Raw genomic sequence first — 205,000 nt, 5'->3', positions numbered from 1 at the left:
GCCTAGTGGTTCAGCTGTTCCCTGCATGGTTTGGGGCTGATATTACAAACATATAGCTTAACTCAGGTGTAAAGCTGTTTAGTTAGCTCTGGAGTGTGTGCAGCAAGACTGGGTTCAAATAGTATCGTTTTCCTTCAAATACGTGGAGCGTCTGATCAAACCTGCCTGGAGCGATAGGTGGCAGATGGGAGCGGTTTGCACTTTTGTGACAATTCTATTGGTTCCATTGCACCCGGCCAGCGCAATCGAGCACAGTGAAATTATTTGGAAAGAAAACAAATACTATTTAAACCCATGTCTATGGTAGTGTGGGGGTTCAGAGCAGAGCTGGGTTTGTGAGGGTGTGTTTACTTATATTTACACTGAGCAGAGGGTGGTGACAGGCACGGATTAGTACCCATAATCCTTTTTATCACAATACTGCTCTCACGATGTGTCGAGGCTGGCCAGCTGGTTTTATGGCCAACAGTGGACATGGCATACCTCTGAAAATGGACGTGTGTCTGCAATTAGTGGTGCTAAAACCAATGGATAAGTAATATAGAATGAGTGATCTTACTTTTAACCTGTCTAAGATGTAGATGTGGGATGTTTCTGTGTGTGTCTGTGTGCAGTCCAGTGTGTGTGTGTGTGTGTGTGTGTGTGTGTGTGTGTGTGTGTGTGTGTGTGTGTGTGTGTGTGTGTGTGTCAGTGTGTGCAGTCCAGTGTGTGTGTGTGTGTGTGTGTGTGTGTGCTGCGCCTTTCCAAAGAGGCCTGGCTGGCACACAGCTTGCTTAGAAATGGACCTTGATCACAGATCAGACTTACATCCCTCTACCCTCATTAGTCATTTTAACTCCAAACACACACGTCTACTCACACACTACCCTAATCTCAGAGAATAAAGAGTTTCAAACATCCTGTTGCTATGGGGCTCATTCCCCCTGACCTCTGACCCCTGGCTGTGAACCCTGACCCTGCAGGAATGAGACGACCGCCTCGTCCAACAAACACCTGTTTATTCCCTCCTTCAACTTACCAAACAGAGAAAAGAGTAGGGTGGACGGGGTAACAAGGAGAGCAAGTAATTAACATGGAGTTAGCCTTAAACACGTGTGTGTTTGAAGGCAGACACACAGGCAGACAAAGCTGGCACACGCACGAGCGCATACGTGAACTCAAAGCCACACACACTTCAATCCTCTAATCCAGGCCCACAGGAAAAGCCTGGCAATCCACACACGTCTGCAGCGTGATTACTTCTGAGCTTCTGAAAGAGTGGCAGATTTAGGATGTGTGTGTGTGTGGGGGGGGGGGGCAGACTCAGGATGTGGGTAATTTCTATGGCTTGTCGTCAGGCCAATTAGGGCCGGTTTACAAGTCCTGACCAGTCAGCCCAGAGAGAGAGAGATTGTTTGTTTTTAGTAGTGTGGAGGGACTGGGGAGGGGAGTGGGAGGCCTGTATAATTCTCATGGTGGTCTAATCTGGGATAGAATGACTCAACCATTTATTTCAATCAGAATTAATTTCAACAAAACTATCATTTGAGAACATTTACATCCATCTTTCATCGGGTCACAAAAATGTTGATGACGCTGACTAAAATACCTCAGCAATGCCCTTTTCACACTGCTGAGCTGACCTGAGCCCAACAGTGCTGGCTCTGATAGTTGGTTCCAACAACTATGGTGGATGTGTGACCAAACTCATGTAAAAACCCTATACAGTGTTCCTTCAGTGGGCAATGATGCTGCTTTGACCAGAGCCCTGGTTCTTCTTACCAGAACATGGAACCAACCACACAGTGGGACGGCAGCTGGAAATTAGAGTGCAGGATGAATCTGGCACATTTACAGACATGTTGATTTAACATTTCCACTGTCAAATACATTTTAAATAAGAAAGTGAGTAAGAGTGATATGAGCAGACTGGACAGGGCTCTTGGTCAGGGCTCTCTCTCTCTGCCCAGTGACAAGACGCTGAGTCCTCTGTACTGGACTGGTTTATCTAAACTAGTCTGGTCTGACTGGAGGCTCCAAACTGCCCATGCAGGGTGGCGCTCTACTGAGCTACAGGGCACAGCCAGGCATGGCCAGGCCGGCTCTCAACATCACCGCACAACACAAACAAAAACAATGCCCGCTGGGGCCGCTTGACGCCACGTGTGTGTGTGCCCGCCTGCCGCCATCCTTTCTGAGCTGTGGCTGTGGCCAGGACTGCTGATGCTCAGCTGAGCTCCAGGGACAGTTATGGTCCAGCCCAGTGGAAAGTGAACATCAGCCCGATTTGGGCTCACTGCGGCTGGGGAAGGTAGGAGCCAGGCCCCTCCTCCTTCCCTCTCATGACTTCCCCCATCAACCACAGACCTAGGATAAATGCATCCACCATCCACCAACAGCAGAGAGCACAGCACAGAACAGCACGCTGGGCTAAGGGGAGAGAGGATTGATACAGAGATAGAGGGAGAAGACAAAGACTAGGGGAGATAGAGGGAAGCATAAATGATGAATAGAATAGAAAGGATAATGGGGGGGAGAGAGAGAGAGAGAGAGAGTGAGAGAGGTGGGGGTCTCCAACTCTGAGCTCAGCTCAACCACCACATATTTTCCCCCATGAGAGATATAATTTAGAGCAAACCACTAAAGGGCAGGAGGCGAGCAACCGATGCCAACTCCTAACTCCGGCCTCCAACGCTCCCTCTCCTCCCCTCCCTGACAACGGTAGAGCTATTTATTTATTCAGGGACGTCTCCAAAAAGGTGGTTAGTTGAGACGTATGGTTTGAGATGCTTGTGTGTGTGTGTGTGTGTGTGTGTGTGTGTGTGTGTGTGTGTTTTTCGAGGGCTTGGATCCGTCTTTTAAAGGAGAGTGTTTTTTGTTGCCACGTGTGGTTGGGGAAGCAGTGGGGTTCCGTGCCACAGCGGTTCCAGCTTCCAGCTTCAGGCTGGTTTCCTTTTCTCTCCCTCCATCTCCTTTTCTATCTGTTCATCATGGCCAGATGAAAGAGGAGAGAGGAAAGGAGAGAGAGATAAAGTTGGCATGAGAGAGAGAGAGAGGAGAGGGAGAGAAAGAGTGAGGGAGAGAGTAAAAGAGAGTGATCCAAGAAAAGGTTGAGCGGAGCAGAGCAGAGTGGAGGGATAATTTTAGATGAAAAAAGGCAGGCAGGCAGAGGGAGCAGCATGGTCTGTGGGTGACCCCTGTGGATGACCCCTGTGGATGACCCCTGGTAGATCCTTGGCTCAGCAGAAAGCTGAATACTGCTGTTTCAGGAGGAGGAACAAAGACCAGCAGACAGACCAGGACTGGAACTTAACAAACTTCCATGGAATTACAATAGACTCCAAGAGCATCCTCACTCTCTCAGAGTCCAGTGAGTCGGGCAGTGAGGTCAGTGTGTCCACCCACACATGATCAAACCCTGTGAGGCAGGCAGGCAGCGTACAGTAGACCATGACTACAACTGACTTCCAGGAAACTGGAATAGCCTCCTCACTATCTCAGAGATTGACAGTGAGGTCCGTGTGTCCACCCACACACTGGACCCAGTTAACACAAACTCTGAGGTGGAGTACTAACCACAGAGCCTGTAGAGATTCCTACAGGACACTCACACAAGAGAAGTGTGTGTTTGTATTTGCTGCTACTGTGTGTCTGCATGTCTATGTGTGTGTTTGAGCGTAAACACTCTGTATGTATGTGAGAGGGAGGGAGCAGGTAAAGAGGATGAACAGGTCCTCCTCTCCCCTGGATATCCCTGACCCCTCGAGCCCGTCAGCGGTCCAGACACTCTGGCCCAGTAGCTATGGTCCAGTACAGGGTTTCCGTCAGGAAAATTTGGCGCAGGACAAGGTGACCGGCAAGATTTTATTTTCCCGCACATCCATATGCATTGGGTGTGTAACGCATTAGGGCATAGAAGAACAGCACACATCCACTGGGTGTGTAACGCATTAGGGCATAGAAGAACAGCACACATCCACTGGGTGTGTAACGCATTAGGGCATAGAAGAACAGCACACATCCACTGGGTGTGTAACGCATTAGGGCATAGAAGAACAGCACACATCCACTGGGTGTGTAACGCATTAGGGCATAGAAGAACAGCACACATCCACTGGGTGTGTAACGCATTAGGGCATAGAAGAACAGCACACATCCACTGGGTGTGTAACGCATTAGGGCATAGAAGAACAGCACACATCCACTGGGTGTGTAACGCATTAGGGCATAGAAGAACAGCACACATCCACTGGGTGTGTAACGCATTAGGGCATAGAAGAACAGCACACATCCACTGGGTGTGTAACGCATTAGGGCATAGAAGAACAGCACACATCCACTGGGTGTGTAACGCATTAGGGCATAGAAGAACAGCACACATCCACTGGGTGTGTAACGCATTAGGGCATAGAAGAACAGCACACATCCACTGGGTGTGTAACGCATTAGGGCATAGAAGAACAGCACACATCCACTGGGTGTGTAACGCATTAGGGCATAGAAGAACAGCACACATCCACTGGGTGTGTAACGCATTAGGGCATAGAAGAACAGCACACATCCATATGCATTGGGTGTGTAACGCATTAGGGCATAGAAGAACAGCACACATCCATATGCATTGGGTGTGTAACGCATTAGGGCATAGAAGAACAGCACACATCCATATGCATTGGGTGTGTAACGCATTAGGGCATAGAAGAACAGCAATAAAACAACTTCAAAATATAATATTTGTATAATATAATTTGTGAACGACCCGTCCTATAGGCTATTTGTGTGAACATTTTAATGAATAAATAACAAAACACAGCTGTTTTCAAATACAATCTGAGCATCTCTAATGTCATTTAGCGTAGGCATGAACATTTTAAATCAGGCCTAATAAATAACAAAATGTAGCTGTCTATAAACACCAGAGCGGTCCCACTCCAGCTGGGATTCAGAACCACAGCAGTGGAATGAGGCTACTCTAGGTGGCCACAACATCAAGAAATTATAAAACTGATTTTGGACAATCAAATTTGATATGTAAATAAACAAAATTGGTTAAAGCTGGTTCTTTGAGAGAAAGCTTATTTTACAGTGCGAGGCCCACCATGCATTTATTTTACAGTGCTCCTGTGAAACGAGGCCCACCATGCATTTATTTTACAGTGCTCCTGTGAAACGAGGCCCACCATGCATTTATTTTACAGTGCTACTGTGAAACGAGGCCCACCATGCATTTATTTTACAGTGCTCCTGTGAAACGAGGCCTCACCATGCACTTATTTTACAGTGCTCCTGTGAAACGAGGCCTCACCATGCACTTATTTTACAGTGCTACTGTGAAACGAGGCCCACCATGCATTTTTTTACAGTGCTCCTGTGAAACGAGGCCCACCATGCATTTATTTTACAGTGCTCCTGTGAAACGAGGCCTCACCATGCACTTATTTTACAGTGCTCCTGTGAAACGAGGCCTCACCATGCATTTAGGTAAGCAAATTTCCAAATCTCAATGTTCTGTTTCCAAGAGCTACTAAATAAGCTCAACTGAAATGCACCTATTGTCCACGATACACCTCATTACTCTACTCTAGTCTATCAATCCATTCCAAATCATTAAAGGCCTACTGTACATGAAACAGGGGCGGTGTACAGTATGTAGTTCTGGTCTCGGGCGGCAGCAGAACTGCTCGGACCGGACCTGACCATTTAGCCGGCAAAATTGTATCTATGGGCTTTTATTTATTTATTTCAAAAGCTGGTATTTACCGTCTAATGGAAACTCTGGTCCAGCCACTATGGTCCTGCCACGCTCCACTGCTACTCTGTGCCTGTGGAACCCACAGGTCTTCTGGCCTCAGCCTCTCTCCCACTCTGTTCTGGCCTCAGCCTCTCTCCCACTCTGTTCTGGCCTCAGCCTCTCTCCCACTCTGTTCTGGCCTCAGCCTCTCTCCCACTCTGTTCTGGCCTCAGCCTCTCTCCCACTCTGTTCTGGCCTCAGCCTCTCTCCCACTCTGTTCTGGCCTCAGCCTCTCTCTCACTCTGTTCTGGCCTCAGCCTCTCTCTCACTCTGTTCTGGCCTCAGCCTCTCTCCCACTCTGTTCTGGCCTCAGCCTCTCTCCCACTCTGTTCTGGCCTCAGCCTCTCTCCCACTCTGTTCTGGCCTCAGCCTCTCTCCCACTCTGTTCTGGCCTCAGCCTCTCTCCCACTCTGTTCTGGCCTCAGCCTCTCTCCCACTCTGTTCTGGCCTCAGCCTCTCTCCCACTCTGTTCTGGCCTCAGCCTCTCTCCCACTCTGTTCTGGCCTCAGCCTCTCTCCCACTCTGTTCTGGCCTCAGCCTCTCTCCCACTCTGTTCTGGCCTCCGCCTCTCTCCCACTCTGTTCTGGCCTCAGCCTCTCTCTCACTCTGTCGCTGTCTCTGTGGCCCACTACTCAAACACCAGCTCTGTGAGCTCACAACTTTTAACCAGGCAGCACTGCTCAGCTGAAGTCTGTGTGTCCTCCACCATCCGTTAATTAATTGTGGTTTCACTCCAGTGCTACTAAAAGACAACCCCCCTCTTCTCCCCCCCCCCGTCCCCTCTTCTCCCCCTTCCCCCCATCCCCTCTCACCCCTCTCCCTTCCCCTCTTCTCCCCCCCCTCCTCCCTTCCCCTCTTCTCCCCCGTCACACCACCCAAGACTGTCTGGCTGAAAGACCCAACAGCACACCAGCTTTGTCCCTATGCCCTCTGAGAACAAACTGGCCCCTCAAATATGTTCCTGAACCGGGGCCCCTTTCTTTTCTCTCTAGCTGTTCCTCTGGTCAAACATGTCTGTCTAAGTCTCTTTGTCTAAGCTGTTGGTCTTTTCATGCTGTCTGCCCTCTATGTTGTTAAGGTCCCATTCACATAGAGGATGGAGAGAGACAGGAGAATGGAGATGAGAGAGGACGGTTCAGGTACATGCATTGGAATAGAAGGGAATTGATTGGAAGAGGAGTTTTATTCAAGTATTTCTCTTTTATTTAACTAATGAAGTCACAATGAGAGAGAACTTTTTTAAGTGAGCCATGAAAACAATAGAAAAGCACTGAGCATAGCATGTTTTCCTACGACTGAGAAACACACAGAGAAACCACTATTATAAGCATCAAGCGGTGAGCCACACCATAGAAATACAACCAGACTGTTGAATACGGGCCATGACAACGTCAGCATTAAGAAGACAGCCTTAAGAAGGTAATCAAATCAATCAGCCATGCTGGGAGAAGCAATGGATGAGAAAACGTCCCACCTACAGAGACACATACCTCACTGGCTGACTGATATAGTGATCCCTGGCCCCGGCAGAGCCCGCCAGGTGAAAGAGAAGAAGAGAGGGAGATTACAGAGAGATTTCCTGATTGGCTGTATGAATTATGGTAAAAGAGACACTTGTAAAACTTGTGAGACTATTCCAGTGGGGTGACACACTGTCAAATACAGCCTGTCAAATACAGCCTGTCAAATACACCCTGTCAAATACAGCCTGTCAAAAACACCCTGTCAAATACACCCTGTCAAAAACACCCTGTCCAATACAGCCTGTCTATATAGTCAAATAGAGCCTGTCCATACTGTCAAATACAGCCTGTCCATACTGTCAAATACAGCCTGTCCATACTGTCAAATACAGCCAGTCAAATACAAATACAACCTGTCCATACTGTCAAATACAGCCAGTCAAATACAAATACAACCTGTCCATTCTGTCAAATACAGCCAGTCAAATACAAATACAACCTGTCCATTCTGTCAAATACAACCTGTCCATTCTGTCAAATACAGCCAGTCAAATACAAATACAACCTGTCCATACTGTCAAATACAACCTGTCCATACTGTCAAATACAGCCAGTCAAATACAAATACAACCTGTCCATTCTGTCAAATACAACCTGTCCATTCTGTCAAATACAACCTGTCCATTCTGTCAAATACAACCTGTCCATTCTGTCAAATACAACCTGTCCATTCTGTCAAATACAACCTGTCCATTCTGTCAAATACAACCTGTCCATTCTGTCAAATACAGCCAGTCAAATACAAATACAACCTGTCCATACTGTCAAATACAACCTGTCCATACTGTCAAATACAGCCAGTCAAATACAAATACAACCTGTCCATACTGTCAAATACAGCCAGTCAAATACAAATACAACCTGTCCATACTGTCAAATACAGCCAGTCAAATACAAATACAACCTGTCCATACTGTCAAATACAGCCAGTCAAATACAAATACAACCTGTCCATACTGTCAAATACAGCCAGTCAAATACAAATACAACCTGTCCATTCTGTCAAATACAGCCAGTCAAATACAAATACAACCTGTCCATTCTGTCAAATACAACCTGTCCATTCTGTCAAATACAGCCAGTCAAATACAAATACAACCTGTCCATACTGTCAAATACAACCTGTCCATACTGTCAAATACAGCCAGTCAAATACAAATACAACCTGTCCATACTGTCAAATACAGCCAGTCAAATACAAATACAACCTGTCCATTCTGTCAAATACAGCCAGTCAAATACAAATACAACCTGTCCATACTGTCAAATACAGCCAGTCAAATACAAATACAACCTGTCCATACTGTCAAATACAACCTGTCCATACTGTCAAATACAGCCTGTCAAAAACACCCTGTCCAAAACAACCTGTCTATATTGTCAAATACATCATGTCCATACTGTCAAATACAGCCTGTCAATACTGTCAAATGCAGCCAGTCAAATGCAGCCTGTCCATACTGTCAAATACAGCCTGTCCATACTGTCAAATACAGCCTGTCAAATACAAATACAACCTGTCCATACTGTCAAATACAGCATGTCAAAAACAAATACAGCCTGTCAAATACAACCTGTCTATATTGTCAAACACAGCCTGTCAAATACAGCCTGTCAAAAACAAATAGGGCCTGTCCATACTGTCAAATACAGCCTGTCTATACTGTCAAATACAGCCTGTCTATACCATCATTTTTTTTATTTGACAGTGTGGACAGGATGTATTTGACAGGCTGTATTTGACCATATGGAAAGGCTGTATTTGACAGGATGGAAAGGCTGTATTTGACAATATAGACAGGCTGTATTTGACAATATAGACAGGCTGTATTTGACAAGATGGAAAGGCTGTATTTGACAGGATGGAAAGGCTGTATTTGACAAGATGGAAAGGCTGTATTTGACAAGATGGAAAGGCTGTATTTGACAGGATGGAAAGGCTGTATTTGACAGGATGGAAAGGCTGTATTTGACAATATAGACAGGCTGTATTTGACAGGATGGAAAGGCTGTATTTGACATTATAGACAGGCTGTATTTGACAATATAGACAGGCTGTATTTGACAATATAGACAGGCTGTATTTGACAATATAGACAGGCTGTATTTGACAATATAGACAGGCTGTATTTGACAATATAGACAGGCTGTATTTGACAATATAGACAGGCTGTATTTGACAATATAGACAGGCTTTATTTGACAATATAGACAGGCTGTATTTGACAATATAGACAGGCTGTATTTGACAATATAGACAGGCTGTATTTGACAATATAGACAGGCTGTATTTGACAATATAGACAGGCTGTATTTGACAGAATAGACAGGCTGTATTTGACAGAATAGACAGGCTGTATTTGACAATATAGACAGGCTGTATTTGACAATATAGACAGGCTGTATTTGACAATATAGACAGGCTTTATTTGACAATATAATAAAAAATAAAATAATAAATAATAATAATGCAGGCGAGTGCATAAACACACCATAACACACTATGCCATTATGAGTAAAACCGTGGTAAAATGGACATTCTTGTTAGCTCATCTCATACAAGAACACATACAGTAGTGTACACACACACACACACGAACCACACTCACACACACACATGAACCACACTCACACTCACACATGAACCACACTCACACATGAACCACACTCACACATGAACCACACTCACGCACACACACGAACCACACTCACGTACACACACGAACCACACTCACGTACACACACATACACACACACACAAACCACACTCACTCACGCACACACACACATGAACCACACTCACTCACGCACACACACACACATGAACCACACTCACGCACACACACACACACATGAACCACACTCACGCACATACACACACACACGAACCACACTCATGCACATACACACACGAACCACACACACACACGAACACAAACACAAAAAAATGATGAACCTTCAGGTGCCCTGTACAGGGTTACACAATTCTGTGAACTTTCAATAAATTCCCTGATTTTCCAGAAATCCTGGTTAGAGAATACCGGATTTACAGCTAATTCCCTCCTGATTCCGGGAATCCTCCAACCGGGATTTCAGGAAAACCAGGGAATAATTTGAAAATTCCTGGAATGTTGCAACTCCTAGCCCTGTAACCGGTCCTTCTACTGTTATATGATGATGTATGTTGTTGTGACATGGTCTGTGTGTTCTGAATGTGTGTTCTGAAACACTGACAGATGATAGACCGGTTGAGACACGTTGACATTGTTAGTGTCTGTCTGTGTGTTCTGAATGTGTGTTCTGAAACACTGACAGAGATAACAGACTGGTTGAGACACGGTCACATTGTTAGTGTGTCTGTGGGTACACTGTTTGATGAGTTCGTGTGTGTGCATGACAGCAATATGTGTATTTCAGGAAGAAGCATAGCACAACTAAAGCAGCCATGAAGGTTTTCAATGATATCACTGAAGCCCTTGACAAAAAACAGCACTGTGTCTCACTTTTTATTGATCTCTCTAAGGCTTTTGATACAGTTGATCATGCTATACTAAGGCAGAGATTGTCGAGTGTAGGTCTTTCAGAGCATGCAGTTGCATGGTTTGCTAACTATCTGTCTGATAGAACTCAGTGCACTCACTTTGATGGGCTTATGTCTGTTAAATTGTCTGTCTTTAATGGTGTGCCCCAAGGCTCTGTACTTGGTCCTCTCTTATTCACTATTTATATAAATTATTTAGACAAAAATGTCCAAAATGCGCAACTTCCTTTTTATGCTGATGATACTGTTATTTACTGTTGTGCCTCGTCTCTTACAAAAGCTTTCTAGAACTTGCAAGCTGCTTTTTATACTGTACAACATACCTTGTGTCAATTGAAGCTTATCCTCAATACTGACAAAACTAAACTAATGGTGTTTTCTAAAGCAAGAAATAAACCTTTGAACCTTTCACCTATTACTACCTGTCAGGGCAAGGAGATTGAGACTGTAACCTCATATAAATATCTTGGAATTTTAATTGATGACGGCCTCTCTTTTAAATTGCATATTCAACAACTTACAAAAGAATTGAAGCTGAAATTGGGATTTTATTTTAGGAATAAGGCCTGTTTTTCTTTTGAAGCCAGAAGGAGGCTAGTATCAGCTACATTTATGCCTTTACTAGACTATGGGGATATTTTATATATGAATGCTTCCACTCAGTGTTTGAGATCAATTGACACCCTTTACCATGGCACTTTGAGATTTATTTTAAACTGCAAAATCCTTACGCACCACTACACTTTGTATACCAGGGTTGACTGGCCTTCTCTAGTCACTCGTAGGCTCAGTCACTGGTATACTTTTATTTACAAAGCCATTTTGGGTTTACTACCTTTTTATTTGGGCATTTTTATTGTTCAGAAATGTGGTGGGTACTCTTTTCGTTCGCTGGACTTTATCCTGCTAACTGTTCCAAATGTCCGAACTGAATTTGGTAAAAGGTCTTTTATGTACTCTGCGCCATCGTCTTGGAACGCCTTACAAAATACTTTTAAACTGGAAGAACTTGTCCCGATTGGTGTTTTTAAATCACTGATGAATGATCTTGAGACTGATTCCCTGACCTGGTCAATGTTTTTAATTTGCTGTTTTTGATTTTTGTTATACTCTTGTGAATTCTATGGTTTTTACTAGATTACTTGTAGTTTGTCATGTTGTTTGTCTGTAATTTTTGTAATGACTTGGTGCTGCCTATCTTGGCCAGGACACTCTTGAGAAAGAGATTTTAAATCTCAATGAGTCCTCCCTGGTTAAATAAAAGTTTTTAAAAAAAAGTTTTTATAAATGTGTGTGTATGCTGGTCGCTCTACCAGTTTGTGTGACAGTGAGGGAACCATCATAGCTTGCCTGCAGGAATGCAGCCCCTCCAGCTGAGCCACGCTTGGGCTGCTGTGTGAGGGACACCTGTGCCCTATGCGCCCTCCACACACACACACACACACACACACACCACACACACACACACACACACACACACACACACACACATCTCAGATAGAGAGGTCTCAGCCTTGGCTACACAGACAACGTACTGGAAGAGTGACCCCAGTTAGTGTGGAGGGCTGAGAAAGGAGAACGGGATGAGCTGGGAGGTAAGGGTCTAGTACACAGGCTACATGGGAGAGAATAAACCACCCCCGCAGGTCTGTTGGACAGCAGTCAAGCTGGTCACTCTTCCAGCGTGTGTGTATGTGTGTGCGGGTGTGGACAGTGAGTGAACCATCATAGCTTGCCTGCAGGAATGCGGCCCCCCCAGCTGAGCCACGCTCGGGCTGCTGTGTGAGGGACACCTGTGCCCTATGCGCCCTCTGGGTCTGTTTACCATAGGTCTGTGCCATGTCAAAGTGGATGCTAATTTGGGTGCTAATTAGCTCCCCACATTTAGTTTTAAAGGGTAGGAAGCATACGTTTTTACTCAAAGTAACAACAAAGTGTGGCCAAAGACTTGGTAATTTAATTGTACGACCTGGTTACCTTTACGTACAAACATAAATATGTAATAACCCAAAACATAACTATTAACTTATTTCCGGATATCTTCTAAACTACCGATATTTCTGCCTCTCTCTCGCTTTGGTAGCTAACTCAGCCTGCACTCTTAAAAGTTTAACCATCGGCTGGGCCCCAGTCATACATCTGGAAGTCTCTGATGTCTTTGCTTTTGATCTGCAGTTATGTTTTAGTTGTGTTCTAACCGTGGTGGTTGGCTTTCTAGGATAATAGCTCGCTGGCTAAATAGCTAATGTTAGCTGGCTGGCTAGCTCACTGGCTAAGATAACTGCATGTAGCTAGCTAGGCAAGCTAAATTTATTTGATAACTGGTGAGATGGCGTTATGTATTTCCAAAACTTTGGTTGACTTTAATGTAGCTGTAAGCTAGGTGTTCATAGGAACTGGCAGACTCGTGCTTAATGTTAGCCAGCTAGTAGGGCTAACATTAGCATGCTAGTTCCTTAGCAACCTTGCAAGTTGATTTGTAACAATAAATACATTCATAAAATATATTAGCTTTTAAGTTGGCAAAAAGGTTTTTAGCCAGTTGTCATCAGTGCAAGCGATTTGGTTTTATTTGAAGTTAAACATTTGAAGTTATTTCTGTTAGAGGTTACATTATAGTGAATGGGCTGGCTGCTGGGTCCTCCATATTACATCACACCCAGTAAAACATTTTCAGACATGACTTTGGCGTTCTTCATAATTCTGATCGGTTTTATGCAAAAAAAAAGTGAGGTGTAACTTTGCATTGGGACTTTGATGCGTATACGTTATACGTTATATGTTACATGTGGTTATGTTTAAGTTACCTACTTTTAAAGTTATTTAAAATGGTAAATTAGTTTTCTAAATGTGTTTAGTGTGCAATGTGTTGAAAATGACAAGTCACGTGCTAAAATGAACATGTTTCACTCTGAATCAACAAGCATTACTGTTTCCATTCTGCTTTCCTCATCCTCTTGTTATTCACCTTGGGTAATGTCTCAAACGTAATGACAACTGGAGGTTAAACGGGACCACAGAGCATACCACTGACTGACTGCTGTAATAACCTGACTCGTGCTGTAATAAGGGATGACTGAGGCGTGTTCAACCCAGACTGACACAGCGACCCTAACAACAACACTGACTATCCTGAATGCAAACAGCCATGCAGGGACTTCATTTAAATCCCTCTGCAGCAACAGGAAAGCCCCTGGAGATCTTCAAGCTGCCTCTAGTGCAGGCCAGACCCAAAGCAGCTGCTGGTTGTTCCTCTACCTTTTCTTCCCTTTTCATTCTCTTCCTTTCATCCCACAATGAGGGAGTTATTTCCTGTCCCCCTCCAGCTCCTGCCAACAACATTTTGATGAACTTTTTCATCCTGGTCCAAGCCAACCTGAGACCCCCTCCATGGCTGCAGTGCAATAAGGAGTCAAAGCAGGTGCAGAGCTGCTATGTTGTCATGACATTTCCATGGAGACCAGCCAGATAGTAACTGTTGTCTTATATTGCCTTTCTCTTCTGAACCATCACACACACACACACACACACACACACACACACACACACACACACACACACACACACACACACACACCTCACCCCCCCCCCCCCACCCCCACACTCTCCCCCCATACACACACACTCTCCCCCCATACATACACTCCACTTTCCCATTTACCTAAGCATAGCATATTACCCCTGCCTCACTGACACTGACATGTTTCCAGTCGAGACGCTGATTCACAGGACAAATATGGCCCACATGGGAAGTGACATCACTGTGACCCCCAGGCAGCCCACCTGTCAACAGCCAATCACGCAGGCTCGTTAATGAACAGTTTCCCCTATTGCACATCGAGCAACGAATAGATGGAGAGACCAGCTCTGGGTCAATAGTTTGGAAAAGATGAAGAGGGGAACAAAAGAGAGAAACAGAGGGATGAGGCAGTCGGTCTATCTGTGTGTCTGGGCTCTTTATTAGAAGAGCCAGTCGGAAAACTGTGCTCAGCCTCTTCACTTAGAAAGAGGGGAAAGTTGGGCCGTTCACACAGAACTGGAGGAAACCTGATGTGGATGAGTGCTCTGGACGTTACACAGACCGTGGATGCGTCCCAAATAATCCCTAGTAAAAAAGTTGTGCACTATATAGGGAATAGGGTTCCATTTGGGACAGCCACCGATTATACAAATAGGAGAAAAGCAGACCTTGGAACGGTTATAGTAATAATAGCAGGGCACCACTATTGGCTGGATCTAAAGGACAGAGGGTGGTTACCACATTATCAAATGTCTTATCAAGCTGGATCTAAAGGACCGAGGGTGGTTACCACATTATCAAATGTCTTATCAAGCTGGATCTAAAGGACAGATGGTGGTTACTAGAGGTCGACCGACTAATCGGAATGGCCGATTAATTAGGGCCGATTTCAAGTTTTCATAACAATCGGTAAACAATGGACACAAATTTGCCAATTTTTTAAATATTTTTTTTACACCTTTATTTAACTAGGCAAGTCAGTTAAGAACACATTCTTATTTTCAATGACGGCCTAGGAACGGTGAGTTAACTGCATAGTTCAGGGGCAGAACGACAGATTTTTACCTTGTTAGCTCGGGGATTCGTTTTTGCATCCTTCCGGTTACTAGTCCAACGCTCTAACCATTGCACTCCACAAGGAGTCTGCGTGGCAGGCTGACTACCTGTTACGCGAGGGCAGCAAGAAGCCAAGGTAAGTTGCTAGCTAGCATTAAACTCATCTTATAAAAAACAATCAATCTTAACATAATCACTAGTTAACACATGGTTGATGATATTACTAGTTTATCTAGCGTGTCCTGCGTTGCATATAATCGATGCGCCTACTTCGACAAACAGTGATGATTTAACAAGCGCATTCGCGAAAAAGGACTGTCGTTGCACCAATGTACCTAACCATAAACATCAATGCCTCAATACACAAGTATATATTTTGAAACCTGCATATTTAGTTAATATTGCCTGCTAACATGAATTTCTTATAATTAGGGAAATTGTGACACTTCTCTTGCGTTCCGTGCAAGCAGAGTCAGGGTATATGTAGCAGTTTGGGCCGCCTGGCTCATTTCGAACTGTGTGAAGTCCATTTATTCCTAACAAAGACGGTAATTAATTTGCCAGAATTGTACATAATTATGACATAACATTGAAGGTTGTACAATGTAACAACAATATTTAGACTTAGGGATGCCATCCGTTAGATAAAATACAGAACGGTTCCGTATTTCACAGAAAGAATAAGCATTTTGTTTTCAAAATGATAGTTTCCGGATTCAACCATTATAATGACCTAAGGTTCGTATTTCTGTGTGTTATAATTAAGTCTATGATTTGATAGAGCAGTCTGACTGAGCGGTGGTAGGCAGCAGCAGGCTCGTAGGCATTCATTCAAACAGCACTTTCGTGCGTTTTGCCAGCAGCTCTTCGTTGTGCTTCAAGCATTGCGCTGTTAATAACTTCAAGCCTATCATCTCCTGAGATTAGGCTGGTGTAACCGATGTGAAACGGCTAGCTAGTTAGCGGGGTGCGCGCTAATAGCGATTCAAACGTCACTCACTCAGACTTGGAGTAGTTGTTCCCCTTGCTATGCATGGGTAACGCTGCTTCGAGGGTGGCTGTTGTCGATGTGTTCCTGGTTCGAGCCCAGGTAGGAGCGAGGAGAGGGACGGAAGCTATACTGTTACATTGGCAATACTAAAGTGCCTATAAGAACATCCAATAGTCAAAGGTACATGAAATACAAATCGTATAGAGAGAAATAGTCCTATAATTCCTATAATAACTACAACCTAAAACCTCTTACCTGGGAATATTGAAGACTCATGTTAAAAGGAACCACCAGCTTTCATATGTTCTCATGTTCTGAGCAAGGAACCTAAACGCTTTTTTACATGGCACATATTGCACTTTTACTTTCTTCTCCAACACTTTGTTTTTGCATTATTTAAACCAAATTGAACCTGTTTCATTATTTATTTGAAGCTAAATTGATTGTATTGATGTATTATATTAAGTTAAAATAAGTGTTCATTCAGTATTGTTGTAATTGTCCTTATTAGAAATACATATTTTTTTATTTTTAAAATCGTCCGATTAATCGTTATCGGCTTTTTTGGTCCTCCAATAATCAGCATCGGTATCGGCGTTGAACAATCATAATCAGTCGACCTCTAGTGGTTACCATATTATCAAATGTCTGGCTAGTCTCTTGTTGAAAGGGGGCTTGGTGAAGGACGAGCGGTTGGCTAGTCTCTTGTTGAAAGGGAGCTTGGTGAAGCACGAGCGGTTGGCTAGTCTCTTGTTGAAAGGGGGCTTGGTGAAGCACGAGAGTCTGGCTAGTCTCTTGTTGAAAGGGGGCTTGGTGAAGCACGAGCGGTTGGCTAGTCTCTTGTTGAAAGGGGGCTTGGTGAAGCATGAGTGGCTGGCTAGTCTCTTGTTGAAAGGGAGCTTGGTGAAGCACGAGCGGTTGGCTAGTCTCTTGTTGAAAGGGGGCTTGGTGAAGCACGAGCGGTTGGCTAGTCTCTTGTTGAAAGGGAGCTTGGTGAAGCATGAGCGGTTGGCTAGTCTCTTGTTGAAAGGAGGCTTGGTGAAGCACGAGCGGTTGGCTAGTCTCTTGTTGAAAGGAGGCTTGGTGAAGCACGAGCGGTTGGCTAGTCTCTTGTTGAAAGGGGGCTTGGTGAAGCACGAGCGGTTGGCTAGTCTCTTGTTGAAAGGGGGCTTGGTGAAGCATGAGCGGTTGGCTAGTCTCTTGTTGAAAGGGGGCTTGGTGAAGCACGAGCGGTTGGCTAGTCTCTTGTTGAAAGGGGGCTTGGTGAAGCACGAGCGGTTGGCTAGTCTCTTGTTGAAAGGGGGCTTGGTGAAGCACGAGCGGTTGGTTGGATTTGGTTTGTTGTCTTAATACAGAGCAGCATCCATGTAAGTCAGTACAGCTGCTCTGTATTCTCAGTGTCCCACCAACCCTATAACCCTCAAACACACTGTGCCTGTCTCTCTCTCGCCCTGCCTGTGTGTATCTGTGTGTGCTCGTTTGAATTCCTTACTTATGTGTGTGAGTGTTTGCGTGAGTCTGTATTATTGCAGATGAGTCTATGAAGTTCACACTGACAACCTGTCACTCAGCATCAGCTCCAGACTGCAGTATGGCCCAAGTTGCAGGGGAGCAGGGCAGAAGAGGAAACCCTTTGGTAATGGGAAACACACGTCCCTCCATTCCCTTTTTTCAGAGACCGCAGAGAGAGCGTCCATTCAACAGGCGACTGGCGTCCAAAAGGCATCATTTATAACAGGAGCTCCTCGCCACCACAGTTCCACACGCACAGACAACACGGTTCCAGACAGTTATGACTACAACACAGTGAGGCATTGAGAAGTAAGAAAGGGGGAGGGGGAAGAGCGGGAAGGAGGTGTATAGACAGAAAGAAGGGAAAGGGAGGAGTGAAAGAGAACCTAATTTGGTACAGATTATACTTTGGACTTCTAAAACTAGGGTTTAATGCTTTAGCAACATTTACCCAATCTACCTGTTGCTGTCTTCCATACACAGTACCAAAGTTGAATGAACTGACTAAGTCACTCTGGATAAGACTGTCTGATAAATGACTAAAATGTAAAACATGTCCAAGTAAATTCAATAGAGAGAGAGTAGATAGAGTATGGAGAGAGGGAGTATAGAGAGAGGGGGTATATAGAGTATATATATATATATATACACTGCTCAAAAAAATAAAGGGAACACTTAAACAACACAATGTAACTCCAAGTCAATCACACTTCTGTGAAATCAAACTGTCCACTTAGGAAGCAACACTGATTGACAATACATTTCACATGCTGTTGTGCAAATGGAATAGACAACAGGTGGAAAGTATAGGCAATTAGCAAGACACCCCCAATAAAGTAGTGGTTCTGCAGGTGGTGACCACAGACCACTTCTCAGTTCCTATGCTTCCGGGCTGATGTTTTGGTCACTTTTGAATGTTGGTGGTGCTTTCACTCTAGTGGTAGCATGAGACGGAGTCTACAACCCACACAAGTGGCTCAGGTAGTGCAGCTCATCCAGGATGGCACATCAATGCGAGATGTGGCAAGAAGGTTTATTGTGTCTGTCAGCGTAGTGTCCAGAGCATGGAGGCGCTACCAGGAGACAGGTCAGTACATCCGGAGACGTGGAGGAGGCCGTAGGAGGGCAACAACCCAGCAGCAGGACCGCTATCTCCGCCTTTGTGCAAGGAGGATCAGGAGGAGCACTGCCAGAGCCCTGCAAAATGACCTCCAGCAGGCCACAAATGTGCATGTGTCTGCTCAAACGGTCAGAAACAGACTCCATGAGGGTGGTATGAGGGCCCGACGTCCACAGGTGGGGGTTGTGCTTACAGCCCAACACCGTGCAGGACGTTTGGCATTTGCCAGAGAACACCAAGATTGGCAAATTCGCCACTGGCGCCCTGTGCTCTTCACAGATGAAAGCAGGTTCACACTGAGCACATGTGACAGACGTGACAGAGAGTCTGGAGACGCCGTGGCGAACGTTCTGCTGCCTGCAACATCCTCCAGCATGACCGGTTTGGCGGTGAGTCAGTCATGGTGTAGGGTGGCATTTCTTTGGGGGGCCGCACAGCCCTCCATGTGCTCGCCAGAGGTAGCCTGACTGCCATTAGGTACCGAGATGAGATCTTCAGACCCCTTGTGAGACCATATGCTGGTGCGGTTGGCCCTGGGTTCCTCCTAATGCAAGACAATGCTAGACCTCATGTGGCTGGAGTGTGTCAGCAGTTCCTGCAAGAGGAAGGCATTGATGCTATGGAATGGCCCGCCCGTTCCCCAGACCTGAATCCAATTGAGCACATCTGGGACATCATGTCTCGCTCCATCCACCAACGCCACGTTGCACCACAGACTGTCCAGGAGTTGGCGGATGCTTTAGTCAAGGTCTGGGAGGAGATCCCTCAGGAGACCATCCGCCACCTCATCAGGAGCATGCCCAGGCATTGTAGGGAGGTCGTGGAGGCCACACACACTACTGAGCCTCATTTTGACTTGTTTTAAGGACATTACATCAAAGTTGGATCGGCCTGTAGTGTGGTTTTCCACTTTAATTTTGAGTGTGACTCCAAATCCAGACCTCCATGGGTTGATAAATTTAATTTCCATTGATAATTTTTGTGTGATTTTGTTGTCAGCACATTCAACTATGTAAAGAAAAAAGTATTTAATAATAATATTTCATTCATTCAGATCTAGGATGTGTTATTTTAGTGTTCCCTTAATTTTTTGGAGCAGTATATATATAAACACACACACACACAGTGGGGAGAACAAGTATTTGCTACACTGCCGATTTTGCAGGTCTTCCTACTTACAAAGCATGTAGAGGTCCGTCATTTTTTATCATAGGTACACTTAAACTGTGAGATGGAATCTAAAACAAAAATCCAGAAAATCACATTGTATGATTTTTAAGTAATTAATTTGCATGACATAAGTATTTGATCACCTACCAACCAGTAAGAATTCCGGCTCTCACAGACCTGTTCGTTTTTCTTTAAGAAGCCCTCCTGTTCTCCACTCATTACCTGTATTAACTGCACCTGTTTGAACTCGTTACCTGTACAAAAGACACCTGTCCACACACTCAATCAAACAGACTCCAACCTCTCCACAATGGCCAAGACCAGAGAGCTGTGTAAGGACATCAGGGATAAAATTGTAGACCTGCACAAGGCTGGGATGGGCTACAGGACAATAGGCAAGCAGCTTGGTGAGAAGGCAACAACTGTTGGCGCAATTATTAGAAAATGGAAGAAGTTCAAGATGACGGTCAATCACCCTCGGTCTGGGGCTCCATGCAAGATCTCACCTCGTGGGGCATCAATGATCACGAGGAAGATGAGGGATCAGCCCAGAACTACACGGCAGGACCTGGTCAATGACCTGAAGAGAGCTGGGACCACAGTCGCAAAGAAAACCATTAGTAACACACTACGCCGTCATGGCGTCGTGTGGTTAGCTGTTTGCTGATGTCAACATTGTGAACAGAGTGCCCCATGGTGGCGGTGGGGTAAAGGTATGGGCAGACATAAGTTAGGGACAACAAACATCAATTGCATTTTATCGATGGCATTTTGGGACTGCATATCTGTCTTCCCAATCATGTGAAATCCATAGAATAGGACCTAATTAATTCATTCCATTTGACTGCAACTCAGTAAAATCAATGAAATTGTTGCATGTTGCATTTATATTTTTGTTCAGTATATACAGAGAGAGAGAGAGGGAAAGAGAGACACATCGACAGAGAGGGAAGGAAAGAGAGACACGTCGACAGAGAGGGAAAGAAAAAGAGACTGAATGATAAGGCAGGGAAAGAAAAAGAGACCGAATGACGATAAGGCAGGGAAAGAAAAAGAGACCGAATGATGATAAGGCAGGGAAAGAAAAAGAGACTGGATGACGATAAGGCAGGGAAAGAAAAAGAGACTGGATGACGATAAGGCAGAGAAAGAAAAAGAGACTGGATGACGATAAGGCAGAGAAAGAAAAAGAGACTGGATGACGATAAGGCAGGGAAAGAAAAAGAGACTGGATGACGATAAGGCAGGGAAAGAAAAAGTGACCGAATGATGATAAGGCAGGGAAAGAAAAAGAGACCGAATGACGATAAGGCAGGGAAAGAAAAAGAGACCGAATGACGATAAGGCAGGGAAAGAAAAAGAGACCGAATGACGATAAGGCAGGGAAAGAAAAAGAGACCGAATGATGATAAGGCAGGGAAAGAAAAAGAGACCGAATGATGATAAGGCAGGGAAAGAAAAAGAGACCGAATGACGATAAGGCAGGGAAAGAAAAAGAGACTGGATGACGATAAGGCAGGGAAAGAAAAAGTGACTGAATGATGATGAGGTAGGGAAAGAAAAAGTGACTGAATGATGATGAGGTAGGGAAAGAAAAAGAGACTGAATGATGATAAGGCAGGGAAAGAAAAAGAGACTGAATGATGATAAGGCAGGAAGGAAAAAGAGACTGAATGATGATAAGGCAGGAAGGAAAAAGAGACTGAACGATGATAAGGCAGGAAGGAAAAAGCTACAGGCCTACACACACTCTCTTTGCACTGATACATCATTGGGCTGGCCTGTTTGCCTGTTTAATGGTATCGCCTTGCATTGCCTCCATGTGTTGTGAATATGTGTGTGTGTGTGTGTCGTGACCATGTGTTGTGAATAAGTGTGTCTGTGTGTGTGTGTCTTGTCCATGTGTTGTGAATAAGTGTCTGTGTGTCTGTGCCTGTGTCTGTGTCTGTGTGTGTGTGTGTGTGTGTGTGTGTGTGTGTGTGTGTGTGTGTGTGTGTGTGTGTGTGTGTGTGCGTGTGTGTGTGTATATAAGGACCTGGTGCTGATTTCACTTCAGAACTTCTCTGCCAACCCTCCTATTCACATCGATCTCACAGATCAGCTACTAAATACACACTCAGGGGAGAGAATAGGAGAGAGCGAGGAAAGAGGAGAGAGGGGGGAAAGAGGAGGGAGAGAGGGGGGAAAGAGGAGGGAGAGAGGGAGGAAAGAGGAGAGAGAGGGAGGAGAGAGAGGGAGGAGAGAGAGGGAGGAAAGAGGAGAGAGGGAGGAAAGAGGAGAGGGAGGAAAGAGGAGAGGGAGGAAAGAGGAGAGAGGGAGAGTGCTGAAAGGGACTAGGGATGGAGCAGAGGAGAGGATAGAAAATACCTATTCCATAAGTATGGCACGGTGCGTGAAAGTGATTGTGAGTTTAAAGATTAATTTATATTGGAGAGACGTGGGATGACTAAATACAATCATTTATATGTGAATTAGAGTATGGAGCAGTCCGACTGCTTTTATCCTATTCCCCTGGTGAATTGTTGCGTGTCACGGTGTGTCACCATCAATAATTGCGTCAGCCATGTTGGGGAAAGTCTGAGGAGTCGGGAGCTAGAAATACAATCACTAGATAAGAAAGAAACAGACCTACCAGGAGAGCCCAGAGCAGCCTCCCAGATCCAGACAGTAAGAGACAGACACAGACCTACTAGGAGAGCCCAGAGCAGCCTCCCAGATCCAGACAGTAAGAAACAGATACAGACCTACTAGGAGAGCCCAGAGCAGCCTCCCAGATCCAGACAGTAAGAAACAGACACAGACCTGCTAGGAGAGCCCAGAGCATCCTCCCAGATCCAGACAGTAAGAAACAGACACAGACCTGCTAGGAGAGCCCAGAGCAGCCTCCCAGATCCAGACAGTAAGAAACAGACACAGACCTACTAGGAGAGCCCAGAGCAGCCTTCCAGATCCAGCCAGTGTGTGAGTCATTTATAACCAATTACCTTCACAGCATTAAGCCATTTTAACCTGCCACGTCAGGATAATAGCTGCCATGAGACCAATGCTTCCAACTGCACTATCTGTGAGGAATCATCATCCAAACCATCAAATACAATATAGCCTCAAAGGTAAAGGAGGGAGGGAGGGAGGGAGGGAGGGAGGGAGGGACTTTTTCTTATTTTTCCTTCTGTGGCAAGTTCAAACAAAAGAGCTCCTTCTTTATGCTAGGGACGCTGCGCAAATACCTGCGGGATAAAATCAAACCCCTGGGAGAATTATATTAGCGATTTAACCCTGCCAGCCGCCCGGTCGCATATTTCCCCTTTATTTTTATAACGGCGGTGAAAGACTCCATTACACTGTTTCTCTAAAAGAGACTTGATTTAAATCCCAGACAGAAGCTGAATTCAGGCGGAGGAAGAGAGGGAGTTAGGGAGGAAGAGATGGCCAGGTAAAAAAGAAGGGGGCATTTTTGAAGGCTTACTCATGCTCTGGAATAATAATGGGACTTTTCACTCTCCTGCTCCAGCACATGGGGAGAGGAGGAAGGCCGAGGGGGGAGGACACTGCAGGGGGAGGTTGGGGTAGTTTCGGGATCGGCACACGAGTTTCCACTGAAAAGCCCATAAACCCACACCGAGTCGACGTCTCTATTCCTGTCCTAAACCCCCACCCATCCAGCCGACCGTATGCTAAAATCCCAAATGACTACCATACTTCACGGACCGCATTTCAACTGTCAGAACGCCTGGACCACGTTCCAAGTTCAGGTTCCTCTGACGGAGCGCGTGGTCCCCCCCCCCTACCGCAACCCCCCCACCTGGGATTTATAAAACCTAACCTTGAGCTCACCGGCTCCGATCTGCTCACCAACCTTTTGACCACAACCGTGAGTTTCTGAGTAAACCACTCTCCACCAAACAGTGGAGCCCCACCAAACAGTGGATCTCCACCAGTCAGAAACTAGCTCACAGAAGAAGAAAATAACTCCTTCAACAACTCCAGAAAAGATCTAACTACTGTTGGGCCAAAACAGACCAAACAATAACACAACCTTTTCTCCTTTTTCTGCCTTGTTCCATAACTGCTCTTGTTTGGAGCATCTGTCCCTGATCCTCAGAGTAGCACTTCATCTGTGTTTGATTTCATCATTCGAGCAGCAGGTAGCCTAGTGGTTAGAGAGAGGTAGCCTAGTGGTTAGAGAGAGGTAGCCTAGTGGTTAGAGAGAGGTAGCCTAGTGGTTAGAGAGAGGTAGCCTAGTGGTTAGAGAGAGGTAGCCTAGTGGTTAGAGAGAGGTAGCCTAGTGGTTAGAGAGAGGTAGCCTAGTGGTTAGAGAGAGGTAGCCTAGTGGTTAGAGAGAGGTAGCCTAGTGGTTAGAGGCAGGTAGCCTAGTGGTTAGAGGCAGGTAGCCTAGTGGTTGGAGAGAGGTAGCCTAGTGGTTGGAGAGAGGTAGCCTAGTGGTTAGAGAGAGGTAGCCTAGTGGTTTGAGAGAGGTAGCCTAGTGGTTAGAGACAGGTAGCCTAGTGGTTAGAGACAGGTAGCCTAGTGGTTAGAGGCAGGTAGCCTAGTGGTTAGAGGCAGGTAGCCTAGTGGTTAGAGGCAGGTAGCCTAGTGGTTAGAGGCAGGTAGCCTAGTGGTTAGAGAGAGGTAGCCTAGTGGTTAGAGGCAGGTAGCCTAGTGGTTAGAGGCATAGTGGTTAGAGACAGGTAGCCTAGTGGTTAGAGGCAGGTAGCCTAGTGGTTAGAGGCATAGTGGTTAGAGGCAGGTAGCCTAGTGGTTAGAGGCAGGTAGCCTAGTGGTTAGAGCGTTGAACCAGTAACCGAAAGGTTGCTGGATCAAATCCCCGAGCTGACAAGGTAAAAATCTGTTGTTCTGTCCCTGAACAAGGCAGTTAACCCACTGTTCCTAGGCTGTCATTGAAAATAAGAATTTGTTCTAACTGACTTGCCTAGTTAAATAAAAGTTAAATAAAAAGCAGAGGGGGAAGAAGGGAGGACTGTTCTCTCCTTTATGTCAGAGGGAGGACTGTTCTCTCCTTTATGTCAGAGGGAGGACTGTTCTCTCCTTTATGTCAGAGGGAGGACTGTTCTCTCCTTTATGGAAGAGAGAGAGGGTCTACTTTATTGTAGAGAGGGTCTCTGCCTCAATCCAGACTGATTAATGGGAGTTTGGATCGATTATACCGGGTGCCCGACCCCAGTTAACACACAAGGCGCACACAAACGCAATGTCGACAGAGTCACACAGTCTCAGGCACGACACCGCCCAGCATACATTAGACACACAGTCTCAGACACGACACTGCCCAGCATACATTAGACACAGTCTCAGACACGACACTGCCCAGCATACATTAGACACACAGTCTCAGACACGACACCGCCCAGCATACATTAGACACACAGTCTCAGACACGACACTGCCCAGCATACATTAGACACACAGTCTCAGACACGACACCGCCCAGCATACATTAGACACACAGTCTCAGACACGACACCGCCCAGCATACATTAGACACACAGTCTCAGGCACGACACCGGACAACATACATTAGACACACAGTCTCAGACACGACACCGCCCAGCATACATTAGACACACAGTCTCAGACACGACACCGGACAACATACATTAGACCAGAGTATATGAGAGGAGCGGAGAGTGCCCAGTTTGACTGGAGCGAGGAGTGAGATGCTCAAAGGCTGGAACGTTGGCCTTCTCGGCCACTCCAATTTGACTCCAGTACCACTCCAGTAGCGCTCACTTCACAAGCTCAGTGCATGCCCAGCCAAGCATGCATCTGTAGGCTACTTCTGTGCTGCTATAACCCCCTGCTATAACCCCTTCTGTGCTGCTATAATCCCTTAACCCCCCTCAGAGTTCAAAATATTTTCATAAATAAACTGCTAAAACACACAGGTGCTAAATCAAGGTGACTTACAAAGATGAGGACCAATAGCAAGAGAGGGAGTGTGGTGATGTAGTGTCCACAACTAAAGAAGAGGGAGTGTGGTGATCTAGTGTCCACAACTAAAGAAGAGAGGGAGTGTGGTGATGTAGTGTCCACGACTAAAGAAGAGAGGGAGTGTGGTGATGTAGTGTCCACAACTAAAGAAGAGAGGGAGTGCGGTGATGTAGTGTCCATGACTAAAGAAGAGAGGGAGTGCGGTGATGTAGTGTCCACGACTAAAGAAGAGAGGGAGTGTGGTGATGTAGTGTCCACGACTAAAGAAGAGAGGGAGTGTGGTGATGTAGTGTCCACGACTAAAGAAGAGAGGGAGTGTGGTGATGTAGTGTCCACGACTAAAGAAGAGAGGGAGTGTGGTGATGTAGTGTCCACGACTAAAGAAGAGAGGGAGTGTGGTGATGTAGTGTCCACGACTAAAGAAGAGAGGGAGTGTGGTGATGTAGTGTCCACGACTAAAGAAGAGAGGGAGTGTGGTGATGTAGTGTCCACGACTAAAGAAGAGAGGGAGTGTGGTGATGTAGTGTCCACGACTAAAGAAGAGAGGGAGTGCGGTGATGTAGTGTCCACAACTAAAGAAGAGAGGGAGTGCGGTGATGTAGTGTCCATGACTAAAGAAGAGAGGGAGTGTGGTGATGTAGTGTCCACAACTAAAGAAGAGAGGGAGTGCGGTGATGTAGTGTCCATGACTAAAGAAGAGAGGGAGTGTGGTGATGTAGTGTCCACAACTAAAGAAGAGGGAGTGTGGTGATGTAGTGTCCACAACTAAAGAAGAGAGGGAGTGTGGTGATGTAGTGTCCACGACTAAAGAAGAGAGGGAGTGCGGTGATGTAGTGTCCATGACTAAAGAAGAGAGGGAGTGTGGTGATGTAGTGTCCACAACTAAAGAAGAGAGGGAGTGCGGTGATGTAGTGTACACAACTAAAGAAGAGAGGGAGTGCGGTGATGTAGTGTCCACAACTAAAGAAGAGTGGGAGTGTGGTGATGTAGTGTCCACAACTAAAGAAGAGAGGGAGTGTGGTGATGTAGTGTCCACGACTAAAGAAGAGAGGGAGTGCGGTGATGTAGTGTCCACGACTAAAGAAGAGGGAGTGTGGTGATGTAGTGTCCACAACTAAAGAAGAGAGGGAGTGTGGTGATGTAGTGTCCACGACTAAAGAAGAGAGGGAGTGCGGTGATGTAGTGTCCACAACTAAAGAAGAGAGGGAGTGCGGTGATGTAGTGTCCACAACTAAAGAAGAGAGGGAGTGCGGTGATGTAGTGTACACAACTAAAGAAGAGAGGGAGTGCGGTGATGTAGTGTCCACAACTAAAGAAGAGTGGGAGTGTGGTGATGTAGTGTCCACAACTAAAGAAGAGAGGGAGTGTGGTGATGTAGTGTCCACAACTAAAGAAGAGGGAGTGTGGTGATGTAGTGTCCACGACTAAAGAAGAGAGGGAGTGTGGTGATGTAGTGTCCACAACTAAAGAAGAGAGGGAGTGCGGTGATGTAGTGTCCACAACTAAAGAAGAGAGGGAGTGTGGTGATGTAGTGTCCACAACTAAAGAAGAGTGGGAGTGGGGTGATGTAGTGTCCACAACTAAAGAAGAGAGGGAGTGCGGTGATGTAGTGTCCACAACTAAAGAAGAGAGGGAGTGTGGTGATGTAGTGTCCACAACTAAAGAAGAGGGAGTGCGGTGATGTAGTGTCCACGACTAAAGAAGAGAGGGAGTGCGGTGATGTAGTGTCCACTACTAAAGAAGAGAGGGAGTGCGGTGATGTAGTGTCCACGACTAAAGAAGAGAGGGAGTGCGGTGATGTAGTGTCCACGACTAAAGAAGAGAGGGAGTGTGGTGATGTAGTGTCCACGACTAAAGAAGAGAGGGAGTGTGGTGATGTAGTGTCCACGACTAAAGAAGAGAGGGAGTGCGGTGATGTAGTGTCCACGACTAAAGAAGAGAGGGAGTGTGGTGATGTAGTGTCCACGACTAAAGAAGAGAGGGAGTGTGGTGATGTAGTGTCCACTACTAAAGAAGAGAGGGAGTGTGGTGATGTAGTGTCCACAACTAAAGAAGAGAGGGAGTGTGGTGATGTAGTGTCCACGACTAAAGAAGAGAGGGAGTGTGGTGATGTAGTGTCCACAACTAAAGAAGAGAGGGAGTGTGGTGATGTAGTGTCCACAACTAAAGAAGAGTGGGAGTGTGGTGATGTAGTGTCCACAACTAAAGAAGAGAGGGAGTGTGGTGATGTAGTGTCCACAACTAAAGAAGAGAGGGAGTGTGGTGATGTAGTGTCCACAACTAAAGAAGAGTGGGAGTGTGGTGATGTAGTGTCCACAACTAAAGTAGAGAGGGAGTGTGGTGATGTAGTGTCCACGACTAAAGAAGAGAGGGAGTGCGGTGATGTAGTGTCCACAACTAAAGAAGAGAGGGAGTGTGGTGATGTAGTGTCCACGACTAAAGAAGAGAGGGAGTGTGGTGATGTATTGTCCACGACTAAAGAAGAGAGGGAGTGCGGTGATGTAGTGTCCACTACTAAAGAAGAGAGGGAGTGCGGTGATGTAGTGTCCACAACTAAAGAAGAGAGGTAGTGCGGTGATGTAGTGTCCACGACTAAAGAAGAGAGGGAGTGCGGTGATGTAGTGTCCACGACTAAAGAAGAGAGGGAGTGTGGTGATGTAGTGTCCACAACTAAAGAAGAGAGGGAGTGCGGTGATGTAGTGTCCACGACTAAAGAAGAGAGGGAGTGTGGTGATGTAGTGTCCACGACTAAAGAAGAGAGGGAGTGTGGTGATGTAGTGTCCACGACTAAAGAAGAGAGGGAGTGTGGTGATGTAGTGTCCACAACTAGAGAATAATTGTGGAATCTGAAAAGACACATATCCCTAAAGCATGATGGTGTACTTACTACCTGCACATGCTAACAGAAAGGAACGAGGTGGTAGATAACTAAGTGTGTCATTCTAGCAAAATATTGACAAACTAAAAATAAAAGTTCTTAAAAGTTCTGTTCATTTTTGTTCTATTTTCTATACAACAGGCCATAATTGATTTGGGCCCAACAGGCCTGGCATATTCCCTTTTATATGGGTTATTTTGCCTAAAAACTTAAGGCCTACCAATAGAAATGTAATAAAAACAACTCTGCATCTGTGCCCAGACTGGCAAGAGTGTCCCGAAGGTGTTTAGAATCCCCAGTGGCTCTGCAAGGTCTGAGAGGAAGTTCTCTGCTGCTGACCGGCTCTCCAGACACCATCACGAGCCTGAAGCAACAGACTGGACAAACTCATGTTTCTAAAAATGAATTCAAAGGCACTGAGCCTAATAAGGCATTTTTAATTGAATTTGTATTTAATTCTAAGTAAGTAAGAGACTGTATGCGCAATTTATAGACTATAATGACTTAATACAACATAATGTTGTTTAAATGCTGAGAGCTTTATGTCCCTACCAGCCAGTGTCACACTCCCAAATGCTTCACAATGTATTTCTTTGTAGCTGTAGCCTTGAAATAATTGGTATAATACAGGCTAAATAATTCATTTTGGTTCCTTGTTAGGCTCCCTGTCTGTCTCCTGACCTATTTAGAGGGTTTATATGCTGTTTAATATGACATGGAGCCTATTTGAAATGATAAGAGCTTCTTACATTCACCTTTTCATGTTTATTAAAAAACTTTTCATTAAAATCATGTCGTTTGGTTTCAATAATTCAAAACCAATAGGTAGGTCCAGGTAATCACCAAGTAATTACACACACAGTCTCAGCCACGACACCTACCAGCATACATAAATTACACACAGTCTCAGCCACGACACCTACCAGCATACATAAATTACACACACAGTCTCAGCCACGGCACCTACCAGCATACATTAATTACACACACAGTCTCAGCCACGACACCTACCAGCATACATTAATTACACCCACAGTCTCAGCCACGACACCTACCAGCATACATTAATTACACCCACAGTCTCAGCCACGACACCTACCAGCATACATTAATTACACACACAGTCTCAGCCACGACACCTACCAGCATACATTAGACACGCAGTCTCAGCCACGACACCGGCCAGCATACATTAGACACACAGTGACTAGGCCCAGAGGGCTAGTCCCATAGTCCCACCTCAAAGCTGGCCAGGAGAGGTCTGGAATCCCCGCCCAAAATACCCCCACTCCAACTTCCCCCAACCCCAACCATGACTTCTATAAGACCCCTTCATTCAAGACACAACTTGGCCCATAATCAAACCCAAACCTTCAACCAACCACCGGCCCTCACTTCTATAAGACCCTTTCATCTATCACACTTAGACCCAACTAAACCCAAACCCAAACCACAACCTGAGACCCCCACCCCCAAACCCCAGACTTAACCCCCCACCACACACACACACAGCTCTGACAGAGAAGTCTCTCAGCACTGCTGCCTCTGAGGAAGAGTGTGTCCAGACTAGTCCAACCAGCAGCAGAGGTCGATCTAGTCAAACACTCTATTTTCATCATCAGTCAGTCCAGACTGGAGACACATAATAGTACTGAGGTTAGAATGATGATATGGTGATGTGTGGTGGGGCCGCTCGTGTGTGTGTGTCTGTGCCCCTGTCGCCATCTGGTTGTGTGTCTCTGTGCCCCTGTCTCCATCCGTCCGTCCGTCCGTGCGTGCGTAAGACAAGTGTGTTTGTGCTGAGAGGAGCGGAACATTCCAGTGACTGCAGACAATTAAGAGGGTGAAATCCAGAAGCCTGGCTGAGTTGAGTCAGTTCAGTCCTGCTGCATCGTAACCAGATGACCCTCTCTGATCCCCCTGTCAGCTGAATGGCACATTGACCAGCTAATATATAGTGCAGGCACTACGCATCACCACTAGCACCTCCCTAGTTAACCCTGTACCAACAATCCCCTCACCCAGCGCGCGTGTGTGTGTGTGTAACAGGAAGCTGACAGGAAACACAGCTAGCCCAGGTAATCGCCATGATGTCGCCATGCAGTTTTTACTGAACAAGCTGGTTGTAATTGAGTCCAATTTTAAAATTGACTGATTACAACCAGACCAGAAGGTCCTATTAAAGTCTTTATAATTACCTTTATGGAGAAAGAGAGGGGGGGAGGGGAATGGAGAGAGAGAGAGGGGGGGAGGGGAACGGAGTGAGAGAGAAAGGGGGGGGGGGGGAGAGAGAGGGGGGGGGACAAAGAAAGAAAGAGACAAACATTTTTCGCCATCATTCCTCATCCAAGTTCTATTCCCCAAAAGCTTAACTGGAGCAGAGAGAGAAAGAACGAGAGAAAGAAAGAAAGAACGAGAGAAAGAAAGAACGAACGAGAGAAAGAAAGAAAGAACGAACGAGAGAAAGAAAGAGCGAAAGAAAGAATGAGAGAAAGAAAGAAAGAAAGAAAGAGAGAGAGAGAGAGAGAGAGAAAGAGAGTCCACACCATGATGTTCCAAAGCAAACAGTCCTTCCAAACTGTGACACAACACGGCCAACCTGAGAGGAGCCAGCGTGATGCTTGGATTACACCCATTAAGCACAGTCCATTAAATGAAAAGCAGTCGTGGTAAAAATAAATAAAGGACAAATCCCTCTTTATCTCAATCTCAGGCCCAATAAATACACTGCTAGGATATTTGACTCTGGTTTCCAGGATTGGTTTCTGAATCAACACAGTAGTGTGGTTTGGTAGAGTACGTTCATTATCCTACTGACTCAGGGCTGTCTTCATTAAGGCAGATGTAGCAAATCGTTTTGCAACGTGGGAAAATAAATGCATTTCTTATTGGACATGCTCAGATAGTACCTCCCCTTATCACTCTGTTTTGTACCATTTTCTTCTATTTGTTACCTACTGAACATGACCCAGAGGTGCGCCCTTAAGTGCCATGTTGAGGAGTTAAACCTGAAGTGATGCCATGTTGAGGAGTTAGACCTGAAGTGATGCCATGTTGAGGAGATAGACCTGAAGTGATGCCATGTTGAGGAGATAGACCTGAAGTGATGCCATGTTGAGGAGATAGACCTGAAGTGATGCCATGTTGAGGAGATAGACCTGAAGTGATGCCATGTTGAGGAGTTAGACCTGAAGTGATGCCATGTTGAGGAGTTAGACCTGAAGTGATGCCATGTTGAGGAGTTAGACCTGAAGTGATGCCATGTTGAGGAGTTAGACCTGAAGTGATGCCATGTTGAGGAGTTAGACCTGAAGTGATGCCATGTTGAGGAGTTAGACCTGAAGTGATGCCATGTTGGGGAGTTAGACCTGAAGTGATGCCATGTTGAGGAGTTAGACCTGCAGTGATGCCATGTTGAGGAGTTAGACCTGAAGTGACGCCATGTTGGGGAGTTAGACCTGAAGTGATGCCATGTTGAGGAGTTAGACCTGAAGTGATGCCATGTTGAGGAGTTAGACCTGAAGTGATGCCATGTTGAGGAGTTAGACCTGAAGTGATGCCATGTTGGGGAGTTAGACCTGAAGTGATGCCATGTTGAGGAGTTAGACCTGAAGTGATGCCATGTTGGGGAGTTAGACCTGAAGTGATGCCATGTTGAGGAGTTAGACCTGAAGTGATGCCATGTTGAGGAGTTAGACCTGAAGTGATGCCATGTTGGGGAGTTAGACCTGAAGTGATGCCATGTTGAGGAGTTAGACCTGAAGTGATGCCATGTTGGGGAGTTAGACCTGAAGTGATGCCATGTTGAGGAGTTAGACCTGAAGTGATGCCATGTTGAGGAGTTAGACCTGAAGTGATGCCGTGTTGAGGAGTTAGACCTGAAGTGACGCCATGTTGAGGAGTTAGACCTGAAGTGATGCCATGTTGAGGAGTTAGACCTGAAGTGATGCCGTGTTGAGGAGTTAGACCTGAAGTGACGCCATGTTGAGGAGTTAGACCTGAAGTGATGCCATGTTGAGGAGTTAGACCCAGAAAACGATACACCATGAGAACAGAAGAGAGAGAGAACTGGTAGCGATCAAGCTACAACTCATTTAAACAGTCATGAAGGCCATAGGGCAGGGCTATTCAACTCTTACCCTACGAGGTCCAGAGCCTGCTGGTTCTCTGTTCTACCAGATCATTAATTACACCCACCTGGTATCCAGATCTAAATCTGTCCCTGGTTAGAGGGGAACAATGAAAACACACAGTGGAACTGGTATCCAGGTCTAAATCTGTCCCTGGTTAGAGGGGAACAATGAAAACACACAGTGGAACTGGTATCCAGGTCTAAATCTGTCCCTGGTTAGAGGGGAACAATGAAAACACACAGTGGAACTGGTATCCAGGTCTAAATCTGTCCCTGGTTAGAGGGGAACAATGAAAACACACAGTGGAACTGGTATCCAGGTCTAAATCTGTCCCTGGTTAGAGGGGAACAATGAAAACACACAGAGGAACTGGTATCCAGGTCTAAATCTGTCCCTGGTTAGAGGGGAACAATGAAAACACACAGTGGAACTGGTATCCAGGTCTAAATCTGTCCCTGGTTAGAGGGGAACAATGAAAACACACAGTGGAACTGGCATCCAGGTCTAAATCTGTCCCTGGTTAGAGGGGAACAATGAAAACACACAGTGGAACTGGCATCCAGGTCTAAATCTGTCCCTGGTTAGAGGGGAACAATGAAAACACACAGTGGAACTGGCATCCAGGTCTAAATCTGTCCCTGGTTAGAGGGGAACAATGAAAACACACAGTGGAACTGGTATCCAGGTCTAAATCTGTCCCTGGTTAAAGGGGAATAATGAAAACACACAGAGGAACTGGCATCCAGGTCCAGAGATGAGTTTGAGGGTCATAGGGGATGTTTGTGCATGTGTGTGTCTCATCACGAGCAACAGTACAACCCCACACTAGGTGTCCCCTCTCGCTAGTGGTATATATCACAGCCAACAGCCTGCATGGAGATTTAATAACAGAGAAACAATGGAAATACATGGTAGAGTAACGAGACATTCTCCCCCACAGCCCTGTTATCAACCATCTAGAAACAGATCATAACAATCAATGAATAACAATGAATATGATGACGCACTCAATGTGTTGCGCTTGGAGCCAACCCAGACTGAAGTCACCACATACACCATGGTTGTATTCATTAGTGCACACTGTAGTGAAAGCTTGTGCAACGGAAAACTAAAACAAGTGTGTCATTGGACAAGTTCAGATAGTACCTTCCCGTTTTGGCCCGTTTTCTTCCATTTGGTGCCAAATGAACACAACCCAGGAGCATTACTGTACCTCTGTTTTCTGATTACAAAATAAGAGCTCAGACTATTTATCTAAATAAAACCCGGGCTGACCTGTGGGATGATTGTGATTTAATAGGAAGTAGTGATTACATTTTACCCCCAATTAAACTCCCAATTGCCAGTTTATTCTGGATGGAAACCAGGAAGGAGATTAGCTTGGGTCTGAAAGAGAAGTTTGGACAGGGAGCACAGAGAGGCTTGGAATAGGAGGATGGAGGGTGAGATGTATGGAGAAAGGGAAGGGGGTAGAGAGAGGAAAAGAGTGGGAGGGGGAGCTAGAAAACAAGAAAGAGAGGGAGAAGGCAGAGGGAGAGGGAAAGAGAGACAAAGAGAAAGAAGGAGACAGAACGAGAGCAAGACAAACAGACCGACAGACAGAAAGAGAAACAAGACATCTGAGCCAGTCTGTCCAGTCTACTGATTGGCTATATGGGTATCTGTTTTCTATCAGGTGTGGGCTAGTAGCATCTGGAGGGGAAGTGACCTTGGGAATGACAGCCAACTGACTGAGACAGCAACTGGACCCCTGCCACAAACGAGAGCACTCCACCATGACCATCAGTCAAATCACTGGGAAGCTATTGGGCTAGCTGCTAGGCTATACATGGACATGTTGAAGCAATAAGTGTGGCTGTTCCAAGATGGCATGTCAGTTGAGCTAAAGTTCAAGGGTCAAGGGATGCTACAATTATGTCCATTCCAAATGTCTGACTTAAGTACATTAGGTTCAATCAAAAGTACTAGCAACAGTTAAACACGTTTTTCCTTTGGAGAAAAAGAAAGAGATGGTGCTTCTGATGTCTGTCAGATAGACAGTGAGAATGTTTTGACAGAGAGGGAGAGAGAGAGAGAGAGAGAAGAGAGGGAGAGAGAGAGAGAGAGAGAGAAGAGAGGGAGAGAGAGTGAAGAGAGAGAGAGAAGAGAGAGGGAGAGAAGAGAGGTAGAGAAGAGAGAGAGAGAGAGAGGTAGAGAAGAGAGAGAGAGAGAGAGAGAGGTAGAGAAGAGAGACAGAGAGACAGAGAGACAGAGAGGGAGGGAGAGAGGGAGGGAGGGAGGGAGGGAGGGAGGGAGGGAGGGAGGGAGGGAGGGAGGGAGGGAGAAAAGAGAGAGAGAGCGAGAGAGCAAGAGAGAAGACAGTGGCAGCTTGTAACCAGATGAGAAGGAGTAGAGGTCCTCACAGCAATGACAGATTCTTCACACAGAGTGTTCCTCTCCTAGTCTCCTAGGCCCATCACACCCACATAACCAGTTAACAGAGGCTGAGCAAACAGACATTCCTCGCCCTAAAGAAGAGACTAGGACACAAACACATAAACCTCATAACAAGCTCCCAGATAATGATTGTGTGTGATACCTCTGGAAACAGTGTTTCAGAGCAAAACTACACATTCCTAACTCTTCTTCAAACAGGTTGTTTCCACCTCAATAAAGACAAATGTGCTCAAAATAACTTATGAAACAGTATTTGATAGGGATATTTTAGAAGCCCAGGAAAAATACTAAAAGAGCTGACGTCCACTACTTGTGGTCAATGTAGGCTACGACTGAAAACACTATAGTGCTGTTCAGAGTCCTCTAAACATCTTGGGGGGAAAAAAGGGATACATTTCACTTACCAAAACACATTTTGCATACTACTTTATGAAATCTGAGTGTTCACTATTGAGCTGATTTGGAGAGCTGAAAATATATTTGATTTCTACAGTGAATAGCTGAGGAGAGCATCAGACACCACAAGGAGATTCCAGAGACATCCAGAGGCTTACAGGCAGCCTGATATCTTCTACAGTCAAACTGACAGGAAATGGAGATGAGTTGTTCATTGGGAATGGCAGGAGGAGGGAGGGAGGTGGATGGAAGAAGGGATGGAGGGAGGAACGGAGAGAGGAAAGGAGGGAGGGAGGGAAAGAGACGGAAAGAGAGGGGCAGGGTAGATGGATATGCAGGCCTCTTGCTGTGTAAACTCCCAAACGACTCTCACACAAACACAGATTCCCAAAGCAGGAACATTCCGATCAGTGGCATTCTGAGGAGAATGTCTCTCTGTGTTGTGTGCTAGTCCTGAACCAGTAAAAGAACTGGAACTGTCACACTTAGCTATAACTGTCCCTGTAAAGTTCTTCACAGATCACACATCTCAAACTCACCCAATGCCTATACAAACACACACACCCCTCATCCACCTCCACAGTACAGTTACTGTGTGACAGGTTGGGCCTGGGGCACCAGCCAAACACCTGTCCTGAAGAACTGAAGCAAGGACCAGAACCACTGAGCAGAACCACTGATCAGAACCACTGATGATCAGAACCAATCACTCACTCACTCACTCACTCACTCACTCACTCACTCACTCACTCACATGCAGAAGGAAACGCTTGTCGCCTGGCCAGGGTTGGTCGTTGGCTCCTGCAAACCTGTTTACAGTAACAAAGAGATGCATGGTTCACGCCCACAGAGGGACTCCAGCACCATTTCTCCCTCGTTCTCTCTCTCCCTCTGGAGCCCGGCCACGCTCCCTCTCTCCTCCGCTCCTCAGCAGACGCGTTTGGAAAAATAAACGCAGGGAGCGGAGGATTGGGAGAGGTCAGAGGAGAGATTGAGAGAGGCTGGTGGCCAATGTGAGTGTGTTTATCGCACCATGGGGAACAGTCCATTCCTACTCAGGCTTCCTCCAGCGAGTAACGTAGCATAGTAGTGTGTGTGCCTGCTTTCTTGCAGACATGTGAGCACGCACTGCTACAATGACCTATAACCCCTCACCCGTCCCCTGCCCAGACAGACAGACTTGTCTTTGAGAGGACGGAGGAAGGAAGAGGGGCTCCTCTGTTTGGGACCCAGGAAATGCTCGGAATGTAAAGAGGTACTGTCATAAGTCTGGGGGGTCCGAAATCTCAGCATTCTGAGGCTGTGTCCTAAATGGTGTGTCCTAAATGGAACGCTATTCCCTATAGAGTGTGCTACTTTGGACCAGAGCAGTAGTGTACTACATAGGGAATATAAGGTGCCATTTGGGACACAGGCTAGTACATGTAGGGGCCTAGACACAAGCCACACACACATAAAACATAGGCTTATGTGTAGTTTGTACTCATACCACAACAGGCTGCAGAGTAAATGTACACTGAACATAAAGACACACTGCATATCAAAGATATCCAGCTCTCATCCGTGGCAAACTGGGTGGGGGGCCGGCTCCTGGACACTCCAACACACACACACACACACACACACACACACACACACACACACACACACACACACACACACACACACACACACACACACACACACACACACACACACACACACACACACACACACACACACACACACACACACACACGAGTAGGCCTATGGCAAGGCCCACACACACACACTCCTAACACATACAGACAGACTAACAGCATGGTCAATGTGTACTCACCCATTGGAGGTGCCCAGGTTGGCAGAGCCCAGAGAGGATCCCAACTTCCTGCTGTCCCACAGTCTCACCTCCCGACCCCGCATCTGTACACATAATCATGTAGTTTAATAAATACACTTTAAAACACACACACACACACACACACACGACCGTGCATCTGTACACATAATCATGTAGTTTAATAAATACACTTTATAACACACACACACACACACACGACCGTGCATCTGAACATAAAATCATGTCACACACAAACAAACAAAATCACACACACACTTAAAAATGTGTGTGTAGTAATGTCGTCACCTGATCGAAGCCAGTGGTCAGTATGTGGTCAGAGTCCTTGACCCAAAGGATTCGAGAGTCCTTGTTACTCTGAAGTCCCTGGGCACTCTGTAGAGACACACAGGAGAACACAGAGTTTGATTGAATACCTGGATTAGGTTAAGGTCACAGACAGAGAGGCAATGAGGGAGAGACATTGAGGGAGAGACATTGAGGGAGAGACATTGAGGGAGAGACATTGAGCAACTTGTTATGGCTAAGAGTCATGATGTTTTACAGCAAATATGACTCAAACAACATGGACGTCACAGGTACAGTAGTAGAGGTGAAGACGTCACAGTTACAGTAGTAGAGGTGAAGACGTCACAAGTACAGTAGTAGAGGTGAAGACGTCACAGGTACAGTAGTAGAGGTGAAGACGTCACAGGTACAGTAGTAGAGGTGAAGACGTCACAGGTACAGTAGTAGAGGTGAAGACGTCACAGTTACAGTAGTAGAGGTGAAGACGTCACAGTTACAGTAGTAGAGGTGAAGACGTCACAGTTACAGTAGTAGAGGTGAAGACGTCACAGTTACAGTAGTAGAGGTGAAGACGTCACAGTTACAGTAGTAGAGGTGAAGACGTCACAGTTACAGTAGTAGAGGTGAAGACGTCACAGTTACAGTAGTAGAGGTGAAGACGTCACAGGTACAGTAGTAGAGGTGAAGACGTCACAGGTACAGTAGTAGAGGTGAAGACGTCACAGGTACAGTAGTAGAGGTGAAGACGTCACAGGTACAGTAGTAGAGGTGAAGACGTCACAGTTACAGTAGTAGAGGTGAAGACGTCACAGTTACAGTAGTAGAGGTGAAGACGTCACAGATACAGTAGTAGAGGTGAAGACGTCACAGTTACAGTAGTAGAGGTGAAGACGTCACAGGTACAGTAGTAGAGGTGAAGACGTCACAGGTACAGTAGTAGAGGTGAAGACGTCACAGGTACAGTAGTAGAGGTGAAGACGTCACAGGTACAGTAGTAGAGGTGAAGACGTCACAGGTACAGTAGTAGAGGTGAAGACGTCACAGGTACAGTAGTAGAGATGAAGACGTCAGTTACAGTAGTAGATAAAGACGTCACAGTTACAGTAGTAGAGGTGAAGACGTCACAGGTACAGTAGTAGAGGTGAAGACGTCACAGGTACAGTAGTAGATGAAGACGTCACAGGTACAGTAGTAGAGGTGAAGACGTCACAGTTACAGTAGTAGAGATGAAGACGTCACAGGTACAGTAGTAGAGGTGAAGACGTCACAGTTACAGTAGTAGAGGTGAAGACGTCACAGTTACAGTAGTAGAGGTGAAGACGTCACAGTTACAGTAGTAGAGGTGAAGACGTCACAGTTACAGTAGTAGAGGTGAAGACGTCACAGTTACAGTAGTAGATGAAGACGTCACAGTTACAGTAGTAGATGTAGACGTCACAGTTACAGTAGTAGATAAAGACGTCACAGGTACAGTAGTAGATAAAGACGTCACAGGTACAGTAGTAGATAAAGACGTCACAGGTACAGTAGTAGAGGTGAAGACGTCACAGTTACAGTAGTAGATAAAGACGTCACAGGTACAGTAGTAGAGGTGAAGACGTCACAGTTACAGTAGTAGAGGTGAAGACGTCACAGTTACAGTAGTAGATAAAGACGTCACAGTTACAGTAGTAGAGGTGAAGACGTCACAGTTACAGTAGTAGATGAAGACGTCACAGTTACAGTAGTAGAGGTGAAGACGTCACAGTTACAGTAGTAGATGAAGACGTCACAGTTACAGTAGTAGATGAAGACGTCACAGTTACAGTAGTAGATAAAGACGTCACAGTTACAGTAGTAGATGAAGACGTCACAGTTAAAGTAGTAGATGAAGACGTCACAGTTACAGTAGTAGATGAAGATGTCACAGTTACAGTAGTAGATGAAGACGTCACAGTTACAGTAGTAGATGAAGACGTCACAGTTACAGTAGTAGAGGTGAAGACGTCACAGTTACAGTAGTAGAGGTGAAGACGTCACAGTTACAGTAGTAGAGGTGAAGACGTCACAGGTACAGTAGTAGATGAAGACGTCACAGTTACAGTAGTAGAGGTGAAGACGTCACAGTTACAGTAGTAGATGTAGACATCACAGTTACAGTAGTAGAGGTGAAGACGTCACAGGTACAGTAGTAGAGGTGAAGACGTCACAGTTACAGTAGTAGATGTAGACATCACAGTTACAGTAGTAGAGGTGAAGACGTCACAGTTACAGTAGTAGAGGTGAAGACGTCACAGTTACAGTAGTAGATGTAGACATCACAGTTACAGTAGTAGAGGTGAAGACGTCACAGTTACAGTAGTAGAGGTGAAGATGTCACAGGTACAGTAGTAGAAGTGAAGACGTCACAGGTACAGTAGTAGAGGTGAAGACGTCACAGTTACAGTAGTAGAGGTGAAGACGTCACAGTTACAGTAGTAGAGGTGAAGACGTCACAGTTACAGTAGTAGAGGTGAAGACGTCACAGTTACAGTAGTAGATGAAGACGTCACAGGTACAGTAGTACATGAAGACGTCACAGTTACAGTAGTAGAGGTGAAGACGTCACAGATACAGTAGTAGATGAAGACGTCACAGTTACAGTAGTAGATGAAGACGTCACAGTTACAGTAGTAGAGGTGAAGACGTCACAGTTACAGTAGTAGATGAAGACGTCACAGTTACAGTAGTAGAGGTGAAGACGTCACAGGTACAGTAGTAGAGGTGAAGACGTCACAGTTACAGTAGTAGAGATGAAGACGTCACAGGTACAGTAGTAGAGGTGAAGACGTCACAGTTACAGTAGTAAAGGTGAAGACGTCACAGTTACAGTAGTAGAGGTGAAGACGTCACAGTTACAGTAGTAGAGATGAAGACGTCACAGTTACAGTAGTAGAGATGAAGACGTCACAGGTACAGTAGTAGAGATGAAGACGTCACAGTTACAGTAGTAGAGATGAAGACGTCACAGTTACAGTAGTAGAGATGAAGACGTCACAGGTACAGTAGTAGAGGTGAAGACGTCACAGTTACAGTAGTAGATGAAGACGTCACAGGTACAGTAGTAGAGATGAAGACGTCACAGTTACAGTAGTAGAGGTGAAGACGTCACAGTTACAGTAGTAGAGATGAAGACGTCACAGTTACAGTAGTAGAGATGAAGACGTCACAGGTACAGTAGTAGAGGTGAAGACGTCACAGTTACAGTAGTAGATGAAGACGTTACAGTAGTAGATAAAGACGTCACAGGTACAGTAGTAGAGGTGAAGACGTCACAGTTACAGTAGTAGATGAAGACGTCACAGTTACAGTAGTAGATGAAGACGTCACAGGTACAGTAGTAGAGGTGAAGACGTCACAGTTACAGTAGTAGATGAAGACGTCACAGTTACAGTAGTAGTAGATGAAGACGTCACAGTTACAGTAGTAGTAGATGAAGACGTCACAGTTACAGTAGTAGAGGTGAAGACGTCACAATTACAGTAGTAGAGGTGAAGACGTCACAGGTACAGTAGTAGAGGTGAAGACGTCACAGGTACAGTAGTAGATGAAGACGTCACAGGTACAGTAGTAGAGGTGAAGACGTCACAGTTACAGTAGTAGATGAAGACGTCACAGGTACAGTAGTAGTAGATGAAGACGTCACAGTTACAGTAGTAGATGAAGACCTCACAGTTACAGTAGTAGATGAAGACGTCACAGTTACAGTAGTAGATGAAGACGTCACAGTTACAGTAGTAGATGAAGACGTCACAGTTACAGTAGTAGATGAAGACGTCACAGTTACAGTAGTAGATGAAGACGTCACAGTTACAGTAGTAGATGAAGACGTCACAGTTACAGTAGTAGAGGTGAAGACGTCACAGGTACAGTAGTAGAGGTGAAGACGTCACAGTTACAGTAGTAGAGGTGAAGACGTCACAGGTACAGTAGTAGAGGTGAAGACGTCACAGGTACAGTAGTAGATGAAGACGTCACAGTTACAGTAGTAGATGAAGACGTCACAGTTACAGTAGTAGATGAAGACGTCACAGTTACAGTAGTAGAGGTGAAGACGTCACAGTTACAGTAGTAGATGTAGACATCACAGTTACAGTAGTAGAGGTGAAGACGTCACAGGTACAGTAGTAGAGGTGAAGACGTCACAGTTACAGTAGTAGGTGAAGACGTCACAGTTACAGTAGTAGAGGTGAAGACGTCACAGGTACAGTAGTAGATGAAGACGTCACAGTTACAGTAGTAGAGGTGAAGACGTCACAGTTACAGTAGTAGAGATGAAGACGTCACAGTTACAGTAGTAGAGGTGAAGACGTCACAGTTACAGTAGTAGATGAAGACGTTACAGTAGTAGATAGACGTCACAGGTACAGTAGTAGATGAAGACGTCACAGTTACAGTAGTAGAGATGAAGACGTCACAGGTACAGTAGTAGAGGTGAAGACGTCACAGTTACAGTAGTAGATGAAGACGTTACAGTAGTAGATAAAGACGTCACAGTTACAGTAGTAGATGAAGACGTCACAGGTACAGTAGTAGAGGTGAAGACGTCACAGTTACAGTAGTAGATGAAGACGTCACAGGTACAGTAGTAGATGAAGACGTCACAGGTACAGTAGTAGAGGTGAAGACGTCACAGTTACAGTAGTAGATGAAGACGTCACAGTTACAGTAGTAGTAGATGAAGACGTCACAGTTACAGTAGTAGAGGTGAAGACGTCACAATTACAGTAGTAGAGGTGAAGACGTCACAGGTACAGTAGTAGAGGTGAAGACGTCACAGGTACAGTAGTAGATGAAGACGTCACAGGTACAGTAGTAGAGGTGAAGACGTCACAGTTACAGTAGTAGAGGTGAAGACGTCACAGGTACAGTAGTAGTAGATGAAGACGTCACAGTTACAGTAGTAGATGAAGACGTCACAGTTACAGTAGTAGATGAAGACGTCACAGTTACAGTAGTACATGAAGACGTCACAGTTACAGTAGTAGATGAAGACGTCACAGTTACAGTAGTAGATGAAGACGTCACAGTTACAGTAGTAGAGGTGAAGACGTCACAGGTACAGTAGTAGAGGTGAAGACGTCACAGTTACAGTAGTAGAGGTGAAGACGTCACAGGTACAGTAGTAGAGGTGAAGACGTCACAGGTACAGTAGTAGATGAAGACGTCACAGTTACAGTAGTAGAGGTGAAGACGTCACAGTTACAGTAGTAGATGTAGACATCACAGTTACAGTAGTAGAGGTGAAGACGTCACAGGTACAGTAGTAGAGGTGAAGACGTCACAGTTACAGTAGTAGGTGAAGACGTCACAGTTACAGTAGTAGAGGTGAAGACGTCACAGGTACAGTAGTAGATGAAGACGTCACAGTTACAGTAGTAGAGGTGAAGACGTCACAGTTACAGTAGTAGAGGTGAAGACGTCACAGTTACAGTAGTAGAGGTGAAGACGTCACAGGTACAGTAGTAGATGAAGACGTCACAGTTACAGTAGTAGAGGTGAAGACGTCACAGTTACAGTAGTAGAGGTGAAGACGTCACAGTTACAGTAGTAGAGGTGAAGACGTCACAGGTACAGTAGTAGAGGTGAAGACGTCACAGGTACAGTAGTAGAGGTGAAGACGTCACAGTTACAGTAGTAGGTGAAGACGTCACAGTTACAGTAGTAGAGGTGAAGACGTCACAGGTACAGTAGTAGATGAAGACGTCACAGTTACAGTAGTAGAGGTGAAGACGTCACAGTTACAGTAGTAGAGGTGAAGACGTCACAGTTACAGTAGTAGAGGTGAAGACGTCACAGGTACAGTAGTAGAGGTGAAGACGTCACAGGTACAGTAGTAGATGAAGACGTCACAGTTACAGTAGTAGAGGTGAAGACGTCACAGTTACAGTAGTAGAGATGAAGACGTCACAGTTACAGTAGTAGAGGTGAAGACGTCACAGTTACAGTAGTAGATGAAGACGTTACAGTAGTAGATAAAGACGTCACAGGTACAGTAGTAGATGAAGACGTCACAGGTACAGTAGTAGATGAAGACGTCACAGTTACAGTAGTAGAGGTGAAGACGTCACAGTTACAGTAGTAGAGGTGAAGACGTCACAGTTACAGTAGTAGGTGAAGACGTCACAGTTACAGTAGTAGAGGTGAAGACGTCACAGGTACAGTAGTAGATGAAGACGTCACAGTTACAGTAGTAGAGGTGAAGACGTCACAGTTACAGTAGTAGAGGTGAAGACGTCACAGTTACAGTAGTAGAGATGAAGACGTCACAGTTACAGTAGTAGAGGTGAAGACGTCACAGTTACAGTAGTAGATGAAGACGTTACAGTAGTAGATAAAGACGTCACAGGTACAGTAGTAGATGAAGACGTCACAGGTACAGTAGTAGATGAAGACGTCACAGTTACAGTAGTAGAGGTGAAGACGTCACAGTTACAGTAGTAGAGGTGAAGACGTCACAGGTACAGTAGTAGATGAAGACGTTACAGTAGTAGATAAAGACGTCACAGGTACAGTAGTAGATGAAGACGTCACAGGTACAGTAGTAGATGAAGACGTCACAGTTACAGTAGTAGAGGTGAAGACGTCACAGTTACAGTAGTAGAGGTGAAGACGTCACAGGTACAGTAGTAGATGAAGACGTCACAGTTACAGTAGTAGAGGTGAAGACGTCACAGTTACAGTAGTAGAGGTGAAGACGTCACAGTTACAGTAGTAGAGGTGAAGACGTCACAGGTACAGTAGTAGATGAAGACGTCACAGGTACAGTAGTAGAGGTGAAGACGTCACAGGTACAGTAGTAGAGGTGAAGACGTCACAGGTACAGTAGTAGAGGTGAAGACGTCACAGGTACAGTAGTAGAGGTGAAGACGTCACAGGTACAGTAGTAGATGAAGACGTCACAGTTACAGTAGTAGATGAAGACGTCACAGTTACAGTAGTAGATGTGAAGACGTCACAGGTACAGTAGTAGAGGTGAAGACGTCACAGTTACAGTAGTAGAGGTGAAGACATCACAGTTACAGTAGTAGAGGTGAAGACGTCACAGGTACAGTAGTAGATGAAGACGTCACAGTTACAGTAGTAGAGGAAGACTATACTACTACTAGGCGTCTTGCTGATAAACGTGTTGTTGACAGCGAAGGACGGTGTGTGAGATCAACATTAAGATAATGACAAACAATGAGAGATCGTCTCAAAAGAGGACAGCCTGGAGAGGACAGCCTGGAGAGGACAGCCTGGAGAGGACAGCCTGGAGAGGACAGCCTGGAGAGGACAGTGACGACAGAGTGATTGACAGACTGACTCATCCAAAGTGGAGGGGAAACAAGAGACTGTTCTCTAGTGCTGCGTGTGAGAGATCCACAGAGGACAAACCAGGACTTGTCCAAATGAAATAATGAATGAAAGGCTTGTTATTGTTGTTGAACCAGACTAGGTGACTTCTGCCCCCGACACCAGGTTCTATTACTGCTACGACAGAGTCTCTATGTTACTGAAACACTGCTACCATGGAAATTGGTGTCAAAACAACATTGTTAGAACAACATTGTTGCAACATAAGATACTGTTAGACAGGGCTGCCCTGAAACTGACACAGGGTCAGGGAAGAGGAAGGATGTAACAACTGAGCTTAGCTTTTGCGTAACGGCACAGTAGCTTAGGTGTCATAACAATGTTGTGAGAATGTTAGACATGGTTCCTGCTCCCTTGACACTGATACAGGGAAGAGGAAGAGTGACTAACAGCTGAAGTTAGTTTAACGTTACAGTAGTTGTCACAACATGCCTAAAGATCTTCGGTGGAAACTGATGTCAAAACAACGTTGCTGGAATGTTCCTCGGGCTGCTGCTCCCCTGACATTGATATGGGGTCAGGGAACTGGAAGGGTGACGAACAACAGAGGTTAGGTTGGCCTAATGACACAGATCTTTAAGTCTGAAAAACACAGACAAGCCCCCTGTGCATGCATGCATGCGTCCGTCCGTCCGTCCGTGCTCATCCATGTGTGTGTCTTCCCATGTCTGCCTGCATTTCTGTGTGTGTGTGTGTGTGTGTGTGTGTGTGTGTGTGTGTGTGTGTGTGTGTGTGTGTGTGTGTGTGTGTGTACTCCAGTTACGCTGAGAGCCTCCTCTGGGCTTTGAGTTAACAGGCTCAGTGGAAGTTTCCACAGAGCAAGCCGCTGGGCTTGTCCCCCCCCCCAAATTACTGTTGTCGTTTTTTACCACCCGTCTGTCGCCGTGCCAACCCTTGGAGGAGCGTGACACCACAGCTGTGCAACAACAAGAAGAGGGTTGACACGTGTGTGTGCTGTGTGTGGTGACATCTCTAAAGAGGGCAGTCGTCGCCCGGGCGCTCGCACAGCGACACTAATCACCTCGCTGCAAGGCAGAGGAAAAACAAACACGTGGAATACCCGAGCTGCCGTGTAGTTAGAGTGACAAGGCCTCTCACTGTCAACTGTGGGAACCCCTCATTCAAGAAAATGGTTGAATCCCAAGGCTTTTTGTCATGTATGGGACTGAACCAACAGGTTTAAGAAAACAGGGGGTGCAAGTAGAGGAAAGAAAAAACAAACCTGGGGTAAAATCTGAGCTGCCGTGTAGTGCAGAGCTTCTAGATTAAAGTTTGAGCGTCAGGCCAGGACTCACTGTGGGAAGATTCCCGTTTTAGAATGTGTGGCAGTCCCCAAGGTCATCCATCACATATGAGACTGAACCAACAGGTTGAAGAAAACAGGGGTGAAAATGAGACATAAACCTCTGCTCAAAGAGCTCTCCCATGTGCAGGGTGGGACCCATCACACATATGGGCCCTATCAGGTCTAATTAAAAGCCCACTTCCCCTCCTCCCTGCTCTCCCCCCTCTCTGACGTCTCCCTCACCACACTCCCAGCCTTGTGGTTTGGGGATCAACTGCTGAAGGGGATAGAAACATGGTCTGGTTCATCTTTACTTCTTCATTTAAAAGCTTCATTGCGTTTTTCTCTCCATGGCTCTTCTCCACCGGTTACATACAGAGGACAAATGACACACACAAGTAGAGAAGTACACACGTGTACACACACACACACACACAATCAAATAGACAAAACACACTAATGTGCACTCACAAACACACAATCCTTCAGCCATTTATAGATCTGGTTGGTTGCACAGTAATTCAGCCTGTAAAGAAATGTGAGAATTGACAGATTGTAGAAGCTCAAGGCCTTGCGGGAGGATAGGTCGGTACAGGGAGGTGGACGTTAGTTACACTTTGGAAATGTGTTCTCTATTGATTTCAATGGAAAGGAATCCCAGTCGGTCCTCTCCCTCTCCCCTGGGCCATCACACCACACATGGCCCAACCAAAACAAAAGGGCTTGAGCCAGTTCAATACACCAGGCCAAGGCTCTGTGTGGGTGTGTGTGTGTGTGTAGCTGCTCCTACCATGGTCCTGTCCATATCAATGTAGCATGAAGTGCATATATCATTATCATCAAGGTTACAGGTTTGATTGTGTGTTTGGGCCACCATCAAGGTTAAAGTTAGATGTATTACACCTGACTGTGAAGCGTGTATAATTTGCCACACACACACACACACACACTTCAATAGAGCGGTCTTTAAAGGAAATCCTCAGATGTACTGTCTCTTGGAGCAGCATACCAGGCCTCGTATCCAACACCATCTGTGAGGTATATGGAGAACTCAGCAGAAGTGTTGGGGTCTAGTATCCAACACCAGCTGTGAGGTATATGGAGAACTCAGCAGAAGTGTTGGGGTCTAGTATCCAACACCAGCTGTGAGGTATATGGAGAACTCAGCAGAAGTGTTGGGGTCTAGTATCCAACACCAGCTGTGAGGTATATGGAGAACTCAGCAGAAGTGTTGGGGTCTTGGTAGGGGTCCAAATAACTCCATTGACTGGAGGACTATTAAACACATACCAAGCCAGATATTTCTTAAGCAACGTGGACACTAAACAAAGACAGAGATGATAACTCCTTAGTAAGATACACACCACAGCCACAATGAAAGGGGAATGTTTCAAATTGTACAGTACCTTGACAATGCCTTATACTATTGTACAGTACCTTCTCTTGGTTGGTGTTGAATGTTGCCATAACGTTAGGACAGTGTTGTCTGAAAGCAGCAGTGTTGGCCCTCATGCTCACTGGCAGCCACTGTGTACCAGTGTATGATACAAGCTGTTTTAATATAGGAGAACCGTCAACACAACTGTCTCATTGTGTTTAACGTACCATCTATCAGCTCTATCTGTTGTTGTAATAACGGACATGTCCCACAGCAACTAAATGACTTAGTAATAACTGACAGACAGCCACTCCATGTCAATGTCCCACAGCAACTAAATGAGTTCGTAATAACTGACAGACAGCCACTCCATGTCAAAGTCCCACAGTAACTAAATTACTTAGTAATAACTGACAGCCACTCCATGTCAAAGTCCCACAGTAACTAAATTACTTAGTAATAACTGACAGCCACTCCATGTCAAAGTCCCACAGTAACTAAATGACTTAGTAATAACTGACAGCCACTCCATGTCAAAGTCCCACAGCAACTAAATTACTTAGTAATAACTGACAGCCACTCCATGTCAAAGTCCCACAGCAACTAAATGACTTCGTAATAACTGACAGACAGCCACTCCATGTCAAAGTCCCACAGCAACTAAATGACTTAGTAATAACTGACAGCCACTCCATGTCAAAGTCCCACAGCAACTAAATTACTTAGTAATAACTGACAGCCACTCCATGTCAAAGTCCCACAGCAACTAAATGACTTCGTAATAACTGACAGACAGCCACTCCATGTCAAAGTCCCACAGCAACTAAATGACTTAGTAATAACTGACAGACAGCCACTCCATGTCAAAGTCCCACAGCAACTAAATGACTTAATAAACGAAATGCCTTGTTTTTGGCTCAGTGTAGTTAGGATACTCTCAGGCCTGAGCTGGGGAAGATGCCCAATGGCGCAGGCCAGACAATGACGCCAAGATGCACTAGCACACACACACACACACACACACACACACACACACACACACACACACACACACACACACACACACACACACACACACACACACACACACACACACACACACACACACACAGGGCACTGTCGTGATCTCTTCTCTCATTTTCCTCAGTTAAAGTCACATACTGATAAAAAGAGAACAGGCCTAAAGATATAGCCTTGGAAACATATGCCTTACATCAAATCTAAAAAAACGTGCCTTGACCTAAATGACAGAGTAGACTAGAGGGCAGTCTCAGCCAGATGTCACCCTGTGTCTAGGCTCTTGTGACAGAGTTACGTACACGCAAGATTCCATTCTGGGTGCAGAGATTACCCTCTGTCTGACCTGTAGAGTATACCTGCATCCCAAATGGCACCCTATTCCCTACGTAGTGCACTACTTTTGACCAGAGCACTATGGGCCCTTGGGATCGGATCAAAAGCAGTGCAGAGAAGTGTGCAATTTGAGACAGAGACAATGTGATTTACCATGACAGCAGCTTTCAACAGACAGCTCCAGGGTTGAAGGCAAATAAACGGCAGTAATATCAAACAGAACACTGTGCACACACACACACACACACACACACACACACACACACACACACACACACACACACACACACACACACACACACACACACACACACACACGCTAGCCCTACATCTAACAGTCTGACGGTGATGATGTCACTGTGTCCATTGTCCATACTAGATCTGATGGCACGCGTGCCTGACAGAGTCTCAGACACATGGTGATGTCATAATTCAGCAGCGCTCGCTGACAGCAGCGGCAGTGGTTGTGCAGGTGTGTATGTGTGTATGTGTGTGTGGGAGGGACACTGAGGCCAGGGGTGCCCTGGGCTATCCATCAGGCTATGGAGCTCCCCCTTTCTTCCCAGTCTCCCTCCTGTCTCCCCAAAAACGGTGTTTCAGATTTAGGGTAGGGGTTCTTGCCTGTCGGCCACTCAGCCTACAGAGAGCAGGGCTGCTGCTGACACCACAGGGCCCACAGAGAGCAGGGCTTCTACTGACACCACAGGGCCCACAGAGAGCAGGGCTTCTACTGACACCACAGGGCCCACAGAGAGCAGGGCTGCTGCTGACACCACAGGGCCCACAGAGAGCAGGGCTGCTGCTGACACCACAGGGCCCACAGAGAGCAGGGCTTCTACTGACACCACAGGGCCCACAGAGAGCAGGGCTGCTGCTGACACCACAGGGCCCACAGAGAGCAGGGCTGCTGCTGACACCACAGGGCCCACAGAGAGCAGGGCTGCTGCTGACACCACAGGGCCCACAGAGAGCAGGGCTGCTGCTGACACCACAGGGCCCACAGAGAGTAGAGCTGCTGCTGACACCACAGGGCCTACATAGAGCAGGGCTGCAGGTGACACCACAGGAACCACAGAGAGCAGGGTTGCGGCTGAGCTGCTGCTGACACCACAGGGCCCACAGAGGACACAGCATCTGGACATCAGGCTGTCCAGAGGAACGAGTGGTATGTTTTCCTTAGCAGCAGAACAAAGAGAAACACAGAGCTCTGAGTTTTAGGAATCCACTCTCAGGAAGAGAGGGAGTGAAGAAGGAGGGAGAGAGTGATGGTGCGTGACTTGGAGGGTCTGAAGGGGGACGTAGAGAGGAAGAGAGGAGGACAGGGCTCACCTGCCTCAACGATGGGGTCATTTGGGGTCACAGACAGACCAATTCAACGGGAGAGGTACTTTGGAAGTGACGGGAAATGACATCATTAAATTGTGAGGCGAATAATAATACAGGTGTTGATGACAAAACGTAGAATTATGAAGAGAGAGGAAAGACTGGTCTGTACAGTTGGGGAAACAGTCACAACTCTCAGTCGGAGTGAGTGAGTGAGTAGCCTACTTCTCTCTAAGTGAGGGAGGGACTTCTCTCTAAGTGAGGGAGGGACTTCTCTCTAAGTGAGGGAGGGACTTCTCTCTAAGTGAGGGAGGGACTTCTCTCTAAGTGAGGGAGGGACTTCTCTCTAAGTGAGGGAGGGACTTCTCTCTAAGTGAGGGAGGGACTTCTCTCTAAGTGAGGGAGGGAAAGTGGAGATCTCCCCCCAAAGAAGGATGATCCTGTAATAACAAGGCAGGTATAAAAATGTGATGTGATTTACAATGAAAGGTGGTAGTCCTATTAGACACTCTGAGACAGACAGAAGACGTCTCCAAAAAAGACCCAGTCAGCATCTGCCTCAAAATATGGTGGATTTATGAATCTATTTAATGTCCCTCTCCCAATAAAAACACAGGAGCCTTCTCACTCCCATTCTCCTTACGTATTAGCGAGCGGAGCTTAACCAGACAGAGAGCACATCTGTGTCACTCAGAGAGAATGTTGTTTCACCCACCAGGACTGTGTATCAGGTGTCAATGAGCACATATGGGAACAATTGCGCTCTCCCTCCCTCTCTCCCTTCCTCCCTCCCTCCCTTCCTCCCTCCCTCCCTCCCTCCCTCTCAAATTCCATGTGCTCACTGGGGCCATAAGTATGTTATGATGAGTACCAGTCCTGTAGAAATTGTTTAAACTGGCTTTCTCCCGCTGCTTATTTTTCCTATAGATCACATGACTTTGATATAGATGATTGATAGATGATATAACTTTAATGTCACATTGCCGTGATGGTTGTACTACTAATTGTAGTACTAACTCAAGGGTCATCGATCAGTGGTAGAAATCTCCCCTTCATTCCTTCATCAATCACTATTAAAATAAATGTATTCGTTCTTGGTTTTCATTATCCTCTCTAAACGTAATACAGGTTCAATAAAACACTTTCTTTATCCAGGAAATACAATTACAGTTTTAAAAACGTTCTCTAAAACCTCATGTCTAAAATGTCACTTCTTAAAACCTAACCCTAACCTTAACCACACTTCTAACCTTATGCCTAACCTTAACCACACTTTTAAACGTATGCCTAACCTTAAATTAAGTTAAACAAACAGCATGCATTTTTAGGATATAGACAATTTTGACTTTGTGGCTGTGGTAACAAGTGACAAGCGTTAATAATGCCTCCTGCAGTGCTGACAGACCAGGCATCCGTTCCAGACCTAGCTAATCAAACTGCCCAGTGTTCTGATTAAAGGAACTGTGTCCCCCTGCCTGGTCTGGTCTGCTGCACAGAGCTGCTGTGGTGGAATTGGAACCTGATTACTGCCTCCGCCTCCGGACAGACCAGCGACCAGAAATACTGTATTCCAGACCTGGGTTCAAATACTACTGAGCATTTTATTGAGCTACGTGGAGTTGGACAGGGTTTGCAGATGGGTGGGGTTTGCTCCTTTGTGACTTTTCCCATTGCTTCCATTGTGCCAGGCAAGCTCAATCAAGCACAGCCAAAGTATATGAAAGAAAGCAAATACTACTTGAACCCAGGTCAGCTGTACTGTCAAGAATCAGACATACCCTACCCCAGCTGCACTCCTTCATCCCTCAACCAGCTCCTCATTTCCCCTCTCTTCCACTCCTCTAATGGAGCCATCCCTCTTTCCCTTCATTCACCCTCTCCTTTAATCAATAACCCTCACCCCATTTCCTTTGCATCATCTATCCTTAAAACAGACCGATTCCACTTTATTCTTTTCATGTACAGGCAATTAGTTCTTTCACTAACTATTTGACTTTCATGTACCACCATTTTCTCATTCATGCCCCATTTGCGCCATTATTCAGACTCAGAATAGGGCTGACCTATTCACTGTCTCCAATTTTATTCCCTCTTTTCACAGAAGCCGGTAGACCGTCCGCAAATAGGACAGGAGGGACAGAGCGAGGGACAGAGCGAGGGAAACTGGGGAAAACGGGAGGAAGAAAAAAAACATACAAATCAAACCAGCCAATTTATTCTTTCATTTCCTCTCCCGCTGACCACCACTTTTTCAACCATTAATTGGAAACATCTTCCAGTTCCCGCCCTCACTTTGTCTCTCCTCAAACTCTGAACCCACAGATCCTTCTTTATTTTTCTCTACCTCTCATTCCCTTCTTCTCTCCACCTTTCGTTCCTCTACTGCAATTAAAATCAGAGGTAAGCGTCAGAACAGAGATTCATATCTATTAGAAGGCTAAAGCCTAGATGATGGGGGGGGGGGGGGGGGGGGGGGGGCAGCTGAAACAGCAGTGACTTGAGTTTTGACCTCGTCGTACACCGTTGGGTCAAACCCCCCTGACACACTAATACACATGGGAGGATTTAGTTACTTAAACTTGAGCTTAACATCTCAGCTTCAAATCTTTGAAGAAATTTACCTCAGAAAAATACACTTATCTTACTGCTTGAGATATCTAGACAGTGTTTCCACTATACGCATTTTAAATCATGGCCGCAAAATATTGCAAAATATATATATATATATATATATTTTTCAAAATTGCAAAATATATTTTTTTATTTTTTTTTGAGGGGGGGGTAGTTTTCATAATGATAAAAGGTTTTCAGTGTAAACTTAAATGACTAAAACCAGATGTAAAGTACGTAGAAAAGATAATTGACCAACACATTTTTAAATAAGATCACCTTCAAGAACTAAAAAACACCAAAATAAAAACTAAAAAGTCTTGGAGACCTCTGTAATTCCAAAATGGCATGGCATGGGGCCCCCATTGATTTGTTAACATGTTTGAGACACTCAGATGGCATAAGAACAAGGCATAAACCATGGGAAAATGTGTATAACTGCAGAAAATTTGCTTTAAAAAAAGCTAAATGTTGTTTCTCAGCCAGAGACCCCCACCTTTTATTCACTAAATGTGTCTGCTGTTGTCTTCATGCCATTCTCTCCACCTCTCTCTCCCCTGTCTTTCTAGGAGTGAGTTACAAATACTAAAGAGATGGGAAAAAATATGATATGAACCATAGAGACAGTAGGAGGGCTGTGGGCCATGGCTGTAGGCTGCCATCACGGGAATAGTGATATGGCCCTCAATTATGCTCTGTGTGTGTGTGTGTGTGTGTGTGTGTGTGTGTGTGTGTGTGTGTGTGTGTTGGCAGGATAAATATAGTATACAGTGTGTATGGGATATCCAGAAGGGTTTTCCCTCCCAGCTGTTTGTTTCCCCCAGACTACATTCCCACAGCCTTCCTGGGAAAAAAAGTGTGGAGTGGAGGAGAGGAAAATAAGATAGATGGAACACAGAGAGGGGGATTGGAGAGAAGAGGAATGGTAGTGATAGAAAGTCCTTGGTGGCAAACTCATGATGTAAACAGAGGATATCCCAGTGTCATTCCACACACACACGGTACCAGTCAAAAGGTTGGACACACCTACTCATTCAAGGGTTTTTCTTTATCTTGACTATTTTCTACATTGTAGAATAATAGTGAAGACATCAAAACTATAAAATGACACATATGGAATCATGTAGTAACCAAAACAGTGTGCAAAGCTGTCATCAAGGCAAAGGGTGGCTACTTTGAAGAATCTAAAAAATATTTAGACTTGTTTAACACTTTTTTGGTTACTACATGATTCCATATGTGTTATTTCATAGTTTTGATGTCTTCACTATTATTTTACAATGTAGACAATAGTAAAAAAAAATCCATTGAATAAGTAAGTGTGACCAAACTTTTGACTGGTACTGTCCATACATACACATACACACACTTTATATCTGCCATTTAAAAAGAGTTGTGATCCTGAAAGAAGAAAACCTTCTATTATATAACACCTTTATACCGGCCCATGGGACGCAAGTGCAGATGTGCCCCAGATATTACCACACATTCACACCAGTGCCAAGCCACTGACTAAATAAAACCCTGCGTTGGTCAGGCTCCATTATGCACACACATAATACTCCGCTCTCAGAGTGTGTTTTGGAATTAGCAAGGAAAGATTTCCATCTTCAATTACAGGTCTCTTCAGAGAATGATTGGCAGCCGGGTTAGTTTCCATTTCGCTAGGGGACTTTGAGAGATTGACGGCTACTACACCGCCTGCCGCAAAGACGTCACTGACTGTTTGGTTTCAGAATGGACAGGAAACAACACTGGCCTTCAGGATCCTTCAACCTGGTGGTAAAATAAAACAGGAACAACACTGGTCTTCAGGTTCCTTCAACCTTGTGGTAAAATAAAACAGGAACAACACTGGCCTTCAGGATCCTTCAACCTGGTGGTAAAATAAAACAGGAACAACACTGGCCTTCAGGATCCTTCAACCTGGTGGTAAAATAAAACAGGAACAACACTGGCCTTCAGGATCCTTCAACCTGGTGGTAAAATAAAACAGGAACAACACTGGCCTTCAGGTTCCTTCAACCTGGTGGTAAAATAAAACAGGAACAACACTGGCCTTCAGGATCCTTCAACCTGGTGGTAAAATAAAACAGGAACAACACTGGCCTTCAGGTTCCTTCAACCTGGTGGTAAAATAAAACAGGAACAACACTGGCCTTCAGGATCCTTCAACCTGGTGGTAAAATAAAACAGGAACAACACTGGCCTTCAGGTTCCTTCAACCTGGTGGTAAAATAAAACAGGAAAAACACTGGCCTTCAGGATCCTTCAACCTGGTGGTAAAATAAAACAGGAACAACACTGGCCTTCAGGATCCTTCAACCTGGTGGTAAAATAAAACAGGAACAACACTGGCCTTCAGGTTCCTTCAACCTGGTGGTAAAATAAAACAGGAAAAACACTGGCCTTCAGGATCCTTCAACCTGGTGGTAAAATAAAACAGGAACAACACTGGCCTTCAGGTTCCTTCAACCTGGTGGTAAAATAAAACAGGAACAACACTGGCCTTCAGGATCCTTCAACCTTGTGGTAAAATAAAACAGGAACAACACTGGCCTTCAGGTTCCTTCAACCTGGTGGTAAAATAAAACAGGAACAACACTGGCCTTCAGGATCCTTCAACCTGGTGACAAATAAAACAGGAACAACACTGGCCTTCAGGATCCTTCAACCTGGTGGAAAATAAAACAGGAACAACACTGGCCTTCAGGATCCTTCAACCTGGTGGTAAAATAAAACAGGAACAACACTGGCCTTCAGGATCCTTCAACCTGGTGGTAAAATAAAACAGGAACAACACTGGCCTTCAGGATCCTTCAACCTGGTGGTAAAATAAAACAGGAACAACACTGGCCTTCAGGTTCCTTCAACCTGGTGGTAAAATAAAACAGGAACAACACTGGCCTTCAGGATCCTTCAACCTGGTGGAAAAATAAAACAGGAACAACACTGGCCTTCAGGATCCTTCAACCTGGTGGTAAAATAAAACAGGAACAACACTGGCCTTCAGGATCCTTCAACCTGGTGGAAAAATAAAACAGGAACAACACTGGCCTTCAGGATCCTTCAACCTTGTGGTAAATAAAACAGGAACAACACTGGCCTTCAGGATCCTTCAACCTGGTGGTAAAATAAAACAGACAGGAAGAGAGGATGAAGAAAAAAAGTCCTGAAAAGAGATCATCTATCCTTCAATAAAGAGGGTGGACGGGGTCATAAGGAGAGATCCAGAGCAGGTCATAAGGTCTGTTTTTTATTTAACCTTTAATTAACTACGTAAGTCAGTTAAGAACAAATTCTTATTTACAATGCCGGCCTACAAAAGGCCTCCTGCAGGGACGGGGGCTGGGAAAAAGACATGTGTTTTTAAAATATAGGACAAAACACATATCACGACAAGAGACACCACAACACTACATAAAGAGACACCAAAGACAACAACATAGAATGGCAGCAACACATGGCAACACAGCATGGTAGCAACACAACATGACAACAACATGGTAGCAACACAACATGGCAGCAGCACAAAACATGGTACAAACATTATTAGGCACAGACAACAGCACCTTGGAAAGAAAGTAGAGGCCACAATACATCACGCAAAGCAGCCACAACTGTCAGTAAGAGTGTCCATGAGTGAGTCTTTGAATTAAGTGTGAGATAAAACTGTCCAGTTTGAGTGTTTGTTGCAGCTCGTTCCAGTCGCTAGCTGCAGAGAACTGAAAAGAGGAGCAACCCAGGGATGTGTGCACTTTGGGGACCTTTAACAGAATGTGACTGACAGAACGGGCATTGTATGTGGAGAATTAGGGCTGCAGTAGATATCTCAGATGGGGGGTGTGAGGCCTAAGAGTATTTAATGAATAAGCATCAACCAGTGGGTCTTGCAACGGGTATACAGAGATGACCAGTTTACAGGAGTATAGAGTGCAGGGATGTGTCCTACAAGAAGCATTGGTGGCAAATCTGAGTGCCGAATGGTAAAGAACATCTAGCCGCTCGAGAGCACCCTTACCTGCGGATCTATAAATTACATCTCCGTAATCTAGCATGGGTAGGATGGTCATCTGAATCAGGGTTAGTTAGGCAGCTGGGGTGAAAGAGGAGAAATTACGATAGAGGAAACCAAGTCTAGATTTAACTTTAGCCTGCAGCTTTGATATGTGCTGAGAGAAGGACAGTGTACCGTCTAGTCATACTCCCAAGTACTTGTATGAGGTGACTACCTCAAGCTCTAAACCCTCAGAGGTAGTAATCACACAGGTGTGGGAGGGGCATTCTTCTTACCAAACCACATGACCTTTGTTTTGGAGGTGTTCAGAACAAGGTTAAGGGCAGAGAAAGCTTGTTGGACACAAAGAAAGCTTTGTTGTAGAGCGTTTAACACAAAATCCAGGGAGGGGCCAGCCGAGTATAAAACTGTTCAATAAGGAGAGATTCAGGGCAGGTCATAAGGTCTGCTGAATGTGTAGTGTGCAGGCTGCGGCTGTATTGGCCCTGTAGTTTGTCCACAAACCTGTGGCTAAAAATACAGACAGGAAAATGGAGGACAGGTGGTCCAACTACCTCCGTGCTGAACGTAACGGCAGCAGGCGCTCTGAGCTCCGGCTTTCCCACAGGTGTAGGCTTTCAGTAGCTGGCACTCGTCTTCAAAACCCTCCTCCGCTACTCTCTTTTATTTCCTGGAGGATATCATCCACCTCTTCCTCATCTGTTTACCCAGGATTGTTAAAGAACGTAAATAAACAATGAAGTCCTATGTGAGTTCCCTAAAATGCCAAGTATTGGCGATTCCAAATCAGGACTTTAGTTTATTGCCTACAAGTCCAAGTTACTGTGAGTAAGTTCTTGCCATTCAGTACATGCATCCTCCCAGATACACAAACCAAAACACCCCCTCCTCCCGGATAACCTATACTGGTGGGATAGGGTGCTTCACGTGTTACCCCCCTCTTTCAATCGGTGCCACGTGATTTTTCTTGACGCAGACGAGGCAACTTTCAGAAATAGTCTCAGAGGCCAGGTCCCTCCATCAGACACCGTCATACAGCCACGTCTAGAAATCCTGGCTAAAGGGCAGCCAATTTGGGGTTTTGCCGACGTCCTTTTATGGTCAACTGGCCTTTCGGTTTTAACCATGTGTTTCCGGGACAAGCGTCAGGTGACAATGGCCCGCACACGACCACTGCCAAGAAGAACATATCGTCCCAGTCAATGCTAGGAAAGGAGCGTCCGGTCGGGGTGAGCTGATAAAGTCTGACGGTGCAGAGGGTAATCTAATACGGTACGAGATGTTTGCTGAGGAAATCACACAGGGTGCAAAAATCATTAGTGAGCCTGATAGACAGGCCTTTCTGAGTTCTGTTCTGATGACTCATGGTGAGTCAGGAATAAAAGACTTTGACGGAGTCAGAGAACTTGTTTTTATTTGCTTATTTTGGGCGGCTACATTAGGAGGGGTTGTTACAGTCAGCACATCTGCTAAGCAGATATAAATGCCTTTGAGAAAGATTAGGAACAACACATTTTCATATACTCAAATCATCCTGCACCTGTAAGATGAAGCCAAGCGAAGCCAAGAGGTCACAAGAGGAATGGTGGGAAACGGACAAACCACCAATCTCACAGGTTATATTATGATTCTGGCAGGAGATATGAAACCCACTTTGAGACTATCTCCACTCCATTCCACCGGAGGTCCAAACTCTAGTGCTGTTCCTTCCAACTCCCCTGGGCTCTTTCCAACTTCCTTTTTCCTCACTTCCTTCTCAAAACACATTGGAGGAGAAGATCCAAGGTCCCTTCCCTCTAACCTTTTCCTCCAATAACTTTTGAGAAAAAGTCTAGAAGAGAGGATGTGAGGAATCGAGGAAAGACTAATGAGAAAGAGTCTAGGACTAACGGACCCGTGTGGTAGAGCATGGTGCTTGCAATACCAGGGTTGTGGGTTTGATTCCCACAGGGGACCAGTACGTAAAAGTATGAAGTCACTACAGTAACTGGTACTGGATAAGAGCTTCTGCTAAATGACTAAAATGCAACAGCTTTGCCCCAGTGGAGCTGGTGAGATCAACATCTCTGTAATATTTGCCCAAACCTACAAATCACTTTAACTGCAGTGTGAAGTGATATAAAACACACAGAAGTGGGGAGGAAGGCTGTGATTATTTCGCCACGGTGCTAATTGGGCACACAGCAGTTGGCAAACCATCCAGTCAGCTAGGAGTCTGGCCTGAGACCAGGAAGTACTGTGATGTGCCCACAGCAGTTGGCAAACCATCCAGTCAGCTAGGAGTCTGGCCTGAGACCAGGAAGTACTGTGATGTGGTCACCCTGGGGCCTGGGGACACAGCATGGCTCACTACACCCCCAGCTGGCTGGCTTCTCCCTCTGGGACAGTTCTCCAGGGAACACTGGACATAAGAGCTCAGCAACAGAAAATCACCTAACACCAAGACAGATCCCACTGGAGAGAGATATCACCTAACACCAAGACAGATCCCACTGGAGAGAGATATCACCTAACACCAAGACAGAGCCCACTGGAGATAGACATCACCTAACACCAAGACAGATCCCACTGGAGAGAGATATCACCTAACACCAAGACAGAGCCCACTGGAGAGAGATATCACCTAACACCAAGACAGAGCCCACTGGAGATAGATATCACCTAACACCAAGACAGAGCCCACTGGAGAGAGATATCACCTAACACCAAGACAGAGCCCACTGGAGAGAGATATCACCTAACACCAAGACAGAGCCCACTGGAGAGAGATATCACCTAACACCAAGACAGAGCCCACTGGAGAGCGATATCACCTAACATCAAGACAGAGTCCACTGGAGAGAGATATCACCTAACACTAAGACAGAGCCCACTGGAGAGAGATATCACCTAACACCAAGACAGAGCCCACTGGAGAGAGATATCACCTAACACCAAGACAGAGCCCACTGGAGAGAGATATCACCTAACACCAAGACAGAGCCCACTGGAGAGCGATATCACCTAACATCAAGACAGAGCCCACTGGAGAGCAATATCACCTAACACCAAGACAGAGCCCACTGGAGAGATATCAAAACTATGAAATAACACATATGGAATCATGTAATAACCAAAATCAAATGTTATATTGGAGATTCTTCAAAGTAGTCACCCTTTGCCTTGATGACAGCTTTTCACCCTCCTGGCATTCTCTCAACCACCTTAATGAGGTCGTCACCTGGAATGCATTTCAACTAACAGGTGTTCCTTGTTAAATGTTTCCTTCTTATTAATGCGTTTGAGCCAAATCAGTTGTGTTGTGACATGGTAGGGATGGTATACAAAAGATAACCCTATTTGGTAAAAGACCAAGTCCATATTATGGCAAGAACAGCTCAGATAAGCACAGAGAAAGGACAATCCATTATTACTTTAAGACATGAAGGTCAGTCAATACGGAACATTTAGAGAAGCTTTACATTTTCTTCAAGTGCAGTCGCAAAAACCATGAAGCGCTATGACGAAACTGGCTCTCATGAGGACTGCCACAGGAAAGGAAGACCCAGAGTTACCTCTGCTGCAGAGGATACATTCATTAGAGTTACCAACCTCAGAAATTGCAGCCCAAATAAATGTTTCACAGAGTTCAAGTAACAGACACATCTGAACATCAACATCTCAACATCAAGTGTTCAGAGGAGACTGCGTGAATCAGGCCTTCATGGTCGAATTTCTGCAAAGAAACCACTACTAAAGGAAACCAATAAGAAGAGACTTGCTTGGGCCAAGAAACACGAGCAATGGACATTAGACCATTGGAAATCTGTCCTTTGGATTGATGAGTCCAAATGTGAGATTTTTGGTTCCAACCGCTGTGTCTTTGTGAGACACAGAGTAGATGAACAGATGATCTCTGCATGTGTGGTTCCCACCGTGAAGCATGGAGGAGGAGGTGTGATGGTGCTTTGCTGGTTACCCTCTCTGTGATTTATTTAGAATTCAAGGTACACTTAAACAGCATGGCTACCACAGCATTCTGCAGCGATACGCCATCCCATCTGGTTTGCGCTTAGTGGGACTATCATTTGTTTTTCAACAGGACAATGACCCAACACACCTCCAGGCTGTTTAAGGGCTATCTGCTCAGCATATGTGGGAACTGTTGGAAAAGCATTCCAGGTGAAGCTGGTTGAGAAAATGCCAAGAGTGTGCAAAGCTGTCATCAAGGCAAAGGGTGGCTACTTTGAAGAATCTAAAATATATTTTGATTTGTTTAACACTTTTTGTTTACGACATGATTCCATATGTGTTATTTCATAGTTTTGTTGTCTTCACTATAATTCTACAATGTAGAAAATAATTAAAAATAAAGAAAAACCCTTGAATGAGTAGGTGGGCAATCACACAGCCCTCCGTGGAATGAGTTTGACACCTGTGATATAGTGTGTCACGTATAAATATAGAGGGTAGTGCTTTATTCTACAGTACCACTTTAACTGATATTTGACTGGCGTTTACAGGATGAACATTATGTAGTAACAATGGGTACTTTCTAAAGTCTATTATTTAATTAGACAAACTGGTTGAATCACTGTTTCCATGTAATTTCAACAACAAAAAATCTACGTGGAAAACTGATTGGATTTGCAAAACTTAAGTTAATTTCTTACTTTTTTCACTCAACTTTTAACCTAAATCCAATGTCATGGTGAAATGTTTTGTTGATTTCACGTTGAATTCATGTTAGTTGACAACTCAAGCAAATGTAAATAAAAAAATAGACTTTGAACTGACGTCTGTGCCTAGTGGGATATGTGTTAATTCACTCCCCAAGCAGGCCCTACACTACACTGAGATGTGTCCACTCCTCTACTGTAATACACTGGTGTCACGATCCCTCCCCAAGCAGGCCCTACACTACACTGAGATGTGTCCACTCCTCTACTGTAATACACTGGTGTCACGATCCCTCCCCAAGCAGGTCCTACACTACACTGAGATGTGTCCACTCCTCTACTGTAATACACTGGTGTCACGATCCCTCCCCAAGCAGGCCCTACACTACACTGAGATGTGTCCACTCCTCTACTGTAATACACTGGGTATCACGATCCCTCCCCGGACCCCACAGTGGTGACCCATGGCAGGCGTTCACCACATCCCTGACAGACACAGTGATTAATAGCCTGAATCCAACTACACCAACAAACAGCTGAATCTCCAGCATGGAAACCACACGACCAGGCTCCAGGACACCATCAGGGCGTCAACTATGACGGAATCCTTTGAACGCTAAATTACCCCAACTCTCAACTTGAGAGGGAAAGTGAGAAGGGACTTTTCCACCGTTCTAGGAGTGATGAACCGTAAACTGTCACAGGACTCCTCGTCTTCAGAAACTCAATTAGCGTGAGATGATGTAATTTGGCGTTGGATTGAGGGAATTAGCGGTGTTGTTGACCTTCCCGCCATGTGTCAGCCAGATTTCACTAACCACCCTCCTCCGTTCCAATCTCTTCCTCCATTCCTGTACATAGGAATAAAGCATTCTGGGATTCTTGTCTTCGCTTTAACTCTTTACACTTGTACACGGGTTCAAAATAGCAGATATGGACACTGATAAGTGCCTAAATTGGAACGCAGTGGCTGTACAGTAAAATGCTATACATGAGGTCAGAGGTCAAGGTCTCTACTTCACAGCGCAGCACTTGTTTTGACTGACAGCAGTTTTGAACTTGAACACAGTGCGCAACAAGAAGTTGCCTCATTCCTCCCACTGGGAAACAAATGTTTTGTTGTCTGAGTGAGGGAAATCCTGTTAATAAAGAGGACTCAACGTATTTTGAAAGATGAGACACTGAGGATTATAATAAATACCGCTTTGATGTCATACAAGCAAGCCAAGCACCCATTAATCCAGATGTGTACTTTTCCTTATCATAAAACTCATGTCATACAGTGTCAACGTTTATGATCACTATGCTTAATGTACAGTTAGAAGATGACATGACGTCATACCCTGGGTTGTTCTGAACAGAACGAGCCTGTTTGTATAATTGACAAGAAATGTGGTGAGGAACACTATTCGGAATGCACTCGTAACTCTATTCTACACGCACCAAAATTACAATCTGCTTTGCCTTGTGAAAGACTAACATTGTTTTTAGTAACTTAGCTAGCCATGTTGGCAATAAAACATGCTTTCAAATGATGCCCACCTGACCAGATTCTGATTTATAGATGGACTGTTTTTTGGAATGGGGAAACAACAACAGTAATTGTCTAAAGGCGGGGATGCAGGGCTGTGTCCCAAACAAAACAACTACAAGTCTGCTTGCTGTAGTTCCTCAACGGCACACCTAGGAGAGCTCAAAATAGCACCTTACAGTTGAAGACTCTTCTTTGAGTTATAAAAGTGCATTGAAATTACGTAGGAACTGTGCACACTTTGGAGAGGTGTGAAGGCAGTTTGCCTGGCGGGTGGGAGTGGTGGGCCAGTAACCGGAAAGTTGCTTGATCGAATCCCTGAGCCAACAAGGCATAAATGTGTCGTTCTGCCCTTGAGCAAGACAGTTAACCAACAACAACTGCTCCCCAGAGCGCCGATGTCGATTAAGGCAGGTCCCCGCACCTTTCATTCAGATTTGGAAAGTATTCAGACCCCTTTACTTTTTCCACATTGTTACATTTCGGCCTTATTCCAAAATTGATTAAATACGTTTTTTTCCTCATCAATCTGCACACAATATCCCATAATGACAAAGCGAAAACAGATTTTTAGAAATACCTTATTTACATAAGTATTCAGACCCTTTGCTATGAGACTCAAAATTAATCTCAGGTGCATCCTGTTTCTATTGATCATCCTTGAGATGTTTCTACAACTTGATTGGAGCACCTGTGGTAAATTCAATTGATTGGACATGATTTGGAATGGCACACACTTGTCTATATAAAAGGTCCCACAGTTGACAGTGCATGTCAGAGCAAAAACCAAGTCATGAGATCGAAGGAATTGTCCGTAGACCTCCGAGACAGGATTGTGTCGATGCACAGATCTGGGGAAGGGTACAAAAACATTTTTGCAGCTTTGAAGGTCCTCAAGAACACAGTGGCCTCCATTATTCTTAAATGGAATAAATTTGGAACCACCAAGATTGTTCCTAGAGCTGGCCGCCCAGCCACACTGAGCGATCGGGGGAGAAAGGCCTTGGTCAGTGAGGTGACCAAGAACCCGATGGTCACTCTGACAAAGCTCCAGAGTTTCTCTGTGGAGTTGGGAGAACCTTCCAGAAGGACAACCATCTCTGCAGCACTCCACCATTCAGGCCTTTATGGTAGAGTGGCCAGACGAAAGCCACTCCTCAGTAAAAGGTACATGACAGCCTGCTTAGAGTTGGCCAAAAGGCGCCCAAAGACTCTCAAACCATGAGAAACAAGATTCTGAATGCCAAGCGTCACATCTGAAGAAAACCGGGCACCATCCCTTCGGTGTGGGGATGTTTTTCAGCGGCAGGGACTGGGAGACTAGTCAGGATCGAGGGAAAGATGAACGGAGCAAAGATCAGAGAGATCCTTGATGAAAAGCTACTCCAGATTGCTCAGGACCTTCAGATTGGGGTGAAGGTTCACCTTCCAACAGGAAAACAACCCTAAGCACACAGCCAAGACAACGCAGGAGTGGCTTCGGGACAGGTCTCTGAATGTCCTTGAGTGGCCCAGCCAGAGCCCGGACTTGAGGCCGATAGTGGCTTCACTCACCACAGTTATTTAGATAAGGCTGAGGGAAACAGACCTTTGGATCTGGGAGCTCTGCGGCACTCACCACAGTTATTTAGATAAGGCTGAGGGAAACAGACCTTTGGATCTGGGAGCTCTGCGGTACTCACCACAGTTATTTAGATAAGGCTGAGGGAAACAGACCTTTGGATCTGGGAGCTCTGCGGTACTCACCACAGTTATTTAGATAAGGCTGAGGGAAACAGACCTTTGGATCTGGGAGCTCTGCGGTACTCACCACTGTTATTTAGATAAGGCTGAGGGGAACAGACCTTTGGATCTGGGAGCTCTGTGGTACTCACCACAGTTATTTAGATAAGGCTGAGGGAAACAGACCTTTGGATCTGGGAGCTCTGCGGTACTCGCCACAGTTACGTGATGAGTGGCGCTGAAACTAAACCCCCAAACAGCGACACACACACAGATGGCAACACCGCACCACAGAAGAAGGAAAATAAATCATTATAGTGTGTGTATGTGAGAGAGTCTGGACAACTCGCCACTTCAGACACACACACACCCCCCCCCCCCCCCCTCACGTAGGGGAGAACTGAGCCTCAATTTTTATTTTTATTTTTTATTTAACTAGGCTAGTCAGTAAGCAATACAAAGGGTCAGCATTGTGTTGGCTGGAGGCTGTTGTGGCTGGAGGCTGCAGGCTGCTGTGGTGCTCTGAATTTCACAGGCCTGTCTGAGAAGTTCCACATGTGCGGCAGGCCTGTCCTGGCCATGTTGGTAGGTAGTTAACCAACAGGACTGTTATTATTACAGTCGTGGCCAAAAGTTTGGAGAATGACAAAGGTATTTTTGTCAGATGTTACTATGGAATACTGAAGTATAATTACAAGCATTTCATAAGTGTCAAAGGCTTTTATTGACAATTACATGAAGTTGATGCAAAGAGTCAATATTTGCAGTGTTGACCCTTCTTTTTCAAGACCAATTCAATCCACTCTGGCATGCTGTCAATTAACTTCTGGGCCACATCCTGACTGATGGCAGCCCATTCTTGCATAATCAATGCTTGGAGTTTGTCAGAATTTGTGGGGTTTTGTTTGTCCTCACGTCTCTTGAGGATTGACCACAAGTTCTCAATGGGATTAAGGTCTGGGGAGTTTCCTGGCCATGGACCCAAAATATCGATGTTTTGTTCCCCGAGCCACCTAGTTTTCACTTTTTCCTTAAGGCAAGGTGCTCCATTATGCTGGAAAGGGCATTGTTCGTCACCAAACTGTTCCTGGTTGGGAGAAGTTGCTCTCGGAGGATGTGTTGGTACCATTCTTTATTCATGGCTGTGTTCTTAAGCAAAATTGTGAGTGAGCTCACTCCCTTGGCTGAGAAGCAACCCCACACATGAATGGTCTCAGGATGCTTTACTGTTAGCATGACACAGGACTGATGGTAGCGCTCACCTTGTCTTCTCCGGACAAGCTTTTTTACGGATGCCACAAACAATCGAAAAGGAGATTCATCAGAGAAATTGACTATACCCCAGTCCTCAGCAGTCCAATCCCTGTACCTTTTGCAGAATATCAGTCTGTCTCTGATGTTTTTCCTGGAGAGAAGTGGCTTCTTTGCTGCCCTTATTGACACCAGGCCATCCTCCAAAAGTCTTTGCCTCACTGTGCGTGCAGATGCACTCACTCCTGCCATTCCTGAGCAAGATCTGTACTGGTGGTGCCCCGATCCCGCAGCTGAATCAACTTTAGGAGACGGTCCTGGCGCTTGCTGGACTTTCTTGGGCGCCCTGAAGCCTTCTTCACAACAATTGAACCGCTCTCCTTGAAGTTCTTGATGGTCCGATAAATGGTTGATTTAGGTGCAATCTTACTGGCAGCAATATCCTTGCCTGTGAAGCCCTTTTTGTGCAAAGCAATGATGACGGCACGTGTTTCCTTGCAGGTAGCCATGGTTGACAGAGGAAGAACAATGATTCCAAGCACCATCCTCCTTTTGAAGCTTCCAGTCTGTTATTCGAACTCAAACATACAGAGTGATCTCCAGCCTTGTCCTCGTCAACACTCACACCTGTGTTAATGAGAGAATCAATGACATGATGTCAGCTGGTCATTTTGTGGCAGTGCTGAAATGCAGTGGAAATGTTTTTTGGGGATTCAGTTCATTTGCATGGAAAAGAGGGACTTTGCAATTAATTGCAATTCATCTGATCACTCTTCATAACATTCTGGAGTATATGCAAATTGCCATCATACAAACTGATGCAGCAGACTTTATGAAAATTCATATTTGTCTTTCTCAAAACTTTTGGCCACGACTGTACACTAGCACATGTTATACGCTCACTGACTAGTGTGTGTTATGTAGAAAACATCAGGCTGATGAGGAAGGAATACAGGCTAGCTTCATTGAAACACCACCATTGGTTGGCCCATAGAAGGTCAGGGGCATATTCATTACGACATATTGTAGCACAACTAAAATAATAGCACTTGTCATGACGTGGCCCTCTTTGGGTATAGCGTGCCTTCCCCCTCTCTCTCTCGCCTACACCCAGGCTGCTATTATCTCAGGTTGTAAATTCCTGGAGGAGACTCTCTTCCTCATAGCCAGACAGTATAGATAGAGAAAAGGTTTCACAGGAGAACAAAGTAACCTCTTCTCCAGCATAGAATTTTAGAACGGAACCATGTACATGTTTTGGAGAAGGTGTACACGGTCGGGGAAGAATCCAGCTACGACCGGTCCATTTCATTTAATGTTTGTGAAACTCATGAGAGACAAGACAGCCACATTACCATAACCTTGTTTATACAAGAGTCTCAGTTATGAGGCTTGCATCTAATTGTTGTATAAAAATGAATGAATAAAGATGAAACTATTTGTGAAATTATGTAATGTGATTTTAAACTGTTTAATGAAGGAAACTCCAATTCCCTTTGGAGTTTAACTAAGTCATTGGCCCACCCCATGAGCACAGACATTGATCTGGCGTCATGGGACAGCACCTTTCTGCTCTTCCGAATATAACCCCCACCTTGGGAATTTATCTTGAGACCATGCTTCTCTCAATTACGAGAGGGCTAAGGTTTGAGTAGAGACCAGTACCTCATCACAGAGGGAGTTAAGGTTTGAGTAGATTGCTGAATCTTTTAACCATACCACGTGGTTAAACTGAGACTATCAATCCGACAGAATAAGAGCTACTCTTCTATACTAATTACTAGTCTGCAGATAGGAAATCTGTACCCGTGAATGCGAGGACCGACAACCGCCGAAACATCTATTCTATAACAACATTGCTGAATGTTAGTCTGAATTGTCCATTCTAACCACAGCAGAGAGAGAGAGGGCGGAAAAACTCTCCAACAGAAACAAACTTTCCAACAGAGATCACGACGTCACACTGAGCGTAAATATATATATTGATTGCAATTATTCCCGAATGAGTGAGCGTTCATGTGCAAAGGAGTAGCATTTCAATTGTTATTATTATCAACCGTGTAGTGTCTTTAGTCCTTCGCGGCCTTCTCAGTCCCTTCATCTAACAAGCTGACATGCCGGTTGAGCCCACTAGGGCACATTCCCCTATAATTTCCTTGTAACCATATCTACTTGTTTGTTTGTGTGCATTTCTGTGATTATTTAGTTAGTTAATAAATAAATTATTGAGACAATTGATGTATGGATGACTCATAGTGAAGACTGGGTCCGTGCAGATAACCAACAATTTACGACGTTTGGAATGAGAATAACGTGAGGTAAAGAATAATTCATTAATTAGAAGACTAATTGATCAGATATTAAACTAGCTGAAAGTTATATTAGGAAAATTATAACTTTGTAATCTGAATATGTTCCTTGATGCCCCGACTTACTAGTTAATTGCATCTACCTGATTAGTTAATCACGTAATAATAATTACAGAGAATTGATTTGATAAACTAAACAGTCTTCAGTTTAATGATGCCAAAGACACAACATACTTATTAAATGGACAAATTCAGGTAGTCCCTTCCTCTTTCAGTCCATTTTCTTCCATTTGCTGCCTAATGAATACGACTCAGCTAGCTAACATACTCGGTGAGTATTGAGCAACATTACTTCACGGTTCATTTTCTTAAGGTCCACTAAGGTCGATCTCAGCTGTGTCCTGGGGCCTGCTCTTAGATCGCATTGGGGCCCTGCTCCCAGCTCCACCGCGGGGCCCTGCGCCCAGCTCCACCGCGGGGCCCTGCGCCCAGCTCCACCGCGGGGCCCTGCGCCCAGCTCCACCGCGGGGCCCTGCGCCCAGCTCCACCGCGGGGCCCTGTGCCCAGCTCCACCGCGGGGTCTGCTCCCAGCTCTGCTCTGAGGCCCAGTGACATAGATCTCTTATGACAGTTTAAGTCTCTGAGGTGCTCAGTATTCCACCTGCCTGTCAGTATCGGTTTACCATCACCGTGATTTAGATCAAATTCCAATCCCAAGAAAAGCAAGGGTCACCAATGGGGGTGTGTGTGTGTGTGTGCGTGTGAGTGTGTGTGTGTGTTGAACTTCGCAATGAGCTAAAATGTTGACACAAGAGAAAAAACACCTAAACCACAAAAGCCACAACTCACAAACACACACATCAGTTCACACACACACACACACACACATGCGCGCATTCCCCAAACCCTTCACAAATAAGTGTAATACCTCATTACCAACACAGGGGAGAGAAGATCAACAAGGAACACCAGTCACAGACACACCTAGTCCAACCCAGTACACACAACCCTGGTCTGATCTCACTGTTGATGGAAAGACTGACAGAGGCTAAATGGTTTCTGGGCCCATATTCATACAGCGTCTCAAGAGTAGGAGCGCTGACCTAGGATCAGGTTCTCCCTGTCCACATGATGGTATTCATTATGATCTAAAAAAGGCAAAACTGATTTTAGATCAGCACTAATAGGTCTCTCTGTGTCGTCTCAACAGCTCCAGTAACAACAGGGTCAATATAGTAGAACAGCATCATGATCTGTAGTTTGGATATGAAAGATGAAGCAATGACTTTAAAAAGGTTATACATATGTATCAAGAACACATTCAGGGAGACAAATTATGTAGAATGTGGTTAAATCACAGAAATGGAGGATAATGTTGACGTGAGGTGATCTTCAACACACACAATACCACATTATTAAGACATAATGACAAGAAACAAATTCCCTCCAAAACAACAACAGCCCAAGTGAGCTGAGCTCTTACTACAGAAGAATCACACCCATCCACCTCATCCCCCCTAAACGGCAACCTATTCCCCATCCAGGAAAAGGGCTCTAATTTCAGACCCAACCCAGGAAAGCATGGCTCAGTGTGGCTCTGCCATCTTGGCTCCAGGTGTCGCCCACGTGTTGTGCGCTAGGCTTAATTAGCTGTAAACTGACGGTCCCGAGGCTGCAAGCGCATTAATGAGCCCTCCGCTCCCAAACAACACACATGTTGCAGTCAGAATCGAGCTGCGAGAGCTCTCTCCGTCTTTCTGTGCCAGCTGGCTCACACACACACACACACACACATCTCCTTGCCTCACTCCTCAAAAATAACACTTCACCAGCATAAGCTCACTGAAACACACACACACACACACACCTCTGTTCATTAGCTTAACCAGCTGGAACCTCTTCAACCCTCTCCTGAAGCCCGAGCCAGACTCCCATCCTGGAGCCAACCCACTGCACTCCATTCTGTCACCTTCCCCTCTAACAGAGCTCCTCTCTGTTGGGACCATCCTCCCATAATCATTAGCTGATTAGCTCACCTACCTGCAAATACACTGACATACAATCTCATAGACACACACCCACACGTCATGATCTCATAGAAACAAACAAACAAAAACAACTCTCTCAGAAAATGAACAAGCCTAACATCCCAAACTCTCCAAAATGTCCTGCACACAAAGCACAGTAGTGAACATTCTCTATTTCATTCCACATAAGAAATGCACTCCAACAGACTGGAGGGGAAGGACCCTGTCATAGAATCTAGATGAATTAACACTTAAATAATAACCGGCTTCAGCACAGGGATGAATGGAATAACCATATGATGTTATTATATGTCTCTGTGCAGGACATTTTTAGGACAGTAAAACCAGAACTGACACTGGAAGAGAGGCAGTGGGCAAGACTGTCCCAAATGGCACCCTATTCCCTATATAGTGCACTACTTTTCACCAGAGTACGGGCCTCGGTCAAAAGCAGTGCACTATATAGGGAATAGGGTGCTGTTTGTATTACTGCCAGCCCAGGCAGTAATACAGGGAGCTACAGTAGGCAGGCTAAAAGAGATGGAGGGAGAATGAATGGGGAAACTTCTGGGTAGAGTTAGCCGGTAGCCATTAGCAGGCCCTGCTCACACTTACAGGCCTGAGGCCAAACCACACGACCAACAACATTGGACACTTTATGGAACACAAAGCCTTCACTCTCTCATCCTGGAATATCCACGGCCTGAGGTCATCTGCCTTCGGCCTAAAGAGCAGGAACCTGGACTTCAAAGAAATTGGAAATACAGACATTGTCATCCTACAAGAAACAGGGCATAAAGGAGACGGACCCACTGGTTGCCCTCTCGGTTACAGAGAGCTGGTAGTCCCATCCACCAAACTACCAGGTGTGAAACAGGGAAGGGACTCAGGGGGTATGCTAATTTGGTATAGAGCAGACCTAACTTACTCTATTAAATTAATCAAAACAGGAACATTTTACATTTGGCTAGAAATTCAAAGGAAATGATCTTAACAGAGACAAATGTCCTCCTGTGTGCTACTTATATCTCCATACTTTAATGAAGACAGCTTCTCCATCCTGGAGGGGGAAAATCAATCATTTCCAGGCCCAGGGACATGTACTAGTCTGTGCCAACCTAAATGCCAGAACCGGACAAGAACCCGACACCCTCAGCACACATGGGAACAAACACCTGCCTGGAGGTGACAGCATTCCCTCCCCCATATGCCCCCCTAGGCACAAGTATGACAACATAACCAACAAAAACGGGTCACAACTCCTGCAGCTCTGTCGCACGCTGGGTATGTACATAGTCACTGGTAGGCTTTGAGGGGACTCCTATGGTAGGAACACCTATAACCCATTGCTCTTTATGGTTGTGAGATCTGGGGTCCGCTCACCAACCAAGAATTCACAAAATGGGACAAACACCAAACTCTGCATGCAGAATTCTGCAAAAATATCCTCAGTGTACAACGTAAAACACCAAATGCATGCAGAGCAGAATAAGGCCGATACCCGCTAATGATCAAAATCCAGAAAAGAGACGTTAAATTCTACAACCACCTAATAGGAAGCGATTGCCAAACCTTCCATAACAAAGCCATCACCTACAGAGAAATTAACCTGGAGGAGAGCCCCCTAAGCAAGCTGGTCCTGGGGCTCTGTTCACAAACAAACAGACCCCACAGACCCCAGGATAGCAACACTATTAGACCCAACCAAAACACATTGGAAAGAATTAACAAAAAAAACTGAGCAAACTAGAATACTATTTGGCACTGAACAGAGAGTACACAGTGGCAGAATACGTGACCACTGTGACCCACCCAAACTTAAGGAAAGCTTTGACTATGTAGACTCAGTGAGCATAGCCTTGCTATTGAGAAAGCCCACCGTAGGCAGACCTGGCTCTCAAGAGATGACAGGCTATGTGCACACTGGAAACTGAGCTGCACTTCCTAACCTCCTGCCAAATGTATGACCATATTAGAGACACATATTTCCCTCAGATTACACAGATCCACAAAGAATTAGAAAACAAACCCGATTTTGATAAACTCCCACATCTACTGGGTGAAATACCACAGTGTTCCATCACAGCAGCAAGATTTGTGACCTGTTGTCACAAGAAAAGGGCAACCAGTAAAGAACAAACACCATTGTAAATACAACCCATATTTATGTTAAGGGAAAATACATTTTGTACTTTCACTATTTGCACATCGTTACAACACTGTATATAGACATAATATGACTTTGAAATGTCTTTAGTCCTTTGGAACTTTTGTGAGTGTAATGTTTACTGTTAACTTTTATTGTTTATTTCACTTTTGTATATTATCTACTTCACTTGCTTTGGCAATGTTAACATGTGTTTCCCATGCCAATAAAGCCCCTTGAATTGAATTGAGTGAGTGGCAAGGGGGCAACAATGGGCATGAAAGAGAGAGAGAGAGACAGGGCAGAGGGGGACAGGTAGTTATGAGTTATGACTGCACACGCATTAAAACTAAATGCTCCAAACTCTCAAACGGTGACCTCACAAAATAAGATGTGCTTTTTGGTCCAAAATGTTTAAAACGTCAGTATAAACCATGTCATTTAGGATTACACGGAGGGAAGAGGAAGGTGAGGTGCAGGGTCGGGAGCATCAATCATAAAGGTCACAGGTACTAGTTCAGATTGTTTAAAACGTCAGAATAAACCATGTCATATAGGATTACACGGAGGGAAGAGGAAGGTGAGGTGCAGGGTCGGGAGCATCAATCATAAAGGTCACAGGTACTAGTTCAGATTGCAGATGTGCAACTCTTTCGATTTCGATTTCACTCTTCAGGACGAGCGCGGTAGCCTGGTCCCAGATCTGTTAGTGCAGCACAGCCAACTCCCATGGCAGCATAAACAGATCTGAGTCCAGGTTATGAGTGCAATAAAACAATGGTACACACACGCACGCAAATGCGCACACACACTCATCCATGTTAATTTGAATAGCATTATAATTGTTATAGTTCAGGTTCTTTAGAGGTTTCTGATTTCTTAAAAGGTCTAAATTACTTAACAGGTTTTCCCTTTTTTCTTCATCCAAATAATGTATTCTCACACAAACCGTCTTTCAGCGCTGCCAAAGAATGAGATGTTGATACTTCCTTGAGAATAAAAAGTGTTTGGGGTCAGAGAACGTCTAACAGCAGCACATCATGTGGCATCACGTCAACATTGTGAAATACAACCTCCATAAAGTACAGAATGTGAACTATCCAACAAACTGTCAACGTACTCAGAGCTGACACACATTCCCCGTTACACAAGGAATCAATCTAACCATGTTTCTAACCGTGGTTTTTCATACACCCAGTCACGCTGTCCGCTGGACTTGGGCCATCGCTGTTACATTTCAATTCAGAAGTGGCTAGATGGTTACTATAGCAACCTTGTTAACTGTGAACTTTGTCTGAAAACAAACAGGTTTTAATAAGTGGACTGTGTGTCCAAGACTGATTCCTCTTCTCCCGTTGTAAACGTGTGGGTGAGTTTCCAACAACAAGTCCTCTTCCATCCCTGTTGTAAACATGTCATGGCTGAACTATCACAGTCTACCTACCCAGATATGGGCTTCTCCTCAACAACAAGTCATCTTCCATCCCTGTTGTAAACATGTCATGGCTGAACTATCACAGTCTACCTACCCAGATATGGGCTTCTCCTCAACAACAAGTCCTCTTCCATCCCTGTTGTAAACATGTCCTGGCTGAACTATCACAGTCTACCTACCCAGATATGGGCTTCTCCTCAACAACAAGTCCTCTTCCATCCCTGTTGTAAACATGTCCTGGCTGAACTATCACAGTCTACCTACCCAGATATGGGCTTCTCCTCAACAGCAAGTCATCTTCCATCCCTGTTGTAAACATGTCATGGCTGAACTATCACAGTCTACCTACCCAGATATGGGCTTCTCCTCAACAGCAAGTCATCTTCCATCCCTGTTGTAAACATGTCCTGGCTGAACTATCACAGTCTACCTACCCAGATATGGGCTTCTCCTCAACAGCAAGTCCTCTTCCATCCCTGTTGTAAACATGTCCTGGCTGAACTATCACAGTCTGCCTACCCAGATATGGGCTTCTCCTCAACAACAACTTTGACCTCAGTTTTTTCCTTTCTGGATTATAGGCTCATAGATAATAATAAAAAAATAATAATAAATAATATAATATAATATAATATTATTATAATATAATAATATAATATAATATAATAATAAAAAATAATTGGAAAAATGATAGTTATTGATCAATAATGACAAGCTACTGAGGATGGTAGCTGACTCTATAGCCACTCCTATCTGTCATATCTTTAATCTGAGCCTAAGGGAAATGATTTGTCCTCAGGCCTGGAAGGAAGTCAAAGTCATTCCGCTACCCAAGAGAAGTAAAGTGGTGTTTACTGGTCCTAACAGCAGACGTATCAGCTTTTTGCTAGCTCTTAGCAAACTGTTGGGAAAAAATTGTGTTTGACCAAATACAATGCTAGTTCTCGGTAAACAAATTAACAACAGATTTTCAGTATACTTATAGAAAAGGGCACTCAACATGTACTGCACTGACACAAAATACTGATGATTGGTTGAAATAAATTGATAATAAGAAGACTGTGGGAACTGTATTGTTAGATCCTAGTGCAGCCTTTGATATTATTCACCATAACCTTTTGTTGAGAAAACTGATGTTTTATGGCTTTTCAACCTGTGCCATATCATGGATTCAGAGCTATATAACTCATAGAAATCAGAGGGTTTTCTTTAATGTCAAACATGTAAAGTGTGGTGTACCACACGACAGCTCTCTAGGCTCTTTACTAGTTCTATTTTTACCAATGACCTACCATAAGCATTAAACAAAGCCGGTGTGTCCATGTATGCTGATGATACAACCATATACATATCAGCAACCACAGCTAATGAAGTCACTGAAACCCTTAACAAGAGAGTAGCAGTGAGTTTTGGAGTGGGTGGCCAGTAATAAACTGGTCCTGAACATCTCTAAAACGAAGAACATTGTATTTGGTACAAATCATTCCCTGAGCTCTAGACCTCAGCTGAATTAGGTAATGAATGGTGTGGCTGTTGAACAAGTTGAGGAGACTAAATGACTTGGTGTTACCCTAGACTGTAAACTTTCATGGTCAAAACATATAGATTCATATAGACACCACACTCCAAAAAGCAAGTCCAGCAGGCTCTAGTTTTGTCTTATCTTGAATATTGTCCAGTCATATGGTCAAGTGCTGCAAAGAAGGACCTAGTTAACCTGCAGCTGGCCCAGAACAGAGCGGCACGTCTTGCTCTTCATTGTAATCAGAGGGCTGATATAAATACTATGCATGCCAGTCTCTCTTGCTAAGAGTGGAGGAGAGACTGACTGCATCACTTCTTATTTTATAAGAAACATTAATGTGTTGAAAATCCCAAATTGTTTGCATAGTCAACTTACACACAGCTCTGACACACACACTTACCTCACCAGACATGCCACCAGGGGTCTTTTCACAGTCCCCAAATCCAGAACAAATTCAAGAAAGTTTAGAGTATTATACAGAGACATTATTGCATGGAACTCCATTCCATCTCATACTGTTAAAATGAACAGCAAACCAGGTTTCAACAAACAGATAAAGCAACATCTCTCCCATGTTTGACCTAGATAGTTAATGTGTATGTATTAATATGTAGGCTATGTAGTTCTGTCATGGAGCTGTTCTTGTCTATGAATGTTCTGTATGTTCATGTCTCGTGTTTTGTGTTGACCCCAGGAAGAGTAGCTGCTGCTTTCGAGGATGGTCAGGGAAGGACAGCTAATGGGGATCCTAATAAAATACCAAAATACATCATAATCAAGTGACAACAACAACAGAAGGAGGACAAAACCAGTGGTGAAATCTGTTGGTTAGCCTCTAGGTCTCTCTGCCTCTCTATTTTTGCTCTCGTCCCTCCCTCCCTCCCTCTACCCCACCTCTTCTATTTCACAGCTCTTCCCTCTGGCCCAAAACAGTAATACTGTATAAGTTACTCTAGCAGCAGTCAGCCACAGAGCCTCATTGTCATGGCTGCCAGAGTCCACACCGCCTGGAAGCTAGCCCAACGTGCCCACTGCTAGTTTGGACTTCCTCTAACGACAAATGTGAGTCTGAATGACCATGAGATCCACATGCGCACACACACACCTCTCCTATAATGAAAAATAAGATTCTGAGCAGTCACACACACACACACACACACACACACACACACACACACACACACACACACACACACACACACACACACACACACACACACACACACAATGTTTAAAGTAACAGGGGAGAGAAGGTAGAGATTGGGGAGTGTCCGGTCTCAGCAATGCAGTTGACTGGTGTGTTTTCACTCCTTTGCCCTGCCCTCTCCTCCAAAACCCATTCCAGGCACTCTCTAATTTCACCAAAAGCAGCAGAAACCCAAATGAAGGAATCTGGCCTCCAAGAATCCAGAGAAACCATTTCCTTTCCCGTCTCCCTCTCTCCTCTTCCCTGCCAGGGACCACAGCCTCCGAATCTGCAGCCAGCTCTGGCCCAAAAGTATGAGGAGTATTTTCAGCTCTGTAATTCCAACACACACACGGATGGGACACAAACAGAGGCACGTGCACCACACCAAACCTTGTAACTAAGTATGGGCAGGGAAGAGGCCTCGCTAGGGAGGTCAGTAGATGCCTGTAGGAAGGGAGACTAGACGGACATTTTGGGGATGATTAGGGAAAGTACAGAGCCGTGGGGAGAGACAGATACATATCAGGTGTCTCTATAAGAAAACCATAAAAAAAGGGACAGTAACAAGCACTGAAAGGTAGTCAAATGTAAAATAAGCATGTTTTCACATAGAATCCTCTTTGGTTCTTTTAATCTCAGTCCTCTTTAAAGTGACTTAGTCCTCTTTGGATTCACATTGCTATGTTTAGAAGGGAACCAAGATCATTTTCCAACATTCACTCAATGCACTTTTTTTTTACAAACTGCAGGACAAGCCATTTAAATCAGAACATGTTATCGGACTTACATTTTGGAAGCTAATAGATTACAATTATTATGTCTTATGAATGCAATCAGACGATACAATTAACATGAAAATATTATCGGTAACAGAATTAATAGCAGAAGAATAACTGCAGATTAAATCATGCTGTAATTGTAAATTGTACACACAATGCAGGCTACTGCCCCTTAAATAATAGCTAGAATTGATTTAGGTGATTCTCACCAAATATGTTGTGGTCTTCTCACACCATTCAAACCCCCACAATGAAATACACAGCTTATGATCTCTGTTAGCCTACAGGAGCGAGTTTGGGAAGCCCTGATCTAGTGTGTGGTGCGAGAATAATGACAACTCAGACCACGTCTCGAGATGGTCTCAGTTCGGTTCTCTTCGGAGGCTCTTTGAGGGGTCTGAGTTCCTTTGGAGTCTTCACACTGCACAAAAAATGAATCGAACCGCACGGAGTTCACAAATATTGTCTGAAAGGGACTAAGTGGAAAACATCCTAAGATCAAAACGACACGTTTCGGCTGTGAGAGATTCTGAGAACGACAACACACACACACACACACACACACACACACACACACACACACACACACACACACACACACACACACACACACACACACACACACACACACACACACACACACACACACACACACACACACACACACTGCCAGCTATCTAAATGTACACTATGTGTGCATGCTTGCGCGTGTGGAATACGGCTCTTCCTGTCCAAAGCCTAAATTACCGAGCAAGCTCTCTTTCCCCGTAAATAAAGCAAAAATCACAGCTACAATTACTGTCTATATATTTACTCCACCTGCCTATAAGGGAACATAATCATGTCCATCCTAACCTTAACCAGAACCTTATGCCTAAACCTACCCCTAAATTAAGAGCAAAACACACATTCTCGATTTCATACATTTTCCCGATAAAGCGCATTTTGACTTGGCAGCTTGGCCATAGTGGGAACCGGAGAGATGGTGGTATACTGTAGCTACAAGCTGGGTGGAAGCTACATGTAGCATGGTTGCCCCATATGGTTATGCTTTAGCAAACCAACTGCCGTAACGAAGGTTAAGGCTATAGAAAGAGTAGGCTAAAGCACACCAAAGTTTGGCATCTCGGCTACGGTGGAACTAGCCTGGTCCCAGATCTGTTTGTGCCATCTTGCAAACTCATATGGTCATTGTCATGCCAAATGAACATAGCAACAGGTTTGGCGTCCAGGCTAGGCTTGAACAGGACACGTCAAAAATGTGCTCCATATGTCCCTGGATGGTACTGTACTGAATGAAAGCTAGCCCGGTCAACAGTGCTCTAGCAAGCAAACTCCTCTAACAACCACTTCACCCAGGTTTGGCTGGGGGTGGAATCAGGACACGCTTCAAGATATCGCCCTGGATGGTACTGCTGCACTGAACGCCTGCTGAACGATGACATGATTTGTTTAGTATAGTCAAAACACTTCATCACTTCTCACCTCCTTTAGAGGAGATACTCCCTCTAATAGTTACCAGCTTTCCTCCAGACATGGGTTCAAATACTACTGGAAATCATTTCAAATACTAGATTATGTGCTAAGTTGAGCTTGTCTGGCTTAAATGGGCCAATAGACTAGTCCCAAAAGTATACACCAAGCCCATGTTGCACTCCAGGCAGGCTAGAGCAAAGATTTGTATAAAGCCTAATTATTGTTATTTGTGTTTGAAAATTAGCATATGGAAAACACTTTTTTTTTTACTTTGCATTGTTGGAAAAGGGCTCGTAAGTAAGCATCTCATGGTAAAGTCTACATCTGTTGTATTCGCCGCATATGACAATTTGATTTGAAAGCGTTTGAACCAGGGCGGCTTTCCTCCGACAGAGGATTGTGGTGCAGTGTTCCGTGGCCTCGGTTGATGAGGAAACAATGGCTCAGTCTCACATGAAGAAATAAAACATAGTTATCTATGAGGTTAGCAACATACCCTGAGGGAAAGTTGAGACCGTTTTGAGACCGGTACTGTTTATATTGTGGCCTCGCCGGCAATTCGCTTCCATCAAATCATGAAAGAACAGACAGAGTTGTTACAATGCATTGTGGGGGCAGACACCAGATACCCTAGTGGAATGCATCTTAAAGACCCACTCTATCATTTAAAAACAACAAAACAGGAGCCCCACCACTTGATTTGATATAAACCTCAGAGATGGGGCTGGAGAAATGTTACCACTTAAAATCATAGATGGAGCTATGGACAGCATTCATAAGGGATATCCTTCAATAACCAATGAGCATCACAAAGACACCTGGGGGCATCACAAAGACATCATAAAGACATCTGGGGGCATCACAAAGACATCATAAAGACATCTGGGGGCATCACAAAGACATCATAAAGACATCTGGGGGCATCACAAAGACATCATAAAGACATCTGGGGGCATCACAAAGACATCATAAAGACATCATAAAGACATCACAAAGACATCATAAAGACATCTGGGGGCATCACAAAGACATCATAAAGACATCTGGGGGCATCACAAAGACATCATAAAGACATCTGGGGGCATCACAAAGACATCTGGGGGCATCACAAAGACATCACAAAGACATCTGGGGGCATCACAAAGACATCATAAAGACATCTGGGGGCATCACAAAGACATCTGGGGGCATCACAAAGACATCATAAGGACATCTGGGGGCATCACAAAGACATCTGGGGGCATCAAAGATATCACAAATACATCTGGGGGCATCACAAAGACACCTGGGGGCATCACAAAGACATCACAAAGACATCTGAGGGCATCACAAAGACATCTGGGGGCATCACAAAGACATCTGGGGGCATCACAAAGACATCTGGGGGCATCACAAAGACATCTGGGGGCATCACAGAGACATCTGGGGGCATCACAAAGACATCATAAGGACATCTGGGGGCATCACAAAGACATCTGGGGGCATCACAAAGACATCTGGGGGCATCAAAGACATCACAAAGACATCTGGGGGCATCAAAGACATCACAAAGACATCTGGGGGCATCAAAGACATCACAAAGACATCTGGGGGCATCAAAGACATCACAAAGACATCTGGGGGCATCACAGAGACATCATAAAGACATCTGGGGGCATCATAAAGACATCTGGGGCATCATAAAGACATCTGGGGGCATCATAAAGACATCTGGGGCATCATAAAGACATCTGGGGGCATCACAAAGACATCTGGGGGCATCACAAAGACATCTGGGGGCATCACAAAGACATCTGGGGACATCACAAAGACATCTAAAACCAAACCGCCGTCGGTTTCCCCCAGATGTCATTGTGATGCAGTGAATGTCTGTCAGATCCCCAGTGTTAACTGAAATGTAATGCTGTGTGTAATGCTGTGTTTAACAGTACTCTGAGACCCATGTATACACCCTCGATCCGGTCCAACTACCAGCCTCATTGTGTTTCTGTCTGTCCCAAATGGCCCCCACTTTCTCCTACATATTGCACTACTTTTCATCTGAGCACTATGGGCCCTGGTCAGAAGTAGTGCACTATAAAGAGAATAGGGTGCCATTTGGAACAGCAGCTGTGTGTTAGGATGTTAGGATGAACCACTGCTCTGCTCGTTAATGTCTACTCTACCACCCAGCATGGTGTTATTGGGAGTGGCGCTCCTCACGTTCTCCAGAGAGACATCTGAAACCTGTCAAGGGGGCTGAGATGATGGTGCTGGGGCTTTCTGGTTTAACCATAGTACACTTAGCAGGTCCTCTTGATAAATATGAGTGTGTAAGTGTGTGTGTGTGTGTCCGAAGCTCTGGGTCCTGAGTTCCAGACATGTGGACCCTTCACAAAGTCTTACTCCGATCCAAGCTAATGAGCAAGAACCCTTAAATGAGCAAACTGAAAACATTCCAGCAGCTTTTACTTCGGTTTCACAATGTTCTTTATCCAAACGCATCGAGAGACCTAAAGAAGTCATTTGAGTAGCAGTTAATTTCTAACAATGGTCCCATTGCCAAACACATCCACATAGTGAAGTAATAGTCCATGGGGTGCTGTCCTGTTGTTGAAGAGCTGGAGGTGTAGTCAGAAAGGTTCTCCAGTGTCTGACAGATTGACACACCTGAGGTAAATATTGTACTGGAGGGTTCAAACACCTGGACTGGAGCCAGTTATCCTCTCTCACATTGATTCAGCAAACACGCTCACAGTAAATAGACACACACACAGAGAGACTCATGTACACAAAGCCCAAGGCCACGTACAGAATAATCCATATGTAACTTTTCTCAACTTCCTTTCTGACAAGGCACCTGACATCAGTCGGCACAGAGGCCTCAAACAGTAATCCTTTTACAAAGGTGTCAGACGCCCCCCCACACACACACACACAGTGAGCTGTCCTCCAGGTATTTACACCCGAGCGGTGGGCGCTGAGTGGTGTGTAATATTTAATCTGCTGGCTAGAGCACGTATTGTTTTTCCGGCCGGTCTCTGTTTACATATGACAGAGGGAGACTAACACAGGGACAATATCACTAATGAAATCTCTCTGTTTACAGATGACAGAGGGAGACTAACACAGGGACTATATCACTAATGAAATCTCTCTGTTTACAGATGACAGAGGGAGACTAACACAGGGACTATATCACTAATGAAATCTCTCTGTTTACAGATGACAGAGGGAGACTAACACAGGGACTATATCACTAATGAAATCTCTCTGTAAACAGATGACAGAGGGAGACTAACACAGGGACTATAACACTAATGACATCTCTCTGGGAGGTCCCCTTCATGTCTGCTGCCAAAATGTGAGAGAATAATTTCTCAATGTTGCAAACCCTCGTGTGTGTGTGTGTGTGTGTGTGTGTGTGTGTGTGTGTGTGTGTCCCCTCCTCAATTCCACTCAAGTCCTCATTCCTGCCTCAAGTCCTCATTCCTTCGTCCTCATTCCTTCCTCCTCATTCCTGCTGGTTGTGATGGAGTACCATTGGAAAGCAAAGGAAAGGGGGATACCTAGTCAGTAGTACAACTGAATGCTTTCAACTGAAATGTGTCTTCCACATAACTCAACCCTTCTGAATCAGAGGTGCGAGGAGGCTGCCTTAATCGACATCCACGTGTCCCGCGCCCGGGGAATAGTGGGTTAACTGCCTTGCTCAGGGTTGATCGGCAAAAAGCTGGGACTGGGTTGCCATCGTCAACAACTCCGATAAATCCCAGTAAGGAAGTAACCAGTGGTCAGAGGTTCAAGGTCACACCAACTCCTACAACACCATTCATGATGTTCCCCTTGGTTCCCACGGGTAACCAGCTTGTGTACAGTTCGAATGAATCAATACTTAGATAAATCAGGGAGAACGGACAGTGGTGAGAGCTTTGGGCCAAAGCCACCATGTTTTTCAGTGGGACTAGGACATCTCACCCCGCTCCGCAGTGAAGTTTCCCTAGGTACAGATCTGGGATCAGCTTCCCCTCAACCAATCCTAATCTTAACCATAAGTGGGGAAAATGCACAACTGACCAAAGACCAGCATGTAGGGGCAAGTTCACCCTACACCATCCCACCACAGCGTGGGGCTAGGCCTACAGACTGACAGGGCAGCTTCCAGAGGGAAGGGTAAGGAGGTCAGACATTATAAATCAACACAGAGAAGGAGAGCTGACCGTGCCGGAGGTTCTCCATCTAGTGAAGTGTTAGACAGAGACACACAGAGTAACACGCTTTAACCCTCTGATACCTGGTCCGGCAGGCTGACCTCCGCTGACCTCCAGGACAAAGTCACAGAGAGCCAGGTCCTACTCCCACTGCAGGTCAGTCATACAGAATGTATCACCCCTGTTCACTGTTAATCTACCCATTCATTCTATGAGCTCTGTCAAGCAGCATACATTCACTGGATCGATTGCAATGAATGCTGGTTCTGGTTAGTTCTTGTGGGTTAGGGGAGATGTGGAGTCCAGTAGAGTGACTTACCTGAACAGGTGTCAGCTGGGCTCTTGGGTCAAAGACTCGCAGCTTTTTGTCCTAGAAAACAGAGGAGAGGAAAGACGCGTATTGGGGTTACTTGGAAAACAACACAGAAGTACTTAAGACCATGCTAACATTTTCTGGTGTTCAGTTCCATATGCCTGTCATGATTTAGAAGAGTAAGAAAGGGACCAATCAGTTTGGGCTTCTGATTCAAATCTAAAGATCTGTCAATATTGTTTTGTGGCGTTGATTTAACCAGTGCAACAGAGCATTCTCCTGGTATTTGTAGAAGCCAATCATGATTACAGTGAACCACTTTAAATATTGAAATAACTTCCCATAGTTCATGAAATGACTGACGATTTCATTTCAGCAGACACCAATACACTCACTGGACAGTTTATTAGGTATAACACGCAGTTCACAAAAATGGTTTGCTCCTACAGACAATGAGTCACGTGGCCGTGGCTTGCTGTATAAAACAGACAGGCATCAAGGCATTCAGTGGGCAAAACCAGTGGCCTAAGCGACTGAGCGTGGTATGATCATCGGTGCAAGGCGGGTACCAGTTCCAGTATCTCAGAAACGTCCGGTCTCCTGGGCTTTTCACGGCGCAGTACAATAATAACGGCAGTACAACTCATCGGTCCTCTTCACAGATGGGCTATTGCAGCAGACTTCAACACCGGGTTCCACTCCTATCAGCTGAAAACAGGAAGAAGTGGCTCCAGTGGGCACGCGATCACCAACACTGGACAATTGAGGAGAGGAAAAACATGGCCTGGCCAACAAACCCTGGTTCCTGTTTTATCATGCTGACAGCAGAGTCAGGAGTTTGCGTAAGCAGCATGAGTCCATGGCCCCACCCTGCCTGGTGTCAACGGTACAGGCTGGTGGCGGGGATGTAATGGTGTGGGGAATGTTTTCTTGGCACAGGTTAGGTCCCTTGATACCAATTGAGCAATGTTTCCATTCCCCAAAGAATTCAGGCTGTTCTGGAGGCAAAGGGAGTTCCGACCCGGTACTAGATGGGTGTACCTAATAAACTTTCCTCAGAGTGTATTAAAAACTAAAAAATATGTTTTAAGTGAGAAGTAGTTTGAAGACAAAAAATATAGGAAATTCACATGAGCACCATAATACCTACTCCATCCATGCTCTACCAAGGTTTTCCAGCACACAGCTTTGACCTACTACAGTAGCTATGTTGGTCTATTGTACTTCAAACAATGTGTATGCAGGTTGCTTAGGATTCAAACTTTCTCTGACTATGTAACTGGAGCCAGGAGTTACAGCAGACTATGTAACTGGAGCCAGGAGTTACAGCAGACTATGTAACTGGAGCCAGGTGTTACAGCAGACGATGTAACTGGAGCCAGGAGTTACAGCAGACGATGTAACTGGAGCCAGGAGTTACAGCAGACGATGTAACTGGAGCCAGGAGTTACAGCAGACTATGTAACTGGAGCCAGGAGTTACAGCAGACTATGTAACTGGAGCCAGGAGTTACAGCAGACTATGTAACTGGAGCCAGGAGTTACAGCAGACTATGTAACTGGAGCCAGAAGGTGTTCCTGACCATGTGGTCTGAACCGGTAAAACTCTGGGCCCTCTATATGTATCAGATCTGACTGATCCTATGAGCCCTTTTCCATAGAACATCTCAGGGTAGGAGATGCTGATCTAGGATCAGGCCCTACCTGTCCATATTTACCCTACCACCCCTTCACTTCACCCCCACTGGCCCTCAGCATACGGCAGTAATCAGGCCAACCAATCAGAGGGGATCCTCTGTCATTGAGAGGAAATGGGATGTAATGGGAACCGTGGGTGTGTGTGTGTGTGTGTGTCACTCAATTTGACACAGGGCTCAGATATCACAGTGAAACACTGACAGAAACATACAGCGTAATAACAGGTAACAACTGTAATAACCCTCAGACCAAACACAACCCCCACCGAGACATTAACACGTAATAACAGGTAACAACACAACCCCCACCAAGACATCAACACGTAATAACAGGTAACAACACAACCCCCACCGAGACATCAACACGTAATAACAGGTAACAACACAACCCCCACCAAGACATCAACACGTAATAACAGGTAACAACACAACCCCCACCAAGACATCAACACGTAATAACAGGTAACAACACAACCCCCACCAAGACATCAACACGTAATAACAGGTAACAACACAACCCCCACCGAGACATCAACACGTAATAACAGGTAACAACACAACACCCACCGAGACATCAACACGTAATAACAGGTAACAACACAACCCCCACCAAGACATTAACACGTAATAACAGGTAACAACACAACACCCACCAAGACATCAACACATGTCAGAAAGAATCAGGGCAATGACACTGACTGATACAAGGACTCAGGTTCTTGTGCACTTACACAGTGAAAGCACAAACACACACACACAACAGACACACACAGCCAGGAAACAGACCGACATGAACCTTTCTGTGACACACACACACAGCCCAGCTGAAATCAAAGTTGAAGAAGGTGATTGTTGAGAGGAAGGGGTTCCCTGGCCTTGCCTTCAAAGACCCAGTTCAAAGTGTGTGTGTGTGTTTTCCCCCAGCAGTCCCCACTTTGGATGATGGATTTATTTGCTGTTTACTGCTTGGAATAACAAACAGGGGTTTTCCTAATTCTAAAGCGCTGTGTGTGGTGTGGTGTGGTGTGGTGTGGTGTGTGTGTGTGTGTGGTGACAGCCCACCCACAGGTTAGTGTAGCCTAAGGCTGTGGCATTGGGCCTCTGTGACCCAGGCTTAAGCCAGGGCTCAGAGACCACAGTGCCAAGCCCAGTCCCAGCAACACACACACAGCAGGGAAAACACAGCAGACAAGGCAGGGTGGACAGATCATCAACCATCGCCTCTAGAGACTGGCTGCCCTTACTGACCTTAACACACTACACACACACACACCCGCACACACCACACTTGCCAAAAGAGAACTATTCAGTGTTCTAACAACAAACAAAGTCATCTGCCGGAGGGGAAACTATCTGGCTGCAAACAGCTGGATGATGTTATTCCCATGCAGATGTGCCCACTAGTATAAATAGACACACTCAAACAGACCCTCATAACCACCTGACAATAACCTATTGGCTTTAAACACACACATGATCCACCCTCTCATAAACACACAGATGGGGTGGCCACACTCTCCCTAACACAAACACAAGTGGTGTGTGTGTGTGTGTGTGTGTGTGTGTGTGTGTGTGTGTGTGTGTGTGTGCGCAGAGACTGCAGCTGTTTAATCAAAGCGGCATAGAACTAAAATCATTCTCAAGCTGTTGTTAATGAGTTCTACCCTGCTGTAGAGCTTTCACACACACACAGCCAACATCCCCTTTCCAGTTGTCCATGGCAACTCCCCACAAAAAACAGTGTCAATCCCCAGTGACTGACAGCCCAGACTGTGTGACATCAGGAGGAGTTGGCTCACACACTGATAATAACTAATAATATTTCTTTATCATGGGAATGTGTGTGTGTGTGTGTGTGTGTGTGTGTGTGTGTGTGTGTGTGTGTGTGTGTGTGTGTGTGTGTGTGTGTGTCTATTAAACGGAGCTGGATAAAAAAGTATATCCAATATGAAGAGAAAGGGGAAAATCTGTTCACCGTTTTGAACCCATAATGTGAAAAACCCACATTAACAGAAGCTATAAGACTCCAGAGAGGTCATACCTGCTGCTGCAGAAGCTATAAGACTCCATAGAGAGGTCATACCTGCTGCTGCAGAAGCTATAAGACTCCATAGAGAGGTCATACCTGCTGCTGCAGAAGCTATAAGACTCCAGAGAGGTCACACCTGCTGCTGCAGAAGCTATAAGACTCCATAGAGAGGTCATATCTGCTGCTGCAGAAGCTATAAGACTCCATAGAGGTCATACCTGCTGCTGCAGAAGCTATAAGACTCCATAGAGAGGTCATACCTGCTGCTGCAGAAGCTATAAGACTCCAGAGAGGTCATACCTGCTGCTGCAGAAGCTATAAGACTCCATAGAGAGGTCATACCTGCTGCTGCAGAAGCTATAAGACTCCATAGAGAGGTCATATCTGCTGCTGCAGAAGCTATAAGACTCCATAGAGAGGTCATACCTGCTGCTGCAGAAGCTATAAGACTCCATAGAGGTCATATCTGCTGCTGCAGAAGCTATAAGACTCCATAGAGGTCATATCTGCTGCTGCAGAAGCTATAAGACTCCATAGAGAGGTCATACCTGCTGCTGCAGAAACTATAAGACTCCATAGAGGTCATATCTGCTGCTGCAGAAGCTATAAGACTCCATAGAGAGGTCATACCTGCTGCTGCAGAAGCTATAAGACTCCATAGAGAGCTCATACCTGTTGCTGCAGAGGCTATAAGACTCCATAGAAACGTCATACCTGCTGCTGCAGAAGCTATAAGACTCCATAGAGAGGTCATACCTGCTGCTGCAGAAGCTATAAGACTCCATAGAGAGGTCATACCTGCTGCTGCAGACAACAGCATGGGGGGAAAATGAAAGACAAACAGAGGTAGTGAGAGAGGAATGGGTTAGGAACTGTTTCTCTTTTTGGTGTAGGATTGATGGAACAGGTTAGGGAAGATGAACTGCTGTGTTTAAAAACTGTTTGTCTGTTTCAGCCCTAGCTGGAATTATGCATCTCTAGGCCCCTAAACCTGGGTAGTATGTATTAGAGCACACCATAGCAAAACGTTTTGCAACAGAAAACAAAAATGAGCGTCTCTTATTGGTAGTTTCCAGTCGCTCCGTTTTCTTCCATTTAGTGCCTAATGAACACACCCCAGGACTGTTATGATGAGTGCTGCTCGCTGGGTGACGGATGGATGGCCACGGTCTCCCTTCATCTGACGTAGTGCACCCCCATGTTCACCCATTTGGGTGAGCCCGGCCTCAACTGAACACACGTTGGCAGGGCCTATTTGCTTAAATAAAGGGTATCGGAGAGATTGAATGGCCCATTGAGTTAAATTACACCCCAGGTCTCAGTCAACCCAGAGAAGCCAGAACCCCCAGACGCTCTCATCTAGTGTCACATTACTCCTCCACTCTGTTTTTCCCTTCTTTTTCTGTCTTTCGCTTTTTCTCTTTCTTCTCTGTCCATCTCTCGGCCTCACTCACTCGCTCAGTCTCTCCCCCCCTCTCTCTCCCTCTTTCTCCACCCCTCCGCTCTCTCTCTCTCTCCACCCCTCCGCTCTCTCTCTCTCTCTCTCTCTCTCTCTCTCTCTCCACCCCTCCGCTCTCTCTCTCTCCACCCCTCCGCTCTCTCTCTCTCCACCCCTCCGCTCTCAGGCCAGCAGCAGCCTTCCTAAGGACCATCATCATGTTAAGAGTAATTCTGGTCTGAGCACGGGCCCTCACTGACTGACTGATGGCTGAAATCCTTTCTGGTCACTGGGAAATGACCCCCACTCTGACACACACAATTGTCAAGCACACAGAGTCATACGACAGCCTGTCTCTCTGTAGGGTTTTGATCTTGCTTGGTCTACTAAAAGGTTCCTTAAGGAAACTTTTTTAAATGTTTTGCAACAGAAACCTACAATTAGCATTTCTTATTGCACAAGTTCAGGTAGTCCTTCCGTTTTAATCAAAAATACATATTTTTATGTTTGGCGACAAATGAACACAAAGCACCCAGGGCTCTTGCTCTGTCTCATTTTTTAATGTATTTTTTATTTCAGCTTTATTTAACCAGGTAGGCTAGCTGAGAACAAGTTCTCATTTACAACTGCGACCTGGCCCAGATAAAGTAAAGCGACACAAACAACACAGAGTTACACATGGAATAAACAAACATACAGTCAATAACACAATAGAAAAAAAATAAAGTCTATATACAGTGTGTGCAAATGGCGTGAGGAGGTAAGGCAATAAATAGGCCATAGTAGCGAAGTAATTACAATTTAGCAGATTAACACTTGAGTGATAGATGAGCAGATGATGATGTTCAAGTAGAGATACTGGTGTGCAAAAGAGCAGAAAAGTAAATAAAAACAATATGGGGATGAGGTAGGTATAGTTGGTGGGCTATTTACAGATGGACTATGTACAGTTGCAGCGATCGGTTAGCTGCTCAGATAGCTGATGTTTAAAGTTAGTGAGGGAAATATAAGTCTCCAGCTTCAGCGATTTTTGTAATTCGTTCCAGTCACTGGCAGCAGAGAACTAGAAGGCGGCCAAAGGAGGTGTTGGCTTTAGGGATGACCAGTGAGATATACCTGCTGGAGCGCGTGCTACGGGTAGGCATTATCGTAACCAGTGAGCTGAGATAAGGCGGAGCTTTACCTAGCATAGACTTATAGATGACCTGGAGCCAGGGGGTCTGGCGACGAATATGTAGCGAAGGCCAGCCAATGAGAGCATACAGGTCGCAGTGGTGGGTAGTGTAAGGGCCTTTAGTGACAAAACAGATGGCACTGTGATAGACTGCGTCCAGTTTGCTGAGAAGAGTATTGGAAGCTATTTTGTAGATGACATAACCAAAGTCAAGGATCAGTAGGATAGTCAGTTTTATGAGGGTATGTTTGGCGGCGTGAGTGAAGGAGGCTTTGTTGCGAAATAGAAAGACGATTCTAGATCTGTATGTGACAGAGAAAGTCCAGGAGAGCAGGAGAGGACAAGGGAAGTACACCAACATTTGCCACAGCACATACTGTACCTCAAAGGCAGGAAGTGTTAAAAAATGAGTTATGTTAACCCCCGCTGATGAAAAGGCCCCTGCCTAGTGTCCAAGTTCAACTACAACTACACATGAAACCATTCCACTTCTACTCATAAACTCCCCTCTCTCTCCCTCTGCCACCCTTTCCATAAACCCAGAGCTCCCTCCACTCTGGCACCCCCTACCCAACCGTGCATACGCACGCGCACACACGAACACGCACACGAGGGAAATACCTTCCAGCACAGTTATTATTTCCTTTACGACAGGAGGGGGCACCGCACACGCCTCCATGCCTAGGTCCTTTCTCCTGGGGCGCTAAATCACCCGCTCTTGGGGCCTTGCGACGGGCCTCTGTGGCCAGGTGAGGAATTGAGGTCCCCTCCTGCGTGTTTTTCACCTCTGCTCTTTACTTTGCTTTAAAAAGGCAGTAAAGAGCAGAACCTGTCAGGGAGCAGGCGGTGGAGATAGGAGCCTTACTATAGCTCCCTTCTCCCCAGGACAGGCAGGGGTCGGGCGGGGCAGTTGGGGAGAAGAGGCTTGGGTTGTATTCATCTGACAAGTCTTCCTATTAACATTAGTTAGTGTGTTAGTTATCAGCCTTCCTATTAACATTAGTTAGTGTGTTAGTTATCAGACAAGTCTTCCTATTAACATTAGTTGGTGTGTTAGTTATCAGACAAGTCTTCCTATTAACATTAGTTAGTGTGTTAGTTATCTGGCAAGTCTTCCTATTAACATTAGTTAGTGTGTTAGTTATCAGACAAGTCTTCCTATTAACATTAGTTAGTGTGTTAGTTATCAGACAAGTCTTCCTATTAACATTAGTTAGTGTGTTAGTTATCAGACAAGTCTTCCTATTAACATTAGTTAGTGTGTTAGTTATCAGACAAGTCTTCCTATTAACATTAGTTAGTGTGTTAGTTATCAGACAAGTCTTCCTATTAACATTAGTTGGTGTGTTAGTTATCAGACAAGTCTTCCTATTAACATTAGTTAGTGTGTTAGTTATCTGGCAAGTTGCCTATTTCTTTCTCTCTCAAACAGAAAACAGAAGGGAACATTGGATGTGTCATTAGTTAGGCCTTAACGAGGCGCTGGAGGCAGGGTACATAACTGTTTAGTGTAGGACGGCATCCATCAGGCCCCCGCATGCACAAAACCCCAGTGAACTCTGACCCCAAGCCCTGCACACATCCAGGATAATTTTCATTAGGCACCAAATGGGCTGAAACAGGCAGGGACTACCTGGACTTGTCCAATAAGAAACTTGTTTTAGTTTTCCATTACAAAATGTTTTGCTATTTTCTTCCCTAATAACTAACACACTAACTAATGTTAATAGGAAGGCTTGTCTGATAACTAACACACTAACTAATGTTAATAGGAAGGCTTGTCTGATAACTAACACACTAACTAATGTTAATAGGAAGGCTTGTCTGATAACTAACACACTAACTAATGTTAATAGGAAGACTGATAACTAACAAACTAACTAATGTTAATAGGAAGGCTGATAACTAACACACCAACTAATGTTAATAGGAAGGCTGATAACTAACACACCAACTAACGTTAATAGGAAGGCTTGTCTGATAACTAACACACTAACTAATGTTAATAGGAAGGCTGATAACTAACACACTAACTAATGTTAATAGGAAGACTGATAACTAACACACTAACTAATGTTAATAGGAAGGCTGATAACTAACACACCAACTAATGTTAATAGGAAGGCTGATAACTAACACACCAACTAATGTTAATAGGAAGGCTTGTCAGATAACTAACACACTAACTAATGTTAATAGGAAGGCTTGGCTGCTCAGTGAGGATCACACACCCTTGCATTAATTCATGTCAACACGATCAAACTATTACAACACTAAAACAATTAGACAAACTGGCTGTTACGTTACATCAGTGATCTCAGACTCATCCCTCTTTCTCAATCCCTGAGTTGTGTTCATTTCCACTTTAGAACCCAAGGGAAAGTTGAGGTTGAGGTTTTATGGAGAACTCTGTATCCAGTATAAAAAGTGGGACACAGTCAGTCTGAGTACAAGATCTACACCCGGGTTAATGAGTGTCACCCCTGTTGACTCGTTGACGGAATGTTCCGCTCAAAAACAGATGCTGATTGATGTCGGGTAGTGCCAATCAGGCAAACAGGGGGATATGGTGTTCCGTTGGCGGCATCTACTGGTGAGACGCGGCTACTACAGTTACTACAGTATTCCATTCCAGGTTGACAAATTAAGCCCTCGTCTATGGATTTCACATGACTGGGCAGGGGCGCAGCTATGGGTGGGCCTGTGAGGGCATAGGCCTACCCTCTTGGGAGCAATAAGGCTAATTACATGTCCACAGGGGCACGGACAACGAGCTTAGGGGTTTTTAATTATGTTTACATACTGTTTTACCCACTTCATGTGTGTTCTAGTCAAGGCTCATCCTAAATAAGTACTGCTGTACATATATTTTCTATTCATATACTGTCCATAATGTCAATACACACCATCATATACACATATTGTATATTTATAATGCGGACTCTGACATTGCTCGTTCTGATATTTCTTAATTTCTTTTCATTTAGGGGATTTGTGTGTATTGTTCTGTATTGTTCGGTATTACTGCAATGTTTGAGCTAGGAACATAAGCATCTCACTGCACCTGCGATAAAATCAGCAAAATATACAGTATGTACATGAGCAATAACATGTCATTTAACTTGTAGATCAGTGATTCTGCACAGTACAACCGCAATGTACTAGATGTCAAACACCTCTACTGCTATTGTTTGCCACTAGAGAGTTGGGAAGTATTTGAGACACAACACATAAGATAGAGAGGTTGCTATGTGACAAACCTTTATCGTAGGATCCCATTGAAAAGTAGATCACAATATGTGGACATGCACTTTCTGCCATATTTTCTATCTAGCTCCTGTGCTATCCAGCCCCTGTCTTTCTAAGATAATTCATAAAAATCCAAATAACTTCACAGATCTTCATTGTAAAGAGTTTAAACACTGTTTCCCATGCTTGTTCAATGAACCATAAACAATTATTGAACATGCACCTGTGGAACGGTCATTAAGACACTAACAGCTTACAGACGGTAGGCAATTAAGGTCACAGTTAAGAAAACTTAGGACACTAAAGAGGCCTTTCTACTGACTCTGAAAAACACCAAACGAAAGATGCCCAGGGTCCCTGCTCATCTGCGTGAACGTGCCTTAGGCATGTTGCCAGGAGGCATGAGGACTGCAGCTGTGGCCAGGGCAATACATTTCAATGTCCGTACTGTGAGACGCCTAAGACAGCGCTACAGGGAGACAGGGCGGACAGCTGATCGTCCTCACAGTGGCAGACTACGTGTAACACCTGCACAGGATTGGTACAGCCGAACAGCACACCTGCGGGACAGGTACAGGATGGCAACAACAATTGCCCGAGTTACACCAGGAACGCACAATCCCTCCATCAGTGCTCAGACTGTCCGCAATAGGCTGAGAGAGGCTGGACTGAGGGCTTGTAGGCCTGTTGTAAAGCAGGTCATCACCGGCAACAATGTCGCTTATGGGAACAAACCTACCGTCGCTGGACCATACAGTACTGGCAAAAAGTGCTCTTCACTAACGAGTCACAGTTTTGTCTCACCAGGGGTGATGGTCGGATTCGCGTTTATCGTTAAAGGAATGAGTGTTACACCAAGGCATGTACTCTGGAGCGGGATCGATTTTGGAGGTGGAGGGTCCGTCATGGTCTGGGGCGGTGTGTCACAGCATCATCGGACTGAGCTTGTTGTCATTGCAGGCACTCTCAACGCTGTGCATTACAAGGAAGACATCCTCCTCCCTCATGTGGTACCCTTCCTGCAGGCTCATCCTGACATGACCCTCCAGCATGACAATGCCACCAGACATACTGCTCGTTCTGTGCATGATTTCCTGCAAGACAGGAATGTCAGTGTTCTGCCATGGCCAGCGAAGAGCCTGGATCTCAATCCCATTGAGCACGTCTGGGACCTGTTGGATCGGAGGGTGAGGGCTAGGGCCATTCCCCCCAGAAATGTCCGGGAACTTGCAGGTGCCTTGGTGGAAGAGTGGGGTAACATCTCACAGCAAGAACTGGCAAATCTGGTGCAGTCCATGAGGAGGAGATGCACTGCAGTACTTAATGCAGCTGGTGGCCACACCAGATACTGACTGTTACTTTTGATTTTGAACCCCCCTTTGTTCAGGGACACATTATTCCATTGCTGTTAGTCACATGTCTGTGGAACTTGTTCAGTTTATGTCTCAGTTGTTGAATCTTGTTATGTTCATTCAAATATTTACACATGTTAAGTTTGCTGAAAATAAACGCAGTTGACAGTGAGAGGACGTTTCTTTTTTTGCTGAGTTTATATTTCGATGTACTGTACATGATAATAATAGTTCCTTTCTGGTTTCAGTATGTATTGTAGGACTGACTCACCTTGCAGGAGGAAGCCAGCAGGGAGCCGTCCTGTTTCCAGCTAAGACTCTGCAGCTGATCACCGTGCGGCTCCAGAGCTGCAGACAAACACAGGTCAGAGGTCAAGAGACTGGTCAGCTCAGCCAGCAGGTTATCACAGGGGAAGTCAAGGAAAGGTCGCAGAGAGGTCAACAGCACAGGTTAACAAGACCGGGAACAACAAAGTACACGAAGAACAGATTCAGGATGAAGAGACAAAAAGAAAAGAAAGCACAGGCAGAAACAGGACAGGTGCGGCCAAGACACGGGACAGGCGGGGACAAGGCACAGGACAGGTGAGGCCAAGACACAGGACAGGTGAGGCCAAGACACGGGACAGGTGGAGGCCAAGACACGGGACAGGTGGGGCCAAGACACGGGACAGGTGGGGGCCAAGACACGGGACAGGTGGGGGCCAAGACACGGGACAGGCGGGGGCCAAGACACGGGACAGGCGGGGGCCAAGACACGGGACAGGTGGGGGGCCAAGACACGGGACAGGTGGGGGGCCAAGACACGGGACAGGTGGGGGCCAAGACACGGGACAGGTGGGGGCCAAGACACGGGACAGGTGGGTGCCAAGACACAGGACAGGTGGGGGCCAAGACACGGGACAGGTGGGGGCCAAGACACGGGACAGGTGGGGCCATGACACGGGACAGGTGGGGCCAAGACACGGGACAGGTTTTGCCCAGACATGGGACAGGTTTTGCCAAGACACAGGACAGGTAGGGCCAAGACACGGGACAGGTGAGGCCAAGACACGGGACAGGTTTTGCCCAAGACACGGGACAGGTGGGGGCCAAGACACGGGACAGGTAGGGGCCAAGACACGGGACAGGTGGGGGCCAAGACACGGGACAGGTGGGGGGCCAAGACACGGGACAGGTGGGGGCCAAGACACGGGACAGGTGGGGGCCAAGACACGGGACAGGTGGGGGCCAAGACACGGGACAGGTGGAGCCAAGACACGGGACAGGTGGGGGCCAAGACACGGGACAGGTGGGGGCCAAGACACGGGACAGGTGGGGGCCAAGACACGGGACAGGTGGGGGCCAAGACACGGGACAGGTGGGGGCCAAGACACGGGACAGGTGGGGGCCAAGACACAGGACAGGTGGGGGCCAAGACACAGGACAGGTGGGGGCCAAGACACAGGACAGGTGGGGGCCAAGACACGGGACAGGTGAGGGCCAAGACACGGGACAGGTGGGGGCCTAGACACGGGACAGGTGGGGGCCTAGACACGGGACAGGTGGGGGGCAAGACACGGGACAGGTGGGGGGCAAGACACGGGACAGGTGGGGGCCAAGACACGGGACAGGTGGGGGCCAAGACACGGGACAGGTGGGGGCCAAGACACGGGACAGGTGGGGGCCAAGACACGGGACAGGTGGGGCCAAGACACGGGACAGGTGGGGACCAAGACACGGGACAGGTGGTGGCCAAGACATGGGACAGGTGGGGCATGACACGGGACATGTGAAGCCAAGACACGGGACAGGTGTGGCCAAGACACGGGACAGGTTTTGCCCAGACACGGGACAGGTTTTGCCAAGACACAGGACAGGTGGGGCCAAGACACAAGACAGGTTTGGCCAAAACAAAGACAAAGACACAGACACAGAGGGAAACACAGGATGAATCAATTGTAGAAACCCCAAAGCAGACCCAGCTGACCCAGTTAAGACAACCTGGATCAATGGCACACAGAACATAATGAGCTTATGGTGCTATGGCTGGTTGGATACAGCATAGCATGTATGGGTTATGATGACACGACAGTAGACGGCATAGATGACAACAGCATTTGTTAAATGGTGAAGAAAGTCGTCACACGGGACACAGTCCCCCAGTGTTGAGGTTCACCCTCTAGGCCTCCCGAGTGGCTCAGTGGTCTAAGGCACTGCATCACAGTACTAGCTGTGCCACTAGAGATCTTGGTTCGAGTCCAGGCTCTGTCTCCCGGCCGCGACCGGGAGACCCATGGGGCGGCGTTGTCCGGGTTAGGGGAGGATTTGGCCGGCAGAGATGTTCTTGTCCCATTGCGCACTAGCGACTCCTGTGGCGGGCCTGGCGCAATGCACGCTGACACACCTGGTGTCACCTGGTGTACAGCTTTTCCTCCGACACATTGGTGTGGCTGGCTTCCGGGTTGGATGGGCATTGTGTCAAGAAGCAGTGCGGCTTGGTTGGGTTATGTTTCGGAGGACGCATGGCTCTCGACCTTCGCCTCTCCCAGTCTGTACGGGAGTTTCAGCGATGAAACAAGACTAACTACCAATTGGATACCACGAAATTGGAGAGAAAAAGGGGTAAAAAATAAATAAGATTCCCCCTGATGAACCTAGACAGCAGGGTCAGGGGTCAGAGAGGGGTGGTTAAGGAGTAATGGAAGGGCAGGGCACAGCCTGTGGGGGCAGCAGTGAGCAGCATCAGCCATCATGGTGGAGCCTGTCTGTCAGTGGAAGGCCAGTGGATAAGCAAACTGAGCCATGCCACCCAGACCAGACAGCCACGGAGACTGAGAAGAGGCAGACATTACCTCAACCTCTCTCCAGTAGCAGAGACAGCAGAGACGGCCTGTCTGTCAGTGAGACGGAGGCACCCTGACGAAACCAAAGGCTACGAAGACAAAACCGCCTCACAAGAGCCCAACATAGTGATACACCAATAACACAGAGACGTGTATAACACATTACTGTGACACAGAGCAGAAGGAAACTAAATCGATATGAAAGGATCAAACTGACTGACAGATTGTGTGTATGGTCTGTTTGCTGGTATATTTGTGTGAAGAAGTGTGTTTGTACTGTATGGATCCATGTGAGTGAGTGATGAGTGTGTGTGTTCATCGTTCATGCATGTGTGTTTGTGTGCGTTCCTTCAATCCTTTGTGAGTGTCTAAGAGAGTGTGTGTTCATGCATTCACCATTCTTTCATGCCTGCACATAGTGTATAGCTCCTCTCCTCCAGTGTATCCTACCTGCTAACGCTGATTGTTGGCGGCTGGTGTCCCAGAGCAGGACTGTCTTGGTGGAGCCCACAGCCAGCAGGCCAGAGGAGGTGGGGTGGAAGGCGACCAGCTCCAGACGCCCCTCTCCGGGACACAGGGTCACCTCCGCCCCCCCAGGCTGATCCTGTTCTGGTTCACACACACGCCACAGCTTCACCTGCATGGACACACACCAAGCCAAGAAAGCATGTTTTTAGTGACCTTGTTGTGCTGAGTAAAAGAGAGACACACTTGCGCACACACAAACAAGAGTGTCAGGTGAATGGGCTCTCAATCAAACGTGAAGACAGTGACATACACAATAATTACAAAAGTATGTGGACACCACTTCAAATTCATGGATTTGGCTATTTCAGCCACACCCACTGCTGACAGGTGTATAAAATCAAGCATACACCCATGCAATCTGAATAGACAAACATTGGCAGTAGAATGGCCTTACTCAAGAGCTCAGGGACTTTCAACGTGGCATCGTCATAGGATGCCACCTTCCCAATAAGTCAGTTCGTCAAATTTGAGTTAATTTCCAACAGCTGGCCTTGCCCTAAAACCCACTGCAGCAGACTCAGTATGCCCATACCCAACCACCTACTGTTAAACATTGGAGCTTTCACTACTAGGACTACTGACACCTGGACCATGTTCTCCCTACTAGGACTACTGACACATGGACCATGTTCTCCCTACTAGGACTACTGACACATGGACCATGTTCTCCCCACTAGGACTACTGACACATGGACCATGTTCTCCCTACTAGGACTACTGACACATGGACCATGTTCTCCCTACTAGGACTACTGACACATGGACCATGTTCTCCCTACTAGGACTACTGACACATGGACCATGTTCTCCCTACTAGGACTACTGACACATGGACCATGTTCTCCCTACTAGGACTACGGACACCTGGACCATGTTCTCCCTACTAGGACTACAGACACCTGGACCATGTTCTCCCTACTAGGACTACAGACACCTGGACCATGTTCTCCCTACTAGGACTGACACCTGGACCATGTTCTCCCTACTAGGACTACTGACACCTGGACCATGTTCTCCCTACTAGGACTACTGACACCTGGACCATGTTCTCCCTACTAGGACTACTGACACCTGGACCATGTTCTCCCTACTAGGACTACAGACACATGGACCATGTTCTCCCTACTAGGACTACAGACACCTGGACCATGTTCTCCCTACTAGGACTACTGACACCTGGACCATGTTCTCCCTACTAGGACTACTGACACCTGGACCATGTTCTATCTACTAGGACTACAGACACATGGACCATGTTCTATCTACTAGGACTACTGACACCTGGACCATGTTCTCACTACTAGGACTACTGACACCTGGACCATGTTCTCCCTACTAGGACTACAGACACCTGGACCATGTTCTCCCTACTAGGACTACTGACACCTGGACCATGTTCTATCTACTAGGACTACAGACACATGGACCATGTTCTATCTACTAGGACTACTGACACCTGGACCATGTTCTCACTACTAGGACTACTGACACCTGGACCATGTTCTCCCTACTAGGACTACAGACACATGGACCATGTTCTCCCTACTAGGACTACAGACACCTGGACCATGTTCTCCCTACTAGGACTACTGACACCTGGACCATGTTCTCCCTACTAGGACTACTGACACCTGGACCATGTTCTATCTACTAGGACTACAGACACATGGACCATGTTCTATCTACTAGGACTACTGACACCTGGACCATGTTCTCACTACTAGGACTACTGACACCTGGACCATGTTCTCCCTACTAGGACTACAGACACCTGGACCATGTTCTCCCTACTAGGACTACAGACACCTGGACCATGTTCTCCCTACTAGGACTACTGACACCTGGACCATGTTCTCCCTACTAGGACTACTGACACCTGGACCATGTTCTATCTACTAGGACTACAGACACCTGGACCATGTTCTCCCTACTAGGACTACTGACACCTGGACCATGTTCTCCCTACTAGGACTACTGACACATGGACCATGTTCTATCGACTAGGACTACAGACACCTGGACCATGTTCTCCCTACTAGGACTGACACCTGGACCATGTTCTCCCTACTAGGACTACGGACACCTGGACCATGTTCTCCCTACTAGGACTACTGACACCTGGACCATGTTCTCCCTACTAGGACTACTGACACCTGGACCATGTTCTCCCTACTAGGACTACTGACACCTGGACCATGTTCTATCTACTAGGACTACTGACACCTGGACCATGTTCTCACTACTAGGACTACTGACACCTGGACCATGTTCTATCTACTAGGACTACTGACACCTGGACCATGTTCTCCCTACTAGGACTACTGACACCTGGACCATGTTCTCCCTACTAGGACTACTGACACCTGGACCATGTTCTATCTACTAGGACTACTGACACCTGGACCATGTTCTCACTACTAGGACTACTGACACCTGGACCATGTTCTCCCTACTAGGACTACAGACACCTGGACCATGTTCTCCCTACTAGGACTACAGACACCTGGACCATGTTCTCCCTACTAGGACTACTGACACCTGGACCATGTTCTCCCTACTAGGACTACTGACACCTGGACCATGTTCTATCTACTAGGACTACAGACACCTGGACCATGTTCTCCCTACTAGGACTACTGACACCTGGACCATGTTCTCCCTACTAGGACTACTGACACCTGGACCATGTTCTCCCTACTAGGACTACTGACACATGGACCATGTTCTCCCTACTAGGACTACAGACACCTGGACCATGTTCTCCCTACTAGGACTACAGACACCTGGACCATGTTCTCCCTACTAGGACTACAGACACCTGGACCATGTTCTCCCTACTAGGACTACAGACACCTGGACCATGTTCTCCCTACGAGGACTACTGACACCTGGACCATGTTCTCCCTACTAGGACTACTTACACATGGACCATGTTCTCCCTACTAGGACTACTGACACATGGACCATGTTCTATCTACTAGGACTACTGACACATGGACCATGTTCTCCCTACTAGGACTACTTACACATGGACCATGTTCTCCCTACTAGGACTACTGACACATGGACCATGTTCTCCCTACTAGGACTACTGACACCTGGACTGGAGAACCAAGTGGTATCCAGCTGCAGATACAGGATTTAATCCAGCAATAAGGAGGTAAATTGGCGTTTTTTAAATGCCACCTGGGGCCTGTTTTATTATTTTTATTTAACCTTTATTTAACTAGGCAAGTCAGTTAAGAACAAATTCTTATTTAAAATGACGGCCTACCCCTAACCCTACCCCAGCCAAACCAAGACGACGCTGGGCCAATTGAGCGCCGCCCTATGGGACTCCCAACCACGGCCGGATGTGATGCAGTCTGGATTCGAACCAGGTACTGCAGTGATGCCTCTTGCACTGAGATGCAGTGTCTTACACCACTGCGCCACTTGGGAGCCCAAAGCGATGGCAAGGTCTTAAAACAGGGTGTGTGTGTACATGTGTTTTTGTGGGTGTGGACTTCTGTGTGTGTGTGTGTGTGTGTGTGTGTGTGTGTGTGTGTGTGTGTGTGTGTGTGTGTGTGTGTGTGTGTGTGTGTGTGTGTGTGTGTGTGTGTGTGTGTGTGTGTGTGTGTGTGTATCTGTGTGTGTTACTCAGCACAACAAGGTGACTATAACAATATGTCTTCTTGGCAGCAGATGAAACTGGGAATATAAAGTATCCTAGCTGAGCTCAGGGCTCCTCTACATATGCATTTACTGTGCACTGAGGCTTCGGCTCAGTGTGGCTGTACATGTGTTTACTCAGCCCTCTGAGGCAGACACTGCTGCTGAGTCTGCATACACACTCACACACGGACTCTGAGTGACTTCAAAGGTTTCTTTCCACATAATAACAGTCAATGCAATTCATTTTTTCATCCAGATGTGTCATAGCCCTCATTCCCGGCCTAAAAATATAAACAACTGTTCATGAGTATGTGCATGTACCATGAAAAAATACAACCGCCAGTCTGCAAGAGAGTGTATGACCATAACAAAATCCTCTTTCCTTCCTCTCTTAAAGCTATCACTCATCTCATAGTTAGGTGAAAGGTCAAGAGGAAGGAAGGAATGAAGGACGTTTTTAAAAAATGAAGACAGGGCCATAGAGGAATGAGGACAGGGAGACAGGGCCATAGAGGAATGAGGACAGGGAGACAGGGCCATAGAGGAATGAGGACAGGGAGACAGGGCCATAGAGGAATGAGGACAGGGAGACAGGAGGGTCTTGGAGGAATGAGGACAGGGCCTTAGAGGAATGAGAACAGAGAGACAGGAGGGCCTCACCGTTTCATCTGCAGAACAGGTAGCCAGGAGATTATCATCAAACGGAGAGAAGTCCAAATCAGTTATCAGATCTGAGAGAGAGAGAGAGAGAGGAGGACAAATCAGTTATCAGATCTGAGAGAGAGAGAGAGAGGAGGACAAATCAGTTATCAGATCTGAGAGAGAGAGAGAGAAATCAGTTATCAGTCTGAGAGAGAGAGACAGAGGAGGAGAAACAAGATATTTAGGTCACAAGTTTAACAGTTTATTTGAGAACAATGGCATTTGTATTCCTCTTGTGATCACTTGGGAACAAGAAGTATAATTTGTAAGTTAAAGGTCCAATGCAGCAGTTTTTGTCACAATATCAAATCATTTCTAGGGAACAATTAAGTACCTTACTGTGATTGGTTTCAATTAAAATGGTCAAAAATAAACAACAAAAGAGAGGTTTGGAACCCTCTTTCTTATTGGTAAATTAACAAACTTCCCGCCTGATAATGTCACCAGGCAGGCCAAAACTCCATCCGACCAAAACGGGTTGAAAATTCAGGCGGTCTTTCCAAACAGCTCTTACACTAAAAGGGCATTATAATAATTTTCACAATTTCACAGTATTATTCCAACCTCCTAGTGTGGAAATATATATAATACACAGGAAATCACATTTTGGACTGCACTGGGCCTTCAAGAAACTGGTCTTATTAAAAAGGCAGACAGAAGGGAGTGAGTTAGAAAAAGGTTGAAACATCTTAACCCTGTTCTCTCACGTTAGAAACCACTTTAGACCAAGAGGAAATTCCCTTTTGGGACACTGATTCTTGAAGTCGCAGGCAGGGCTAGCTCATCACGAGACCATGAGCAACCATGTAACTGACCCATGTTCACTACACCTAGTTCCAGATCTGGTTGTACTGTCTAGCTAACACCTATGCTCGGTAGTCGTGACAATGACCATAGCAGTTGGCAAGACAGACAGACAGTACAATCCCAGATAAATTATTGTGCTATGTAAAACATACTCATGGTAAGAATATGAAATATTAAAGACGCACGATGCAGAAATTGCTCCGCCATTTCCTGGTTGCTAAAATTCTAAAAGTTCACTTAATTGCAGTTTATGTGACAAAACAAACAAGTGTAGTGTACATAGTCACTGTACCATCTAAACCGCTGTGAAACATATTTTACATAATTAAAAATATTGTATTTTCAGCTGTTTGAAGCAAAAGACGAAAACAAAACTTAACGGGAAGCATAGAAATAGCACACATAGAACATATCTACTTCTTATATTTCCTTTCAGTGCGAATGACAGATCTATGACACACATTTCTATATGAATTTGTTTATTGTTTAGGTCGCCCAAAATGTTACATATTGCAGCTTTAAGAAATGTAAAACAACAGAGAGAGAAATAAGAGCGTTGTGATGAGTGGATAGTGTCTGGCACTTGTGAAGGAGGGATTTTTCAATGACGGCCTACCCCGGCCAAACCCTCCACTAACCCGGACGACGCTGGGAAAATTGTGCGCCGCCTTATGGGACTCCCCATCCCGGCAGGTTGTGATACAGCCCGGGATCGAACCAGGGTCTATAGTGATGCCTCTATCACTGAGAGGCAGAGCCTTACACCGCTGCGCCACTCAGGAGAAATGAATGAAAAGTGGATAGAGGGATCTTACCAGCATGACATGGGATCACAGTCACTGTCCACCTGCCATCAGACCCTGGTTCCACAGAGGTGAGGCCAAGCATTCCTCCACCTGGTGACAATTAAGACACACACACAAGAGACAGACAGCGTGATCTATACAGTCTCTCTTTCATACTGATATGGCATGCTCAAACAAAACAGATATCTGCTCTGTGATGGCAATACCTGCTCACACACGCTTCAACAGACAGGTAAATATACCAGAGAGACAGACAGGTAAATATACCAGAGAGACAGACAGGTAAATATACCGGAGAGACGGACAGGTAAATATACCGGAGAGACAGACAGGTAAATATACCGGAGAGACAGACAGGTAAATATACCGGAGAGACAGACAGGTAAATATACCAGAGAGACAGACAGGTAAATATACCAGAGAAACAGACAGGTAAATATACCAGAGAGACAGACAGGTAAATATACCAGAGAGACAGACAGGTAAATATACCAGAGAGACAGACAGGTAAATATACCAGAGAGACAGACAGGTAAATATACCAGAGAGACAGACAGGTAAATATACCAGAGAGACAGACAGGTAAATATATCAGAGAGACAGACAGCATGACTCATAACAGAGTCCAGACAGAATATTCTTAGTTGAACCCCAACCGCATACCACTGTTGCCTGAATCACACTGTAGTGCCAAAAGGATACTACATCCACCATAGCTGCTGGAATGATGCAGGAACTGACATTTTGAAAAGAAAGCACAGTATGGTTCTGGTCGGCCCTATAGTTGTCCTGACTCAGTCTTAACCTTACCGGCCTGGTCAGTGTTGAAGGCCACAAGCCTGATGCTGGATTTGATGTGGTTCCCCTGAGCGGTGAAGGATCCTGCCCGGACATTACTGATCCAGCCCTGGACACAGGGGAAATTCACAGTGCATTAGGGGTAGATGTGGTGGGACACTGGAGCCATCATTAGGAAGATGACTTAAGGAACTGGCCATCAGATAAAACAAAGGTGATCGCTGTGGCCTAAAAGATGACACTCTCTAACGGTCATTATGAGTAGGCGATTTCTGACCTATGCTAATATAATCGAGTAGGGACGAACAGAATTGTTGTTATACTTGACAAGAAAACCATTCGAATGTTTCAGTTATTGTCTGTTCCCTTAAATGCAAGTCTATCCAACTGAGTGGGATCCTAAGCATTCCCTTGACAAGTCCACACAAGAGAATAGCAGCTCACACTCTTTTAGATGCACACTGCTGAAGTGCAATGCCGTTCATTGTCATCCCAAAATAAACTGTGGATAACTTGAATGCAGAGGCAGAGCACACACACACCGTTTCTCCAAACTTCCAAGATTCAAACTGTCAAAATAAGGAAGATTCAGACTAGCTGTCAAAATAAGGACGATTCAGACTAACTGTCATAATAAGGACGATTCAGACTAACTGTCATAATAAGGACGATTCAGACTAACTGTCATAATAAGGACGATTCAGACTAACTGTCATAATAAGGACGATTCAGACTAACTGTCATAATAAGGAAGATTCAGACTAACTGTCATAATAAGGAAGATTCAGACTAACTGTCATAATAAGGAAGATTCAGACTAACTGTCATAATAAGGAAGATTCAGACTAACTGTCATAATAAGGAAGATTCAGACTAACTGTCAAAATAAGGAAGATTCAGACTAACTGTCAAAATAAGGAAGATTCAGACTAACTGTCCTAATAAGGAAGATTCAGACTAACTGTCCTAATAAGGAAGATTCAGATTAACTGTCCTAATAAGGAAGATTCAGACTAACTGTCCTAATAAGGAAGATTCAGACTAACTGTCCTAATAAGGAAGATTCAGACTAACTGTCATAATAAGGAAGATTCAGACTAACTGTCATAATAAGGAAGATTCAGACTAACTGTCATAATAAGGAAGATTCAGACTAACTGTCATAATAAGGAAGATTCAGACTAACTGTCATAATAAGGAAGATTCAGACTAACTGTCAAAATAAGGAAGATTCAGACTAACTGTCAAAATAAGGAAGATTCAGACTAACTGTCAAAATAAGGAAGATTCAGACTAACTGTCCTAATAAGGAAGATTCAGACTAACTGTCCTAATAAGGAAGATTCAGATGAACTGTCCTAATAAGGAAGATTCAGACTAACTGTCATAATAAGGAAGATTCAGACTAACTGTCATAATAAGGAAGATTCAGACTAACTGTCATAATAAGGAAGATTCAGATGAACTGTCAAAATAAGGAAGATTCAGACTAGCTGTCATAATAAGGAAGATTCAGACTAACTGTCATAATAAGGAAGATTCAGACTAACTGTCATAATAAGGAAGATTCAGACTAACTGTCATAATAAGGAAGATTCAGACTAACTGTCAAAATAAGGAAGATTCAGACTAACTGTCAAAATAAGGACGATTCAGACTAACTGTCATAATAAGGACGATTCAGACTAACTGTCATAATAAGGACGATTCAGACTAACTGTCATAATAAGGACGATTCAGACTAACTGTCATAATAAGGACAATTCAGACTAACTGTCATAATAAGGACGATTCAGACTAACTGTCATATTAAGGACGATTCAGACTAACTGTCATAATAAGGACGATTCAGACTAACTGTCATAATAAGGAAGATTCAGACTAACTGTCATAATAAGGAAGATTCAGACTAACTGTCATAATAAGGAAGATTCAGACTAACTGTCAAAATAAGGAAGATTCAGACTAACTGTCCTAATAAGGAAGATTCAGACTAACTGTCCTAATAAGGAAGATTCAGATGAACTGTCATAATAAGGAAGATTCAGATGAACTGTCAAAATAAGGAAGATTCAGACTAGCTGTCATAATAAGGAAGATTCAGACTAACTGTCATAATAAGGAAGAGGGTATCAGAGGGCATGTTGTTACACACACACACACACCCTCTGCCGTCCATGTTGAATCAGCAGAATGTTAAGGAAGTGGGAGCCTCCTTTCACAACACAAACAACAGGGCAGAGGCAGGAGCGCTGTGTGTTTGAAAACACTGCTGCCAAAACCGTTATGGGCTAACCATGTCAGACAATAGGCCTGAACACTGTCGCGGGCTCCGGCAGGGAAGATACAGAGAGCACTTAGCAGCCCAGACAGTGTCTGACAGCCCAGCAAAACAGCTAGTTTCTCTCTCTCAGGAAACACATATTACTGCTCCACAGGCAGCCAGGCATAAAGAGAACAAGGTGCCCATTCTCACTCACTCACTTCTTGGAGTTCTCCCTCTCCCTCCCGACATCCCTCCCTCGCTCGCTCCTAACATTTGAGATGGTGCTTTGAGTGTTGCTTTTCTGAGGCAGTCCTCGTAACAGGATCAGAGATCCGCTCTGCAGATGGAACTCACTCACACTGAGACTGTGTGGAGGTTTGCTACATGGAGAATAAGCATCCAAGTAATGGTATGTTTCATAACCGATTTATAAGAGCACCCTTTTAAAGCTTTATTTTGTCCAGGGAGGGGTCACTCATGACTTAGGCCTATTAAAAAAAGGGAACTTAACTCTCATCAATGCCAAACCAGTTGTGAACTTCAGCTATTACTCGACCGTGCAGCAGTGTACTGTGGTACACTGTAGGCCTAACCACTGTTGGTCATCATGCACATACAAATACAGGCCTTGGGTATTTCCTAAGGGCTGTATTGGTGGTAGACTATATCTGACAGCATGTACGAGGTGTCTGGCTGGCATCATGAGAAGACTTCAAGGCACAACTATGTTTTTATCATGGGGCTAAGCTACAGCAAGTCCAGAGATCAACTCGCATCATCAGGATCTACCAGGTTGTACAATGACATTCTCCACAATACCTAAATCATCCACTTAATATAAAGAATGTCAGACATTTCCACTGTCTCAGCCAGTCAACACAAGACAGCAGTGTGTGTGTGGGGGGGGGGGGGGGGGTTACATAATCGCCCCCACAAGGAGTAGTGATGGCTGTCTGTGCAAATTGGTGCACAGCCCGAACGTGTGTAACGAGGCACTCCCAGGTATCTATCACCAGGACTGACGGCATGACACCACCACTGTGTATCTTACTCACAGCCTACAGTCATTGGTTGACAGAGAGAAGCTTTGTTAAATGGCGTAGGGATACGCACTGTATGTACAGTGCACTTTAGAACTAAAATCTGAGCACTGCTGCTACATTGTAGAATGATGACCGGTTACAATGAGAGCAGGAATTCCGATACATTCGAAACAATGTGGCTATTCAGTGATGATGGGCATCACATCCTATCAGTAGTATCTGACAATCCTGACCAATACGAACCGCTGTCAATTTCAAATGTGTTATTTGCATAGACTGCTGAAAGCTAGCTAGATAACAATAACCACATGGTTAACACTGTAACGTTAGCAGCCTTCGCGGTTTGCACTTGGTTTTCGTAGACTATTGTTTCTCTACCAACACACTCTTGCGATGCAGCAGCCTTCTGCAGATATACAGGAAGTTCAATTTCCTCCAAACATTTTCAGACGTTCCCCAAAACACAACTCCATTCCGTCTTCTTCGCCGTTGCTAAGAACCAATGCTGGCGAGGCTTTCTTGCAACGCTTATTACTTACATCTTTCTTGCCGATCTTCGGGGTGGTGTTTTTGAATTTGGAGGTCTTGAAACGATTCATTCTAGTCACCTAAATTAACTTTCGTGCCTTCCGGGTATCTCTGTCTTGTTGATACTATCCGAAAAGAGCGAGCACTCAGAAGCACACTCCTTTTCAGATGACAGTTCTCGAGTTCAGCACTGTCACAACTCGCTGTACTGTGTGAACGATTCTATCGACGATCGACTCAGACCCCTGTTTAGCTTCATCAATGATGATTGACCACGGTACAATACCAAATGTTTCTGTTTTGAAACGTTTAATCGTAATTGCCGTGAGTAAGAAGCGGACTACATGGGAAACAAATGTTTAAATACTCTTCCACAGTTTCTCAAGTACAGATGTTTCAACAGAGTGAAAGTTAGTTTGCGCTCATCTTGAAACAAAAATACATTTATTGACAGTCAACTCTTCTGCGGGGACTGCGCATGTGGGGACTTGCGCATATGCAAGTAAAGTGGCGTCACGGACATGCGCAGTCCCCGCTGAGTAACAGCAGTAGAGTAATGATGGCGTCCTCAGCGGCTCGCTGCTCCACACGTTGGATAACAGTTGCCGTGTCCTCCGGTCACCGTCCTGCTTGTTGTGCTCTGGCCCCTTCTTCTAATGGAGGCTTAAGAAGTCTGTCGACTTTTGGAGCACAGAAAATCTGGTCAGGAAGCAATGCAATGCGTGGGGGCACGGGGAATGCGTTGACATTGAGAGGGCTGTCAGGTGGGTACACAGAGACGGCCTAACTAACGCTAGCAAGCTAGGCTAGCTTGATGCTAGCGTTTCTCGTAGTTTCCATTCACCTTTTTGGACACAACTGACAGTCTGCAACAAAAAAATTGACACCATGGTAACATTCCTAACGACACAACTGAAAGACAGACTAACCTTAGCTCCCATAGCTAGTTAGTAGTTAGCTTGTACGAATTCAAATTGCTGGGGGTGTTGTGTACTGTAGCTAGCCTGCAGCTCCATAGCCATTGCATGGAAAGTCATGTCAGGTCTCAGCACTGATGATCTTGAACGGACTGTCAGGAATAGTTACTGAACTGTACAGTCAAACACTGCGTTGAACTAGCAGTATCTGCATGATCCCTGATTAGCTAGCTATATATGCCAACTGGCGTTTGCTAGAAACTTATTGGCCCTAGAGTTGATCATCACAGACAGCAGCTAACTTTATGTATTTGATTGAGTCCTCAGTTATATCGATAGAGCCCTGCTTAGTGTTATAGATTAATTGTGAGTGTACAGGCCTGGAGCTACCTTAAATAGATAACTACAGAAGGACAACAATAATAATCCACAGTCATGTTGTCAGGTGTAATCTACTCACATGCCCTTTCTTGGTAGTTCCAGGTGTTAAATCTCCCCATGTCATCTGCACGCTGTCCTTCCACACAAGTGCCCCAGCCTCCAACAAGCAGGACTTCTACACGGTGTTGGAGGTACCACGCACTGCCACCCAGAAAGAGATCAAGAAAGCATATTACCAGGTGTGTGTGTGATCACTTTCTGTGGAGTGTTGACTTGCTGTATTGATCCTTAGCTGTCACCACAGTTGTTGAAAGATCATTTTTGTTGTTGTCCCTCTTCAGATGGCTAAGAAGTATCACCCTGACACCAACAAGGAAGACCCTAAGGCCAAGGAGAAATTTGCTCAGCTGGCTGAGGCTTATGAGGTTTAGCTGACCTTCTTGAAAATGGGCTTCCCTTTTAAGAAACTAAAATTAGATTAAAGGGATAGCAATATTTCTGTGACTTGTGTAGCTGTTGTGGAATCACTAGTTCCTTACTTTCCTAACAGGTTTCTTGGTACTATTTGATGTCACTCTTGAAGAAAGTGTCTGTTAATCAAGTAAACGAAACATCAGAACCACTTGACTTGGAACTGCCTGGTCTTATTGGAGGACTGTGCATCTTACTTCCTGCTTTGTCCTCCCCCAGGTGCTGAGTGACGAGGTGAAGAGGAAGCAGTATGACACGTACGGGGTGGCAGGGTTCGACGCCAGCCAGGCGGGCGGTGGTGGACACCAGCAGTACTGGAGCGGACAGGCCAACAGCGTGGACCCAGAGGAACTGTTCCGCAAGATCTTTGGGGAGTTCTCCGGAAGCCGCGGCTTCGGCGACTTCAATGCCGTATTTGATCAGCCCCAGGAGGTATGTAGTTGGGATGCCATACTGCTTTTAGAACCAAGGGGTTTGGAGAAGGGGTTACGACTAGCCTAATCCCAGATCTGTTTGTGCTGTCTGTGCATGACAACCACCATATGAGTTGGCTATACAGCACAAACAGAAGTTTTGACTGCTCATTCAAGTCAATGTTCAGGGAGGTCATATTGAGTGAGCCCATGCCAGGAAGTAAAAGCAGGAAGCAATACTTTTTTAGGAGTGTAAACTTTTTGTTTAAGACTTCCAATATGAATCTCTTGTCCCTCCTTTCCTCCCAGTTTATCATGGAGCTGACGTTCACCCAAGCTGCCAAGGGGGTCAACAAAGAGATGGCGTTCAACACTGAGGCCAGCTGCCAGCGATGTGATGGCAAAGGGAGCGAGCCTGGCACCAAGGTTGTGCACTGCCACTACTGCAACGGCTCTGGCATGGTAGGTGACATGATGTGTGGCATGAAGTGTTCGTGTCTCACGTGCTCGTCTCACATGCTTGTGTGTTTTGCCTTGTACAGGAGACGGTGAACACTGGCCCCTTTGTGATGCGGTCGACATGCCGTCGGTGTAATGGGAAAGGCACTGTGATCTCCACCCCATGTAACTCCTGTCACGGGACCGGACAGACCAGACAGAAAAAGACAGTAATGGTCCCTGTCCCAGCAGGTGAGACACACCTACACACTGACTGTCACTCGCTCCTATACCTACCCAGTCTTATCTGGAATCTTTCAAAACAATACTTGATCTAAACGTAGTATGCATTTTCTAATGCGCACACACAGAGAGACCTAGGAGCAGCCTTCTCGTCCTGAATCTCCTCCTTTTCTCATTAAGATCACTGATCCTTTTTTATTCAACCTTTATTTAACTAGGCAAGTCAGTTAAGAACAAATTCTTTATTTACAATGACGGCCTACCGGGTAACAGTGGGTTAACAAATCAAAGTTTATTTGTCACGTGAGCCGAATACAACAGGTGTAGTAGACCTTAGTGAAATGCTTACTTACAGGCTCTAACCAACAATGCAAAAAAGGTATTAGGTGAACAATGGATAAGTAAAGAAATAAAAACAGTGAAAAAATAACAGTAGCGAGGCTGTCAGACTGACAGATTTTTACCTTGTCAGTTTGGGGATTCGATCCAGCAAACTTTCAGTTACTGGCCTAAAGCTCTTACCACTAGGCTACCTGCCACCCCATAATGCTCTTATTAACTATTTTAAATGTTTATAAAACTCTAATGCTGGATGAAGCAGTTCCTGTGTTTGAAACGTCTATAAAACGTGAGTGGGTTTAATGTGAGCGGGTTGAACGCGAGCGAGCGGGTTGAACGCGAGCGAGCGGGTTGAACGCGAGCGAGCGGGTTGAACGCGAGCGAGCGGGTTGAACGTCCTGATATTTTCAAACCTGTTTGATTTTATCGGCACAAAATCTGCAATGCTCTTCTAGTGTGTTAGGATTTTGAAAGTTGTGTAGTGCACACCCGGGTTAACTGGCTGTGTTGCCTCTTTGCAGGTGTTGAGGACGGTCAGACGGTCAGGATGCCTGTGGGGAAGAAGGAGGTGTTCATCACGTTCCGGGTCCAGAAGAGCCCAGTGTTCAGACGGGACGGAGCAGACATCCACTCTGACGTGCTGATCTCTGTGGCTCAGGCTGTACTGGGGGGCACGGCCCGGGCACAGGGCCTCTACGAGACAGTCAACCTCTCGGTGAGAGACACACGGACAGACCAACCTTTCTGTGACACCTACAAACATAAGAGTGATGGATCGATGGCCAGTAACTAACTGTGATTGGTGGATGCTCTTGTAGATCCCTGCTGGGGTCCAGACAGACCAGAGGATCCTCCTCTCTGGGAAGGGCATCGCACGGATCAGTGGCTATGGTTACGGAGATCACTACATCCACGTCAAAGTCCGAGTCCCCAAGTAAGCTACTCACACTACACCTTTAGATACCATCTCTGTAGTAAGTTACTGCACAATACACCTTTTATATACCATCTCTGTAGTAAGTTACTGCACAATACACCTTTAGATACCATCTCTGTAGTAAGTTACTGCACAATACACCTTTAGATACCATCTCTGTAGTAAGTTACTGCACAATACACCTTTAGATACCATCTCTGTAGTAAGTTACTGCACAATACACCTTTAGATACCATCTCTGTAGTAAGTTACTGCACAATACACCTTTAGATACCATCTCTGTAGTAAGTTACTGCACAATACACCTTTAGATACCATCTCTGTAGTAAGTTACTGCACAATACACCTTTATATACCATCTCTGTTGTAAGTTACTGCACAATACACCTTTATATATCATCTCTGTTGTAAGTTACTGCACAATACACCTTTATATATCATCTCTGTAGTAAGTTACTGCACAATACACCTTTATATATCATCTCTGTAGTAAGTTACTGCACAATACACCTTTATATACCATCTCTGTTGTAAGTTACTGCACAATACACCTTTATATATCATCTCTGTAGTAAGTTACTGCACAATACACCTTTATATACCATCTCTGTTGTAAGTTACTGCACAATACACCTTTATATATCATCTCTGTAGTAAGTTACTGCACAATACACCTTTATATACCATCTCTGTTGTAAGTTACTGCACAATACACCTTTATATACCATCTCTGTAGTAAGTTACTGCACAATACACCTTTATATACCATCTCTGTAGTAAGTTACTGCACAATACACCTTTAGATACTATCTCTGTAGTAAGTTACTGCACAATACACCTTTATATACCATCTCTGTAGTAAGTTACTGCACAATACACCTTTATATACCATCTCTGTTGTAAGTTACTGCACAATACACCTTTATATACCATCTCTGTAGTAAGTTACTGCACAATACACCTTTATATACCATCTCTGTAGTAAGTTACTGCACAATACACCTTTAGATACCATCTCTGTAGTAAGTTACTGCACAATACACCTTTATATACCATGTAGTAAGTTACTGACAATGTTAGATGCTCATTCCTCACGGTCTCCACTATTATGTGTGTGTGGGCAGGATCCTGACAGACAGACAGAAAGCTCTGCTCATGAGCTACGCAGAGGATGAGACTGAAGTGGAGGGGACAGTCAATGGTGTCACAAGCACCACTGCAGGTAGTGGCACACACACACTCTTTCTGCGCTAGGGTCCTGCACACTTACCTGCTCCTCTTCATTTGGTTTACAATTAGTTGAGGTCCCAGCTCTGCTCATGAAAGCTGATAATGCTTTTATTAGTAAAATCTTGGCTCACGCAGAACATGTTTCTGACCAGGTGGGGGCAGCAGTGGTAAGCAGTCTGAGGCAGGGCAGGACAGGCAAGAGGAGGTAGGAGAGAGCAAGCAGGAGCGGGGCTTCTTCACCAAGTTAAAACAATTGTTTAGGTCCACCTGACAGTTACAAACCAGGTAGGACACTCTAGTCATGATGTCTTCGCCTGCCAGTCACAAACCAGGTAGGACACTAGTCATGATGTTGCCTTTGCCACTTGTGCACATGCATATGTGGGATAAACTGTTTCTGGAACACACTGGTTTATGGCACACCATTTGTCAGTCAACTGGTTTCTGGCTGTCATCTGTATAAAGTTGCGTGCATACATACACTATACATACATACAAAAGTATGTGGACTTCCCTTCAAATTATTTGATTCGGCTATTTCAGACACATCCATCACTGACAGATGTATAAAATCGAGCACACAGCCATGCAATCTTCATAGACAAACATTGGCAGTAGAATGACCTTACTGAAGAGCTCAGGGATTTAATGTGGCACTGTCATAGGATGCCACATTTCGAACAAGTCAGTTCATAAAATGTCTGCCCTGCTAGAGCTGCCCCGGCCAACTTTAAGTGCTGTTCTTGTGAAGTGGAAACGTCTAGGAGCAACAACGGCTCAGCCGCGAAGTGCTAGGCCACACAAGCTCGTCTGTCCTCGGCTACTGAGTTCCAAACTGCCTCTGGAAGCAACGTCAGCACAAGAACTGTTCATCGGGAGCTTCAGGAAATGGGTTTCCATGGCCAAGCAGACGCACACAAGCCTAAGATCACCATGCGCAATACAGAGGATTGGGTTTCCACTCTGGAGCAGTGGGAACATGTTTTCTGGAGTGATGAATCACACTTCATCATCTGGCAGTCCATTTTGGACGAGTCTGGATTTGGCGGATGCCAGGAGAACGCTCCCTACCCGAATGCATAGTGCCAACTGTAAAGTCTAGTGGAGGAGGAATTATGGTCTGTGGCTGTTTTTCATGGTTCGGGCTAGGCCCCTTAGTTCCAGTGAAGGGAAATGTTAACGCTACTGTATACAATTACATTCTAGACCATTCTGTGCTTCCAACTTTGTGGCAACAGTTTGGGGAAGGCCCTTTCCTGTTTCAGCATGACAATGCCCCTATGCACAAAGCGAGGTCCATACAGAAATGGTTTGTTGAGATTGGTGTGGAAGAACTTGATTGGCCTGCATAGAGCCCTGACCTCAACTCCATCGAACACCTTTGGGATGAATTGGAAAGCTGACTGCGAGCCAGGCCTAATCGCCCAACAACATCAGTACCCGACCTCACTAATGCTCTTATGGCTGAAAGGAAGCAATTCCCTGCAGAAATGTTCCAAAATCTAATGGAAAGCCTTCCCAGACGGGTGGAGACTGTTATAGCAGCAAAGGGGAGACCAACTCCATATTAATGCCCGTGATTTTGGAATTAGGTTTTTCGACGAGCAGGAGTCCACATACTTTTGGTCATGTAGTGTACATGCATACACACAATTGTTTAACCATAGAAATATAATTACTAGAAAAGACATCCCAATTCAAATCAATGTTTTGCTGTCATATGCTGGTTTTGAAAACACATGCAGTAATTCTGTTTTCTTTTTTTATACTGAAAGGTAAAAGGTCCACTGGGAACTGAGGCGAGTGTCCGAGGGTAGAGAGATGATGCCCTAAGAAGACAGCCACAGGGAGAGACCAGATATGGGGACAGGGGGTGGGGGAGTGTTGGAGGGATGATGTCTACTGTATCCTACTCTAGCACTAGACAAGACTGGTTACCCCAGATCTACCTTCACAGATCTCCTTACATCCTTGATCAGTTCCCTAGCAGTGGAAGACAATGGACTGAAACACAATGTGGTCCTAACTCATTCCTGCTGCCTAAAACCCAAATCCAAGAGGAAATACGCTCTGGAAGTACCAGGAAGTGACTGCCCCTTAGGCTTGGAGTTTTTTGGATGGTGTTCAATGTGCAAAAATGTTGCGCAATGGTCTTCAAGCGCAAACAAATCATAAGGCATCGATCGGGTGGAAGTAAATTCATCCACAAATGCAAATATAATTATACATCTTAAATGACCACATGTTCAAAAGATTAGGGTACGTGATCCGTAAGTAAAGCGAACGTGGCGGCAACTTTAACAGGGTATTCCATAGATTTTCCAATTGTTCCTGTCCATCAGATTCCTAACCGTGTGATAGCAGCGCAGTCAAACAGTCACTCATAATGTATGGTCTGTCTGCTGTCTGAGGAATGTACTGTTGCCAGTGATAGCCAAAAAACCCATGGATATACAAAACATTAGGGACACCTCCATAATATTGAGTTGCACCCCCTTTTTCCCTCAGAACATCTTCAATTCATCAGGGAATGGACTGCAATGTGTCATGCATTCCACAGGAATGCTGGCCCATGTTGACTCCAATGCTTCCCACAGTGGTGTCAAGTTGGCTAGATGTCCTTTGGGTGGTGGGCCATTCTCGATACACACAGGAACCTGTTGTGTGGAAAAACCCAGCAACACTGCATTTTTTGACAATCAAACTGGTGTGCCTGGTACATACTATCATACCCTGTTCAAAGGCACTTCAATCTTTTGTCTTGTCCATTCACCCTCTGAATGGTACACATACACAATACATGTCTCAAGGCTTAAAAATAATTCTTTAACCTCTCCTACCCTTCATCTACACTGATTGTAGTGTCATTAATAAGGGATCATAGCTTTCATCTGGTCAGGCTTTCATGGAAAGAACAGTTATTCCTAATGTTTTGTACACTTAGTGTATAAAAATACTAAAGCATAGAAAATCATTATTTTATTTAAAAGGCCTCTGCTGCAATAAGGAACTTTGTTTTGGTTGAGATCCTCCTGATTTTTTTAAAATGTGTAGTAAGTTTGTTCTGTAAAGTGAACTCTGCTTCGTCTGATCTCTATGCTTCCTATCTAGCTAGCCACTGCAGCGAGTTGTACCAACCTAATAGCAGCATTAGTACTGTCAAACAGCTACGGTGAGATAAAGAGGAAGTTGTCTGGCTGATATACTTTTCTGTTACATAAAAAAAGGTGTGTAATGTGTGTGGAGATGCATTTGGGTCTAAGAACCCAGTCATCCAGGATAGGCATGACTCAACCAGTTGGATCAGATGTGGCTGGACATCTGCTCTGCTCCTCGTCAACCCCTTCTCTATTGATGAATCTGAGAATTCACTCAAAGCAGCACACTTTCATGTACCTCCATTCTGCCTCGTTATATTTGTAAATACACAGCTGTTGATATTGCAACCGTACCAATGTGTCATGTTAGAGAAATAAATAACATCCATAATTAAAGTGAAATCTAAATGAATTGTTAATGTCTTATTGCTGCCAGATGTGAACAGAGTAGAAATACTGGAGAATGACCCTGGTCTAATACTTCAGATGTCTGTCCTTCAAGTAATAACAGAGCTGAATTGCAAGTGACATTACTAAGCACAGAACTGTTAGTAGTTGGATATGTGTATCTTAGGGACACAAGGAATGAAAGATGAAGTATTCAAACAGGGCAAATATCTCAACACATCAAATAACGACAAAAGTATACAGGAAATGCAATCATTTATTTTACTAGACAATGTATTCCTGTGATTTTCTTTCACAAAATGAGACCAGTGACATTTGTAGTAAATCGTCAGTCACTGATAAAGCTTGAGTTAGATTGCAGTGTACTTACTGAAGACTAATGGATTCGATAAGGTTACTGTTTGCTTTCTGTTACAGCAGACAAGGCAAGAAATAGTCACGCAACGTGTGCCTGTCAAGCACTCACTGAGATCCCTAGGCTTCCATTGCCCACAACACTCACACCTCAACACCTGAGATTATGGGTCGTGTTCATTAGGGCACACGTTTCAGAAGAGTTTAATTGGACAAGTCCCTCCCTGTTTCAGTCTAGTGCCTAATGAACACAACCCAGGTCTGGTCATTCCAGAACTCCTTCAAAATGTTCTAAATACTGCAACAGTTCCATCCCCTGAAAACAAATACTAAAATGCATTTACATTGAACTAGAATATGACACGTCTTGCAATGTTTCTTATGTATATAATTTCATTAACCTGAGACCCAACACGTACATGACTAATGAGGCTCTGGACTGGTCTGGACAGCCATAATGACACCTGGGTCATGTTCATTAGGGCAAAATGTTTTACCACGGAAATCTAATATTTCTTATTGGACTAATCCAGACAATCCCCGTTTTGTTAATACCTCAGATGGAGGGCTACTGAACACATAATACGTCATCTAACTCCTGCAAAGAATTCAAGGACTACCAAATACACCAGAGATGGAGAGAACCACAGACCTGAGCACACAGCATAGAACCTGTTTATAATGAACTGTGATGTCAGCAACTTGACCTTTGGTATTCAGCATTCTGACCTTTAACAACTTCTCCATCTTCAAGCGAAAGCATAGAATACAACGCAAACTGCTGTCTTCAATGTTAAAACTACAAACAAATCAAGGAATGTAATGTTGATGTCAGTGTGAATCCTGAATAAGATCTGCTAAATACTGTATTGCCCTTATAATTCCTCAGATACAAACCTATGGTCACCTGCACAACACATTGTTCTCCACAACCAAACAACCTCATCAGGTTGGTGCATAGCTTTCAAGTCTTAAATGTTATCCATTCAGACTGATGAGGTACCTTGTCTTCACCAATCTAACCTGTCCAACCCTATCTCCCAGACCATTACATTCGCTGCCTCTACCTGGTGTCCATAGGCCTAGAACAATACTGAAAATCAACTGTAAAAAAAAATCAACACGTTTCCAGGACGGATGTGTCCGTTTTCAGACACTCTGCTCCTCTATAGACTGCCTGAGTGCAAAGGACAAGGGACTGGACAGCACTAAATAAGTCCAACATTTCAACATAGCATAAAACAAAAACAAAAAAATACACTTCAGAAATGATTAATAGTAATATTGCTCATCCATCCTAAAACAAGAACTAAAGTGTCCACCCTGTCACTCACTCACTGTCTGTGTGCTTTTCACAGGAGGTTGGAATGTTCTGCCTGCATTCATTTGGAGAGAAGAGAAAAATAATACATTGTGATGTGTGACAACCGTTGGCAACATTTTAAAGTCTAGACCTTTCTACAAAGTGTGCTCTTGCTGTCAGTTAGCCTGTGTTGTCCGTAACCGAATCTTGGGACTACTTCCAAGAGAATATCACCCCCATAACCATTAATACAAACTTAAAAATATGTCGCTCAACCTACTCACGCAAAGAGATAGTAGTCTGCCCTGCAGAAATACTCCTACACTTTGCCAGATCTGCATATTAACATATGCATAGAACGTGTTACTTTGACTGTTTCTGTCTCAGCAGTGTTTGAGTTGGGCTGATGCTCACCGCTACGGAGTGCCAGCACCTCAAATGTTCTACTTGTTCAGTTCCACCACCTAAATAAAGAGTACCGGCACCTAATTCAGTCCACTTCAAGCAAAGGCTCACTGCTCTAATATTTTCAAGATTACATTTTGGTTTGATGGACTGATTGTGGGGCCACCCAGGGGACAGTAGAATATAGTCCTTCAAATCCCCATGGCAACCTAAAAGTGTCAAAATCCACAAAGGCTTTTTTGTCATAGCAGGGTAGCTGTTTTTTTCCCTCCATAATACAATTGTTTGGGATTATTAAAGAGACTTCAACCTGACAACAAATCACACTATAATCTAATCAAGTAAGATCAATTGTTATCTCATGTCAACTCAAGAAGAAATAAATCCTATAACAGGTTTGAATAAACAAAAATGGCTCTAAACTGATACTAAGAGCTACAAATATGACCAACCATTCTGTGAGGATACAGGACGGAGGGAGAGTGAGAGGGAGGTAGTAGAGAGAGAAAATTAGAGAGGAGGAGGAGGGAAGGTTACAAGGTCTGGGTACGGATGGGTTCTCATCCAAACGTTCAGAAAACAATTATTCTTGTCTTCCCTCCCTGTTTTTCCCTCCTTCTTTCCTGCAGGACAGCCAACGACTGGATCACATGAAGTACCACGCAGCCAATCCGGCGAGGGCGGCGACCCAAGCGGCGAATAGGACCTGGCCTGTGGGGTGTCTGAGGACTGCCATGGCCAGCTGACCGACGTACGCCGAGCCCCCACTGGCCGCTGAGATAGACAGAGGACAAAGAACACGGTCAGCAAACCTCCCACATTACCATGTGAAACACTCTTATACCATTTTTAACACCACTAAGCCAGGCCAAGCAGTACTGCACTGTACTGTAGTTGCTGGAGCCATGCTGGAAAAGGACAATGTGAAAAGCAAATATCCAAGCCACCCAGACAGTGTGGTAAGGGTATTGTGGTTCTAAATGCCCACGTATTGCTAACATGGCACAACAACTCTTTCTTTCAGGTGGTTTTCTGGATCAAATCACTTTGTTTCCAGACAGAGCCTACAGGAGTTGTGTGTCAGCGTACCCATTTGTGCGGCGTAGTAGGGGCATTTGTTGATGTCTCCTCCGGTCCCATGGGCCCCGTGAACAGGCATGCCCGCGTCCATGACCTCCTCCTGGATATCCTTACCCATCTCCTCTAGCTCATCAAATACCTGACACCAAACACACAAAACACAGGGGATTACAACTGGTTCATGTTCACTCAGCACAAAACAGAACAAAAGGTCAAACAGGGAGGTACCATCTGAAAAGGTCCAATAAGGAAAGCTCATTTTTCTTTTTCTCAACACTTTGGAACAGTTTGATATTGTGTGTCCTGATGAACACAATCTCTGAACTGAAACAGTAAGCTGAATTGTGTTGACCCAGAGTTTAGCCACTGGTCAAAGAAATGGCCATGATGCAGAACCGTAATAAGAATATGATCAAGTTCAACATCTGACATTCATGTAATGTAATCAGAAGCCAGATGTGAGGAAGTGAATTAATGATCATATCTGAGCACTTGAAATATGAGAGATGGCACATTGTCTGACTACGCTCTCAGAACCAGTTGGCAGAGTGGTTACGGTGATAAGCACAAATCCAACCATCTGCTGTTGGCCAAAGACCCTAATTTTCCCTGGGCACAAGACTCTTATCTCCAAAGACAGGATCAATACAGTGGCTGGTTACTGAGATTAAATGATTAAAGAAATTATACAATACTGAGAAATGCAACTGAACTACCGCGGGCCTACCTCTGAAACCAAGCTACCGCGGGCCTACCTCTGAAACCAAGCTACCGCGGGCCTACCTCTGAAACCAAGCTACCGCGGGCCTACCTCTGAAACCAAGCTACCGCGGGCCTACCTCTGAAACCAAGCTACCGCGGGCCTACCTCTGAAACCAAGCTACCGCGGGCCTACCTCTGAAACCAAGCTACCGCGGGCCTACCTCTGAAACCAAGCTACCGCGGGCCTACCTCTGAAACCAAGCTACCGCGGGCCTACCTCTGAAACCAAGCTACCGCGGGCCTACCTCTGAAACCAAGCTACCGCGGGCCTACCTCTGAAACCAAGCTACCGCGGGCCTACCTCTGAAACCAAGCTACCGCGGGCCTACCTCTGAAACCAAGCTACCGCGGGCCTACCTCTGAAACCAAGCTACCGCGGGCCTACCTCTGAAACCAAGCTACCGCGGGCCTACCTCTGAAACCAAGCTACCGCGGGCCTACCTCTGAAACCAAGCTACCGCGGGCCTACCTCTGAAACCAAGCTACCGCGGGCCTACCTCTGAAACCAAGCTACCGCGGGCCTACCTCTGAAACCAAGCTACCGCGGGCCTACCTCTGAAACCAAGCTACCGCGGGCCTACCTCTGAAACCAAGCTACCGCGGGCCTACCTCTGAAACCAAGCTACCGCGGGCCTACCTCTGAAACCAAGCTACCGCGGGCCTACCTCTGAAACCAAGCTACCGCGGGCCTACCTCTGAAACCAAGCTACCGCGGGCCTACCTCTGAAACCAAGCTACCGCGGGCCTTCCTCTGAAACCAAGCTACCGCGGGCCTACCTCTGAAACCAAGCTACCGCGGACCTACCTCTGAAACCAAGCTACCGTGGCCGACCTTTGACACTAAATTAACGTGGACTGGCTTCCTCTGAAAACTAAACGTCTATTTTTATTTAACTAGGCAATAACAAATTCTTATTTACACTGACGGTCTACCCCGGCCAAACCCTGCCCTAACCCGGACGACGCTGGGCCAATTGTGCACCGCCCTATGGGACTCACGATCACGACCAGTTGTGATACAGTCCGAGATCGAACCCGGATTTGTAATGACGCCTCTAACACTGCGATACAGTGCCATAGACCGCTGCGCCACTCAAGGAACCACAGATATGAGATGGCAATATTTCCAGCCATCACCTAGAAGGAATTATTAAAAGACCCACCGTTTACTGGAAGACCCACCACACCAGCAGGTACAGCAGTCTCTGTTTACTGGAAGACCCACCACACCAGCGGGTTAGCAGTCTCCGTTTACTGGAAGACCCACCACACCAGTAGGTGCAGCAGTCTCCTTTTACTGGAAGACCCACCACACCAGCAGGTGCAGCAGTCTCCGTTTACTGGAAGACCCACCACACCAGTAGGTGCAGCAGTCTCCTTTTACTGGAGGACCCACCACACCGGCAGGTACAGCAGTCTCCGTTTACTGGAAGACCCACCACACCAGTAGATGCAGCAGTCTCCGTTTACTGGAAGACCCACCACACCAGTAGGGGCAGCAGTCTCCGTTTACTGGAAGACCCACTACACCAGTAGGTGCAGCAGTCTTACACTTGAATCAACCCCAGCTCTATCTCTCTCTTCCCTTTCTTACCTCCATGTTGAACTGAAAGGCCAGCACGGCCTCCGCCACCAGCCTGTCCTTGGTGGCCATGTCCAGCTCCAGCTCGTTCATCCGGCTCCGGTACAGCTGCTTGAAGGCCTTGGCGCTGTGGATGCCGTCAAACTGGTAGAAGTAGACGCCCTCGCCCGTCGATGGCAGCTTCAGCGCCCGCTGGGCCACCTTCTTCAGCACCTGGCCCCCAGACAGGTCGCCCATGTAACGGGTGTAGGCATGGGCCACCAGCAAGACCGGCTCTTCCTGACCCACCTAAATACAAATACAACTTCACTGGCTTCTGGTATTGTCAACTTCCCCTGGACTCCACACACCAGAGGATTGAAGCAGCACAAGGAGTCACAGTGCAGCACCCATGGAGTAGTGTTAGGTCTGAAGTGCCTTGCATAAAGGCACAATGGTAGTGGATGGTGGTAATGTGAATCTGAAACCAGCAGCCAGTTCAGCCCCCACTTTTTTCATCGTCCAGCCTGGGACTGAACCAGCGACCTTCTGGTTACCGGTCCACCTCTCTAACCTCTGGGTTACTCACCTGGTGGATGCGTTCCACGTAGCGTTGCGTGGCTGGCGAGCAGCTGACCCGCTCCCGCCAGTCCTCACCATAGAAGTAGTCCAGGTCGCGGGACAGGGCGTCACGTCTATTCAGCTCTGGGAAGTAGAGCGGGGAGAAGTCAGGATGATCCTTGTTCCTCTCAATCTCCTCCTCCATGGCCTCGTAGGTGTAGTAGAGGGCCACATCGCCCAGCTGAGGGGGAGAGAGATGCACAATTTTACCCCAAAACAAACATTTTAGGTGCAAATATTTTTCATTAATCCATGTTTGACAGTCCCTCAAATACTGTGTGTGTGTCAACATTCACGTTTTCAAGATACATCCCTTTCTGTATCCTGGCAAAGTCTCACATCCCTTTCTGTATCCTGGCAAAGTCTCACAAAGTGAGGATGTCAAAGCACTTCATGTTCTTTAAAGCCTTACAGGATATTGTTGTTCAGTACAGTGGTTGTTCATTACCAGTGGTGCTGAAAGACCCATCACGATTCTTGACAGTATTATCTTTCAAAGTGTTTGCAAAGTGAGGATGTCAAAGTTAGATCAAAAAGCCTACACCCTTAACTGACTGCTGTGGATAAATCAGATTATGCATAATGTTCAAGACAGTGAATGCAGCAGTACTAAGTCTCAGAAAAGACTTAAGTGGCTGCTCTATTCTCCAGACTGACCTTGAAAAGCTCCTTGCGGATGCGCCCCCTGAGGAAGTCCTTGACAAACTGGGTGTTCTCCGCCTTCTCGTGAACCTCTTTGGTCCCGGCAGCCAGCAGTTCAGAAAGGTCTGTGGGGCTGTGGGGAGGGCACACTGGCTGACCACCGCATGGGAAACTAGAGGCACACACTAACTACATGACCCATAGGACTGGCTTCCCAAACTCAGATTAATCCTAGTTCTGTAAAAAAATAAAATTAAAATAAAACATTCAATATAGCCTATTCTCCTTTTGAGCATGCTTTTTACTCCAGGAGAAGGTTTAATCTATGTCTGGGAAATGAGCCCATAGTGCTTTCAACTCTCCTCAGAAATAAAAGAGACAGACCAAATCTGACAGAACTGAAACATACCCTGCCCACACCCTGGCACTCAAATATACACATGAGAGAGGAGACCTCTCACTTCCAGAAACTGCCCAGCCCCCATCCATTTTCAGAAATAGCACTGAAGTAAAGTTAGACCATCCCAGATTTCTATACCTGAGAGTGTCTTCTGGCTCTTTCTCTGCATTCACCAGGCCTCCTCCATCGGCGGCACTCTCCGCCTTCACAGAGTCCTCCATCTTTTCTGCAGACAGCTTGGTCCTGTCACTCAGACACACTCTTTGCCAGTCTCTGCCAAATACAGAACACCAAAACAAGACCCACACATTCAAAACGGACTCACTATTGAGTGGGTGGGGTAGCTTACAAGAGAGCCACATAGCCTAGATACAGTATGTGCAGATAGATAGATACAGAAGTAGTGCTTTTGTAAAACAGATGTCCAAATGTCCATGACAATATAATCTTAAGGGATAGTTGGAGATTTTGACAACTTATCAATTGTTTCCATTTACCCAGTCAGATGAACTCATGGATGCCATTTGTATGTCTCTGCATGCAGTTTGAATGAAGTTGAAGGTAATTAGTGTTAATGGAGCAATTGCCAACTAGCGTGAGTGTAATGACTGAAAGTCTATGGGATCAGCCAGCATGCTCCTCTGACTATTCTGTCCTCACGGTGTTCTGGAGTAAAGTTTGACAGCTAGCATAAACAGTAGCCCAATAAATCCAAAGAGAGGGTCCTGCTTTTTTTTCTGAAACTGAAAATAGAGAAAGGAAATATTTCTTAACTCCAAACAATAACAAGGTAAACCTAACATTTAATAACAACAACGCAGAAAAACACTTTACATAACATTAGCCAAGTTAGAAAGCAAAACCATAGAACAGTAGAACTTTAGCTAGTTAGCTAACGTAAGTTAGCCGTAAGTTAGCCTATAATAAGTGTACAAATAATGCCACCACCTTGAAACATTTCTCTCTCTGTATAATAGCTAACATTGTTATGATACTTACAATACTATGCTTGCAATGGGCATAAATGCAGATAACTGAAAATAAACAAATGTAATAATTGCTGTTTTGACAATGTAGCTCGCTAGCGATCTCTGTTTGACAGAGCTGTTTGATTATATTCATCGTCATGGTAACCACATGCCCCGAGTCTGCCCGCTAGCAAGGAATCTCTTTACATTCTAGATGGCATTTGCGTTCTATTTAAGCAATAAACACGAGGGGGTGTGGTATATGGTCAATATACCATTGCTAAGTGCTGCTCTTATGCCCCAAGGTGCTTTATTGCTATTATAAACTGGTTACCAACATAATTAGAACAGTCAAGATGTTTTGTCATATAACACACGTGTTATACGGTCTGATATACCACGGCTTTAAGCCAATCAGCATTCAGAGCACGAACCACCCGGTTTATAATTGGGTCCGTGACAGTGCAAGTAGACAAAATTGCTTAATTGCCAAAATCTCAAACTATCCCTTTAATAGGAGCAGAAGTGCAGAAATTAGTGCAAACCCAGCACAACATATCATATCAGATACAAAATAGCAGACAGCGTATATATATTTTCTGATGAATCCTCGGCTCATGCCTGTATAAACTTAATATGGTAGGGTTTAAGCATAGTAGTAGGCATAGTGACAACCCAAACCATCATAATTAGCCAATTTCTTTGACTTATTATGACTATGTAATGAACTCAACTATTTGCTAAAGCTACATTCATTAAAACATCAAGAAGGGTCCATGAAATGAACATCTGGCCACACAAATCAGTACCCTTTGTTATTGCTGCCTGAAAATGTATCATGTGCCAAGATTGTGCAAGGTTTTCTTGGAAGAGGCAGAAGAGCACTTAGGCTAATGTGGGTGGGTCTACTACTCTATTCTGCTGTGGGCCAAAAGATTTTGTTCATTATTATTCTGCAAGTAGCCTAAGACTACACCGTCTTCATGGTGTAAACAAAAGATTGGGTATATTATATAACGCGTTAATATCCTAGTGACAAGTAAAACCCAATTCAAACACATCTCTACATTTAGGAGAAGAGAGCCTAAACAGAACAACAGCATTTGAAACAGAGACACTCCATCCAATGTCTTGTTGACACGTAGCCTAGTTATGACCAGCAGAACATCAGTCCACAACACAGGTTAGGCTAGATCTATAGAATAAGCTCTACATAAACACCTGAGATTTTTCAGATCAGTGTCACTTCAGTAACAGGAGCAGCCTACTACAATAAATATGACAATTATACGTATCTTCTGTGCCTTATGATATCAAGTTCAATCCACTTCAAGTCCACATGAGAGACCTCCCGAGTGGCGCAGCGGTCTGATGCCCTGCATCGCTGTGCTTGAGACGTCACTACAGACCCGGGTTCGATCCAACTGCGACCGGGAGACCCATGAAGCGTCGCACAATTCGCCCAGCGTCGCCCGGGATAGGGCAGGGTTTGGCCGGCCGGGATGTCCTTGTCCCATCGCTCTCTAGCGACTCCTGTGGCGGGCCGGGCGCATGCATGCTGACATGGTCGCCAGTTGTACGGTGTTTCCTCCGATGCATTGGTGTGGCAAGCTTCCGGGTTAAGCGAGTAGTGTGTCAAGAAGCAGTACGGCTTGCCAGCATCGTGTTTTGGAGGACATATGGCTCTTGACGTTCGCCTCTCCCATACGGGAGTTGCAGAGATGGGACAAGACTGTAACTACCAATTGGATATCACGAAATTGGGGAGAAAAAGGGGCTAAAAATAATAAATACAATCCACATGATTAACACATGTTTACCATGCCTACCAGATAAGTTAGGGAGATGCAGTCGTCAATGCAGGCAGGGGAAGCAGTGGCAATGCTCTTTTCTTACCAATTATGTGTTGTTGTTGTTGTCGTCCTCGTAGTCTTGGGGGGTTGGTGGTCACTGGTTAAACGTCCTCTGACAGTTGATTCAGCTGTGACCTTATTCACAGTGCCAGAGATAAGGGATAAGGGAATGTGTGTGTGACTTTGGCAACACTGACACACGAGTAACAACACAGTGAATAGCTGGCACAGCATAGCAGGGGCCTAGCATTAGGAGGCCCTAGTCGCTTCACATAGTAATGAGGGAAGTCAACAATGAAGAGGCCTGGAACTACACAGAGAGGCAGACAAAGGAGCTCATAGTACACACATTGCTAGATGTTCAGTTAATCTTGTGTTTACAAGCTAACTAACTGTAAACTGTAACAAATAGTAGTTCTGGTTGTATCCATGATATTGTTCCAACATTAACGTTAGTTAAATGCATTTGATCAAATGCGTCTTACATTTGAGGATATGGCAAGGGAATATTGCAAGCTAACTAACTTAACATCAGAATGTCGATTGGTCTTGCTAACGTTGTAACAAAGACGCGAACTTAGCTAGCCACCACCAGCAGAGCAGTTAGCTAGTTCAACAATTTAGCCCATGACATCAAGGCACTGAACTGGCAGCTGTTAGACATGTTCCATGCTAGCGATCTATGTATAGTAGTTGCTCGTCTTTGGATGAAACCGTTTACAAGTGTTATAACCAGTGCCAGCTAATTAAACAGTTGATAATTGATTTACTTCAGGATGACAATGTGTCAATCATCTTAGAATAGCCTAATTTATTGTTTTGATGCTGTAGAAAGCTAAATAACTCACATAGGGTTATCTAGCATCCTACTCTGCCCCTATTGTATAGAGAATAAAAATACAGTAGCTTACCTTCTCTGCGCACTCTGCGGAGCTCTTCTTCAGTGTTGCTCAAAACATAGGAAATGCAGTGTTGCTTCTTCTTCTTCTTTGAGAGTGGGTTGGCTGACCGCATCCAACTTTTAGGTGCATACACCGTCATCTACTGTACTGGAGTTTGAGTTCAGTCACAGCCTACCTACATTAACCTCAGGTAATACAAAATTGGGGGAAAAGGAAAATTACCCTGGCAACTATTAGCCCTCACTAAAAAAAAACACCACCCCATTCCACTATTTAACCTTATCTAATTCTACTCCAGGCAAACGGTCTAAGAGGACAGAACACTACCACTCAACATCCCTGCAAGTCTTCTGCAGTAAAACCTCGCAATCCCAAGTACTTCTCTGCAGCTGCCACCACAACCTCTATTTTCTGTGACTTGTGTTCCATTTCTGCAGTACAGTTCACAACCATGGCTATAAATGCCAAGAAACCCACCTCAATGAAACACATATTATTCTCCTCCCTCTTTATTGGTCTCTGCCTACTCACAGAAACCTCATCATGTGCACATCTTCCTCTACCGCTTTCTAGACTTCTTCAGCATATGACACTTTCTGTACTAACGTTAATCACTGACCTCAACCTGCCTTTGTCTCACCAGACACCCTCAATCTCCAGCCCCATGGGCAACCAACAGTTTACACACACAACTTTCTCCACCGATACTACACATTCCTTCATCTCATGCCCTCCTGCACTTTCTCACATCTAGGAATCTCCCTCCTACACACTGCTGCCACCCCTAAAACACAGGGGCATTGCAGTCTTGGGAACAATGTGAAAAGAGAATACGAGATTTGGATGACTGAATTAGCCACGCTATGGAACGCCACATTAACTAAATGTCACAGTTACAATCACTTGTATAAATTAATGTGAGTCTGTTCGAATGAATTAATGGACTGAAGAGTCTCATTTTTGAATTAATCAATTGTCAGTGGATGCTCTTTAAAAAGACAATGTCAGATTATTTATTTCCTTGTTTTTATCATCACTACCAGAAAATCTGCAGGGTGCGCAATGGATCTGATTATCATGGTGGTGGGGATGGACTGATTTGTGATCAATACAATCATTGTAAGGGGCAGAGGAAGGGAAAGTAAGTATGATAGGCACTCCATTGAACAGCTTTTAATCACAAGTTAGAAACAGGAAAACCGGGAAAAATGTGTTACTATATGTAATGTGCTACTATGTGTAATATGTTACTATATGTAATATGTTACTATACTGTATGTAATGTGTTACCAAATGTTATTTGTTACTATACGAAATGTGCTACTGTTAGGATTTATGTTTATGCACTACAGCCTGTTAGCATATTGTTTGAAGATGAATATTGTTTTGTTACACACACACAAACAATACAGAGGGGGGTGTGTGTGTAGGTGTAAGGACTGACCAACACAGGCCATAAAGGCTGTGGACAGTCTGGAGAGGGGAGGGGTGCATCTCTCTAGGCCAACCAGGAGGTTAGAAAACTGGACAATACCATATTATGAACTGTTTCAGTGTAGAATCGACAGACACAAGACGGATGTAATCTACCCAGCAACCAGATGTGGACAAAAGGAACGCGCCAAGGGGCATGTACAAATCCGAGGGCCAGCAAAGGCGGGGCAAAGTCTAAACCGCGCCCAGTCTCTACTGTGATAGGCCAACAGACACGTTGAAACTACGTCATCACGGTATAAGAACAGCTGTTTACGTACTTCCTGCAGTTCCCTGTTTACCCTGCGTGGTGATGCAGCGAACCCGTATATACGAAAATTGCATTTGCCATTCATTGTTTGCGGTAATTAAACATAATTAAAGAAAGTTAGCAGAACTTGCTTTTTATTTATCCTGACACCGGATGTGTTGCGCGCAGCGTTCACACTACTATATGTAATATGTTATATGTAATCGACTCTTAACCAACCATGCTATTATGTTTGTTTTTCGCGTTGTTTGTAACTTGTTTTGTACATAATGTTGCTGCTACCATCTCTTATGACCGAAAATAGCTTCTGGACATCAGAACTGCGATGGCTCACCTCAAACTCTACGAAGAGTTCTTCTTCAGTGAGTCGGACAGGAGGGATATATTACAGACACCCGACCAGGCCCAGATCCCCGTTATCCGCTGGAGAAGGAAACTGAGATTTTGCAGAAAGAGATCAAGGTGCCTTGAGAGGATCAGGCGACAAGTGGCTAACCTGCACTCCGTCCTGCTAGCTGACATTCAATCGCTGGAAAATAAATGGGACGAACTGAAAGCACGTTTATCCTACCAACGGGACATTAAAAACTGTAATATCTTATGTTTCACCGAGTCGTGGCTGAATGACAACATTAAGAACATACAGCTGGTGGGTTATACTTTCTATCAGCAGGACAGAATAGCAACCTCTGTTAAGACATGGGCCGGGGGCCTATGCATTTATATAAACAACAGCTGGTGCACGATATCTAAGGAAGTCTCTAGATTTTGCTCGCCTGAGGTAGAGTATCTCATGATAAGCTGTAGACCACATTATCTACCTAGAGTTTTCATGTGTATTTTTTGTAGCTGTCTACATACCACCACAGACCGATGCTGGCACTAAAACCGCACTCAATGAGCTGTATACCGCCATAAGCAAACAGGAAAACTCTCATCCAGAGGCTGTGCTCCTAGATGCCGGGGACTTTAATGCAGGGAAACTTAAAACAGTTCTATCAGCATGTTAAATGTGCAACCAGAGGGAAACAATTCTAGACCACCTTTACTCCACACACAAAGCTCTCCCTCACCCTCCATTTGGCAAATATGACCATAATTCTATCCTCCTGCTTACAAGCAAAAATTAAAGCAGGAAGCACCAGTGACTCGGGTTATAAAAAAAAGTGGTCAGATGAAGCAGATGCTAAACTACAGGATTGTTTTGCTAGCACAGACTGGAATATGTTCCGGGATTCTTCCGATGGCATTGAGGAGTACATCACATCAGTCACTGGCTTTATCAATAAGTGCATTGAGGATGTCGTACCCACAGTGACTGTACGTACATACCCCAACCAGAAGCCATGGATTACAGGCAACATTTGCACTGAGCTAAAGGGTAGAGCTGCCGCTTTCAAGGAGCGGGACTCTAACATGGAAGTTAATAAGAAATCCCACTATGTCCTCTGACGAACCATCAAACAGGCAAAGCCTCAATACAGGACTAAGATCGAATCGTATTACACCGGCTCCGACGCTCGTCAGATGTGGCAGGGCCTGCAAACTATTACAGACTACAAAGGGAAGCACAGCCGAGAGCTGCTCAGTGACACAATCCTACCAGAGGGGCTAAATCACTTCTACGCTAGCTTCGAGGCAAGTAACACTGAAACACGCATGAGAGCACCAGATGTTCCGGACGACTATATGATCACGCTCTCCGCAGCCAGAGACCACCATAGGCCATGTGCCCAAGAACACTAAGGTAACCTGCCTAAATGACTACCGACCCGTAGCACTCACGTCTGTAGCCATGGAATGCTTTGAAAGGCTGGTAATGGCTCACATCAACACCACTATCCTAGAAACCCTAGACCCACTCCAATTTGCATACCGCACCAACATATCCACAGATGATGCAATCTCAATTGCACTCCACACTGCCCTTTCACACCTGGACAAAAGGAACACCTATGTGAGAATGCTATTCATTGACTACAGCTCAGCTCAACACTATAGTGCCCTCAAAGCTCATCACTAAGCTATGGACCCTAGTACTAAACACCACCCTCTGCAACTGGATCCTGGACTTCCTGACGGTCCGCCCCCAGGTGATAAGGGTAGGTAACAACACATCTGCCACGCTGATCCTCAACACGGGGTCCGTGCTCAGTCCCCTCCTGTACTCCCTGTTCACTCATGACTGCACGGCCATTCACGACTCCAACACCATCATTAAGTTTGCTGATGACACAACAGTGGTAGTAGGCCTGAAAACCGACAACGATGAGACACCCTATAGGGAGGTCAGAGACTTGACCATGTGGTGCAAGGACAACAACCTCTCCCACAACGTGATCAAGACAAAGGAGATGATTGTGGACTACAGAAAAAGGAGGACCGAGTACGCCCCCATTCTCATCGACGGGAATGTAGTGGAGCAGGTTGAGAGCTTCAAGTTCCTTGGCGTCCACATCACCAACAAACTAACATGGTCCAAGCAGACCAAGACAGTCGTGAAGAGGGCATGACAAAACCTAATCCCCCTCAGGAGACTGAAAAGATTTGGCATGGGTCCTCAGATCCTCAAAATGTTTTACAGCTGCACCATCGAGAGCATCCTGACGGGTTGCATTACTGCCTGGTATGGCAACTACTCGGCCTCCGACCGCAAGGCACTACAGAGGGTAGTGCGTACGGCCCAGTACATCACCGGGTCCAGGCTTCCTGGACCTCTATACCAGGCGGTGTCAGAGGAAGGCCCTAAAAATTGTCAAAGACTCCAGCCACCCTAGTCATAGACTGTTCTCTCTGCTACCGCACGGCAAGCGGTACCGGAGCGCCAAGTCTAGGTCCAAGAGGCTCCTAAATAGCTTCTACCCCCAAGCCATAAGACTCCTGAACAGCTAATCAAATGGCTACCCAGACTATTTGCATTGTCGCCCCCCCCCCCCCCCCCCTCCTCTGGAACACTGCTGCTACTCTCTGTTATTATCTATGCATAGTCACTTTAATAACTCTACGAACATGTACATATTACCTCAATTACCTGGACACCGGTACCCCCTGTACATAGCAAATTGAGTAAATGTTGTTATTTACTGCTGCCCTTTAATCATTTGTTATTCTTATCTCTTACTTTTTGTTGTATTTTCTTAAAACTGCATTGTTGGTTAAGGGCTTGTAAGTAAGCATCTCACAGTAAGGTCTACCTGTTGTATTCGGCACATTGGACAAATACAATATACTATATGCAGTAGGAAGTAGCTTATAAACTGTACATTACTCAAGCGTTATTGCGATTGTGGCGAATGGGGTCTGATTGTTGATGTGCCCCTGCCTGTCCTAAGAATTGTGCCATCTGGTTTGCTTAATATAAGGAATTAGATTTATAGCATTTACTTAAACTGTTGATACTTAAGTACATTTAAAACCAGATACTTGTAGACTTTTACTAAAGCAATATTTTACTGGGTGACTTTCACTTTAGTCATTATCATCAAGGTTTCTTTAATTTAATTCAAGTATGACAAATTAGTACTTTTTCCACCATTGGACAGATACTCTCTCTGGATCTGCACATCTTTGTTGTGTCACAATATTATATCCTACATTATGCAAAAGTAACAACTTTTAATCAGATATAGCTGAAGATGGAGACAAGTGTCTCATTGATGTCATTGATGTGTAATTCCTTCCACAATTCAGTCACTTTGCGATGCCAACCATTAGGTATTTACCAACCAGAATTACAATTCATCTTTGTTTTTTAATCTAAATCCTTGATGGTGCCGGCAGTTGTTCTTCAGAAACATGGATTTCCAAAGCCAACATGATCTTGGAGTGCCTTGATCTCACGAAGAACTGCCTCTTTCTGGAAGTTCAACTGGGAAATAAAAGTCAATTACTTCATTAAATGCATATACATATCAATAACATTGTTTTGAAACAATTCAGAGAGGAACAACCTTCAGGGCGTATTTGTAGGACTGCTCTGCCTCAAGTCTTCGGCCCGTCTGAAACACACAACCACACACACACACTTGAGGGTTAATACACATGGATTTCACCTGAACTCTTTGTTTGTGTCAAAAACCCCAGTACACGGCCCTAAAGGAGCCAATTCTCTTCTGGCCCCCTTCTACACACACTATATACTGTACTGTGTATATACTATAGCACTCAGTCCCACATAACAAGATGTAACAACAGAGATCCGTTCATTCGATATGTAATTCTATGGTGGTGACATCATAAGGTTTGGATCATAGAAACACAAGCCATAGAAAGGGTTTGAAACCTCAAACTCTGGCAATCTGGCTGGCCATCATTGACTTGAATTGGGAGAACCGTTTTATGGATTCTATTTCTATGGACTGGATGCTCACCTGCAAACAAACTAGAGACAGGTAACCCCACACCTCCGCGTTCCCGTTGTTCAGGATGTTGGCCTCTGTCAGTGCATCCTCTGCTTCAGTCAGCTCCCCTAGCTGTGTGTGGGCACACACACACACAGCAACTAAGAACGTATTCCTAACTAGCCTGGTTAAATAAAAGGTTAAATAAATAATAAAAATGCACATACACACAAATATATCCTTGATACATAATCAAAAAGAGCAGTATCATTTCTAGAGGAGCTTGGGAAGAGTAGAAATTGTATTTTTACCCGGTAACAGGCGATCCCTAGTCCCAGCCAGGTGAGGCAGGAGGGGGAGCTCTTGCAGGCGCGCAGGTAAGTTGTTTTCGCCCTCTGAAACTTAAGTGTTAATACATAAAGTGTTAATTTCAATCATGTTGGCACACATCGGTAGGTAGGAGCTGGAGACATAACACCTAATTGGTGGACGAGGTGCAGAGTCAAACTAACAGACCAAAAACAATGAATCTCACACACTCCTAGGGACTTAATTACAGGGAGTTAATTAGTGGGTAACTTTAATATTTTTAGAATAATGTATTGTTCAGTTTCCACCAAAACAACTACCAACTCCTGAATATTCCCCAGTAGTAAATACATTGTTCTCAGGTCCCAGGTGGTGTGTGTGACCCCCACCCCCTGTCCATCTCACCTCCCCTTCCTGCAGGTAGATGGATCCCAGGCGCAGGTAGATGGGGTGTGTGTCTGTGGCATCCGTCACAAAGTCCAGGGTTCTCTCGTAACACTCCTGGGCCTTCCCAAACTCCCCAGTCAGGTGGTGTATGTGCCCAAACAACGCCCATACATCTGGGTCCTATACATGTCCAAAATACACACATCTGGGTCCTATACGTGTCCAGAATACACACATCTGGACCCTATACGTGTCCAGAATACACACATCTGGACCCTATACGTGTCCAGAATACACACATCTGGGTCCCATACGTGTCCAGAATATACACATCTGGGTCCTATACGTGTCCAGAATATACACATCGGGGTCCTATACGTGTTCAGAATATACACATCGGGGTCCTATACGTGTCCAGAATACACACATCTGGACCCTATACGTGTCCAGAATACACACATCTGGACCCTATACGTGTCCAGAATACACACATCTGGGTCCTATACGTGTCCAGAATATACACATCTGGGTCCTATACGTGTCCAGAATACACACATCTGGACCCTATACGTGTCCAGAATACACACATCTGGACCCTATACGTGTCCAGAATATACATCTGGGTCCTATATGTGTCCAGAATATACATCTGGGTCCTATACGTGTCCAGAATATACAGCTGGGTCCTATACGTGTCCAGAATAAACATCTGGGTCCTATACGTGCCCAGAATATACAATATAGCAATCAGGTCCTGTATAGATCACTTAGTTAGAGCATGGTTTTAATAACACCAAGGTTGTGGGTTCAATTCCTGCAGGGATCACACTAATGTGTTAGACATTTGATTCCTGTATGGAAAAATATATAAACCATTTAGAAGCATCAGATTATCATCAAATTGCTGCAAAACCAATTTCCTTTGAAACAATAAAGTTGAAAGTTGAACTTGAAGGGCCAGCTTCTCAGACACAGATTCAGCCTAGTTCTGAACTAATAAGCTCTTTCAATTGAGAATCTCCATTGAGAATGCTTTTTACTCCTGGACCAGGCTTAATTTGTGTCTGGGAATTGGGCTGGAAATGTCTGTTGGCTCTACCTGAAAGCTGTCGTTGAGTGCCTCCTTCAGGCTGGACTCGGCGCTGCCGTACTCTGCCCTGAGCAGCTGCAGGCGGGCCAGGGCCAGGTGGTAGGAGCTGCTCAGACCCCCCTCTGGACACAAGAGCTCCTGGGCCAGCGCTCTCTGGGCCATCTGTGGACAAAGGGTCAGAATTGGACAAGATTAGAAACATTAGCACAATAAACCACATGGATCACCGTGCAGTCTCTTTTTATCATCTACCATCTGTAGCAAACACAGGACACAGAGGGAAGGCTGACAAATATGTGTCTGGACTGATGCACAGATCTCGTCTCAGAATATTGGCCAAATTAAAGAGTGATAAGCATGAAGACAGTGTGAGAGAGATACTATTATACAGAGCTATAGTAGCTCACCAGTCTAACATACTGTATGTGTTTTTCACTCATTATCTTCTGTTGGATTGGGCCACGGTTTAGTGTATACACATCCATAGTCTTCTATACAGCATGTGTGTCTAGTAGCTGTGTGTGTGTGTGTGTGTGTGTGTGTGTGTGTGTGTGTGTGTGTGTGTGTGTGTGTGTGTGTGTGTGTGTGTGTGTGTGTGTGTGTGTGTGTGTGTGTGTGTGTGTGTGTGTGTGTGTGTGTGTGTGTGTGTGTGCTCATGTTGCTGACCTGTAGTGCGTTGTTCTGCAGCAGGAACTGCACTGTCTCCATATAGATGGTGGTGTTTAGTCTGGTGGGGGTTGCTAAGTGTCGCATGGCACTAGGTTCAGCCTCAGCACCTCCCTTGTATCCCTCCCCAGGCATGCTGCCCTGGCAGCTCTGAGACCCGGTCACCACACTGGCTTCTGTGTCTCCATCCACATCTACAGCCAAAAAAAGTAGATCACAGAAATGAGTTTGACCTCTTGCACAACAACACCTCACACTCACAAAGCATGGTCTTGGTTGAACAAGGCTGACAATACGTCTAGTCTCAAGCAGGGTGGCGCCACCGCACGATGCTCGATTTGTCGCTCGGCTAACCAGCTAGCGATACTGCATCTGCTACACTTCAGTGCTCACCTGGCTTGATGGTTAGCGACTCACAGTTAGCCACCTCCTGCTCCTCCTCCCCCAGGTCTGGTGACTCCACCCTTGTCTCCACCCTGCAGGGTGGGGTGACCACCAGGGCTGCCCTCTGCTGCTTGGTGGCCTCCAGGAAGGCCATCTCTGTCTGGATGGAGTTCTCCTGGCCCTCATAGAACAGGCCTGACCAGTGACCACAGATGATATGGTCACCACCATTGGATGGCAATTTTTTTTGAACTGACTCGCAATTGATTCCAAATTGAAGAATTAGAATCGACACCAATATTTCTAAAGTCAAAATGCTCTATTACAACACATTATTCCAGTATTGTAACACCGTATAAATGATTACTAAAGTATTATGGCGTGTCCTTGTTTCTTTGTATTGAATTCTTGGGATTAGATGATGTTCACTGACAGAGGTATCTGTTTGTGTTTGATAGAGGCGTTTCCAGCCTGGTCCTAGATCACTTTGTGCTGTAGAGCCAACCCTAGGGTTGTTGTTACAAACATACAGTATCTGAGACCAGGCTAGCATCTCCCTCCCTGGCTCTCATCTTTTACCAAACAGAGTCCAGGCCACCACATTGGCCGGGTCCACACACGTGGCTCCTTCAAAGAATGTCTCTGCCTCCTCAAGGCGTCCATCCATCTCTGCCAGGATACCACACATAAGCAAACTGCAGACAGACAGAGAATATCATTCAGTTAGACTCTGTAATTCATTTATTTACCCATAAAAGAAAAATACATTAAATAATTAAATAAAATTGTGCAGGGGTGAAAACCCCCAGAAAGGGCTTGTAGGAGGGCCCTCATCCCATGAGAGGTATACATGCAAATGACAAGTTCCTGGTTTCACTGGATGTAAGTTTTAAGTATGGACCTCTATTCCCCTAGTCTGGTTAAACCAGACTGAATGCTGAACCAGGTTACTATCCCCTTCTTTATTACCTGGGCAGGTGTGTTTGCTCCATGGACACAGCGTAGTGGAAGCACTCCTCAGCCTTCTGGTAGTCAGCCGTCAGCATGTACAACACCCCGTAGTCAAACCAGTGGGCTGGGTCGCTACGGTCACGAGTCAGCTGCTGCAGGGGGAGAATCATCACAAACAAACCAAGCCCACTAACAGGGTTAGAACATCCCTTTCTGAACTAATTAAAACCATACTTAGAAATGTCCGTTGTTATGATGTTTTATCCCGTCACAACTAAAGGTCCAATGGTTGAAAACATTCAATAGCTTTGTCACAGGCACTCTAGTGACTGCAGCACAAGGTGTGTGGTGCAGACAGACAGTGTGTAACTACTCAGAATGTGATTAAGATGAGTGCTTCAGCACTTTGCCCTGCCCAAAATGATCCCCTCCAACACTCTGTTACCTCCTGGTAGTACTGGGCAGCTAGCTGGTAGTCTCCGTTGAGCTGGGCCTCCTTGGCAAAGTGTACGAGCTGGGCACAGTCCACCAGGGGGCGAGGCTGAGTCTCCTGGGCATCCACTGACAACGTCTGGAGAGAGAAGAAGGGCAAGGCAGTTAGGTATTCTTTTGTACATTATGGGACACAAACGATTGCACATAATGAATATATTTCACCAAATATAGCATGTTACAAACAGGGCCCAAAAAGGGAGAGTTATGAACACCCAACCCTAGGCAACACAGTGACTAGGGGCTGGTTTCAATTATGGACTTTTTTGGTAGAGAGGAACCACGTCACTGCCTATGTGAAAAAAACAACACATCTGGGGACTCTCTCAACAAATCACAAGGCAGCCATGCCAGAACGTTGCCATTCAAAACCAAAGTTTACAGGCAAAACCTTTGCAGTGGTTTTAGTTAAGATAGATGATGCAAACTAGCCATTTGTGAAATGCACACAATAACCTCTGTGATCTCCATCCTGCTAGCTACTATTTAGTATTTTATTAAAGCAGATAAAGTAGTGGCAGTGACGTAGTTCCTCTATACCAAAAGAGTCCATCATTGAAACCAGATCCTAGTCACTGTTTTTGCCTGTGGTCGGGTTTACGAGACTACATAAGGGAAGGGAGAAGGGAAGAACGGAATAGGTTGAAATCCATGGAAAGAAAGAACTGGTCATGTAAATGTATGTATGGTGGGACTGGGAAGGGTGAGCAAGGATGTGTGTTTGTGTGTGTGTCTTGCCTTGTTGAGGGCGACGTGCATCTCGTCCACCAGGAACACATAGAGCTGGCTGAGGAAGGCCTGCAGCTGCTCAGGATCTGAGAAGGCCTCGGTCCGCAGCATCTTCTCCCTCACGATACGCACCACAGAGTACTGGCCATGACATAGTAGAAGGAACATCACCACAGAGTACTGGCTATGACATGGCAGCATAAACATCAGCACAGAGTACTGGCCATGACATGGCAGCAGGAACATCAGCACAGAGTACTGACCCTAACATGGTAGCAGAAACATCACCACAGAGTACTGGCTATGACATGGCAGCAGAAACATCACCACAGAGTACTGGCCATGACATGGCAGCAGAAACATCACCACAGAGTACTGGCCATGACATGGCAGCAGAAACATCAGCACAGAGTACTGGCCATGACATGGTAGCAGAAACATCACCACAGAGTACTGGCCATGACATGGCAGCAGAAACATCAGCACAGAGTACTGGCCATGACATGGCAGCAGAAACATCAGCACAGAGTACTGGCCATGACATGGTAGCAGAAACATCAGCACAGAGTACTGGCCATGACATGGCAGCAGAAACATCAGCACAGAGTATTGACCCTGACATGGCAGCAGAAACATCAGCACAGAGTACTGGCCATGACATGGCAGCAGAAACATCACCACAGAGTACTGGCCATGACATGGCAGCAGAAACATCAGCACAGAGTACTGGCCATGACATGGCAGCAGAAACATCAGCACAGAGTATTGACCCTGACATGGCAGCAGAAACATCAGCACAGAGTATTGACCCTGACATGGCAGCAGAAACATCCGCACAGAGTACTGGCCATGACATGGCAGCAGAAACATCAGCACAGAGTACTGGCCATGACATGGCAGCAGAAACATCACCACAGAGTACTGGCCATGACATGGCAGCAGAAACATCAGCACAGAGTACTGGCCATGACATGGCAGCAGAAACATCAGCACAGAGTACTGGCCATGACATGGTAGCAGAAACATCAGCACAGAGTACTGGCCATGACATGGCAGCAGAAACATCAGCACAGAGTACTGGCCATGACATGGCAGCCGAAACATCAGCACAGAGTACTGGCCATGACATGGTAGCAGAAACATCAGCACAGAGTATTGACCCTGACATGGTAGCAGAAACATCACCACAGATTTACAGTTGAAATCGGAAGTTTAGATACACCTTAGCCAAATACATTTAAACTCAGTTTCACAATTCCTGACATTTAATCCTAGTAAAAATTCCCTGTCTCAGGTCAGTTAGGATCTCCACTATTTTAAGAATGTGAAATGTCAGAATAATAGTAGAGAGAATGATTTATTTCAGCTTTTATTTCTTTCATCACATTCCCAGTTGGTCAGAAGTTTACATACACTCAATTAGTATTTGGTAGCATTGCCTTTAAATTGTTTAACTTGGGTCAAATGTCATGGGTAGCCTTCCACAAGCTTCCAACAATAAATTGGGTGAATTTTGCCCCATTCCTCCTGACAGAGCTGGTGTAACTGAGTCAGGTTTGTAAGCCTCCTTGCTCGCACACGCTTTTTCAGCTCTGCCCACAAATGTCCTATAGGATTGAGGTCAGGGCTTTGTGATGGCCACTCCAATACCTTGACTTTGTTGTCCTTAAGCCATTTTGCCACAACTTTGGAAGTATGCTTCGGGTCTATTCTATGAAAAACAGTTGTTTATGAATAACATACAAGGGGAAACATATGTATCAGACAGCATTGAATTGTCTTCTCAAAAAGACTTTAAAAAGGGACGACAGAGCTACGCTGGTCAAACTTGGAAAGACTGCACAAACAGATCTGGCATCAGAATATTTGGGATCCAATTGATCTTTCACTAAATCTATAATACATTGTAAGGAACCGACCTCAGATGAGAAGAACAACAAGCAGACTGGCTTGTTAACCAGAATTTAGGAGATAAGCACCAGCTGGCCACTGGTTAGCCCTGACCCCGCTGTCCAAAAGCAGCTATTGAGCGCTCATGCAACTGTCATTCTCAACATTATCCTTTACCCACTCCCCTAACCAGGATCATACTCATAAGTGTACACCGTAGCAAAAGGTTTTGCAACAGAAAACAAAAACAACTGTTTCTTAAGTTTAGGTATTCTCTGCCTGTTTCAGTCATTTTTTTTGGTGCCTAATGAATGCGACCCAGCCCTTTCTCACCTTAATCTGCTCTTTGAAAGCAAAGTACTTCCCAGAATAGTTGAGTTCTCCCAGGAGCTTGGTCTTGCGCTGCTCCTGGCTGGTTGGGTCCAGAGGCTTCTCTCCGGGCAGGAAGGCAGGCCCGAACAGCTGCTGGTACTGCTCCAACACCTGGCCTGCCACACTGGCTATCTGGGCCTGGTACTCCTGCACAGCCTGGTACAGCAGGATAGAAGGAAGGAAGTAGGGAAGCAAGGACGGAAGCAAAGCCGCAAGGAAGGAAGGGATAAATAATGCTAAAAATAGACTTGTTTTCAAACAATTATGACATTTGGTAACGATTTGCATTTCCCAGAGCCCGTTATAAGGTTAATTGTGACGTTGGTTTGGGATGTGCTGGACCGCAGGAGACATCAGCTATCATCACCGGAAACCACTGGCATTTTATGCCTCTACTTACTTTAGCAGGCTACTACCTTTGACTGTGTTCACAAGTCTAGATTATGGCCACAAGATGGCAATCACTCAGAGTGAATGTAATGATTGAGGGAAGTGCAATCATCAGACCATGTTATTGGATTGCGTTTGTGGAATGTGTGTGTGTGGTAGTTTACTCTCTCTGCTCCAGCAGGTCTGCGAGGCAAAGGAGCTCTGGGAGGTATCAGCTCCATCACCCTTTCAACAGAAATGTAGAGAAAACGTAGTAAACCATAAAACAATGTTACAACAACATTACTAGGATATTGCTACAACGTTACTACAACTGCTACTACAACATCTATTCAAACAAACCATCCATTTTTCTTCCCATTCCAATCTATATTACTGCAGTACTTCCACTCAATTACTTCAAACTTACATGTTTATCTTTGAGGCCACTCCATATATTTAATTAAAGTTGAACAAACATTACGTTACCTTTTGGCTAACTCTTCCGGTGATCTCTTTGGCACCAGTGACTTCTCAAGAGCGATTTCAATGATGATGTAGGTTCTGGAATCTGCATACATCTAAGTTCAAGGTTCAAGTTCATTTGCCACATGCAATAGATACACTGGAAATGGTACACAGAGATGATAGGTACTACTTATAGAGGGTGGCAGGTAGCCTAGCAGTTAGGAGCGTTGGGCCAGTAACAGAAAGGTCGCTGGTTTGACTATGTGAAAACTCTGTTGATGTGCCCTTGAGCAAGGCACTTACTCTAATTGCTCCTGTCAGTCTCTCTGGATAAGAGAGAGTCTGCTAAATGACTACATTGTAAATGTATACATGACCCCTAGATTTGATCTTTTTGAATGGTTCACCGAACCCCAACTCACCTGACCCTCTGTGTTCACTTGTTGCTGCTGTTCAGTTTCAACCAGCGTCACACTATCAGAGCCAATGGGTGCTGACTTCCCCTGTGTCCCGGGCTGAAATTAAACACATCACCATGTCCTTCTCTCCCACCAATCAAGGCAAACAAGCACAGCATATTTATTTTCTAGTTCACTCTTAACAAGTTAGAATATTGCCATGAGACATTGCAAAAAGACCAAGTTGGAAATACACACTAGCAAACCAACTGCATGTTTCAACCATGCTACAGTTCAGAACAATCATTAAACAGTTATTTTCTGGTTGGATGTGGGCATGTGTAGGCAACACTTCTAGGCAACACTTGTGTATGAACCATGAATGAGAGGTTGTTGTTTGTGTGGATCAACTCATGTACCTGTGCATGCTTGTGTAACGGATGTGAAATGGCTAGCTAGTTAGCGGGTGCGCGCTAGTAGCATTTCAATCAGTTACGTCACTTGCTCTGAGACTTAAGTAGTGTTGCCCCTTGCTCCGCAAGGGCCGCGGCTTTTGTGGAGCGATGGGTAACGCTGCTTCGTGGGTGACTGTTGTTGATGTGTGCAGAGGGTCCCTGGTTCGCGCCCGTGTCGGGGCGAGGGGACGACGTAAAGTTTAAACTGTTACATTGGTGCCGTGACCCGGATCACTGGTTGCTGCGGAAAAGGAGGAGGTTGAAAGGGGGGTGAGTGTAACGGATGTGAAATGGCTAGCTAGTTAGCGGGTGCGCGCTAGTAGCATTTCAATCAGTTACGTCACTTGCTCTGAGACTTAAGTAGTGTTGCCCCTTGCTCTTGCTCGGCTTTTGTGGAGCGATGGGTAACGCTGCTTCGTGGGTGACTGTTGTTGATGTGTGCAGAGGGTCCCTGGTTCGCGCCCGTGTCGGGGCGAGGGGACGACGTAAAGTTTAAACTGTTACACTTGCATGCTTGTGTGTGTGTATGTATGTGTACTTTGTGCACTTTGTGTGTGTGCATCCGTGGGCATGCATGTGTGTGTGTGTGAGCGTGTGTGTGCACACTTGTGGAGGCACATGTGTGTGTGGGTGCATGCCTGTGTGTAAGAGCCTGTTATTTGTCTGGCCATGACAGATGCTTAGTTGGTGGGGTGGCTGTGTATGTGTGTGTGTATGTTTCCGTGTATGTATGTGTGCGTACGCACATGAGTCGGTGTGTTTCTTCGTCGATCTTTCAGCTGCTGTGCCACGGGGGGTGGGGGGGGGTGTAGCGAGGGGCCAGATGAGCTAACAGCTAACGAGATGATTCACCGCTCTCTGACGACGCTGGCAAGCTGCTGCCATTAAGGCTAATTGCTTTGGGAAGCGGTCCTGTTGCTGCCGACCCATAATTCAATCATAGAGGAAATCAGGGTCTCTGATCTAAGATGCTCTGTGGGAGACTGCAGCTGGCCTATCAACAGGATGTCACTGAATGCTATTGAGACCTTTTACAAAGAAGTCATATCCTAGCTCTATCGCAGTAGTTAGTTAGTTAGTAGTTAGTTTTTCTTCGATTCCTTGCATCCTATCTCCTTGTCTCCTACTCAACCATATTGGAGGAGAAGGTCAAAGGTCCCTCCCATCTCACCTTGTTCTCCAATGTGTTCTGAGAAAGAGGCAAGGAGAGAGGGTGCTAGGCATCAAGGAATGATGAATTGAGAAAGAGCCACTGTCTGAGACACAGAGCCCCATCATGGTCAAAAAGGCAGTAAGTCAGTCGCTCACCCTTTTGGGCGATTCCTTGGTGTCCTTCCCGCCCTTGTGACCGCCGTCAAACAGCTTACTAGGGATCGCCTTGCAGGAGCCTACGGAGGAGGGGGCCCTACCTCGTCCCTGGGTGGCCGGAGCCCTGATACTCTCTCTCAGAACACTGATGTTTCTCTTAGCCTGTCAAACACAATACAAGGGTCATGTTCATTAGGGCACACCGTAACAAAACATTTTGCAACGGTAAACGAAAATGACGGTACTTATTGGACCAAGTCCATAGTCGTCCCTCCTGTTTCAGTCCGTTTGTCGCCTTATGAACATGACCCGGGTCACACATAATAACACCAGATAATCACTCAGCAGGGGGTGGTTTGGTTCTATGTTGCCAAGGTAATGCAAAAACTCAAGTTCAGCACCTCAGGGGTAGCGTGACAGCATTAGAGCACATCACAGGAGGTTGGTGGCACCTTAATTGGGTCGGACGGGCTTGTGGTAATGGCTGGAGCAGAATCAGTGGAATGGTATCAAATACATCATACACATGTGTTTGATGCCATTCCATTTGCTCCGTTCCAGACATTATTATGAGCCGTCCTCCCCTCAGCAGCCCCCATTAACAATCCAAACTATGACACAACAAGCCAATTAGCAATGAGTAAAAACCATCCCTGCAGAGATACAGTGCTGCACAGCTGTGAAATACTAAAAGATGTGTCAAAGGTGTGTTGTGGTTAACGGATGTATCTCATATTTCCACATTTGTTCATGTACAAGCTAAGAGCCCTTAGAAACCTAATGGTTATGAGATGTACTGCGCTAACACAAACAATTTGTTTTAAGATTGTAATAACATGGACCATCAAGTGTTTTGATTCTCTATTTTAGGACACCTGAGGGTATCATATATTTTTTTTTAAAGGGCAATAAAGTGTTATCTAGCTACATAGGAAATGTACAAAAACAAACCAAAACAACTAACCAAATGTCCTCAGCAGAATGATACTTTAAACAAAACTCCAATAGACAGAGAGAGAGCAACAAGGACACAATAACTGGCACAGAATAGAATGGATGATAATCTGGACAACTGCTGTGTCTCAGAATGAATTAGTCAACATGGCTGCCTCTGTTCTGGTAGTCTGTTCTGCAAGTCTGTTTCATTTCTCCACTCATATCACAGTCTCTCTCACACACACAGACATACACCTAAAGCAGTTCTGTAATAATCACGAGTGGCAAATTAGTATTGACCGTTCCTCCACACCTGCCACTGCAAGACTATCTCACCTTAGTCTTGCGATACCAAACCTGTCAACACCATATTCTTATTTCCCACCCTTTTTTTCTCCCCAATTTCGTGATTACGATCTTGTCTCATAACGGCAACACCACAACGGGCTCCGGAGAGGCGAAGGTCGAGTCATGCGTCTTCTGAAACATGATCCGCCAAACTGCGCTTAATACCTGCTCGCTTAACCCGGAAGCCAGCTGCACCAATGTGTCGGTGGAAACACCGTTCAACTGACAACTGCAGTCAGCCTGCAGAAGCCCAGCTCGCCACAAGGTGTCGCTAAAGTGCGATGAGCAAAAGTAAAGCCCCCCCGGCCAAACCCTCCCCTAATCCGGACGGCGCTGGGCCAATTGTTCGCCGTCCTATTGTACTCCCGGTCACAGCCGGTAATGAGATCGAACCCCAGGCTGTAGTGACACCGCAACACTGAGATGCAGTGCCTTAGACCGCTGCCACTTGGGAGGCCCCAACTACACCATATTCTAAAGAAAACTTGAATGGCTGTAGTCGAAGCTACTTTCACCTTGACCAGTAGGTCAGAGTCGTAGAAGGGGTAGAGCCGGTATGCCCCACGGACACGCCTCGCCCCGGGGTACAACAGGGGCGCCATGTCCACGTATGCCACACCATGGAAGGAGAGTTGGGTCTCATCCTCACCCTGTTGAACAGACACACACACACACACACACAACGGCAGTTCAAACAAACATTAGCAAGGATATTAACAATAATGGCCAAGAGTGATTTAATCAGATCCTGAATAGGAGAAATTCAGTGTCTTACTCCCTTGTCTTTGCCAGCCTTCCCTCCCTTAGTGGCTCCAACCTGTGGTGACCTCATGACCTCTACTGGCCACAGTCTGCTTTCTGCTATCCTATGGGTCAGACTGAGAGAGGAGGATAGAACATGGATAGAGAATTCAATTCAATTCAATAAAACGTTATTGTTCCCAAAGGGCAATTTGGTAGCAGTGCATTATATAGGCCAACTTTTTTCAATTCAATTTTGAAAAACTTTATTGAGGATACTGTAGCTTCATAGCATCTCTATTTATATTTGTTACAGATAAAAATCCAAGATTTGTGTGTTTAAAGCAAGGCTCAATAGAAGCAGATTGTTGGCAGTGAGGTGGTGTATCTGTCTCACCAGGCTGCACCATCTGCATCCAGAAAGCAACGACGCTCTGTGTCCCAGCTCACTCTCTTCTTATTGGTCTCCGCTTCTTTCCGGAAATCCCTGTCCTGGAAAACACAGGAAGAGATGAGGGGAAGAGATCCATACATTACACAGAATGTATTGGTCAAACCACTGAGAGTGCAAACAACGATGACTCAATGACAATAATTGAAAAAACGACAGAACAATAAAAACATTTGATTCATTTGGTATTAAGGTGAGATTGTGCGGCAGTACTAGAGATGGTTATACCAACCATAATACTAGAGTACAAGTAGGCTAGAGTACCTCTATGCTGGTGAGATCCCCATCCTCCATTTCAATGGGCTCTCCCTCCATGGAGACACCTGGTATGAATTGAGCTCCAGGAGCCAACAGGGGACCCAGGGGCCACTTTCTGGGTCTTCCCATGGGTTCACTCTCCCCGCCCACCTTCAGCAGCCCATTGGAGAACATCAGCACCTGCTCTTTCTGGGGGGAAACAAGAAATGTGTCAGGAACAAGTTAAAGTTAAATGTCATATGACATAGGGATTGTGGGTTCATCTGTGTGTGTGCATTGTATCCTTGAATTACTGTCAATAGTTCAAAGTTGACAACATTTCCACAGTAAAAATGCTTTAGTGCATTAGTATGGGAATTGGTCTGTACTATTCCAGTGTGATTGTGAACTAACCTATAGAGTTGTCATTCTATTCAATAGCAAATATTTGCCAAATGGCATGAAAAGAAGAGGAATTTCACTTTACTTCCTGTATTGACTCAATTGAAATGGAATTGGCCCCAACCCTGATGGCAACATAGGTCTCTTAACGCTCACCTCTGCAGTGAGGGGAACCTGCAGGGCAGCCACGTAGCTGGAGGGAGGACCAGACCCAGAGACAGGGTTCCACACCTCCGGGACAGAGTAAGCTGTCTCCACAGTAACCTTCAGCAGGTTGGAGTCAGACAGCTGGACGCCGGATAGCAGAGGCTCGGGAACACAGACGGTCACATCTAGAGATGGCTGGGTGCCAGGCAGAGGAGGGATGTCAATTACAAACAAACAGAGCACACACGCACACACACACACACATACATATAAACACAGTCACACACACACACAGTCACGTATGAACACACAGTCTCACACACACACACACACACACACACACACACACACACACACACACACACACACACACACACACACACACACACACACACACACACACACACACACACACAGTTACACACACACACAGTCACGTATGAACACACAGTCACACACACACAAAGTCACACACACACACACACACAAAGTCACACACAAAGTCACACAGACAAAGTTTCTCGTGCTGGTTAGTTTTTACTCCTACTTTACAGCTGCCCTCCTGTGAGGCTGCCTCCGCAGGTGAGCCAGGAGTTGGATGAAGAAGCACAGTGGAGAAGAAGCTGACCTGACCTATTGAGGGTGAGAGAGAGAGGAATACATTTACATTTCAAACATGAGTGAGTTTTTTTTTTTTGGGGGGGGGGGGCCCTGGAAGGTATTAAGTTAGATGGATACTTGATTGGATCTAATGTGTTGGTCTCTCACCATGCAAGAGAGGTAGCAAGTCCACTATAGCTTGCCCTATAACTGCAGTCTTCTCCTCCTTCTGCTTCTTCTCCTTGGGAAGGACCTCAATCACTGTCACTAAATGACAACGACACAATAGAGAGGATTAATTTGGTAAGCAACCGTAGATTGTGGAACAACTGGCTGAACGAGGGAGACACGGTACAATGAGGATATGGATCAATCGTCAAGATAAATAGTGGCTTTAACATCTGAAACAAGCAGCACACATAATAATGAATTAGTTAGTAGTAGCTCACATATGACAGGTTTGTGTGCCATGTCATCTAATGTGTGGGCAGCATCTGAGCACTCAAAGCTGCAGGTGAAGTTGTAGTCCACGCTCTGATCCACAGCAGCATCCAGCTTCTGGGAATCCCCCAGGACGATGCCATTGAACTCAGCCCTCACATAGTTCAGGATGCACTCAGCCTTGTTGCCCCTCTGAAAGTGAAAAACAGCGATACCATTTTGTTAGGGGTGTGTTTATTATAATACTAACGTTAGCTAGCTAGCAGAATTTGATCAATAGAGCTCAGTCACAGCCGGGAATGCACATTTTTGTCATAGCCAAACACACTTGATCCATTAAGTTAGTCATCAAACTCTTGATTAACTGAATCAGTTGTACTTCCTGAGCTAGGACAAAAAAAGTGCACAACTGTGGATACCCAGAACCCAAGAATTTAAAACACCAAGTTAGGCATATATGCAAGTTGCTACAACTGACTGTTCTTATTCTACCAGTGCTACTAACGTACTGGAAACCAGATAGGGATACAGGCTTACCAGGTTATTTCCACGAAGTACTGTTATTTTCACGAGTGTTACTTTGTCTCTCGCACCACGAAATTGTTCCATTCTGGTTTTGTAAATCAGAGTGAGTAGAAGTCAAATGTTTATTAATTGTTCTGGATAAACAACCCCCCTTGCACTGCAGCAGGTGAATACATCAGTGTCCCCGTTTCCATAGTAGCGAGTCTGAATATCGCGAGAAGTTGGGGTTATTGTTGTTGGAGTTGGTGGAGTGGCTTGCTAGTTGCTAGTAAGTCCCGTGTCCTATTTTTTTTACGTGAGTAATATGTATGTTGTCCAGTATTTAGAGGACTACATAGTAGACGTTGTGTATGAACGCCAGACAATTTTGAATGGGTTTTGTCACAGTCGGTTGGACTTTGCAAATCTATTCTGTTTTGCCAGTTAGCTAACGTTAGCTAGCGTAACTTCCGATTTTTGCTTTCGCGTGTCAGTACAACAACAGACATATGACAGCTTGCTAAAGTTGCATTCAGATGTTTAGCAAGTGTCACACTTTCTCAAGATGCTGCATTCAAATGTGTATGTAATGCATTTACGTTTGCAGTGTGCCTATGCTTTCATTTAGCTAACAAGCTAGAGCAGGGGTGTATTCACTAGGAACGAAACGGAGAGGGTCCTACCTGAATACGTCCAATATAACATAATGTTTTCGCTGTAAAAAGTTGTCCGATGCAAAACGTTTTGGACTAATGATTACACCCCAGATATAGTAGCGCTGTTTTGTTTGCGCGTGGTCACTGTGAACTTTAATCTATTGTACATGACAGTGCCAGGCTGCCTGCATCATGTCACTGCTTAGCCTTGTGGATCAAGCCATCAAGTTGTGCAAAGTAGAGGAGATCAAGATAAACGAGAACATCCTTCAATACAGGGAGATACTGCGTTCTTTGTAAGTACAGTACAACTTCCACGTTCATTGCTATCTATTAAGCTAATGTTCTACAGTTGTTCTATATGAGTAGGTAACTCGATAGGCCTATGTTATAACATGCTTGCCATCTGATCATTCACCAGGAGACCACAGCAGGAAGACTGCAAGGAAATAGAACTGACAGATGATGTTGAAAAGGGTATTATGATGATCCACAATCTGTTATTTTCTCTGAAGCCTAGTACCAGTTACTAGTAGTAACCAGTTACTAGTAGTAACTGGATATGGTAAGGTTTTTAATATCTATGTTGTCAGCATATTTTTCTCTTTCTCTGTTTAGACCCAGATGTCCAACTGGAGGAGAGACGGGAGATGGAACTGCTGAATCGATTGCTGGAGAAGGCCCTCAGAGTTCGCGTTGGCACAGCACCCCAAAAAGACCCTCAGAACTGTACAGGACCAAAGAAAGAACCAGTGGACACTACACAGGGAAAGGGAAGGGCTCTGACCCCAGGTGGCACCAAAGGGAATAAAAATGGCATTAAAACTACCTCCAAACCCATCACGATGGACAAAAAAGAGTCCAAAAAGTATTCTGCGTCCCATCTCTACAGGGGTGGAAGGGGGAGGATGGGTCATCCGGTAGGTCTTTCAGGACAAGGCAGGGCAAGCATGATCAGAAGCTCTGTCCAGATCCAGAAACGATCTGTCGTGTCATCAAAGGAGTTTCCACCCGAGTCCTCTGGGAAGGCAGTGAAGCAGGCTGGTCCTCCAGGTCCTGTGTCACATAATCAGGGTCAATCACCGCAGGCCTCATCAGCACATCATCAGGTTGAGGTGTCCCACAGGTGGTTGTCAGCTGTAGCCACTTCCTTCCAGCCCCCTAACGGGGACACGGTGTCTGTTTCACACATGGAGGGGATGCCAAAAGCACATGTAATTTCACCTCCACAGAATGGGTAGGCTGCAAGACAACAATAGACCACTGCTTAGTGAACAAAGTATGTGACGGTGTCAAATTCCTATTCCAGAAGCAACATAGCCAATTAAAATGCAACGTCAAAGTACCGTACTGATATCATTAAGAAGTTGGCTAGAAGCAACTCAACATTTTATGATATAATATGACTAGTCTGTTGTGACAATAAGTAGTTTGAGTGTGGTTTAATGACACTGTACATGTTTGATTGTGTTTTTGTGGCAGAGCTCCCACACACTGGTTAACTAAATGGATCAGTCTAAGGACCAAACAAAGCAGGTCAGCCAGTGAATCATATCTTTTGTGGAGGAAATGTCTGACCTATATCATCCTCCATGTAACATTTTCCATCCAGTGTTCTGTATTACATACAAAATTTTCTCTAATGTATTATGTGTTAAAAGGGTAAATTCCTATGATTCTGTCAGGAACAGCTAGCTAGGTATCCACAACAAACGTCCAAAAAGTGATCGATTTTTTTCTTCTACATGTCTTTTGCATACTCATTGATGTTGAGCTGTGTTTGTTTGGGGACCAAGAAGTAGGCTATACATGTATACAACAGGAGGTTGGTGACACCTTAATTGGGGAAGACTGGCTTGTGGTAATGGAATCAGTGGAATGGTATCAAATACATCAAACACATGGTTTGATTCCATTCGCTCTGTTCCAGCCATTTATGAGCTGTCCTCCCCTCTGCAGCCTCCACTGATGTATACTTGTATGGTGGCTGGGACATTCATTTGACCCTTTCAGTTTTTTTTCTTCCCTCAGGTTATGGGACAAAGTCCTGGCTCTACAATCCAAACCTGTGGCGGAGAGGAGTCACTTCACGGAGAGAGTGAAAGCCACTGTATCCTTCCTCAGATGAACTGAACATTTAACACCCACATGTAGCTTAACCTGATTTAATGCACCCTCATGCTTACGTCTGGGCATTAATGAGTAGTTAAATAGTGTTTTAATAGTATATCTTATTTGTGACATGGGACCTGTAGAGATATCAATTGTTGATTTCAATGAGTATAAAACCGTTACTAATTCTCTCACTCCCACTCGTTCACACAGCCTACGAGAGAGAAATTAGCACGGCATCAAATTCAGTGTCTACCGGCGTTTCTCAAAATATCACACCAGATTTTTAGAATTCACACACAGAAAATGAAATGTGTGTGCATACACGTGTGTCTTCTAATATTATCTCACAGAGTCTTGTCTGCTTGTTCTCCTTGACCCATCCCCTTATGGGTCAGTTCCCCAGAGAGTGGCCAACCAGTGGCAGTCCGGCCGACACCGGGGCTCAGGTGGACAGACTGACACAGCTTTGCACGGATCTGAGTCATTGCTACCAGAGCGAGCGGCTGCTGCTGCTGACTGGCCAGACCTTCAGAACCTCTGGCACTGAGCCAGGTACCAGCCCAGCCAGGGGAGATGCAGAAGGGGGGGTGGAAGGAGGGATAAGTAAGAAATAGGAAATTAAAGAAGTGGAGGGATGGAGAACTGGTAGGAGATGACAGAAGTATGGGCGATGAGAAAACTGGAAAGTCTGGAAAGAAAAGCAATAGGGGGTGGAGAAGGGGTCCATTTATCCAAGAACTAAGGATTTAATTAGCTTAGAAATAAGAACGTTCAGTGTTATTTTTCAGTTCATCACCCCTTAGTCCTCTGACCTCATTAACTGCTGAGCTTATTAATTCTTAAGCCATTAGCAATCATTTGACAGAGCTGTTTTTATGCTACAGATAACAATTAATTACAGTAACTTCTGAGTAATGTAAAGCAATTAGATACGGCAAAACATTTTAATTTTTTATAGCACCATTACCAATACATTTGAGATTGATTTGCATTGTGCTTTATCACTGCATTTGTTTAATGTCCAAATACTGAAGAGAGTAATTATTTGTCAATGTGTAATAATGTAGTAATAATAATGCTTAGCTCATGTCTAAAATACATACAGTGCATTCGGAAATTATTCAGACCCCTTAACTTTTTCCACATTTTGTTACGTTACAGCCTTATTCTAAAATGGATTCAATTGTTTTTTCCCCCCTCATCAATCTATACACAATACCCTATAATGACAAAGCAAAAACAGGTTTTTAGAATGTTTTAGCAAATTTATAAAAAATATGAAAAATAACATTTACATAAGTATTCACACCCTTTACTCAGTACTTTGTTGAAGCACCTTTGGCAGTGATTACAGCCTCGAGTCTTCTTGGGTATGACGCTACAAGCTTGGCACACCTGTATTTGGGGAGATTCTCCCATTCTTCTCTGCAGATCCTCTCAAGCTCTGCCAGGTTGGATGGGGAGCGTCGCTGCACAGCTATTTTCATGTCTCTCCAAAGATGTTCGATTGGGTGAATTGTTTCTCATGGTCTGAGTCCTTCAGGTGCCTTTTGGCAAACTCCTAGCGGACTGTCATGTGCCTTTTACTGAGGAGTGGCTTTCATCTGGCCACTCTACCATAAAGGCCTGAATGGTGGAGTGCTGCGGAGATGGTTGTCCTTCTGGTAGGTTCTCCCAACTCCACAGAGGAACTCTGGAGCTCTGTCAGTGACCATCGGGTTCTTGGTCACCTCCCTGACCAAGGCCCTTCTCCCCCGATTGCCTAGTTTGGCTGGGCGGCCAGCTCTAGGAAGAGTCTTGGTGGTTCCAAACTTCCATTTAAGAATGATGGAGGCCACTGTGTTCTTGGGGACCTTCAATGCTGCAGTAATTCTTTGGTACCCTTTCCCAGATGTGTGCCTCAACACAATCCTGTCTCAGAGCTCTACGGACAATTCCTTTGACCTCATGACTTGGTTTTTGCTCTGATATGTACGGTCAACTGTGGGGCCTTTATATAGGCAGGTGTGTGCTTTTCCAAACCATGTCCTATCAATTCAATTTAAACTATCAAATTAAAGTCGCACACTCCATGTGTAATCTCCCAGCAATTTAATGGGTATTTACCAATGTTTCGGCATCACTGTGCCTTCCACCCTGAGGAGATTACACATGGAGTGTGCAACTTTCTTTATTTTGATAGTTTGTAGTTTATTCACTGTTAGTCAGCACCTCCACACAAACTATTATTCTGGGTGTGCCAGCTCGTGTTTTTTATCATTCAATTGAATTTACCACAGGTGGACTCCAAGTTGTAGAAATATCTCAAGGATGATCAATGGGAACAGGATGCACCTGAACTCAATTTAGAGTCTGATAGCAAAGGGTCTGAATTCTTATGAAAAGATAATTTGCCAAACATGTCTGAAAACTGTTTTTCGCTTTGTCATTATGGGGTATTGTGTGTAGATTGATGAGGAAAAAATGTATTTAATCAATTAGAGAATAAGACTGTAACGTAACAAAATGTGGAAAAAGTTAAGAGGTCTGAATACTTTCCAAATGCACTGTACATTGATATTTATGAATATGTTTTTCTGTTATTATGTGAAGGAACATGCCAGAAGAGGGAATATGAGACCTTGCTGATGCTGGAAGGCCTGGACAAGATGGTGGCAGACCTCCGGAAACATGCTGGACAGCTGAGAAAAGGTACTACATCTTGCTTCACTCTATACACTCACGCACACACACATCTCCACTCTCAATGTTTTAATCAAATGTTGAGAATTAGTTCACATTTTAAAAATCAGTCTTGGAAAGTAGGCATATTACCCTCCAATACTCCCTTTACTGACTTTTCCAGGGACTTCACTTGTGGTGAAATTGTGACCCTTAGCAATTGATTCACGCAGCAGAATGAGCCTGTATAGCATCTCACAGTATAATGCAACATATTCTCCACGACCTTGAACCAATACAATTATAAGCTGAGCTCTTTTCCCCCTCTCACCAATCTCACTGTGACAGTGTGGTGCTGATGTGGGGGACTTTTATTTAGAACTGACAGTTTTTAGTGCTCCCAAAGCCTCCAAGGTGACTGGCTAGGGGCCAGATTGTGACAGAATGTTCCAGAACACACACACACTATCCAGAGTCAAAGCCAGAGTCCCCACTTAAAATTGAGAGCCTCGACTGGCTGCATGGCTGGCCCCGGCCTTCTCTGACACTCACAAAGAAATATCTAATTTGCATGTACTTAAGTATTCACATCCCTGAGTACCAATACTTTGTAGAAGCACCTTTGGCACAGATTTGTCGTGAAATATTTGTAATCAATGGAGAGAGACTTAGATTTCCTCAAAACAATCAAACTTTATTATTCATTGTTACAATAATGGAGCTGGTCAACAATAAACCCATAGGTGATCACTGAGAACCCACCAGCAGATTTGGGTTACAGCTCTTTATAGCAAAGTACATCCTCCTGAATGTTCATTACATTTACATTTACATTTAAGTCATTTAGCAGACGCTCTTATCCAGAGCGACTTACAAATTGGTGCATTCACCTTATGATATCCAGTGGAACAACCACTTTACAATAGTGCATCTAAATCTTTTAAGGGGGGGGGGTTAAAAGGATTACTTTATCCTATCCTAGGTATTCCTTAAAGAGGTGGGGTTTCAGGTGTCTCCGGAAGGTGGTGATTGACTCCGCTGACCTGGCGTCGTGAGGGAGTTTGTTCCACCATTGGGGTGCCAGAGCAGCGAACAGTTTTGACTGGGCTGAGCGGAAACTGTACTTCCTCAGAGGCAGGGAGGCGAGCAGGCCAGAAGTGGATGAACGCAGTGCCCTTGTTTGGGTGTAGGGCCTGATCAGAGCCTGAAGGTACGGAGGTGCCGTTCCCCTCACAGCTCCGTAGGCAAGCACCATGGTCTTGTAGCGGATGCGAGCTTCAACTGGAAACCAGTGGAGAGAGCGGAGGAGCGGGGTGACGTGAGAGAACTTGGGAAGGTTGAACACCAGACGGGCTGCGGCGTTCTGGATGAGTTGTAGGGGTTTAATGGCACAGGCAGGGAGCCCAGCCAACAGCGAGTTGCAGTAATCCAGACGGGAGATGACAAGTGCCTGGATTAGGACCTGCGCCGCTTCTTGTGTGAGGCAGGGTCGTACTCTGCGAATGTTGTAGAGCATGAACCTACAGGAACGGGTCACCGCCTTGATGTTAGTTGAGAACGACAGGGTGTTGTCCAGGATCACGCCAAGGTTCTTAGCGCTCTGGGAGGAGGACACAATGGAGTTGTCAACCGTGATGGCGAGATCATGGAACGGGCAGTCCTTCCCCGGGAGGAAGAGCAGCTCCGTCTTGCCGAGGTTCAGCTTGAGGTGGTGATCCGTCATCCACACTGATATGTCTGCCAGACATGCAGAGATGCGATTCGCCACCTGGTTATCAGAAGGGGGAAAGGAAAAGATGAATTGTGTGTCGTCTGCATAGCAATGATAGGAGAGACCATGTGAGGATATGACAGAGCCAAGTGACTTGGTGTATAGCGAGAATAGGAGAGGGCTTAGAACAGAGCCCTGGGGGACAACAGTGGTGAGAGCACGTGGTGCGGAGACAGATTCTCGCCACGGAGGGACCTGTCAGGTAGGACGCAATCCAAGCGTGAGCCGCGCCGGAGATGCCCAACTCGGAGAGGGTGGAGAGGAGGATCTGATGGTTCACAGTATCAAAGGCAGCCGATAGGTCTAGAAGGATGAGAGCAGAGGAGAGAGAGTTAGCTTTAGCAGTGCGGAGCGCCTCCGTGACACAGAGAAGAGCAGTCTCAGTTGAATGACGAGTCTTGAAACCTGACTGATTTGGATCAAGAAGGTCATTCTGAGAGAGATGGCAGGAGAGCTGGCCAAGGACGGCACGTTCAAGAGTTTGAGAGAAAAGAAAGAAGGGATACTGGTCTGTAGTTGTTGACATCGGAGGGATCGAGTGTATGTTTTTTCAGAAGGGGTGCAACTCAGAAGGGGTTCATGACAAACAGATGTGTAGAATTATACAAAGATACATTATGTAATCAAGCAACAGACACAAATGTACATTGCGCAAGGTTTCTGTCTCTAGGTAATTTACTGCTTGTTTATACAGAGTTATCTTCTCAGTTTCACACACCTTAACACACAGATACTAATGCAACATGGAACACTGAGTACTCATCCCAATTTCTGAAGTCCGGTGTTCATCTGCGTGTGGGAGAGAAACTGGAGGGAGGGTTTACCTGGTCCTGGCAGACAGGCCAGCATTTCACAGACACTAATTATTCAATGGAATGCAGGCTGTAGGTTTTATCACCAAGACATTTTAAATCAATTGCCAGCGTTAAGCCCCAGAGGCCCAACTCAATCACACAAACACAGATGAGAGAGTACTAATCAAAGCTATTCGATGCATAAACAGTATTAAAACATAATCTTGTAATTTTCTACCATAGATTACAGCTATGAGTCTTTCTGGGTAAGTCTCTAAGAGCTTTCCACATCTGGATTGTGCAACATTTTCCCATTTTATTTTTTTTAAATTCTTCAAGCTCTGTGTAATTGGTTGTTGATCATTACTAGATAACCATTTCAGCTCTTGTCAAGTAGATTTAAGTGTAAACTAACTCAGCCACTCAAGAACATTTACGGTCTTCTTGGTAAGCAACAGATTTGGCCTTGTGTTTTAGGTTATTGTCCTGCTGAAATGTGAATTAATCTCTGTGTCTGGTGGAAAGCAAAAACTAAACTGGGTTTTCCTCTAGGATTTTGCCTGTGCTTAGCTCCATTCTGTTTCTTTTTTCCCTGAAAACTCCCCCGTCCTTAAAAATGAAATGCATAACCATAACATGATGCAGCCACCACTATGCTTGAAAATGTACTCAGTAATATGTTTGGGGCAAATACAATACTTTGTATTCAGGACAAAAAAAGTGAATTGCTTTGCCACATTTTTTTCAGTATTACTTTAGTGCCTTGTTGCAAACAGAATGCATTTTTTTAAATATTTTTATTAGGCACAGGCTTTCTTATTTTCACTGTCAATTAGGTTAGTATTGTGGACTAACTACATTTTATTGTTGATCCATCCTCAGTTTTCTCCTGTCAAAGCCATTAAACTCTGTAACTGTTTTAAAGTCACCATTCGCCTCATGGTGAAATCCCTGAGCAGTTTCCTTCCTCTCCAGCAATCATGTTAAACACTATTATTGCACACATAGTGAGTCCATGCAACATATTATGTGACTTGTTCAGCAAAAGTTTACTCCAGAACATATTTGGACTTGCCATAACAAAGGATTTGAATACTTATTGACTCAAAAGACAAGATTCAGATTTTATTTTTTATTCATTTGTAAAAAAATAAATAATAATAATAATAATTACATTATGGGGTATTGTGTATATAGGCCAGTGACAAATCTAAATTTCATCCATTTTAAATGCAGGCTGTAACACAACAAAATTTGGAAGAAGTCAAGGGGTGTGATACTTTCTGTAGAACAATTATACAGTTCCTATTTTATGTCTAATCTACATTCTGGTATTCATTCTAAAGGAACTGTATCATTCTCATTGATCTCTAATCTATATTCTGGTAGTCTGATTATTATGCAGCATTTTATTTTGGGACAATTCAATTCAGTGTAAATGTCCAACAATAGAATGGTACAGTGACGCTTTTGTTGCAGCATTGTCATGAGTCAACTGACAACAGTATGATGAGCAGATTAATTCTCAGATCACGATCCCCCAATAGAGACATGTGCTCCCTGAGAGTCAATCTTCACGCGGACACACACTAACAAGCTAATTGAACCCCTCACTGTCTTGACTTATGGATAATGAAAATAGAAACCGTCGGAGTAACACCGGATTTATTCTTGTTTCCTTGGGCTCCTTTTGAGATCTTCATGTGTGTGTGACGGTGAGGCTCCTTCTCAGGTCCCCCTGTGTGAATGTGACGGTGAGATTTTAAAGCCGTCAGTCAGTCCATCCTTGACGGCGCGCAATGCTTGGCTTGTCCCTGCTATTTAAAGCTGAGGGAGCAGCAAGCACACAGGAGGCGCAAACGTTTTCGGCTTCGGTTGCTCACGCTCCTCTCACTCTAAAAATAATCACAATTTTTCCGACCAGAGCGGGAGGCATGGGATCGATGGAGGAGGCCGAAGGGGGAAGGAGCGGGCGCGTTCTGCCCCGTCAGAAGTAAGGGCGAGTGGGGTGACCTGAGTGGGGTGACCCCCTTGCCCCCCACCCTGACCTACACCAGCCAGGCAGAGCTCCAGGAGGTGGAGAGGCTGAGGTTGCGAGTTGAGCTGCTACAGCAGGAGGTGCACCTGCATCAGGTAAGAGACACATCTGTCTCATATACACACACCTGTATCAGGTAAGAGGCACATCTGTCTCATACACACACACCTGTATCAGGTAAGAGGCACATCTGTCTCATATATATATATATATATATATATATATATTACACTGCTCAAAAAAATAAAGGGAACACTTAAACAACACAATGTAACTCCAAGTCAATCACACTTCTGTGAAATCAAACTGTCCACTTAGGAAGCAACACTGATTGACAATAAATGTCACATGCTGTTGTGCAAATGGAATAGACAAAAGGTGGAAATTATAGGCAATTAGCAAGACACCCCCAATAAAGGAGTGATTCTGCAGGTGGTGACCACAGACCACTTCTCAGTTCCTATGCTTCCGGGCTGATGTTTTGGTCACTTTTGAATGCTGGCGGTGCTCTCACTCTAGTGGTAGCATGAGACAGAGTCTACAACCCACACAAGTGGCTCAGGTAGTGCAGCTCATCCAGGATGGCACATCAATGCGAGCTGTGGCAAGAAGGTTTGCTGCGTCTGTCAGCGTAGTGTCCAGAGCATGGAGGCGCTACCAGGAGACAGGCCAGTACATCGGGAGACGTGGAGGAGGACGTAGGAGGGCAACAACCCAGCAGCAGGACCGCTACCTCTGCCTTTGTGCAAGGAAGAGCACTGCCAGAGCCCTGCAAAATGACCTCCAGCAGGGCACAAATGTGCATGTGTCTGCTCAAACGTTCAGAAACAGACTACATGAGGGTGGTATGAGGGCCCAACGTCCACAGGTGGGGGTTGTGCTTACAGCCCAACACCGTGAAGGACGTTTGGCATTTGCCAGAGAACACCAAGATTGGCAAATTCGCCACTGGCGCCCTGTGCTCTTCACAGATGAAAGCAGGTTCACACTGAGCACATGTGACAGACGTGACAGAGTCTGGAGACGCCGTGGAGAACGTTCTGCTGCCTGCAACATCCTCCAGCATGACCGGTTTGGCGGTGGGTCAGTCGTGGGGTGGCATTTCTTTGGGGGGCCGCACAGCCCTCCATGTGCTCGCCAGAGGTAGCCTGACTGCCATTAGGTACCGAGATGAGATCCTCAGACCCCTTGTGAGACCATATGCTGACACATGCACATTTGTGGCCTGCTGGAGGTCATTTTGCAGGGCTCTGTCAGTGCTCCTCCTTGCACAAAGGCGGAGGTAACGGTCCTGCTGCTGGGTTGTTGCCCTCCTACGGCCTCCTCCACGTCTCCTGATGTACTGGCCTGTCTCCTGGTAGCGCCTCCATGCTCTGGACACTACGCTGACAGACACAGCAAACCTTCTTGCCACAGCTCGCATTGATGTGCCATCATGGATGAGCTGCACTACCTGAGCCACTTGTGTGGGTTGTAGACTCCGTCTCATGCTACCACTAGAGTGAGAGCACCGCCAGCATTCAAAAGGGACCAAAACATCAGCCCGGAAGCATAGGAACTGAGAAGTGGTCTTGTGGTCACCACCTGCAGAACCACTCCTTTATTGGGGGTGTCTTGCTAATTGCCTATAATTTCCACCTTTTGTCTATTCCATTTACACAACAGCATGTGAAATGTATTGCCAATCAGTGTTACTTCCTAAGTGGACAGTTTGATTTCACAGAAGTGTGATTGACTTGGAGTTACATTGTGTTGTTTAAGTGTTCCCTTTATTTTTTTGAGCAGTGTATATACACACACACACACACACACACACACACACACACACACACACATCAGGTAAGAGGCACATCTGTCTCTCACACACACACACACACACACACACACACACACCTGCATCAGGTAAGAGGCACATCTCTCACACACACAAACACCTGTATCAGGTAAGAGGCACATCTGTCTCATACACACACACCTGCATCAGGTAAGAGGCACATCTCACACACACACACACCTGTATCAGGTAAGAGGCACATCTGTCTCATACACACACCTGCATCAGGTAAGAGACACATCTGTCTCATACACACACACCTGTATCAGGTAGCTAATAACACACCCTTTGCATATTTCTACCAAAATCCATGCCATTACACACCTGTGCTATGTTAAAAGGAAAAGGTGATTTCTCCACAAAGGTCAGTATGGAGACAGTGATTTTGGGTCTGTGTGTATGTATGCATTAGTCACTCTTTTGGTGTGTTCTGTTTCTCTGACAGGCTCTGTCTGACACCATGGTCATGCCCTCCGCTCCTGGACTTCCCAACCCCGCCGCGCTCCGTGACATTTACTCCCTGCTTGGAGAGGGAGGGGTGATGTTTCCTACTCTGGTTCTGGACACAGAACCTGACTAAAGGAACAGGCCAAGTCACCTGGGTCATGTTTATTAGGGCACACAATGCAGCAGAAAACAAAAATGAAAGTTTCTAATTGGAGAAGTCCAGGTAGCCCCTCCCTGTTTCATTCGGTCTTCTTCCATTTGGTGCCTAATGAACACGACCAAGAAAGACTATTGAAGAATAGACCAATGAATGTCTAAGGAGGGGACACTGAGAACAGAGGAAGAAGGATGGAGAATCTTCTGAAAAGGATTTTTGTGTTTTGGGAATGTCAATCTGTGTATTTATTTGGAGTGATTGAGCATTTTGGTTATACATTGTTCATTTTTGTATATTGTAAGACTCTTATAATTAGATTAAATTATTCAAATTGATGGATATTGAAAAAGTTACTTTGCATTTTCCATTCGGTAGTCTACATCTACAAATGTGTAATAATTTTAGTTTAATAATTTAAGTAAAAATGTTGTAGGTCAACAAAGTTGGGGTCACTGACATGCTGTGATTTTATATTTGTCAGCAGGTGGCGCTATATCCATGACGCGCCTTTCAAATCAAAAACAGCCTACGTGCAGTACATTAGTACTTGTTATACAGACTACATACAGTACATTAGTACTTGTTATACAGACTACATACAGTACATTAGTACTTGTTATACAGACTACATACAGTACATTAGTACTTGTTATACAGACTACATACAGTACATTAGTACTTGTTGTACAGACTTCATACAGTACATTAGTACTTGTTATACAGACTACATACAGTACATTAGTACTTGTTATGCAGACTACATTCCCTCTTATCTATCTAATGCATGTTAAGTTTTAATTTTAAATGTCAAGTACACCATTTTCTCCCCGAAATGAATACTGTGGTTAATACAACGGGAAGCACTGTGGCTAATACAACGGGAAGCACTGTGGCTAATACAACGGGAAGCACTGTGGCTAATACAACGGGAAGCACTGTGGCTAATACAACGGGAAGCACTGTGGCTAATACAATGGGAAGCACTGTGGCTAATACAACGGGAAGCACTGTGGCTAATACAACGGGAAGCACTGTGGCTAATACAACGGGAAGCACTGTGGCTAATACAACGGGAAGCACTGTGGCTAATACAACGGGAAGCACTGTGGCTAATACAACGGGAAGCACTGTGGCTAATACAACGGGAAGCACTGTGGCTAATACAACAGAGTTTGCTCTCATAAGGCAGCAAATAAGGAGGCAGGTGACTCATATGGGTAGAGAAGGCCTAAACTAACTCTGTCCTTCTGGTCTGTGGGGTGGTGTGGAAGGAGAACAATGTAGGAGTTTCACTATTATCCATCTTGGCCCTGGGCTGCATTCAAAACACGCCAGCGGTACTGTGAATGGAAAAACTTGGCAAAACAGTTTAATGACGGCTGGGGAGGGCTGAAGAGGTAGATCAACAGCATGAGCCTCACCTGCCCGGGCAACACGCCACCGGTCGACAGGTGGTGTAGGTACGAACCAGTGGAGGCTGCTGAGGGGAGGACGGATCATAATGATGACTGGAACGGAGCAAATGGAATGGCACCATGGAAACCATGTGTTTGATGTATTTGATACCGTTCCGCTCCAGCCATTACTATGAGCCTATCCTCCCAAATTATGGTACCACCAACCTCCTGTGGCACGCACCAAGTGCCAGTCCCAATTCACTCCCTCCTCTTCCCCTTGGCCCTAACCTAATCCTTTGATGTTTGCAGATGTTTAAAGTGTAAGTAATATGGTGGATGCACCACCGCTTCACTTCCTATCGAGACCCTTCAGATCAGCCAACATTGAAGGGTAAGGCCTACGGGACCAGCTGTCTGTGTTCATCTCCATAGTCATAGACACAAACTTGATCTGTGTCTTGGACTGGACAGAATCCATGCCTAATCTAAGAGGAATAGCCTCTGTCTGCTGTTTCATACATTTTGACTGACGTTCCCATCCTGTCTGATTCTGTCTCAGATTTCTACATCATGAATGGGTCTAGTATGACCACATCTAATATTCTATCTATCTGATCCGAGGATCTGTTGGGATACAATATGAAGTGATGGGTCTGTCAAACAAATTGTATTTGTCACATGCACTGAATACAACAAGTGTAGACCTTACATTGAAATGCTTACTTACAACCCCTTTACCAACAGTGCAGTTAAAAAAAAAAGAGTTAAGAAAATATTTACCAAATAAACTAAAGTAAAAAATAATAAAAAAGTAACACAATAAAATAACAATAACGAGGCTATACACAGGGGGTACCGGTACCGAGTCAATGTGTGGGGGTACAGGTTAGCCAAAGTAGTTTGTACATGTAGGTAGGGGTGAAGTGACTATGCATAGATAATAAACAGCGAGTAGCAGCAGTGTACATTTCATTAATTGTTCAGCAGTTTTATGGCTTGGAAGTAGAAGCTGAGCCTTTTGGTCCAAGATGACGCTCCGGTACCGCTTGTTGTTCGGTAGCAGAGAAAACAGTTCATGACTTGGGTGACTGCAGTCTGACAATTTTTGGGGTTTTCCTCTGATGCGAAATGAGAGATTATGAGGGTGGGTGTGAGAGGTAGCGGGGGCCTAGAGAGGATGAAAAGGGCCAGTTCAATGCGTGCCCAGTCTACCCACAGTCAAATGACGTGAGGATGGCACAAGCTGGTCCAGACTGGGCGACAGGTGGCGCCGGGTTTACACAGCGGGTCGTGGGTGAGTATGCTCTGCTGCACCAGACCTCACACACACACACACACCTCCAGGGTGACTGAGTCACCAGGGGAACAGGTTCCATGGAAAGCTACTCAGATGGATGTCAGCTGGGGTGAGCAGGTTTCTCACCAGAAAGAGACAAAGAGACATAATAGCATACAGCAGGATAGTAGTCATGGTGACACAAGGGTAGTGTTCAGTAGGCACAAAATTGAATAAAATGGGGATCTTCTGTTTTCCATTAGATAGCACAGCCACAAAGTCAAAATTGGCTAACACAAATTTGCTTTTTGGTCTTAACGTAAGGCTAGAGTTAGGATTGTGGTTAATGTTAGGGTTAGGTTTAAAATCAGATTTTAATTAGAGAAATTGTACAAATAGGCTGGGTTTATGACTTTGTGGCTGTGGTAGTTAGTGACTACTGGCTCTTACTTACCAACAGCTCTACTCTGATAAACGGGTCATTTTCCTCTGCTACAGTAAAGTGATGAGGGCACTGATCATTATTCATTTAGAAATGATTCTATCAAGTGCTAGCTCTGTCACAACCTTCTGTTTCTGCTATGGTACCGGTATTCATCAGAGCTCCTTTACTACCACACACATTCTCTGTCAGAGTGCTTTTATGGGTCCGTTTGCCATCCCTAACAGAACATATTGTTATTATTTATTTAATCATGATGCTACCGTAGTCAATCCATTATTGAATGGAAAACACTCCCAACCATTTTCTCAAAGCATCCACTGTGATTTATAACTATGCCTTTCTTAATTGCCCCTGAGGGGATAAATACCGTTTTATTGAGTAAAAGTTAACTATGTGTCTGTATAATTGCGGTTGCCATTCCCTGTGCGGGAAGGGCTGGAATCACAGCAAAAGGGAGGATTCTGTCTTGATAAGAGCTTGTCTCAGTTTAGGCCAGGGCATCTGAAGAGGGGAGACAGGAAAGTACTAAGCGGCAGGCATTAATAATGTCAACATAAATTTGCAACACACAGAGGTCCCGGTGAGCTCACGCAACTCAGCCTTCCTGTGTTCCCGTTTGCCTGACACAAGTCCCGCCCAGGTGACATACGTATGTATGCTTCAGACAACTGAACCATTTTCAGCAATGTCCTAGTCTTTACGTAAAGGGCAATTCTGCAACTTTTCAACTTTAAATTCATTCTTTTCAGCACCATACCAGTGTCAACATGCATTTCTGTGATTAAAAAGATAAAAGTTCTTAAAAAATGCTTCTCTGTGACTTCACAGGGTAGGATTAAATGTAAGAAAAACAACTAGTTTCTGGCCAGTTCAGGGTATTTTCTTGCTCCCCACGTCACTGCCAATCTCATAGTGTTTGAAAATCACTGTTTCTTTTGTTGCCATCGGGTAGAACTGTTACACTTTACTGTATATTTTCACTACAAAACTTAGAAACTGGTATTGTGCTGGAGATAATGAAAATGAGGTTGAAAAGTGGTGGAATTAAATTGTATTAGTCACATTGCTTACTTGCTCTTAACCAACAAACAAATGTAGCTTAAATTTGAAGGAAAAATAGTAACAAAATAAATAAACGTTTAAGTTTTCTGTGTAACTGTTCTATATTCCTCTTACTCAACTGTTATCTTTCTCTCACTCCCTCTTGCTTTTCCTTTTAGTCATTTTAGCAAGGGGACAACTGAAGTTGTTTGAATTTAATTCTCCTCTACTCTATTCTTTTTCCGCCTGGTCCTTTAATCTGTCCATCCTCTCTGTAATTTGAATGGGGGGGGAGCAGATGTACAAAACCTATAGTGCTTTATAAGCTCCCGTGTCCAAGTACACAACCACAGAAACCATGCTGCGTTACCAAGAATCCACCTCGCTTTTCATTGAGCCTTCTTTCTCCTCTCCCTCCCACTCTTCTCTGACGCCCCCGGCCCTTCTCTCCCCCCATCCATCCCCCTCCTCTCCTCCTAAATCTCCTGTATTTCTTTCTCTGTTGGTATTCAGTTACAGCAGGCAGCTAGTGTTGAGTCACGCTGTTTCATCAATTACCCCTCCAGCAATGTTTATTATTTGATTTCCTCCCTGACCACCCTGCCTGTGTGTGTCAGTTTACTCCGTCACAGAGAGCTTTTCAATGGAGGGCAGGGAGGAACATCTTAATAACGGTTCAGTCTTGTCATTGTGTGTGTGTGTGTGTGTGTGTGTGTGTGTGTGTGTGTGTGTGTGTGTGTGTGTGTGTGTGTGTGTGTGTGTGTGTGTGTGTGTGGAGGGGGGGATCTATTCCCATGTCCTCTTATTTCCTTTCAGACTATGGAGGAAAATACACTGCTCAAAAAAATAAAGGGAACACTTAAACAACACAATGTAACTCCAAGTCAATCACACTTCTGTGAAATCAAACTGTCCACTTAGGAAGCAACACTGATTGACAATAAATTGCACATGCTGTTGTGCAAATGGAATAGACAAAAGGTGGAAATTATAGGCAATTAGCAAGACACCCCCAATAAAGGAGTGGTTCTGCAGGTGGTGACCACAGACCACTTCTCAGTTCCTATGCTTCCTGGCTGATGTTTTGGTCACTTTTGAATGCTGGCGGTGCTTTCACTCTAGTGGTAGCATGAGACGGAGTCTACAACCCACACAAGTGGCTCAGGTAGTGCAGCTCATCCAGGATGGCACATCAATGCGAGATGTGGCAAGAAGGTTTGCTGTGTCTGTCAGCGTAGTGTCCAGAGCATGGAGGCGCTACCAGGAGACAGGCCAGTACATCAGGAGACGTGGAGGAGGCCGTAGGAGGGCAAAAACCCAGCAGCAGGACCGCTACCTCCGCCTTTGTGCAAGGAGGAGCACTGCCAGAGCCCTGCAAAATGACCTCCAGCAGGCCACAAATGTGCATGTGTCTGCTCAAACGGTCAGAAACAGACTCCATGAGGGTGGTATGAGGGCCCGACGTCCACAGGTGGGGGTTGTGCTTACAGCCCAACACCGTGCAGGACGTTTGGCATTTCCCAGAGAACACCAAGATTGGCAAATTCGCCACTGGCGCCCTGTGCTCTTCACAGATGAGAGCAGGTTCACACTGAGCACATGAGCACATGTGACAGACGTGACAGAGTCTGGAGACGCCGTGGAGAACGTTCTGCTGCCTGCAACATCCTCCAGCATGACCGGTTTGGCGATGGGTCAGTCATGGTGTTTGGTGGCATTTCTTTGTGGGGCCGCACAGCCCTCCATGTGCTCAACAGAGGTAGCCTGACTGCCATTAGGTACCGAGATGAGATCCTCAGACCCCTTGTGAGACCATATACTGACACATGCACATTTGTGGCCTGAGCTGCACTACCTGAGCCACTTGTGTGGGTTGTAGACTCCGTCTCATGCTACCACTAGAGCGAAAGCACCGCCAGCATTCAAAAGTGACCAAAACATCAGCCAGGAAGCATAGGAACTGAGAAGTGGTCTGTGGTCACCACCTGCAGAACCACTCCTTTATTGGGGGTGTCTTGCTAATTGCCTATAATTTCCACCTTTTGTCTATTCCATTTGCACAACAGCATGTGAAATTTATTGTCAATCAGTGTTGCTTCCTAAGTGGACAGTTTGATTTCACAGAAGTGTGATTGACTTGGAGTTACATTGTGTTGTTTAAGTGTGCCCTTTATTTTTTTGAGCAGTGTATATTCCACAACTCTCTTTGTTTATGTTGAAACCAAGGGGTTTTGGTAAATAAATAATACTAATAGGTCTTTGACGGTCCCCTGATCCCTCAGTAAACCCCCTTCAGGTTGTTGTGACCAGTAGAGGCTGCTGAGTGGAGGACGCCTCAGAATAATGGCTGTAACAGAGCGAATGGAATGGCATCAGACACATGAAAACCATGTGTTTGATGTATTTGATACTATCCCACCCATTGCACTCCAGCCGCTACCACAAGACCGTCCCTCCCAATTAAGCAGCCACCAACCTCCTGTGATTGTGACCATAGAATTTGTTTTATTTCTATGGTTTTGAGTGACGCCCTCCGCCTCTCTGGTAGTCTGGTAGGATATTTTGTTAATCTGCCGCCAGACATGAGAGAGACATGATCACAGGTAAAGAATGTAGCTGGACTTCTATTCAATGGCTGACATCAATAATCAGTTATCCCCCTGTCTATGAACTGGTTCTCATCAATGACTGACATCAAACACTAGTTATCCCCCTGTCTTTGACCTGGTTCTCATCAATGGCTGACATCAAACACTAGTTATCCCCCTGTCTTTGACCTGGTTCTCATCAATGGCTGACATCAATAATCAGTTATCCCCCTGTCTATGACCTGGTTCTCATCAATGGCTGACATCAATAACTAGTTATCCCCCTGTCTATGAACTGGTTCTCATCAACAATAATCGACAGATTATTTCACTTATAATTCACTGTATCACAATTCCAGTGGGTCAGAAGTTTTCAAACACTAAGTTGACTGTGCCTTCAAACAGCTTGGAAAATTCCAGTTTCTGATAGGCTAATTGACATAATTTGAGTCAATTGGAGGTGTACCTGTGGATGTATTTCAAGGCCTACCTTCAAACTCAGTGCCTCTTTGCTTGACATCATGGGAAAATCAAAATACCTTTTTTCGACCTCCACAAGTCTGGTTCATCCTTGGGAGCAATTTCCAAACGCCTGAAGGTACCACATTCATCTGTACAAACAATAGTGCGCAAGTATAAACACCGTCATCATACCGCTCAGGAAGGAGACGAGTTCGGTCTCCTAGAGATGAACGTACTTTGGTGCGAAAAGTGCAAATCAATCCCAGAACAACAGCAAAGGACCTTGTGAAGATGCTGGAGGAAACTGGTACAAAAGTATCGATATCCACAGTAAAACGAGTCCTATATCGACATAACCTGAAAGGCTGCTCAGCAAGGAAGAAGCCACTGCTCCAAAACCACAATAAAAAAAGCAAGACTACGGTTTGCAACTGCACATGGGGACAAAGATCGTACTTTTTGAAGAAATGTTCTCTGATCTGATGAAACAAAAATAGAACTGTTTGGCCATAATGAATATCGTTATGTTTGGAGGAAAAAGGGGGAGGCTTGCGAGCCGAAGAACACCATCCCAAACGTGAAGCATGGGGGTGGCAGCATCATGTTGTGGGCGTGCTTTGCTGCAGGAGGGAATGGTGGACTTCGCAAAATAGATGGCTGCATGAGGAAGGAAAATGATGTGGATATATTGAAGCAACATCTCAAGACATCAGTCAGGAAGTTAAAACTTGCTCGCAAATGGGTCTTCCAAATGGACAATGACCCCAAGCATACTTCCAAAGTTGTGGCAAAATGGCTTAAGGACAACAAAGTCAAGGTATAGGATTGGCCATCACAAAGCCCTGACCTCAATCCTATAGAACATTTGTGGGCAGAACTGAAAAAGCTTGTGCAAGCAAGAAAGCCTACAAACCTGACTCAGTTACACCAGCTCTGTCAGGAGGAATGGGGCAAAATTCACCCAACTTACTGTCAGGAGGAATGGGGCAAAATTCACCCAACTTATTGTGGGAAGCTTGTGGAAGGCTACCCATAACATTTGACCCAAGTTAAGCAATATAAAGGCAATGCTACCAAATACTAATTGAGTGTATGTCAACTTCTGGCCCACTGGGAATGTGATGAAAGAAATAAAAGCTGAAATAAATCACTCTACTATTATTCTGACATTTCACATTATTAAATTAAAGTGGTGATCCTAACTGACCTAAGACGGGGAATTCTTACTAGGATTAAATGTCAGGAATTGTGAAAAACTGAGTTTAAATGTATTTGGCTTAGGTGTATGTAAACTTCCAACTTCAACTGTACAAACACACACACTGTGCACAAATAAGCATGTTCACAATGGAGGAGGCGTCTGGGACCATATGGCGTGGCTCTTTGTAGACGAGACATTCCTGATTAGCATGGCATGGTTTATTTGGTTAAAATGACACTGTCATTCGTCCTGCATATCTGTGCTAATCATTCATTAAAATCATGCTTACAATATTCATAGTTGAATGAATATATACCATCCCATAGAGTTCAATGTATTATTCCAATCAGTCTTCTAGTCATCCCATGAGCATGCATTCTAAATGAAACAACATTCAAACTGGTTAGAATGTCATCCCAGTAGAGCCTTACCCACCAGTAGTCCCTAGTGAAGCATCTTTCTGTAACTGGGTTTAGGTGAGCTGGGAGAGGACTTAGGGAGGCAGAGCTGTCTGGGTTGATTTAATTTGAAGAGAGGCTGAAGGCTCCGGAGGCTGGTCCTGGTGGTATAGAGGGGATTAGCCTCTCTGTCATCCATACGTAGCCTTTATCCCATTTAGCCATTTGGCAGGAGGCTTTGTGTACGTGTGTGTGGAGGAGGAGGAATGGGTGCTGCGTCGTGTGTGTGGGCGGAGGAGGAGGAGGAATGGGCGCTGAGTGTGTTTGCTATTACGTGCATCTGTGTATAAATCAGAAGGATCACTCCAGATCCAAGGCGAAATTCGACGTTTGTGCAGGTCCACTGGATGTCGGGAGACACTGTCAAAACCAGCCCAAGAGCCCTGCACTGGGATTGAACTCACAGTCTACAGAGCAGGAGCTCATCGCCACTCCACCATCCATCCACAACAATATATCAAGCCCAGTCAGAGTTGTCTCTGTTTCATCCCAAACCTTCACCCCTAATTAACCCAGTCAGAATGAATACCTACACTCCACACAAGTTGTTTCTGTGTGCCTAAATATAACAAGTTTGTCACAGAACGTTGGGAGATGAAGTCAGTTTACTCGTCAAAAATAAACGTTTGTCCAAGGACGTTGGGGCATGAAGTCCGACTGATATCTTGTTGGTATAAATATAGGTTTTCATATGGACTGTATGTGTCTGTGAATGTGTTTCTAAATGATTGTGTGTGTGTGTGTGTGAGGTGCCTCTGTGTTGTGGCAGGGTGCAGTGGGAATGCCGTTGTTGTATAATTAGCATGTCGAACGTGATACAGCTGTGCCGTTGCGGCGAGGTGTGTGTGAGAGAGAGAGGTGGCAGACGCTCCAAACACTCCCCTTCCTCTCTCTACTCTGATCAAACAGAATCGCTATCACTACCTCATTCTGCCTGTATCTTTTCTATAGTTGAATCCTGGCAGAATCGTGCTCCCCTCGCTGCAGAAAACGTAGCAGTAGGGGTTTCTTCTATTCTCCAGGGGATACTTTAACTCTCTACCGCGTGGAGATAAAAAAGAGAATAAAGGAGAGGAAGGATGGAGAGAGATGAGGCAGAGAGGGAGCAGTTAAACTGTTCTTCTCCTCTTCTCCCTTCCCCCTTCCCCCTTCCTCTTCTCTCCTCCCGCTTCCTGTTCTCCCACCACTCCCCATTCCTCCCTGCCCCGGTCTTTGACATCACATGTGCTGCGGCCAATCGGAGGCTTTGTTCCGCCCACTTTCCTCTCCCTGGATCCACCCCCTCCACTGGCCCCTTATATATCCCCCTACAGTCCCGGCAGCAGAGTGTACAATGTGCTGCCAGAGAATCAGCAGCAAGCAGGGCACACGCAGCAGAGAGACAGAGAGAGAGGGAGAAAGAGACAGGGAGAGTGTGAGTAGGATTTCTGCGCTTTATGACCAAAACCTCACAATACCTCCCACTCTAGCTATTCCTTCCTTTCTCCTCTGTGCTCTGAGACAGAGAAACCTCCTCTGGTTGTCTCCATTTCTTGCTCCAGGCCAGTGCTGACTACTACTGAGGAAAAGATAGCTGAGGCAGAGGCAGTTCCAGGAAGATCTGCTGCCTGGTCTGCACCTCCAGCCTCCACCTCCTGCCGAAGGCCGGGTTAGTCCGACAGGATGGGCTGCACCACTGGCAAACTGGCCTGCCAGCCTCCACCCCAGCCCCCAGGAGCCCCGGCCCCTGGACAAGACAATCAGGCCCTGAGCCAGCTGGAAGCCCATGGGCCCAAAGTCCCGGAGGTCCTATCCAGTCTGGAGCGCCTTTCCCAAGCCACGGGCGGCATGGAGAAGTCCTGGTATCGCTGCATCTTCCCCTTTGGCATCATCTCGTTGGTGATCGGTGTGTCGGGCACGGCTGTTACTTACACATACAATGACCTGCCCCTGACCAAAGTGGTGACGGTAGTGTTGCTTATAGCCGGCCTGGTGCTGACACTGACCGCCGCCGCCTGCTGGACGGTCCACAAGAGAAAGAAGAGGAAAAAGAAAGAGAGGGCCTCAGGAGCTGGAGGAGGGAGCTCCTTTACCTCAGAGCAGTGCCCCTTGTGAGGAACACCTGGAGCCTGGGATATTCTGACCACACAGGGACATGAGAGAGGAGAGAAGCCCCAGGAATGGAGCACCGCCGGGGGGGTGGGCTAGCCACCACCACCAGCCCTCCCTAGTCTTTATGGAGCCTGGCTGCTCTTGGCTCAGCTCATAGCTCGGGAAGAGGTGTGGAGAGGAGGAGGACAAGGACTCAGGAAGAGGTGTGGAGAGGAGGAGGAGGACAAGGACTCAGGAAGAGGTGTGGAGAGGAGGAGGAGGGTGAGGACTCAGGAAGAGGTGTGGAGAGGAGGAAGGCGAGGACTCAGGAAGAGGTGTGGAGAGGAGGAGGACGAGGACACAGGAAGAGGTGTGGAGAGGAGGAGGACGAGGACACAGGAAGAGGTGTGGAGAGGAGGAGGACGAGGACACAGGAAGAGGTGTGGAGAGGAGGAGGACGAGGACACAGGAAGAGGTGTGGAGAGGACGAGGACACAGGAAGAGGTGTGGAGAGGACGAGGACACAGGAAGAGGTGTGGAGAGGACGAGGACACAGGAAGAGGTGTGGAGAGGACGAGGACACAGGAAGTGGTGTGGAGAGGAGGACGAGGACACAGGAAATGGTGTGGAGAGGAGGACGAGGACACAGGAAGAGGTGTGGCGAGGATGAGGGCTCAGGGTTCACGGACAGACAGACGGGCGGAGGAGGTACCTGTGGAACTCTGAGTAGAGAGAGACAGCGAGAGAGACAGAGAGACAGAGGGAGAGCGAGACGGATGGGTCTGGCATGCGGGTTCACCACCACCTCACAAACACCCGCTTTTACAGTCGGACAGCAGGTGTCCAGTGTCAAAACAACCTCTCAGGAGACATGCACACACACACCCTGAGACCCCCTCACACACATTGACACACGCAGCGGGAGCCTCACACAGACACTTAATCCGCTATGCCGAGCTGCTGCCGGAGTCAGTGCTGCCGTCACCAGCCGCGTCAGTCGCGGCATTCCTCCCAGCCAGGACAGGTGACAGGCCGTACGACCGGTGAAAAGTGGGCCAGCGACGGCAACTCGACACCGGGCCGAAAGAGGAGTGCACCCGCGTCAGTGCCCCGCGTCATTCACTCGTCCTGTGAAACTGCAGCAATGTGTTGGGGCTTTTTTTTACGCAACGGGAGAGTGGAACCTGAGTCCGACAGGATCTTACTGGCAGCTGGTGGTAGAGGGAGGAGGAAAGGAGCAGGAGAGGGCAGGAAAATTGTGTGTTTATTTGTGTGAGTGCATTTGTGTATGTGTGTGTGTGTGCAAGAAAGAAAGAGTATGTACAGAACCTGTGGACTTTTTCCAGTGTAAGAACACAAGAACTAATGTATGGAACAAAGAAATCACACATCTACACTATTACACTAGACCCTTCAGTATTACAGTAGTAGGTCAATGTCTGTGCCTTTGTGCTTTTCTGAGGCACAGAAAATACTACTATTCTAGACTGTGGAATACAGACCAAGGAGGAGAATATTCCACATGGAGTCATAAAGGCCATAAAGGCCCAAAGGAAACAATGTCTCTCTGCCTCAGCCATTGGTAACACAAAAGTCCACGTTTTTAGGTCCAGCACCGGTGTTAATCCTCGCAGTGGAAAAGGGACACAAAGGCATTTTACCCCATGTTTTTCTCCATGCAGCCATTCTGAGAGTGGAGAGTGGAGTGGAGAGAGCTGAGTAAGTGACTGCACTGCACACCTGATACACTGTAGTGTGACTATGAGCATTGACCTCTGTCAGTTTCTCTGCAGTCGTAGGACCTCAGCTCCTCTCTCACAGAGAGAGACAGAGAGAGCGAGCAGGGGACAGGACGGGATAAATGAAGGACATTACTGCTGAGGGGACATTCCACCAAGGGACACTGACTTGGTGACACTCCACTCTGAGGGACCCCTCCCGTCCCCTTTTCAGTGCCTTGAGCGAGTGGAGCAGAGAACTGGAGAGCTGGATCATGAAAAAAGGCTCTGACTTGTGTGTTACCCGTTTCCATCTGCTCTTCTGCTCTTTGGAGACTTCCCCTCTCTCTCTCCTCCCCCTCTCTCCTCTTCTCTTCTCCCCCTCCTCCTCTCCATCTCCTTCCTCTCTCTCCTCCTCTCCCTCTCCTCCTCTCCCTCTCCCTCTCCTCCTCTCCCTCTCCCTCTCCTCCTCTCCCTCTCCTCCTCTCCCTCTCCTCCCTCAACCCTGACAGACTGACAGACATCTATCTCAGAGGGAGACAACCCTCCCTCCCTCACATTACTATTACCATTAAAACATTTCCCACTCCCCCTCACCATTTTTCTCATCTCTCGTGGAATACCCCGTTGTGACTGACCACTGGAGGAGACTGGGACTACTGCAGCACGACAAACACGCAAACACACACACACGCAAACACACACGCAAACACACACGCAAACACACACACACACGCAAACACACACACACACGCAAACACAAACACACACCAAGACCAATTTTCCATCCTTTCCTCTCTTTCCTCTCTTTCCTGAAAAATGAGGAAACTGCTCAATGATCTGGGAAACCCCTCTCTTGCGGTGGTGAGGATTTATTAATGGCATTGATTTGATTGGACCATCCTCATTTTGTACTGATGAATCAGTGTTTTAAAAGGATTTGTACAGGTTTGTGTCATTAAGGAATGGAGGCAGTGTACTCATCTAGTTTCACTCAATAGATGTTCTGAGAATGAGTAGGCTAGGCTACACAGTGTTACTAAGGTAACCACTTGGGCTGATTGTCTTGATGATAGAAATAACATATTGATGATTATCTTGATAATAGAACTAACATTGATGGTTGTCTTGACGATAGAACTAACTAAAGAGGGTCTTTAACACACACACAGGGCCTTTCAACCAGACTGCGCCTGTACAGATTAATTTTGTATCGCTCAGAAAGATGGCAGGAATATGAGCATTTGTGATTTCAGACTTTTTTGTTATGATACTTATTTTGAGACTTTTTATGGTTGTCTTGATGATAGAACTAACATTGATGGTTGTCTTGACGATAGAACTAACATTGATGGTTGTCTTGATAATAGAACTAACATTGATGGTTGTCTTGACGATAGAACTAACATTGATGGTTGTCTTGACGATAGAACTAACATTGATGGTTGTCTTGACGATAGAACTAACATTGATGGTTGTCTTGATAATAGAACTAACATTGATGGTTGTCTTGATAATAGAACTAACATTGATGGTTGTCTTGATAATAGAACTAACATTGATGGTTGTCTTGATAATAGAACTAACATATTGATGTTGTCTTGACGATAGAACTAATATATTGATGGTTGTCTTGACGATATAACTAACATTGATGGTTGTCTTGATGATAGAACTAACATATTGATGGTTGTCTTGATAATATAACTAACATATTGATGGTTGTCTTGACAATAGAACTAACATATTGATGGTTGTCTTGACGATAGAACTAACATATTGATGGTTGTCTTGACGATAGAACTAACATATTGATGATTATCTTGATAATAGAACTAACATATTGATGATTATCTTGATAATAGAACTAACATATTGATGGTTGTCTTGACGATAGAACTAACATTGATGGTTGTCTTGATAATAGAACTAACATATTGATGATTATCTTGATAATAGAACTAACATATTGATGATTATCTTGACGATAGAACTAAAATATTGATGATTATCTTGATAATAGAACTAACATATTGATGGTTGTCTTGATAATAGAACTAACATTGATGGTTGTCTTGACGATAGAACTAACATATTGATGATTATCTTGATAATAGAACTAACATTGATGGTTGTCCTGATGATAGAACTAACATATTGATGGTTGTCTTGATGATAGAACTAACATATTGATGGTTGTATTGACGATAGAACTAACATATTGATGGTTGTCTTGACGATAGAACTAACATATTGATGATTATCTTGATAATAGAACTAACATTGATGGTTGTCTTGATGATAGAACTAACATTGATGATTATCTTGATAATAGAACTAACATTGATGATTATCTTGATAATAGAACTAACATATTGATGGTTGTCTTGACGATAGAACTAACATATTGCTGGTTGTCTTGATATTTTGAACGGGCTCTCCCCTTGAGAAAGTGGCATTGATTAGCCAAGTATTGACCCAGTCCCATAGAACACTAATGGCGTCTAGCAAGGTGTTAAAAGTGTCTATGCATAAAGAGAAATCAGATACATAAACTTTCAGTGCCAAAGACTCGTCTGCATCCCAAATGGCACCCTATTCCATATATAGTGCACTACTTTTGACCAGAACCCCGGTCATATGTAGTGCACTATATAGGGAAAAGGGTGCCAATAAAGACGCAGCCTCTCTCCACTCACAGGTCAGCCTCAGCTCTATGGTTACATGTCTTGTGTAGTAGGATAGACATGCAATGGCATGGATCAGCCCTTTCTCCTCCTTTTGCCTTTGTCCTGAATATGTTGCAGCTTATTGTGTGCGAATGTACTGTAACTATGCCCTCTATTGAATGTGTTAGTCAGTACAGCTTTGTCTTATATCCTCTATTCTACTGAACCCAACCAAGCTGAGGTGAGCTCTACTGCGCTGGCCTACTGGTGTGTGTGTGTGTGTGTGTGTGTGTGTGTGTGTGTGTGTGTGTGTGTGTGTGTGTGTGTGTGTGTGTGTGAGAGAGAAACCAGCCAGTCGAGGCTCTCGATTTTAAGTGAGGACTCTGACTCTGGACAGATTTAGGTCACTCATGCTCAATGTTGGAAAAACTACCCAATTGTCATACTTGAGTAAAAGTATAGATATAGAAAGTTACTCGAGTAAAAGTGAAAGTCACCCAGTAAAATACTACTTGAGTAAAAGTCTTAAAGTATTTTACTTAAGTATCAAAAGTAAATGTAATTGCTAAAATATACTTAAGTATCAAAAGTATAAATCATTTCAAATTCCTTATATAAATCAAGAACAGACGGCACTATTTTGTTGTTTTTTAAATGTACGGTTAGCCAGGGGTGCACATTAATACTAAGACATCATTTACAAACGATGCATATGTGTTTAGTGAGTCAGCCAGATCAGAGGCAGTAGAGATGACCAGGGATGTTCTCTTGATAAGTGCGTGAATTGGACCATATTCCTGTCCTGCTAAGCACTCAACATGCAAAGAGTACTTTTGGGTGTCAGGGAAAATGTATGGAGTAAAAAGTACATTATTTTCTTTAGGAATGTAGTGAAGTAAAAGTTGTCAAAAATATGAATAGTAAAGCAAAGTACAGATACCCCCAAAAAACTACTTAAGTAGTACTTTAAAGTATTTTTACTTAAGTACTTTACATCACTGGTCATGCTGAACGGAATACGATTATTATTCGGAGTTAGAATACTTTACTGGAAACGGCACTGAAAATGTCTCTAAACTCTGGCTGCTCTGGCGCAGGATAAAGGCAGTGGTCCGGGCGTTAAGCCACAGAATAGGAATGCTGCCTTCTTGTCCTTTTTGTTACTGGACAGAATAACAAGTGGCTTTACTAGCTTGGTGGCGTTTCTTAGTGAAAACCATTTCTGACTTTACTGGCTGAAGTAGCTGGGTTCTCCAGTACTCTCACTGGGCACAGACGTCAATTTAACGTCTATTCCGCGTTGGTTCAACGTAATTTCATTGAAATGACATGCAAACAGCGTTGATACAACCAGTGTGGCCACAGTGGGATGTGTATACTATTCTATGTGCTTTACAGCCAGCTCTACTGGCTTGCGTCGTCACGGCATGCCATACATTGTTAGTCGAGTTTGGCATGACAACGGACACGACCAAGGAGTCAGGTTGAAGCTCAAACAGGTCTGCTACCAGCAGGCTAGCTTCAAAAGGCCTTTTCACATTGCGTGTGGTTATCCCAAGTCTATACTTAACCCCAGACGCTCTTAGTCCTGGGCTAGAAGCCCTAGAGCAGGGGTTCTCAGAGTGGGGTCTGCAGACCCCTGGGAAGGGGAAAACTGAAAACTAGCTGTTATTGGCAGAGAGGTTTGGAACTCTCTTTCTTATTGGTCTATTAACTAATTTACTGCAAGGCAGAACAAAATTCCCTCCCATCAAAACATGCTGAAATTTTAGGAGGACTTTTCGAACAGCTCTTACAGCATTATCATAATTTTCACAATTTCAAGGTACTATTCCAACCTCAGTATGGAAATATATAAATATAATGTTTGACTGCACTGGGCCTTTAAAACGGCAAAGTTGTATCTGCCTCATGACAAAATGTGTAGAATTGCAGGAAATGTGCTTGAAAACTGCAACATTTTCTCTCTGATGCCAAGAGGCGAACTTTAAAATGTTCCTTTCCCTGGCCAGAGACTTGGTTCATCCAGCCATGCACTGCTGAAGTCATGGTAAAACTGGAGTTGTTCTGATTAATAGGGGGTCCCTGTTGAATTTCTTTTTTTTCCTCTTGCACAAGTTGAACATTTCTGTGGAGTATTTTCCACAAATAGTAACATAACATAGTTTTAAATTGAAAGGAAGCCAAGTCTGAATATCAAAAGAAGCAGGGTGGGATATTTATAAAAGAGATGATTTGTAGGCAGCGCTCAGAAAAAGAGAGAGAGAGAAAGAGAGAAAGAGAAAGAGAAAGAGAAAGAGAGAGAGTTGTGAAAATTAATTGAGAGAAATGGACCGCAAAGTGCTACGTGCAGGGAATACAGTCACAAGCAGTTAGGCTGTCATTCTAACCACACACACACACACACACACACACACACGGACACCCACATGCGCACGCACACGGATACGCACAGTCCGACACGTAGGTCTCTGAACACCTACGCAATATCACATGCATGTACTGTGTGTGTGTTCAGCTGTGTTAGTTCAGCTGTGTGCTTGCTTATGAGGAGAAAATCTTGTTATGTAATCATATATACAGTACGTAGTAGTACTTGATGTGATACTTGAATAGCACTTAGGTCGTATTCATTAGGACACACTGTAGCAAAAGATTTTACAACGGAATATGAAAACTAACGTTTCTCATTGGATAAGTTCAGGTACTTCCACACTACTTTGGTCTGTTTTCTTCCGTTCAGTGCCTAATGAACACGTCCCTGGTATGAGGTGATGTAAAGATGGAATGATGATTATGCTGCAAAAGAGAAGAGAGAAGAAGAGGGGCATCTACCTCTACTCCGGGTGAGGGATGTCTTTAACAAATAGTGGACAGCCATGTCTGTCTGCTGAAACCAATGCTGTTTATTTGTCACTAGTGGCAGAAAATGTATGTCTGTCTGCCCATTATGAATATTCTGTGGTGAATATAACTGTATTTCTATTTGTATATTTATACTCTGTCTGAACGTGTATATTTTAATTGTAATTGTTGTAGTACACCTTTCCTGCAGTCAAATGACCTAGTGGCCTCATGGGTGGAATGTTATTCATATTTTTCATAATTTCATAATTAATAAACATTATTTTTTTAAACCCACCGAAAATCTGGTGTTTCTATGTCAAACAGTTTTGTTATAGTTCACTCTTCTGTGATGTATATGAAGTGTAATATTGGGATTCAAACTCAAAATGAAATACATTTCCTATCTGGCATCTTCTTTTTTTGTTGTTGCCCATAACCATGTGTGTGAGGTGTATACTTTTGTTTCAAAGTACCAAGAACCACTCTGTGTGACCCTGATTTAGCCCACTGCAGTTAAAGGTTATTTAAAGCAGTGATGTGAAAATCCTCTCTTTCTGTCATCTCTTGGTATAAGGTTTTGATCGAAGAAAGGATAACTCTGTTTTGGCTAAGAAATTTAAAGGGATAGAATGCCTTCAAAGTAAGGAAACACATATCTAAATGTGTCATTTAGCTGAACTGTCCCTTTAATTTGACCATAACACAATGAGTGCTTGTGCATTGTGAGGTGTTTACAGAGCTGTTGAGTCTTCATTGATGCTCAGGTTAACCTGGACTCCAGGTTTATCCCTATAGATCTGTCACGATTTCTGATTCGCAGGACTGGGCTAAAAATAGAGGAAGAGTCGGGGGAGGGAAGGAGTGGGTGGAGAGAGAGAGAGACGGGGCGGGGGGAAGAGAGAGAGCGAGAGGGGGGGAGCGAGAACGAGAAAGACAGTGTGCTATTTGCTGTTTTTCTTGGAAAGCCTGGAGCATGTTTGTGTGTGTGTGAATGGTTGTTATGTCTTATTGAGTCATTTTGGCAAATTGTTTTTCCAAAGAATGATCTGTTTATTTAAGGGACAATAGAATAGAATTGAAACCTCTTCGTCATAACTAGATCATAACAACATTTTACCAACAGTGTTAAGAGAGAGTGCTTCTATTTATAAACACGTTTCCCTTCATCATTGCATCACCTCTCAGTGCCACAGTCATCATCCCAGTCATTAAACCAGCTATGTGCTGTCTTGATTCATATTACCTGTTGTGTGAATTGTAACTGTCATTTCAAAACAGGAAACCTGTCTCATCACAGAACATTGTAGTGAAGAAACTCAGGGAATAAATATGCTATCACTAAGGCCCAGAGATGTTCCTTGTCAAGTCACATGGTCAAGGAAAAACGGAGGGCCCGGGTAGTTGAAAGGCACCACCTACTGGTAAAATAGAAAATCATATTTTCAGAAAATCATATATTCACAACAAAAGCCAGTATCCTCATTTATTTCTCTCGCTCTCTCTCTCGCTCCCTTTCATCAGTCATATTATTATGACTTAATTGAAGTTGAGAAAGACAGGCCAAATACTGCTCAATACTGCTCTCTGGAAAGATCAATTAAACCATTGTTGTTGTGTGCATGTGTCTATCTCGCACTGTAATATCCATTAACCATCCTGCCCTGCCTCTGACACACACGCACACACAAACCTTGCACGCATGCACACTATGCATGCACACTACGCATGCACACACACACAATCACTCTCATTATCATTCTGTTCCATTCTCCTCCTCTGTCTCTTTCCCTTTGTTTTTTCCTCCCATCTCTCCTGCTCTCTTTCACTATCTCTTCTTTCCCTTTCTCTTATTTTACTATCTCTTCCTTCACTATCTCCTCTTTTCCTTTCTCTCATTTTCCTTTCACTATCTCTTCCTTCTCTATCTCTTCCACTATCTCTTCTTTCCATTTCTCTTCCTTCACTATCTCTTCTTTCTATTTCTATTCCTTCACTGTCTCTTCCTTCACTATGTCTTCTTTCTATTTATATTCCTTCTCTATCTCTTCTTTCTATTTCTATTCCTTCACTATCTCTTCTTTCTATTTCTATTCCTTCACTATGTCTTCCTTCACTATCTCTTCTTTATATTTCTATTCCTTCACTATGTCTTCCTTCACTATCTCTTCCTTCACTATCTGTTCTTTCTATTTGGCAATGTGATGAGAAGACAGATAGAGATCCAGTTCTATTCTGACACACTGTCAGTGTTCTATTCCGACATACTGTCAGTGTTCCATTCCGACGCACTGTCAGTGTTCCATTCCGACGCACTGTCAGTGTTCCATTTCGACGCACTGTCAGTGTTCCATTCCGACGCACTGTCAGTGTTCCATTCCGACGCACTGTCAGTGTTCCATTTCGACGCACTGTCAGTGTTCTATTCCGACGCACTGTCAGTGTTCTATTCTGCCAAACACTCTGAGACATCAGGTCCCATATTCATAAGGCGTCTCAGAATAGGAGTGCTGATCTGGGATCAGTCTTGCATTTTAGATCACCATGAATATGATTACATGGACAGTGAGTACCTGATCCTAGATCAGAATTTCTACTCTGAAGCTTCATGATTATAGGCCCTGAATGAATAATAATTCTTTCAGAATCAGCGCTGAGCGGGATAGTGCACTCCAGACCATAGAATTAAGAATACAGCAGTGTTGAGTGTAAATTACTACGATCATCTGTCTCTTTGTTTGGGAGATATCCAACAATGCCTAGTGGTGGAAATTAAAAAAGGATGTATGGTGGTGGTGGTGGTGGTGATGAAGATGATGATGAAGGAGCAGAATGGAGCAGGTCAGAAATCAAGTTTTAAACAAACAGCATAGGCCTGGGACGTTTGGATGAACATCACAGATGACGAAAAAAGTTGCAACATTAATCACAGTCCACTTACTTTATCTTGGTGCAATCAATCAAATGTATTTATAAAGCCCTTCTTACATCAGCTGATGTCACAAAGTGCTGTACAGAAACCCAGCCTAAAACCCCAAACAGCAAGCAATGCATGTGAAGGAGCACGGTGGCTAGGAAAAACTCCCTAGAAAGGCCAGAACCCAGGAAGAAATCTAGAGAGGAGCCACGCTATGAGGGGTGGCCAGTCAATCAATCAATCAATTTTATTTTATATAGCCCTTCGTACATCAGATAATATCTCGAAGTGCTGTACAGAAACCCAGCCTAAAACCCCAAACAGCTAGAATGCAGGTGTAGAAGCACCTCTTCTGGCTGTGCCGGGTGGAGTTTATAACAGAACATGCCCCCCCCCCCCCACCACCACTACACTCTCGTTGGTACATCCAGTATGTCCTACTCTCTCCTGAAAGCTTTTAGTCAGGGAAACCTGAGTAGATCACACACTCTACTGAATACCTGGCTACATGTGAATTGGCTGAGAGAGAACAAAGCTAAATATTGCATGCAGATTCTCCAGAGAGAGAATGTAGTAATTCCCACTAAGCAACAATGTCTGTTCTCCCTCCAGAATGCAATTAAATGCAGATGTAACGTCAGTGGAATAACTACTGAACATGCTAAAGTATGAACATAGTCGTACTTTTAGAACTAAGCCTTGTCTGGGGACAATAGAACTGTTCTTTTGCAGTAAACACCACAAATGTATGCTTTGGACTACACAGGAGAACCCACCTTATTTAGAGCCTGAGGAGTTGCTTTGGACTGCACAGGAGAACCCACCTTATTTAGAGCCTGAGGAGTTGCTTTGGACTGCACAGGAGAACCCACCTTATTTAGAGCCTGAGGAGTTGCTTTGGACTGCACAGGAGAACCCACCTTAGAGCCTGAGGAGTTGCTTTGGACTGCACAGGAGAACCCACCTTATTTAGAGCCTGAGGAGTTGCTTTGGACTGCACAGGAGAACCCACCTTATTTAGAGCCTGAGGAGTTGCTTTGGACTGCACAGGAGAACCCACCTTATTTAGAGCCTGAGGAGTTGCTTTGGACTGCACAGGAGAACCCACCTTATTTAGAGCCGGAGGAGTTGCTTCGGACTGCACAGGAGAACCCACCTTATTTAGAGCCTGAGGAGTTGCTTTGGACTGCACAGGAGAACCCACCTTATTTAGAGCCTGAGGAGTTGCTTTGGACTGCACAGGAGAACCCACCTTATTTAGAGCCTGAGGAGTTGCTTTGGACTGCACAGGAGAACCCACCTTATTTAGAGCCTGAGGAGTTGCTTTGGACTGCACAGGAGAACCCACCTTATTTAGAGCCTGAGGAGTTGCTTTGGACTGCACAGGAGAACCCACCTTATTTAGAGCCTGAGGAGTTGCTTTGGACTGCACAGGAGAACCCACCTTATTTAAAGCCTGAGGAGTTGCTTTGGACTGCACAGGAGAACCCACCTTATTTAGAGCCTGAGGAGTTGCTTTGGACTGCACAGGAGAACCCACCTTATTTAGAGCCGGAGGAGTTGCTTTGGACTGCACAGGAGAACCCACCTTATTTAGAGCCTGAGGAGTTGCTTTGGAAACAGTAAACAGGTTATAATACAGGTGAAATCTCATTGGTCACTCACCCACAACAACAATCTGTTTACAATTTCACACAAACATGCCTGTGTAGAATACACAAACACCAAGACGGGTTAACTTTCTCTTACCATGAAGAGTGGTACTGCTGTAATATGTACCGGGAAATATACATGCAATGTACATTACATTCAAATCAAATTTTCAAATCAAATACAACAGGTGTAGACCTTACAGTGAAATGTTTATTACAAGCCCTTAACCAACAATGCAGTTTTAAGAAAATACAACAAAAAGTAAGAGATAAGAAGAGCAGCAGTAAATAACAGTAGTGGGGCTATTCAGGTAATGGTAATGGTACAGATAACGGTACCCCCGTTACAGGGGGTAACGGTACAGAGTCAATGTGCGGCGGCACCGGTGTCGAGGTAATTGAGGTAATATGTACATGTAGGTATAAAGTTTATATATTAAAGTGTCTATGCATAGATAATAACAGAGAGTTGCAGCAGCGTTCCAAAGAAAATAGTCTGGGTAGCCATTTGACTAGATGTTCAGGAGTCTTATGGCTTGGGGATAGAAGTTATTTAGGAGCCTCTTGGACCTAGACTTGGCGCTCCGGTACCGCTTGCCGAGCGGTAGCAGAGAGAACAGTCGATGACTAGGGTGGCTGGAGTCTTTGACAATTTTTAGGGCCTTCCTCTGACACCGCCTGGTATAGAGGTCCAGAACGGCAGGAAGCTTGGACCTGGTGATGTACTGGGCTGTACATACCACCCTATGTAGTGCCTTGCGGTCGGAGGCCGAGCAGTTGACATACCAGGGAATAGGTTTTGTCGTGCCCTCTTCATGACTGTCTTGGTGTGCTTGGACCATGTTAGTTTGTTGGTGATGTGGACGCCAAGGAACTTGAAGCTCTCAACCTGCTCCACTGCAGCCCCGTCGATGAGAATGGGGGCGTACTCGGTCCTCCTTTTCCTGTAGTCCACAATCATCTCCTTTGTCTTGATCACGTTGAGGGAGAGGTTGTTGTCCTTGCACCACACGGTCAGGTCTCTGACCTCCTCTCTATAGTCTGTCTCATCGTTGTCGGTGATCAGGCCTACCACTGTTGTGTCATCAGCAAACTTAATGATGGTGTTGGAGTCGTGCCTGGCCATGCAGTCATGAGTGAACAGGGAGTACAGGAGGGCCCCTGTGTTGAGGATCAGCGTGGCGGATGTGTTGTTACCTACCCTTACCACCTGGGGGAACCCGTCAGGAAGTCCAGGATCCAGTTGCAGAGGGAAGTGTTTAGTACCAGGGTCCTTAACTTATTGATGAGCTTTGAGGGCACTATGGTGTTGTACGCTGAGCTTTAGTCAATGAATAGCATTCTCACATAGGTGTTCCTTTTGTTCAGGTGTGAAAGGGCAGTGTGGAGTACAATAGAGATTGCATCATCTGTAGATCTGTTGGTGCGGTATGCAAATTGTAGTGGGTCTTGGGTTTCTGGGATAATGGTGTTGATGTGAGCCATGACCAGTCTTTCGCATTCCATGGCTACAGACGTGAGTGCTACGGGTTGGTAGTCATTTAGGCAGGTTACCTTAGTGTTCTTGGGAACAGGGACTATGGTGGTCTGCTTGAAACATGTTAGTATTACAGACTCAGACATGGAGAGGTTGAAAATGTCAGTATAGACACTTGCCAGTTGGTCAGCACATGCTTGGAGTACACATCCTGGTAATCCGTCTGGCATTGCGGCCTTGTGAATGTTGATTCAAGATTCCCTGCATTAAAGTCCCCGGCCACTTTGAGTGCAGCCTCTGGATGAGCGTTTTCCTGTTTGCTTATGGCGGTATACAGCTCATTGAGTGCGGTTTTAATGCCAGCATTGGTCATTACAACCCCCTTTACATTACATAGGTAATTCCCCTTTACATTACAACCCTCTTTACATTACATAGGTAATTCCTCTTTTCCAGGGGAATGATAGATAAATTGTGTGACAGAGAAACAATGACATACCACCAAGCATTGATCTGATATTACTGATGATGTCTCTCATACTTAGTCTGAAACTTTCTAGCACTCAACCACTCTGAGGACCAGCCCTAACTCTCATATATCACAGCCGCGCGTGCACACACACACACACACACACACACACACACACACACACACACACACACACACACACACACACACACACACACACACGGTGGCAGGTTTATGGCGATGCAGTGTGGCGTTATACCGTGAGCCACCTAGAGCCAAAATTGAGCTTTTCAGTCACAGTTTCCATGTTTTACCTGGGATTACACCGCCTAATATATCTGCTGTAAGAGTCTACCGACAGATTTCTATAGTAGGAGTCTTCTGTTGTATGGTTGGTAGTAGTGGTGCTGGGTGTTGTGGGGGTGGTGGCAGGATCAGGATGAGAAGGGGATGAATGGAGGACAGACAGAGAGCTAGGGAGAAAGGAAGAATTACTCTACTATCTATGGTGGCTCTAGCTGTTTATCCCACCGTAGTTCAAGTTATCCTTACTCATTGTGTATTTATTCCTTATTGTTCCATTTTTTCTACTATTTCTCTTTTTTTATCCCTCTGCATTGTTGGAAAGGGTCCATAAGTAAACATTTCACTGTTAGTCTACACCTGTTGTTTACGAAGTAATTAACAAATACAATTTGATTTGATTTATTTGATTTGTAATATACACTGTAGTAGGATTCTTCTGATGTATGGGTTGGTAGTGGTGGTGTTGTGGGGGTGGTGGAAGGATGAGAGGTGAGTAGTACAGAGTAGTACAGAGAGTAGTACAGAGTAGTACAGAATTGAGAAGCTAAAGTGGGACAGTCTTATAGGCTTTACCAATGGAGGAAAGAGATCTCGTTAACATTGGGGACCCCCGGTACTTAGGTTAGGCTGGGCTCTGGTTCTTGTAGTACTATATCCTGTAAATGTTTTCTTGTAGTACTGTTATTAGTTCTGTTATTTGTACTGTTATTAGTTCTGTTATTAGTTCTGTTATTAGTTCTGTTATTTGAGTGAATTCAGAATACGTGGGACACTTTTTGCATTTCTGTCCCCTGTAACCTCTTCAGGCATCTATACCACATATTAGCCCAACACATGATACATTTCTGAAATTCTCTGATGTTTCCTAACCACACAAAATTGTATTGAATTGTCATTGGGGTACAATTAGGACTATGAGAAGGGTGTCCCAGTTGATGTATTCTGCTGTCCCAGTCTCCCAAATGCGAACTGAAAATATGATTTTGACTCAGTGTACACAAATGGGTGTGTCATGCCTCCTGTGTATATGATATCAATATGGTTTGGGTTGTGTGATTAGGAAACATCTTGAGGATTTCAGAAATGTATCATGTGTTGGGCTAACATGTTGGATAGATGTCGAAAGAGGTTACAGCGGAAGTGCAAAAAGTGTCCCACTTATTCCGAATTCACCTTACAGAAGATGGAGGTGAGGTCACTATAGAGAAAGCCAGGAAGAAAACAAGGATCACATTGTCTGTGGTGGTTCAGCTGCACTGTGCTCGCTTTGATGACAATCAAGTGGTCAGCGATCAAAGGGAGCTACTATTATTGGAAATACCATTGCCCTCTTTATTCCCATGGGGATCAGAGTAGACCTAACCATCACATCCTGTCCACAGACACAGCAGCTGCTATCTCTCTTAGGGTAAACATCCAATCTCTGCCTCTGCCAACTACCTGTCTGCATCATCACCCCTGATTGTGATTCATGTGTGTGTGTGTGTGTGTGTGTGTGTGTGTGTGTGTGTGTGTGTGTGTGTGTGTGTGTGTGTGTGTGTGTGTGTGTGTGTGTGTGTGTGTGTGTGTGTGTGTGTGTGTGTGTGTGTGTGTGTGTGTGTGATGGAGAAGGGTCTGGGATGTATGTGTGTGTGTGCTTGAGGATGAAAATTACTTCATACGATGCCTGTATTGATTCTTTATTCTGGTGTTTGACAATATGGACGACAAATGAATGACGCTGATGCATGGCTGCTCATCCATAATACAACGCTCTACATTTCCCTCTATGTCATGGTATTTCTCATTTGCTAATTTTTTGTCTAGCGTCTTATTACAGTGTCTTTGACCACTGTGGTGCTACATTTCCAGCATCCGTTCCATGATAACTAATGAATTTGTCCTTGCCTCCCCGTCTCCTGTCTCTATGATGAGAAGCTGTCTGCAAAAGTTAATCTATGCATCCCATTTCATTCAAGTCCACCATTTAGTATTCAGGTTCATCACTTCCTGTCTCCGCTAAGATAGATCAGGAGATATTTTGGATCTTCTGAGAATGTAAGATTGCAATGTGAGGTGAAATTCTGACTGCATTGATTTCAAATGGTAAGCACGGCTTATATTTTTAGTAATGAGGTTCTGACAAGGAGGAGAAAATGAAGAATATTAATATAATATTAACATTACTCACACATTGTCACTTGAGACATAAGTCATTATAAAAACTATATGGTATGGTGGGGAAATTGTGAAGGAAACCATTATTCAGATAAAAAATCACTGTTGCTTGTAGACTTTTCAGAGGAACTCCAACCCAGTCATGTTCCTTGGGACTTAAATGATACGTGGGCCTGTTCTTCAATGTGGAATGATTTAAAAACTTCACTTAGATTTGATTTGACCTATCAATCACACATAGGCCTACCGGTAATCAAACGCCAAGCCAATCAACTTCTAAATAAGTTTTGCCGGAGAAGATGAAACAAAAACAAACAATCGGCAATCATCTTTCCATCTTCCTCCTCAGAGCCAGTTTCTCTCCTTTTTGTCTGTGATTGACTGGGGTTATTCAAGTTTGAAGCTCATCAATTTGGAAAAGATTGGTTTGAGTCAGTCACAGTTTATCTGGCTTACCCCTTACCCCTGTTTTTTCTGGTTATTTCCTACCCCTCCTTTCCTGCCCCATAAGACCCATTTAATAAACATCCTGTCTGAAGCGTCAAGCCCCATGAAAGCAAACTGTCAGCGTTATCCCATGACTCTTGGAACTCAAATGGGTTTCTGAAAAGATTTTTAACAGAGACGTAGGCCTATCTGTAAACATTGCTTCACAAAATTTCTCATGGGATAAAACTGTCAGACGTGCCTTCAATAGATCTGTCCTGGTGGTTTGGATGATTGGAGTGACAGACATGTTGTGACAGACATTTTTTTGAGATTGAACTGCACTGAACAGAACTGGGTCAGAGCAATGCGTTTTCCTTTACGGTCCTTGCTGGCCAGGACTGTCACGCCTACTCCTGCTCTCCAATGTGGGTTGCCAGGAACGGTGGTTAGTAGACCGGGAGGCCTCCTGCGCTCAACGTCGCCGGTCTACTAACCACCGTTCCTGGCAACCCACATTGCGCACACCTGGCAACCATCATTGGGCACACCTGCTCCTCATCATTAAGCACATCTGGACTTCATCAGCACCCTAATTACTCTCCCTTCATATAGCCCTCAGTAGCCTCAGTCATCAGGCAGTGTTGGTTTTGGTTAGGTTCAGTACGCTTCTCCTGTTTTGTTGTTTCTACATGTTTATTATTAAACTCCTCTTCTGCACCTGCTTCCTAACTTCCTGCATATACGTTACAGGGACGTCCTTACCCCATTGAGGTTTAAATGTAAAATGGTTAAGTTAAGGGTTAATGTTAGGGTTTGGGTTAGGTAAGGGTTATGGTTATGATTAAGTTTAGGGTAGGGGTTATGCTAAGGGTTTAGGCTAGTGTCGTATCTTTGGCATCATTAAAGTGAAGACTGTTATTTTATCAAATCAATTCTCTGTAATTATTATTACGTGATTAAACTAATTCATGTAAATGTAATTAACTAGGAAGTCAGGGCACCAAGGAAAATCTTCAGATTACAACGTTATAATTTTCCTAATATAACTCTTCAGACATTTTAATATCTGATCAATTAGTCTTCTAATTAATTAATCTTTACCTCATGTTAGTCTCATTCTAAACATCGGAAATTGTTAGTTATCTACATGAACCCAGCCTTTACTATGAATCATTCATACACCAATTGTCTTAATTTTTTATTTACTAACTAACTAAATAATCACAGAAATACATAAACACACAAACAGCAGATATGGTTACAAGGAAATGATAGGGGAGGTTCCCTAGTGGGCTAAGCCGATATGACGGCTTGGTGGACAAAAGGGAAGTGGGTGTGTACTGAAAAGGGCGGGAAAGACAAAAGGAGTCACTACACAGTTGATAATTATATGAATTGAAATGCTAATCCTGTGCACATGAACGCTCACTCATTCGGGAATAACTGCAATCAATATAAATTTACGCCCAGTGTGTCGTCGTGATCTCTGTTGGAATCGTCAGTCCTTCTGTTGGAGAGTCAGCTCATCATCGTCTCTCTCTCTGCTTCCCTGAAGATCAAAGTCGTTCACGGTTAGAATGGATACTTCAGAGTACCATTCAGAAATGCTCTCATAGCATAGCTGTTTCGGCGGTTGTCGGTCTTCGCATCCCAGGTTGACAATTTCTAGCTGCAGACTAGTAATTATTATCTAAGATTTGCTCTTATTGTGTAGGGATCGATAGTCTCAGAGTTTAACCATTTCCAGCTGTGTAGCCAATGCTCAACGTGGTATGGTTAGGAATTCAACAACCATTTCAACCTTAGCTTATACTGAGGTTGTTGTGGTCTGAAGAGGATTTCCTCAGGAGAGGTTTTATTCGTAACAGTAGAAAAGGGCTGTTCCATGACGCCAGATCATGTCTGTGCTCACGGGGGCGGGCCAATGACTTAGTTCAACTTTAAAAGGAATAGATTTCTCTTTCAATAAAGGTTTAACATCACATTACATAATTTCATAAATAGTTTAATCCTTACTCATTCATTTTATACAAGAATTAGATGCAAACCCCATAATTGAGAGATGTACATATTCAGAGATATGTGTGTCCTGTCCTCTCTGAGGTCACCAAATGAAACACACGCATCATACCCATCCCTTAAGTGTCCAAAGACCATTCCCACCTTCTCACAAGTGGACATTTTGTATCAAATTCCCATTTTGGGGATTTAGGAGTTCGCCATGTGAAATCCTTTGTTCTCTCTGTGTCTCTCTTTCTGCGTGGCCAGAGGGAGAGAGTCTCCGCCAGGAATATACGACCTGAGATTACAGAACCTGGGTGTAGGAGAGAGAGAGGGGGGGGGGGGGGCCATTAGCTAAACCTAAAAAAGGACCACGGAATGACACTAGGGACGTCCCAACGATTCAGGATAGCACTAACCTTGCCTTTACCCTGCTGCAAATCACATGCCGGCTCTATCAGTTCGAGTAATACTCTTCCACAGTAAGTTAGACTATAGACTATCCTCTGAGTAACTAAGGTCTGATTGGCCACAAATTGGAAAGAGAAACCTTTCCCCAAACTGTTGTGAGCCTATTATTCGAGCTCATCATGGGGAACTTTGTAGGCTGTATTGACACTTGTATTAGAGACTGTATGTTATTCTGTCTAGCCCCAGCGTTCCGCTAGCGGAACTCCTCCCACATTCCACGGAAAAGGCAAAAACAGCACGTATATTTATATTAGCTCACCACCAAATACAAAGGACAGACATTTTTCACAGCACAGGTAGCATGCACAAAGCCAACCTAACTAACCAAGAACCAACCAAACTAACCAAGAAACAACTTCATCAGATGACAGTCTTATAACATGTTACACAATAAATCTATGTTTTGTTTGAAAAATGTGCATATTTGAGGTATAAATCAGTTGTACATTGCAACTACCATCACAGCTACCGTCAAAAATAGCACCGAAGCAGCCAGAGTAATTATAGAGACCAACGTGGAATAGCTAAATACTCAACATAAAACATTTCTGAAAAATGCATCGTGTACAGCAAATGAGAGACAAGCATCTTGTGAATCCAGACAGTATTTCTGATTTTTTAAGTGTTTTACAGCAAAAACACAATATAGCATTATATTAGCTTCCTACAATAGCCTACACACAACCGCATTCATTCATCAAGGCACGTTAGCGATAGCAATAGGCACGTTAGCGTTAGCGAATAAACCAGCAAAAGATATCAATTTTCACTAACCTTCATAAACCTTCCTCAGATGACAGTCCTATAACATCACGTTATACATACACTTATGTTTTGTTCGAAAATGTGCATATTTAGAGCTGAAATCAGTGGTTATCCATTATGCTAATGTAGCTTCTTTTTCCCAGAATGTGTGGATATTTCTATTAGACTCTCACCTATTCTGACCAAATAGCTATTCATAAACATTACAAAAAAATACATGCTGTATAGGAAATGATAGTAACACTAGTTCTTAATGCAATCGCAGTGTTAGAATTCTAAAAATATCTTCATTACGACATAAGGCTTATGTTATAGCGAGAGAGTGGCCAAAACCGGGGCGCAAAACTACTAGTATACAGTTCGACAGATATATGAAATAGCATCATAAAATGTTTCTTACTTTTGGTGATCTTCCATCAGAATGTTGGACAAGGGGTCCTTTGTCCAGAACAGTCGTTGTTTGGATTTAGAACATAGTTTTTCCCTCTTGAACTAGCAAGCACACTGGCCAAGTGGCGCGAAGCTCTCCTTTCTGAAAAAAGGCACACAACGCAACACGCCTAACGTCCCGAATAAATTTCAAAAATCTAATAAAACTATATTGAAAAAACATACTTTACGATGATATTGTGACATGTATCAAATAAAATCAAAGCCGGAGATAGTAGTCGCCTATAACGACGGCATTTCAAAAGGCAATTCCAGGTCCATCTGCGCGCTCTCCAGAAAACAGGAAATTGATGACTCGTCGTGCCAAGAGGATATATTCCACCTCAGACCAAGATAAACACTTCATTTTTTCTCTCACATCCTCTTGACATCTAGGGGAAGGTGTATGACGTGCATGTATACTCATACGTGTCATGCCCATTTATAGGCAGGCCCTTGAACAGAGCATAATTTTCCGACTTTCCACTTCCTGGTCAGAAAGTGTGCTGCCAAATGAGTTTTACTCACAGACAAAATTCAAACGGTTTTAGAAACTAGAGAGTGTTTTCTATCCAATAGTAATAATAATATGCATATTGTACGAGCAAGAATAGAGTACGAGGCCTTTTAAATTGGGCACGTTTTTCCCCCATAGTGTAAATAGCGCCCTCTATCCTCATCGGGTTATTTATAATGAGGGATACTTGGGGAAAATCTAGCCTCTCTGAAATGAAAATGGATGGCACTCCCTTCAGTAAAACATATTTTTACCCTCCCCTCCCTGAACGCTTACAAAAAAGTGACCCTCCCCATACCCAAAATAATAATCAAAACATAAAGTGGATAGCAGAGAACATGCCTACCGTTTACCCTCACAGACCAGAGCCTTAGATATGCAGTTTTAGAAACTGTTATTCGTTTTGTAAGCATTACATGGCAAGTAGCCAGAAGGTTGTGGATTTGCAGACCACCGCGACAAGGGTAGGTGTGAAAAGATCTCAATTATACTGAAAGCACTGCATAAATCTATCATCTTATTTGCAGTTTGAGAAAAAATATCCTTTTATAAATGCATTTCATGCAATTCTACGTCATTTTACATGACTGGAGACAAGCAGAGTGTTTTGTAATACCACAACAAAGCATGACAACGAATGAGCGCATGCTGCAGCCCTGAGACGTTGTAATATCTATACAGGCTATTGTTAAGAAAGAGGAGAGTCTAAGTATGGAAAAGTGCTAAGGTTGTCTATAACTGTAAAAATGTTGCTCAACAGAACCAGTTATGACTGTAGTGTCTGATCATCAATGAGAAAAATACATACATCTTTTAACACAGCAGCCGCATATCAACTGGTAGACCTATATGCACTTGTAACTTTTCTTCATTTGGGATGCTATAATTTTCTAATTGATTCTATTTCATTCCCTGATATTGTTGTTATAAAATAGATGTGTGTTGACTGTGATTAGGGCATGGGAATATAAGAGCACTGCTAGGCTAAATGAACAAACTAGCCATGCACAGCTCAGTGCATGATCCTCAAACCAAAGACTGGCCAGACTCGTGTTTCTAAAAGTGAATTCAAAGGCAGTGTATAATTACTGTATAGCCTAATAAGGCATTTTTTTGTTTAATTATTATTAAATTCTAAGTAATTCATTTCATTTTATACAGCGTAAAAGCAAATTTTATAGGCATGTTGTTAGATTCTGTTGATGTGTTGAAACGCTGAGCGCTCCTGCCAGCGTGTCACAAATGCTTCACAATTGATTTCTTAAATGGTAGGCTCAAGCCTTGAAATTATAATAATATAGCCTAAATAATTAATTTTCCTTCCTTCTTAGGCTAGCTGGCTTGCTCCTGACTGATTTGGAGTTAGTATGTTGTTTAATAGCCTGTTGAAATGTTGAACGTCAATTGATAGTGACAGAATCACACATTACTTCCCAATTAAAGTACATTTTTTGTCTCCTCGGCTATAGAAGGTTGTAGCGCAGGCTCTGAATGTCATAGAGACAAACGAAATATATCCCATATGCATCAAAGTCACGTCTTTCCCCAGAAAGACTTGACGAAAGCGTCATTATAGATCTCTTTATATAACTAGATCGATCATTTTGTAGATTTTTTTATTTTACGCTAACATTTTCTGTTTTTTAAAGCCACAGTACCCTCACATTCTCTCACATAACACCTCAATTCGAGCTCTGGTTTTACCATAACACACCAAGCCCTTCACTGAGACATTTGAGGAGTGCACTGAACAAATTGGCTGACACAATCTATGGATAGTAGACTAGTCTGTCAATAGGAATAGGAATAAATAGGATTCGACACAAAGCTCTCTTGTTGTTAGTAGCCTAAAGTCAAATTAAAATGAAGACTGTTTAAATCAATTAGGTCTTCTCAAATTAGCCTACTTAAGGCACCCATGCGCTGTCCAGTTATGCAAATTACTCAAATATGGCTTATTGTGAGGTCAATAACTCTGATAAATAGCTTCATTATGGCCAATGAAACATATTGTTTTTATTCAATAATATATTAGAGCAGTAGCGAGCTTAACTCTGGTCCTCCTTTTCATCTTCAGGCTCTCCCTCTCAAACTGAACAGGACATCAGTAGGCCTAGTCCGTGCAAACAAATATGACATTTTTTTTTAAACAAATACTAAACCCTCTCTTTTACTGGACTTGAAAAAGCATGACCCTCCCCCTTTTCCTCCAGGTAACAATTCTTTTAATTGCAACCCCTCCCATAGCTATGTAAAATTGTAATTAATAACAATTATACCATTAACACATTTAAGAAATATGTTTTTATTAAATTAATTATCTTGAATGATACTGTATTTTCATCTTAATGTCTCTTTAAATATGGTATGTTTAAAACGTAAATTATGACTACTACATATCCCAAGGTTCAATCCAAGAGGCGGGCGCTGGCATACGTCATCGTGTTTGGTAACCCCTTTGACCAATCAAATGCATCTATTGGGAAGCGCGTACTTCGAAAATGGTTTCATATTATCCAATCAGTGGTCTTTATTTAATTATTTGTAACGACAAACCAATCAAAGTTGTCGCTCTTCTCCTAGACGAATCGGAAGCTCGTTAGATAATAGCTGAACGTACTCGTTTTCCGCCAATTAAATCGAAGTTGATGTTTAAACTCTGCGCGCGGGCGGTGCTTAGCCAATTTTGGGAGGATCTCAAAAGTTGAGAGGGATGCATGCATGGATTTGAATTCAAGCTATCAATTTCACAATATCCCATCAAGCTAGACAGCGCTCTCAAGCTGTGTTTTTGAATTAGACAAATTGATTATTCATTGGAATTACGATAGTTTATAACACAAGTTATATTTACTCGTATTTTGTTCACTGTCAGCTTTGTGGTTGCACAACTGTAACGCTAGGGAGCTTACCATCATAATTAAGGTGATCTCTCCACGAAATGAAAGCGGGCGGTAAGTATCTCTGACTCAATTAGCTACGGTGTAAATGTGACATCTAACATTTAAACGTTTTAGCCAGAAACTTGTTTCAGCTTATACAATTTAGGTTAGAGAACTTGAACTGTGTGAGAATGAATAGCATAAACATTTTATAGCTACAGTAGATAACGTTAGCTGACTTGATAACGTTAGCTGCTAACTAGCCTGCTAGCTAGCTATCTGTTATGGTTTGCTGTCTGTTGTAATGATGGCTAGTTAGTTAGTTGGCTAACTAGCTACTGGTACATAGCTTGGTGCCAGTACTCGAGCCAGTCGTTAGTTAAGTGGCTAACGTTATAAATGTGCCTTATTTGAAACTAAAGCATTCGTAACATTTATATCATAGTTAGCTACGTTGTAAAGTCATTACATTTCTGTGGTTTTGAAAGCGCCGCAAATAGATCATTCACTTTTTTGGATTTCAATCTAAGAAGCGTTACAGTAGCTTGTTAAAAGTTTACCTAGGTTTGAGGAGGGAAATTTGGGCGCTGAGTTACACTGAATTCAAACATTGAGTTCAGTTTAACTTGGCCAGCTAATTAGTCAAACTAGATTCCATTGGTTATAACTACCGATATATCATAGATATAATTATATATTATTTATTGTAACTGGGTCACTTTTGCCTAATTTGAATTAGTTTGAGCCAGCAAGCTGTAGCAAACAAAGCAAACGTAAACTGACATTCAGGTGGGAATTACTGTCTTTAGTGGAGCATATAGATGAGAACTGTAAACAAAAACTATTGAATAAACATTGTCAGCAGTAAACGGTGTCCCACAGTTAGGATGGAGACTAAATGTATGGGGGCACTGTGTGAGTAAGAGTTCGTTTATTTGGAGTGTTGAGTTGGAAAGATTTTTATTTTATTTTTTTGCGTTTGATGGTTATCTGTATCTCAAATGGCAAGAGTGATTTAAGATAAAAGAATACTTCTCTCTCCTTTCTTCTTTAGTGCTACATTGTCGTTGTTCCAAATGCTTCACGGTTCCAGCACGGAAGCGGGTCCGTAAGCGTGTTACAGCCCTAACACTGCTGTCTCTACCTGAAGAGGTGCTTCTGTGTGTGCTCCAATGCCTCTCTGCTGATGACCTGCTGGCTGTCAGAGCTGTGAGTCTCACAAACACACACACGGTCTTGTTTAACTAACGTTGTGGCGATATACAATACAGTCCCATTCAAAATCCAATTTTCCCTAACATTAACCTGAACCAAATTTTGGTTTGTTTTCTATTCTTGTGGGGACTTCTGGTCCCCACAAGTTCAAGTTAAACACGTGTACACACACACACACACACACACACACACACACACACACACACACACACACACACACACACACACACACACACACACACACACACACACACACACACACACACACACACACACACACATCTAAAGCACACACACACACACATCTAAAGCACACACACACACACATCTAAAGCACACACACAAACAATTGAACAGCCTCTGGGGTAAACATCATTTGAAGGAGTCTCTTCTGAACATCTTGTCACCACCTGAATTGGTGAGTCACAATGTGTATCAGTCTCCTCCTATATACACCTCCTTTAGCATGTATAAGGAATGTTATGTTTACTCATTTATTGAAAGGAAGAAGAATATTTTGAACATGCATGAAGGATTGCCATGTTGGAGGCTAACTGAGGTATTTGGTTATCTCCCAGGTACACTCTCGGCTCCGTGACATCATTGATAACCACTCTAGTGTTTGGGCCCGGGTCAGTTTCAGGGATACCTGGCCATCCCCCAACACAGTCTGGCTCTTTGAGAGGTAGGATCGACTCCTCCCACACCCAAACCCTGCCCTCGACTCTGTACATCTTCCAATGTCAGTTTCACATGAGGGAGACTGAAAGTGAGCATACATACTAGAGGTCGACCGATTATGATTTTTCACGTCGATACCGATTATTGGAGGACCAAAAAAGTCGATACTGATCAATCGGCCGATTTTAATTTTATTTGTAATAATGACCATTACAACAATGCTGAATGAACACTTATTTTAACTTAATATAATACATCAATAAAATCAATTTAGCCTCAAATAAATAATGAAACATGTTCAATTTGGTTTACATAATGCAAAAACAAAGTGTTGGAGAAGAAAGTAAAAGTGCAATATGTGCCATGTAAGAAAGCGAACGTTTAAGTTCCTTGCTCAGAACATGAGAACATATGAAAGCTGGTGGTTCCTTTTAACATGAGTCTTCAATATTCCCAGGTAAGAAGTTTTAGGTTGTAGTTATAGGAATTATAGGACTATTTCTCTCTCTACGATTTGTATTTCATATACTTTTGACTATTGGATGTTCTTATAGGCACTTTAGTATTGCCAATGTAACAGTATAGCTTCCATCCCTCTCCTCGCTCCTGCCTGGGCTCGAACCAGGAACACATCGACAACAGCCACCCTCGAAGCAGCGTTGCCCATGCAGAGCTAGGAGAACAACTACTCCAAGTCTTAGAGCGAGTGAGGTTTGAAACGCTATTAGCGCGCACCCCACTAACTAGCTAGCCATTTCACATCGGTTACACCAGCCTAATCTCAGGAGGTGATAGGCTTGAAGTCATAAACAGCGCAATGCTTGAAGCACAACGAAGAGCTGCTGGCAAAACGCACGAAAGTGCTGTTTGAATGAATGCTTACGAGTCTGCTGGTGCCTACCATCGCTCAGTCAGACTGCTCTATCAAATCATAGACTAATTATAACATAATAACACACAGAAATACGAGCCTTAGGTCATTAATATGGTCGAATCCGTAAACTATCATCTCGAAAACAAAACGTTTATTCTTTCAGTGAAATACGGAACCGTTCCGTATTTTATCTAACGGGTGGCATCCATAAGTCTAAATATTCCTGTTACATTGAAGGTTGTGCAATGTTATGTCATAATTATGTAAAATTCTGGCAAATTAGTTCGCAATGAGCCAGGCGGCCCAAACTGTTGCATATACCCTGACTCTACGTGCAATGAATGCAAGAGAAGTGACACAATTTCACCTGGTTAATATTGCCTGCTAACCTGGATTTCTTTTAGCTAAATATGCAGGTTTAAAAATATATACTTCGGTGTATTGATTTTAAAGAAAGGCATTGATGTTTATGGTTAGGTACACGTTGGAGCAACGACAGTCCTTTTTCGCGAATGCGCACCGCATCAATTATATGCAATGCAGGACACGCTAGATAAACTAGTAATATCATCAACCATGTGTAGTTATAACTAGTGATTATGATTCATTTATTATTTTTTATAAGATAAGTTTAATGCTAGCTAGCAACTTACCATGGCTTCTTACTGCATTCGCGTAACAGGCAGGCTCCTCGTGAGGCAGGTGGTTAGAGCGTTGGACTAGTTAACAGTAAGGTTGCAAGATTGAATCCCCGAGCTGACAAGGTAAAAATTTGTCGTTCTGCCCCTGAATAAGGCAGTTAACCCACCGTTCCTAGGCCGTCATTGAAAATAAGAATGTGTTCTTAACTGACTTGCCTAGCTAAATAAAGGTGTAAAAAAATAATAATTGGGGGGCAAAATTGGCATCCAAAAATACAGATTTCTGATTGTTATGAAAATTTGAAATCGGCCTTAATTAATCGACCATTCCGATTAATCGGTCGACCTCTAATACATACCCTAATATGTTTCTCGGTTTCTGTGTCCTCTTTCAGGGCCGCAGAGAAGGGGAACTTTGAGGCAGCTGTGAAACTAGGGATTGCATATTTGTACAATGAAGGACGTAAGTCTCACTGCACTTGTCATCCATTATTTCTCATTGAATTGGTTATGAGGTTGATCAATGATTGACATTGACCAAATCACTGAATTAAATCCTGTATAATAATCACCCTCTTCTCTGTCCCAGCGTTGCTGAGTGACGAAGGGCGTGCCGACGTGTGCGGCCGGAAGGCGTCACAGTTCTTCAGCCTGGCGGAGAGCCTGCGTTCCCCTACCGCCGACCCCTTCATCTGGGTGTTCATCCGCCCGCCCTGGTCCCCCACTGGGAGCTGCTGCAAGGCTGTGGTGTTTGACAGGCTCAAGGCTGAGTGTGAAACCAATGTGGTAAGTGTTTACCAGGCTAGGCCTGGTTGAGCTTGGCTGGGGGAGATGGGCAGCCATAGACACAGCCCACCTCAGCAACCATCACTGTCCTCTCCCTTGGTTTCTATTGGAAAAACACAAGTTTAGTATAATACCCTAGATACAATTTAGAGGGCTGTTTCACCCATAGAAATATTATGAGTAATGTTGAATCTGTTTCTATGGTTGTGCCTTCCTGGTTTATTCACTCAGAGCTGTCCATCCATTATCAACACTGATTAAGTTGTGTATTATTAATTATTAATTATATTAAGTATTAAGGCGGCAGGTAGCCTAGGGGTTTAAGAGCGTTGTGCCAGTAACCGAAAGGTCGCTGGTTCGAAACCCTGAGCCGACTAGGTGAATGTGCCCTTGAGGAAGGCACTTAACCCTAATTGCTTCTGTAAGTCGCTCTGGGTAAGAGTGTCTGGTAAATTACTAAAATGTAGGCATCACACTGCATGGGAAGAAAGGAGAGGTGGATTCAGAAACATGTTGTTACCAAAAAGTCTGCCAAAGGCCTACAGGACCTTGGTAATGAAGACAAATGGGGAGAGACTTATGCTGCTTGGTGCAACGGTGTGTCTCGCCCCCCATTTTATTTCTGACCAACAGACCCCTCCAGAAAGTTCCATCCCTTATAGCCTGTTTTTTCCTGTCCTCTCTTGTGGTGCGCTGCGTGTATCAACTCTGTTTTGTCCAGCGATTTTTATAAATAGATGAGCCTGTCTTTGCTCAGTGGAACTAATGGACTTTGATGAAAAATCCAATGTTTCTATAAAAATAGTTAAATGTTTTGTAGACTATAAGGTTGTGCTCTAACAATGCTTTCATTAGGCTACATTTTTACTTTTGCTGTTTTTTATTTTTTGTAGGAGAGGAGGGGACCGTTGCTGCACTGTCTGGCCAGAGTCCTCCAGCTTTTTGATGTAAGTGTACACACACACTCACCGCTGCAAGTCTTCCAGAAAGGCAGAGGCGTTAGTGTGGTGATTTTTGTAGTGACAGCCGTCTTCCATTTCTATGGTAACCAAATCACAACACAGTTCCAGTTAGTTTCTGATAAGCTGTGAAGACAATGTCACATTCTAGGCAGCCCTGCTAGTCATCAGCCCAGTTAGGATAAATGTTTTCTCCCTCTTCTTCACTTAATGATTGCTCGCTACGCACCTCGTTGTTTCTGCTCTCCCATGAACCCACACGGATCTTTTAAAGCAGCTTTGTTTCAGTAATAATTTTACAAACCAACAATCCTTGATGACTCTCTGACATTCATTCAGGGGTTGTTATGTGTACAGTTGAAGTCGGAACTTTACGTACACTTAGTTTGGAGTCAGTAAAACTAGTTTTTCAGCCACTACACACATTTCTTGTTCACAAACTATAGTTTTGGCGATTTGGTTAGGACATCTACTTTTTGCATAACAAGTAATTTTTCCAATAATTGTATACAGACAGATTATTTTAATTACAATTCAGTGTCTTGCAATTCTAGTGGGTCTGAAGATTACATACACTAAGTTGACTGTGCCTTTCAACAGCTTGGAAAATTCCAGAAAATGATGTCATGGCTTTAGAAGCTGCTGATGGCCTAATTTACGTTATTTGAGTCAATTGGAGGTGTACCTGTGGATGTATTTCAAGGCCAACCTTTGAACTCCAGTGCTTCTTTGCTTGACATCATGGGAAAATCAAAAGATATCAATCAAGACCTCAGGATGTTTTCCTGAGCAATTTCCGCCTGAAGGTACCACGTTCATCTGTACAAACAATAGTACGCAAGTAAAACACCATGGGACCACACAGCCGTCATACCGCTCAGGAAGGAGATGCGTTCTTTCTCCTAGAGATAAACGTACTTTGGTGCGAAAAGTGCAAATCAATCCCAGAACAACAGCAAAGGACCTTGAAGATGCTGGAGGAAACGGGTACAAAAGTATCTATATCCACAGTAAAACGAGTCCTATATCGACATAACCTGAAAGGCCGCTCAGCAAGGAAGAAGCCATTGCTCCAAAACCACAATAAAAAAAAGCAAGACTACGGTTTGCAACTGCACATGGGGACAAATATCGTACTTTTTGGAGAAAAGCCCTCTGGTCTGATGAAACAAAAATAGAAATGTTTGGCCATAATGACCGTCGTTATGTTTGGAGGAAAAAGGGAGGCCTGCAAGTCGAAGACCACCATCCCAAACGTGAAGCACGGGGGTGGCAGCATCATGTTGTGGGGGTGTTTTGCTGCAGGAGGGACTGGTGCACTTCACAAAATAGATGGCATCATGAGGCAGGGAAATGTTATTGATATATTGAAGCAACATCTCAAGACATCAGTCAGGAAGTTAAAGCTTGGTCGTCCAAATGGACAATGACCTGAAGCATACTCCCAAAATTGTGTCAAAATGGCTTAAGGACAACAAAGTCAAGGTATTGGAGTGGCCATCACAAAGCCCTGACCTCAATCCTATAGAAAATTTGTGGGCAGAACTGAAATAGTGTACAAACCTGACGCAGTTACACCAGCTCTGTCAGGAGGAATGGGCCAAAATTCACCCAACTTTCTGTTGGAAGCTTGTGGAAGGCTACCAGAAACGTTTGACCCAAGTTAAACAATTTCAAGGCAATGCTACCAAATACTAATTGAGTGAATGTCAACTTCTGACCCACTGAGAATGTGATGAAAGAAATAAAAGCTGAAATAAATAATTTTCTCTACTATTATTCTGACATTTCACTTTCTTAAAATAAAGTGGTGGTCCTAACTGACCTACGACAGGGAATTTTTACTAGGATTAAATCTCAGAAATTGTGAAGAACTGAGTTTAAATGTGTTTGGCTAAGGTGTATGTACATTTCTGGGCTGGTCTTGACTAACATACTGCATACTCAGAACCCTGTTACATATTCAGTATGACTTGTTGTGCTGGATAGAGAGGAGGATTTAATGTGCTGTTTGAAACATTGGCTATTGAAGCATGGTTTAATCTGTGTGTGTTTCAGGAGGATGACAAGCGCGCCGAGGCCCTGACACTACTTGAAGAGTCGTCTCAGTCGGGCTGTCTACAGAGCGCTTACCTGCTTTGGGAACATAACCGTAAAACCGCAGTGAGTTTCCCTTCTCTCTGATTCTCCACGTCTCAAAAGGCTTTGTTTATGTTACAATGTATGTTGTGTAGTTAAAGGGTGTAAAATGTGATATAAAACCCCTGTTGTGTTGATGTTAGTCAAAAACCGACTTCATAAATTACTGTGGTTCTGTGCTGTCTTCTCAGATGGCGGACCCAGGCAGGTACCTCCAGTTCATACGCACGCTCAGGGACTACGCAGCCAAAGGATGCTGGGAAGCACAGGTGTGTGTCTAGAAACGTCCTCTCACTGTCAACTGCGTTTTATTTTTTGCAAACTTAACGTGTAAATATTTGTATGAACATAAGATTTAACAACTGAGACATAAACTGAACAAGTTCCACAGACATGACTAACAGAAGTTAATAATGTGTCCCTGAGCAAGGGGGGGGGGGTCAAAATCAACAGTCAGTATCTTTATTTATTTATTTATTTTATTTAACCTTTATTTAACCAGGTAGGCAAATTGAGAACACGTTCTCATTTACAATTGCGACCTGGCCAAGATAAAGCAAAGCAGTTCGACACATACAACAACACATAGTTACACATGGAGTAAAAACAAACATATAGTCAATAATACAGTGAAAAAGATAAAAAAATAAGTCTATATACAATGTGAGCAAGTGAGGTGAGATAAGGGAGGTGAAGGCAAACAGATATATGTATAAATAAATAAAAATATAAAAAGGCCATGGAGGCGAAGTGAGTACAACACAGCAAGTAAAATAAAAACTAAAAAAAAAACACTGGA

At 44.7% G+C, this 205,000-nt stretch overlaps 8 protein-coding genes across 17 annotated transcripts in view; 4 read left to right on the top strand and 4 right to left on the bottom strand.

Moving 5' to 3' along the window:
- Positions 1 to 17,030: 17,030 nt before the first annotated feature.
- LOC129832801 (uncharacterized) lies at positions 17,031 to 20,721 on the bottom strand. The gene is made up of 2 exons (XM_055896802.1): positions 20,710 to 20,721; positions 17,031 to 17,705 (listed from the first exon to the last, which is right to left on the bottom strand). The coding sequence occupies exons 1-2, from the start codon at positions 20,719 to 20,721 to the stop codon at positions 17,031 to 17,033; spliced, it is 687 nt and encodes a 228-aa protein (XP_055752777.1).
- Positions 20,722 to 37,756: 17,035 nt separating this feature from the next.
- On the bottom strand, positions 37,757 to 109,372 carry LOC129833860 (coronin-7-like). The gene is made up of 9 exons (XM_055898697.1): positions 108,919 to 109,372; positions 105,083 to 105,179; positions 104,282 to 104,362; positions 102,618 to 102,688; positions 98,226 to 98,412; positions 95,222 to 95,298; positions 84,019 to 84,069; positions 38,121 to 38,207; positions 37,757 to 37,897 (listed from the first exon to the last, which is right to left on the bottom strand). Exons 1-9 carry the CDS (start codon positions 108,976 to 108,978, stop codon positions 37,811 to 37,813), a joined length of 798 nt encoding a protein of 265 aa, XP_055754672.1. The 5' UTR covers positions 108,979 to 109,372; the 3' UTR covers positions 37,757 to 37,810.
- Positions 109,373 to 109,388: 16 nt separating this feature from the next.
- LOC129833857 (dnaJ homolog subfamily A member 3, mitochondrial-like) lies at positions 109,389 to 117,786 on the top strand. 4 transcript variants are annotated; one of them, XM_055898692.1, is made up of 11 exons: positions 109,389 to 109,671; positions 110,308 to 110,444; positions 110,547 to 110,630; positions 110,896 to 111,108; positions 111,399 to 111,551; positions 111,632 to 111,779; positions 112,631 to 112,824; positions 112,928 to 113,043; positions 114,171 to 114,268; positions 114,429 to 114,608; positions 116,052 to 117,786. In XM_055898692.1, exons 1-10 carry the CDS (start codon positions 109,404 to 109,406, stop codon positions 114,545 to 114,547), a joined length of 1,530 nt encoding a protein of 509 aa, XP_055754667.1. In that variant the 5' UTR covers positions 109,389 to 109,403; the 3' UTR covers positions 114,548 to 114,608; positions 116,052 to 117,786. The 4 variants fall into 4 exon arrangements, with proteins under 4 accessions (XP_055754667.1, XP_055754666.1, XP_055754668.1 ...); XM_055898691.1 differs by having other exon boundaries at positions 110,302 to 110,444; XM_055898693.1 differs by having other exon boundaries at positions 109,437 to 109,671; positions 110,302 to 110,444; positions 114,429 to 114,481.
- A 234-nt stretch (positions 117,787 to 118,020) lies between these two features.
- On the bottom strand, positions 118,021 to 128,739 carry hmox2b (heme oxygenase 2b). 2 transcript variants are annotated; one of them, XM_055898695.1, is made up of 8 exons: positions 128,643 to 128,739; positions 127,775 to 127,866; positions 125,049 to 125,183; positions 124,526 to 124,682; positions 123,837 to 124,049; positions 123,281 to 123,556; positions 120,934 to 121,063; positions 118,021 to 120,618 (listed from the first exon to the last, which is right to left on the bottom strand). In XM_055898695.1, exons 3-8 carry the CDS (start codon positions 125,129 to 125,131, stop codon positions 120,491 to 120,493), a joined length of 987 nt encoding a protein of 328 aa, XP_055754670.1. In that variant the 5' UTR covers positions 125,132 to 125,183; positions 127,775 to 127,866; positions 128,643 to 128,739; the 3' UTR covers positions 118,021 to 120,490. The 2 variants fall into 2 exon arrangements, with proteins under 2 accessions (XP_055754670.1, XP_055754671.1); XM_055898696.1 differs by having other exon boundaries at positions 124,526 to 124,643.
- Positions 128,740 to 133,797: 5,058 nt separating this feature from the next.
- On the bottom strand, positions 133,798 to 150,000 carry cfap70 (cilia and flagella associated protein 70). 2 transcript variants are annotated; one of them, XM_055898684.1, is made up of 26 exons: positions 149,826 to 150,000; positions 149,297 to 149,480; positions 149,016 to 149,114; positions 148,795 to 148,880; positions 148,257 to 148,442; positions 147,726 to 147,908; positions 147,408 to 147,502; positions 147,045 to 147,147; positions 146,785 to 146,919; positions 144,986 to 145,147; positions 143,247 to 143,339; positions 142,846 to 142,937; positions 142,542 to 142,602; positions 141,949 to 142,143; positions 139,735 to 139,866; positions 138,950 to 139,075; positions 138,523 to 138,656; positions 138,133 to 138,248; positions 137,563 to 137,748; positions 137,170 to 137,363; positions 136,513 to 136,665; positions 135,432 to 135,593; positions 135,029 to 135,118; positions 134,748 to 134,849; positions 134,328 to 134,375; positions 133,798 to 134,245 (listed from the first exon to the last, which is right to left on the bottom strand). In XM_055898684.1, exons 1-26 carry the CDS (start codon positions 149,895 to 149,897, stop codon positions 134,165 to 134,167), a joined length of 3,270 nt encoding a protein of 1,089 aa, XP_055754659.1. In that variant the 5' UTR covers positions 149,898 to 150,000; the 3' UTR covers positions 133,798 to 134,164. The 2 variants fall into 2 exon arrangements, with proteins under 2 accessions (XP_055754659.1, XP_055754660.1); XM_055898685.1 differs by having other exon boundaries at positions 133,798 to 134,233.
- A 6-nt stretch (positions 150,001 to 150,006) lies between these two features.
- On the top strand, positions 150,007 to 162,600 carry LOC129833855 (uncharacterized). 4 transcript variants are annotated; one of them, XM_055898686.1, is made up of 10 exons: positions 150,007 to 150,081; positions 150,623 to 150,744; positions 150,870 to 150,925; positions 151,067 to 151,685; positions 151,931 to 151,984; positions 152,480 to 152,558; positions 152,959 to 153,115; positions 155,156 to 155,254; positions 159,714 to 159,922; positions 162,107 to 162,600. In XM_055898686.1, the coding sequence occupies exons 2-10, from the start codon at positions 150,641 to 150,643 to the stop codon at positions 162,239 to 162,241; spliced, it is 1,512 nt and encodes a 503-aa protein (XP_055754661.1). In that variant the 5' UTR covers positions 150,007 to 150,081; positions 150,623 to 150,640; the 3' UTR covers positions 162,242 to 162,600. The 4 variants fall into 4 exon arrangements, with proteins under 4 accessions (XP_055754661.1, XP_055754663.1, XP_055754662.1 ...); XM_055898688.1 differs by having other exon boundaries at positions 150,030 to 150,108; XM_055898687.1 differs by having other exon boundaries at positions 150,031 to 150,374.
- Positions 162,601 to 172,446: 9,846 nt separating this feature from the next.
- LOC129833856 (transmembrane protein 100) lies at positions 172,447 to 173,428 on the top strand. The gene has a single exon (XM_055898690.1). It carries the CDS (start codon positions 172,796 to 172,798, stop codon positions 173,225 to 173,227), a length of 432 nt encoding a protein of 143 aa, XP_055754665.1. The 5' UTR covers positions 172,447 to 172,795; the 3' UTR covers positions 173,228 to 173,428.
- A 23,278-nt stretch (positions 173,429 to 196,706) lies between these two features.
- ccnf (cyclin F) overlaps positions 196,707 to 205,000 on the top strand; it is a 26,586-nt gene continuing 18,292 nt past the window's right edge. For both annotated transcript variants that reach the window (XM_055898683.1, XM_055898682.1), the window contains exons 1-8: positions 196,707 to 196,978; positions 197,961 to 198,115; positions 198,700 to 198,806; positions 200,713 to 200,780; positions 200,907 to 201,103; positions 201,997 to 202,050; positions 204,121 to 204,225; positions 204,393 to 204,470. In XM_055898683.1, the coding sequence (XP_055754658.1) occupies positions 196,966 to 196,978; positions 197,961 to 198,115; positions 198,700 to 198,806; positions 200,713 to 200,780; positions 200,907 to 201,103; positions 201,997 to 202,050; positions 204,121 to 204,225; positions 204,393 to 204,470 (777 nt within the window). In that variant the 5' untranslated portion in view covers positions 196,707 to 196,965. The remainder of the gene's footprint in view (positions 196,979 to 197,960; positions 198,116 to 198,699; positions 198,807 to 200,712; positions 200,781 to 200,906; positions 201,104 to 201,996; positions 202,051 to 204,120; positions 204,226 to 204,392; positions 204,471 to 205,000) is intronic.

The sequence above is a fragment of the Salvelinus fontinalis genome, chromosome 34 (genome assembly GCF_029448725.1).
Source record: "Salvelinus fontinalis isolate EN_2023a chromosome 34, ASM2944872v1, whole genome shotgun sequence".
NCBI lineage: Eukaryota > Metazoa > Chordata > Actinopteri > Salmoniformes > Salmonidae > Salvelinus > Salvelinus fontinalis.
This window is presented reverse-complemented; position numbering and strand designations above follow the sequence as displayed.

Coding starts and splice junctions, on each gene's coding strand:
- hmox2b (XM_055898695.1), bottom strand. CDS start 125,131: ATGGAGGACTCTGTGAAGGCGGAGAGTGCCGCCGATGGAGGAGGCCTG. Junction 124,050..124,525: donor TCCGCAAGGAGCTTTTCAAG/GTCAGTCTGGAG, acceptor TCTCCCCCTCAG/CTGGGCGATGTGGCCCTCTA. Junction 121,064..123,280: donor CCTTTCAGTTCAACATGGAG/GTAAGAAAGGGA, acceptor GTTTGGTGTCAG/GTATTTGATGAGCTAGAGGA.
- LOC129833855 (XM_055898686.1), top strand. CDS start 150,641: ATGTCACTGCTTAGCCTTGTGGATCAAGCCATCAAGTTGTGCAAAGTA. Junction 155,255..159,713: donor TGCTGGACAGCTGAGAAAAG/GTACTACATCTT, acceptor TTTTCCGACCAG/AGCGGGAGGCATGGGATCGA. Junction 159,923..162,106: donor AGGAGGTGCACCTGCATCAG/GTAAGAGACACA, acceptor TTTCTCTGACAG/GCTCTGTCTGACACCATGGT.
- cfap70 (XM_055898684.1), bottom strand. CDS start 149,897: ATGGAACAATTTCGTGGTGCGAGAGACAAAGTAACACTCGTGAAAATA. Junction 149,115..149,296: donor GGCACACAAACCTGTCATAT/GTGAGCTACTAC, acceptor GTTGTCATTTAG/TGACAGTGATTGAGGTCCTT. Junction 135,594..136,512: donor CACTCAACGACAGCTTTCAG/GTAGAGCCAACA, acceptor GGACATGTATAG/GACCCAGATGTATGGGCGTT.
- LOC129833860 (XM_055898697.1), bottom strand. CDS start 108,978: ATGAATCGTTTCAAGACCTCCAAATTCAAAAACACCACCCCGAAGATC. Junction 105,180..108,918: donor CGAAGATCGGCAAGAAAGAT/GTAAGTAATAAG, acceptor CCCTGTGTCCAG/GGCTGGATCAGTAATGTCCG. Junction 98,413..102,617: donor CCTGTTCTGCAGATGAAACG/GTGAGGCCCTCC, acceptor GTGTCCATGCAG/GTGAAGCTGTGGCGTGTGTG.
- LOC129833856 (XM_055898690.1), top strand. CDS start 172,796: ATGGGCTGCACCACTGGCAAACTGGCCTGCCAGCCTCCACCCCAGCCC.
- LOC129833857 (XM_055898691.1), top strand. CDS start 109,404: ATGCAAGTAAAGTGGCGTCACGGACATGCGCAGTCCCCGCTGAGTAAC. Junction 110,445..110,546: donor TCAAGAAAGCATATTACCAG/GTGTGTGTGTGA, acceptor GTCCCTCTTCAG/ATGGCTAAGAAGTATCACCC. Junction 112,825..112,927: donor ACGAGACAGTCAACCTCTCG/GTGAGAGACACA, acceptor ATGCTCTTGTAG/ATCCCTGCTGGGGTCCAGAC.